General features: G+C 44.0%; 1 protein-coding gene and 1 long non-coding RNA gene across 3 annotated transcripts; one reads left to right on the forward strand and one right to left on the reverse strand.

The window, feature by feature from the left end:
* The first annotated feature begins 43511 nt into the window (after nucleotides 1-43511).
* LOC132247764 (uncharacterized) lies at nucleotides 43512-53422 on the forward strand. The gene is made up of 3 exons (XR_009459163.1): nucleotides 43512-43632; nucleotides 48720-48886; nucleotides 51217-53422. It is a non-coding gene; the product is annotated as an uncharacterized LOC132247764 (long non-coding RNA).
* Nucleotides 53423-63724: 10302 nt separating this feature from the next.
* On the reverse strand, nucleotides 63725-189003 carry LOC132247763 (AF4/FMR2 family member 3-like). 2 transcript variants are annotated; one of them, XM_059720991.1, is made up of 4 exons: nucleotides 188875-189003; nucleotides 102795-102915; nucleotides 82392-83189; nucleotides 63725-66697 (listed from the first exon to the last, which is right to left on the reverse strand). In XM_059720991.1, exons 1-4 carry the CDS (start codon nucleotides 188925-188927, stop codon nucleotides 66677-66679), a joined length of 993 nt encoding a protein of 330 aa, XP_059576974.1. In that variant the 5' UTR covers nucleotides 188928-189003; the 3' UTR covers nucleotides 63725-66676. The 2 variants fall into 2 exon arrangements, with proteins under 2 accessions (XP_059576974.1, XP_059576975.1); XM_059720992.1 differs by lacking the exon at nucleotides 63725-66697 and adding an exon at nucleotides 67875-70995 and having other exon boundaries at nucleotides 188875-189002.
* Nucleotides 189004-288358: the final 99355 nt, after the last annotated feature.

Raw genomic sequence — 288358 nt, forward strand, 5'->3', positions numbered from 1 at the left:
AAGCAGAAATACATAGATTACCTTCATGCAACAATCATTGCTACTTATATTCAGCTTTTCTTGCTGACATTCTGAGACAATTTATACATGCTCTAGACAAAAGAACTTATACTCAGAAACTACATTGCATGAGTCACACTTACATCTTGCTTTCACAGAATAATTCACAACTTTTGACTGCAATTTATAAATGGGATTGGGCCAGGTTAGCACCATGATTTCCAAGGAAGCCCAAATGCAACAGCAAATCAGACCAGGGCTTCAAGCAAGTGCTTCTTCCTCCTGAGTCAGTACAGTCCCATGGTGACAGCTCAATGTCAGGGTCAGAACTTTTAGGCATGGGAAATGTCCTCTTCCAAATGAGCAATGAAACCAGAAGTCTGTGGTCATATAGGAGGCTATCTTTACTTTTGTGAAGATTACAGGTAAAATCCTGACTCTACTGAAGTTCATGACAAAACTCCCACTGACTTCAACTGGGGCAAGCATTTATCCAAAGTACTAATCTTATTATCCCAGATTAACTACGGAATTAAATGGGGACAATTCTGCTGCCTAAACCAAGCCACAGGTGCTCCCATTTAACCAAGGAGTGGATATAAGCTATGCAGTTTACTTAATTTTCTTGGCAGCTATAATTCATGATAGTAACTTCCCTTATAATAGTCTTAAATTATATACAGCAGTTGTAAGTTATTAAACATCTGCCACTTTCCACTCTTTAAATGCTGACAAGTCTACATTTTCTGATGGACAGAGTGGTTGCAACACAGGTGCATATATAAAAAATAAAGAAACAAAAACATAAAAATATTTGGTTAAGACTGGAGGTGTGTTTCCTTGGAGACTAGCTATTACCACAATACAAAAAATTTGCTTTTTTATTACAATTTTAGACTTTTTTTAAAGCCCCAAATGTGTGTCTAGAAATGCATAATTAAGGGCTTCAGCTAATTCATAACTCACTATCACCCAGGAAGTCATATGTGCCCTGGTACCTGTCATCTGAACACCACTGCTGTAAATAAACAATATACCTTACATGACTGCTCTATCAGTTCTGGTCACTTTACACCCCCACAAAAATACAGTAATAATAGAAGGGGTTCAGAGATAAATGATTACTAAAATGAAAGAGACAGGGATAGATTTCTAGATGGAGAAAGATTGAAAAGACAGAGATGGCTTTGTTTAGAAAAGACATATTAAAGAATGATATTGGGCTTGCAAGGAAGGTGCTCCTATTTCCCTTCTCTCAAAGTACCAGAGCAAAGGAACAGTTGAAAGGCAACACATTTAAAACTGAGGAAAGGAAATACAGTGGATGCCTGTTACTAGTGACATGACAGTGCCCTAGTGCAGTGTCCTAAATTACTGTTGCTGGGAGTGGCATCTGAAACACTCCCAGGAGAAATATTATAGTGAGATAACTGTTGTTCTATCAGGTGTTGCTGCAAATGAGATTTGGCTGTGCCTTTACAGACAGAAGTTAACAATTGAGGCCAAAAGCCAAATACAACTAAGGAAGGGATAGACTTTTATATGGATAATACGAACACACACACATATTCTTTAGGATATCATTTTCTTAATGAGAGATCTAAAATCTCATTGTTTCAGTGAATAAAAGAACTATATGTTCATTTAAATCGGCTGAGGATATCTCCACTTAAGGAAAGAGATAGTTTATCCCAAAGTAATTATATTAAAGCTTAACACTGTTTATTTCAAGGCCCAATCATACTTCTGAAATGGGACATGTGAAAAGAATTGGTCATATTTAATCTTGCAATTCCATAAAACCATCTATTTACATTCACTGTACAGAGGCTTCTAAAAGACTGGCTTTATCCTACTTCATAATAACTTCAAGAAAACTTGGTAAAGAACAGAAAAATACTCTTACAGAAATCAATTTCATTCTCCTTCCATTTCTTACAACCTCAAACGTCTCTCATAACTTATAGCTTCCTTTTTTTTCTCCCAAAGAAATTAAAAATTTGCCCACCACTCATTCAGGATATGGATAGAGTCCTTTGGAAATGTTTATTTATTTTTTCACACTTGTTATGATTTTTTAAAAACATTATCATTATTATTATGTAGTTTTTGCTACCATTTTTTATAAAATAGGTGATTTGAGAAAATTTAAAATTGTGGAGTTTTTATTGTATTTATTTTTAGACATCAGAGGTCATGGGCATGAGGCATGTCAACACACTGGTGCATAGAAAGCAGCACACACCTAATTAAAGCGACATACCCCAATCAATTAAACCTTGAAAGAGAACCTGGCAACAAGGTGATGAAAGGATATTACCCTGCCCCTCATTAAGTGCTAAAAAGAAATCACTTCAAATTTAATTTTCACCACATTCTCTCATATATTCCCTTTCCTTTCTGATAATTATCTATTATAACACTGGAGCTTAAATCACTTACTAGAACATAAAGCAATCCTGTACAAAAAGCTTTCAAAATACTGTACTGTGCTTTCTTATAGCAAACTGCATCCTTTGCTGTTCTTTAGCTCTCACATTCAGCAAGTGCAACCTTAGCTGAGAACAAATTACATTGCAGATTTGTAAATCCTGAAAGAAATGTCTGCACGCAGCTGAAAGAAGGCAGTAACAAAGATACAAAGAAATACACTTCACTGGCTTGAATGTGTAGGGCAACACTACACACAATTAGTCCCATAAACCTGACATAAATTAAAACAGCTACTTAAAAAAAACCCTAAACTGAACAATGGAAGAAAAAGAGAAAGCCTACATTCTCGGAACTCAAATAACTGTCTTCAGTCTCTGGGTTTCATAAAAAGCATATTTTACTTGCTTGTGCAACCCCATCAGGATGTAAAAGCAACCTTTAACCACCTCCTTTGTCCTTTCTGAAGCAAGGGACTTAAAGGTTGATTTTACATCCTAGGTGGATTTTGAAAGGTAAATAAAAAAAACCCCATACCTTGTTATAAAGAGCAGAGTGAAAGGTAAGTATGTGAGTAACCACCTTCCTCAGCAGTATCGTCTTAAATCAGCCCCCACTCACCCTTATGTGATTCAATTTACTACAATAGAGTAGTAAATTTTACATAAATATAACTAAGGTCCTCCCTGTTGCTGAGATTTTAATATGAAACTGATCCAAGAATCCTGAAAGTCCCCATGACACACAGCAGCACCCATAATTCCCTCAAAGGATGTTTGAAAATGAGAGAAAAGTGTGCCTAAACCATAAACACTACCCTTCTAGTTATGGATTTATGACACAGACAGCTTACAGAATCTGGATATAGGTCTGCCATTGAACCAAACCAGTGGAAAATGGGCTAGCTAATTCAGGGACTGAAAACTGACATACATTTCCATCTGATATTTGGCATAGTAAGATATTTATCCAAATTACAAGTCAGGAAAATTGACAGGAGTTCCCACTGCTGTTCAGTCAGCCAATGGGAAATACCCACTCTATTGGCACAGTGAGTTCATTCCTTCATAATAGACATTGCCATATCTCTCTAGGGCAGGACAGAGAGGCTCCCCTTCTCTCTCACTTCCCTTAGGTTCAATGGTGAGAGTGGGAGAAGCCTTCTTTTATTTCCTCCACAGGCCTCGTTCCAATTAGCATATAATAAACACATCCAGTAGATCGTTCCTCCCTTTTTTTCAGGGTAGGGAAAGGGAAAAGAAATATGGTTTCATTCCACAGCAACTAGATATATCTTCCCTTGACCCTAATGCAGCAGGAGTACCTCACTCCCATGTTCTCAAAAATGGAGGTGATTCCCAGTTCTGAGATGCTTCTAATCCCATGAGACACCTGCAAAAGGAAATGCAGCCCCATGGCAATGACATGTAGTCCACTGACGTTCACAAATCTGTACACTGTGAATAATCCTGTTGGAACTAATCACAGTATATAAAGCTAAACATATGCATAAATCTTTGCATGAACAGTCTTAAATATCTTCCCTGAAACTACTGCATACGACATGCTGGTCACAATTCTATTCTTACCTGCACTATGCCAGGGCATATAAATGTGTAAAAAAATTGAGAAAAGATACCCAAATGTCATTAGGCAGGACTGGTTTTCCAAGCCATAAAAAAGTACAAAAAGGTTGACCTAAACTCATTTACAGATGATAAAGAACAATCTGCAACATTAAAAGTTGTAAAGCTTTGATTTATACTTGTAGCTGCTATGCAGATATATTGCAATACAAAACTAGCCTAAGGGCTTTTGTGTTTCTTAAAGCATTAGCCATTAATAGGCTAAGCTTACCACTGGGAGCCAGGGCACAAGCCCAAAAACACAGGCTCAAATGTATTTATTTTCAAATCTATGGTTTTCTAATACAGTGTATCATTTCTATGAGGCTTTAATGAGTGCCAAGAGATATACATTAAAAAAAAGTTTCTATTTCTAACTGAGCCCAGTGCAGATCAAAGAATGATTTAGAAGTGTTCCTCTGCTTTTATTTTCGTTTGGCTACAGATACCAGAAATTTAGAGTTAGATTTAGAATTCAGAGAATAGCATCCAGAACTTTTTTTATAATCCTAAATTTTAAAATGAGCTATTCTGTTCTATAATCTTCATCAGGTTAGTTATTCTGAGGACTGCTAAGTATGGCTCTGTCTCCCCTAAGCTGTTTTACTGAAATAAAAATATTGTACCTCCTAAATATGAAAACAATTTTAAATGTGGAACCAGATTATATTTTTGGAAGAGTTTAAACCTGAAGAATGGTGGGTAAGAAACTTGTTTAAATGAATTCTGGGTGTGTCTACATGAGATACTTTAATGCACAGTAGGCTAATCTAGTCTAAACTAGATTAGTCTACTGAGCAGTAAAGCATCAGGGTCTACACATGTGCACTATTTACTGTGCAGTAAATTAGTCTACTGCACAGTTAGCTACTATAGTAATAAACTAACTGTGCAGGAGTGCATGGGTAGATGCTGACTGGGAGAAAATTTGCTCTCAGTCAGCCCCAACACTAGCGGGCCACAGGAGATGCAGAACTCCCTATATCCTGGTGCCGCTCAGCTCCTGGCTCCTCCCAGAATCTGGGAGTCAAGTAGCACCCAGATGGGGTAGCTCTCCTCACCCCCTGTCTCAGCACTGCTCAGCTCCTGGCTCCCCACAGGAGTTGAGCAGCACTGGGGACTTGGGAACTCCCTCCTTCCCTGCATAGCAGGAGCTGGCCGAGAGCTGGGATTTTCCTGCACAGGGATTTCCCTGAGCAGCCTGAGGCTGGTCACAAACTGTCCCTTCTGGGGAAGCTCCCAGCCAGCTCCAGGCTGCACAGGGATTTCCTCAAGCAGCCTGGGGCTGGCTGGGAACTGTCCCTTCTGGAGCAGCTCCCAGCCAGCCCTAGCAGGAGGGGGAGGAAAAGCTGTGCTGATACAGCCCTACTTGCATGTGGCCTCCTTCCCTGCAACTACCACCTCTGCCACACCACAATCTCCAGTGCTGTTGACCTGTCTGGTCTTACCACCACCCCCACCAGAGCTACTCCCAAATATACTGCTACTGCCACAACCATCCTGTGCTCAGTGCCAGATCTCGCTGGCAAGGAATCCTGCTGTTGCAATCCAACCTGGGGCACAGAGTGAGTTTAATATGCCTGCTCTAGGTGTTCTACAGGCAACTATAGGTGTTCTATAGGCTATAGGCATTCTATAGGCAACTAACAAATATGATAGTCCTTGGACGACAGAGTCTTCAAGCTACATGTCAGATAGTCATACAACCAGTAGAAAAAGCAGGCAGACAAGGTGAGGAGTAGACTGGAAGAATCACATCACAATACAATAAACAACATTGAGCAAGAGAAGCAGAAGTGATGACTGATCATTAGGATAGTCCAAGTGACTCAGAGGGTATTTTAATGAAAAGAGAGGGCTTTTTTTACCCTCTCTCATTTTCAAACCCTGCTACACTAGACCAGGTTCAGTGCTCCAAAACAATTCAAACTTTTTCTCAGCAGATTATGGTTTCATTGATCCAGTTCCAATATTATTAATTTGACTTAAATATTTTAAATTCAGGAATACGTGCAGTTGTTGATGATGATGAAGAAGAACATAATGATAAAAATACAGGAGACAGAACAATGGCTTGTGGAATCAGTTTACTACAACTTAAAATTTCAGCTTGACATGATCAATGCTCTGTACATACTTATAAAAGACTTCAACATTCATTTTGATTGCAAGCCTGTTTTGTGTTATCTTAGCTGTCTTTCTATTTTCCTCTTGGACCAAAATTCCCAGGGAAATGACCTTGGAGTTTCTCTGTTCAAAAGGAAGGAACCCTGGACAAAAAGTTGATTATCACTCAGAAGAATGAGTCTGGCCACATGGGTTGATAACTAAGAAATAGATTGCCTGGTCAGTGACTACCAACTACCCGTTTTCAAGAGAGGAGGACATTGACTACAAGGGTCAGAGAAAGAGACTATGTTTCAGAGAAGAAACCATGTGCAAGAAAGGAAAGATCCTGAATATGTGATAGGCAGTGCTAACCAATTCCTAAAATGTATTCAAAAGTGTATGAGGCAACTGAGAATGTGGTATAGGCACATTTCTGTGGGTTTATCAAGACCTTTACACTTGCTGTGCTATCTAAAGAGAATTGTGTCAGAAAATTTTGCAAAGCCTAGATCTGCTAGGTTCAAATATGTCTCTCTGAATATACAACCTGTAACTAGAGATCCCCAAAGTCACTGAATACATGGGAAAGGAAGCATTTAAGCTACTGAGAAGTGTAGGAGAGCCAGCACTGGTCTCAGGGTCTAGGCAGCTGGACTGCAGAAAGGGCTGACAGGATGATGACAGACTCCCCAAGGTGACTCAATCAGAAGTTGAGTCTGAAGCACAGCAGCTTGGTGAGAGGCCAGAAGGTGGGGCTTGAATAGGGCTTTGATAGGTTGGCATAAAGTGGTACTTTATTCCACTCAAGTGGCAAGTTCCCTGTATTACATAATTCTAAAGTTAAGGAGGAAAACAAGATAAACAAAGCAAGGCCTGCAAAGAGTTGTCTGTGGCTTCAGAGTTTGAATACTTCACAGATTTATTATTTCCTGGAGGTGCAGACAGAAAGAGCTTGGCACATGTGATGAAGGAAGTATTCCTGGCATAAAAGGGCACCATGAAAGGACAGACTACTGTTTAAATTTCCATTTATTAAAGGAATTTTAAAACAAACAATCATTTTGATAAAGATCTGGTTTTTTTCTCACTATTTGCTACGTGCACAGGAATTACTTTAGTGGATCCAGCTAGTAGCTAGTTCAACATTTTGTCCCAGAACATGACAAGAACAAGATGGTTTGTAGTGATGATGTGCAATGAACTCAGGTTTTCAGAACCTAGAGAGGTGGGAGATGTACAGTATGGTCAGTAGAACTGAATACAGTAGAAATAACTCAGATGATTATGAATTAACATGCCATAGGGAAAGTTTTCCCTAATTGTGTCAGTGAGTAGATGGCTTATATCTTGCAATACAAGATAATGCAATTGTGGATATTCTCATAATTCACATATAGGTATAGCTACAAGAGTAAGTTACTAGCAAGGTATGTTAGAGAACTTCTACTGAGTTAACTAGTTTGTAGCATCTACTCACTGTACACACTTACCTTGTTAAAAGTCTAAGGTAGCTTGCTTTTCAGAGAAAGTGGCATGAGCTACCTTGTACATGCTATGGGATAAGAGTGTGCACATGGCAGTCATTGTGGAATAGCTGATGTATGATGAATTCACATTCTAGTTTTCTTATGGTACCTTGTTTGTGCAGTTATTCCCTAAATGACCTATCCTAACTTTCACTGAAACCACAGTCAGTGATATTTTGTGGCAATGAGTTCCATGAGCTAATTATGATCAAGTATGAAGAACTTCCTGCCATCAGCTTCAAATTAATGGGAAAAGCAACCAAAATATTAAATCAAGTGACGTATGCTAATTGCTGGTTCAGGCAGAAGTATTAACCTTCCTCCCAATTACAATCTAGTCATTTGTCATATTAGTAACACAACCATATGAAAAAAAATAAGGGAGAGCGGGGCGCACTTTGTTCACATCCCTTTTGAGGCTGTTTGAGACAAGTCTATTTGTAGTTACAGAGGCACCACTACTATGATATAGTTCAATTGGATCTGATTGTAAAACCTGAAGAGAATAAAAATGAATAAACTGAGTTTACAAAATCAAATGAGTTTTTCTGCCTCCAGTGGAAAAGACAGACACTGGCTCTTCCTTCTCTTTACGCAGATTTATTATGTTCAATAATTGTCTATTATTATTACTGTACATTGTAATCTATTTCTAATGAATCCCTCTTGGTTATAGTGAATCAAGCCCAGCATAATAAATTCTAATCTGTTAGTCATTATCTTTGTTAACATTTTACAGTCTACATTTATTAGTGAGAGTGGAAAATACTTTGTACAGTTCTTGTTATTTCTACAATTTTAAGTACTATTATAATTGCTACTTTCCTTAAATTTGCCATTGCTTTCTTAGATGAGTGCCTAACACATTAGAAACACATATTTCCATAATCTTTTCATAATTCTGCTGAAAATCATCTGTTACAAAACTTCTGCTAATTTTTATTTAGGTTTTTGATGTTTTTACATACACCATCTGTAAATCATGTTTTTAGGCCACAAAATCTGCAATCCCATGCTCATGGATGGACCCCACTGAAATCAACAGGGTCGCATATAGGCACATCTGGGTCTTAGTTTGTAATTTCTCTTTTGAAAGAGATACAGATTTCTTCAAATGAGGCACTATATTTCCCTCAAAGGATCAGACCATTTTCTATCTATTACTTGGAATAAGATCTTTTGAATGGTCTATGTATTTCCTTGTTTGTTATATAATTTATACATTCCTTGACTTGTAGATATCAGCCAGGGAAATGTCAGGTCCCGTAACCTCTTTATTCTGTTGTTGACAATTTCAGTTAATATCAGTTAACCAACTCTGTATTAAGACACTGAAGGCACACACTACTATTTAAATACATACAAGTATGTTACTTTGATGTCATTCCCATGACTGACAGGACAAGGGAGTCAGTATCTAATCTCTGACCTGGTATTATGAAATGCTTAAAATAGCTTTCTGATTCTAATATCAAGAATAAAATACCCACAATGAACTGCATGCTCCATACCATGCAATATGTATAGAGCTCCCATAAGCAAGTCATCTTCTGTTAAATGGGACCCATCATTCCTTCTTCTTCTGTAATTCTTACACCTTTGTCATATTTCTCTGTGAAGTTTGCCAGCATTTCTATTGACTGAGTAACACTTTCCCCTGGAAGTCCCATTGGCCCATTAGTTATGGCACTCACCTGGGAAGTAGAAGACCCAAATTAATATCTCTAATTGACTTGGACTATAGCTTTGAACCCACGTCTTCATCCCTAGTACCCTTTCCACTTGGATATTGTAGGGAGATATATGAGTCATGTCCCTCTTTATTTATTTAAACAAATGGACTCAAAGTTCATTCTGGTGCAGAACAGGAAGCTTTTTCAAATCTTGAAAATATTTGTGGGACTAGAAAATCACTTTCCATACAGAATAGCAACTCTGCATTAACTGCCTGAATGCATGCTTGTGGTACAGGCTAGGCAGCTTATCCCAGTTTAATTGGGGGGTAAGGTGCTTTACATTCACTATCAGGTAAGAGTATGCACATATACAGTTAACCATAGGATAATGAAGGCACTGCATAATTATAACCTAGTTTATTCCAGTAATTTGTTCATGAGCATAGGCAGATCTAGGATTTTCAAAAAATATAGATCAGGCACTTCAGCAGGGCTTTTTGGGACTTTTATCTAATAACTGATTCAATCAGCTATTAGATAAAAGCACCAAAAAAGCCCCACTAAAGCAATAGATCTATACAGACAGTGGGCAAACAGGGTCCAACTAACATGCCGCTTCCGGGCATGCACTGTGTTCGGAGTTTAAACTGCCAATTTTTATTTTTTTTACATCTGTAAGCAACCTAGATGCTTTACTAATATGTTAGGGGGCTAGCACTATATTATTCGGTTTAAGATCAAAACAAAAACAAAATTAACTATTGGAATATGTACTAATCTCCTAGATCATATATAAAGTTAAAGAAAACCAACAAATTAAGGAAAAATAAGCAAAATATTCAAAAGATATTAAATCATTAGCTCTGTAGTAATTATAATTAAGTGCACATCTTTTATTCAGATTCATAAAACTAAATCTAGTTTTCATCAGTATCTTGAAAGTGCCTTTAATACTTCACTGTCAGTCATTTCTACATTTGAGTTAAGTTTACCATACCTCAGTAAAGATTTTTAGCTAAAGTGAAAAATAGTGTAATATGTAAAGAATGTTTAACAAGTTTATTATTACTACAATTTATATTTTTATCATGTTCAATAAACAGATGATTAATTATATTGAAAATGTAATTGCATACTTCAGCCACACCAGTGCTTCCCAATTGATTCAGCCTGATGCATCAGTTTACCAAATAAAGACTTTGGCTATACAAGCCTCTGCCATTTACTTGTGAACATTTAAATGGAAATGGAGCATGGACTGCTGGAATAAGAGGTTGGCAGGAGTTGCACACTGATGCCCAGCACAGAAGCTTATTATTCAGGCAAGAAGGAAGGAAACCAGACTATCAATTGCAAAAGCCTTGTTAGCACTTGTACACACACATACTTAAAACATGGGAACTAGATGATCAAGTCTCATGTACACCCTTACCAGTCTGGTGCATCCAGGTGATTCTGATGTTGCCTTTAGGTGGACTTTTTTATTTGCAGTGAATAATTACTAGTTGAAAATGGAAATTACAAGAAATTAAAATTGTTTGTCCAGAAAGTTGAATGCAATTATAGGTTTTACACTGTAGACTCATGTATTTGAAATATGAGATCTGAATGAGAAACAGAATAAAATCCGTACTATGGTTACTTACATACAGTAAGCCTTCTGGCCCAGGCTGGGTCTCTTATCTGCACTGTGTAACATTCAGTGCCTTGGGGCCCCAAGCCTAAATGAGACCTTTTGATATAACCATAATATAAATGTTTATATAAATGTTTAGCACTAATAACATTCACAGTTACTGCTGCTGCTGCTACTGTTGCTAAAAAAAATAGCAACTGCTGAGAAACTGAGACAAAAAAGATGGGAGTGCAGTGCAGTGATTTTCTATGACTGTTTAGGTCATTTTGGAACATTCAGGGACTGGTGTCGTTAGTTCTATAGAGTTTGTCAGGAAACAGTATTCAATTTCAATATGAAAGATAATACAACTGCAATTTTTCAATTTGTGAAGAAAAAGGAAGAAAATTCAGGAAGTAAATATGCTACAATTCTGCTATGAATTCCTCAGGGCTAGGTACAGATATTTAAGAAGCCCAAGGCAGATTCAAACTAACTTACATGGGATACTCTAATAGGACATGGTTAGTTCAGGAGTGAACAGAACACAATTTTGCCATTTCATGGGGGGCTGAGGGGCCACAAAGGCTGCCTGCACTGGCTGTGGCCAGCAGCTTGGGGGTGCTTCTGCATTCCTCCCATAATGCCAGCGAGTGTCCAGGGCAGCCAAGTGCAACCAAGTGGGGGGCATCCTTGCTTGGCTGCCAGGCACATGTCCCCAACCCTCTGCCATTACCATGGACCCTTCCTCGCACCCAGTCCTAGGCTTCCAGAAGAGCCATAGAGCGGGTAAGACTGAGATACAAAAGAAGATGGTGTAGTTAAAGAAGGATTTCTGAGGTGAAGATACACTCTCAAAAGGACCAAGTGGAAACAATATACGTAAAGAAGACAGACAAGATGATAAGAGAGGACACTGAACAGGGAAGGGTAGAGACTATATGAGAGACCCAGAGAAAAGAAAAGGGAAGGAAATAGGATAGACCAAGAAAGAAACAGAAAGGGAAACGAGTAATAAAAACTAATAACAAGGAAGCAAGCAGTGAAATGGACATGAGGAGGGCAGAAAAGGCAACAAAGAATATAGGACAAACAAGAGGGGCAAACACGTGTGTGTGTTGATAGTTTTACTGCAAACCTGAGGTAAAAAGCCACCAAAACTATCATTATGTAATGTACCTGACCTCATCTATTAGCAGACATTCAGCAAGTGGCTGTGCAGAGCAAGCATAGGAAACTTAGCAGTATTTGGGAAATGTTCATGAGCAACATGCTAATATGCATGGAAAACAGGACAGTACAAGCATATACACACTCTGCCAACGAAAGTATAATGTATATCTCTCTATACAAAAAACACATACTAAGAGGTAGATTACAGATGCACACATGCAAACGTGGTATAGATGTGTTCCCACACATGCGTATATACAACTCTCAATCCAGGAGGTTGATGAAATGGAGCTCATAGGCTCAGAGACGAGCCTATGAGCTCCATTTCATCAACCTGCTGGATACTAAAGATCAGGGACTAAACATAGACATTGGGTTTTTGATACATTATAATCTGCCTGGCAACTGACTCCCCAGCCCAGCCCAGCCCCTGGCTTCTTTACTTTTCATTCCATCCAGGAAGAGCACACGCCAACTGCTGAAACTTCCTTAGCCTGACGAAGGGTTTTTGAACCCGAAAGCTTGCTTAATAAATATTCTCCAACTATTTGGGTTGGTCTAATAAAAGATATCAAATTCACCCAAGGAACCTTGTCTGCCTATGTCCTTAGATCAACACGGCTACAAACTAAACCCCTGCAACATGGAATATATCGAATTCAGCCGTCTGAAATGGAAACTGTACAACATGAAAAAGAAAGAAACCAAACTCAGCAGCGACATATATTTTCTAAGCCTTTGCAAGAAACACAACTTCATTCCCCGAGGACTAAACATCTACAATCCCCTGACTACTACACACAACTCCAAATATGCTTCACAGCTATGCAGAAGAACTTCAGAGAAAATTAGAAATCATCTACTTCACCTACTCTACTCCAAAAGAGACCAACTCAGGAAGGAAATCACCATATACTACAACTACTTAAAAGACAGAAATCCATGCATGTTCCCTGACAATATACAGTGGATACAAAGAGACTACGAAAAACTTTCTACAGCATTCATTCTACATGAAAAGAAGAAATGGAACAAATTACTCCAAGAACAAGCTCCCCAGCCACAAAACAACCATCAGAGGAACAACACCAACACCTTACAACATTCCAACCTCAGACTTGATGAAACTGAAAGCAGCAACCAACCCACAAATATTATCAATCTCTCCACACACACACTTACCAAAACTGGGAAAATCTGTCCTTTCTAAAGGCCTAAATTTCTGTCCAGAAAAATACCCTAACAAAATACTTCAATGTGGAGAACTAGAAGAATTCTTCTGACGCCTGCACCTCAAAGAATATTTCCATGACCAAACTGAACCCACTCCCAACAACAACTCATCCTCTGACAACATTCAGGAAAGGATCAATGCCAAAAAGCCCCCAAAAACATCAGATTGGACACCTCGCAGTGGACGAAACCCTAACCTTGACCGCTACATTGACTGCTTCAGGGAAAGAATGAACAATGAAATAATCAGCAACACACGCCACCATAACAACCCCTCTCTACCAGGGAAAAAGGCCATAGAATCTCTAAGATCCAACCACCAAATAGTAATAAAACCAGCAGATAAAAGAGGAGCCATATCATCCTAAACCGTGAGGATTACATAAAGGAAGCCAACAGACAGCTCTCTGACACCACCTACTACAAAGAACTACAAGAAGATCCTACTCCCCTTTTCACCAAAAAACTCAACAATACCATCAAATCATTTCCACCAAGACTACAAGAAAAACTACAGACCTTGATCCCCCCGCTACCTAACCCAGGGACTTTTTACATGCTCCCTAAAATCCACAAACAAGGGAACCCTGGCAGACCTATCATATCCAACCATGGGACCCTAACTGAGGAAATATCAGGTTTCGTTGAATCAATCCTAAAACCGCTTGTCACCCACAGAGCAAGTTTTGTACAAGACACTACAGACTTTCTACAGAAACTTAAAAACATAGACTACCTTCCCAGCAACACACTCCTAGCTACCATGGATGTTACCAGCCTATATACCAATATCCCACACCAGGATGGCATCCAAGCCTGCCTTACATATCTACAGGAACAAGATTACAACCCAGAATACAGACCCAAAGATATTACTGACCTTATACACTTCATCCTCACACACAACAATTTCACTTTTAATAATCAACACTTCCTCCAAATGATGGGAAAAGCTATGGGCACTAAAATGGCCCCACAGTATGCCAACCTTTTTATGAGCCACCTGGAAGAAGACTTTCTCAAGAACTGCACCATCAAACCCTTGCTATACTTAAGATACATCGATGACATCTTCATCATTTGGACTGACAACCTGCAATCTCTGAGTTCCATCAGAAATTCAAGTCACCATCCCTCCATCTGACTTTCTTTAGAATACTCCAGCACCAACATCTCCTTTTTAGACACAATGATCAGTATCCAGAAGGGTAAAATACAGACCATAGTATACAAGAAACCCACAGACCAACATACATATCTGCACAGAACCAGCAATCACCCTAAACACACCAAAAAAGCTGTGATATACAGCCAAGTCCTCAGATACCACCGCATTTGTACTGAAGAGAACACCCGGGATCGCCACCTCACCAATCTTAAAAAGGCTTTCACCCAACAAGGACACTCGTCCAGAGAGGTAGATCGCATGTTTGAAAGAGCCACCTGGATACCACGTGAAGAACTGCTGCGGTACAGAAGAAAAACACCCACAAATCGCACACTGCTGGTTATGACGTATCACTCCTCCCTTGAACCTGTACGGAAGATCCTCAAAAAATTGCAACCCATACTAGACAGAGACCCTATTCTTAAAAAGATCTTCCCAGAGCTACCCATCCTAGCCTTCAAACAAGCACCAAACCTTGCCAACCTCATCACCAGAAGCAAACTTCCTCAAGCCCAGAACACACCGAAAGGATCCAGACCGTGCCATGACAAGAAATGCAAAACCTGCCAACACATCTCCACCACCCCCACTATTACTACACCCCACGACAGAGTCATCAGCATCCCTGGATCTTACAGCTGCACCTCCAGGAATGTGATATACCTCATCCAATGCACCAAATGCCCTGATGGGAAATATGTAGGAGAGACCAGACAACAACTGCGCACCAGAATGAACGCACACCAGAAATCCATCAAAGACAGAAATACCCAATTACTGGTGGGGGCACATTTCTCACAGGAGGGCCACTCTCTCTCCAGTCTCTCAGCCCTGATCCTCAAGGGAAATTTACACAACAATTCCCAGAGACGAGCCTATGAGCTCCATTTCATCAACCTGCTGGATACTAAAGATCAGGGACTAAACATAGACATTGGGTTTTTGATACATTATAATCTGCCTGGCAACTGACTCCCCAGCCCAGCCCAGCCCCTGGCTTCTTTACTTTTCATTCCATCCAGGAAGAGCACACGCCAACTGCTGAAACTTCCTTAGCCTGACGAAGGGTTTTTGAACCCGAAAGCTTGCTTAATAAATATTCTCCAACTATTTGGGTTGGTCTAATAAAAGATATCAAATTCACCCAAGGAACCTTGTCTGCCTATGTCCTTAGACCAACACGGCTATAACCTAAACCCCTATATATAACTCTGGTATTTACAAATGCTTGGATTGGCTCTGAGGTAATAGAACAAAATGAGGCTAATAAAATATAATTAAACATTAATTACTGTAACTATCAAAAATAATTGACTTGTACACAGCACAGCACTCCTATTAAAAAGGGACCAAAGGGTAATAAAATACATATAGTATTCTGTAATGCAGACATAATAATTGCTACAAAGCAATTAAATTTATAGGCAACTGTTAAAATTCTTTTGTGACTATTTAAAAGTACAAGCACAAGACAGATTTGGTCCAAAATTGTCTTCTACAAAGCAATCCTGAGCATTAATAAGCAGCAAACATTACCATTTATAAATCAAACCAAAGGTGTGTTGCTGTTTGACATACATTTAGAATGAAACTGGATGGGATTGTCATTAGTAAATGCTGCTGTATATGTCACAACAAGTCATTTTTTTCTGGCAGCTTTTCTTCCAAGAACCCTTTGTGCATAAGGTAGCATATAAAAGAATTAGAAGCCAGCTCTCCAGCTGGTATAACCCAGCACTGCTTCACAGGACTGATTCTGATGTTCTACCGCTGAGGTATCTGTCCCCATTTTTTATCTTAAGTCAAATTAAATTATAAAATATACATAGTACATTTGTGTGTAGCCATAGGACCCTCAAAGTGCAAAGGAAAGAATTTGAGGAATAAACCATGAGTAGCAAACTGAAGCCAAAAATGGTATGGGAGCTAAAAACCAAGAAAAGGGCAGACATGTCACTCTACCTGGTAACAGCTTGTTTTCCTTGCTCACCCTTGAGTAGCTACAAGGATTCTGTTCACATCTGAGCAGGATGTTAGAGACAATGCTAAGATAGAGGAGGTAATTGGGAGGTAGAGACAATGGTAAGTGGTACAAAAGTGACAACGAGTGACAACTAATTGTTGCAGAAAATGTTCCTGGAGTGCCTCTTTTACATATTGACAAAATGCATTGTTTACACCATTTTTCTTCTTGCTTGTTCTTCAGTCAGTCTTTGTATATTCTAGTTTCCTTCTTATATTCTATTTATATTCTATTTACCTTGAGAATTTTATTCTGTTATATATAGGTTATATATATATATACATGGAATTCATTTGAAAAAAAATGGAAACAAATGGCAGAGAAAGTTCTACTTTTTGATTCTGCTCCTAAGAAGGGAGAGAAGCTTGTAAAAAATGTGTAAGCACACATCTATGCATATACCGATACTTTTTTTTAATGTGTCATACATTTGCCTAGGTGGTTCAGCCCTGAAGTACCTTGGTCCCAGTTGAGAAAAACTCAACCTCTTACATGGAATTAATGAAATAACTATATGCAACAGAAGAGGCAAAGAAGAAGAAAAAGCAGCTTTACCTAAATAAATTTGTTTTTAATTCATGCATGCCCAGGAGACTATAGCAGGAAAACAGCAAGCGTTGTAAACCTGTCCTTGTTTTTATGGGATAACAAATTTGAGATGATGTTCCCCTTTGAGGAATCTGTGCTATGTGCTATCGCAGGTCTGCAGAACAGTCTTAAAACTATTTTTGGCAGATGTGATGGTGCACTGCAAGTTGACAGTGTTGTATTATGGCATGATGTACCACTGGAATGTAACATCATGATGTGTTGCAATTGTTCTACAAGGCAAACTGTTAAATGTAACAGGAAGCAGTCAGCTGAAATGGTGAAGCAATGACACCAGCATCTGTAATCAGAGTATATAAACATTATGACTCAGGATCCATTTATTATGTATCTTCTGACCAGAACTATATACACCAACCAGCTCTGCTTTTAGGACATTCATTGACTCAAGGAAAAATGTTTAAGAGTTTCAGCAGAGTGACTGGCAGAAAAGGCTAAGAGGGTTATGTTTTTGCCTCCCCTCTGTTGGCCTCAGGGGTAAGTATAAAGGAACTCTGTTTGCATTAGAATAACAAGTTGAAAGAATATCTTTTTATTTGAGATGCTTGTTGGCCAGGAGCTTTTCAGACGTATTCTATGCATTCTAGTCAGGCAATAGTTTGAATTATTAGGTGAGCTTGAGGGCTAAAAGCCTGAGGCTGAATCAATTCAATCTTTGCAGGTTAGTCTAAACTGCGTAAATTGAACCAATAAGCAGGTGAATAGACGTTCACTTTTGATTCTGGAAATGTAGCCACGTGCTTGCAATAGCCCAGGACAGAAGCCAGTGTATTGGGGGGGGGGACAGGAGGAGAAGTAGAGCACATCTCCCTGCTCAGCCGAAGCTGACAACTTGGGCCAAGGCTAGCCTGCCCACCTTATGAGGGGCAGTTTGCGGGAGAGGTGCAAAACATCCTGGGATGCTGGGGGACTGTGAATTAACTTGAATCAGGAGGGGATATAGGACAGAAGCTCAATAGACCCGTTAAGTCTGATACTACAGCCTTCCAGGTTTATCTTAAACCAGTTTTGGCCATTTTGAAAGTGGTTTATGTGCCCTGAACTTCTGTTGTGTTACTTATTTGAATCAATCACTTATACAAGTTGATGTGTAATTTCTGTCTCTAGCCTAAATGTCTCTCTCACATAAGTAATTAATCAGCTAATTACACATCAATTAAAAGTTAACTAGTTTTGATATGTGGTTAGTCATATTACCAGAGTTTTATTTTTTAAGAAAAGTTTAAATGAGAAGAATTTTAAAAAGAAGTTGATTTTGCCACTAGTACTGTAAAAAAAGGGGGAAAAAAAGAGATACTTCCCCCCAGAGTCTGCCTGTGGCTCTGTCAATGATGCTCACACATTAATCAAGATCTCTGTAGCAATGCATGTTGATTGACAGTCTACTTGCTCAGGTCTTTCACCTTCAAAAAGAAGTGTTGTTAAGATAAATGCCACAATATTTGCAGATCTTATCTTTTTTTGGAAACATGCACTTTCTAACACTAGTGTGAATATCATCTGGTGTGCTCAATTTGAGGCCTCTACACCACTAAAACAGCTGCAATGGGTTGTGCTTTACTTTTTAGGGAATTTAGAACTCAGTCCTTGAAGATGCTGAGCACCTTGGCCCAGATCCAGAAAAGCTCTTAAGCATGTGGTTTATTTTAAGCATATGACTAGTCACATTGAAATTAATGGAACTTGAAATTATGCTTAAAATTAAGCATATGGTTTTGGTGTTCTGCTGAATTGGGGCCATGATCACCTGGAAAGAATGAAGGCTCACAGCACATGAAAGCTCTCTGACTGACAGCCCTAAAAGTGGAACAAGCTGGTCTGCAACACTGTAAGCTTCCACACAGCAGTAAGCTTCAACCTTTGACTGGAAAGATGTTCTGTAGTGGTGAGGAAAATTCCAGGCTGTATATTAAGGCAATTCAGCAATTCAAGAAATGTGTTTGTTGTCCCTGTAGTGCTAACTGGAGCTGGTTGGAAAATAGATTAGCAGTGTTCTGTAGAAAATTTAGATTAGTTGTGTCACGTCACCAAACTGATAACTTTTAGTCAAAAACCTTCAAAACCTTTCTTTTTTCTTTTTTTTTGGTTTTCCAGCAAGAAGCAAAAATCTTCGAAAAAAACTGAAACACTAACATTCATTCTTTTGGCAAAACCTTAATTTCCTATCAATAAAAATGCTGAAAGAAAAATTTCAGCTAGTTTTACTTGCCTGTGGAGCTAGATTTGTAAAAGGTATTTAGGTAGATAATTGGAATCTGTGGTGATAATCTTCAATTTCTTTTAGATATAAAATAGCATCTTTTCAAATGAAAATATGGGTTTTTAATCCTTAATTACATTTTAAGATAAAAAACAGAATGTTACTAATATAAGTTATATTAAAAACCCTGCGTTAAAAGAGCATTAAGGTTACAAATCTAACATTCAAAAAATAGGACTGCCTGAATTAAGATTGCCTGTTAGGAGAGTGGGGAAAGTAAATAACGTTAGCCTAGAGTAGAAATGCAGAATGGAACATGTCAGGTCATTTGATCTGAGTTTGGCAATTATAAGAAACTGAAAATAAAGTCCTATAATGTGAGTGTCAGATAAGCTTAACTAGTGATGGTGCTTGCTATGGATATTTTAGTAATAATAAAAATAAAACTGGAAACTAAATACATAAGCTTGGTCCCATACCAGTGCAATTCTCATGAATAAATGTATGCTTGTATTTAAATGTTTGTGGAATGTAGTAGTTAGACTATAAAAGGAAAAAAAGAAAGAAAGGAAAGAAGAAAAGAAGGCAGGCCCGCATCCACAACTCTGCCTATGGATATCTACTCATTGGTAATATCTAAGTACACCTAAAATAACAGACCAAGATGTAATTTCTAATATGACTTTGGTTTTCATTCCAGCACATATCAAAACCTTAGAGCAAAAAAATATTGCCATCAAAACTCTGAATTCAGTTATGTAAAATTATGAAAGCAAATCTATTACAGTCCCCATTAAGTCAATGAATGAATCTCAGATTATGAAAGTTCTCTTTCCTTTTTTGAATGTTTAATTACTATATAATTTGTTCTTTTTATTATATATAGCCACCAACAACCAAAAGGACAGCATTTCACTGGTTTTAGTTATGTGTAAAATTAGATTTAAACATGGACAATTAAACAGTTTATGTTGCAGAATTAGAAGAAACAGCGCATTATGATTAGCAAAAAGAAGATTCTTCTTAGAAAGCAAAACAATTCTTTTGTCAGTCACAGTGCAGTGCTTGAAAAGCAGGACCCCTATGAAAGATGGCTTGAAGTTTTTGAGGATCAAATGGGTCATGTAAGGTTAAAAGTAACTTTCATATAATGCAAGATGTGAGCAGCAATGGAAAATGCTGTCTAGCTGCCAAGATTTATTGAAGATAAAGACAGCATGTTAAATCATTTTCAGGGGAAGTCCACCTCAGGATCTGGGAAGTTCTTGCTGTGTCTAATGTGTTTTCTACATCAGATGCAGAAGAGATGAGTCAATTTTTGCAAAAGAGAGCAGTTTATACAGTATAGAGGAAGGCAAGCAGCAGGGCACTAAGATAGCCCTGTCAAAACCAGAATTTTCCTGCTAATACAAATCCCATCTGGCAGCCCTGGCATGTATGCCCTCTCATCCTGTCACAACAAACAGAGGAGGCAACTCAAAAACTCACACGCCTGGCTATAGGCAATTCTGTAATTAGCTTTATGGGAAAATCCAACCATCAGAAATCTTCTGTCTTTTTAGGAAGGGCTGTTATGCTTTTCATAAAAAATTGTGATATGAGTTGCATTTTCAACTGTGTAAAACCATCAAAGAGCTGTAAGGAAACTTCGGAAAGCTAGGAGGAATGTTGTAAAAATGTAAATACAGAGTGAATGAAACAATAAAGGAAAAGAGGGCTTATTTTTTTTGGAGGGAGTGTGGGGGGAACATCTGTTTTCCTTTGTTCAACATAAAGCCAATAAACATATAATGAATCAATTTGTTTGAAAAACTTCTCTCTCTTTAAAAGACCTCTTTGAATCATGAATCATATTAGCACTATATTAACTGTTATCCTGTCTATGTTTATTTAACATAATTGCATCAACAAAAAGATGTATTTTTCATGAGTCAACAACTACAAAAAGCCCTGCAGTATAGACAAGCCTTGCACATCTGTCTTAATCTTGCCAAATTTAAACCTGCTTAACCCAGGTTCCTGTGTTCCAAATGCACACAGTTACATAGGTAGTTCATCTTTAATTGACTTCCACGATTAAAAAGAAAATTATTTCATCAAAGATAATTTATGTGATATTTCTGCTTCAGTAAAACTGGAGCTAAGACTACTTCATGTTAAATTGTTCCAGTGTGGTAAAAGTAATGTCAAGAAATAAGAAAAAATACCCTCATCACATTCATTTCATGGATAAAACATGAAGTGAGCTGCAGTAGAGATAAGCGCCCTGGAGGCTTTTTGGTTTGTCACAACATTCACATAGTAATCCCTGACAGTCCTCAGTTAAGAGGGCTTTTTTTCCCCTCTTCTTTTTGCTAATGCAAAGCAAAGCTATGGTGATAGCTGCTTAGTAATACATCAGAATTTAACAGTTTAAACATGAAGGCGATAATTTATAGAACACTAAATCTGAAAGACATAACAGACATGCAAAGTTAATTTGATATACAGCATAATAAGGGGCAGAAATATTTCACCTTTCTTTCCAACACCAATGTGAACTCAGAAAATCAAATACTGTTTCCTTTTACACCTAAACAGACTCCATTAACTTAGGGGAAAGTTGGGGAGGGAGGTTCTGCATGGGCATGGCATACTGCTGGAAGAATTTGGCCCAAGGCTTTGCATTTCCATCTCCTGAGAAAAAGACTTGCTAAACTCCTTCATCTTTATGCAGAGTTCCCATGATGCTAAGAAGCAGGCAAGGGGAACAAGATAAGTCAGCTTTCCTCCACTTTTTTTTTTGTTTTTTTACTAATAGTAAATTAACTCTTGCCATCAACCAGTTAGTTTCCTATTGCCAATCATAATATAAAAATAAACAATAATAACATGAAATAAAAGTGGTATGTCTGTGCAGGCATGCTTCAGCCCTAAAATGTTATCCTCAAGAGCTGATTCTTTAGGAAGTATTCAGGAGCACAGACTTCTGTGCAGCACACCACAAAAAGTAAAGGTGAAATGTTTTATGATGATGAAAGCCTCTTAAAGTACCTCAGTCAATGGCAAGAGAGAAGCAGCCCTCTATTTTTACATGGGCAACTACCAAGAAAAAAGGTTTTCTCTACCATGTGTTATGAAAAGCAGGAAAAGCCATTTTAAAGATATATCAGAAAGATCAAAATACACAAAGAGTATCATGTCATATTCTGTTAACACAAAAGATGCATCTTCAAAAGATTTCACTGGAATGAAAAAAACCCAGTATTCTGACTGAGCATAACCAGTTCAGCCAAACTTTCAGACAGTCATCTCCTGTTAGCATTTTTTATGATAATCTTCCAAATCTTCAAGCAAGTAGTCATAATACCTGCATCTTTTCATCAGCAGATTGCAAAGCCCTTCATAAAGGAGGTAAGGAACATCATCATCATTTTACAAATAGGAATATGAGGGTACCTATAGATGAAATTACTTGCCCAAGATTATCCAGATGGGCCAGTGACCAGGCCAGGAACAGAATCAGGAGTTCTGAGTGCCAGGACAGTGCTCTATTTATTGGGTCACAGTAATTTTAACTGAACTGTCTCTTGGTTCTCCAAACATGAGTTCCATACATACTTGGATGTAATTAGCCTCTCCAAAAAGTCCCTTTTTGTTGACTTGTAGAATTATCACATTAAACTTAACCTTCCAAGGTAAACTTCCCTCGCTAATACACATATATCAGCCCCAAATTAAATAGTTAATAGTCACAAACCTGGAGAAATGTGTAATATATATCACAAATGTATTTTTGGAATATTTGAATTCAAATATTTCTGAGATATTACATACATATTGCTGTTTCAGACTTATTCTTCAATTCAGGGGTAATCGATATTCCATCTCTTATTCCACATAAAGCAAGGGAAACACAAAGGCATTTTGTACATGGAAGGACTGGACAGAGGAGAATGCATAGTCAAACACATCTGCTAAGGGAAAAAAGAAACCTTGCAGATTATTTGCCGAGAATTATACTCCCTTTCTGAACACAGGCCATCTCTCATGCAGTGGAGGTACAGGATGCAGAGGGGTAAGGGTGGGGGGTACCTGGGCATGCGATGTGCTGAGAGGAACATGCAGCCCTCAGGGCCTATGGATCACACTGTTGTAGCCCCTGCTAGTGTGGCCCAATGGGGCAAAGTTCCTGGACACGTAGGACATTTATACACATACACTTGTCTGCTCCAACATGCTGGAGATCTGGCACGTTGAAGCAGACTCGATTAATCATCATAAAAAAGACTAAACAATTAATTGAGTCTGCTCCACACACAAGCTGATGCCCCTGACACTATGTCACATGCATTTGTATAAATAGTGAAATGCACATCCGGGCTGAGAAAATGATGGTGGTGCACTTTTGAACTAAAACACCTTCAATGTGTTTTAGTTAAAAGCATGATGCTGCCATTTTCTCAGCACTGACACGCATTTCACCGTTTATACAAATGCATGTGCTGCAATGCCAGGTGCTTTTAAAAGTGCCCAGTGCTGTGGCACAAACATGTGTACAAATGCCCTTAGAAGCAGGACAGTCCTGGTTTAGGTTATCTTTTAATTAAAACAGCATTTTGTTACCAGATTTGAAAGTATTCTCATGCCTTTTGTTTAAACTAGATTCTTCTTTTGATTTTTTAACAATTAATCTTTTTGCAGAAAACTATTACCTAAAGTATGGGTCTTCAGTGGCATATACAGCTTCTGCAGATATTATTTTAATTAGGCTGCTTGGTTCCATTTAATTTTTAAATGGCTGCGACATGGACCTTGTGTTGTGATGTGCTGAATGGGAGGGGATGTCTACAGAGGATTCTTCCCCTTCTAGAAGTAGTGCATTAATGAGACATTTTCTTAATAAGAGCCTTGCATCAAGTCCTGTAATCAGAGCACAAGAGACACCCAACCCAGCAGAAATATTCATTAATTCTAGAAGCCGCCATTTCTGATCTGCATTTAAATATTACTCCTGAAGAAATTTAACCTCAGATGTGATTTGGGGTGAAAAAGGATGTTTATGTATTACAGTAATAGATTCTGTTAGTGAAACTTATATTGCTGTATAAAAGTTGTTTCATATCTAAATGACTGGATTTAAAAAAAAAAACCCAGAACTCAAGCGCAGCAGAAGGAAGAAGCAATTTTGAACATTGCTCTAAAATTGCTACTTGATTAATCTTCACTTTGCTGTATCCTAGATGGCAGAATTAATTGGGGCCTGACTTTATACAATAGATTGAAAATTGTCTGAATTTAACACCTGTGAACTCATCATTATGTGTTCCCAAGCAGAGCGGTATCTGTGGTATTCAACAATTTTGACACAGCAGCACCGTATAATCACAGGATCTCTATCCAAACTGTCTGGGAAGAAAGACCTGAAAACATTAATTAAAACAAAACCAGGACATGCGTCTACACTCATTGCATGACTTGTTAGAAAATAAATCCTCCTTAGAAAAGGAGAGATTGAAACTACAAATCATTAATCACATTTTTCATTTCTATATTCATTAGCTCAGGGGGTCAGCAACCCATGGGCTGCATGCCAGATATGACCCATGGAGCTAATGGGGGGACTCTGGAAGCTTTTGGCAGTGGTGGGCTTTGGCTGTGGGTTCTCTTCATGTCCTGCTGTGTGGACAGGTGGCAGCAAGGTTATAGGGCCTGCCTGCCTCTGACCCTGGGGTTGCTCATTTCAGGCCACAGTGTGTATATATATGTGTGTATTTGTATGTGTGTTAGGGTGGCCATCACAGAGGACATTTGTTTTCTGCTACTCTGTCCTATGTCCTCTATTGATACGAAACCCAATGCCTTTATGTCCTCTATTTTTCCCTTCAAGAGAAAAATAGGGGACATAAAGGCGTCAGGTTTTGTATCAATAGAGAACACAGGACAACTGAACTGTCCTCTATGATGGCCACCCTAGTGTGTGTACACGTGTGCACACATCCTAGCACATAAGAAGATACAATGAGCATATGGCACTTGCAAGGTACCCCTATGAACCCAGTTCATTTTTCCTACTGTGTCACAAATGGGAGAAAAACTGAACATCACAATGGGTACATCTACACATGAGCTTTACTGCGCATTAGACTAATCTATTGCACAGTAAAGTGTCACTATCTACACGTATGCAGCAATTTCTGTGCAACAGATTAGTCTAATGTGCCATTTTCTAGTACCTGTAGATACATGTACATGAAGTGCATGTGTAGACCCGTCCAGTGAGTACCCTATTTTACGCAAAGTAATTACTGTTGCAAAGTAGTTTCTATTATAAATTTCCATTTTTGAAAGCACATATCTCTAAAAAACATTAACCTTAAAGGTAGAAAGCTTTCATGTTCCACCTCTGCCTAAGAGTAAATTTTCTTAAACATTTGAGCTAAGTCACTTCAGACATTTCTAAGTTATTCCAGAATGAGAGAAAAAACTATTTTCCTCAATATAATTACGTTTTTTTGAGAAGGGCTATAACAAAATCAGCTGCATTTTGAAATAGGTTGTTTACTTTCAGGAATACTGTTTTGACTTGGAAAAACAAAGGCGGGCACATCTACACAAAATGTTTACCATGCAGTAGATTAATTAGCTGCACAGTAAACATCGCACATCTATATGTGCACCCCTATTAGGCTGGAGTAAACTAATTAACTCTGCAGCAGGATAGTACCAAATAGAAGCACTACCCTGCTGTGGAGTTTTTGGTTGGAGTTTCTTACTCTGCAGCAGAGCATGTGTAGATATTGCCCAGCTGGCTGGGCATGAGGGTGCTTTAGTGCAGGGGCTGCCTGCTGGCTTGCCCCCAGCTGAAGCACTCCTGTGCTGCTCCGCAGCATGCTGAGCTGAGGGGAGGAGCCCCAGGCCGGCAAGCTGATGCCCTGAACCTCCTGCCAGTCCAGTGCCGTTCTAACCCAGCTCAATGTGCTGCACTCCTGGGCACATGTTCAGATGAGGCAGCCAGGAGCAATATGCTCCGGAGTTTACTCATGTACCTTAACAGCATATGTAGATGCACCTAGCATTACCCTTTTAGAGCTGAATACTGAGTAGGCCTAGCAGAAGATTTACTTCAGTGTGTACCTCCATGTTCCATCCATACATAGGCATCTAGTAAAGTTGGAGCTACTTTACTACACAGAAATTATGTAAAGTGATCTTATGAGCTCTACAAGGAAAATCAAGCCAAATGACTTCAGAGTAAGGATTCATATTCTTTGAAGCAAATACAGTATGGCAGTCTCTCTGTAATGACTAAGATTCATTTAAACAATCTATTGTGAAGTGTTGTAGTGTAAGTCAGCCATTGGCACTGTATCCTTACAGAATAAAACAACTCTGAAAATTACTTAGAATCCAATCTCTTCTTCCCCCAAAAGATTAATATGTTCATAGAAATAATGGCCTGATTCTTATTAACACTCAGGCCCCTGTACACCATCATGTCTACAGAAAGGCTTTTTAAGTTCAACATAATTACATTTTCATTTACTATCATATATGTTACATTTACACTGATTATGACAGGGGTGGGCAAAATGCGGCCTGCAGGCCGTATGTGGTCCACCAGGCCATTCTATCCAGCCCACAGGGCCCCTAAAAATTTAGAAAATTAATACTTATCTGCCCCTGGCTGCCTGACATGCAGCCCTCGATGTCTTGCCAAAACTCAGCAAGCAGCCCTCCACCCGAAATAATTGCCCGCCCCTGGATTATGAGGTCCTTCATAAAGGGGCTTTAGTGTTAAAGAGAATCATGGAATGATATTATATACAGATCATGGTAATTCCATAATTTCCTGTTCTTTTACTTTCAATTTTTCATGTTTATGAGTTACATTTAATATTTATGTATTAAAGAGAGAAATAGGCTAAACTTTTCAAAATGAGAGATGAAGGTACACTTTGAAATTCAAGTATAAACAGCTACTTGAGTTTCTTTTAGGTACTGAGCACCAGCTCCTTGACTCTTCCTGGCTTGATATCTGAGCAGTATCTTTTTTGTTAAAGAAAAGAAGGTCACAAGCACCACTGAGAATGCTATAGCCTGCATTCAGCCCATAAGCCACATTTCAGACTCAGTATTTACATAAGAATAATAAGAACTGCCGTTTACTAGGTCAGACCATAGGTCCATCTTGCCCAGTATCCTGTGTCACACAGTGGCAGAGAGTGGATGCTGAAAGGGAGAGTAAGAAAGGTATGACCAGGGTTTCCTCCCCTCCCCCGGAAGTTCTGATTCAGAGGTTGTATCCCGAGCTCCCATGCTCAACAGCTACTGAGGCACCTTTCGTCCAAGAATTTGTCCAATCCCATTTTGAACCTGACTAAACTGTCAGCTTCCACAACATCTTGTAGTAACAAGTTCTACACTTTAATTATATGCTATGGGGAAAAACTTCCTTTTTGTTAGTTTTAAATTTACTGTCTTCTAGTTTCATGTTATGACCCTTAGGTTTTTGTATTGTGAGAGATAGTAAATAATAAATCCCTATTTACTTGCTCTTCACCATTTAGTATTTTGTAAACCCTTATCATGTCCCCCCTCAAGTGTCTCTTTTCTAAAATAAATAGGCCTAGCCTCTTCAGTCTCTCCTCATATGGAAGCCCCTCCATACCACTAATCATCCTTGTTGCCCTTCCCTGTACCTTCTCTAGTCCTTCTATATCCTTTTTGAGGTATGGGGACCAGAACTGAACACAGTATTCAAGATGAGGATGCACCATGGATTTATAAATGGGTGTAATTTTTGTTTGGTTTAAAATTCCCTTCTTAATAACCCCTAACATTCTCTTTGCTTCTTTGATGGCTGATGAGCACTGAGCTGGTGTTTTTAGTGAACTGTCTCCAATGACTCCTAGATCTTCTTGCTGTGTGGTAACAGCCAATGTAGACTCCATCATAGAGTATGTATAGTTTGGGTTATTTTTGCCCAGATGCATCACTTTACACTTATCTACATTAAATTTCATGTACTATTTAGTTGCCCATTCACTCAATTGTGCCACATCCTTCTGCAGGCCCTCACAGTCAGCCTTGGTCTTTACTACTTCAAATAATTTTGTCATCTGCAAATCTGACCACCTCACAGCTCATCCACTTTTCCAGATCATTTATGAATATGTTAAACAACATTGGTCCCAACACAGATCTATGGGGGACTGACTCCTCTGTTTCCTTCTTTCCAACCTGAAAACTGATCCTTTATACTCTTACCTTTCTATCTTTAAATCAAATTTTAATCCACGAGTGATCATTCCCTGTAATTCTGACTACCTAACTTTGCTAAGAGCCTCTGGTGGGAGACCTTGTCAAAGATTTTTTGTAAGTCCAAATATACTATGTCAACTGGATCACCCCAATCCACCTGCTTATAACACCCTCAAAGAACTTTAGTAGATTGGTGAGGCTTGATTTATCTTTGACAAAGCCATTTTGATTCCTCCCCAGCAAGTCATATTCATCCATGTGATGAACAATTCCTTTTTTTTTAACTGTTTACACTAGTTTTCCAGGAACAGCAGTTAGGCTTACTGGCTTGTAGTTCCCATCTGGCCCCTTTTTTGAATATGCATACTACAGTTAAAAGTCTGACAATTTCCAGTCTGAGCTCCTTCAGGACCCTAGCGTGAATGCCATCAGGTCCTGGTCATTTGCTACTGCTTAGTTGATCGGTTTCCTCTACAACCTCATCTATAGAAACCACAATCTGGGTCAGCTCCACTGATTTGTACCTAGAGAGGAGTAGAGCTGGTGCAGGAAACTCCTTAACATCTTCCACAGTGAAGGCAGATGCAAAGAATATATTTAATGGCCCTGTCAACCTTCAGTGCCCCTTTTGCACCCTGATTATCCAAAGGCCCAACTGACTCCCTGGTAGGTCTTCAGTTTCTAATGTATTTAATGATATTTTTTTATTATCTTTTGTGTCTCTAGCAAGTTTCTTCTCAAAGTTGTCCTTAGCTTGTATTATTACAGTTTTAGATTTGATTTGCCAGAGTTTATGCTCTTTTTATTTTCCTCATTAGGATTTGATTTCCATCCACTATTTGAAAGAACTCTTTTTTCTGCTTATTGCCTCTGCAACTCTGCCATTAAACCATGTTGGCTTTCTTTTGGTCTGCTTTCCATTTTTTTTATTTGCAGTATGTATTTGCTCTGCACCTCTAATATTGTGTTCTTAAGCAGTTCCCATGCTGTTTGCATGCTCTTCATCTCCTTAGGGGCCCCTTTTAACTTCTGTCTAACTATTTGCTTAATTTTGGTTTAGTCTCCTTTTTTAAAGTTAAAGACTACTCTAGAAGATTTTCTTCTTTTCTCCCCTTCTATATGGAGGTCAAACCCAACTGCATTGTGGTCACTATTGCAGAGCAGCTCAGTAAGGGTCTTGTTACATGGTAATTTTGGGCAGCTTCTGGAACTCTTAACACCTGAACTATCTGCACATTAACAACTGAAAATAGTTTTAAACACTTATTATAAAGGCTCAAGGATATTCCAGGGCAGGATTATTGATAATCTGTGTTACCAAGATTGTGTTATAATAAGGAGTAGCAATTCTAGACTACACTTAGTGTAAACATGCCCCCCACTTCCCCACTGGCCCCGATTGGGCCCCCTGCCCCTCACCCTCCCCAGCACCCCAGATTGCTGCTCACTGCCCCCTCTCCCTGGCTTCCACCCTGCTTACTTGTGGCTACTTGCACTGTCTTTCCCAGGCAGCAGGCTGTGGCTGCATCTACTGTTCTCTGAGCCAGAAGCAAGAGCCAGGCAGGCAACTAGGCAGGCAAACCTTCTTTTCCTATCCCCCTGGTATAGATAATGCAGGCAGCCACAAGTAAGTAATGCCCAGGGGTGGGGTGGGGGCAGGAGGGAACCCCAAAGGGTAGGGGCAAGGGGAAGCCCAAAATGGGAGGTAGAGAAGATTTTTAACTTTCAATACTACAGGCCCCTGCTGGCCTGAAGTGTAACTGCTCCAAACTCAACCTAGCATGAACACCTATCAACATTTGTGTGGCTCACAATGTAATATGTAACAAGGCCCCAACACTTACCCTTCTCACCAAATCCTGTGCACTATTTAGGATTAGGTCAAGATTGGCCTTTCCTCTTGTAGGTTCCAGGACTAACTGCTCCAGGAAGCAGTCTTTTATAACATCAAAAAATTTAGTCTCCGCATCCCAACCTGATGTTAGATGGACCCAGTCAATCTGTGGATAGTTTAAGTCACCCATTATTACTGTATTTTCTGCTGTTGTAGCCTCTCTCATCTCAACACTTCTAGCTCTCTGTGCTGTCCTGGTCTGGGGGTCAATAGTATATCCACAGACATACTTTTTTCCACTGAAATGCAGAATTTCTATCCATAGAGATTCATGGTACCTCTCTTATCAGTTAAAAAAAATACCCTTTTTGACTGGATGTAGTCTTTGATATAGAGTGCCACTCCCACACCAACATAGCCTATTCTATCATCCTGTACTGTATAAGTTGTATGCTGGTATTAGATCATTCCATTGATGTTCTTCATTCCACAATATTTTAGTGATACCTGTTATGTCAATATCATTATTTACTGCTAAGAATTCAAGTTCCCCCACCTTTCATCTTAGACTTCTAGCATTAGTATAAAAGCATGTATACTTTTTATTGTTGCCTGGTTGGCTTCCTCTGTGTTACTTTTTAATAGTTTCATAGTTTCATAGTTGGTAGGGTAGAAGGGACCTGAGCAGATCATCAAATCCAACCCCCTGCCATGGGCAGGAAAGAATGCTAGGGTCAAATGACCCCAGCTATGTGTCTATCTATCCTCCTTTTGAAGACCCCCAGGGTAGAAGTGAGCACCACTTCCCTTGGAAGTTGGTTCCAGATCCTAGCCACCCTGACTGTGAAGTACTGCCTCCTGATATCTAGCCTGAATCTACTCTCAGTCAACTTACAGCCGTTATTCCTTGTTACTCCTGGTAGTGCTCAGGGGAACAGGGACTCTCCCACTGCCTGCTGGTCCCCCTTGGTCAGTTTATAGACAGCCACCAGATCCCCTCTCAACCTTCTCTTGTGGAGGCTGAACAGGTTCAGGTCCCATAGACTCCCCTCGTAGGGCCTGCCTTGCTGCCCCCCTGATCATGTGAGTGGCCCTCCTTTGGACCCTCTCAATGTTGTCCACATCCCTCCTGAAGTGCGGCACCCAGAACTGGACGCAGTACTCCAACTCCGGCCTGGCCAATGTCACATGGAGGGGGAGGATCACCTTCTTGGACCTGCTTGTGATGCATCTATGGATGCATGACAAGGTGCGATTAGCCTTCCTGACCATGTCCTCACATTGTCAGCCCATGTTCATCTTGGAGTCAGTAATGACTCCAAGATCCTTTTCTGCCTCTGTGCTGATGAGAAGGGCCTGTAGGTATGCTGCCTGTAGGTATGCTGCTGGTTCTTCCTCCCTAGGTGCAATACCTTGCACTTGTCAGTATTGAAACCCATTAAAGGCAGTAATCATTTAATCATTAAAGACATTTACTTGTGCTTCTCTTCTCCCTATTTCTTATCCCCAATTTTTATGGTTACACTCCGACAGAGTTTGTCAGTCTGAACTGTGTTCTTCTGCACCTGTCAGCTTTCCCCCCATTTTTAGTTTAAAAACTGTTCTACCACTTTTTTAATATTACATGCCAGCAGTTTGGTACCATTTTGGCTCAGGTGCAGACCATCTGTCCTGTACAGGCTTCCTCTGTTCCAAAAGGCCCAAATTCCTAATAAACCTAAAGCCTTCCTCCCTACACCCTTGTTTCAGCCATACATTATATGCATCTACACAAGACACTATGTTGCCATAGCAACTAGCTACAGCGACATAGCTCATTGCTATGGTGACATATTGTCGGCAGCCATGAACCATGACACCAGTAGGAACTAGCTACTGCACAGTAGCTTTGGAAACAACCTGTGCGGCACTGAGTACTAAATGAGTGAACAGTAACAACTGTGCAGTCTAGTGCACATGTAAACACACCCATCGAAACTCTGGAGCTCCGCCTGTCTAGCTGGCTCTGTACATGGCACTGGAACCACTTCAGAAAGTGCTACCATGGAGGCCCTAGACTTCAACCTCCTATCCAGCAGCCTAAATTTAGTTTACAGGACCTCTCTGCTACTCTTAACCACATTATTGGTACCCACATGGACCATGACCACCTGCTCTTCCCCAGCTCTCCCTAGCAGACCAGCTACACATCTTGTGAGGACTGCTACCTCAGCACACAGCAGGCAAGTCACCATGCGGTCTCCCTTGATGTCATAACCCAGCTATCTATGTGCCTAATAATCGAATTGCCCACTACCACCAAGTGGGCAATTCTACATGTGTAAATGCCAATGGATGGGTTTTCTGTCACCCTGGGCAAGCATCTACACCCACTCTGGGCAACCATCTACACATGTGCCCATTTGGGCACAGATTTGCTTCTCCTGGCAGAAGTCTGCTCCTGCCCCTTCTGTCCCTGTATTAGCCCCCTGTAGCAGCTAAGGGGAGCTCTAGGCTCCCCCTGGGTGCTAGCCTAGGGGCTGGCAGGGAGCATGTGGCCAGGAGACAGCTGTCTGCTAGCATGGGCTGGGAGATTTCTCCCTGTCCCCAGGAGCTGCTCCCTACTGAGGTGGGCTCTGGTGGTAAAGCCTGACTGGGAACAGTGTCCTCCTGCCCTGACAGCAGATAGCTCCGGGCCCCAACTCCCTAGAGGCAGGGGTCTTGGAAAGAGCTTCAGGGGAAGGGCAGGTCCCAGCCCCTTGCCATGATCCGCTGGTGGGCAGCTAGCAGTGAGCCTCCAGCTGGATGGATGAGTCCCTGGGGCAGGGGGCTGGTACCTGCCCCTCCCCCGCAGCTCTTTCCAAGCCCCATGCCTCGATTACCTGATCAGGGCATGGGGCTGGGAAAAAGCTGAGGGGCTGGGACCTGCCCCTGACCAGACTGTTCCCATCCACCCCTGGGCTGTGTGGGGAAGTCTGCATGTGCAGCCCGGAACTGGCTGGGGACTGCCTGAAATGGGGCATGAGCAGGGCAATTGCAGAGTGGGAGCTGGGAACTCCCTGCTGCTGGGGCAAGGGGACATTGTCCACACCCAGGCTCTGGTGACGGAGCCTGCCCCAGCAGCACTCAGCTCCCATGGGCAGGGAGAAATCTCCTGCTCCCTGCTGCCCAGCTGACGGGGAGAAAATCTGCTGGTTTACTGTGCAGTAATGACACATGGCTTACTGTGCAGTAATTACTCAGCAGTTAATCTGTTACTTGCATTTGCAGGTAACAAATTAACTACTGAATAGAGCAAATTACTGTTCAATAAGGGTCTGCACGTGCAAATGGTGATGCTTAATATGCAGTAATTTGCTCTAATGCACAGTAAAGCATCTCATGTAGACATACCCAGTGACTCCTACCCTGTGGGGTTCACTCCCTTGGAAGAGTATCCTTCGTTTAAGATGACACTGTAACATCAGCTGGAAGGTAGGTCCCATTTAAGGGATAGTTTCCCTCCTTCCCAGTTTGATGCCTTCCATCACCAAGGCTCTCATCCTTCTTAGAAGCCTGGGAGCTGCTATAGTGAAGGTGGGACAGCTCTACAATGTCCCTGAAAGTCTCATCTATAACCCCCTCTGCTTCATTTAGCTGCTTCAGTTCGCCACCCTAGCTTTGAGAGAATGTACTTGTACCTTAAAAGTATGGTTTTTTTCAGTTCAATTGGAACTGTTGGGGAGTTGAGATATGAATATTAGGCAGGTAGCTAAATAGAAGTTTAGAAACCTAACTTCAGTCCCCTACCTTTGTACATGGACTTTAAATATTTATATTGTGCAACTATATTCGTTACCTCTGTGCAAATTTGTAGGCAATTGTTTGTGTGTTGCATGGCAAGGGACAGCCTTCCTTTCAGCCCTAATGTAAGTGAAATTCAAGTCCCATAAGTGAGGAAATGTTGATTAACCCTCCTCCCGTTTTTGCTGTTTCTGCAAGAACCAATCCCCTGCTGCTTTCTTTTAGGGCCCAACTGGACCTTTGCCTCATCCTAGAGCTGGGAAAGGCTGAGGATATTCCATGTAGCTCCTGAGCTGGAGGACAGATCTAGAAGACAGTAATATTTGAGGTACACATCTGAACTGCTGGTTGCTGCTTACTGCTGATTGAGAACATGTTATGTGGGAAATTTTCATTGTGCTTCATCCACCCCTACTACATCTTCCTGCTACATTAAGTGCCCAGATCAGGGATGGGAGCTTGTGTAACCAAGATGCTACAAGTTGAGTAACAGAGTTGAACCTTAAACAAGTTCCAAGGGGTGTATCTACACATGCACCTGACTACACAGTTGTTACTGCGCAGTCATTTAGTATTGCTAAAACAAGTACTAAATGACTGCGCAGTAACCACCAGTACTGCACAGTCCCAGCACCACATGGATCTTGTCCGACACTACTGTGCAGAAAGTAACGAGCTACTGCACAGTAGTGGTGGTGTCACGGTTCATGCCCGCTGACACTATGTCACCATAGCGATGAGCTACATTGCTGTACCCATCGCTATGGAAATGTGGCAACTTGTGTAGTTACGCCCAAGAACACTGGTGACTGAAATATAAGCTGTTTTTTAAAGGACATTTAAATAATTTGTTTGTTTTAAATTTGTTTCATTTCTAAAGCATACTGGTAGGAATTCCAGTGCATGGAATTCTCTAGTGCAGTTTGTAACACTCCTGTCTTTAATAAAAAGTTACATATAAGTTCTCAGAAGTGATGCACATCTTGATCTGAGAGGGAGGTCGCTCAAATCAAGATGAAGAATTGCTCACTGGGACTTGTTCTATAGACTTTATCTCCATATTAGATAAAAAGGCAATTATAGTCTGCTCCATTTAATGCAAATTAGATGCAGTCCTCAGGCTCCTGGCAAGTTGCCAATATGCTCCCTTGGGGCAAAGTTGGGGCCCTCAGTATTATCATGGTTAGTTGAAAAAAATACAACTAAATCCTATGTGTATTGCAAAGCTATATCTGTAAATGCTCCAGAATACTTTCAAACTTTGTGGTTAATTATTCAGTATTTACCATAACATTTCCTTTAGTAAAAATAGATGCATTAAATAAAGGAATGTTGAATCTAACTTATATACTGGTAAATTCAAATACAGAGACTCTTACCAGTATGAAAAAACACAGCTGAGAAATATCCAAGTAAGAGTTTAACAATGATACCAAATTAAATTCTGTAAGATATCCTAGATTTCTGATGGGAATACTTCACAAATGAAAAACACTTTTCAATTTAAATTAAATTAAATTTCCAATTAAGTCACAGAGAGCTGTACTCCAGCAGGAAAACCTACTAAAAATCACATATTTCTTAGTCATGAATTAAACATTTAGTGTAGCTCAATCTACAGTGACCCAGGATGTGAAGGACAATAAATACCCTCTGCCTTTTAATGCTTTTTTTTAAACCATCACTGTTTATAGTGAAATGCTGTCATACACTGCCAGTAGCAGTATATAGCTTATATGCACTAATTAAAAAACAACAGGTGAAATTCACATAGTTCTTTAAAGTGACTAATTCACCAAATGATCTTACATGAGCTTAATGACACCTTCAGCTGACAACTGGGAAAAAGTGTTTCAGGGCAACCTGGGAGGGAAGGAAAGGGAAAAAAGCAAAGCAAAGCAAAGCATTTTTCTTTTCCCCTCTTCTATCCCCTAGCAAAGCACATCAAAAAAATAAACAGTCCATTTTGGGTCAACTGAAATAGAATGGTTCATTGCATTTGAGGTTTGTTAATACTTTTCCTAAGCACTTTTTATTTTAATATAGCTAATTTAAAAACAAAAATGAAATTTCAAAATGAAAAGTAAAAATGTTTCATTTAAAAAACACTGAAACAAATGACTTTGACTTTCCTGAAACTATTTTTGTTGCAAAACAATTCGCCGTCTAGTTCTGGTCGCCCCCATAAAAGCTTACTTTAGGGTTAATTTACCATTCATGGAAAAAAAATCACCCAGCTCAACCTTTGAGAGAGCTGACTGAAGTCAATGAGTGTTTTACCACTGACTTCACTGGGGGTGGGATTTTAGATCATGCTCTGACCTGAATATTGAAGATAACCTTCACTGCTATGAATAAGTCAATAAAAACCCCACAGTTAAATATGTCTGAATTTTGGCTGGATTAGAGCTCTGTAGGTTATGCACTTCTCTGTGACTTGCACGTACTTCAAACATGGTTCTGGAAGTTACGTAGCTCTGAGGTCAGACACCCCATTCAGGAGAACAATCATCATGATATCCAGGGATCCGAGTTCTCCATTTCCTGAGGGAAAATGCAGATTTTCTCCCTTAAAGGAGAAACACCTGGAAAACTGCAGGTTTCCTCTTGCACACTGGCAGAGTTCTGGCCTGCAAGGGGCTGCTTGGGACTAGGAAGAGAGGGAGGAAGGTAATCAGAGGCAGGTGCACCATGTGCATGTAGCCAGCAATACAGCCAGGCAGTGTGGTGGAGAGCAGCTTGCAAAGTGAGAACAGCTTTCCCAAGCCTCCAAAGTGAGGGAGGGATGGGGCAGGGTTGGCAGTTGGTAGCTGGGGCTGGGAATTGGGGATGTTGCCCAGCTGGGGTGGTATGTGGTGTCTGGGGCTGGTGCCAGAGCATGTAGAATTGAACAACTGCAGGGCCCAGCCAGGGAGCAGGATGGAACTATGGATGGCTTGTCCTGTGAGGCGGGGGTGGTGGCTCCCTGCCACTGTGCGCACTCAGGGTGGGGGTTGGGCCCATAGGCAATGCATCAAATGAGGAATGGGGTTCACATGCCCTGCCATATTTCTGCACCTACAGCGGGGCATGGGGCTGCAGCCTGGCCAGACTGGCACTGTGCAGGAGCCACCTCTGCAGCCCTGCAGGTGGGACTTGGCATGGGAGGGCAAAGCAGGGGTAGGGAGGCTTGGTGCTGCTACCAATGCTGTCATCACCACCACTGGAAGTGCCACACCACCATGGCTGCCAAGGGGAGGCATCCTCTACCTGCCTGGCATCTGCAGGGAGGCACATCTCCACGTTGCTGCTGCTGCAGCAACCCACCTTGGCAGCCATGGCAGTGAGCTGATGTGGGGCTCCTGGCAGTGGCAACACAGAGCTCCCCCTCCCCCAACTGCTGCCATGTGGACAGGGGGTGCCTCACCTTGGTAGCCATGGCAGCACAGCACTTCCTCCCATGCCAGGTCCTGCCTGCTGGACTGTGGAGGTGGTTCCTGCTCAGTGCCGGTCCAGCCAGGCTGTGGCCCTGTTCCCCACTGTGGGTGCAGAAATCTGGGGGGGTCACACACCCTGCCATACCCTCCTGATGCATCAGCTATGGTATCACCTATGCCACATGCCCCCTTCCTCACACCCCACTTCCCCACACACTGGGAGCTGAGGCCTGGGAGCAGTGGATCAGGAGTGAGGGGCACCAGCAGGACTGGGGGGGTGGAAGATAGCACTGGCAGGGCCAGGAGGCTGCAGGACTGTGGGTTGAGAGTGAATGACAATGGCATGGGCAGGGGCAGGGCACTGGCATATCAGGGCTGCTCAGTGCCACAAAGCAGTAGGGAAGACAGCTGCAGCTGGACCCACATCCTGATGAATGAAGGGGGCAGAGGGAGCTCTGATTTTTCTATGATAAAAAAATCGAAATCAAATGCCGAAATACATGGCTATTTGGAATTGATTTTATTACAATGATTGAGGCACAGGTAGACTTCCAAACTGATTTAAATTCGTAACTATATCAATAAAATATTCTATTAAAATGATACATACATATGTATGCATGAGTGTGTGTACTATACACACACATACCCACATATACACAATAGATATATAATGATATATATAGATACAGATATATCTATCTATCTATCTATCTATCTATCATTGAAATTGTGGAAAAACATGTTTTTAATCAGAGACTTGGATTTTTATCAGATAATTTTTTATTTTTAAATCGGGAAAACCAGGATCCCTGATGATATCTAAAGATAAAAAATAAAAGCAATCCCTGCATCTGGGAGTGTAGTGCTTACAAGAAGACAACAAAAGGTAGTAAGAATGTCTTCTGGACTTCCTATATGTCATAGGAAGGTGGAGCTATGCAGTCTAAAGAGGAGAGTACCATATACCCTAATCCATCTCCTTTCAGATCATAGGGGGTAGTCTTTCCAATGGCTGTTTTTGGCAGGGAGTAGAAGACTATTCTTTTAAATGGTGAGCTTTCTCCCCTCCTTGATTGATAGGTACAAAACTCCCACCTAGACTTGTCTTTGATATATATCTATACTACTTGATTATGGTGTCAAGCAACACCCTACTGAAATATACCACACTCACCGTGTGAATAAGATGGTTATAGTACTTCTGGTTCAGAAGACAGTATGTACAGCATGAGCATATAAAGTCTCAGTGCAATTCTACTCAGTACCATAATTGAGCAGTATAGATATGACATAAAAGTCTTCTTTAGCTAACTTGGAAGGACACATCCTCCCTATTTTCACATTATGGGCTAAGTACAGACAGTCATAAAGTCCAAGTCAGACGCGATTCAGTCTTTGCAGGTTAGTCTAGCTGCAGCAATTAAACTGAGAAACAACTGGACATACATTTACTTTTGATTCAAGGAATGCAGTCACATGCCTGCAGTGGCTCAGGCCAGAAGCAAGGGGGCACTAAAGCACAGCTCCCTGGCATGTGGCCATCATGAGCTGTGTGTTCACTTCCTCTTCCTGCTGCCCCTGAGGTCTCTGAGATTTGAAGTCCAGAATCATAGAAGCAGGACTGCAGGGTTGCTCATCACTTCCTCTTCCTGCTTCCAGGTGCCCCTGGGATTTGTAGTCCACAGTCATAGCCAGCAGTAAGTTTCAGTAAGTTTAGCATGGTGGATCTGTACTTGGGGGAAGAGGGGTTTAACTGGGGGAAAGGGGGTTTAACCCCCCTCCCTGACACCAGACACCAGCTGGGGTTTGTCGGGGGGGGGGGGGCAGTCCCTGCCTCCTCCCCTCTCTGCTGGAGCAGACAGCACAGCCCAGCCCAGCCCAGGGCTGGAAAGCATGCTGGGATGCTGGAGGATTGTGATTTAACTTGAACCAGGAAGGGGTCTGGGACAGAAGTTTCATAAATCAATTTGACACAAATCAGTTAAGTCTGATACTACATTCAACCAGATTCATCTTAAACCAGTTTCAGCCATTTTGAAACTGGCTTATATGCACTGAACTTCTGTTCTGTTACAGGTTTAAAGATGTACATGCACTGGTTTATGTGCAACTTCTGTCCCTAGCCACAATGCCTAAATAGATTGAAATAAATGGAACTATGTTCAATTGCAAAAGGCAAGTGATGTGGATACAACTGGAGGCTTAAATTGTTCCTACATGGAACATATGTGAAAATCTATTGCCTAACACAGAAATAAAACCCTTTTCATCTGATGCAGAAAAGGCACAAAAAGCTAGAATAGGCAGTGACAGCGTTCTTCTAAAGATGACTTCTAAAAATATTTTGTCCTTTTAGGCTGCTTACAGACATTAAAAATAAATAAATAAAACACACTTTACTGGAAGAAGCAGTACGCTAGTTCGATCTGGCTCCACAGCGTCTGTATAGATTGAGTGCTTCAGTGGTGCTTTTTGGCGCTTTTATCTAATAGCTGATTCAATCAGCTATTAGATAAAAGTGCCAAAAAAGCCCCACTAAAGTGCCCAATCTATACACACGTTGGGCCAGCCGGGTCCAACTAACATGATGACCTTTCTGGCCAAGTGCTGGGCTCAATGTGGGAGTGTGCAGAGTCTAAAGTAAAGCACCATTTTGTTTTGTTTTTTAATCTATGTAAGCAGCCTTAACACCTAAAAATTTACAGCATAATTACAGTGTGATTTTACAATTAGTACCCTGTGCACATTCCCTACTAGAGTATCCTGTGTAACAAATTCTGAAATCCTAAATCATAATTCACTGTATCCGATTTGCACTTTACCATGTCAGCAAATTCAGTGACATGATACAACAGAATAACATTTCTGCTTTTTTATAACAATGGACCATGATAACACGGGTAAAATTACAGCCTCTTGTTAATGATCTTTTTAACAGAAATCAAAGGAATAACATGCATATCATAGCTAAATATATGTATTCAAATGTATAATAATCACTTAAGTATGCTTAGGACTGTACAGTATCAGATAACAAGATACCTTCTATTCCAGAAATCTTACAAAGTAGAAACAAGCCTAGAAGCACATGATACTTTAGTAAATCCAAAACAAAAGAAAATGACCAGTTTTAATTCAACTTAAGCCTGTATATAGGCATGTATACATGTATGTTCAGTATTTTTATTACAGCTGCTTGGTCATCCTAACAGGGTGGTTATAATGTCTTGAAATGTTATAGCCCCAGTGACATAAATTGATGCCCTGCTTTGTATCCCTGGTGAAGACTGCCTCCACTCGACCCAGCTGCATATGGGTGCACCTGATCATTCAGGCTGGAGAGTTCAAGGCAGATAGATGTGATGCTGGCCACATCATTCCCTTGTGTACCATGGGCTCTAGAAATTACCATGCCTTACTTTCTTTAGGATATTCAGCTTCTACAGACCTTTAACTTTTTTTTGAAAGATTTCTTGATTCTCTTTCACCACTTTTTCTTATTCACATTTATACTAAATAAAAATTCAAGAACGTTTTTACATTTAAAACATTTTACAATAACAGCTGGGTTTTCTGACTGTTAGGAAGAATTAACTTTCTGAAGAGCAGAATGCAAAATAAGACTAAAAGGAAGACTAAAAAGTTTTAGTAATAATAAGTTATGTTTTCTAGTAACTCATTTCTCAGCTAGGGACAGACATTACACACAAACTTGTTTAAGTGATCAGAAACTGGCTTAAACCTGTAACAGAACAGATGTTCAGTGCACATAAACCAGTTTGAAAATGGCTGAAACTGGTTTGAGATAAACCTGGTTGAATGTAGTATCAGACTTAACTGATTTGGGTCAAACTGGTTTATGCAATGTCTGTCCCAGATCCCTTGCTGGTTTAAGTTAAACCAGACTTCCCCAGCATCTCTGCATGCTCTCTGGGCTGGGCGGGGTTCTCTGCTCCACAGCAGAGCTGGCCCCTCCCTTCCACTCCCTGACTGGAGCTTGGCAGAAACTTCAGCCATTTGCCTGGATTCCCCCTGCTCTGCCCCTCCGCTCCCCACTCCCTGCTAAGCAGGGATTTCCCCGTCCCCTCTACCTTACAGAGACACCTCTCAGCATTAGCTAGTAGACCATATGCTGGCTACGGTCCATGCTGCGGCAGATGGGACAAAGGCAGAATCAACAGGTAGCTGGTAATGTCCCTCTGTTGTTTTCTTATTGGGGTGATAATCACTGTGTTATCTATTCCCTGCTGGGCTGGTCAGATGGGGGAGGGGGAACCCCCTCCCTAATCAGAACATCCTGCCAGGGCCTGGCCATGCCCCCCTCAGCTCAGCACTGTAGAAGGGAAGGGAATGCTATTCTAGCACCTCCCAGCTTCTAGCCTGAGCAAATGCAGGCATGTGCCTGCATTTCTGGGGTGTCTGTACAGTTACAAACTGATTCAGCCTAGCCAGGTTAGACTAACCTGCAAAGATTGAATCATTTCAGGCTCAGGCTTTATGAATGTCTGTCCCTAGCCCTCATGTTCAATTCAATTTACAGTCAATATTTCATTAGGATGCAGAAGACTCACGTTAGTCACTTTGCTGTGTTGATCTGCAATAGCACTTTATCAGAAGTATGTTGTTATGAAAATGAAAAAACTATTATTTTCAAAGAAGAATTCTTCTTTTACTAGCTTTTCATAATATGTCAGACTTTATCTCTCCTAATCACCAATGTGCCAGGCAAATACAATGTTAAACCAACCATAGTTTTATTAACACTTAGGAACTTCAGAACTCTACTAACCCTGTATAAGGGAAAAAATAAGGAAGAAAAAAGTTTGAATAAACTTAAAAACTTTTATCAATCTGTTGTATTGTATTAATACTATCTGTCCAGATCTGTGATGTCAGACCTTTCTTCTTCAGTAAGACATGTTTTACATGAACTGCTCCTTAAGATGTTTGCTGGAGCACTTAACAGCCTACTCATTTGTTTGGTAGTTTTACAGGCCTCTTGTGCTGGAGCAGAGGTACAACAGCTTGCAGTGCAGGAAGAGGAAAGATAAAACTACCCTGCTGTGCAGATTTAGTCAATTTGCACTGGCTCTTGCACAGAAAACAAATTGCAACCACTCACAAAGAGTTCTCTCTCTCTGCTGGCAGACCTGACGAATGCAGACAAAAATGAGTAAATCAGGCAACTTCACATCAGGAGGAAAAAAATGGCTACTACTCTGACAGCTGCTATCATAATTAAGAACAGATTTCATCACTAAACTCTTGCTGGTTGTGTCTGCAAGAAAAACAAATACACAGATGTGGCACATTTACATACTGAAAAATGTGTACCATGTAACTGAAACAAATTTGCATATTCTATTCTTAAATATTCACTTTTTAATATGAAACAATGTGGATAGTTTACATGCTAATCCTCAGTTTTTGCTTATCAAAATCATTCAGTCAGGACATGAAATATAGCACAACATCAATGCATAATATGATCTCATTACAACCATGCAATCCAGTGACAAAATTTACTATTATGTCTTATAAATGCAATTTTCCAATCACTTTCCGAACTGTAATGTACTGCTACTGTATGTCAATGACCTGTTTTTGAAAAAAGATGAAACATGATAGAGGCTTCTTGTAATCATAGCATTCACTAAATATATTGCTTCTTCATTTTTTCCAGACCTTTTAAAAGGTCACATGGCACAATCTAATAAAAGGAAAATCATGTGACTCTTTTAAAGCAAAAAGGGTAACTATCAAATCCTTGGAAAGTAAAATGAGTTTGCTAATATAAACTCATTTACTAATGTGGCAGAGCACAGGGTGTCTCTGCCACTTTAAGGGCCTGGGGCTGGCAGCCTCCAGGTGCCTGATTAGGGCAGCCATTTTGAGGCTTAGGCTGCTTATCTAAACAAGGCAGTTTGGCTGCAGGAAGGCAGGCAGCAATATTGCCTGGCTGTAGGGCTGCTGTGAACGATCCAGAGGTAAGGGGGAGCTGCATGGGGATGGTTAGGAGGCTCCTGGTCCTGGGCATGACCTGAAACTGCACCCTGCCGGGAGTGGGTGGTCTGGTGGGGCTCTCAGTGGTGCGGGAGCCCCCAGGAAATACCAGGCCAGTTACCACCCCGGTGAAAGGTGGGTCGGGGCGCCTTAACCCCTAGCTCCCACCACCACCGGGTGGGTTACCCATGTGTATGTTGGAGGGCCTAGACGGCCAGTGTCGTGAGGGGCCCAGAGAGGGCAGACCCCGAGAGTGGGAGTGATGTGGGCGTGGTGCTGCGGTTGCCCCCGAGAGGACGGGGAGTAGTGGCACAGTGAGGCCCAGTGACAGAGTGAGCGGCTAGAGAGACCCAGCCCGAAGGGGAGAGTACCCTCGACTGGCCCAAGCTGGGGCCAGGACTATGGTAGTCAAAAGGGCCGGGGGCCCACCACGAGGGACGCCCAAGAGCCGGGGGCCTGGGGTCCCGACTGGCCTTGAGGTGGGCCAGGGCCAGGTAGCCGAAGGTTCTGGGGGAACCACACCCGAGAGGGGAAAGTAGCTTCGGGGGGGCTAGGTAGCCCGGATGAAGGCGGAGTGGCTGCCTGATAGGAAGGATCAGAGAGGGGTCCTGTTAGGACGATTCTGGGGCCCAGTATGGGGCCGGTGATAGTGTTAACACCATGATGCCATCTGCGAGGCTTGGGCTGTGGTATTAGGGGAGGTCGGAGCCGCAGAGCGCCCCCTGGCATTGGGGCACTACAATGGACAGCCTCCCACTTAATTGACATCGATATATGAATCAATTATCATCAAAGGCGTGGCGGGTGAGATAAGTGGGCGGTTGCCCAGAGACAGGTGGGCGGGCCACGAAGAGCTCGGCCCTGAGTAGGCCTGCTGTCACGGTGACAGGCGGGCGGGCCACAGAGTTCGGCCCCAGGAGGCCCCCTGTCACAACTAATAATAAGATATAGCTACCCCTTATAAGTGGTGTGTGTCAATAATGTGTTTTACCCAATATCTTGATGTTTGATGTCAGTACTTCAGTTTTTATTTTGCTCACTCCAAAGGCTTTAACTAAAGGGATAAATCTTATTTGATAGCTAAATAAGCTATTTTTTTTTTAACAGGAACTCTCCCAAAAATATTCTCGGGTTTTATGTTTTCCTCTTTGGAAACCTGGGCTTACAGGTTTGAATGTAAAGCACAAAATTTATTGAAGGCTACAGTTTGACCAACTTAACTGGAGGATCTATAGTGTATGTTAAACTTGTTAGTTGGACCATTATATATTTCCTAGTGAATATTCTTTAAATATGTGTCTACCTCTAAAATTAATTGACTTATTTTAGATAGTGTACTAAACCGGGCAATTGCAGTAGAGTACATTTTTTTTAAACAGATACAGATGAAAGAATCCTAAATGTGGCCTCCTTTGTGCATACAAAATCACTTACTTGGGCATTTTTCGAGAATTAGAACCTGTGCATACAGTTAATATAATCTAACATCTACCTGCTCCAAAATGGCCATAGAATTTTAATGCATAAGATCTACTGAGGTCATAAAGGATGGATTTAGAAAATGATATGCATTTAAAAATTGTTAAAGGCAACGGATTATTTTTCCATAACCACAATATAGAACTGTAAATAATGTATAGTTACCTCCATGCACAGGTGCCAGTGCTTAAGCTTAGAGAATCTTTGTACACAACTGCACACTTACAACAGGAGTTTACTATATGAAAACAAGTCTCAAACCAAATAACACAATAAGCTCAGTAAGGTATAACTCAATGAGTTACAATGCAAACAGTTAGGCTGCTGCATCATTGGTAACATTAATCAAGTATAACCAGTGGCAATTAATAAATGCCAAGATTTTAATGTACTTGAGGCAAGGATTTTTTGTGATATCTTCTATTGAACCAAGCGTATAGTTGTGAAAGCTCTTGGAGGAGCTTTTGGACAAATAACCTGAAAAAGGGCTTGTCCAATTGGTCTTCCATATATATAGGTGGTCTTATAAAAGAGATCATGAAAAAATTCTTGCCTTTTGTACGTTTCCTGAACCTTGATGGCTACAAAAACACTCCAGTCCTACAATGAGATTTTAATGGGAAACTGTGCAAACATTTGTACTGGGTGAATATAAACTTACAAGTTAATTCCAAATTCTCTGTAGCAACAAGGAGAAACAACATCTAAAAAAGCTGAAACGTGCAACCTAAACATATAGCCCACAGTGCAAGGCAAGCTGGTCAGGAGGGGGTATATATGTAGGGTAACAATCCGTCCCCGTTTGGCCGGGACAGTCCCGGATTTCATAGGCCAGTCCTGGCCAGCTGGTGAAAATTGAAATAAAAGTCCCAGAATCACTCCCCTACCCACACATATCTGGCCTGGCTCCTTCTGAGTAACAGCTGGAGGCAGGGGGTGGGTTGGGCTGGAATTAAGTCTATCCACCTTGATCGCACACAGCAGCAGCAGTGCTGGCCCACCTGCCTGGCACAGAATCCATGCCGCTCTACCTTCCCACTGGACTGCACCCCATGACCTTGCCTGCCTGCCTCTGCTCAAAGCAAAGCTGCTAACTTGGAGGGAGGAGGGAATGGGAATTTCCAGTATCCTGGATTTTCTTAAAAATACGGTCTCCGTATGTATATATAATGGGGTATACTTTGTTGCTACTCTGCAGCTTGTTTCCCTTGTTAATGTAAGTTACCACATGTGGCTACACAGCTGCATCTGTAACCTTCATCCAACACATCAACCCTACTGTGTTACTAGTTTCACATCTTGCATGGCAGCTGATCTTTTTTTCACTGTATTCTCTAGAACATTAAAGACTAATCCTGCTTTGCATCATCTTAAATAGAAATTCTGCTATTTAGCAAGTAATAAAATGAGACTCTACTTCCCTAAAAAAATGTCTTTTTCTCTACCTCACTGTTATTTATAAGACAGTCGCAGCAAGAGACCTTAGCACAATACTGAATGTGCAAAACACATATAAGCAATAATCCCTGATTACAGGAGTTTCCAATCTAAACAGAATACATAGAAGAGAAAATGGAGAGTCAGAGCAGTGAAGTGGCATGTCCAGCGTCACCTGGAAACAGTGCCAAATAGAGAAGTCAAGTCCCACCAAGCCTGACCACAACTCCAATCCAATGAAGTACACTGATTGTCCACTTTCACTTTGATTTCATCCTTTATCTAGCTGAGGGGTGGCAAACCTGTGGCACCCACGCCACAAGTGGCACAAGTACCCTCTGGCTGTGGCACATGGCAGATTAGGGACAGAACAAGTATCACAGCAGCAGATAGGGCAGAAATCAGGGCAGGAAGCAGGAGGTACAGGGCAGGAAGTAGAAAATAGAGCAGAAGATCAGGCAGGGAGAACAGGGCAGGGAACAGAAAGAGCAGCAGACTAGGAAGAGGATCAGAGTCACACCCAAAGCAGACAGAGGGCTAATTTGTGGCACACCTGCCAAAAAGTTGTCCTGTTGTCATCTAGCTCATCTGCTCTAGTGAATAAAATGAAAAGTGACACTACAATGCACAATGAGGTTTTCTGTATTTTAGAGTGAAAAGGTGTCAAATGTTTTAAAATATCTAGCTCTACAGATCTGTGCATGATTTCCTCATTAACTCTTTTGCAAGAAACAAATCTTAACAGATTTTTTTCATAAATACCTGGATATAGAAAATGACATGGGTATAAGAACTATTAGTTAAAGGCAATTGCTTTTCATTGCATAATTACAATGTAGAACTGTAAATAATTCATAGTTCCAAGGTCAAAAGGGTGGAGGTTAAATGTATTTTAAGGGTCTGCCGTACATATCAATTTGTGCTTTCACTTATCCCTTGGTTGTACTTATGTGCATTTTCCAGACACCAAAAGTCTACTATAGGTCCATTGCTATGTTTATTTGCATTCTGCAATGGTTATACAATTTTTGCTCTTGTGTGTTCTGTAGATGTTGTGCCTTCAGTTCAGTAGGGAAGTTTCCAGAGATCCCAAAGAGGGGCCAGGTCATTGCTTTCCTTGCAATGACAATACCATTCCCCAGGCTCCTTGGCCACAGAGTAAATATTAGGCAGCCCCCTGGAGTCACTTTTTAATTTTTTTTTTTAGATAGCAAGCACAGGCAATATGTAATCACCAAGTGTACCTTTCCTTCCAATTTAAAGTTATTAATTTCTTAGCAACCAATAAAGTAAGCTTTACAAAGCTATTTCCCCATAGCACTTAAGTATAGTATTTTCAGCTCCATTATGCGGAGCAAATAGGACTTGGGGCAAACTGGCAGGTTAGTTTTAATAATATCAGAAATCCAATACTTACTGAGTTCAGAATGAGCGTTCCCTGGTGTATCTTGCATTAATGGCAGTGAGGAGTGGTTTCACTGTTGAAGGACACAAGCTTTGAGGCAAGATATATACAGTACAAGCTACAATAGCAAATTAAAGCATGTCACCCTACACTTGAAAGTATCATCCCAATGCTACAGCCATTAAAGTCAATGAGAGTTTAGATAAAATATAGTTTTAGTCAAGTTATATAATAATAGAAACTTTCTTTCCCTTAGATATCAGCATACCTAGCCTAAATATAATTACTAAGCTTATCTTCCTTTACACTGAGAAGGGAAAATCCTTATAAGTAGTATGGCTTGGTCAATACTGGGAGGTTTAAACACACTGCAAAACTTAATCTGAAACATGTATATTAGGAGTCAGTTGATTGGGCCATATGTAGTTTTCAATCCCCAGGTACAGCTGCTACTGCTGTTATATATGAAATACGGAAGCTATTAGATTATTGCATTGTAATAGCACAAAATAATTATCCTTAGTTCAGTACATTGAACTCTACTGACAATGGAAGTCAATGTCAATAGTAGTATGCCATGTGTATATAAAAGTGCAGTATATGGCCCATTCTGCATAATTTTTTACCAGACTGGCTAAAATAAAACTTGCATCCAAACCTCCACTGATATGATGGCACTTCAAAAATACTGTACTTGTTAAATGAATGTGATATATTCCTTTATTAAATCAGAAAGTAAAATATTTTCAGAGCATGTGGACACTGCGACATGCAGGGAGACGAACTGTGTGTGCCTATACTAATGAAAGTGGATCAAATACAGAGACGAACATTCACCTTCTGTGAAGCTATGCCAGTATAGACCCACAGAAGAACTGGCCCATGGACTATCTGAACAAAACATATAAGAATTAAAGGTATCTATATATTACTTGTCTCAACTATCACAGAATAGCGAGCAGTGAATCCATTTACATAAACTAATCTCCCTGTACAGTGAGCCAGAGCCTCCTCTTACTTTAAGAGGAAAGTGCCCCAGGTCACCCTTGCCAGTGACGACACATAGGGGGTGCATGTGCATCCCCTGAGAGTGCTGGTGCACCCCTTGATGGCTGTGCTCGCATCTTAGGCGACGGACAGGGGGGGCAGGCAGGAGTGCCAGTGTACCCCCTGCAAGCACTGGCCAGGGAGCAGGGCCACCAGATGAAGCGGCTGTGCTCCCAGGTGGTGCACAAGCACTGGCTGGGGAGAAGGGCCACCAGCAGAAACAACTGTAGCTGCAGCCACTTCTGGAAGTCCCGCAGCCCTTCCTGAAGAGCCACAGCCACTTCTTTGTGAGTGAGATCAGCTGCAGGGGACCTTCTCCCCAGTCAGCACAATTGGCCACAGGGAGACCCCCTTCCCTGAGTCAGTATGATTGGTCATGGGGGGACTCCATCTTCCCCCAGTCGCTGGGGGGGGCATATACCCCCCTGACTCAAGAGGCACCAGTCACCCATGACCCTTGCTGTATAGGCAGGCAGCTGAGCTAAAGCTAGCTGCACTGCACTGCACTAAGCTTGATGTGTGGGGTAGATTTCCAGGCAGCCTGAGAATAAAGGCTGCAAGCAGCTGGGTTAAGCTGCAGCAGGGAGGGGCACAAGGGAGGGGCCCTGTGCTTGACTAGGGAGCCACCTGACTGGAAGGGGCAGTTCTCCAGGGTGTTGTTCAGGCAAACCCAATGCCTGAAGCAAGGCAGGCAGCCTAACCCTGTGTGTTGCAAGCAGCAGAGCTCCTGGGAGGAAGAGGTTGTAGGAGACAGCATGGCAGGCACCCAAACCACACATAATAGCTGAGAGGTGAGATTTCAAATGGAAGGAGGGCTTGCAGGATGCCACTGACCCAGAGTTGGGGAGACCTTTTGTTCAGAAGTGGTTGCTTGTTGCAGCTAAGTTTAACACTGGAGGATTGGGTTGTGAATATGGGGAAGGCGGGAGGCCACAGAGGGGTAGGCACTGTGGTGGGGCATTGTAACAGGCAGCCCAGCCTGAGGTCAGAGACTCAAAGGGCTGAGGGCTGATACAGCAAGTGCAGCCCAGACTGGGATTAGGGACCCAGAGGGCTGGCTCAGAGCACGAGACAGGGCCAGAGGTCCAGAGCATACAAGTATGAAACAGGGAAAGGGCCTAGGAGCCAAGGTCCATGGCAGTGAACCTGGACTGAGAGGCACAGCCAGAATAAAAGGGCCAAGGCTGGGAAAGCTGTTGACCCAGACAAAGGTCCAAAGCCTGACAGTCAAAAGCTGCTTTGTGGCTAAGGAGCCCCCTCCATTGAACCGGGAGCAACACTGCAAGGTGTAGGCATGACTGCAGAGAAAGACAGAGGCGACAAATATGCCCAGGGGACAAGACTGGGGTCAGCTGGGTATAAGAGGTACCACTGTCTAGAGTGAGCTATGGCTCAGTCTGGGACCTGGGAACCTTCACACCATAATAATTTCATCAAGGCATGGGAGGCAAGGAAACAGGAGGGTACCCTAAGGAGCCAGAGTGGGTGCAGGAGTCACACGGCCACCAGGGGGTGCCACAGTTGCCCCGAAATATGGTCCTGATACATTTTCCTGGAACAATTTCACAACTGCATATGGTGGGGAACATTGAGAAGAATTCTTGGATTCTGCAGCAAGTTGTTTTTTCCTATTTCCACATGAGCAGCTTAAGAGGCCACACACCATCTGCGCCAGTCACTTGGTTGATTTTTGTACAAGGATAATAGTTAATGAATTTCCATTATTCCACAACAGAAGGCCTGAAAGCATTCATATCTCTTTCAATGAAGGCTGAACAGCTAAGGTCATGAACCCAAATTTGATTTATGTTAATGCCACACCCAGTTTAATGCCTCTTTAAACTGTCAGGATAGGAAAAAGAGGCCTTGACATAAAGAAGCAAGCTCCACAGCAATACTAGCTAAGGGTAGAAATTCATAGTTAATCAATTTTCATCTAGTGAGTTTTAACCATGTGCCTCCCAACAAGAGTAGTGCACAGTTCTAATTTATAGAGCTGTGCAAAGCTTCGGTTTCTGGTTCGATTTGGCAGAGATTTGACCCTATTTGGTGGCTGAATCTCTGAATCTGAATCAAATCAGGAGACTCTTTTATCTCTCTGAATCGAATCGGAACCCTCCAAATCAATTCAGAGAGATTTGGAAAGATTCGGCGATTTGGACATAGACTCAGCTTTAAATTTTTTTCTACATACCTCAAGGTACTAGGTGGCTCGTGAATGCTGAGATGCTGGGGCGGATGGAGCGTGTCACAGGAGTGCTGGGCAGTACCCAGCATGCTCAGCAGCAGATCCAGAAGTAGACCAGAAGCACTTCCAGGTCCGCTGGGGAGTGCAGTGGGCCCCCCATCCCGTACCACTTCGGCTCGGCGACTGGTGCCTCCTGGGTCTGGGGGGTGCACCCAACTATATTTAGACCTTGCAAATTGAGCCAATTTACAAGTTTGTGTCTTTCTCTCATTTTGATAAGCTATAACAGAAAACTTTTCTGACAGCTATCGTTCAGTGTATGTATTAGCTTCAAAGGAAATGCACATTTCTTTATAAACCTACATATGAAATATAGGTTCCCAGATCTGGTTGCACAATCATTTATCACCAGCCTGAATACTCCAACAACAGAGTGGTCTGCATTCCAAGTACCTTGTTAGCAGAGTAGCTTAGAGACATCCACAGGAACATATGTTATTGTCACTTGTGAGAACTAGGCAACAGTGGGATCCAGAAATGGTGTCCTACCAAAAAACCTCAAACAAACCCAAAGGATTTTCTATCCTTTTCCTGTGCCTACTACTGTTACTGAAAAAAAAAAATATGAAAAAAAATGAAACAATTTACCATCATCCTCAAGCTTTGAGTGAATTAGTGCTGACTGCACAGAGGTTATTAGCTAACTTTAGTGAGAGGCAGTGGAATGAAGAGTACCCTTGAGAGAAAAATCATAAAATAAAGTTTGTATTACAAAAAGCCAAGACTGCAGAGCTGTCCAAAGGAAAAATATCTCATACAGAAGTGGCCAGATGCCTTTGCGTTATGAAATTAACACATTCACACACAGTGAAAAATCTCCCAATATTTATGTCCTAAGAAAATATTTAAAGAAGTGGTCTAAAGACAGTGTCATCCACAGCATGCCCCATGAAGTTTCTGGCAATAGTGACAAGACCTACAAATGTTTCAGAATGAATGGCAAATCTGAGACATAAGAGGAGAAGAAAAACACTGAACAATCACTTTTGGCTTTACGTAGTTCTGGATGGATGGATGGATGGATGGAATTATCAACATCTCTTCTACTGGATATGGCTTTATCAGCCATGATATTCAATGAGGACCAAGGGAGGCCAGCTTCTGAACAATCATAGCAGGCACAGAAACAATATATATATATCTTTGCTATGTTGAGGAAGTTACATCTCAGCTTTCCTTTCCTGAAGCATGCTTGAATTGTTTAATACTCATGAACCTTGTGTGGCTAATATGAGCATCCAAAAAGCATCCTCATTGAATTTTTGCAACCTGCACAATCACTGTGTAAGGTATATTAATTGTAGACTTTTTTTTAACCTGATTTGGGAAGTAAGCACACACCATCAACAATTTTGTACTGTCAAGTTATTACAGCTTCACATCAAAATAGTTAAAAGTGGTCAAATTAATCTATTCTATTCAGCTGCCAAAATGTCTGCAGCAGGACATCATTGTGCAGAACATCATTGTGCAGTATTTACAACTTGGCCATCAAACAATATTCTATTAATGTCCTACTCTTTTTCTGGGGCAATGTCTTTTTAATTCCCTATAAAATCCTACATCAACTTGAAAGCCCATATGAAGATATCAGAGACCCCAGTGAGCTCACTTTTGTCCACAAAAAAGGAGACTCCTAGGGCACGTCCATACATGCAGGCACATGTACTTGCAGCAGCTCAAATAGAAACGGCGCAAATCTGAGCTGAGGCTTTTTGCCTCAGTGCTTGTGCCTGAACATGCACTTTGGTGTGGTGAAAGTTGTGCCATTTGAGGCAAAATAACCCTGCCTGGCTCCTCCTGGATCTGTAGTTAGGGGGAGCTGAAAGCTGGGGCCAGCACCTGTGCTGGCCCCAGCAGTGTAAAAAGCTGCCCTATCCTGGCCCCAGCAGTACAAAAAGCTGCCCTGGCAAGTAGTTCAGGGCTACTCACTCTTAGGAGCTTATTGGGCCCAGCCAATTGGTACCTGGGGACACTACCCCTTGTGCCAGCTGCACTGCTGGAGCAACCCTGAGAGTTCCCTGCACCCTTTACCCAGTATAGCAGTCTGGCTGTGGGGGCTGCTGCCTGGCTGTGACCTGCTGTGCACCTTTCAGACTCAGATGGGGCCTGCACAGTCAGTAGAGGCATCTGCCCTCTGGGCCAGCTGCCAGTGGGCTGTGGCTTCACAGTTGGCCTTTGTGCGGCACTACTGCCATGTGTGCCCCTGCCTGGCCATCTGGGCAGCTATCACCCAGAAGATGTTCCCAGTGTGGTGGCCTGCCTTGAACTGTCAAAGCATGTCCTCCTGGCCCCAACTGGCCAGGAGGTCAGCCACCTCCAGCTGGGTGCAAGGTGCCAGCTCTGAGCTGGATCCTCTGCCTGGGTCCTGCCACTTGCCTCCCTAGCAGGAATTCTGGTGTTCCCTATTTGAAAAGTGAAAAATCCCTGATAAAAAAATCCCAAAGTTACTCTGTAAAATACCCCAAAATCCATGTTCCTCCACAATTAAAACAAAAGACCACTGTATACAGAGAGAGAACAAGAGAGAGATAGAGACTGAGACAGCAATCAGCTGGGCAATGTTTTATTGATATATCTACAATGTTAAAGCAATTTGGAAGCCTACCAGTGTCTTTATCATTATAATAAAATGAATTCTAAATACCTATACTTTTTGCTGCTGGCCTTTGGTTTTCTTACCATACAGCAGTTAGAGCTCCCCCTGACTCCTTTACTAACCAGGAAGTGGGGACAGCTGCCCCTGCGGCCACAGCTCCTGTCAGCAGGTCTCATCCTGTCTGGCAACTGGGCACACAGGGTGTGTGAAGAGGGGATGTAGGGTTTGCAGAAGAGGGGTGGGAACAGGGGTGGGGGAATGCAGCTGGCTATTCAGGGATGTGGGGGCCCATGGTGTGTGTGGGTAGGTGTGGGTGGATCATGGAGGGACTGTGAAGGGGGAGCTGCTCAGGAGGGGTGGGTCCCTGGCCCCCGCAGGATGCAGTCCCCCATCATAGCTCATGGACTGCTCCCCCAACAGGGGTCACATGGCCCCCCCAGGGGCTACCACCCCCCCTGCAGGGCCCACGTGCCCCACCCCACTTGCTCCCCCACCACCCCAGATTGCTGCCCCGCCTGGTCTCATCCCCCACCGGCTCCTTCAGCCTCCCTCGATGGCTACCCCACCCGGCCCCATCCCTCACTTGCACCCCCAGACCCCTGATGGCTGCCCCGCCCAGCCCCAGCCTCCTGGCACTTAAAAAAAAAAAAAAAAAAAAAAAAAAGCAGCCCTGAACTCATTGGCAGCAGCAACTGCTGTTAGGGTCACTGGGACCTCATGACAGAGTCCCCCCACACAGTATGGCCAGGGGCAGCAAGGTGCCATGCAGCTCTATGCACTGTCAGACAGCTGGGGCTGCTGCAGCTGTCACCAGGGGCCCAGCACCACTCAGCCTGAGTGGCCCCAGCTGCCCAACAGTGCACAGAACCATGCAGCACCCTGCCAACCCCGGCTGCACCCGCATGATGGGGCAGTGGCAGTGCGAGTGCCAGGCAGCCAGGGCTAGTCCCCGCTGCCCCCCGCTGCCCTGTGCTTTGAGGCAGGGCTCTGCCAGGAGGCCCCAGTGACCCCGATGGCAGCTGCTACTGCCGGTGAGTGCAGAGATTTTTTTTTTTTAATTGCTGGGGCTGCGATTGGAGTTCTGTGGGTGCAAGCGGGGGATGGAGCCCGGTGGGGCAGCAATTGGGAGGGCTCAGGGAGCGGGAAGAGGCTGGGGCTAGTGAGGGTCCCCCCCCTCACCCCCTACTTACCAGTACAGAGCTTAGGTCCAGCTCCCTGCGGCTGGTACGCTGCCAGCTCTGCACGGGCAGGCAGCGTGCTTCAGCACCACAGCAAAAGCCAGCCACAGGGACGCTTTGGCTGGCTACCAGAGTGTCTCTGTGGAGGACCAAGCCTCTGGTTGCCTCAGGGCATGGTCCTGGACCATGCCCTGCCCTGCTTTTTTTGCCCGGGGTATTTTTTAATCTGTGGATATCCAGGGGTCTAATTTTGCCCCTGCGCTGCAAATCTGCGGCACAGGGAATGTTTTTTTTTGCTGCTGCACATGCCTCTTGCAGTATCTCAATGCTTCTCAGCGCTTTCGCCAAAAGGCCTTTTAGATGCTGCAAGAGGCACATGCATGCTCATCTGGACACGTCCCATAAATGCAGCTGGACCTCTTAGCCTTGTTCATTTGAGATATGAGCTTCAGCTTTCCCTCTGCTTTCTCCCTCCATTACACCAACCTCTACTCTTTGCTTTATCTTTTCTGCCAGGGGACAGCTTTTCCTCCTAGTTCTCTTCCTTCTGAGCGTGACTAGGTGGAAGGAAAGGAGAGAGCCCTCAAAATTGTGTGAATATCCAGACAGTCATAAAAACAAAGTTAAAGAAATCTGGATACAGAAAAAGTGTCATGATAGCAGAGAAGCTGATGCTTAGTTAAACCAAACCATTTCCTTTACATTGGTGCTGACTGAACATTTATACGAAGGGATATAGCATGGATGAGGCCAGAAAACAGTATTGCTATATACCTGTTACATGTAATGGCAGAGAACCATATAGCATATGGTAAATGTGTAATACACTGCAATGTATAGTACATGCAATGATACACGGCGATCAAATGGACAGACCACTGAATTGGGAGTCCAAAGTCTAGTTCTGCCACTGACCTACCGTGTGACTTCGGGTAAGTCAGTTCATCTTTCAAGGCTTTTGCTTACCCTCTCACCTTTGTGTCACCATCTACTCAAGCGTCTCAGTGCTTTTGCCAAGGTTCATATCTTGCTATAGGCTTGTGAAGCACCTGGAAGAATAGGTCTTCATCTCAGCTTTCTGTTCATTCAGACCTTCATTGGTTCATCATAGGAGGCTTCAGTTCATGACATTATAAAATATAACACTTTAACAAATAATAAATATGGTTTAAAAATATGGGAAAATATTTAAGGGAAGTAAGAAGAATAAATTTGCTTTGTGTCTCCATGACTTTTTTTGGAATAGCCTAGTTTTCCTTAATCCTTTTAAGTTAAACAAACTTCCATGATGCATCTCAAAAACATACATCCATTAACATATTTAATTTTTAATCACAGCATATCATGATTTCATCAACAATTTTGTATGCCTACTACTTGTTACTTAATCTGTGAAATACAGTTCAGAAAAAAGACCATGCTATAAAACCTGTTGGTATAAAGATAAGCACTTTATTTAATATCCAATTAAATGTGGTCACCAGAGAAATCACAGCTTATGAAACTTTATCAGAAAAAGATTAATCTATTTCAGGCTTAACCCAAAATGTCATAAAAGAACTCATGAATTTAGATAGGAATCCACTTATTATCCAAAGACATTTTCATATTGAGTAAGAACAGCCTAAATTGCTGACTATATTTATATTTGGTTCAATCAAATTTCTATATTCTGTAGCTGTCATTGATTTTGGGACAATTATCAAACAAAAATGATGAACAAACTAAAGGAACATTATGGAGTCTTTTTCAATTCCACAGTAATCATTAGAAAATGCACAGCCTGCTCATTGATAATGGTTTAACAGCTTACAGGGTGACTTCATCAAATTTAAAAGTAAGTCACACCCAGAAGGCAGAAAGATTTTTTTAATAGCATTACAATTTACCATTTTAAAGTTAATTGTATTGTGCTTTTGTTTCAAAGTGCACAAGCTACATTAAAGTTAGTCTGTTCATATTATGTGGTTGTCCCCATAACCATGATTTTTAAAACTGAAAAGCTTGGAGAAATACTTGGATTTATTTCTTTTTTTTAAATTAACTGACATTTCTTGCACATCTAGAAACAACCCCTTTCAGCTTATCAAATGGATTTCTCAACTATCATAAGGAAAGGGGTTTCATTTGTACACTGTTTGATGTCTGATTTATTTAACTACATATCTCTTCAAATTATTAAATGATCATTATTATGCACAGGAGGGATAGGACAGGGAGGAAAGGTGGGGGTGTGGCACTCTACGTCAAGGAGAAATACACATCCACAACAAGTAGCACAAGGTCAGAGGAGGGGCACACTGAAGTGCTCTGGGTTAGAATACAAGGAAGTCAAGGGGAAAGGGACTTAATGGTGGGGGTCTACTATAGACCTCTCAACCAAGGGGAAGAGCTAGACCAGGAATTCTTAAGTCAGCTCACAGAGGCAGTTAGGTCAAAGGACGTGGTCATGGGTGACCTGAACTTTCCAGACATCTGCTGGGAAGAGCAGTCAGCCAGGTCTGACTGCTCGCATAGGTTCCTAGCCAAGATACAGAACCTCCATCTAACCCAGGAGGTACACAGTCCCACCAGGGGAGATGCCTTGTTGCATCTGGTCCTGGCCACAGGCGATGACCTGGTGAGGGGACTGCGGGTGCTTGATCACCTGAGTGACAGCAATCATCACTTGCTAGAATTCACCATCCAGTGCAAGGTGGCAAAGGCCTGCAGCAAGACAGCGGCCCTGGACTTCAAGAGGGCAGACTTCAATGAGGTAAGGAGAATAGTCAGGGAGGCACTGAGGTCCCTGAGGGAGGAGGAGTCAGGTGTCCAAGAAGAGTGGTCGTTCCTTAAGGAGACGATCCTCCAAGCCCAAAGGGAGGTAATCCCGATATGGATCAAGGGGGGGAAGAGAGTGCAAAAGCCCGCATGGCTCACCAAAAGCATACGGGAATGTCTCCTAGCTAAAAAGGAGGCATACACCCAATGGAAGGGACGGGCCGTCACCAGGGAGGACTATACCTTGGTTGCTCGGGGCTGTAGGGGGGTGGTCAGGAAGGCCAAGGCAGAGATGGAAGTGGGACTAGCTACCCAGATCAAGGACAACAAGAAGTCCTTCTTTAAATACATAGGGGGGAAAAAGAAGGTACCGGGTAATGTGGGGCCTCTTCAAGGCATGCTAGGAAATGTGGTCGTCGCTCCAGACAACAAAGCTAACATATTTAACAATTTCTTTGCCTCCATTTTTCTTAGCAGGGACTGAGTCACACTCTCCCCCCCCCCCCCCCCCCCCGGGACCACCATAGGCCCCAGGGAAGGCACACCCAGGCCTAGGGTCAGTGAGGATCTAGTCAGGGAACTTCTGGAGGGATTGGATGTATTTAAATCAGCTGGTCCTGATGATCTCCACCCCAAAAGTGCTGAGTGAATTAGCAGAGATCATTGCGGGACCCCCTGGCATGATTTTACGAGCACTCATGGTGCTCTGGTGTAGTGCCAGAGGACTGGAAAAGCGCCAATGTGGTTCCCATTTTCAAAAAAGGGAGGAAGGAGGACCCAGGAAACTATAGGCCAGTTAGGCTTACCTCGATCCTGGGTAAGCTTTTTGAGAGAATTATCCTGGCACATGTCTGAGAGGGGCCAACAGGGGAGATTATGCTTAGAGGCAACCAGCATGGGTTCACTAGACACAGGTCCTGTCAGACCAACCTGTTGGCTTTCTATGACCAGGTCATAAAAGCCTTAGACACAGGTATAGCAGTGGACGTAGTCTTTCTAGACTTTAGGAAGGCCTTCGACACCGTCTCTCACCCCATTCTCATTAAAAAACTAGGGGACTGTGGTGCCAACATCTACACAGTCAAATGGGTCACTAACTGGCTGGAGGGCGGCACCCAGAGAGTGGTGGTGGATGGGTCTTATTCAACGTGGAGGGATGTGGGCAGTGGGGTGCCACAGGGCTCGGTCCTCGGGTCTGCGCTGTTCAACATCTTCATCAGCAACTTGGACGAGGGGGTGAAAAGCACCCTGTTCAAATTTGCTGATGACACTAAGATGTGGGGGGGGGGAAGTGGGCACACTAGAAGGGAGGAATAGGCTGCAATCAGACCTAGACAGGTTACAGGGGTGGGTGGGTGAGAACAGGATGGGTTTCAACACTGACAAGTGCAAGGTACTGCACCTGGGGGGGAAGAACCAGCAGCATACCTATAGGCGGGGAACTCCCTTCTCGTCAGTGCAGAGGCAGAAAAGGATCTTGGAGTCATTATTGATGCCAAAATGAACATGGGCCGACAGTGTAGGGACATGGTCAGGAAGGCCAACCACACCTTGTCATGCATCCACAGATGCATCTCAAGCAGGTCCAAGGAGGTGATCCTCCCCCTCTATGCGGCACTGGTAAGGCTGCAGTTGGAGTACTGTGTCCAGTTCTGGGAGGAATGTGGACAGCATTGAGAGGGTCCAGAGGAAGGCCACCCGCATGATCAGGAGGCAGCAGGGCAGGCCCTACGAGGAGAGGCTAAGGGACCTGAACCTGTTCAGCCTCCACAAGAGAAGGCTGAGGGGGGATCTAGTGGCCATTTACAAACTAGTCAGAGGGGACCAGCAGGCATTGGGGGAGTCCCTGTTCCCCCGAGCACTCCCAGGAGCGACTAGAAATAACGGTCACAAGCTGGCAGAGGGTAGATTCAGACTAGACATCAGGATGTGCTACTTCACAGTCAGGGCGGCTAGGATGTGGAACCAACTTCCAAGCGAAGTGGTGCTGGCTCCTACCCTGGGGGTCTTTAAGAGGAGGCTAGACGAACACCTTGCCGGGATCATTTGACCCCAGTACTCTTTCCTGCCATGGCAGGGGGTCGGACTTGATGATCTACTCAGGTTCCTTCTGACCCTACAAACTATGAAACTATGAATTATTATATCTTTTTACATTAATTATGATCTGTACACCAAAGGACATGAGGACAATGTTTTGGTATAGAAGAACCAGAGCCTTTCAGTTCTAGGTTGTCAGGTCAAACCCAGGCAAAGGATGTAATGACTGAAAATCATTATTATCCAATGGTTTTTAATGGTCTATTTAAAACAAGTTCAGTTGTCCAGTCAGTATTCATTTAGTGCAAAAATAACTAAGTATATTCAAGGCATAAAAAGTGTCATGTTAAAAGGTTACATTAGTATTATTCATACAAATTAGAGATTTTTTTCTGAACTGCACTTTCCCCTCAATATTCTGAGTTCTTAATATTGTGCTTTGTAAAACGTGGCTGTTTAGCAAAGTTTAATATAGATATCTATTTAGAATTTAGCACAAGCATGCAAATTGGAAGCAGTTATATGGATATTATCCTATCTGTTACTTAATTACAAGCCCAGAGTTGAAAACTGATGCGTTAGATCTTCACAGAAGATGGTGTGCAAGGCAGTTTGCTAGTCAGTGACATATGCTTTAAATGCACAAGCTCATGTGATGGAACAAAAGCAAACAAACAAACAAACAAACCAGCTGTACTTTGAAAGTGGTAGGGTAAAAAGTGGTAGTATAAAATCTGATCAAACATATTTCTGAAACCATCAGCCAGAACAGTTAGGGTTACCATATTTCCAGTTTCAAAAAAGAGGACACCTGTCATGTGCATGGGAGAGTGGAGAGTGGTATATTATTGTGAGGGGCAGTGGTATGATGGTGCCCTGGCCCTGCCCATTCCATTGCCCCTCACTTCCAAGCCACAGCCTCCCAGCCCAGCTGTGGCCCCTCACTCCCAACCCACAGACCACTAGCCCTGCCAGTGTCCCTCACTCCCACCCTTCAGTACCCTGCCCCCCTAGGCTATGCTGGTGCCCCTTACTCCCAGCCCGCAGCTACCCCTGTCCCTGCTGATGCCCATCACTCCTTTCACACAGTGGGTTGCTGCCTACAACCCAACCCTCTCCACAAGTTGCAGTCTCACACCCCATATTGATTAGATGTTGCTGCAAGAGGAATAAATAGAAAAAGGGAGGTGCTAGGATTGTAGGAGTGCCTTCTGTGCTTACGCAGAGAAACTAAACTGAAGTTGGTGGATGCCAGGACCCTAGGGACATCTCCTTTGCCCCCAGGCAGCCAGGCATTTACCAGCTACAGCCCATATGCCTGGACAGCTTCTCCCAGTGCCGGCAGGCACCCACACCCCTCGCACAGCTGAGCTGAGCAAAATCCCAGACATTTGATTAGATTTAAAAAACCTGCCTGGACGGAGGGTCAAAAATGAGGACATGTCCAGGAAAACCCAGACATATGGTAACCCAGTGATATGCAACTAAAATTTAAGGGGCCAACTTTCAATCATGAGCCAAAGATGTACTGGGCCAGGCAATGAATGGAACAAAGGACCATTCATTTGGGAGGGGTCCCTTGACCCATGGTTCTCAGCCATAACACTAAGGCTTAAAAATGTATGAGCATCCACCCCAGACACCTCACACCCACAGCCACATATTCCTCAGGAAAAAAAAATTGCATAATATGAAAAAACAGGAAACAAGGATGTCACCAGCACCTTGCCACTGTGATGGAATTTGCTCAGATGATTCTAGCAGGAGGATTATGCCCTATGTTACAAAGGAAGTAAAGACATCTGGAGGAAGAAGTGCTTCCCCTACCCCAAATCTGGTGATCAGTTTTATCCTGAGTGCATGAACAGAACCCTCCAACTAGGAATCTAAGATATTTGCACGTACCAGTAAGAATGGGAGCGCAGCAAAATCCCTCTTACTCTAGTCAATGAGTGTTTCAGAGAAAAACAAAGAAAAAAAAAGCACAGAGAAATTTTTTATTGCAGAAAAATATTCTTTCTGTCCCCCAACGGTACCCCACAGACCTAAACCATGGAAATTATCAAACACCAACACAAAGACTGGGTCTTCCTATGGAGACACCAAATACTTGAATCCGCATATCACATATCACAGATTTGATTATTGCTACAAGAGCACTCTGACTCTTATTAGGAAGAACTTTCAAACTATCAAGGTAGTTAAACACTGGAAGAAATTACTGGGAGAGGTAGCAGACTCTCAACCCTGGTATGTTTTTAAGAGCAGGTTAGACAAACACTTGGATGAGATGGCATCACAGGGTATACCTGTATGTACTGATTAATTTGGGGAACATGACTGATTTATACATATGCTGTTATTCCCCATATTGGATTTAGTACCATCATATTTGATCTCTATCAAAACCTAATGATAAGCTATGTTCATTTTTATGTTTGTATGTAACATAGTATTTCCTATGAATATATCTTTGTCTTTTTGCAATCTGATTTCATTAAGAAATGATCAGAGAGTTTATAGCTAGCTCAGGTGAAAAGTATGCTCCTCACTGGACAATAGCTATTTGCATTTTAAGAAGTCTTGGATCTGCATATGTATTAAAAACAGATGTCAAGTTTATCTCTGGTCTGATTGCCCAGGGCTTTGACTTGAATCAAAACAGGTACAAGACAATGGCTTATACATGCAGCTTGCATAGCAGTTCACTTGAATTACCCACAATTCTCCCAGGGATAAAGTGTTATCTCAGATACTTTACAGGTACTTAACATGGGATGGTACATCTGTAGGATCCTGGGATAAAAGGCTTTGTCCCAAGAGAAATCTGAAGTCACCTTTTAGCCAGCCAGGGAGGAAACACAGCTCTTAAGTGTGTAGGAGAAAGGGAAGTGTCAGAGTGATGTTGTAGCCACAGTGGTCCAATAAATTATGCAAGAGGCTATAGGATCATTTTTTTTTAATTAGACCAACTGTGTAATAGAGTTAGACAAGTTTTCAAATGCAAGGCATTCTTCATTAGGTCTGACCAGAAGAGTTAGGCACAGTATGATGGATTTTCCATTGTACATAGTGGATTTCAATATCTTCCATGTTATGGTAGTGTAGTGTATGGTAGACAACATCACTCTTACACTACACATATCAAAGAGTACATCTAAAAATGTCAGACAGCTATCTGTCTTGGGGAAGGAAGAAGGCAGGGTAGATACATACTTGCGTGGACTAACTAAATCAGATGTATAGCATAAGCTTTCCTAAGAAGAGGGATTACATAATCACATGAAGTCAGGAAGAAGGCAAGGAAGATTCACACCTTTACAGACTAAATCAGAGATGTAGAGCATAAATTTTCATCTATCAAGATAAATACTCACCTAGACATATAGAATGAGAAATGAGAGATGGGGAGATAATGATAAGGGACTTGAGAGAAACCTTTCAGGGAAAAGAGATGTCTAGGAACTCTGGTGGGAAGGGGAAGATACAGATCCCAGCCAGGAAGGCTGGTGATCTATCTGGAACAACTGGCAAGATTGCTAGGTGTTGCAAACACAGACAGAATGATCTAGGAAGCTGTTTCAAGCTACAGCAGTGGTTTTCAATCTGTGGTCAGACGACTCCTGGGAGTCTGCAGACTACATCTAAAGGGTCCACAAAAGATGATTATGATCAATCAAAAGTATGTGAATACCCATGCTTACCATTCTAAGGGGTCTGCACTTCCATTCAAAATTTCCAAAGGGGTCCACACCTCCATTTAAAATTTTGTAGGGGTCTGCAAATCAAAAAAAGCTGAAAGCCACTGAGATAGAGGATAGCAGTAAGATATTTTGTTTTGCATATTTGTCTCCAAAATCAAGTTTTGCTTTTCCTACATGTTCTTTTTATTCTATGTGATAAACCTCATTATTGTTTCATAGCTTATGAATTGTCCTGTGATAAGAGTGACTTCAGGGCAACTGGCAACCACGGGCATTCCATTCTCATGAGAACAGCAGACCTCACTCTGTATGCTGGTGAAACTGAGATTTGCTACAGGTGAAGAGTCACCGTAGGACCAAAACCCAGTCAGAGTCCTGAAGACAATCAGGAGGACAGTTGAGAGAAGGCTGGGAGCTCTGGGATCACCCCCAAGGGTTGTCACAGGTGGTTTAGATGAGATGATCCCTCCTCAAGCAGTGGGTTGGACTGGATGACCTCCTGAGGTCCTTTCCAGCCGTATTTTCCTATGATTTTGTGAATGGAAGTGAGCCTCCATCCTCCAGATATACACTAGTACATAGCTCTCTCATCTCTGGGATGGGGGAAGGAGAAAGATTCTTAGAGGGGTTGGGAAGAGAGAATTCAGTTGCAGTCTCTAGTCACATTAGGTGCAAGGTGGCCTTGGCAAACTGGCCAGTCTGGCCTGTAGTATATAGGCAATTGTCAATTCACTGTATCATGGTGTATGCATAAGAGGTCTAGTCAGGTGCCTGACAAATCTACTTATGGCTGACAAGCCCAATTCAAGAGTGACATGGCTTTTTACAAGTTTCCCAGGTCTATGTGAAGTCTGAATAGAAATCCAGGTTTACAGCACATTGCTTCCTTCTTTCTCCCTTTCCTTCCATCCTCTGGATCAAAGCTGCTTCATGTAGAGTTGCACCCAGTGCCAGATGTTCCCTCCAAATCAGACTGAATTCTGTGCATTCCTCCTAGCTTTCTACACTGATGTTGAATGACTTCCTATACATTTTTGCATACATTGTGGTACTGCCATAGAGGACAACCCTGCTTTCTAGAGCCATCTCAAATTTCACTGTACAAAATATTTGTGGGGATATGGTCTCCTCCATTTCTCCTCACATGGCTGAGCCATTGCAACCTCCTCTAAGTGTGTCAGTCCTACACACTCCAGCATCTCTGTTTGGCATTTTGTCTTCCCACTTTATTTTCAGGATCTTACAAAGGCATTTCATGTGGAAGCTGTTCAGTCTCTTGATGTGCCTAACCTATGTAGTCCACACTTCCGAACCATAAAGTAGGGATGACAGCACACAAGTCTCATAGATTTGCATGTTCACCTGAGTTGATAGTTTGCTGTTACTCCATGCATGTTTCTGTATTAGCACACAATTCTTAGCTGCATTTTCCAATTCTGTTAGTTAGTTCAGTCTGAAGGTCAAGATTCCTGCTGAATGTAGAACCCAAGTAGCAAAATCTGTTGATGATGCCAAAAGATTTACCCTCCAGACCCTCCAATAGCATGTATTGTTCCTAGATCCTATGCCTTCTTTGTACCTGTTCTAATTTAAAATTATTCTTTTTTAAATATCGGTGACAGAAACTGCCCACATTTGTCAGGATTCTGTCTGCTTCCTACCCAGATTAGCCTCATCTGGCCCTAATTGCCTGGATGAGACTGGCTGCCAGCTGCTGGCTGCCTGAGTGCCCTCGGCTGGGCCCTGTTAGCAAGTACTTGGCATGACTGCTGCATATAAGCAGCAGCTCTTGCAGTACCCTGCAAGTCTGCATCAAGCCAGGCTCCCCTCTGTGTAGCCCCAGTGCTCCTGGTTCCATGACTCCATGCCTCTTTGGTTTTCTCTGTCTTGCTCCTGCTTGAACATTTTTGCAATCTGTATTCCATCTTGTTCTGCCAGCTTCCTTTGCCTTGACCCCTCATCTCTGAACTCCAGGTTTGTGACTGCTGTAGCACTGTCTGCAAGCCCCCCTAGGTTGAACCCATAACAACAATATTCTACATGGGATCTTAAAAACTCTTTGTACCGTGGCACTGATCCAAGGGTGACCATATTTCCCTAGTTTCAAAATGGGACATCTTGCTGTCTGGTACACCCAACTACCTCTGAACTCCAGGCTCTGGGACAATGGGGAGGGGGGGCAGAGCATCAGAGACTGGGGGGAAGGTAATGAATGGTGTGTGTAAAATAGTTTGGTTTAAATACCAGTCCCAGGTATCCTGCTAAAATGGGACAAAAGCTTTGATTTGACCAAACTAATGGGATACCTAGGTCAGGCATTTAAAATGTTATTATCCTGGTGAAAATGAGAAGTATGGGAAAATGGGAACAATAGGGCTCCCAGTCTCTACTGAAAATATCCTGTGCCTAAAATACCCTAGAATTGCATTAAACCTGTTTTCAACATAATTGTAGTTCCTAGTCATCGTAAAATTGGCCAGTTGAAAAATATTCTTTTCTTCCATCACTCCTGTTCTAGGAACCCCATCTTATAGAGAAAGTTCGTGGAATTATTCCAGGACAAAGACTTCTTCCTGCCCCAAATCATGGAGACACTCTTCAGAGAGAACCACAGTCCAGTGGAATGATGGTATCTTCTTCTGGTCCTGCTCACTGCAGGTGAGAATAGCTGAGTACCAGCATATCCACTGATCCTGCCCATGCCCAACTTGCTTCATGGTCTTCTGTGGGGACCCTGAATGGAGTAGGGCTGTGCACTGAGCAACCAGTACATATCTTTGTGCAACCCCTACATCTAACCTCATGCTGTGTACAACAGAACTAATGAAGTTTCATTGGCAAACAGATCTCTGTGGTGACAACTTAGTCAGCTAGATTTGGTCTCCAAAAGATCTGTAGCAGGTACTTGCAGCTGACCTTCCTAAATGTCATCTTTGCATCCCATGTTCCTCATATAGTAGCCATTAGTTTACCTGAGAAATTCCCTTTCAGTATGTTTTATAATCTCTTCTATATGTATTGAGATAATTTACCAAACTATGTGCAAAGAATCCTCATAATTTTTTTATGTACAATTAATCATTAAATCACTAAAATGAATTTATTCACTCGGAGGCAATAAGGAAGCTGGTTCAGAACAGGAAGCCAGAAACCTTAAGTAAAAGAAACAAAGGATGATTGAGCATCTAAGAATGGCCAGGAAACTCCTTTAATGCTCTAAAGACTAGCTTTGATATCCAAGTTGACAGGTTAACATAGTATAGCATTTCAGTGGAAACCTGAATTCAACAGCCATCTTCAGTCACTGATCTTCATTCTGTTACTGTGTTACTTTATTCTGTGTTATGTTAAGTTTCTTCAACATAACAAAGATAGGAGGAAGAATCACAATGATTACATTTTTGCTTGACTGAATGGAGATACAATAATGAGTACCTTGGCTGAATGGAGAAACAATAATGACACATGATTTTTAAAAAAAAAGATATCATCGCTTCTCAAACACCTATAAAGTAAAATAACCAGAATAAAAAATTCATATATTGAAGAAAGAGAGAAGGCATGACCAAACATGCTACACTCTCTTGCATACTTATGGAAACATTAGCAAAATTTAGTCAGTCTTCCCTACAGTTAAGGACAGGACAAAGAGCAAGAAAAAGAACTGTGCGCTAAGCACTAATTTGAGAAGTCTCATGTGAGATTATGTTTAAGAAAGGATCCAAACATATTTGTCACACATTGCATAAATGTTAAACTTTATCTGGCTCAGATTATCCACACCTATAAATTATGCCCATTTTAGTGCACACTGTAAATGTGTATTTTGGATTACTGATAATGGGAATATTGTTTATTCTCTCCTTCTGTAACAGTGACTGTCATTACATTTTTCACTCTGTAGGAAAGAGGACGATTGTCATAGTCTAACAGTTTATATAAGCCTGAACCTGAGTCAGTCAAATCTTTGCATATTTAATCTACAACAGCAGTTTCTAGATTGATATAAGAGGATGTAGTTATATGATATATATACAGGACTATATAAAACATCCAACAGATAGGATAATTGCCAGTACATTCTGTCTCTGGTCATATATAATTGCTCCACCAGACAGACCCTTTCTCTGTCTCTATCTGTCTTCAGTACATAATTGGATTAAAATTTCACCCACCTGTGTATCAGGACAATGTGCATATCTAACTTGATAAATTTATGCACCAAAAAAAAAAAATCTTCCTAATTAGATGATAGTGCAGCTATTTAAAACTTAACAAATAATCCCCTAAATGTACTAACCCCCCCCCCCCATATTTTGACATCTCCTTTCAAAACAGATACAATTTTAAATCCTACCATTTCTTGAACATGTGCTTGGCCAAACAGACAAGTTAAAAAAAAAAAAGATATATTCTTTTTAATGCACAAGCCTCCATTACAGTCATTTGCAGAAAATACAGAAGGCTACGAATAGTAATTTTCACCAACAGCTTTGTTCTGAGAAAAAATGCTGGACATCAACAAGCTGGAATCTGTGGTTCACTTTCGGTTCCCTGGTAGTTTCTACGTTCATTTTTTTCTCTCAAGGAAACCTTTTAAAAATATTTTATAACTTCTGTAAGGAATATCATTGCTACTGTAATAACTTGACCGGAGGAATGGTGTCATATTTGTCTCCTGGATGTTACTATGTAGAGTAGTGACACAGAATGTCACCTCTTTGTTCATGTGTTTCTTTGGTAATGGGGGAGGTAAGCATGTCTATCCTGAGCCTAGCCTGCAAGCTGGTTTCAAGTCATGGAATGAAAAGGGTACCATATTCCAGTACATGAAATTGTTACATATTGAACACAATTAAGAAATTTGGAACTGCATGAATATATAACGTACACATTTCTTTACAGATGCATTTTTCTCCAGACAGGCTGGTGCCTGCTTTAATTTGGAAGCTATCCATTTTCATACAAAGTTAACCAAGAGTGACAGGAAATCAGACGCCTACATTATTTATCTTTTCTGAACTTTTTTTTTTTTTAAAACCTCTTAATTGCTTTCCTAGGAAGCTATTTTGTGGTACCATAGGAACAGATCTTCCATATAATGAAAGGCTAAGGAAATTACAACTTCAAGATGTGCAAGGTGAATAAAGTGTTTGTGTTGCATGCACATATTTGGGTGATATGTGTTTTCATTTATAGTAATTGAATGTGTGACAACAGGATCTAAATGAAGTGCCTTTGACCCTGCCAAATGCATTATCAATGATTACTGGAGTTCTGACCTTTTTAACCCAATCTATCAAACAGTGCACATAGGTCATTTCTTTGGCTGAAGTTAACAGTGGACTGTATGGCCCTTTGTCTTTTCCTTTGGTTCTTTCACTCCTCAATCATAAATGACCTTAAATGCCCCGTATGTTCAGTAACTGTATTTTCATGTCACTCTAATGAATTAAAGGCTGGGGAAAGAAACTACAGATCTGAACAGGGAACATTTTTCATTGACAATTAAAAAAACCTTGAATTGTCTTTACATTTTGATCTTGCACAGACTATGCTGCATATGACTATGCAGCAAAGAGTGTGAATTAATAGAGATTTTCATTATAATTATTGAGTCAATGGAAACTGATCCAGCACAAGAACACTCCTGTATCAGACAAGTTACTTTGACCTAGTATTGGGTAGAAAGGGAAGTACATATCTAAGTGCTTGTCCGCCAAGATGTACATAACTCAAACCCACGCTCTCAGATATGCCCTTCTGCCACCCACATCCTACCCGCTTTTTTTGAAGCTTGCATTCCTATGAAGTCAGACAACAGAAGCTCGAGTCCCCTGCTCACTGCTTGTGTTTAAAATGTTTCCATAAGCAGCCTTAACTTATATTTGCACTGGACTACAGCACAATAAGTTATGGTTCTTACAGTGCAGCCTGTGAAGATGAGCAAGATCCAGTACCCAGTGCTAAATTCTCAAACAGTCAAATACTTTTGCAACACTTAAAAACCCTTACTGCCAAAAATAAAGCAATTTAATAAAGCTTTTTAGCATGTATCTCACTGGCTACTTGTATTTTCAAATGTTTTCTTTTTTTTCTCTCCTTTTTCCTTTGTCTCTGTTAGCATTCATTGTTTTGGTTACATCCAGCTATCATTATATTAACCATCACAAATGGATTATAAAAGCTACCAATTTTTTAAATTAAAAAATTCCTAGAAATGGAGGAACTTAATTCCTTTGTCAATAATGTTAACATAATATATCTTATATTATGCAGAACTAAGCACTCCATGACAACAACTGAATTACATTTATGTACTTGGCGTTACCTTCATAGCTAATTCATAAACTAAAAGGAGCCAGTTGATTTGGGGAATAAAGGGTGGAAAGCACTTATTCCTCAAAATGAACAGAATTCTAACACGCATCAAGCTTTCTTTTTCATTCTAACTTTTCCAACTGATATCCCTAGGGAAGATCAATTTTATTGAAGGGTGGAGTTGAGTAAGAGAGGCCCTTGTTGAAATGTCCAAAATACATATCCTTCATTAACTACAAAAACAAGCTTGGGAAAAACTGGCAAAAAGACAGGTGCGTAAGTTAAGAAATTCCCTTGGCAGTTGTAACTTATGCCCAGTTACATGAGATATTTCTACAGCAATTATACTACAAGTCAAGATTAATGAGGAACAACAAGTAATTCACCATAGCAACAAAAGTGTAGTACAAACCATATGGAAAGCAACACACTCAGAAAGTTTAGAATCAAAGCAACATAATTCTTGCTTTCAAGGCTTTTAAGCATGTTTATGCAATATTTCTTACTATGGAAAAAGTTTTTGTCCTTTAATGCTAAACGAAAATTAAGTTGTTTTGTTGGGATTAAAGTAGTAAAAACTAGAGGGTGCAAAAAAAACAAACAAAAAAACAACAACAACACCACCACAAAACAAAACCAAAAACCAACTAAAAACTTATTAAAAAAAGCCTCAGTCCTGCAAAAACTGACAGACATGAATAATTTTACGCACTAGTTCCACTGAGGTCAATGAAGCTGCTCATATGTATAAAGTTACTGTGTGTTGCACTGTCAACAATCCAAAAGGAGGAATTTTGTTAAAAAAAACCTGAGCTTTCTAAAGTATACAATTATTGCCCAGGTTTAGCACCTTCAGTACTTACAGTACTTTCAGACTCTTAATATTGCTCTTGTATTCTACACATTTTCTCCTCTGGAAAACTAACCTACTGCATTCTCCTAACTCAAACGTGAAGTGAGCAAACCCATTTGATGTTAAATAAATTTGTTAGTAGTTTGGTACTTCGAACAATTTTTGTTTATTTGTTGCTAGTTAATTCTTGTAGAATGAACAGATCAGACCATCTGAGTGAAACAACAGACCCCTCTGTCTCGGTGCTATTATGCAGGATCCCTTCCAATTTCATGGCTGAAATACAGTGTTTCCAAAGAAAGCATTAGCATTGACCATGTTGATGTTCCTCATTTACTATGCACAGAAGTTTCTATTGTTAACTGAGATCCAGCCAAATATTTTACACATGGACTTGTGATACTGTTTGCTATATATTGCCTGCATTAATGATCTCCTTAAAAGAATGTGCATCTGAACAAATAACTGATTCTGGTTCCAGTTTGGGGGGGGGGGGGTGGTCTCAGGACAGCCATTGTTGTTTAGTCCATATCAGGGTATTTGAATAATATTGATTGAAAAAAAGAGGGTAAAAATGCCATCAACACCAAAAATGCAACACTGCAGACTGCTGGCTAACACATACTTATGGGACAAAGAATTGCTTAAATAGTGCCAATACAGAAAGTTCCTTACACAGGCAAATTTCCATTGATTTCTATCAGAGTTTGCCTGAGTGAGGACTGAGCATAAATAGAAAGACATCACTATTTACTTTGCTGTGCATCACTTTTTTGCTGAAGTAAATGTAAGCCCTGGATATGGGAACAAAAAAAATCTATGTTCATGTAGTTAGCAAACCAAAAATTGTGCTTTATATTATGAGATAAATTAGCATTTCTTATTCTTGAATATAATCTGTGTAGCTTCTTCCTTCGCCCTAGTTAATGAAGTGGAATAACCAAAGGTCAATAGATATTTGAAATGTATGTGTCCCCAGCATAACAAATAAAAACAGCATACTACCTAAAGTGTAATATTTTAAAAACAACTCAAACACAAAAGGGTTACTTGCCATCTTAACTTCGATGTTGCTATTTCTCACAAAACAAAATGACAGAAATGAGAGGCACCTGCTTTCTTGCCTTTCCCCTCTATATTATCATGTCAAATTTCCCTGCATTTTTGCTCACTACATTGGGTCTTTTACCTACCATAACATAATTCTTAAGTAGATCAAATGTGAAATAGCAGCACTTGAAGTAACAATCTATCATTTATGCAGAGCAATATGATAATTTTGGAAGGACCAGGAGGCCGGGTATGGATTTTGATTAACACTGATGAACCTGGTTCTTAACAACTGAAATCCCAAACGAGTAACTGATACTTTTATGCATGTAGTCTATTCAACTTATTCTCATTAAACAATTTAAAAAAAAAATAAGATTCACTGTGTCAAGATATTGAAAGCTTTCTAAAACTGATTAAAAATATTAAATGAGGTATTGAACTACATTAAAAATCAACCTTATTCACATATTGAAAAGTAATGGTCTATAATTCATATTCAAGTGCTTTTATTTCCTGTGAATAACAACTGTACTGCAGCCAACTTTGGCCCTATTCCTCTGAAAAACCTCCAGAGATGAACTGAAGAGAAGTCTGTACCATAATAAAAGACACACATTTCACATAACACTGCTGCTTATTTTTCTGTTTAGTACATTTGGTCCCAAATTTATTTGACTATTTTATCACCAGCTTATTTTTCCAGCTGATGGTTCCTTGAACTGGTGAACATGAAAGAAACAGCATAGATGTTATACATAGTCATGCTTGGCAAACAACGCTGCCAAATACAGTTGTTCAAAAAGCAAGAATCTGATGTCAAGAAAGAGAAGACAGACTTACAAATCATTTGATTAAAAAGAAAAAGAAATAAGTAGGGCTGTCAAATGATTTTAAAAATTTGATTGTGATTAGTTGTGTGATTAAAAAATAGTTGCAATTAATCATGATTTTAATCACAGCTAAAAAGTCAAAATTATGTGAAGAAAAACTCAAATTATACAAAGTACCTATATAATTTTGCATAGTTGGGGGGTGTGGTGCATGTGTGTGGGGGGAGGAATTTGTGAAGGTGTGGGGGGCTGTGGGTGTGGAGGGGGGTTTGGAGCCCGGAGTGGGGGTGGGGTCCCTGCACATACTGGCAGGATGTGGGATACTGTGAGTTAGGATCAAGGGGCAGCAGTAGGGCAGGGGGGGGCTCTGACTTGGGAGTGAGGGGCAGACACACACACACACACACACAGCACCCAACAGATAAGTCTGTGGAGGAAAGGGGCAGGGATGCAGATTGAAGCCCCCATGGTGAAAGAGAGGGTGGGGTAGAGGCAGGGAGCCATTGGGGGGGCGGAGATGGGCTGCTCGCTGTAGGCTGGGGCTCTGTGCCCTGCTGCTGTTGCCCCAGAAGCCACACACTATCTGCGCATCCCCTGCCTGCCTGATCATTGGAGGCGCAGCATGGCATCTTGCAGCTCCCAGGGCAATGGCAGCAAGGCACAGAGCCCCAGCCTTCAGCCCACATCTACCCCACATACAAATCCAGGGGCCATGTGCCCCCCTAGGAATGCATGCAGTGGTGGGGAGCTACGCCCCTGGATGAACCATCTGTGGCTATGTCCCATGACCTGCCCAGGCCCCAGGGCCCCATTCACTCCAGACCTTGCCCCACTTCATCCCTCAGTGGGGGCCTTGATCTGCTCCCCCTCACCGCCTCTTCCCCCCCATTCCCCTTCCCTCAACAGACTTACTTACCTGCAGCATGCTGCTCTACATGCTGCTGGGCTGCATTCCTGGCTGTTTATAGGCTGTGACTGGTCTTATGTGTCTGTGTGTGTCCTCCCTTCCCCACCACTGCAACCACCTGGGGCCCATGCCTGGCCTGTTCTGCAGTTCCTTTGCACTGCCACCATTGCCCCACTCAGCAGCCTGGAAGTGGTGGTGATGGCAGTGGAGCAGAGCCCAGGTGCGGGCTCCACAGCCACATACATGATTAACATGTTAAAAAAATTAACGCAAGAACCAATTAACGTCAAAAGACATGGTCATCATGAGGTGACCTGAACTTTCCAGACATCTGCTGGGAAGAGCAGTCAGCTAGGTCTGACCACTCATGTAGGTTCCTAGCCGAGATACAGGACCTACATCTAACTCAGGAGGTGCACAGCACCACCAGGGGAGATGCCTTGTTGGATCTGGTGTTGGCCACAGGCGATGACCTCGTGAGGGAGCTGTGGGTGCTCAACCACCTGGGCGACAGCGATCATCACTGGCTGGAATTCACCATCCAGCACAAGAAGGCAAAAGCCTGCAGCAAGGCAGCAGCCCTGGACTTCAGGAGGACAGATTTCAATGAGGTAAGAAGAATAGTTGGGGAAGTACCAAGGTCCCAGAGGGGAGGGGAGTCAGGTGTCCAAGAAGAATGGTTGTTCCTTAAGGAGACGATCCTCCATGCACAAAGGGAGGTAATCCCAATATGGATCAAAGGGGGCAAGAAGGTACAAAAGCCCCCATGGCTCACCAAAAGCATATGGGAATCTCTCCTAGCTAAAAGGGAGGCATACACGCAATGGAAGGGAGGGGCCATCACCAGGGAGGACTATACTTCGGTTGCTCGGGGCTGCAGAGAGGCGGTCAGGAAGGCCGAGGCGGAGACGGAACTGGGACTAGCGACCCGGATCAAAGACAACAAGAAGTTCTTTTTTAAATACATAGGGGGCAAAAAGAAGGTACCGGGTAACATGCTAGGAAATCTGGTTGTCTCATCAAACGACAAGGCTAACCTATTTAACAATTTCTTTGCTGCCATTTTCCTGAGCAGGGACCAGATCAGACCGTCTGCCGAGACCCCCTCAGGCCATGGGGGAGGCACACCCAGGCCTAGGGTCAGTGAAGATCTAGTCAGGGAACTTCTGGAGGGACTGGACATATTTAAATCAGCTGGTCCTGACGACCTCCACCCCAGCGTGCTGAGGGAATTAGCAGAGATCATTGCAGGACCCCTGGCACGGCTTTATGAGCACTTGTAGTGCCCTGGTGTGGTGCAAGAGGACACGAAAAGGGCCAATGCAGTTCCCATTTTAAAAAAAAGGGAGGAAGGAGGACCCAGGAAACTATAGGCCAGTTAGTCTTACCTTGATCCTGGGTAAGCTTTTTGAGAGAATTATCCTGGCGCATCTCCACGGGGGGCCAGGAGGGGAGGTTTTACTTAGGGGCAACCAGCACGGGTTCACTAGAGGCAGGTCCTGTCAGACCAACCTGGTGGCCTTCTATGACCAGGTCACAAAAGCCTTAGACACAGGTATAGCAGTGGACGTAGTCTTTCTGGACTTTAGGAAGGCCTTCGACACTGTCTCTCACCCCATTCTCATTAAAAAACTAGGGGACTGTGGTGTCAACATCTACACAGTCAAATGGGTCACTAACTGGCTGGAGGGCCACACTCAGAGAGTGGTGGTGGATGGGTCATTTTCGACCTGGAGGGATGGGGGCAGTGGGGTCCCCCAAGGTTCGGTCCTCGGACACACACTGTTCAATATCTTCATCAGTGACTTGGACGAGGGGGTAAAAAGCACCCTATTCAAATTTGCTGATGACATTAAGATGGGGGGGATGTGGGCATGCTAGAAGGGAGGAATAGGCTGCAATTGGACCTGGACAGGTTACAGGGGTGGGCAGATGAAAACAGGATGGGTTTCAACACTGACAAGTGCAAGGTGCTGCACCTGGGGAGGAAGAACCAGCAGCGTACCTACAGGCTGGGGAATTCCTTTCTTGTCAGAGCAGAGGCAAAAAAGGATCTTGGAATCATTATTGATGACAAAATGAACATGGGCCGACAGTGTAGGGACACGGTCAGGAAGGCCAACCACACCTTGTAATGCATCCACAGATGCATCTCAAGCAGGTCCAAGGAGGTGAACCTCCCCCTCTATGCGGCACTGGTCAGGCTGCAGTTGGAGTACTGTGTCCAGTTCTGGGCGCTGCACTTCAGGAGAGATGTGGACAGCATTGAGAGGGTCCAGAGGAGGGCCACCCGCATGATCAGGGGGCAGCAGGGCAGGCCCTATGAGGAAAGGCTGAGGGACCTGAACCTGTTGAGCCTCCACAAGAGAAGGCTGAGGGGGGATCTTGTGGCCTGTTACAAACTAGTCAGAGGGAACCAGCAGGTATTGGGGGAGTCCCTGTTCCCCCGAGCACTCCCAGGAGTGACTAGAAATAACGGTCACAAGCTGGCAGAGGGTAGATTCAGACTGGATATCAGGATGTGCTACTTTACAGTCAGGACGGCTAGGATGTGGAACCAACTTCCAAGCGAAGTGGTGCTGGCTCCTACCCTGGGGGTCTTTAAAAGGAGGTCAGACAAACATCTCGCTGGAGTCGTTTGACCCCAGTACTTTTTCCTGCTATGGCAGGGGGTTGGATTTGATGATCTGCTCAGGTCCCTTCCAACCCAACCAACTATGAAACAATTCACGCGTTATTTGCCCATGTTAACTGTGATTAATTGACAGCCCTAGAAATAAGTCACATTAGGTTTGTGTTTATTTAGTTTTCATCATTCCTAGAGGTGCACTGAAACATCAGTCAGACACCAGATTGGCACCGATTATAAAGAAAATTGTCTATAATCAGAAATCAGCCTGATATGGCTGATAATTTGGCTGATAAATGGCCCTTACATGCATGCAGCTGCAGCACAGCATATAGGCAGCGAGGACTGCAGCCTGGAGAGCTGTGTGCAGCTAGCAGGTCTGGTGTGGTGGAAGGAAAGGGAAAGGAAGCGGCGTGGTGGGGCAGATCAAGGCCCCTGTAGTGAGGGAGGAGTGGGGCTGGGGCTGGGGCTGTGACAAGGGCTGGCCAGCCAGGGTGGGGCGGGCATGGAAGAAAACCACAGCTTATCCAGGGAGCGAGGGGGGTGGGAGGCAGCTCACACCACTGCACACCACTCACCCAGGAGCTCCTCATATGGCCACCTGTCTGGCACACGTCCAATGGCTCCCACCACTCATCCGGAAGGGCATGGGGGGGGGGGACATGTGCCCCCGGATCTGCGCAGGGCAGGGAGGGCTGAGGCTGGGACTGGGACATGTGCCCCCTGCTCTTCTTGGCAGGGCAGGGCTGGGTTCAGGGTAGGCAGTGGCAGAGGGGTTGGGGGGGCTGCAGCCACCCCAAAATTTGCTGTTGCCCCTCTACCCTGCCCATCCCAACACCACAGCCGCACACCGAGCCCAGCCCCACCCTGCTGGGAAGAGCTTGGCACAGCCCCGGCCCCAGCCCACCCCAGCCCACCCTGCCCCATGCAGATCCAGGAGCATATACTCCCCCCCCCCATGCCCTCCCAGACGAGCAACAAGAGCCACCAGATGAGCGGGCAAGCACTGGACGAGTTACTGAACAAGCTGCTCCTGGATGAGCAGTACGCAGTGGCAGGAGCTGCCCCCTCCTCCCCACACCCCCTGGATGAGCCATGGCTCCATCCTGCAGCCACCCTGCCCCAGTTGGGCAGCACTTGCCCTAGCCCCTGACCCAGTCCTATTTTCTCCTTCCTTGTCCTTCAGTCTCCTACCATTTACGTTCTCTCTCTGCCATGCCATTTTCCTTCAGGTCTCCTCAATTTCTTTCTGCATCCCACATTTCCCTGTACACCATCCCACACTTTGTCTAAGCTAGTCTGAAAAGTGTCTGGTTGCAACACTTTTGGTAATGCATTCTCCATTACATGTTTTAAGAATCTAATGTAGACACAGTAATGTATTCTTTAAAAAAAACCAGAACTACCTGGATAAAATAAAGGCCATGGAGAGAGAACTGAGACTTACTCAACCCAGGGGTTGAGCCAATATGCAGTGCAAAAAGTAGAACAGGTAGCTTCTGTGTCTGGCATGCAACAGATCAAAGAGCAGACAGGTGACACAGCAGCAGGTTGAGCAGAAAACAGAAAGCAGAGCAGCAGATTGGGCAGACTGCAGGGCAGGAAGCAAAAAGCAGAGCAATAGATTGGGCAGGGGAAGGGAAGGGAATCAGAGCGGCACTTCAGGAGGTGTAATTTGTGGCATGCCTGCCAAAGAAGTGGCGCCCCACTGACTTAGCCAGTTCAATCTATGTTGAAAACAGGCTGCCTTGTCTACACTAAACTCTGAAAACTTGTTGGCTAATATGAGTTGCTAAGATGTTCAACAATATACCTTTCATTCAGGCCTAGACAAAGTCTCCAGTGACCTTCTGCACTAAATATTTTCCCCATGCTACATAGTTCTTTGCACCAAGTCCCTCCGCCTCTTTTCTGTTTTCCATATTTCCCTGCATGCTTTCCGTCTCCCTCTTGCTCTTCTACATTCCTCCATCTTCTCACAGTTCCCTTACCATTTCCTAACAAGTTTCCCATCCTGACTTCCCTCAAAGCCTCATTTCTGGCACCTCCAGTCTTTAGGGTTCTGCATTGACCTCCCAAAGGGGTATCCTCCCAAAGGTTTCCAGTGGGTCACCCTTTGTACCCACTGGAAACAATAGGATCCTAGCTATTCTCTGCAAAGGAGATATGATGGTTATGTTGCTGAGGGAGCATCCTATGACTTCAGTGTCCTATTGACAATGACGAGAGAGAGTGGTAGGTGGTCTGAGTGGTTGACTCATTCCAGGGACTCTTGAAAACTTGGCTTAAAAGCATTTCTTTTAAAATCAAATCACTTTCCAAGGACAAGTCACTTCACTTTTGCTTGGAACTGGTGCTAAATTCACTTAGAGAAAGTAACTGTGGTTGGAAAGCCTGAAGGGACTAGATGAGACCATACAATTATTTTCATAGAGATTTGGTTTCCTAAACAATTGACAGGGCAGTCAACTGTCAAATCAGAAAAATCATATTCCCAGCCAAACACAGAATAGCTCAGACCTATAAATGGTGTAAATTGGCACAGGCTTACTGAAATCAAGAGACCTACACCAATTCCCACCCCAGATATGATCCTCTATGAGAAACATGGAAAACTTAAAGTATAATAGTCTGCTAAAACACTCCAGCAAAATCACAAAAACTTCCCCATCAGAATATTCTGTGGTTAACAACTGGTAAGCCATAAAGGGGTTGGTAAGCCATAAACAAGGCACCAGACCACACCAGGTAAGTAATGAAGGGAACACATGCCATCAAGGCACAGGGGCACCAAGAGCCCCCTTTGGGGGACTAAAATGTCTTTATACAAACGCCAGAAGTATGGGGAACAAGCAGGAGGAGCTCACACTCTTGCTTGCTAGCACCCGGTATGACCTAGTCGGACTAACCGACACATGGTGGGGTTCTACAGTGTGGGGGAAAAAGGTGGGGGGGTAGCACTCTATGTTAAGGAACAGTATATGTCTTCCACTATTAAGGTGGGGGTGGAGGAGGGGAACACCAAGGCATTGTGGGTCAGGATCCAGGCGGGGTCAGGGGAAAGGGACTTGGTTGTGGGGGGTCTACTACAGGTCTCCTCATCAGGATCAAGAGCTAGACAATGTATTCTCTGGGTAGCTAGCAGACGCCACACAGGCGAGGGAGGCGGTGGTCATGGGAGATCTAAACTACCCAGATATCTGCTGGGAGGAGCAGACAGCCAAAACAAGCTGCTCATGGAGGTCCTTACACTGTGTGCAGGATCTCCACCTAACCCAGGTGGTGTCTAGTCCCACCAGGAGTAGCACCTTGCTTGACCTAGTCTTAGCGCAACAGGGGACGATCTCGTGGGGAACATGCAAGTTCATGGTAGCCTGGGAGATAGTGACCATCACTTGGTCAAGTTCACTATCCAGCGAAGGGTGGGTAAAGTAACTAGTGGGGCTAAGCTGTTGGACTTCAGAAGGGCCATCTTTAGCAAGCTTAGAAGGCTAGTTAGTGAGGGGATGCAACTCAAGAACATACAGCATATGGGGGTCCAGGAAGCTTGGAGGCATCTCAAGGGAGTGATCCTTGGGGCTCAAAAGGAGTCTATCCCATTACGTAGGAAGGGAGGTAAGGGGGCAAAAAAGTCCCCTTGGCTGAAAAGGGAACTCCAGGAGAGTCTGGGGGTAAAGAAAGAGATGTATAGGCAACGGAAGCAGGGAGCAGCCACCAAGGAGGAATACATCTCCCTGGCGCGCTATTGCAGGGAATCAGTTAGACAGGCCAAGGCGGGGCTTGAGCTCAGGCTGGCTTCAACAATCAAGGACAATAAAAAGTCCTTCTTTAGGTATATAGCGGGCAAAAGGAAAGCTCAGAGCAACATAGGGCCCCTGCAGGACAAATCAGGACAGCTGGTGGTTGACGCGGGGAAAAAAAAAGCAGAGCTCTTCAATGAGTTCTTCGCTTCAGTATTTCTATGTACTGACCAAGCCAATTCCCCCACCTCGATCATTGACAGATGTCCACATGGCACCAGTCTGCCTACGGTTAGTTCTGAATTAGTTAAGGAGCTCCTGGAGCAGCTGGATGGGTACAAGGCCAATGTGGTGCCCATATTCAAGAAAGGGAGAAGGGATGAGCCGGGTAACTTTAGACCAGTCAGTCTTACCTCTATTCCTGGGAAAATGCTAGATAAAATAATCAAAGAACACATTTGTGCAGGCCCAGCAGGGAAAATGATGCTGAGGGGAAACCAGCACGGGTTTGTCACGGGTAGATCCTGCCTGACAAACCTTGTAGCCTTCTTTGACCAGGTCACACGCTGCCTGGACGCAGGAGCCGAGGCTGATGTCATCTTCCTGGACTTTAGGAAGGCCTTTGACACAGTTTCGCACCTTATCCTCATTGGGAAGCTAGCAGACTGTGGAGTGGACACCTACACGGTCAGGTGGGTGGCCAACTGGCTTAGGGACTGCACCCAGAGAGTAGTAGTGGATGGTTCCTTCTCGGCCTGGAGGGAGGTGGGCAGTGGGGTCCCGCAGGGTTCGGTCCTCGGACAGATATGATTTAATATCTTCATCAGCAATTTGGACAAGGGCGTGGAGAGCACTCTCTCCAAGTTCACTGATAATACCAAGTTATGGGGCAAAGTTAGTACACCGGAGGCCAGGGAGCAGGTTCAGGCTGACCTGCACAGGTTGGATCAATGGGCAGAGAGAAATAGGATGCAATTTAATAAAGAAAAAAGTAAGGTACTCTACCTGGGAAGGAGGAACCCCCAGCACACCTACAGGTTAGGGAGTGTCCTTCTCAGCAGCTCAGAGGCAAAGAAGGATCTTGGAGTCATAACTGACTCCAAGATGAACATGAGCCGGCAGTGTAACGAGGCCATCAACAAGGCCAAATCGCACCTTGTCGTGCATTAGCAGGTGCATGACTAATAGAACAAAGGAGGTGATGCTCCCCCTCTATACGGCACTGGTCAGGCTGCAGTTTGAGTACTGTGTCCAGTTTTGGGCACCGCACTTCAAGAGGGATGCAGAGAATCTGGAGAGGGTCCAGAGGAGGGCCACTCGCATGATTAGTGGCCTTTGTGATAGACCCTATGGGGGGAGGTTGAGTGAGCTGAATCTCTTCAGGCTTCACAAGAGATGGCTGAGGGCAGATCTTGTGGCCGCCTATAAATTTATTAGGGGAGGTCAACGAGGAATAGGGGAAGCGCTGTTTACTAAGGTGCCCCAGGGAGTGACTAGGAATAACAGGTGTAAACTAGTTGAGAGTGGATTTAGATTAGATATCAGGAAGAAATTTTTCATAGTGAGGGTGGCCAGGATCTGGAATGGGCTTCCAAGAGAGGTGGTGCTATCACCTAGCTTGAAGGTCTTCAAGAGGAGGCTGGATAGTCACCTGGCTGGGGTCATCTGACCTCGGTCCTCTTTCCTGCCAGGGGCAGGGGGTCGGACATGATGATCCGTTGTGGTCCCTTCCGACTCTACAATCTATGAATCTATGACTGCTTTGATTAGTTTCCAGCACAAAGAGGCATCTTTAAAGATATACAGCAGATACCGGAAATGTTGCCTGGAAGCTTTTTTTTTTTACTGAGACATGTATGTTTTAACCTTTTTTGGTTTTCCATTAGATGGTGCTTCTTGAGGAAAATACATTGCATATTTTTCTCTTAATCTCTTTAGAAATCACTTTGCAATGGAAACAATCACTATAAAAGCCACTGATGTGAAAAGCTAGTCCCATTATTAGACTCTTGTCTCTGTGATATAAGAGATATTGATTATACAAGTTATTTACATCTTGAAGCTGTTCTGACATCATTGAAAAGAACAGAACTACTCTAGACCATCAGCAGTCACTCTGACCAAAGGGAGAAAAACAACCAAATATGGCAAGACTATAAGTAATATTGCAGGCTCTTGAACACAAAATAAATGTTGTATCCCACTAGATTTTGTCCAGCTGCAAGACTTGGATATCAAGGAAAAATCCTGCTGATTAACATATTTAATGTATGCTAACAGAAGTTTTGCTACTGTAAGGTAACTGCAGCCCTGAAGACAGCCAGGGTTTTATTTCCAACATATTTTTTTTTTATCTAAAATACAAAGCTACTATTTTCAGCATATTATATCTCAATGTAAAAATTGAAAAAAAACCCAAAAAACTTTTAAACAAAACAAATGTACTTCTTAAAAAGATGTAATTTGCAAAAAGCAGTCACCAGCTTATTATGAAATAGCTAAAAAGCACTTACCTCTTCTTGCTTGGGAATGCTAAATTTTGTAATCTTAGACTTGGTTCTAGTTGAGTCAGGTTTATTAGAAGGAACTCCCCTATATGATGTACAGTGCTTGTTAGTTTCTGCAGATAATTTTAGCTTTGGGGATTCATCAGGAGCCTGATCTTGTCCATCCATTGGCCTTACATAAGCTGTTGGTTTCTGCTGCACTATAGTGGGCTTTGAAGCAAGTGAAGGAGGAAAGTTTTGAACACAATGCCCAGTGGTATGTTTTGTTGGCCTTTCTTGAGCCTGAGGTCCAACTTCTGCATTGCAACTTATTTTTGACTGCTGTTGCACTCTGCTGACACTGTCTCCAAGTGTGGATCTTAAAGTACCTGGTTGTGTAGCATTGGAGGCAGAGGATGTTGGACTTGATGCATAGTGTTTTAGCTTTTCTAGACTGGATTTTTGGTTAGTCATTTTGAAGTCACTGTTGTGTGATTCAAGTAATCTGTGGCCATGCTTGCTTGTCCTCTGCTGGCCATCAGAAGCATTTTGCCCAACTTTTTGCCAACCCATTGTGGTGCTCTTGTTCTGTCCACATAATGCTGCTGGTATGGAGGATGAACTGCTGATGGAAGGCTGGGACTGTGGTCTTGAGTCTGTAATGAAATGTTCATCTGCTTTAGCTACAGATGCCTGTGGGATCCCTGGTTTTGGAACCCCAACAAGGTGGCTCTGGTTGGATCGATCAGTCAGTAAATCTTTCATTTCATCATAGTTGCCTAATGTATTCTGGATGCGATTTGAGAGCTCATCCCCCTTGTTAGTCTGCAAAACAAAAACATGAAATATTCTGTAACAATTAAATCAAGATAAAACAATACATGCTACTGCTTCAGTAAGGATTTCTGCTGCACTGTCTCATTCAGCAACACAGTTGAGGGATGAAATCGAAAATCTGTATCGTCTCCAAAGACACTTGTCAACATCTTAAATCTACCCTGAACTGGAAAAGCTATAAAGGGCCTTAGAGTATATAAAAAAGAAATCTATCACTGGTATTGCACTATAGTTAAAATATATTACCTGGAAACTAGAAAATGTATTATTGCAACTACACAGAATAGTATGGATTAAATCTGACCATGATAAACTTCCCATGTAGCCCACTGTAAACTTCTCTTTCAAGGAAGGCTGAAGGAAAAAATACACCATTCTTAATTTCCTCCTGTACATTATCAATACACAACTGTACACTGCAGCACAGGAAGGCCATGCATAGCTGGACTAAGGACTGAATTCATCAGTCTAAGCCAGGGGTGTCCAACCTTTTTGAATGTGGGTGTCCAACCTTTTTGAATGTGGAGCCATATTCAAACACCTCACAGGATGCGGTATCACATCAGGAAGTGATGTCATGTGATCTTTGACACCCATGAAGTTGCAGGAAGTGACAATGAAACAGGCCTAACCAGTTCAAAACTCTCCCTCTATAGCATCCACCTCTGCCACTGTTCGAGACAGGATACTGAGCTGGATGGACCATTGGGCTGACCAAGCATGGCACTTTTTATGCTCTTATGTTCTTTGGCTGAGCTTCCAAACTACGGCTGAGATTTGCAAAAAGGGGTAGATAGGCATGTTACAAAGTTGTCATAAAAGATTTGGAGCCCTCTAAATCCCATTCATTTTAATGGAAGTTGCCTTTTGACTCAGCTTTGAAGATCTCAGCCCAAGGTGCCAACCAAATAAGTCAAAATATATTTTGCATTTCTATGCAGCGCATCTATGTGGGGCTCTCCAAGCATTTTACAAACATTAAATGAACCTCAGGACATCTCACCACCACATTTCTTCTGAAAAGCAGGGGACATATTGGGAACATCTCTCACTGTCTGTGTGTGATCTGCTTCTACTGTCCTTGGACTACCCTAGAAGGGCCCTCACTGCCTCATTTCCAGTTCAGAGCAGGTAAAAGTATAAGTGGGTAGGAAGGACTTATTTTTTGGCAGCAGGTTTGAGTGGCTTGAAGCTAGTGAAGATGTACCCACAATTAGTCACTGACCAGAGTGGGAACACAGTTGTCCTCACTTATTAACATAGCTCTAAGGCCCTGCATGGTCTCTGCCTACATGTTATTCTCATGTCCTCTTGCTTTCCTAAATCTCATGAGAGTAGAGGATTCCCATCATGCCTATTGGACTGCCGTCACTGGATAGCTGTCCTGGTTCTAAGGTTGTGCTTCTGACTCTTTCGTGTCCTCTTTTACGGTGCACACTTAGAACTCCGGCTTTTCTTTCCCGCCCATTTTGCTAAATTGTGATTATTCCCATGGGGCATGAATTTAGTTCAGTGGCTATGATTCTGCTCTCTCATATAGAGGCAATGACTCTCATAAAGTATGGCATATTTTAGTAGGATACAAACATTTTGAAAGCCACACAGAAAGCAATAAGCAGTTTTTACTCACATGAGCTTACCAGGTATCAACCACCTGCTACTTGGGTTCCTGGCAGGTACAGACACAAGTTTATTAGCACATTGTTCCAGAGTGAGTCTCTGTGCCATAGGCTATGTCACATCTCAGATCTAAGGAACCTGACCCCTCCCCAGCCATAGGCTTGTCAAGTTATACCAATCTGCTGGCAGGTGCAGACCCAGCCAGGCTCCTCCCATCCCCAGAAGCATGTGGGAAGCCAGCTTCAGCTGCATGTTGCTTTTCCTGGCTGGTGCTGACCCGGCTGGGTCCGTCCCATCCAGGGCAGCATGCGGCTGAAGCCGGCTTCTCACGAGCTACTGGGCATGGGGAGCACCTGGCGCCGGCCAGCAGAAGCAGCGGTGGAGCCGTGTGCTGCTCACAACTGACCGGTGTATGCAGGGGACAAATGCAGCTGAGCCCCTACTGCTCCGGCTGGGCTCATCCTGTCCCAAGCAGCACATGGCTCCGCCGCCACTTCTGCTGGCTGGTGCAGACCTGGCCGGGCTCCTCCTATCCCCAGCAGCTTGTGGGAAGCCGGCTTCAGCTGCATGCCACTTTTCCCGGCCGGTCCTGACCCGGGTGGGTCCGTCCCATCCAGAGCAGCATGCAGCTGAAGCCAGCTTCCCACAAGCTGCTGTGGATGGGAGAAGCCTGGCCGGGTCTGCACCAGCCAGCAGAAGCGGCAGTGGAGCCATGTGCCGCTCGGGATGGGACGAGCCCGGCCGGAGTGGCAGGGGTTCAGCTGCATTTTCCCCCTACCTGCACCAGTCAGTCCCGAGTGGCACATGGCTCCGTCACTGCTTCTGCTGGCCAGTGCCAACCTGGCCAGGCTCCTCCCATCCCCAGCAGCATGTGGGAATCTGGCTTCAGTTGCATGCTGGTCTGGATGGGACAGACCCGCCCAGATTGACACCAGCCAGCAGAGGCGGTGGCGGAGCAGCGTGCCACTTGGGACTGACCAGCGCAGGTAGGGGGAAAGTGCAGCCGAGCCCCTGCTGCTCCGGCCGGGCTCGTCCTGTCCTGAGAGGCACAAAGCTACTCCTCTTCCCACACGCACCACGTCAGCAATGTCAAGCTGACGCAGTGTGTGTGGGAACCTTGTCCCTTCCCCAGCCCTTCAGCAGCCATTAGAAATCTGCTGAGGGCCTGGGGGAGGGACAAGGGGTGGGAACAAAAGTAAACAGAGTTTACTTTAATTTCCTGTTGCAGCACTGCGGGCCGCAGAAAACAGCTTGGCAGGCCACATGGCGGCCCGTGGGTTGTATGTTGGACAAGCCTGGTCTAAGCCTATTGCATTCTCTCAGTTGCCTCTGGTATTGACAAGACATCTAAAGACAGTGAGCTAATGAGACAAGGGAAAAATTACTTGTCTGTTATTCTGAATCTCTGAAAATATCATTTGATATAATTCTCACCCCTGGCTCTCAGTTCTTAGCAAAAAAAGTGGGGCAAAAAAAGCAAAGTAGAGCTTCCAAGTTCTCAAAATTGTTAGGTCCCTGATGGGAGTAAAATTGAGACAAAAACAGAAGTTTCCCTTTCTTCCCTCTGACTGTAGGCACTGCCTTTAAAAACTCAGCCATTTATGTCCCAACTAAGGAGGCAAAACTCCCCCACCCAAAATAATCAATAAAATGATTGAAAACTATTGTGTCAAAAAGTTAATGGTAAACAAGTGTATACACTTTAACATTACCTGAACAGAAAGTTATTCCAAAATCCCTCAGAGAAGCAGGTAAATGAAGGAAAACCCCATCTGACTGCTATCTTTAGAGCAACAAAATTTTAAGTCAGTAATTTTCTCCTTTCTATTCACAACACATGAAATCTTGATAGCAAAACTCCCATTGATTTCAATAGGGTCAAGATTTTATTTCAGCATCCTAACTTCTGAAGGTTAAGTAGCTCTGGGGTTTTCTAAAAAAGAAAAGAAAGGTAAATACAACTGCAATAGATAGCAGCAATGAGGCCAATACCAACCATGGAGAGGAAGGTAGGTATTGTGTGTTTAAGTTTTCAAACAGAACTGGCCTGCTCAGAAGTCACACCGCCCACTGGAGCAGTGTGCTCAAACTCCAGCAAGAGGCACGCCTGCACCAGGAGGCCGAAAAGCCGCTGGGCATCATCTGAGCTGGTCCCGGCAAGCCGGTTGTGGTGGCTCTTGAGGACAGCCATCTTGTCTGACTCATTAGAAACTTGGCAGGCAGATGGCGCCCTGCTTGGCTGCTCAGTACAGGTAGGAGCGCACGTAGGTGGTCTCCGAGAAACTCCTGCCCAGTGCCCACAGCAGTGGCTTGAGAGCAAAAAAGAGTGGCCGCGGGCAGAGTCACAGTCGAGGAAGGAGTGAAAGAGGCTCTCCTCAACGCCCCTGGGGCAGAAGGGGCAGGCTGTCGAGGTCAAAGTGGGATGCAAACATGCCAGTGGCTAGGATGCTGTGCAGTAACCACCACTGCAGGTCACCAGTCTTCTTAGCAATTGGTGGCTTATACAATGTGTTCCAAGCTGGGTGGGCCAGCAGGGAATCTGGTGGCCCCAGGCAGCATCACCATGGTGTATCGGGGTGGCCCGCCAGCACCTGGGAATGGTGGACATGAACTACCCAGGCATATAGGCTTCTACACAGCAGAAAAACAAAGGGGTAAACTGTGTCACTGTCAGGAGGCACAGGGAGCGTCAGTAGGATGTCAGGCCCACCAGCCAGCTTGCTGGCCATGGCCAGGGTGACTGGCAGCATGGGAAATGCCTCACCTCGGGGCATCTGCGGCGCAGGGGACCTGGTGTGCCTGGAGATGGTCATCCAGGGTGGTTGCTGCCTCCAGATGGGAGGGCAGCCTGGATGTCATGCATCAGATGGCCCACGCTGCAGATGGAGCGCTTGCCTAGCTGGGTGGTCAGGGCGAGAGCCAGGCCGACCAAGTGGGGTCAAGGAGATGGCTCAGCCGGAGGACACGCATCTGGATGAGGGCAGCTGTGAGACTGGCAGAGGCCAGGCTCAGCATGAGTGCCTCAGGGCTGGGTTGTGCACCAGGGGCTCCCTCAGCAGCTGTGGGAACTGCAGGTGGTGGGCTTGGGGCTGGAGACAGAAGGTGGCCTCCCAGGCTCATACTATGCCACGGTAGAAAGCTGGAGGCACTGCCCAGTTCAGGAGCATGAGGTCCAGCAAGAAGAGCTCCTGGTCGAAGCTGAAGGCCCCCACCCTCTGCAGGAACCAGCACGCCAAGTGTTGCCAAGGTAGGCACTCCTCACCGTAGAGGAGTCACTGAAGGTTTTGCAGACTGAAGGTGGCCACCTTGCTCGTGAGGTCGACTAGGCTCTGGCCCCACTCAGTGACAGGTAGGTAAAGGGCAGCTCATGAGAACCAGGGGCACCCATCCCAGAAAAAAAATCTACCAGGAAGTGCTAGAACCTCTCGAATAGTTCCTGTGGTGGGTCGAGTATGGCACACCAGTGCCACAGGGTCACTACCACCAGGTTGTTTGCAATGAGGACACATCCACTGCAGGAGAGGCTGGGTAGGCGCCAGTGCCACCATTGTAGGCGGGCCTCCACCCCTTCCTCAAGGCCATCCCAATTGCATGCCATGAAGGTTGGTGGCCTCAGGAACATTCCCAGGACCTTGAGGCCTTTGTGGCACTAGCTGAGGCCCCTTGTCAAATCCAGGAGAGTCGTGCTGATCTACACACCAAGCAGCAGAGTATCACTTTTGGCCCAGCTAATATGGGCCAAGGCAGCACATTCATAGGCTCTCTGACAGTCTGTAAGGGCCCACACATCTTCCTGGGTGTTAAGGAAGATGATCACATTGTCCGCATACACCGAGAGCTGGAGCGGAGGGCCAATGGCAAGGCCACACCACTCGGGTGATGCTGCAGCGCATGCAGCAGGCATAGAGCATGCCCGACAGGGGGTAGCCCTGACGGATGACCCTGTGCACGGGGAATAGGGTGCAGAGCACGCTGTTCACCTTGAGCAGGCTGGAGGTGTCTTGGTACAAGACCTGGAGGGCCCCGGTGAAGAGGGGTCCAAAGCCAAAGGCCTCCAGGGTCTGGAAGAGGTAGGCATGACCCACCTGATTGAAGGCCTTCTCCTGATCCAGAGAGATGAGGCTGATGTCTAGGCTGAAGACTTCACTGGCTGTAAGTAGGTCGCGCAGCAGGAACAGGTTGTCTTGGACAGTCTTTCCCAGCATGCAGTAGCTCTGCTGAGGCCAAGTGATGGAGGCCATGACGGTGCAGAGGCGGGTCGCCAGCAGTTTGGCCAGAATCTTGTAGTCTGCACACAGCAGGAAGACCAGCCACCAATTCTTAATGTACCCAAGGTCTCCCTTCTTGGGCAGCAGCGTGAGCACTGCTTGGTGGCAGCTTATTGATAGGAACTTGTCAGCAAGACTCTCCTGGAAAACGCTCAGGAGGCAGGGGCTGATGAAAGGCCAGAAGGTCTTGTAGAACTCAGCAGGTAATCTGTAGAGGCCTGGGGCTTTGCCAGAGGCGAGGCCAGCCATGGCGGCTGCCAGCTCCTCCAATGACAATTCCTACTCAAGCTCGCTGGCCTCCAGGGCAGAGACGTGGCAGGCCCTCGTGCAGTTCCCGCATGGCCTCGGGGCAGCACAACTCAGCTGCAAACAGGTCATGATAGAAGGCGAAGGTGTGCTCATGTACTTCACTCAGGTCCATAATTACCCAGCCCTCAGGGGTCTTGAGGTAATTTAAGACTTTGCTTGCTGCCCACCGCTGCTCCACATTGAAGAAGCAGCGGGTTAGGGTATAGGTTTCCGCCAGCTTTTCGCAGCGGGCGTGGATCCCCACTTCATGACTTGCTGGAGAGTGTGACCTGTGAAGGCATTTCCTGCGGAACCGGAGGCTCTTGTGCAGGACTGCATCACTGCCGGCAGCCAGCAGGGCGGTCTTGAGCTCTGCCACATCTTCCTCCAGCTCCGGATACAGCAGTGCAGTTCATTTGTAGCCATCTGGGTGTACTGATGGCAAAAAGCCCAAATCTGTACTTTGTCCATGTTCCACCATAGCTTCCAGAAGGAGTAGCTCAGTCTCGCAGCCTCCCAGCCCCAGCAAAAGTGGGCGAAGCAGTCCCAGAAGTAGGAGTCTTGAAGCAGGCTGATGTTGAAGCACCAATAGGGTGCCCACGTACAGGATCTCCCCGACAGGATCAGTTCACAGCAGGCCAGGCCATGATCTGACAGGCCTGACGCAACGATGAGGCCGCTGCACAGGAGTGGCAGATGGTGCCTGGTGACAAAGGCAGTCAAGGCGGGCCATGGTGAGACCACTGGCACTCATCCTGGCCCAGGTGTACTAGCGTGCGTCAGGATGCAGGGCTCACCAGATGTCAATGAGGCCTGCAGTCTTGAAGTCAGACTGCAGCTTGTGGGCTAAGGTGAGGTAAGGTGAGGCTCAGGTTCCGTGTGGTCAAGCGAGGTGTCAGTTGCGCACTGAAAGTCACCACCTATGAGCAGGTCATCATCCTCACTAGCGTCATGCAGGAGGGCAGCCAAGGTCTCGAAGAAAGCAACCCTCTCCTGGCCATCAGTGGGTGTGTAGATGTTGACGAGTAGCAGGTAGTGTTGCGCTAGGGTGATGTGGACAGTCAGCAGGCAGCTGAGGATGACCTCCCGTGCCACCGCTGTATCATGCTGTAGTTGTGGCGATAGAAGAGTTGTGACCCTGGCACTAAGGTTGGTGCCAAGGCTCAGGAACAAGTGGCCTTGCCAGGCAGCATGCCAAGCCATCTGGTTGAGCCTATTGGAATGTCTCCTGGAGTAAGGCAATGGTCAGCCACTTCTGGTGCAGGAGCTCCAGGACAGCCTCCCGTTTCACCGGATCTTGACAGCTGTTGATGTTAAAAGTGCCAATGGTCGTGGCTGCCACAGGTGTGGGTATAGAAGAGAAAGAGCGAGGTAAGGTGTAGGTGGAAGAGAGAGAACCCAAGAATAGAGCAAAATAGCAGAGACAGATCAGGGAAGGCCCCATCATGCCCTACTCTACTCCAGAGACTCCCCCCACAGGCCCCACTCATCTCCCACCCACTGTGCGAGCTTCTCCAGACGGTAAGCCATCTGCTGAGTACCTAGATCTTGTTGCATAAGTTTGGTCACAGCTCTGGCACCCTTGACAAAGAATTTAGGATCTGTGCACCACTGGGTGATGCACCCCACTACATTTTCTGTCCTTTGGTCTGCTTCAAAAAGGCCAGGAGACCCCCATGTTGGGGCCGACTCAGAGGTGGATCTGCCTACATGGGCTGGACATTTCCGACAGAAGCACAGTGAGGCTGCACCCCAGGTGGGAGCTCACCCACAAACACAGTGTCTACACCCTCAATGTCTAGACACATCAGCCTCCTCTCATCATCCAGGTCGAAGACTGGCTCCAGGAGAGCGATCCCCACCTTCTTGGGGGGAGAGACGTCATCCTGCTTTTGAGGTCACTTGCAACAGTCAGAAAGCTGGATCTCCATCTCACTAGCTTCCTCATCCAGTTTGGTAGGATGGGACGCGACCAAGAGGTCAGCAAACTCCTCTGCCGCCCCCTGGGCCGGGCCTCCAGAAGAGAGGCATTCTGAATCACTTATACTGCCACCCAACTCTGGAAGCTGGGAGACAAGTGAGGGGTTAGAGACCCCCGCTGTTGCCTCCCCCACCTCCAAGCTATCCCCATCCGCAGTCACATGCAACCGACTTGACAGCTGCGCCAGCTGAGGAGGGCCCCGGCAGGGATGGAGTGTCCCGAGAGGCCCCCTTCACCTTCCTCTTTGTTCTTCTTCTTCTTAGTGGCAGGACCACCCTTTGTAGGGGTTGAGCCAGACTGGTCCCAGCCTGCCTCCCCAGGGCCAACCACCTCAGACAAGGTCATGGTGGAGAGCAGCTGGGAGGAGGTCCAAGCCCCATCATCTGACAGGGGCTTGGCATCAGAGTCACTGGCCACCCTAGCCGCCTCAGCCAGGGAGGTCGGGGCAGGCAGGGGGCAAGTGGAGGCATAAGCCCCTCCATCTGGTGGGGCCACTGCACTGGCAGGGGGTGGTCACTGTAGGTGGAATGGGCAGGGGAGAGGGATAGGGAGTAGTCCCAGCCCCTCTGCTGGATGGTGCTCTCATGCTGGAGACCCCAGCACCCTCAGATGGAACAGGGGTGAAAGGAGGCCTGGAAGAGCTCCCAGCCTCAATGGGTGGGACCTGCATCCCAGAAGTGGGTTCGCCATCTGTTGGCACTGCTGCAGTCGCCAGATGTCCCAGCTGCTTTCCCCCATGGGCACTGAGCTGTTAGGCGGGAAGAGCTACCATACTGGAAGCACATGGTCTCACCCCAAGGAAAAATAAATCACAAACCTCTACCTGTCGAGTGTGAGGTTCAAGGAGTGAGGCAGAGACCAAGGGCCCTCCCTAAGGAGCATGAAAACTGGCCTTTGAAAAGACAGGACACGCTTTAGCTTCGGGTCCTTGCTTCCGATCATCAGTCAGCGAAAGGGACTCGTAGGAACCCCATAGTGCTCGAGTCCCTTGGCCAGCTCCTGGTCGGACACATGCAGGGGCATGTTGGAAATCACCACCCTCACTGCCTAGCTATCTAGAGGCGTGACAAAGATAGTCTATGCCCATGATGTTCAGGCCCTCCACATACACCCTGTTGACCAGGGTGGAAGTGCTCAGGTAAATCACTGGGACTGTGTTAACAAGACCTGGGTAACGTATGTTACACTGTCCCAGGAGACCAGCTAGGACACCTATGCAGACCTTGACCCTGACATAGGGAGGGGTGTGAACCCTCAAGCCATGGTTAAGGGGGAGGTCTTGAAAGGCATCCTCATGCCAGCCACTGGATGTAGGAGTGGCCATTCCTGCTAGGAGAGGATTAATTTCAAAAGCTAAAGCTAAGGGAACAAAAAAAAAAAAGTTGTATATATTAACTACAGAGATAAGTGTTTGGGAATGCAGCCATAAAAAACTGAAAGGGAGAAGGGAATGTGTGCTCAGAGGGGGCAGGGGAAAGGGGTGGAGTGGAAAAAAATGGGGGAGGCTTATGTGGGTTACGAATAACACAAAACAGAAAAAAAAGAAAAAAAAAGGGCAGGGATTAAGGGGACCCCTCAAAAGGCAAGATGAAGAAAAAGATAACTCCCTGAACAAGCAAGCAAGCAAAAAAAAGAAACAGTAAAAAAAGCTGTTAAATAGCAACTCACAGACAAAGAAACTGGAAGTAGAGGAGGAGGGGACAGAGCGGAGAAAAGAAAAAACACTGTGAAAGTGCAAGAAAAAAAAAAATCAGAAAGGGAGATAAACAAAAGGAACAGACCTTTAGACAGGTGGAAGTCAGAAAAGAAAAGAGATAGGAAGCCAGGGAGTCTTACGCTCAGGATCGCCCCCCACAGCTCCAAGCAAGCCTGGTCTGAAGCGTCCAAAGCGGAAGAAAGGAAGATTTTCTAATATTTGGTAGTGCTCCAGTTAAAAAACTTTCTGAAGTAGGCACTGGGGCATCACCAAGGAAGGACAAGGTGGGATGGAAAGAGCGGTGAGGCTCATCACAATAAAAATTTGCTACCACTTCCAAGAGCAGTCTTAACTGAGTTTGAAACATGACCTTGTGAAACTTGGAAAAGATGGATCAGTCACTAGAGCCTGAAACTCTCTCTCTCTCTACAAGCAAAAATTATTGTTCCAAGGACAATGATCTTCTATGTAAAGAAATGTGAAACATGAATTCATAGTTATTGAGTAGCTTAAAAGGAGTTTTCATTAGCTTTACCAGAATCATATTAATAATCCCCTTTGATAAAGAGGGGTTTGTCAATGACATTTTAAAAAAGCAGAAATCCCCACATAACTCTGAAGATAAGGGATGGCAGAAACAACAGGCTGGATGTTCTTTGACAGAGTTAGGGTTTAAATTCAACCCAGAGGTAATAAAGGGGTCCACATATGAGCCCCCTACGTTCACCAGTTATACGGGTTTCAAGAAATTCATAGGACTCAAGTTACTAGTTCAGACAAACCATAAACCAGGGGTAGGCACAATACGGCCTGTGAGCCAGAGACTTTGTCCAGTCTGCAGTTGGTCCCTCGGTCTTGCCTGCCCTGGTGCCATCTGGTCAGTGGTGCATTCTGCAGGCACGCAGAGGAGCTGGGGTGGCTCCGTGGCTGGACTGCATTTCTAGGCAACCCAGGAGGGGACAGCTCCTCCTGGCTGCTGCTGCCGCTGACCCCAGCCCCATGGTACTGGCAGGGACCCGTGCACACAGCCCCGGCCTGGGCCTGGGTCACCCTGTGCCTGCTCCAGACCCTCCCCAACTGGAATAGACTAGTTCTGGACCAACCAGTACTTGTGCACACAGCCCTGACCCCAGCCAGCCCCGCACCCACTCTGGACTGCCTGCCCATGATGAGCACCAGCAGCTGAGGTGGCAGCCGGGCAGAAGCTGCTGGGCACAGGGGGAAAAGTGGCCACTTCGCCCTTGTTGCTGCTGGACCCTTCTTGCTGCAGCTGCCTGTAGCCCACACCTGGACTGATCTGTGGCTCCTCTCTCCCACCATCAGCGGGGCAGTGGTGGCAGTGGAGAGTTGCTGCAGAGCAGCCTGAAGTAAGTCTGGACCAGGTGTGGGGCAAACTGGGGCTGGGGCTGTCCAGTCACCTGCTGCTGGGCACTGTGGTTGGGAGGGTGGCTGATCGGCCCGCAACAGTTCCCCAGAACTGCCTATGTGGCCAATAGGCCCAAATAATTTCCCACCCTTGCCATAAACTATAGATCTCTCACCTTTCCAGGCAGAAGCAAGTTGTCCAGGAGGAAGTTTTTGGCTGGTATGAAAGGAGTGCTCCAGCTCCAAGTCATGCTCTGAGGCCATTTTCCCAGCATCGTGGAATTATAGGGGTCCACTGATAAAGATTTTTGTACCTGATACTGACAGCCTATTATTAACCAGCCACATTGGCCGATACCAATCCAATAGCTGATTTACAGGAATGCAGCCTGGCAGTATGGAGAGCAGCATCCTGCTGGTAAGTCTGTGTGGGGGAAAAGGGCATGGGGGGGTAGGGATCAAAGCCCCCAGGGTGAAGGAGGGAATGGGGTAGGGGCAGGTCCTGCCCAGCCAAGGTGATGAATGCAACCCTGGGATGGGGCATTGGGTGGAACTGCAGCAGGCTTGTCCAGGGGGCATTGGGGGATGGGGAGGGAGGTGGCTCCCCACCACTGCATGCAGCCTTGGGGGAGGCATGGGGGGGCATGTGTCCCCAAAAATTTGTGCACAGGGTGAGGGTGGGCCACCTGCTGCAGGCTTGGAGCCAGGGCCAGTGACAGTCTCTGTCTGGGGGGGGCTGGACCAGGGCTGCACTCAGGGTGGGCAGGGGTAGGCCAGGCTGCATTCCTGACCATGTGCATGCTGCAGCTGCGCACTTGGCATTTATCAGTCACATTATCAACCAAAAAAAGCCAATTGTCAATAATGGTAATTTTCCTGTTATTGATACCAATCCAGTATGCTACTGATATATCAGTGCACCTCTATGGAATTAGGTTTATTTGGCCAGGATGGGTGTGTCCCCATGAGCGGGAACATGTGTTCCCTAGGGACAACTACCAGTGGCACATATTTCAAAAAACTTGTAGGACCCACATGCTGCTGCTAGTTATCCCTGGGGAATGCCCCACATGCGCCTTTTGCTGTTGCAGCAGACATGCCTGATGAGGCTCACAGGATCACCAAAATTCTCACTCAAGTAAACATTTACAAGGTCTTGGCTAGCAGATGTACTAAGAGAAAGGTATAGAGAAAGCTCCTTCCCTACCAGAACTTTTCTGTTTCTCCAGGGATTACTTCACTGATATAGTATTTGGTCTTGAGCTAGTGAAGGAATTCACCTCTGGTGTCCCTCACAGGTGAAAGTCTATCCACTGCTCCTCGATGCAGTAAAACCTTTGTGACTGATCCATCATAGATTGATTTAGTCTGCCTGTGATTATTGCCTACTTCTCTACTAGAAACATAGTGATGATCAGTGGTGACATGTAGCGGGTTCATACGGATGCATTTGCACCCCCTGAGATTGATCATGCACCCCCTGGAAGCACCAGCCACGAAACTGGAAGTGCTGGAGGAAGTGCACTTCCAGTTTTGCTGCTGGTGGTTCCGGGCTTGGCAATCGGTCGCTGGGGGACCCCCCCCCTCCCAGCCCCAGTCAGCAATCTGGTGACCCCCCAGACTTGGGAGGCACCAGTCGCCCATGGTGATGATGGATATCTAAGTAGGATAAAGCCACATACACAGGTCTTTTCCAAATACAAGAGAAGCAGCTTAGTACCTTAGTGCTTAAAGTAATAATGTTATTATTTTAATGTCCAATTATCTTCCTGAACATGGGCCAACTTTTGCAATTCCAGTCCTTACATCTTATGTGACTATCTTCATCTTTCTGTCTGAACATTTACATGCCACAGTTCTTCCTAGGAAGACCAAACTTTCTCAACTTATTGAATATCCCTCTATAGACTCCCTATCGATTTTTTTTTTTTTTTTTTTTAAAAACACATACTGCAGTTTGGATCATAAGCAATTAGATGTCCATGTCTAGCTGTAGATTGCCTTTGGACTGCCAGTGAGACAAAGTAATCAGGATGTTGGCTCTTCCATGAACTCATTGTTAAAGCCTCTACATCTCATGTATTTATTGAGACCTGAGAGTCCACTAAAAGCACCTTGTATGAAGATATGCCTCAGGAAATGCAGTCTTTAGATCTTACAGTCATAGTGTGGTCCAAGCCATTGGTTGCTAGCTTTTGTTTATCCTTTGTCAGACTAGTGATTGTCAAGATGGGAAGATTTTGAGTTCAGCTACGTCACAGAGTGCTCCCAAGTATTCTATTAGCAACTGCAATTTGGAATAATTTACAGTTTACAAGAAACTCTGGTGATACAGACAGATCTTAAATGTTGCTGTCCATATCTAACTGATCTTCAAGCAAGTAAACACACAGTTTCAATTCTGGGCAAGTAGGTAAAGCATTTTATGGAAGAGAAAAATCTGTATCTATCATATGATAGGCTTCTGCTCACTGGGAAGTATGCAGATGTTCAAACATCTGCAGGATCTATTGTACAGCCAACCATCCACTCCTAAAAGAAGCTTGATGGCTTCTAGAATGACCATGCTAAATTTTTCCTTCATTGTGTTGAAAAGACAGACTATTCTGTCCAGGAAGTAAACTCCTTTTCCCTTTTACCCATGGACAAAAGCTCCCCCCTCCCACTGTTTTTTGGGGGCCTGCAAAATCTATTCCTCATAAAACAGTCTGAGATGATTCTTGAATTGTGATGAGGTACGGAACAGTTTCACTGTGAAGGGTCTTTCTAAAAGTCTGATCAGAATATAGATATCCAGAGGACAAAAGACCAAACAATGTCAGACTTCCAGTCTGCCTTTGACAAGGCCAGCTACAACTTGCTGAAAGGCAAGTCTGAGGGTCACTGGCTTCTTCTGGGGTTATTAAAGCCAAGAGTGCTTGGCATAGGAGTACTGAGCATACTTGAAGCTTGTATTCAGTGTTAAAATTAGGTATATTCATTGTCTTGCAGAGGGTTCTGCGGATTGAGACAGGAGCTTGAGGAAACATAGAGGGTTGTAATTTTAACTTGTCCAGTTAGACTTCTACTCCCACACCTGTAGAAAACTGGAGCAACAGGTCTACATTCTTGTGCACTACCTTCACAAGTGCCTTTTGCTTGTACAACAGAAGAGACTAGAGTAGAAACTTCCTTCTGAGAGTTCAGCATGATATGCGACTAAAAGCCTGGTAAACAACAGGCATTGTAAACATGACATTCAGAGTCCCTATGGTCAAATGGTCCTTTTCAGACCTAAGATGACTGGTCTTCCCTCTATGGTTTTCATGACCTCAGGCCTAAGGCATGCTTGCCAACCTAAGACAATTACTTTTTTTACCGACAATATGCAAACCATTTTACTGATAACCAGCTTTTACATTGACATGTTTTGCATAATATAAATTTAACCCTTCTTCCAGGCTAGGGGTTGGGTTCAAACCATAGTAAAAATGTATTTGTCATTAAAAACAATTGCAGATTATCAGTAAACTGGGTGGGGTGGGGTTGGCAACTGCAGCAATGGTTTTATATTCTCCTGCCCCCACTCCAAACAGCCCCTACTCACCCCCACACCCTGATACCCCATCTTCACACAGCACCAGCACAACCACATGACTTCAGTGGGGAAGGAGATATGGAAACTCCTGTGAGCCACAAAGCCCTAAAAGCCCACTTGGACACCATGTGGTGCTGCTGTGCTCTGTCTGTACTTCAACACTGTGATAAGCTACGTAGAGCTGACTGGAGCTCTGGTTGTTGTGTGTTTTTACAGATGTCTCAATTTTTTATGGCTTTTAGAGACAAGTGCTTTTAGCCTGTTTATTAATGAAGTGTCTATAAATTTATGGACAGATGGCAACCCTGGCCTGAGAGCAAGAGAGACAGCTAGAGGTGTCTTTAGGGAGAATTTTTTTCCCCCTCAACTGCCTTCCTGACAAAACGAGCTGGTCTAAAACAGAGTAGAAGGCCTTTAGCCGGTAATTACTCAGCAGCTGCACTTAAACATTAATGGTAAACATCTTCAGAGTTGTTAGCCTAATGTTTTCCCACAGTGATAATATATGTGGCATTGGAATTCTCTAGCTTTCTGAACCCCAGATACATTCATAAGTCTCTACTCATCGGCTCCCTCCCACAAGTGGCTAGATTTGTCTAGAGATGGTTGGTGGGAAGTAGCCTGAAGAATAAGCATCTCAGAAGGCATAAACAAGGACTGCATGCAGGTCCATGGTATGACAACTATATGGCAGAAGGATCTGGTGTCTCAGACAAAGCTTAGCTTCTGAGAAAGCTGGTTCCTGACGCATGAATACTAACACCATTACAAAATCATTTAAACTGTTCTGAGAGCTGCAACACATCTGACACAGAAAAGCACATGCTGCCTGGAAGTTGACATAGAAGACTTTGTGTTAACCTCATAGGGTGCATCAACATGAGTCTTCATGTGCATCTTGCAGCATCTCAAAGCCCCGAGACACTGCAAGAGCATGTGCGGGAACAAAAATGTTCCCCACACTGCAAATTTCTAGTGTGGGGACAAAATTAGACCCCTGGATATCCAGGAGACAAAAAAAACCTAGGGGAAAAAAAGCAGGGCAGGGCCTAATCCTGGACCATGCCCCGAGGCAACTGAAGGCTTGGTCCTCCACAGAGACATTCTGGTAGCCAGCCAGAGCATCTCTCTGGCTGGCCCTCAGCATGGTGCTGAAGCACACTGCCTGTCCATGCAGGGCAGGCAGCGTGCTAGCTGCAGGAACCTGGACCTGAGCTCCTGCTGGTAGGTAGGGGGAGTGGAGGCTGGAGGAGGGGCAAGAGGACCATGGAGGGACCCCCACTGACCCCACCTACTCCCCCAGCCCCCAGATCACCGCCCTGCCTGGCCCCATCCCCTGCCTGCTCCCCTAGCCCCCCCGATTGCTGCCCTGCCTGGCCCCATCCCCCACCTACCCCCTCCGATCACTGCCCCACCCATACCCACCAGCAGTAGTAGCTGCTGTCAGGCTCACTGGGGCCACATGGCAGAGCCCCCCAGGCAGCACAGGGCCTAGGTGACAGCCACAGCAGCCTCAGCTGCCTGACAGTGAGCAGAGCTGTGCGGCATCCTGCCAACCCCGGCTGCACCACTGTGATGGGGCAGTGGCAGTGCGGGTGCCAGGGGCCAGACCCCACTGCTGCGTGCTGCACGGGGGGCTCTGCCATGAGGCCCCAGTGACCCAGCTGGCAACTGCTACTGCCAGTGAGTGTGGGGCATTTTTTATTTCTTTTTGAGACTGCTGGGGCCAGGTGGGGAGGGTATCAAGGGCACGATTGGGGAGCCCTCTGCTGCCCCCTGTTGCATGGGACAGCTCTGCCAGGAGGCCCCAGAGTCCCCACAGCCCCTGCTACTGCCGATGAGTGTGAGGCTTTTTAATTTTTTAAAATTTTTTTTTAAGTGCCAGGAGGCTGGGGCAGGGAGGCAGCCATCAGAGGGACTCAGGGTGCAAGCAGGGGATGGAGCCAGGCGGGGCAGCCATTGGGAGGCCTGGGGAAGCGAGCAGGGGGTGGGGCAGCAAGCCAGGGTTGGGGCTGGGTGGGGCAGCCATTGGGGGGGGCTGCAGGAGCTGGCGGGGGATGGGGCCAGGTAAGGCAGCAATCTGGGGGAGCAAGCAGGGGTAGGGCATGTGGGCCCTGCAGGGGGTGGTAGCCCCTGCAGGGGCCATGTGGCTCCTGTAGGGGTGTGCAGCAGCCCCTGTGGAAGGAGGGGGGGTGGGGGGCAGCATGACATATAGGCATTTAGAATTCATTTTATTATGATGATACAGGTAGGCTTCCAAATTGCTTTAACACTGTAGATATATCAATAAAACATTGCCCAACTGATTGCTGTCTCAGTTTCTCTATTTCTGTCTCTCTCATTTTATTTATTTATTTTTTTTAATATATATATATATATATATATATATATATATATATATATATATATATATATATATATAAAGTGGTCTTTTGTTTTAATTGTGGAGGAACGTGAATTTCGGGGTATTTTTGAGAGTGACTTTGGGATTTTTTTTTTATTTTTTAAAATCAGGGATTTTTCAGTTTTCAAACAGGGAACACCAGAATTCCTGCCAGGGAGGCAAGTGGCAGGACCCAGGCAGAGGAGCCTGCTCAGAGCTGGCACCTTGGACCCAGCTGGAGGTGGCTGACCTCCTGGCCAATTGGGGCTAGGAAATCATGCTTTGACAGTTCAAAGCAGGCCCCCCATACTGCGAACATCTTCCGGGCGACAGCTGCCCAGGTGGCCAGGCAGAAGGCACACATAGCAGTACTGCCACACAAAGGCCAACTCAGCAGCCACAGCCCACTAGCAGCTGTCCCAGAGGGGCAGATGCCTCTACTGGCTGTGGAGTCCCCATCCGGGTCTGGCAGGTACGCAGCTTTGGGACCACATGCTGTTGCATAGCTAGGCAGCAGCCCCCACTGCCAGACTGCTGCACTGGGTAAAGGGTGTAGGGAACTCTCAGGGCTGCTTCAGCAGTCCAGCTAGCATAAGGGGTAGCGTTCCCATGTACGAATTGGCTGGGCCCCAGAAGCTCCTGAGAGCAAGCAGCCCTGAGCTACTTGAGAGGGCAGGTTTTTGTACCGCTGGGGCCAGGACAAGGCAGTTTTTTTATATTGCTGGGGCCAGGACAGGTGCTGGCTCCAGGCTCTACCTCTCCGTGGCTGCAGATCTAGGAGAAGCTAGGCAGGGTTATTTTGCCCCAAGTGGTACAATTTGCCCCACACCAAAGCGCATGTCCGGGCAAAAAGCTCCGGCTCAAATTTGCACTGCTTCTATTTGAGCTGCTGCAAGCACACATGCTTGCATGTGTGGACGCGTCTACACAGGGCTAAGAATGATTTGGACTGAAAACGTAGATATTCAGCATCACTATTTCTAAACCCTGGGGCTACTTGAGGTCTCATAACAAAGCTTCATCATTATCAAGCATGGGACACATGAGTATCTCACAACACTTCTGCCTCCACCTCTTCCTTGGATGTACCGCTGCTACGGATGAATTGGACCCGAGTTTAGTTTGGTTTGGTTTGGTGACCAAACTATTTGGCCTACCAGGGGAACGCATCTTTGCGTTAGGCCCATCCAGACCATATCCAAACACACAATGGTCCTAGGTAACCCAGTTTTCCCTCACGGCTTTGCCCCTCAAAATGTTCTAGGCTGGCTTGACAAAGGACCTATGGGAGTCGCTCTGCAGTGCCTTGAGGAAGACTTGAAGATGTCTCCCCTATTTTTTAAGTGGCTAAGATAATATCTGCAGCAAATCTAAAATCTGCACAGCTGGTAGGCAACTTCAAAGCAGACAAAGTTGTGGATACATTGTTGCATTGCTACCAGCACTGTTCTGCCATGGTTTGAGACCGCCACTCTTTCTTCCCCTTTGACTCTGAGGAAACAGACATTTTGGAAAGAGTACAAACAGTGAAGAATTAAAAGTTGCCATTCAGCCTGACTTACTGAAGCGGCAAGGCAACCAATGAAATACCAACAATTAGGCAACAGAGAACCCTAGCCATCCAGAATAAATGCACAAGAAATGAGGTAAAGCTCCCAACAAGAAAGCAATTGAAATAACTCAGGCCTGCCTTGAAAGGAGTGACCTAGTAGATATCCTATGATCTTTCAAGATAAAACTGGAGGAGTCACTGGAGAGGTGCAGCTCCTTCACTGACCTTGCTCAGAAAAAAAAACTGCCTGTAGTAACAATGGGAATACTTGACCATCATAGAGGAGAGGCTAGTCCTCCATGCTGCTACCATTGCCTAACCAGAATAGTACATGAGTTTGAGGAAGGAAAGGCTCTCTTTGCTTCTGCTAGGGAGCCAAGGCCACAGAAATAAAATCCTGGTGGAGTACATCTTTAGGAACATTTTGTGGTATCACTCAAAGCCAATAAAAATAAGCCACATCTATCCTCGTTCTAAACAATAAACAACTAAGTCAAGAGCATGACATTTAATGAGTTGCATGACTTCATTCTAACAGTTATTTTTCCTAAGCATTTCAGTATGCACCATCACCTTCACTTCTTTAGACTTAATGCAACTTCAAAGTATAACAAAGATATTACTAGTTTATTTAATTTTAGTATACTACTGAATGTTATAAGAAACCAACATAAAAGTATCTACTTCTCAATGAATCATAAACATTAAGTGCAGATTTTGTGAGGCCAACTCTTGTGGGAGTCTACGGAAGCCCAGCCAGGTTCTTCTACAACCTGTTTTTTAATGCCCAATAACAAACAAACAAACAAACAAACACAAACAAACAAACAAACAAACAAACAAGACAACTGGGAAACATCTACCTTGTATGGTTCACTGAAGAGGGAGTAACTTGTGTTAAATGTGCCATCTTCCTGCTGTGTTTCCTGATTTCTCCTTTCCCATTCTTTCTTCCGCAGCACATTTCTGTCTGGTTCATAGACACTGCATCAAAAGAAAGAGTAAGATTTTTTTTTTTTAATTAAAGGGCAATATATTAACTAATGTTAATCTAAGTGAAGAACTGGTTCACAGACAGATGGCAAAGATAACAAGAACATGAATCAGATTAATGCCAGTCCAATCAGGCACTGAAATCTCTGGTCTCTGGGAATGCCAGTGCTTTCTTCACAATTAGAACAGATAATTAAATTCTTAAGAAAGGAGGGGGAAAAAAAAAAAAAATCATAGAGCAGGATCTAATCTGTACTGAACTTCTCTGCCTGAAATGTGACAGAGGAAATATCTAAGTAACTTTGACAGAAAACTGAAAGTACTCTTAAAACATATGGTAATTACACCTATGGGTAAATAGAAATTATGAACATATTTCCATTTGTGACATATCCTCCATGTGTTATATGAAAATGCTCCTTTTTTACATGAATGTTTCTGTAGTGATTTTTTCATTAACTAGCTCTCTGAAGAGCAGTTAAAACTTCATGCTGCAGTAGTTTCACAGTTATGCTCCTTCTGATCTCTGTTAATCAGCCAAGTCATGAAACTACTAGTGAATCAATTTCTCCTTCTGACTGATTTGACACCATCACAACTTCAAAGTCCAAGTAAATTAATATTGGTGAGATTCGAGAAGGGACATCTGAAGAGTGAAAGGTAACACTGCATTGTACAATTGTGTTATTTTTGGAAATAAATAGCATCAGGCTTCACCATGGCAAGACCAAAATCAAACATTCTTTTTTTTCTAAGAAGTTATTTTAAAGAATGATGCCTAAGACTTGAGGAACCTTATATTCAGGTTGCCTCAAAACTATATATATATAGATTTGCATATTTCAGTGTCTTGAGTTTTATTTGCATCACAAAATAAACCTAAATGCCCAAACAGATTTGCAAACTGTTTAAAAATAATTTGAGAAAATGGATGTTGTCATATTTTGCTTAACCAGCTAATGCTTTTCTTTCTTGTGCTGTAGTTTTGTAAAACAGAAAATATGTTAGCATCATGTAAGTGTACTGGACAGTAATAAAATAAATGTCTTTCCAACTAGCTGTCCAGTTAGGCAAAATACACTCTAAATCAGCTGTCCAAGTGACTTTACTTAATATGCCTCAAGCAAGACTATTAAAATGCCTAAGGCTATTTAATTTTAATTTAAGATTTGAGCGCACTGAGAACATCCAGGATATCTAGACACTTTATTTTAAAATAATTTCTTAGCAAAGACCAAAGGATGCTAAAATCCCATGCCTGTTTGTGGACCTATGTAATATGAGATAAATGTTACAGCCTCATTCCTAATGGACAGGTGTTCAACAGTTTCCCAGCTGACATCTTTGATACATTTGGATAAAGGACAGATATGAACATCAGAACATTGAGATTTAACAGTGCTCTGATTTAAAGAAATAACCTCTGTAAAATGGAATCAACTTATAGTAGTGTCAGGAAAGTGTGAAGAGCGGCTACCTAAGATATACCTTCTTTTTTGCATAAGGTACTTTATCAATTTTTCATTTTTCATAAGTGATATATATATACTTAAAAACAATCCATGGAATAGAATTACGGGCACCAACAGAGAAGAGTTGATCACAACATGACTATTTCAGTGGGGTTTGCCTCATACAGAAGATTATGGGTGAAATTATAAAATAAATATTGCACACATGTGTAACACAGGCCTGCTCAGGGCCAATCTCCATGGTCCGCCCACCTGTTCTTGGGCCAACCACCCACCCTCTCATCCACCACACCTTGATGTTGATTGATTAATTAATAGATGTCAATTAAGCGGGAGGCTGCCCATTTTGCTGCCCTGATGCCAGGGGGTGCTCTCTGCAGCTCCTTTCCTCCACTACACCGCAGCCCAAGCCTCGCAGATGGCATCTAGGTGTTCTCGTTATCACCGGCCCCCACACTGGGCCCCAGAATCCTCCTAACAGGACCCCTCCACGATCCCTCCATTCAGGTGGCCTACCCACCTTCATTCAGGCTACCTAGCTCCCTGAAAATATTTTCCCCTCTTGGGTGTGGTCCCCCCAGGACCTTTGGCTACCAGCCCTGGCCCACCTCCAGGCCAGTTGGGACCCCAGGCCCCCAGCTCTTGGGCATCCCTCACGGTGGGCTTCTGGCCCTTTTGACCATCCTGGTCCTGGCCCCAGCATGGGCCAGTTGAGGGTACTCTCTCAATCAGGTTGAGTCTCTAGCCCTTCTCTCTCTCCTGGGGTCTGCCCTCTGGGCCCTACAAACACAGGGGTTACCCACCCAGTGGTGGGGGCTAGGGGTTAAGGTGCCCCAACCCACCTTTCACCAGGGTGGTAACTGGCCTGGCATTTCCTGGGGCTCCTGCGCCACTGAGAGCCCCACCAGGCCACCCACTCCCAGCAGGATGCAGTTTTAGGCCAGGACCAGGAACTTCCTTACCATCCCCTACAGCTCCTCCCTTACCTCCAGATGATCTCAGCAGTCCTCTGGCCAGGCTATGTTATTGCCTGGCCTCCAGCAGCCGAACTGCCCTGTTGATATAGACAGCCCCTGACTCAAAATGGCTGCCCTCATCAGGCACCTGGTGGCTGCCAGCTCCAGGCCCTTAAAGTGGCAGGCACACACAGTGCCCTGTCACACCATGATAGATGTAAGCTGATCTAAGTCTTACAATCTAAAATGTACAACTGCTTTGCCAATTGTGTTACACTCTCTGTAATACCCTAATAAGGTAAGCGTTTTTATAATACCAGTCTACTAAAGTTAGTTCTTTGCTAATCAGATAAAAGTTGCTAAATGTGTTAACTCCGAATGGTAGGGATCTCATTACATTTCCTTTGCAAGCTACTTTTTCCCAGTTTTAAACCCCAAACCTCTTTGAGAAGCTTTCTAGTTGGCATCTACTCTGCTACCAGTTGTTCATATAGGCATCTCCTTCTGAATTAGTTATAATTCTGGTCCCTAGCCAGTTTCTGAAAAGCAAACAAATGTTCTCTCTGCCACTCAGACATTTTTTTTACATCACCAATATGATTCATTTCTGAAATGGAGGTTCTCTTCTTCTCCCTCTTATTTGATGGAAAAATGAATCAAAACACAGGACTTCCAGATCCTTGACACCCATCCTAAATTGGGTATTGACTGGCATTCACTACTTGCAACAATTTAGAATGATTATGGCAACAACAAAAGAGTGTTGCTATGCCTAATACACCATTTATAAACAGTAACTTAGTAAGAGCTGCAAGCTGAGTGTTGTGTTCCTTTGTTAATAGCAGATGGCAAAATATCTAGCATTCATAAGATTGCTTCTTATTTGCATGAACGTTAAAGGAATCACATTTCCTTGAGTGTATGTCACAAAATGTATTTATTTATTTTGGTTCAAAAAGAATGCTGCCAACTGACACAATTTTATTTATTGCAAACACTTTAGTTAATGGAAATTGAATCTTTTTAATAGATCCTTTTTTGATTTTGTAATTTGAAAGCAACCCAAAATGTGCATATACCTTCATAGGCGTTTATACTGTATTCATATCCCAGGAGTCTGAACTGTATGGCACAGATTTGCACATATCACGAGAATATTCCCATAAAGGTTCTCAACAATATATTGATGTAGCTTTCAGAGCAAGAGCCAAAATGTTCAGATAATTAGGCAAGACTGGACAACCAAACTGCAGATTGCCGCAGATCTTCTCATATCAATCCATTCCATCTTATAGAATAAGATCAAACTCTGAAAGAATGCCTTTAAATATTTCACAGACCATGCATGATTATTTTTAAAAATGTCGTACCATTATGAAGACAAGGTTCCTTGGGTATTTGATATCTTTTATTAGACCAACCCAAATAGTTGGAGAAAAGTTATTAAGCAAGCTTTCGAGTTCAAAAACCCTTCGTCAGGCTAAGGAAGTTTCAGCAGTTGGTGTGTGCTCTTCCTGGATGGAATTCCAGTTCGAATTTGAACTCGAAAGCTTGCTTAATAACTTTTCTCCAACTATTTGGGTTGGTCTAATAAAAGATATCAAATTCACCCAAGGAACCTTGTCTGCCTATGTCTTTAGACCAACATGGCTACAACCTAAACCCCTGATACCATTATGAATTCATTCTTAGAAGATATCAGTTAAAGTGTGAGTTCCAGGCCCAATGGTTATATGAATGAATGAATGAAAGTTATATTTATAGAATGGTTAATATTATTGGCTGCACACACACATCTAAGTTGACATGGGCGACTGGTGCTGCCTTAGTCAGGGGGGCACATGCCCCCCCCCCTGCAACCAGTCCCACCGATGGGGGAGGGTCCCCTGTGGCTGATCCCAGCCAACTGGGGGTGGGGGGGGAAGTTCCCCTTCAGCCGATCCCATGATGGCCAATTACTGCAGCCGCTTCCAGGAGTGGCTGTAGTGATTGGCCAGCGCTTGCTGGGGGGGGCACCAGTGCTCCACCTGCCCCTCCCACCCATCACCTAAGTGGCGAGCGCAGCTGGCCAGGGGGTACACCGGCACTCTCGGCGGTGTGCATGCACCCCCATGTATCGCCACTAAGTCGGCTTAAAATAAGACAACTTAACTAAGTCAACATAAATAAGTAGGTCCATCAGAGAACAAGGTTTTGGGCTGGGGTACATGACTTCTGAGAAGACGCTGATGGAACTGGGCTTATTTAGTATGCAGAAGAAAAGACTGACGGGGGATATAATAACAGCATTTAACTACCTGAAGGGTGGTTCCAAAGAGGATGGAGCTAGACTGTTTTCAGTGGTGGCACATAACAGAACAAGAAGCAATGGTCTCAGGTTGCAGCAAGGGAAGCTTACATTGGACGTTATAGTTAGTTTCATAGTTGGTAGGGTTGGAAGGGACTTATCATCAAGTCTGACCCCCTGCCATGGCAGGAAAAAGTACTGGGGTCAAACGACCCCAGCAAGGTGTACGTCTAACCTCCTCTTAAAGACCCCCAGGGTAGGAGCCAGCACCACTTCACTTGGAAGTTGGTTCCAGATCCTAGCCGCCCTGACTGTGAAGTAGCGCATCCTGATATCTAGTCTGAATCTACCCTCTGCCAGCTTGTGACTGTTATTTCTAGTCACTCCTGGTAGTGCTTGGGGGGAATAGGGACTCCCCCAATGCCTGCTGGTCTCCTCTGACTAGTTTGTAAATGGCCACTAGATCCCCCCTCAGTCTTCTCTTTTGGAGGCTGAACAGGTTCAGGTCCCTTAGCCTCTCCTTGTAGGAGAGTCCTGATCATGCAGGTGGCACTCCTCTGGACCCTCTCAATGCTGTCCGCATCCCTCCTGAAGTTCGGTGCCCAGAACTGGACATAGTACTCCAACTGCAGCCTGACCAGTGCCGCATAGAGGGGGAGGATCACCTCCTTGGACCTGCTCAAGATGCATCTGTGGATGCATGACAAGGTGTGGTTGGCCTTCCTGACTTCGTCCCCACACTGTCGGCCCATGTTCATTTTGGCATCAATAATGATTCCAAGATCCTTTTCTGCCTCTGCACTGACAAGAAAAACTCTCTCATTAGGAGGGTGCTGAAGCACTGGAATGGGTTACCTAGAGAGGTGGTGGAATCTCTACCCTTCAAGGTTTGTAAGGCCTGGCTCAAGAAAGCTCTGGCTGAAATGATCTACTTGGAGATGGTCCTTTGAGCAGGGGGTTAGACTAGATGCCCTCCTGAGGTCTCTTCCAACACTAAATTTCTATGATTCAGTGATCTCCTTGAGTTACCCTGGAGTTGGCCTTTCAGAATAAAGTCTAGCAAGCTTATCTGGGTAATCAAACTCTATGAAAAAACAGGAGCTGATATCCGGCTTAGAGGATGTTCTGGTCACTGTTTCTCCTAGGCTGCACTACAGTACTAAGAATAAATGACCTGATAATTAAACATTTAAAGGGTTTATGGTCAGATTATGCAATGCTACAGACTAGAACAGTACAAGGCCTAGGTGGACTGAAACTTCTTAAGAAGTGTATTGTTGAAACATGAGCCCCTACTGGAATGACCCAAGGAGAGTTGCCTAGACTCTCTGAAATGTGAGGGGAAATTCTTTGCAATACTGGTCTTTCCTGAAAGTGGTGGGGGTTGAAACAAAATGGTAACAAGAACACTATAGGGCTGACTGTTCAACTAAACTTCAAAAGAAACATTTCCCCCTGCATCTGCAGAAACTCAGGAGCTTCTTGTTCTCAAACCTTTTTGGAACCAGTCTATTCGCTGGAGACACCAAGAATTGGAATAATTCAGATTGAAAAGAATAATCTCTAAGATTGAAAGAGGTAGTTGAGACCACCCACCCACACACTCATTTTCATTATCTGTTCCTAAGTTCTCCAGTGGTCAGTGGCATTCAGTCCACCAGAACAGGACTCTTTCCAATAATTAAATCATCCCCTCATCCTTGTTGAGATACTATATGCCACTACCAAAAACCTGCCTGTCTTCCACAGCAGTGGTTCCCAACCTTTTTTATATCATGAACCGGCACTGGAGCAGGAGGGGGCATATGGAGCTGGCTGCCTCCCTCCCAGTGCTGCCCCACTGCCCAGCTTTAACCCCACATGTGACTGCCAGTGATGGAAGCCACTCACCCAGGTGGTTAGACAGGGAACTCAGGTGGGGGCTCATGCCAGAACCCAAAAGCCAATCACTTGTGGCCCAGGACTGGTGGTTGGGAACCTCTGTACCACAGTACTGTTGACCCTTTGGAAAGTACCTGTGGAACTTCAGGAGACATACTATAATTTTGTTTCTATAAGACCCAGTAGTGTAACTAGATATGGGCAATCAGGGCACCAGACCTAGTTATCAATTTAGAGGGGTACCAGAATGGTGACCCCTGGAGAGCCCATGTTGTGGGGGATAATGCAGCTGGAGTGCAGAAAGCCTGTCCTGCAGCCACTGCAGCCCAAGTCCATGCAGCAGCAGCAGCAGCCAGCGTGGTGAGACTGGGCCCTGTCAGACACGATTCTCCCTTTCAGCACTCCCAATCACTGATGCTTGGCACAATACACTCCCTCTCACCTCCTTTCTCCCCTCCCTGCCCCGCCCCGCCCCCACACACACTGAGGAACAGCTAGTTATACCTCTGAGGAGACCTCCAACCTTGCACCACTTGATGTCTTTGAGGATGTAAGAGATACACATTAGGGGAGAAAGTGTAATTTCTCTAGCATCTGTCATGTACCTGGCTTTTTTCTCAGTTCACTCTCAAGACAAAACCTGGGGAAAGACAACAAATAACATCTGCTGCCTCAACCCAAACTATGTGCAGGACAGGAGATTTCAATGAAGTATATAAAAACTGACCTAGTCATGGTCATACATCTCCAGTCCAAGTTTCTGGACCTAGCAATCTACTGATGCTAAAGATTTGGCCTAGTAGTCCTCAAATTTCAAAGTTTTTATTTTAATGCAAATTTATTCAAACAGTTTTAGCAGAAGCAACTAATATTGTAATTAGATTTGTAGCTCATATGACTACTTTATTTGGAAAGTGGATTTGTTCTTTGGCAGTAATTTCCTATTCAGGTTTCTTCCCTGAACAGTTCATTAGATTTGAGGCCATGAACACTCATAACTGAAAAACAACATGCAACTCTTTTTTCACATTAACACAGAATAATTTATTTTGGTGGTAAAACAACCTTTCCATTTCAAAGTAGAGTTTTAAAATCTGTTTGGAGGTTACCTACATACCATTTTCAGATGCAGAACTTTTTTTTCACTATTGTTCATAGGTATCTGGGCACCTGAACTTGGTCTCCTATGCCCTATGCTCTCTTCTTCTTTCATCAGCATTAACAGCCTCCACTATGGACCTCCACAAATTTGCAATATCTACCTCTAATACCATGGAATTTATAAGCTAAGTACAGACCGTCAAAAAGCCTGAGGCTGAATAAATTCAATCTTTGCAGGTTAGTCTAAACTGCACAGATTGAACCAAAAAGCAAATGAACAGACATTTACTTTTGATTCCAGAAATGCAGCCACATGCCTGCAATGCCTTAGGTCAGAAGCAGGGGGGCACTAGAGCACTCCTTCCCTTCCCTTCCCTTCCCTTCCCTTCCCTTCTGCAGTGGCTGAAAGGCTGGAGGGAAACTGGGAGAAAAACCCTCTGAGGCTTTTCCTTCCTCCTTGCTTGAGCTGGGGGGGGGGGGAGGGGGCAGGGAGGGGTTGGCCAGGTCTTGACAGGTCTGCCAAGTATGATGCAGGGTGGGGGAAATTTAAACCCCCAGCCTGGCCTGCACAGACCCCAAGCCACGGTGTGGGGGGTGGGGGAGGGAATGGGACCAGCCCCTGCCAGGCTTTTCCCCTGCTCTGCTGGAGTAAGGGGAGCAGGGTGGCCAGACCCTGGCCTGGGTCAGCACACATGGTGGGGGGGAGGAGGGTTTAAACCCCCTCCCTGGCCCCCATGGGACCCCAGAAGAGGCCTGCTTGGCAGGGGTGGAGCAGTCCCTGCCTGGCTTTTTCCCAGATCCCCACTCAAATGGAGAGGTCTCAAATGGAGATCCTGTCAATGGCTGCTTCACCCATGCCAAGCAGACCCTGCTGGGGTCCCATGTGGGCAGGGGAGAGGGTTTAAACCCATTCCTTTCCCTCCACCTCAGCATCCCAATCTCCGATGGTATCTGGCCACATCCCACCACCCCCTCTGCTGGAGCATCAAGTGGGGACAAACCTGTCAGGGATTGTTCAGCCCCTTCCAAACAGACCAAGCTGGAGTTCTGTGTGGGCGGGGCTGGGAGTTTAAATCCTCCTCCCTTCCCTCTACCTCAATGTGCCCACCTAGGCTAGCATGTGACCATGCCCTCCACCCCCTCCACTGAAGCAGAAAGTGGTGAAAAGCCTGTCAGGGGCTGTTTTGCCCCTCCCAAACAGACCATGGTTGGGGCCCCATGTGAATGGGGGAGGGGGTTTAAACCCCCCTCCCCACCTTTCGCCTCTGCATGCCAACCAGGTCTGGCTTCTGGCCACACCCCCACCTCTGCTCAAGCGGGGAGCTGAGGAAAAGCCTGTCAGGGGCTGCTCTGCCGAGCCTGGGGGATGCGTGGTGGGGGGGGCCTGCGTGCCCCCAGCAGACCCAGAAGTGGACCAGAAGTGCTTCTGGTCCACTTCCGGGTCTGCTGCTGGTGCGCTGGGGAGTCCCGCACACTTCTGTGGGACACTCCATGTGCCCCAGCATCACAGCGCTCACAAGCTGCACTGGTACCTACAGGTATGTAGAAAAAACATTGAAAGCTGCATCTATGTCCAAATTGCTGAATCTTTCCGAATCTCTCTGAATCGATTCAGAGGTTTCTGATTGTATTCAGAGAGATTAAAGGATCCTCTGATTTGATTCAGATTCAAAGATTCAGCCACCAAATCGGGCCAAACCTCCACCGAATCAAATCAGGAACCAAAGCTTCGCAAAGCCCTTACGTTGAATCACAGAAAGATTGGCCCTCCAGAAACTTTTTGAGGCAACAGAGCAAGATATTTTTAGAAACCATTTTAATGCTGACAATTTAATTATAGTGCAACAAACTATTTTGCTTGCTGAACTGCCATGTAGCACAACAGTGCTACCATTTCACGTTTGTTTTGCTTTCCATTTCATTGATTATGCCTAGGTTCTCTGCTGGCCAATTTATTGATAACAGTTCCATTTTCAGCTAAATAAAAATGATGACTATTTCAAAAACTGACTGCTAATGGATTACGGTGAGCTCTTAGAGATGACAGCTTTACATTTCTGAGGGTTAAATGCTTTCCCTAATGAAATTTAAGCCATTGGTTCAATTAGAAGGAAGAGTCAGCCTTTGATGAATAAGTGACATAATCAATTAAATGTTATGCTGGACTACAAGTGACATTTTAAGACTTTTAATCTAGTTTAAAACAGCAGAAGTTAATTTGAGGATTTTTACAGTATTTTCCCCATTTACAAATAGAGATGCCATGGGGGAAAGCAATTACACTGATTTACTGTTTTCTCTTTGATTGAACATAAAGCTGTAGAAGGGGCTCAAAAAAGCAGTAACTTAACAAACTGTGCTCCTATCCACAGACAGATAAAGTACTTACTTTGCTATTTCAAAGAGTTTACCTCCAGGCAGCAGCACAGAGCAAACATCAATCAATGACATGTGTCTAAGATGAGATTGATGTTTACTCTCACAGCTTTTCATCTTACATCCAATAAATTACTTTTCCTTCACCAAAATGCCTGGTTAAATTTCATTTTTCACTTTGCAGTATCGGTTTTAAAACTTTAGCTCCAAGCAATTCTAAAACCAGGATTCATTGATGCTTCAGCTTTTATAGCCTGTTTATGATTTGTATTAACCATGAAACACTACCATGCAAACATGAATATGATCATGCAAAGCCTTGTGGTACAGGCTATTCAGGGGCAGATGTCAATTTAAAAGTGCAGGATTGCTTTAATTACATTCCTGAAAATTCTAAGATTGGAAGTAGGAGCCATATTTTTAGAAGCACCTAAATTGCATCCACAAAATTAATGCACATATGCCATATGTGCAAAACATGCATTTGAGTGCATAAGACAGGCTCTTTGAGTGTGTACACAGGGTAACTGACAGTACAATTAAGTATCTATTTCTGTAGGTAATTGCAATTTTATGCATAGAGAGAACCAAAATTAATAAATGGTGAATTTTGTTCAGTCAAAGGATTTTTGCTCAACTAAACTGACTAATTTTGAAAGTCTGGATTTAGCAGTGGCCAAGTTAGTCCAACAAGCCTCCAGATATTGGCACAATTAAAAGACCTCAGTAAATTGGACATTTGCTCGTTTAAGGGCACCATTTATGGACCTGACAGCAGTAAAGCAAGCCATATTTGCTTTGCCAATATAGCTTCAAATTATTTCCAACAAGATGCATTCAACCATTAATTCCAAAGTGTTTATTACAAGAAGAATAACCTCATCACATTATAGAGCCTGCCAAAACTATATGTTAAATATGTATAAACACAAATTCAGCAATTTACATGGGATGGGCAACCCTACATAGTTATCATAGCATTGATCACTTTTAGCCATTAAGTGTTCTGATGTAGGTGTCTGGCTGTTTAAAATCCTAGAATTAATAAAACAAAGGGAGTTCTAGCAGTGACTTAAGCCAAATTAGAACAGCAATACTGTTACTAAATATAAAGATGTAAAAGTTGATAGGAAATCTGGAGCATTGCCCTGACAATATGCTGTTGAAATACTATTCTTATGGCTGGAAAATTTACCATTTATAACTTACATCAACAGTGAATTTGGCCTTGTGTGTTTTCAATCATACATCACATTAAAAAAATTAACAACAATAAATAGATGTCTTGAGTAACATTATAATCTAGATTAAAAATTGGAAAATTCTGTATTTTGGTCCCATATCCTTTCTTCCTCATGAAATAAAATAATTAAATAAAGGAAGCAAATAAAGACATAAAATGAACTAGGAAACATACTTGGGTTGAACATAGTAGTTTTATAGTCTGGGCTTTTTATTTTCCCCATAAGAAAAGTGTTATTGAAGATCAGGAAGAAATGGGAGGCTCTTTTCTAGCCAACTTCACAAGCGCTAACATGTATGAATTATTCAGTTTAAATTAATAGGAGGCCTGGAGTATTGTTATAGCTGTGATGGTCCAAGAAATGTGAGAATATTCTCAGTTTACACAGCTAGTCATTGGCTGCATCTACACAAGACATTACATCACTGTAGCGATGAGCTATGGCAATATAGCTCATCACTACAGTGATGTAGCATCAGGGTCATGTGTAGACATGCCCATTGGTTAAAAAAGGAAGTAACCATGGCAGAAGAATGACTATCACAAGTCTTCAGAGGTATGCTCCATTTCCTGCTCAGGAGGAATATTTCTATTTTCTAATCAATGACTTCCTAATGTAAGATGCATACACGGTCCTGGGACCAGGGGCCATCAGCCAGGTCACCCCTCTCCCAGGAGACTGACTTCAGCAGGAGCATGTAATGTCTTGTTTGCTTCCTATCTGATCCATATGACTGACTTGTTGTAGCCTCATGGCCCAACTCCATCAGAAGGTGTGAAGAGTGCCTCCATGTAATCTATGCTATAGACTGATGGTTAGGATATTTCCAAGGAGGTGGAAGATGTGGGTTTTTTCCCTCAGGATGAGGACCTGGAACCCAGTCTTCCCACTTCCTGAGCAAGTTCTTCAACTACTAGACTATTTCACAGAAGGTGGGCAGCACCCATGTCATCTTTGAGATGAATTTAATGCTAGATGCAAAATTGTTCCAAGCCTAAAGAAGAAAGGTACCTATCCTCAGTCAGGTGACTTACAGTGCCACTATCATCCTCAATGTTTTTGGCTAGGGACAGATGTTTAAAAAGCCTGAGCCTGAATTGATTCAATCTAACCTGCAAAGTTTGAACTGACTTGGAGGTGGATAGACATTCCCTTTTCATTCCAGAAATGCAGGCACATACCTGCAGTGACTCAGGCTAGAAGCTGGGGGGGAGGGGGAGTGCGCTAGAGAAGCCCTCCCTTCCCCTCCACAGTATTGAGCTGAGGGAGGGGCATGGCCAGGCCCTGGAAGGATGCTCTGATTAGCCCAGCAGAGAATTGACAACAATGTTTATTACCCCATTAAGAAAACAGAGGGGCATTACCAGCTACCTGTTGATTCTGCCTTTGTCACAGCAAGGACTGGAGCCAGCTTGTGGTCTGCTAGCTAATATACAGATACCTCTCAGCATGGCAGAGGGGAGGGGGGAATTCCTGCTTAGTGGGGAGTGGTGAGGGGGGTGTGGGGGGGAGCAGCCTGCAAGTCTCTGCTGGAGCTGCAGCCAGGGAGCAGAGGGGAGGGGCAAGCTCTGCTGTGGAGAAGATCCCCTCCCAGCCCAGAGAACATGCCAGAATGCTGGGGCTGTCTACTGTAACTTAAACCAGCAAGGGGTCTAGGATAGACATTTCTCGCAGTGTGGGGTCCCCAGGGATGGCCCTAGGGCTCCGTGACCATGCCAATCTTGCCCAACAGGCACCCTTTTCCTCTCCTGCCACGTCTTGCTGGTAATTATAATAAATAGGGAGACTGCCCTTGATTTTACATTTGGACATGGTCCTGATGGACCCTACTGAACCCGGTGGGTTCTTGGACCCCTTTTGGGTCCCGCTCAAAATGGATGCCTCATGGGACACCCTCAGCCTTATGGGCTGGATGCGTGGCTCCAAAACTGCCCCTTTACCACACCCCAAGCCTCACAGGTGGCATTCAAATGTTGTCCGTCTGAGGCCTTAGTCTAGCTCAGCCTCCTGTCATTGCTGGGCTCACCACAGCCCTGTCATCTGTGCGCCCCCTGGCACTGGACTCTGCTCTTGTCACTATGCCCCCTAGTGCTGGGGTCTGCTTACCCACTTTGTCACCATGTCCCCTGGCGCTGGGGTCTCCACACTGTAGTGGGCACCAATAAGGCCGCCTCCTCCCCCAATAGCCTCAGTCTGGTCCACTGGTTTATAAACAACAACCAAAATATGAGCCCCTGGGCTATAACATAATACAACCAGTTCAGGGTACACTTTGTCTCTTTAAAAGAGTCAAACTTCCACCCAAGCCTTAACTGCCTAGTAGCCCAGGGTACCTGGTGAGCTCCTGGAGCTCCATTAGGCCGATAGGCAGCATATCAGGCAGCCACCAACGTCTCTGGGCAATTCATCCCTGGAGGCTCTTTCCCCTGGCTGCTGCCAGAGAACTAACCCCTGCTTGCCTCAGCCCTGGGGTTTGTGTGCGCCCAGGGCCCTGCCTTCTTCGGGTCAGCTGACCAAGTGCAGGCTAATTCCCTTGTTAGCCTGCTGCCATAGTAACCTACACCTAAGGGAATTTCTGTCTGGCTCCTAGGGCCCTCTCCCTAGGCAGTTTCTGCTCTTAAAGGAGCAGACACTTCAGTGCCCTACGACAACATTCCATAAACCAATTTGACCCAAATCAGTTAAGACTGATACTACATTCAACCAGGTTTATCTCAAAATGGTTTCAACCATTTTCAAACTGGTTTATGTTCACTGGACATCTGTTCTGTTACAGGTTTAAACCAGTTTCTGATAACTTAAACAGGTTTGTGTAATCTCTGTCCCTAGCCTTTGAAACAAGTCTGATACTATTAACTCTAGGTTTGCTCCACCATGCCTAACAGAGGGTGGCTGCTCAGGAGCGGAGGTGGAGTTTAGGTGCTTCCATGCACCATTCTGAATTGCGACAAGGTTTACATTAGGGGTGGACTGATAAAGATTTTTTGGGTCAGTACCGACGGCTGATTATTAACAAGCCATATCAGCCAATACCAATCCAACTGGTGATATGCAGCAGAACAGCTTGGGGGACAGGGTCAGGTGGTAAGTCTTTTGGGGGGCATGGGGGAGAAGAGACATGGGGAAGCAAAGGGGTGGGGGGGGCACTGAGCGAGGCCCTTGTGGTGAGTGGAGCTGGGGCTGGGACAGGCATTCCCAGCCAAGGTGGAGGACAGGACGGAGCTGCAAGAGGCTTATCTGGGGGCCACGGGGAGGTAGTTGGCAGATCCTGCCTCTATATGCACACCTAGGGGAGCCATGGGGAGAGTGTGGCCCCCAGATTAGTGTGCAGGATGAAGGTAGGCTGCCACTGTGGGCTGGGGCAGGTGCTGGGCTCTTCCCAGTGAGAGGGCTGGGCCAGGGCTGTGCTTGGCCTGGGCAGCAGCAGCACTGGGGTAAGGGGGCTACATAGTGGGCTGTGGCCACCCCAGAATTTGCCATAACCACGCTGTAGCCCCCCCTCCCAGCACCGCCACCACCCACCCCCAGCACAGCTCTTGCCCAACTCCCCTGCCAAGAAAAGCCTGGTGCCACCCCCAGCCCCAGCCTGCAGTGGCAGCAGCAGCCCCTTTAAAAGGGCCCAATCTCATGAAAATCTGAACCCTCATTATATGTTTTCAGAATGGGAGTGGGGAAAGGGAGCAGAGAGAGTTCAGTCTAGGAGTGTTGGAGGGTAGAGTAGGTGTATTGGAGCCCCCCTCCCCACAAGATGGAGGGAGCTCCAATCCAACCACCCCACCTAAGGAACCCCCAGAATGAGCTCCCTCCACTCCCTTTATCCCCTCCCATTCTGAAAACAGTGCCAGGGCTCAAAGTGGGGAGGGGCCCCAAACCCTGTAGGCTCACAGCTGCTCTAAACAGCAGTTGAATTCCCCAACCCTCCCAAACGCCATAGCAAACTTCTGTTGGGTCTGGGAGATCATTGCAACTCATGGCACTTCCTGTAAAGTGGAATGAATTACAACAGAGAGTTGCTCTTCTGTCTGCACCTCTTTGTTCCTTCTGAATGACTTCTGAGCATGGATAGCAGCCCTAGTGTAGATGTTGAGGGAAACTAGCAGTTCAAAATGAAGGTACCTAGTGATTTTAGGCACTGACTCTATTTGGCTATTTAGCTCATGAACAATTTGAATTGTTCTTTAGCATTCCGGTGGCTAAATTGCACTTAAATCACATTTGGGTATGTAAAGAACCTATTTGCATACATGTAATGTGCATCAGTCCCTGAAATATACAAATTTGTGAAACCTTGTGGTTATCTCTAGGCACTTAATTCTGGAATAAAATTCATAAAAATATCAAAATACAACACTCATTATCATAAAGCACAGGAGGCATAATTGCACTTTTATGTAATATTGTACTTCCAAGGAAAGACAAAGTACAGTATTCCATTATGAATGTCAGTTGCTAGCAACCATCAATTCTATGACTCATGAAAATGTCTACACATGTTTTATTAACAAAGAAACATTTCCAATTTACTGTTACTATAATGGATAATGACTGAAGGTTCATCAAGGTTAATCAAGAAAATGATGTAAATTTTATATTATGTTGTTTCACTTAGCTTAAAAGGAATCTTGTGTAACAATCTTTCTGTGCATGTTAACTCATTATTTATTTTATTATGGAAAGCATAAAATGGTTACAATGAGAAACAAACAACGAACATATGACACTTCAAGTCATTACATTTTATATTTGCATAGAAACCCACTTCTTCCTCAGCCACTCAATGGACATTCATGGAGTTTGGTTTTGTATACATATTACCTTACCTCAGATTTATTTCTCATAGCTACATAGCTAGATAAAATTACAGATGTACCATCATGGCTCAGAGTTAAGTTAAGCTGTATGTATACGGAATAATATACAGCCATATACACAATTAACGTGGATGAAGATAATTTTAAAACAAATAATAAACTGCAATCAAGCTACTGCAAACACTGTCCCTGTTCCATATAAATAATACATAAGTTCAGTAAAATTCAGTGTTAAAGGAAAAGGTTTTTGTCATACAAAAAACATGAAATAGTAAAGAAAGCATGGCTGGTTCTTTCTAATGATAGCTTCTTTGTTTGTATCAGGAATTGGCAAGGTCATTTTTAGTCTAGTGCAAGTGAAATGAGAATCAGATCTATACATAAATTGCTACTTATGGATAGGGAGGAATGAGTAGAAAAAGTGAAAGGTGGAAAGCCTGAAGGTGGAAGTCTACTTGGGTGATAGTCACCATGAAATAATAAGAGTTCAAGATTCTGAAGGAAGAAAGGAGAACAAACTAAGGATGGTGGGACTTCACAAAACAAGATTTGAACAAACTCAGCAAAACAGTGATCAGGATCCCACAAGAGAAAAGTTTAAGGGAAAACAAAATCCAGGACAGCCAATCGTATCTTAGGAACAATATTCAGCAGTGACATAACAAGCCAAGTTGGTGCCTGGGGAAAACCGTGTAGGAAAGTAGGGAGTAGGGTAGCATGCAGAATCTGAGACAGGGGTAGGGGGAAAGTAGGTTCTGAGACTGGAGGTGTGGATAGGGAACACAGGTTGCAAGGGTGGGGGTGGGAGGCAAGGCTTCTGAGAGTGGGGGCATGATTTCTGATAGGGTGGAGGGGGACACGGACATAGCAGTGCTGCCTGGATAGAGTCCATGGCAGTGAGGGGGCAATTCTGCCACCCCTTCTAATTGAGCAGGTGCCCCAGTCACCCACCCCTACTTATGCTTCTGATATTAGCGATGCAAAAGTTGGCTATTCTGGTGCAAAGAAAGGATAGGAAGCACCACCATAGATCAGTTCTGCTAATCAGTGAACAGACAAGGTTCTTTGGGTAAATCTGATATCTTTTATTAGACCAACTCAAATGGTTGAAAAAATTCTTCTGAGCAAGCTTTCGGGCACAAACACCCTTTGTCAGGCTGAGGAAGTGTCTACAGATGGTCTGTGCTCTTCCTGGATGAAGCAGTAAAGCAGCCAGAGGCCAGTACATATGCAAAAAAGTCAGTCAGTTAAAATGTAAATTGGGGTGGTCAGTAGGTGAGAGACAGGTGGTGGGGAAAGGAGAATGAAAATAGCTGTAGTCAAAGGATGAGAGACAGGAAGGTGGGGGGAAGGGAATGAGAAGGCAGCTCATCTGCTTGCAAGGGCCCAGTGCAGCTGTCTGCAGGTTTCCTGCCGCCTGCTGCGAGCAGCCCAGGCTCCATGGCCAGAGGCAGGGGCTTGCCCAGGCCCAGGCTGGTGGCAGGCACCTGGGAGGCTGCAAGCAGCTGCACTGGGCTCCACAGAACTCCAGCCTGGCTCCTTGCTGGTGGCAGGTGCACATGTGCCTTGAGGCCAACAGCAGAGAAGGGGCCGAGGGCAGCAGAGCCCCAGCCCCTTCCCCACCATCAGCCACAAAGCACATGCGCACCCACCTCCAGCAAGGAGCTGGGTGGGGTTCTGTGGAGCCCAGTACACCACTTGGTTGGGGATAGGCCACAACTAGAGTTTAAATTAAGCACCGTGGGGGTGGTAGATCCTGGGGTGCCCTGTACTTACAAAAAGTGATCTTCACCATAAAAAGGTTGGAGACCACTGTCCTAGAACAGGGGTTTTCAACCTTTTTTAGTCTAAGTACCCCCAGCGACTAGATGCCAAGCAAGGGGTGGGGGTGGCGCATGGCTGGACTCCATGGGGGGAGGAGCATGCGGCTGGATGCTGAGGGGATGGGACAGCACATGGGCAGGCAGGGAAAAAGCACTGCTGCCTCCCAGAAGCAGGGCCAAGGCAGGGCGGGGAAGCTTACCAGGCTGGTGTGTGGTAACGGTGGCCACCACGTGCAAGCTTCCCCGCCCTGCAGAGGGGTGCCAATGCCCTCGCCCCACCCCAGCCCTGATCCTGGTAGGCAGCAGTGCTCTGTCTCCACCCATGCATCAGCTTGTGACCCACCCGTGCATACCCCGTAGGACCAGTCCAAGTACCCCCAGTTGACACCCCTGTCCCAGAGTATGCATGGAATTGGGTGAGGTATTTACAGAGCCATTGACTATTATCTGTGAGGAATCAGGGAGGTCAGGTGAAGTCCCAGAGGACTGGGAAAGGGCATCTATTGTGCCCATCTTTAAAAAAAATGAAGAGGATCCAAGGAATTGCAGAGCAGTCAGTCTAATAGTGATATACAAAAAGATACTGGCGCATGTCATGAAGCAATCCATCAAGCGAACTGAGGTGATCTGGAATAGCCAACATGGATTGATCAAGAGCCAGTTGTGCTTAGCCAAACTATTTTCCTGCTTTGACAAGGTGACAGGTTTTGTGGATGGCGGAGAGCAGTGGATGTAGTATACCATATACCATTTTGATGTTGTCTCCCATGACATTCTCATAAGGCAGGGGTGTCAAACTTATGGCCTACGGACCAGACCCAGGCCATGGAACCATATGATGATTGGACCCCTGGGTCTCAGACTGATCCTGTGTGCTTCATGCAGCATATGCCTGCTCCAGCCCCACATGCTCAATGCACCACACAGGCTGGACCCAGGACCATGGGTGCTGCAAGCAGCATAGGGAGGTTGTTTGTGGTGCACACTGCATGCAGCACCTATGCTGGACTGGCTCTATACACTGGTTCTGGGGCCAGTTGTAGACCAGGCTGTGCCAGAACCAATGTGTAGGACTGGTCTGGCAGGGCACTATTTGTGGCGTACACCCTGTGCTGGCTGCCTGTACTGTGTGCAGCACATGTGGCCAGTCCAGCCCCGTGTGCTTCATGCAGCTTGTGGTAGCCCCGGGGCTCACTGTACACGGAGCACAGAGGGAGCTGGCATGAGTTGCACTCCAAATTCAAGCAGATGGTTTATGGAGAAAAGGTGCATATTGTATGTGAGAGAATGTGTTACAAAACCCCTCTGTCTGTTTTAATTAATGAGGATATTACATCCCTGGGAGGTGGAAAGTTGAGCTATAAGATTAATCAGTTCATCCCACTGAAGATGTTACAGTCTATATGTTATTGTAATAGAGCCTGTTAAAAAACTGCCTAGAGCAGGCGTAGGAAATGTTTTTGGCTGTAGTGCCAAAAAACCTGCAATGTCTACCTTACAAGGTGTCAGAGTGTTGGCATGGCAGAAAAAAAATGCAGGGTATATGGCAGGACACTGCATATTAAAATAGTTAATCATCATAAATGTTGCTTTTTATTTATTTATTTTTTACAATAAATACCAAGTTTTCTAAAAATTCTAAACCTAGTGACAATAAATACAAAGCTAGTATATTAAGTTTTATGCCTTCTACCTGTAAAACTTCCTGAAGTTCATGCAAACCAAAGGCAGAGCAAACAATGTAAACAGGCAAACAAAGTAGAAAATCAGAAAGAACTGAATTATTTGAAGTGCGTAAAAATCTGGGTATTTCCAAGAAGGCAATCAGAGAGCAGAAAAAACACGCACAAAAAAGTGAGCAATATGAAATGTTCAAATCTAGGGATCTGAAGTAGAGAGATCAAAATAAACTGAATACAAACTGTTTTAAGACATAAAAACTGAAAAATATGAACTGGTTTAAGAGAGAGTGAAAAACTGAATAAGAAATGGTTTAAGAGAACAAAAGAAACTGAATAATATGAACTGGTCTGAGAGAGAGCAAAAACTGAATGTGAAATAATTTAACAAAGTAAAATAAACTGAATAATATGCAATGTTAAACTCTCGTGTGCTTTGCAAGCTGAATCAGCACCATCATACCAACAGGCTAATGAGCTATCTGTTGCCCAGAACCACATGCTTCCCTCATATATGCAGAGGGGGGCAGACAGTGTCCCAGCCTGTGCTCTCCTCACCCCGCCCCCAGTGCCTGCCATGGTGCTGGGAGCTGTGGCTGCTCCAAAGAGCAACTTTAAAAAAAATGTTTTTAAACATTTTCCTCAGCGGAGGTGTGCCGAAGAAAAATGTCTCCACGCGCCATTAATTGGCATGTGTCCCAGGGCTTGCCTATCCCGGGCCAAGAGCATATTTGTTCAAGTTGACTGTTACAAGTTTCCTGCTACATTCCTCTACAAAGTTCAGAAAACTGTAAATCCATTTCCACTCCAAATCTTTATGGTATTTCTCCTGAGTTTCATTTTGCTCCCATTTCTTTTGCCCAATCAGGCATGGCAAAGCCTGTTTCTAGTCACCAAACTGAAATCAAAGTAATGACACAGGAAGACTTACTAAAATTCTTCCCATGCTAGAAGATATCCAAAGATGCCTTAATTATATTCTTGGATATTTTCCTGGCATCCTCTTATAGAATCATAGAAAAGTAGGGCTGAAAGAAGCCTCCACAGGCCATCTAGTCCAACACCCTGCATGAAGCTGGATCCCTATCTGAACTATCCTATATAAATTCATTGCCTAACCTATCGAACAAAGTATACAGTCAAACCTGACACAATCACAAGACATAACACCCTAACCTGACACAGGTAGAGCAGGGGGACCAAGGTGGTCAATGTCCTGCACATAGGCAACTGCTGCCTCCTGAGTCTGAGGGGGCACCAGATCACTGATGGGGGATGGGGTACCCCAGCAGCCAATAGCTAACTGGGAAGGGGAGGGGGGGGAAGGTACCCCCAGCAGCTGATCACCAAGCCTGGTACTTCCAGTTTAACAGCTGCTGATTCCAGGGGATGCACAGCCAAACTCAGGGGGTCCACATGTACCCATGTGCACTCCCTACACATCGCCAATGATCCTGAGGCTGCAAGGATTGTTAAATTATGCTTGAGAGATTCAAGGAAAAGGGCCACCCTCTGCTACAGAGGAAGGTAAACTCTACCCCCAAGTCTGTACCACTGCCATCATGGGAAAAATTTCTTCCTGATCCCAAATGTGGCAGTCAGTCTGACCCAGATCAGAGAGGTAAAACACTCTAACCAGGTACCTCCAGGTTTTAGGCCCAGCAAGAGCAATGGCCCTGGCACACAGCAATCAAATCCCCTGCCTTGGCTGCAGCTAACACACAATGTTTCTGAGGAAGGCGAAAAAAACTCCTGACATGTAGCAACCGGGGGGGGGGGGGGGGGGGGGGGGAATCCCTTCCCAGCCCTAGATGGCAACCAGCAAAACCCACAAGCATGGGAAATACCCATAACATAGCACAGGCATAGCTACTCCTAGATTAACCCTGACCAAAGTTATGCAAGCTCTTCTTGAACCTCTCCAATGATGGTGACTCCACAACTTCCCTAGGCCATCGATTCCACTGCCTCACTGTTCTAACAAGTGTGAAAAAGTTCTTCCTGATAGTCACTCTTAACCTACTGAAGCAGGAAGTTATTTTAAGATGCCCTTTCCTATACCCACAAAACAAAAACAGAACAAAAAGAAAAGAAAGGGTAATTATGGATGAAAAAGCTTCACCAAGACTTTCCAATCCAGAGAGGCCAATAAAATTACGGTAATCAAGCCCAAAGCCACCTCCCTCTTCTGCAATTTAAAAAACAAATTTACTGGACAGGGATTCCGTCCATCTTCTTTCTGCCACTTTGTGCTCTGTAGGTCAGTTTATCAAAGATCTGATATCCATAGTCTTCTGGGGATTTTGTAGCTCAGAAGGCTGCAAATGGATACAGTTTTGATGACTCCCTAGGGTATCTATAACCTTTGTAAACTGCCATGACTGCTTGTCATGCAGTTTATTGACGCATACTGTATACTCCCAGAGATGCTGAATAGTGGGTGAAGAGTTTTATAAAGGTTTATGAATAAGAGTAAACATTTTTAAGACCTAAATTAATCTGGTTTGGGATCTGCTTGTACATACTTTACTTGTTTCAGATTTTGCAGTCTTAAGGTCTGAATTTAAAAGTGATAATTATCAAGTCACCAGAGGAGGCTATCAGATGCACACAAAATTTTTATTGGAGCAACTTTTGAAACGAGCAGGAACATGTGTTAACATATTGAAACACAGAATGGCTCTGGTGGCAAGGAATTTGTGCCTCATTTGTATTTGCCTCATTTACTGTTAAAGCATCTAAAAAAACTTGTGTGCAGAGAGGGGGGTAGACAAAGAATAAGAGAAGGGACTAGAAAAAAAACAAGAAAGATAATGAAAATGAAAAAAAGCCACACAGGCTGCCGGCCAGGCTCTGCATGCCCTTATCGCTGCCACTAGAGCCCCAGGAGGCTCCCAGTACCTCAGGTAAGGCTGCTGGGGCCAGCCCAGGTGCTGGCCCCAACCTCCCCTACCCAATCTAGGGCAACTTACTACACACCAGAGCACACATGCACAGGCATTCCCTGGGGACAAGTAGTAATATTGGCTGCTGCTATTTGTCCCCAGGGAAACACACATGTACGCTCATCTGGATGTGCCCCATGAGTACTAGTGGGATCCTGAAAAAACATCAGAAAAGGCTGTTTTACTATCTCTTTTCCTACAGGTCAGAGGAATAGAAGGGTGGGGGTAGTCTGGGGGGTAGGAAGGGTAATATAGTTATGCTGAAATGAACAGAGTACAGGGAATCAGAGCACTATTAGTAAATTGTTTTTTGGTTGAAGTCCAAGTGCAACAAGACAGGATCCACATGCAGATGCCTGGGATCCCCCAATGAAAAACAAACAGAAGCTGTTATTAGCCAAAGAACATTCTGTTAATGACATATACTTTTAAATAGTAAACTGTTACTGCAAATATCTTTCTTGAAAACTTCCCCAGATAGCCATACTGACATGGCTTCTGAGCACTAGAGGAAATAGCATAGAATTACTCATTTTTATTTCTGGTGAGGCAGAATAATCCTGTAAAGCCAATCCAGTTAGGTTTTAATAGCTCTGGAAATTTGAGGAAATGTGTCTTAACTACAGTATTATTTTAAGTTTGAGACTTTCTTGGGAATCTTTCAATCATAACAACAACATTTTATTTTGATCCGAACCAAACCATTTTATTAACAAAGTGACAAAGTTGTGCGCCTGTGTTTTTAAGCAACTGTAAAGAGCATTTTGCTGTTCCCAACAGGGGAATAAAGGGAGTACTTAACCTGATATCATATGGTGGGGAGAAGGAATGTGGGGAGACAGTTTTAATGGGATTCCAGAAGGGAAATCTGACATTTGTTTCCTAACTTTTTTTAGATTTTAGATTAAAATATAGTGTCACATAACTCATGGCACTTATGCACATTTTTTCTTTAAAAAGCCTATAATTTTGTCCCTTTCTGAAGTATCAAAGCAATAAAAAGAAAGCTTCCACAAAATACTCCATTAATGAATCTACTCATTTGAAATGTGTAAATCCAAAACAGGGGTGTAGGTTGTAGCTGTGTTGGTCTAAGGACATAGGCAGACAAGGTTCTTTGGGTGAATCTGATATTTTTTATTAAACCAACTTAAATAATTGGAAAAAGATTATTAAGCATGCTTTTGGGTTCAAAAACCCTTCGTCAGGCTAAGGAAGTTTCAGCAGTTGGTGTGTGCTCTTCCTGGATGGAATGAAAAGTAAAGAAGCCAGGCTGGGCTGGTATGCAGACAAGACAGGTAGTCATTGAAAATGTAGACTGAGGAGTCAATGGGTGAGAGACAGGCTGGGGGGGGGGGTGGAGAGAGAAGGGGGATGAATAGTGAAGAGATACCTGGGGAGTCAGATGTCAGGCAGGTTATAATGCGTCATAAATCCAAATCCATAAATCTATATTTAGTCCATGATTTTTAGTGTCCAGGAGGTTGATGAAGTGGAGTTCATAGGCTCGTCTCTGGGAAGTGTTTTGTAAGTTTCCTTTGAGGATCAGGACTGAGAGATTGGAGAGAGAGTGGTTTTCTTGTGAGAAATGTGCCCCCACAGGTAATTGGGTATTCCTGTCTTTGATAGATTTCTGGTGTGCATTCATTCTGGTGCACAGTTGTTGTTTGGTCTCTCCTACGTATTTTCCATCAGGGCACTTGGTGGATTGGATGAGATGTATTACATTTCTAGAGGTGCAGCTGTAAGATCCAGGAATGCTGATGGCTCTGTTGTGGGGTGTAGTAATTGTGGGGGTGGTGGAGATGTGTTGGCAGGTTTTGCATTTCTTGTCACGGCATGGTCTGGATCCTTTTGGTGTGTTCTGGGCTTGAGGAATTTTGCTTCTGGTGATGAGGTTAGCGAGGTTCAGTGCTTGTTTGAAGACTAGGATGGGTGGCTCTGGGAAAATCTCTTTACAAATAGGGTCTCTTTCTAGTATGGGTTGCAATTGTTTGATGATTTTCCATACAGATTCGAGGGAGGGGTGATATGTCATAACCAGCAGTGTGCAATTTGTGGGGGGTTGTCTTCTGTCCGGCAGCAGTTCTTCACGTGGTATCTGGGTGGCTCTTTCAAACGTGCGATCTCTCTCTCTGGAGGTTCTGTGCAGATATGTATGTTGGTCTGTGGGTTTCTTGTCTAACGTGGTCTGTATTTTATCATTCTGGATACTGAACATTGTGTCTAAAGAGATGTTGGTGCTGGAGTATTCTAGAGAAAGTTGAATGGAGGGGTGGTGACTGAATTCCATCAGACAATCAACAATCACCATCCCTCCATCCCACTTTCTCTAGAATACTCCAGCACCAACATCTCTTTAGACACAATGTTCAGTATCCAGAGGAGACCCTGAGCAGATCAAAAGTGACTACAGGACCCTGGGTGCAAGGGTGAAGGGGACAAGGGCTCAGGTTGCATTTTCTTTGATTCTTCTGGTCAAGGAAAAGGGCTTGGGCAGAAGCAAGTGCATCCTGCAGATCAATACCTGGTGTCACCAGCAGGGCTTTGGCTTCTTGGACCATGGGATATTTTCCCAGCAATCCTCCTTCTTGGAACGACATGCGATCCACCTGACAAAGAGGAAAGAGCATCTTCACAGACAGGGTCGCTAACCTAGTGAGGAGGGCTTTAAACTAGGTTCGCTGGGGGATAGAAACTAAAGCATTGAGATAACTAAGGAAGTGGGGGACCTGGAGGGAGAAACAGGAGAGGTGTTCTCATACTTTCTGAAAAATCAGGGCAATCAACTAGTTACCTTAGGTGCCTGTACACAGATGCACAGACCTGGGAAACAAACAGAAATAACTGGAAGTCCTTGCATGGTCACGGAACTATGATGTGATTAGAATAACAGAGACCTGGAATAGCTCACATGACTGCAGCACTGTCATGGATGGGTATAAATTGTTCAGGAAGGATAGACTGAAGAGAAGAAGAGGAGTTGCACTTTATGTAAAAGAGCTGTATGATTGCTCAGAGCTCCAGTATGAAACTAGAGATAGGTCTGTTGAAAGTCTCTGGGTTGGGTCAGAGGGGAGAGCAACAAGGGTGATGTCATGGTAGGGGTCCGCTATAGACCACCAGACCAGGAGGAAGTGGTGGATACAGCTTTCTTTAAACAGCTAATGGAGGTTTCCTGATCACAAGCCCTGGTTCTCCTGGGGGACTTCAATCAGCATCACCCTGACATCTGTTGGGAAGGCAATACAACAGTGTGCAGGCAATCCAGGAAATTTTTGGAGAGTGTTGGGGACAAATTCCTGGTGCAAGTCCTGGAACAGCCAACACAGGGTGTTGCTCTTCTTGACCTGCTGCTCACTAACAGTGAAAAATTGGTGGAGAATGTAGTAGTGGATGGCAACTTGGGCAGCAGGGACCACAAGATGACCGAGTTCAGGATCCTGAGGAAAGGAAGGATGGAGAACAGAAAAGGGAAGACCATGGACTTCAGAAAAGCAGACTTTGACTCAGTCAGGGAACTTGTGGGCAGGAACCCCTGGGAAGCTAGTCTGAGGGGGAAAGTAGTCCAGGAGAGCTAGCTGTACTCTAAAGAAGCCTTACTGAGAGTGCAAGAACAAAGCACCCCGATGGCAGAAGACCTGCTTGGATTAGCAAGGAGCTCTTCAGTAAACTAAATAACAAAAAGGAAGCTTATAAGTGGAAACTTGGACAAACAATTAGAGAGGGGTATCAGAGCATTGCTCTGGCATGCAGGGATGAAGTCAGGAAGGCCAAAGTGTAATTGGAGTTTCAGCTAGCAAGGGATGTGAATGATAACAAGAAAGGTTTCTACAAGTATGTCAGTAGCAAGAGAAGAATCAAGGAAAGTGTGGGTCCCTTATGAATGGGGGAGGCAACCTTGTGACAAACAGTTCAGAAAAGGCTGAAGTGCCCAATGCCTTTTTTACCTCAGTCTTCACAGGCAAGGTCAGCTCCCAGGCTACTGCATCTGGCAGTACAGGTTGGGGAGATGGGGAGCAGCTGACAGTGGTGAAAGACCAAGTTAGGGACTATTTAGAAATTCTGGACATATAAAAGTCCATGGGACCAGATGATCCCTGATGAGATTATAGAGCAGCTGGCCATCATCTTTGAAAACTTATGGCGATCAGGGAGGTCCCTAATGATTGGAAAAGGGCAAAACATAGTGCCCATATTTAAGAAAGGGAAAAAGGAGAATCCAGGGAACTACAGACCAGTCAGCCTCACCTCAGTCCCTGGAAATATCATGGAGCAGATCCTCATGGAATCCATTTCTAAGCACTTGGAGGAGAAGGTGGTGATCAGGAAAAGTCAGCATGGATTTGCCAAGGACCAGACATGCCTGATCAATCTCATTGCCTTCTATGCTAAGATGACTGGCTCTGTGGATCTGGAGACACCAGTGGATATGGTGTACCTTGATTTTAGCAATGCTTTTGATACAGTCTCCCACAAGATTCTTGCAGGCAAGCTAAGGAAGTACAGGCTGGATGAATAGACTGTAAGGTGGATAGAAAACTGGCTTGAGCATCAGACTCAGAGGGTAGTAATCAATGGTTCAATGTCTATTTGGCAGGCAGTATCAAGTAGAGTGCCCCAGGGGTCAGTCCTGGGGCCAGTTCTGTTCAATGTCTTCGTCAACGACCTGGAAGATGGCACAGAATGCATCCTCAGCTAGTGTACAAATGATACCAAGCTGTGGGGAGTACTAGATATGCTGGAGGGTAGGACTAGTATTCAGAGTGACCAAGACAAATTGGAGGATTGGGCAAAAAGAAATGTCCTTGTTGAACCTCATGATAAGTGCAAAATCCTGCACTTAGGACAGAAGAATCCCATGCATAGCTATAGGCTTTGGGACCAACTGACCAAGCAGCAGCTCTGCAGAAAAGGACTTGGGGGTTACAGTGGACAATAAGCTGAATATGAGCCTGCAGTTTGCTGTTACTGCAAAGAAGGCTAACAGCATACTGGGCTGCATTAGTAGGAGTGTTGCCGGAAGATCGAGGGAAGTAATTAGTCCCCTCTATTCTGCACTGGTGAAGCCACATCTGGAGTAGTGTGTCCAGTTTTGCCCCCCCCCCCCCCAACAGGATGAATGTGGATAAATTGGAGATAATCCAGCAGAGGGTAATGAAAATGGTTCTGAGGCTCGGGGATATGACTTCTGAGGGGAGGCTGAGGAAACTGGCTTATTTAGTCTAGAGAAGAAGGCAGAGGGGATTTAATAGCCGACTTTGACAAGCTCAGGAGGCTTGTCAGTGAGGCCCTAAGGGACCATGACCACAGGGAGAGGGGAGTTCAAGAAGAGTGGTTGCTCCTCAAGGGAGCGATCCTCAATGCACAAACTAAGTCTATTCCATCTCAGAGGAAAGGCAGCAAGAGGGCACAGCAGCCCCCCTGGCTCTCCAGGGACCTAGCAGACCTCTTGAGGCTAAAAAGAAGGGCCTACAAAGGATGGAGGATGGGAGTCACCTCCAAGGAGGATTATTCCGCACTGGTCCGGTCCTGTAGGGAGCTGACCAGGAAAGCCAAGGCTGCAACTGAACTCCAGCTAACTTTGAGCATCAAGGACAATAAAAAGTCCTTTTTCAGATACGTGGGGAGCCGGAGGAAAAGCAGGGGCAACGCTGGACCCCTGCTGAACCAGATGGGGCAACTGACAACTGACGCCCAGGAAAAAGCCAACCTATTAAATAGGTACTTTGCGTCGGTCTTTCATCAGCCCCATGGGACGCCCATGCCCGCTACGGGACAGGGAAGTCCGGGTGAGGGTGATCCCCTGCCCTCCATTGATGCTGACTTTGTGAAGGAACATCTTGAGAAGCTGGATACCTTCAAGTCAGCCGGCCCTGACAATCTTCACCCCAGGGTACTCAAGGAGCTGGCGAGCATCATAGCCCAGCCTCTAGCACGGATCTTTGAAAACTCTTGGCGCTCTGGTGTAGTGCCCGAAGACTGGAAGAAGGCCAATGTGGTGCCTATCTTCAAGAAAGGGAGGAAAGTGGATCCGGCTAACTATAGGCCCATCAGCCTGACTTCTATCCCAGGGAAGATCTTTGAAAAGTTTATTAAAGAGGTCATCCTTAATGGACTGGCCGACACCAACATCTTAAGGGATAGCCAGCATGGGTTTGTTGCGGGTAGGTCTTGCTTGACCAATCTCATTTCCTTCTATGACCAGGTGACCTATCACCTGGACAAGGGAGATGAGATTGATGTTATATATCTTGACTTCAAAAAAGCCTTCGATCTGGTGTTCCATGATCGTCTCTTGGAGAAACTGGCCAATTGTCGCCTTGGGTCCTCCACGATCCACTGGCTGGAAAATTGTCTCCGGGGTCGGACCCAGAGGGTAGTAATTGATGGAAGTCACTCATCGTGGTGTCCTGTGACCAGTGGGGTCCCCCAGGGCTCTGTCCTTGGACCCATACTGTTCAACATCTTCATTAATGATGTGGACACTGGAGTCAGAAGCGGACTGGCCAAGTTCGCAGATGACACCAAACTTTGGGGCAAAGCATCCACACCAGAAGACAGGCGGATGATCCAGGCTGACCTGGACAGGCTCAGCAAGTGGGTGGACGAGAATCTGATGGTGTTCAACGCCGATAAATGCAAGGTTCTCCACCTTGAGAAGAAAAACCTGCAGCATCCTTATAGGCTCGGCAGTGCTGTGTTGGCTAGCACTATGGAAGAAAGAGACTTGGGGGTCATCATTGACCACAAGATGAACATGAGCCTGCAATGCGATGCTGCAGCTAGTAAAGCGACCAAAATGCTGGCTTGCATCCATAGATGCTTCTCAAGCAAATCCCGGGACGTCATTCTCCCCCTATACTCGGCCTTAGTGAGGCCGCAGCTGGAGTACTGCATCCAGTTTTGGGCTCCACAATTCAAAAAGGATGTGGAGAAGCTTGAGAGAGTCCAGAGAAGAGCCACGCGCATGATCAGAGGTCAGGGAAGCAGACCCTACGATGACAGGCTGAGAGCCCTGGGGCTCTTTAGCCTGGAAAAGTGCAGGCTCAGGGGTGATCTGATGGCCACCTACAAGTTTATCAGGGGTGACCACCAGTATCTGGGGGAACGTTTGTTCACCAGAGCGCCCCAAGGGATGACGAGGTTGAATGGTCACAAACTACTACAAGATCATTTCAGGCTGGACATAAGGAAGAATTTCTTTACTGTCCGAGCCCCCAAGGTCTGGAACAGCCTGCCACCGTAGGTCGTTCAAGCGCCTTCATTGAACACCTTCAAGATGAAACTGGATGCTTATCTTGCTGGGATCCTATGACCCCAGCTGACTTCCTGCCCTTTGGGCAGGGAGCTGGACTCGATCTTCCGAGGTCCCTTCCAGCCCTAATGTCTATGAAATCTATGAAATAGAAGCCTTCAACTACCTGAAGGGGAATTCAAAAGAGGATGGAGTTAGACTGTTCTTAGTGGTGGCAAACAACAGAGCAAGGAGCAATGGTCTCAAGTTGCAGCAAGGGAAGTTTAGGTTAGTTATTAAAGAAGAATTTTCTCACTAGGAGGGTATTGAAACACTGGAACAGGTTACTCAGAGAGGTTCTGAACTCTCCATCATTGGAGGTTTTTAAGACAAGGCTAGACAAAGGTTTGGCTGGGATGATCTAGTTGGGGCTGGTCCTGCTTTGAGCAGGAGGTTGGACTAGATGACTTCCTGAGGTCCCTTCCAACCCTAATTTTCTATGATTCTATTGTAAGAGACATTGACGGTTGCTTACCTGACCAGAGGGTGTACCACAACAAGGCTAGTCTCTTCAGAGACACTGTACTAAGGCAAAGGAAATTTATCCTGATGTGGACTCTGTACTCAGGGCAAAATGAAGCTGTCCCAGACACAGACATCTTGATAGAGGTAAAGAATGGAAAAAACCCAGCCAGGGGTTTGAAATCAGAGAGAGACAGTTAGGGAGAACCCACAAAAATCCCAGCCTCAGGACTGGCTGGAAGGGTTTCTTTAAAAGCAGGGAGTTTTTTTCCTGCCCAGAGACAGAGAGAGAGGGAGAGAAGGGTGCACAGTGCAGGGAGAGGGCTGTGCAGGCCAGGCCACAGTGACTTGCTCCCCAGAGCCTGCTGGAGCTGTGGTGACCTGTTGACAGGTCAGAGGTGCGCTCACAGGCCCAGGACTTGAGCCGGGGCTTTGGAGGGAGCAGGCTGATCCCCTTAGGCAGTTGTCTGAGGAGTATGTGAGTTCACTTGTGGGAAGCAAGCCCCCAGTTACTGTGTGTGTGTAATTTTAAAGGAGGGGTATGGGGCTGCAGAAGCCCAGCCCAGTGCATCCCCATTGCTCAGACAAAGGGAGGCAAGACTCAGGGAACTACCTCTAGTTCATCAATGTGTATGTGACCTAAAGGGAGGGCACGGACTGCAGGAGCCCAACCCAGTGCACCCATGTGTTCATCTGTGGGAGAAGTGCATCTGCTTTAGCCTGCAGCCCGAGCTGCGTGGCCCACTGTGCAGGGACCGCAGCCTGGAGCGGTGTCCATCGTGTGTTGCAGGAACTCAGATGTGGGAGCAGCTGCCAGCAGTGCAGTGACACATGGGTTGACATGGGAGGACCCCAGCCATGAAGGACCTGCCACAGTGCAGTGGGAGGAGCTGGGGATTGCGTGTAAATTCATTGGGCAAAGGTCATTAGTAGTGTTAATAAATAAGAATCCAATAGCTAATGTTGTAAATATCAAACAATTTGTTTATTAGTGTTTCAACATACAATTACTCTTTATGTTTCTCCTTTAACCTATATCACACCTGAGAGGTTATCAATTTGTGAACCACATTGGCACCCAAGTGACTATCTCCATACCACCAGTGCTCCTTTTGTGTAATGTATGTAGAGTTATTTTGAGAGCAACTTGTAATTTGTATCCACTTTAGCTATATCTTGTTCTGTATATAATTAAATTGTACATAATTAAGTATTTGTAAATAATTATAATTGGTGGTTGCGAAGGGTTTGTAAGTATAAAAGCTCTGTTTCAGCTCCTAGGAGAGCCAAATGAGGCTTATGCTACTGAGTACCCCAAGATTCCAACATTGGGATGTAGCTCACAGATAGCACTATGTGCAGGTTTACATTATGATCTACACATGCCTTTAATTGCACTTAATTACTCCCCACCAGTACTATCTTATTGTAATGTTAATTAGTGTACTGCAGCTTAATACCATTGAACATGTAGACAATGACGCTTCACTCTGCATCTAATTAGTCTACTCCTCAGTTAAGCGCACGTATAGACAGCCACCTAGAACATTCAGACACCAGCCACTAGGCATTAATTTAGAAATTATTACATAGTGTATCCTATGTAGACTTAACTCCCACTAGGGCTCATGAGGAAAGGCTGTCTCTCAGATAACCAGGGTCAAAGCAGCCTTCCTTTATAAAGGAAGGTCAACAGGTTGAGTGGCATTAAGCACCAAGTTTCAATTCATGGAAAACAGATATAATGGATGTGCCCTGAAGTTGATATGGCCTAGTGGGGTATTCTGTCTCAGCTATGGCTTCTTCATTGTCTGTAGTCTCATGACCAACATATCCTAAGCCAAACCTAAAATCTCAAATGTTTCCATATACTTAGGATCCTTCTGCCATTCCCTTATCACCACCTCTGTCTTTCTACTAAGCCTCAACCAAGTCTTATTCTCAGGTAGGCACTAAGAAAACACCGATGCTGCAAATCCATCAGAGGTTGATGATACTGAGAGATACTGGCTGTGTCTACAGGAAACGCTACTGTGCAGTAGCTCATTGCTACTGCACAGTAGCACTGGGGGGGTCACTAATTGTGATGTGACGCTACGGAGTGGTGGTAATGAGCTACTGCACAGTAGCGTCAGAAAAGAACTGTGTGAGGATGCTACTGCACAGTAACACTGGTTACCATGGGTGACTGGTGCCTCCTGAGTCTGGAGAGGCACCCGCAGGCGCCACCAGTGGCATTGGCGGTGGGGGTGGAGCTGGTGAGCACCCGCAGCCACAGCCGGTGACGTCGATGGTGGGAGCAGAGCTGGTGAGCACCGGCAGGCCTTGCAGGTGGCCTTCCTGTGAAGGCAGGCACGTTCCCCCCCCCACACACACACACACGCCAGTTACCCTGCAGTCATTTAGTACTTGGTTATGCAAGTGCTAAATGACTGCACAGTAACACCTGATTAGTCTGCCACTCATGTACACACTGCTACTGAGGATGATACCCTACTTTAAAGTGCTCTCACCTGTATCTTGACCAGGCAAGGAGCAAAATAGAGCCTTGCAGAAACCCACAAAAATGACTGTTAGGGACAGAAGAGCATCAAACTACATTCTAGGATTCTCTTAAATTAAACTACTAGGAAGCACCGTCTAACCCAGCTAAGAAGCATGGTCAAACTAACAAAGGTTTGTGGTCATGGTTTTCAGGATTAAAGACTGAAAGACCTAAGAGAATCAGCCTGGATCAGCTAATCATTGACTGTAGCTAGGAGAAGATGGATAACTCATGACAGAGCTGTTGTTTCTTCAACATATCCAGATCTCAACTCAGACTGAAGAGTATCAAGGAAATCTGAGAACATTAAATAGCCCAGTGCAGATCAGGTTTGCACCCTGGGCCAAGTTTATTTTCCCAAATTGGTGCACATTCTCATGCCCCCCTACTGCAGCTGCTGCTGCCAATTACTGCCACATCTGATTGCCATTGATTGTTATACGTGGCAGCAATGTGCAGCACAGAATTCAGCAGTGAATGAAGAAGCTTGTGCAGTAGGAGGGTGCAAGAGGATCCTGATACCTGACAGCTTCTGTCACTGCCCTGGCACAGATTTGCCAAGGTACAGGCCTCCCTTTGGGTGCCCCCTCTAAATTAGTGCCCAGGGTGGATGCCCTACTTACCCTCCCTGGGTTAAGCTACTGCCCAAGTGTCCTGACCACAACCTTTTAAAAACTCTTCACTACAAAGGGAAATGTACAAAGAAGTTAAAAATAGATAAAGCAGTGGCAAAAATGAGTTCTTGAATAAGCTGCTAACCACCACTATTTGAGGAAAGCTGCTGCCTTACTCTTCCCTCAAGTATATTATTTAGGTCTTTTTTGGTTCTCTAAATTCTTCTATATTTGTTTCATACCTCAAGTGGATAATTTACAGAGGATGCCTTCAGTACTATTGGAACTTCACAAAAAGGGATACTCAGTAGATAGCATAGATCTATTCACAAGAAAGTGCCCAACAGAGTTAGCAACTTTGAAATAGATGTCACCATTTCTCAAAGTGAAAGATTTGGTTATCTTGGTGTGGATGAAGCAGAGATTAACCACACTGCCAATCACAGTAAAGGAGTATAAAGAAATAGCATACTGGGGATAAAAATCGGGAAAGCTGATGCACAAAATGAGTTATCACTGGTGTGAAAGATGCAAGGCAACAGGAAGGAGGTTCTATCAACACACTAGAAGTAAGAGAAAAACAAAGGAAAGTGCAGGGAAGGAGAACAAATAATGGATGACAGAAGACTGAAGTACTCCAGGAAGAACCAGGGCATTATAGATTAGGTAGCCTAGCTTTGAAACCTGGAAAAACAGTAGAGTAAATTATTAAACAATCAATTTATGAACACCTACAGGTTAAGATGATAAAAACAACCAACATGGATTTTTAAAGAAGAAATTATTCCAAACCAATCTAATTTCCTTCTTGGAAAATGTAGGCTTAATGCATCTTTGCCTCAGTACAGTTTTTGACATGGTTGCATGTGACATTCTCATAAAAGCTAGGGACAGACATTCAAAAAGCATGAGCCTGAACTGATTCAATTTTTGCAGGTTAGTCTAAACTGGCTAGGCTAAACCAGTTTGTAACTGTCCAAACATCCCGCCCTGGACTGAAGAAATGCTAGCACATGCCTGCAGTAGCTCAGGCTAGAAGCCAGGGGTCACTAGAGCAGCCCTCCCTTTCACACTGCTGAGTTGAGGGGGGGGGCACTCTAACTATGGAAGGGTCCCCCCACACCCCCGAGCAGCCTGGCAGGGATTAAGGGTGATAAACACTGTTATCTAACTCATTGTTTATCAGACCATTAAGAAAACAGCCTCTCTCCATTAGTTCAAGCTCTTCTTAAACAGCTTTTCCAAGGAAGGAACAGAGGGACATTACCAGCTACCTGCTGATTAGCTCCAAAAAGCCCTAAGCCAACACAGTCCTGTCTGCCTGTCGCCTCTCACACAGCATGAACCACAGCCAGCATGTGGTATGCTAGCTATGCTGAGAGGTGTGTGTGTAAGGCGGGTGGGGGGGATCCCTGCTTGAGCACGGAGTGGTGAAGGAGAGGGAGGGAGCAGGAGGAAGCCAGGCAGATCCCACTGTACGTGCAGTCTCTGCTGGAGCTGCAGCCAGGGAGCAGAGGGGAGGGGTCAGCTCAGTCTCTGGAGCAGAGAGCCCCACCCAGTTCAGAGAGCATGCCAGGATGCTGTGGGAGTCTGATTTAACTGAAACCAGGAAGAGGTCTGGGATAGCCATTGCATAAACCAGCTTGACCCAAATCAGTTAAGTCTGATACTACATTCAACCAGGTTTATCTCAAAATGGTTTTAGCCATTTTCAAACTGGTTTATGTGCACTAAACATCTGTTCTGTTACAGGTTTAAGCCGTTTTCTGATCACTTAAACTGGTTTATGTGTAATGTCTGTCCCTAGCCAAACAAACTAAGAAACCATGATCAGAATGAAACTGACATAAGGTAGAAGCAGAACTGATGGGAAAAAGAAACTCAAAAAGTGCTATCAAACCAGTAGGATGTTTTAAGAGAGTCCCACAGAGGTCTGTCCTCAGTGTGGCTGTAATAAATATTTTCACTAATGATTTGAACAACGGAATACAGCGCACACTATTCTTATAATATTTGCATAAGACACCAACCTGCAAAGAGTTGTAAACACTTTGGAAGCCAGGATTAAAATTGAAAATATTCTTAATATATTAGAGAATGGTCTGAAATCAGCAAGATGAAATTCAGTGAAATGCAAAGTTTGACACTTAGGAAACATAAGCTGCTAAACCTTCAGAAAGATATACCAATTGTAGTTTCTTTTTTCTTTAGAAAATTCTGAAACCTAACCCTCTATCGCAATTACATACCAATGAAATATGCCTTCTAACCTAGCCAGAACAAAGGCGAGTGGTCATCAAGGAGGGGAGTATGTCATGAGCATTGCTTCCTCAGTCATAAATTACCCACAAATTAAGGCTAGATTTTCAAGTGTCATACATTAGCATAACTCCATTCAGGTCAGTGGAGCTATGCTAATTTATACCAGATGGGAGTCAGACCCCAAAATTCTAATTGTGCCCAAGTGTTTGTATAAAGCCAAACACACTGTCTGGAAAAGAAGCCAGCCCACATGCTGGATCTGGCCTGTGGAGGGATTTTATCTGACCTGTGCCAGGTCCCTCAGCCCCACCCAGCCCAGATGCAGAGGGCAGCCTGGGCCAGGATGCCCGATGACACTACACATGCCCACCAAGAGAGCGGAGGCAGCTGCTGGCTTCTGAGTCAGAACCCCAGCACCAAGGCAGCTGCTTCTGCCCACATGCCCCAGCAATCGGAAAGAGCACCAGTGCTGGACATGGACTTCACACTGGGAACCTCAGGACAGGAGCCCAGGAATGACCAGCTGCATTCATGGAGCTGCTACATCCAACAGTGCCTCCAGTGTTGCGCCTCCAATGCAGCCCACATTGTGTGGCTCACACCTTGTACTTGCCACCCTATGTGTCCCACAGAGGCCTGCCTGGCTCACGCTCTGCCTCTAGGCAGCCCAGGCCCCCTGCTGCTCCCCACCTTGGTAGCAGCTCCACCACTTCTCAAGCACTTACCCACTGACAAGCTCCCGCTTCCACTCAGCCCTTTGTTGCCATCCCCAGCTCCTTCCAGCTACGCCAAGGGCTGCAAGTGGTACCCACTTAGCCCTCTCCCGGCACCATTCAGACTAGGCTAATGTTCAGCTCTGCACAGCGCTGGAAGCCAGGGTGTCTGCAGAAACAGCCAAGCCCTCACTTGGACTGCAGAGCTGGTAGGAGCCCCTTGCATTCCACTGGCTCTGGGGCCCTACAGCTCGTAATTCCCAGTTCCATCAGCCATGAAGCTGCTGCTTACTGTTTGAGTTCTGCGGACTACTGCCACTTAGCCAAGGATCCCAGCCCCAGCCCCAACCACCCACCCATCCTGCTCTCAGATGCTACTCCCCATCCATCCATGGCCCCATGCAGGCCAAGCATGGAGTGGAGCCAGGATGGGCTGCTCACACGCCCCTGCGACAGGTGCCAGTTCCATGGGTAAGAACGTGTGCTGCCCACATACCCATCACAGGGGCATGTGGGCAACCCATTTTGGCTCTGTTCCATGGGGCTGTGGATGGGAGGGAAGCAACATCTGGGAGTGGGACATACGGGTGGGGCCAGGATCCCCAGCTAAGTGGCAGCAGCCTGTGGAACCCAAACAGTAAGCAGTGACTGGAACCCATGAGGACAGAATGCATGGCCAGATTGACAGGATCGGCCCCTTAGGGTGAGGTGTTGTACAGTGGCACAGTGGGGTGCTGACTCAGCCCATGACAGCTCACCAAAACTCCCTATGTTGCTCACAGGCCCAAATAATTCCCTACCCCTGATCCAGGACAATACACCTAGATAATCTGAGCATCATCCTAGCCAAGAAGGCAGTCACCTCAGGCTACAGTTCTGAAATGGAAGTGCATTGTAATATGTATGCTATCCATATTACCAATTTACACCAGCTCAGGACTTGCATAATAGGTGAACTCGATTTATTTAATCCAGTTTTCAGAGTACAGTCCTAATGTTAACAAACAAAAATTAGCTTAGCAAGCTGCAGAACCTCTTCAAGGTATACAAACCAGAGAGTTTTTCCACTTCTGCTTTCTTCTGGGTTAGGACTGTGTTCAATCAAGATACCATGGAAAGGGAAAAAGTGTTGCAGAGCTGGTGTATATATATTCATCTTTGCTGCATTGTTTGCAATGTATTGCTATGTCAAAACATATATTTAAAAATTAAATAGAGTATCACATCATATATTATTATATAAATATACATATTGAATAAACAACAAATCACACCCCCCCCAAAAAACCAACATCGATCATCTCCCCCATGTTTTTTAATATTATAGTCAGAAAAGGTCTGCCTGCTAATTATAAATTATCTGGCCTTCTCTCTTGGATTCTGATGTGACATCCTCTGTAATACAAACAAAATGATATCCTTTGTTGCAAATAAAATTAGGACACTTTTTCTAGGCTTTTAAAGGTGTTTTTGCTACTCCAGTCCTTGGTTTTCTGTCTACTATTAGCTGCCATCATAAGAAGTAGGCACTTTTGGAAATATTTATTTGTAGAGACAAACATCAATGCAAAGCACTTAGTAGTGCAGTATGTTCTTTGAGGAAGCACTCAGGGGAATCAAAATATTTTATTGCAAAGAGGATATTATTAGCTTTGTACCTGCATTACTCCACACTTAAACTACCCTCAATATCTTATTTCTAAGAATACACAACTTAGACAGCTACTGTGTTGATCTTGTTAAATTCTTATTCTTAAACATTATAAAAAGAATGACTTTGGTTAAACAGTTTTATTTTCCTTTCTGTATGAGTGTGCTTGTTGTCTTTGCTTTCCCTTTGTTAGTGCCTGTATATAGCATATTCAGGGAGAAAGGAAAACCAAAAAAAGGCCACATTTGCTCCGCTTATAGTTTAAACAAAAATAAAGGCATGAAAAATATCATAAACTATAAATAAAGTCATCCAGCATTTGTATAGCACTAATTTGTCAGGGGTTGAACAAATGTTAATTATACAGCATTTAAAAATCAGACTTGTTAATGTCATTTTTAATTTAGAACGTTACACTGTAAATGTTTTCCATTGTGTTAATTTACACCTGTTATTACAGCCTCCATTATTAGGTTTATACTGGAACAGCTACTTTGTGCCACTGAAATTTGCTTAAAATGGCAGAAACAATTACTAATTAGAAGGGCATGTTTACTTTAATTATATTTATTTTCTAGTCTAGTTTTATATGTAGCATGCTATGAAAGTGTATGATTCAATTAGCCAGACCCATTTATCTTAGGCAATTCCTCAAAATGAGCATTGCTTTAAAAAGACAGCAGATTCTTTCAGTGCTACTTTGCTTCATAAATTCCTGAGGTGACACTAATAAATACATATACTGACTGAGTACCATTCTGTTTGTAACCTTAAAGCTTTATCCCATTTTTGCTAATGTTCCTGTAGTAATTACAAATGACCAGAATTACCTTTTCTTTAAGTTATGAGCAGATTGATTCAAAATCTTTGATTAAACAATGAAATTGACAATCATCTTCATCATGCCTAACTCAAAATCAATACATGATAAGCACTCAACTCATTTATATATCAGCATTATGTGAAACCAGTACAAATTTTTATTTACTGACATCCAGAGTTAGCTTTATATTTTACATAGTTTGTAACTTCAAAAATGAAGGGCAATTTAAAATTATTGTGAATTTCTCATTATTGTGAATTTAAGTAATTCCTAGTAAATGTTTTCCCAACATAGAATACTTTTCCAGTTAAAGTTAGTGTTTATCAAGTCCCAAGTATTACAAAGAACCAGACCAAATGATTTTCATGCAACCAATGAATGTGACATTTCAAGTTTAAATTAGAAGTAAAAGTGAAAATTAAGAAGTAAAACTGGTCACATTTTTAATTGATATTTACTACTCCTAAACTATGTAAGTGGTATCAGAAACCACTATATAGTGTTGCTTTCAGGTAACATGATGTATTATTTATAAAGAATTAGAGTGCTTCATTTTAAAAATAAAGTAAAAGATAGCCTTGCAAAGCTGAATTCATGGGGGTCCCCACTGGGTTGGTAAGACTATCTGCCTCACTACCATGCAGCCACCAAGTTAAATGCTTTACATTTACACCGCCATGCTGTTACAACATATGCACTGCACTAATTTAAATAGGGCAGTCAATGCTGACAGACTGTCTGTGGTGGCTGCCTGGTTGTAATTTCACTAACCTGGATTAGCATTAAGATGCATGCTTTTCATAGCAAGGCTTACAAGAGGTGGAACAAAAAAACCCAGATCTCTGTAAATCTGCAATGAATATGTGAACTGAGATTAATTTCTATTCATCAGTAAGCCACATTTATAATTGCTTGGTTCAAATTTTAGAACCTTTTCCAGAAAAGAAATTCAATTTGAGAATGTTAAAGCACATGAAAAAAAACATATAGGATTAAAGTTCACTTTAAGAAAATGTGAAGTTAACAAGGAATAATCTGAAAATCCAAACTTTGAATAAGGATTTATTCAGTAGTTTGTATGGCTAAATAATGAATCATGTTTCATTAAGCCACTGAAGCACATATTAAAAAACCGTGTAGGAAGACTGATATAATTCAGATGAGGTTGTTATTAACAAAAGTCAGTTGTTTTAAATAGTTAATATACAAAGCTTTCTGAGCTAAGGTAATTACATTTTATACTAGGAATAGAGAAATATAGTTGTAATTTAGGGTTTGTCAACACAAGGAATCTCATAGAAGTTAAAGGAAATCAAGAGAAGGCAAGAAGACCGACAATGTGTGTATGTTACAATGTGTTGAACCACCATGTCAATGCTTTTGTTCACATGGCCCTAGATCAGTTTAGATACCCATCTACAGAAAAAGGATTAAACTTTAGGTGGCCTTCAATCAGTCTAAATACCCATCATCAAAAAAGTGAGCTAAGGCCACTTTACTTCAGACTGAGCACTTCAATATGGAGGTTTCACACACTTTAGTATACACACTTTGGCTACTTACAGACACATTCCATTCCCACTTGGAGAATAATCTCTCTCCTGATAGATACTACAAGCATACAAGTGTGCATTCAATTCCTGCCAGGGGAAACATGCCTCCTTTTGGTCTGGTCCTGCCGGGGAAGGGAGCAGACACCACTGTTCCCCATTTCTTCCCCAAAACAGAGACTGCAAAGCCCGGGTGCTGAGCTGTGGGAGGCTGTCCAAGACCATTTCCTGACCCTGTCATCTTGCCCTTGCTGCCCTTGCCAACTCTCTGGGCAGTGGGGCAGAAAGTGGGCTTGAGGAGGCTTTTCCCAACCCAGCTCCTTGCCCCATGGGCTTTAAATGCTGCATGCCACCCAACTGGGCAGCACACGCGGACTTAAAACCTCACGGGGCTGGGAAAGCTCTCCCTGGGGCAGTGGAGCAATGTCCTCCATGCCCCCCCCCGCTAAAAAAAAGGATCTACCCAATCTGGAGAACAGGCTATGGGCTTTGTCCCACTACTCCACTCTAGTCCTGGACTGGTGTATGAGAAGGGGATAGAGTGGTGGGGAAAGACTCCCCACCTGCTTCCCAGAATGGGAGGACTGGAGCAGCCAAAGCTTCCCATGCGTCTCACAGACTGGGATGACCCTGGTCGGAGGAAAGCACAAGGAGCATGGAAGAGGGGACAGTTCACGTGATAGCTGAAAATTATGTCTGTGTGATAAAAGTGCTTGCTGAAAGCTCCATGAAGATTAAACCAAATGTTTTTCTGTCATTTGTTCAGATATTAAGCTATACGTTGTTGCTAAGAGCCTAATTACAGTCTAAGATGTAGTAAAGCCTTGTATGTAGTATGAGGCCTAGTAAATTTAGCAAAGACTTATAGAAGTAGTGATGGTAGACCCTGTGGCGTAGTTAAAATTAACCTTATCAGAAGAATGCAAGGCTTGTACTGCTATTGGTCAGTCTAAGGACAGTTGAAGTAAAAAGAATCTGAATGGCTCTAAGTTATGAGCATAGCTCAGAAGTTATAAATTGGCTGGCACATCCAGAAATCATTTAGAAGGAAAATACAGCTCTGTGAAAGAAACTACTAATTAGCTGTTGACCTGGATCAGTGGGCCTGTGGATCAAGAAGCCTGAATACCAGGGTTCTTCCCAGTACCTCTCGGACAGCGCTGATTGGGGACGCCTGACTTTGCTGAGCTTTGTGGAAAGAAAAACTTGTTGTACATCAGAGGGGACTGCCGATAAGTTGCCAATGTGAATTATCATCGTCCGTCATTACCTGTCTTAGTATATTACTCGCAGTTGTGTTTTTGTTAAGTCAATAAACCTTTCTTACCTTTTTACCCCTGACCACACTCTCAATCCCGAACCCTCCTCAGGTGGCTGGGACAGTTCAATATTGAATGCCCGTACTGCTCCCTCTCTTGGAAATCTTTTGTAACCTTCTGAGAACTTACCACTACTAGAAATGAATGCTTGGTCATGGCCTTTGTCTTTACATCTCAAGTTTCATCTCAGCTTTCCTGAGAATTGCTGTGAAAAGAAGCCCTGATTCCACTCAAGGTTAACTAATAGTAAAAGTTGTTTTCTTATGAGTGGCAAGTACCATGTACCTTTCTTATCTTCACCACTTTCACTTACATTTACACTTTAAAAAATTAAGTTCACTAGCAAATTCCAATAGCTAAGTGCCCTTAGTAATGAAATGTAAAATAACTAATCAAGACTGAGTCATAATTCATCAAGAGAAACTAGAATTTGAAATGAATATAATTAGACAAAGTTTCTAAACAGTGCCTCTATAAATGGCAATAATTAAAATAAAGAAATCACTGTTTTGTAACACAATACTGTCCGTGCACAAGCAACTTCTGGTCTTTGCCCAACAACCTTCACTTTGAATACATCTTTTCCTCCTAAAATTTGACTAAAAGTAATAACTTTTCCATAAGGAAAAAAGTTCTGAGATGTAATAAGTTGTCAAAGCCAGGTAAATTTCTACAAAAATATCAGCTGTTGCAGAAAGTTGCTATGGCTAGAGACAAACATTACACATAAACCAATTTAAAGTGATCAGAAACTGGTTTAAATCTGTAACAGAAGTTCAGTGGACATAAACCAGTTTCAAAATGGCTGAAACTGGTTTACAATAAACCTGGTTGAATGTAGTATCAGACTTAACCAATTTGGGTCGAAACATTTTATACAATGTCTGTCCAAGACCCCTTCCTGGTTTAAGTTAAAGCAGACTCCCCCAGCATCCCAGCATGCTCAAGGCTCGACTCTCTGCTCCAGACAGCAGAGATGGCCCCACCCCTCTGCTTCCTGGCCAAAGCTCTGGCAGAGACTGCAGGTACAGCAGGGTCTGCCTGGCTTCCCTCTGCCCTATTCCTCCCACCGCCCCCACTGCTTTAGCAGGGTTCCCCCACTCCCTCCCTCCCATCTCCCACAGCATGGACCACAGCTCCATGGACCCTAGGCATGTGGTATGCTAAGAGGCATTTGTGTGTATGTGCCTCCAATTTCACTGGGACAGCTAGACAGAACAGTGTCTGATTAAGGCTTTTTGGGGCTAATCAACAGGTCAGCTGGTAATGTTCCTTCCTTGGAAAAAGCGGTTTAAGAAGAGCTTTAAATAATGGAGATAGGTTACTGTTTTGCTGATGGGGTGATAAACACTGTTATCATCCACCTGCTGGCTTGCTTGCCTGTCAGTTTGCTTCAGACAGTATAAAGAAGCAAGGAGGGAGATTGCATGCACTGCACACCCCACCCCTTACCTCAGTGCTAGCCTGGGGCTGGGATCTGGCAACACTCCCACCCCTTGAACACCCAGAGGGGAAAATCTTTGGATGGTGCAGGCAGACCTCCCTAATCAGAATGTCCTGCAAGGGTCTGGCCACACCCCCCTCAGCTCAGCACTCTGAAAAGGAAGGGAGGGTTGCTCTAGTGACCTCTGGCTTCTAGCCTGAGCCACTGCAGGCATGTGCCTGAATTTCCTCAGTCCAGAGAGAATGTCTGTGCAGTTACAAACCAGTTTAGCCTAACCAGGTTAGACTAACCTGTAAAGGTTGAGTCAATTCAGGCTCAGACTTTTTGAATGTCTGTCCCTAGCCTGTGGGACCATGGTAATTAGATTACTGTATTTTTGCGCATATATCCGGTGGGTTATACACAATTTTACAAAAAAAAATAAAAAGGATGGGTGTGGGCTATACAAGGGTGCGGCCTATGCATGGACTATTTTTCAAAAGGGGGCCGGGGAGGGGGGTGGCAGTGCGGGCAGGCTGGGAGGCCACAGCGGGGCTCGCTGGGCCTGGCCAGGCTGGGCTGCGCCACCACTGCCGCAGGGGCTGGGGCAGGCCGGGAGGGATGACGCTGCGGGGGCCAGGAGGGGGGCGCCGCCGCTGCCGTGGCCTCCGCCTGCCGGGGCATGTCGGGACCAGGATGGGGGGACGGCAGCATGGGTGGGCTGGGGGGCCACGGCAGGTCCCGCTGGGCTCAGGCGGGCCAGGCTGCGCCGCCGCTGCCACGGGGGCTGGGCAGGGGGCAGCAGCGCAGGTGGGCTGGGGGGCCGTGTCTCCTCCTTGCCCAGGGGTGCGGGGAATACGAGGGTGCAGGCTATGCACGGAAAATTTTGTGAAAATGCAATTTTATGCAGGTTATGTATGGGTGCAGGTTATATCCGTGTGCAGGCTATATGCGCAAAAATACGGTACTTATAATTCCACCCCTAGGCAATATGCATGATCAGTTAAAGCTGAGATCAGTTGTATTATCTGAAAAGGTAACTTTAAATGCAATCGATACTTGTAATATTTCTTAGCCTCATGTGTTGGGATATGTAAATGCAGAGCAGATATGTGGCATTTCCAGAGCTGTCCCTGGGAGGGGGCAAATTGGGGCACTCGCTCACTTTGGGGGGCCCTGCGGAACCGGACAGAGCAGCAGTGGCATGGAGCTGGGTGAAGTGGCGGCTCCACATCCAGCCACTCACTACTCCTGCCACCGCCGCCAATGGAGGTGGCAGCCTCTTCAGGTCCAGGGCCATGGGATCAGAGCAAGGGTGGGGTCCTGCATGGGCTGATTTACTCTGGGCCCTGCACCCTGCTTGGGTCAGCTCTAGGCTTTTCAAATGGGATCTATAGCTTTTAAAATTCAAGGTTACAAAAAAAAAAAAATTGCATGCCTTTTTCAGAAATGCATTCTTTTAGCAGCAAGCATACCTAATTACCAGGGTCCAGTTCTGCTTCAGCATAGTTAAATATGGATTCCCCCCTCCCAAACAAGATTATTTTGCACAGAAGAGGTTAAAGACAATGAGCTTCTATCTACATATTTGTTTGGGCCTAACTTCTCTTGCTTTACTATAACTTAATCTTGTTGAACAGAAACTACAGTCAGCAAAGCCAAGCAGTTTCTTGAGCATCTGTGATGACATTCTTTTAGAAAGTCAGAAAGCAAAAAATGAGAGAGTGATTCCACCTCAAATCCAACAGTGCATTTAAACACAGGGTAAACCTTCAAGCCAATGATTCTCAACCAGGGTGATACAGCATCCTGGAGTGCAGCAAGATCCTTTTAATGGTGCCATATAATATTAGCACTGTGAGATGTTCAGACGCCTACATGAGATTCACAAGATTAACCTAGAGTTTTCAAAAAGGAAACCATACTGTCAAAAACATTCTGACCTGTTGTGGTCTTCCTGAGTTCCTTGCAAATAAAAGAATTGCCCTGTTACTTTTCCATAGTCAAGAAATGAGTGAAAACCAAGAGCAGGCAATTTCCAAGGGCTGCCTTGAGTCTAACAAAGGGTACCTTCAGGGCTGGATTAATGCATAGACAAACTAGGCACATGCCTATGGCCATGAGTTTCAGGGGGGCCTGGTCCTTCCGTCCGCAGTGGCAGCACAAACGGCCCATCTTTCTACCTTCCCTTCCCCTCCCCCCTACCAGCCTTACTACCACGATGGCTACTTCCTAGCAGCAGCTCTGAGCCCTGCCCCCCTTGGGCAGTAGAGCTGGGCTGAGGAATGGGGTCTCAACTGGCCCAGGGCCCCTAAGTTTGTTTGCGTAGGGCCCACTAAAGGGTTAATCCAGCCCTGGGTACTTTGAGTCTGAAAAGGTTGAGAACTGCTGCTTTAAGGAAATCACCTTCTTAAACATGCAGTCATGTGCTTTGTTGAATAAGGATTAATTTACATTATCCTTTCTTTACTCCTATCCTTGAAAAAGACAGTGATGCTACTGAATTTTCAAGATCAAGAAATAAAAGTTCTGAAATCACTGGAAAATGTGAACCTTCCTTCTAGAAATCTACCACACCAGTGAGCCAGGGAATGTACATTGTCCTAACCATCCTTTTTAATTATTCCACTACACAGTTGGATGCAGGGTTTTGGAAAGGGGGGGGGGGTACAGGAACAGCAGCCAGCACTGCAATGGGGCTGCATCCCTTTGCTCCCAGCCTTCCCCATCCACCAGGCCAGCAGACCATTATGCAAAAGCAGCCCCGCACTGCAACCCCAGCTGGAGCAGGACAGAAGTGACTCTGGGGCTTCCCGACCCCTGGTGGGCCCAGGACAACATCCCTTTCTTGTACCCAAAGGTGCAAATAGAGAGGGTAAGGTGGGGTATGAAAGGGGAGGGGGAAGTATCACTGAGAATGGAGGGAAGGGGATGGAGTGTTGAGAACTGGGAGTGTGGGGGGGGAGGTTCTCACCTGCTTTGGGGACTTAAAAGTCTCCAGCTGCTACACCTGTGGTATGGTCCAGACTCTGTAGGGGACCCAGAGTCACTGGACTAGCCTGTGAAAAATGAGGAACAGCTGTGTCACTGAACCCTCCCTGGATCTGTCCTAGTTCCAGTACAAAATAGTAATGTTGTCAACCAGCTTCCAAGCCAATCAGCTGTAAATTTGGGGGAAAATACTACTTCATTAATTTATATATTTGATTTTCTATTGAAGCTATCTAAAGTATACCCTACAGCCTAGGGGGGCAGCTTCATACAAATACATTTTGCTGTTGTGTGGAAGACCTGAATCAGCAATGACCTCAACATGAAAGCATGTCTCCGTGAGTGGGAGGAGTGTGCGCAACTATTAGATAAACAAAGCCCTTCACTCTCTAATATCAGGACTGTCTTATGTCACACTTGATGCACCTCCCACTGATACAATTTAGCTGAAAAAAAGGACGTCCTACTAACTATTGTTAAATAGAGATACAAATCACAATGAAGAATGACTTTGTATAGTTTCAAGGCATATTAACTATATGTGCTTTGTACTATAGATTATATATTGTGCATAGATCACAATTGCATATATACACACACACACTATATCTTAGCTAATCTCCATAAAGCCATACACACACACACCTCACAATTATGCATGGTCTAGAAGACTCTGGGTATTTGGGAGTGATAGCAAGGACCACAGATGTATGTGTTGGCTTAAAACTCAGTGACAGTTGAATTAGGGATCTCATTCATGACCTAAACCCTAACGAGAATGGAAACATTTGAAGGATCTTAGCAGCTCTGTCAACCGATTTAGGTATAGCTCCACTTCTCATTCCTATGCTTTTTTTTTTTTTTTTTTTTAATTTTAGAGGGGTTGAGACAGTATAGAAAGATCTTGAGACAGTATAGAAAGGTCATTAGCCATGTTAGTCTGAAATCAGGCAGAAGACAACTTAGAGTTATAAGGATTTGTAATCAACAGCTTACTATCTCAAAGCATCTGTTGAAGTATGCGCATGCATACGTGTGTGTCCATGTCCATGTCAGCAGGAAAGACAAGCATTGGGTGCATCTACTCATGCAATTAGCACATAACAATAAACTCCAGTACAGCTCGTACCAAAGTTTATTTCTCCCAGGTGCAGTGTTTACGTGTCCACCCAAGACCACAGCAACCTGACCTAGGGCAGAGCAGCCAGTGGCAGCACTGTAGCACACCCTTTTGCTCCAGTCAGCCCTGGTCACTGTCTACATGTGCATTTCAGCTCCTGTAACTACTCCACTGTAGGACAGTACTTGTCCCAGACAGTACTATCCTACAGCAGAGTTAATTTACTGCCCCCTAATACGGATGCACATGTAGACAATGATGCTTTACTGGGGAGATAATTAGTCAGCTCCACAGTAAAGTGCGTATGTAGATGCATCCATTGAGAGCTAGTTGGAATGAATGGAGCTCATGGCTGGCTACATATAGGGAGCTATAAAAGGGTGATGAAAATGGAATATGTAAGAAGGGAACATTTGAAATATTTCTACTATAAAAGCTAGTAAATAACTCCAGTTGGCATAACTAAGGTAGAGTGACTGGGGCAAGTATGCTGGGCACCCACTGGGGGTGGCAGACAGAGAAAAAAAATGGGACTCTGATTGCACAACACAGCAGCAGCCAGAAGATCTCCCATGTGTGGCAACTGCCCCAGGTACCCGGCCACAACATTACGCTTCTAAATACCTTTGTAAACAAAATTATGCAGAAAATTCAATTGTCTTCTGAAGAGTTGCTGTGTCAAATCTGGAATGCAAATCTCAACAGAAGCAGCTTCATCTGACACCAGACAACACATGCTCTCCTAATCCAGTGGAGTAAGGGATGTGTTATTCTTGGTTCATTCATAAAAATTATATAAAAATGCTTATGTACTCAGATGCTGCAATAAAAAAAAATGGTTGCGTTCATAAAATAAAATTCATGCAAGCATCTCTTTTACCATAAAATCCCAACTATCATGGCAGATAAGACAAGCAACATGTTCTCAAATGATTAATAATGCAATAATTCTTCAGAATCAAAGAGAAGCCAAGCAAAAATAACAAGCAGAAGGACAAGACATCTCACAAAAGTTATCAAGAGAGACGGTTTTGGATCTAAAGGCAACACCAACACTGCCAAATGCTTCACGTGTCTGCCAAAAAACCAGATGCCATCACTGGAAGGATATTATCCAGACTTTTACATCTGTCTTATGAGTGCCTTTGAAAAAGGACAAAGAGTGCATGCTGGCATGAACTTTACTCCTTAATCTCCACCCTCACTCCAAATATTTAAATATTAAACCACAACAAGAAAATAAAAATGAAATGGGTAACTAAAAGTAAACTACTAAAACAAGAACCTGAGAGAAAGCTGGCAGTGTAGCAATAATGCAGAGCAATGTGGGGATACGAGTAAAATGTGAGCATAGTCTCAACATCTCTGGCTGGACCATGGACAATAAATCTGGTCACGGGGGGGCTTGCACTGCTGTCTGGTAAAATCCTTACCTCTAGTCAAAGCTTGAGACAGCACTGTTGCCTGCATCCAGCCCCCTTTGACAAGGGAGAAAGTGACCTTGATATCTTATCTTTTAGGGTTTGTAAAAAAAAAAAAAAAAGTGGAAAGAGAATCTCTTTTGGGTATGAGTCTTATATATGTACCTCCCCACCTGCCCCCACCCTTTAAAAACAAACAAACAAGCAAACTCATTATGTATCCTGCCATTGCTTGTCAAAGTCATTTGTATACCTCAACATTGCCTGGCATCTGTCAAACCACTCCTATAAAATATTATTGGCTAACAAGTCAAAATAGCCCTTACATATATATTATTTGAGTAAAGAGCAGGCAGTTACTTTGATTTCTTCTATAGAATACAGCCCAACTATAAAGATTTTAATACAACTACAGATTGAGCAATACAAAATAAGATTTGCCAACTTCTTAAAATATTAGCCTGATAAGTAGTATCATGCACAAAAATTCAGATCTGACCCTGCTAATTAGCAGGGGACAAAATCCTATAGAAATTAGTAGAAATTCTACACCAAAAGATTTTGCAAGATTAGCCCCACAGTAGTAAAGTGTTGATGTGTCACTTTATTAAGCACATCTGCTCTTTTCTCTCTGTTGCAATTCCTATAGATTCACTATGATCAGATTTTTTAATATACCAAGCAGCCCAAAAAGGGAATGAGATAATGAATAATCCCCAACAAAGGAAAATCCCTTTTTCAGTTGGTTTAAGTCATGTTTATAATGTGCACACACCACTGTGCATTTAACATAAAGCTCCTCAATTAGTTCATAGACAAGTTAACCTTCTACCTCCCAGCAAATATAATTCAAGCACATTTTATACAACACAGCATTCTGGTAGCTATTATCCATCATTTACAAGTGTTATTTGTCTATAAAAATGACACTAAAAAGTTGAAAAATGATTCTGCTCTGCCTGCTTCTGGATGTGTTTTAACAAATGGTACCAATGCAAAAGGCTCTAAGTCATGTAAGAAGCAATTAGTCAAAGAAGCCATAAATATTTTTTAAAAAGAATATAAATGATTGCTTGCTAGATAGTAAAAGCTCTAAAGGCTGCTATATAATAAAAGACTAATCCTACAAATACACACTCGAGTAACTTTACTTCTGTGGGTGATCCCATTAAGATCAAATGGGATTACTCAAGTAAGTAAAATTACTCACAAGGGTAAGTATTTACCCTCAAATAGGACTCAATATAAAATAGTAGTCTTCATTATGTATTGTTAATAAAGTTAATCAAAATCAGTGCTACTTACTCATGCATGCATTTAAATAGAAATTTGAACACGACATGCATATTTATGCAACAACAATTGAAAGATCATTATCTGTAAGGAAGAAAATCCAGTGAAGAAAAGGATGCATTAAATGTGTCTGTTGTCTTATTACAATATAAACTGTTTTGCTTAAAACATACATATTTATTTTAATTACTTCAATTAATCTAAATAATATTTTTCCAAAACTGACAACTGTGTTTAATTTTCAGGATTTCTGATAGAGTTATAAGCCCAGATACTTAACTGATTAAATTAATGTGGTCCAGCTTAGGTCAATGAAGATACTTTGATTTACAAAAGCTAAAGTTTGGTTCATAGCTCTTGAGGTATTCCAGCCAGATGGGTTTTTACATTTCTAGAGAGACATGGTATAATGGAAGCTACCATCAGGCAACCTAACCTAGAGAACTGGGAAATAAAATTCCATATTATATTGTTCTTGGCTAACAAACAGCTTCACTACATCCTACTTTTGAGATTTTGAAATTATACCTAGAATTTTTTTTTTAATTAAGAAAATTATGCAATGGAATACAGGTCAAATTTACAGCACTGACAATCAAAGAGAGCTAAAAGTTGCAAGTCATTAAATAAATTTAAAACAGAACCCATTAAAAACACCACGCCACTGACTTCTATGCTTCCACTGCAGTTTCTCTCCATTTATTGTACGTTAAATGCAATATCACATTATAATTAGGTATTTCAAGAATGGATAATGCATTTGCTGAAGAAGAAAATAAAGTCCTTATGATACTGGATTCAAAACTCCTAAGGTAGCAAAATACATACCAGAAATAAGAAAACAGGATACGCTTCACCTATGAAAGCCTCTTCCAGCTTTAGGCGGAAAAAAGACCAACCTTCTTTTATAAACTATTTGATTGTTCAGTAATCTTAACATAGGTCTTAAGAAAAATGCCATCTTTAAACTTATTTTCACATTCTAAGGTATATTTTATTAACTCATTTTTATTGTACAGTTTAAATATTCTAATTGGTACATAGTAGGCTTAAAGCTACTAGATATCTATTATATGTTAATGTCTTTGTAATGGTCTATAATATCATGGTACTGGCAGTCCTGCTAAGGTCTCATTTATGATGACTGCATGATGATGCATGCTAAACAGAGCATAAGAACATGGTGGTTAATACTTCTGCAAGAATAAAAACTCCTCTGTTCATCTTGTTGAAACCACTTAGAAGAGGGTATATGGAAGGGCCTTATAAACAGCTCCTGGCTGAGGCACTCAGGTTAGCTGTGCTCTTCCCACTGAGTCACCAACCCCTTTATGCAACTAATCAAATTTATGCAGGCACCAGACTGCTGTACTCTCAGCTTCTCAGTGTCTGTTCCCCCTACAGATATACACATCTGCTGCTGGAACACTTTCTGATGCATGTATTTCCATATGCTCCCAAACCACCAATTCCCTGCCCCCAACCTCCATCTAAGAGATGAACCCCTCAAGTATGTTTTCCATATGAAGCACCTGCCCACCCCACCTCTGAAGGTTCTTCTTTCTGAGATAAATCTGATCTTTATACACCCACATGACACCTGCCTTCTTTAGATATTCAGACCTAAACACAGTAAGTGGAAAACAAAGAAAGAAAACCTGAAGGAGGCAGAGTGATATCTGATTTGGGGGAAGGGAGGGGTCACAGTACATGGGAGATGAGCTTTGGAACACTAGCTGACACTCAAGACAGCCCTTCCCCATCGAAGAACAGGGACACTTCTGCTGCCTCTTAAAATGTACCTGCCACATTGGGTTCAGAGGGTGGAGGGACTTAAACATTTCACCCACGTGGATGAATTGATCTCAGAGCTTCCACTGTCCACAATAAATGTTTGTCCCAAAGATTCACCCACGGAAATCCAAGTACCTGCGTACAATGATGATATTTGTTTTTAATACACTGGATACATTTTTCTGGAAGCGTTTTTTCATTAAGCTAAATCTGGCCTTGTATTGGTGCCAAGATGAGCAACATCCTGTGCTAGCTGCTACATAATTAAAGATATACTTAAATTTGCATACCTGATTTTTTAGGAATGATTTGATTTATGTTTTTGTGAATTCCCACAACTTGCTTATTTGGAACTTGATCCTGCTTCCATTCATGTCAATGGAGAAATTTGTCATTGATATGAATCCGTGGGACTTCTCAGTGTCACACTATGCCCCTTGGGGCCTCCTATCATAATATTTTGCCCCTTAGTTCCTATATACCCACCAGATGGTGGACAGCTGGGGTTAAGGCACCCCAACCCACCTTTCACCAGGGAGGTGATCAGTCCTGGCATTAAACTAGGGCTGCCACACCACTAGCAGCCCTTCCAGGCCTCCCTACCCCAGCAGAGTGCAGTTTTAGGTCACGTTTAGGATAAGGAGCCTCCAAGTTATCCTCCTAACTTCTGCCCTTACCTCCAGGATGTTCCTGAGCCATAGTTCAGCCAGCTGATGTTTCTCACTCCACCACTGGTAGCAAACTGCTGCCTCACCCCATATAAACTGGATCTCAAAATGGCCACCCTAATCAGGCACCTGCGGGACGTCTGCCTCCAGCCCTTAAAATGGCAAGCACCCAAAGGTGTTCTGCCACACTCAATTATAAAGCATATGAGATTAAAATTATCCAATTTCTTATTCTTGCTGGAGAAAGGCTAGGTAGCTATAATTCTGCAAACGCAACTGATACACAGGGGTGAGCAATTATTTTGGGCAGAGGGTCGCTTACTGAGTTTCGGCAAGCCATCGAGGGCCAAATAGCAGGCAGCTCAGGGCAGATTAATATTAATTTTCTAAATTTTTTAGGGGCCCCACAGGCCAGATAGAATGGCCTGGCGGGCCGCATCCGGCCCCCGGGCTGCATTTTGCCCATCTCTGCACTAACAGATAGTAGTCACAACACACACATACAATTTCTGTTTAGGCAAAATAGATTTTTAAATACTTCCTTCTCCTCCCACCCCGCTTTGGCATTAGACAAATTCCTACTAGGCAATAAAACAACCCTTTTATTTTGAATTATGTAAATAGGCTTCAAAGCTATGCAAATACCATGTAGGAAAAAAATGATGGCCAATTTCCAAATTCCATACTTTTTAAATTCATTCCCATGCAGCAGGTTTAATAAAATCATATGTTATGACACTAATGAAATACTAATATACATATGCAAAAAACTGGAGATCTTTCTACTGTTATGTAAATATATCTCTTTCTTTATTTTCAAGGAAGTACAAAGGCCATATGGAGATTCATAAACCCCTCTCCCTTTTTCAGGGTATTTCACTGAATTCAGTGTGAAGAAATCATCATGTACTTCCAGAAATATCCTTATGGAGTCTTAAAAAAAAATTTCAAATAATTAGTCATTGAATCCTCACCTTATTCCTTAATTATGTAGGATTTAAAATAATGTGGAAGGAAGAAAGGAAGGAAGGAAGAAAGGAAGGTTATTTGAATGATTTTTATGAGAAAGGGGAAGAAAAGTCTCCTAAATTTCAGTATTCTGCATTACAGGCTATTAGACCATTTCTATTTGGGTGGTTTTACACAATAAATTTTAAAGAGTGGTTGCTTAAGTACATCTAAAGGTTAAACCTCAAGCAGCTAATCTGTATGTAAGAACAAGTAACTGTCAAATACTTAACCTTTTACAGATTAAAACTGTCTGCCTAACAGATGTGAAATCATCATTGTTGTAATTGTTATAAGTAGGTATCTGAGCATTTTGTAAAGATATATCATTTTTTTTGAGCAGCAATTTTATGCCCCAGGTCACTTGCATGTTCATGGCTGTGATAAAACTATTGCCTTTCATGAAATGTTATATTCCAAGACTTTATAACTGCTGTATAGGTTTTCAGCACCAAAGTTATTGGTTGTAATGGGCAGTTTTAAATTATTATAAAATGAACCTGTAGTGTGACTGAAAATGTTTTATTGTTCAATTGCTATAAATGGTTACACAGAGTTTTCAGAGTACCATGGCCAGTATACGAGAGCGAGAATTATTTTACTTATAAGCTGCAAATGCAACCATAAAATAATATCTTTCATAGACATTTTATAGAAATATACTCACTTTTTAAAGTATAACTGAAATGATACTATTTTACTTTGGCAGTTAAAGGTGTTAAGGCTACAAGACATGAATGTGTCTGCACCAAAGAAATAATGGAAAATAGTACTTCTTATTATATTTTACTTGCTCTAACAAACTAATTTAAAGCACTTTGGCTACATGGGCATGTCCAGAGTCTTAAAAGTAGACCAGGCATTGACCCAGTGAATCATAATAAAGTGTGTATATTACTTTATCAAGTAGACAGCTTAATTTATAAATACTATATATTCAAAACAAAATAGAATGGTTTACATGTATAGATTACAAGGTATGAGGTAACAGGAATGAAGAAAATACAGTAAATGCTTTGGCCTTTGTAAAAGTGCTTAAATTGCTTTTGGAATGTGACTACTACCATATCTTTCCTTTTTCCTGTCCTTTTTATTTTTTACTGTTTATATCAGACATTCCAGTGAGGGTTCGGTCCCAGTTGTGCTTGATGCCATACAAAGGAAAATCTAGACATGGGTACTGCCTTCTCCAGCAAACCATCTATTCTGTCTTCCTGTCAAAAAGAGCCTCATTCGTTTTGACAAGAATTTCCATCTGGGTATTATTTTCAGATTGTGCGCCAGATATTCAACCCACATCTACCTCACAGCTTTGGTTTCTGGCAAATAGTAGGTATTTTGAGTCTAGCCTAGTTACATACATAATATAAATATAATGAGTTTTGTAATTTTTCTAATTAAATAATCAACACATTTTTAAGAATAGAACACTGAAAACTGTCAGTATAAAGTATTTCTGTACTCCAAATATATGGCTGAAAGCTAAAATTTTAGATTTTAGCTACAAGATAAATTCCAATAACACCAGGACATATTCTAGCCCAATCAAAAATACTCTGCAAAAGATCCGTAGCACCTGAACTACACTATGAAAGGGGATGTACAAGTCTGTGCAGCACCATAATCAGTGAGAGAGAAGGGGTCATTTTCAGGACACAGTGAGGCAATATGCACTGATCCACAATCTACACTGATGCAGTTTCTGTAACTAGTTTGTTCCTGAGCTGAACTTGAGCAGAGAATGCCAGCTGTGCCATATTGTAAAGTGGATTGTCATGTGTATTTATCCATACCCTATCCATTAAGTCACCCTTGGGAATGAAGGCTGGTTAGAACCCTCTGAAAGATGCTTTTATAAAGAAAGGAAAACTAGGAGTGAAATGATTCTAAATTACCTGAAAAAGAGGGTATTATTAATACATAGAGAGAGATCTAAAATATACATGATTTGACAGTATATTTTATCCCGTTAATTATAGGGTTAAATATTATGGAACTTGGCAACTCCCTACAGAGGATAAAGTACTGAGTCACTCCGTTTAATACTAGAAATGCCCCCCTTCTTGTGCAGAAATCTCTTTTGCCCTTTTCAACCCCTTAAAATGTGATCCTGAGTGACAACACTGGTAAAGGAGTAATATCTCTCTCTCTCTCGTGTCATATTAGCCCCAAGTCTGCATTGATACAACCCTCCTGTAGCTATTAGCTCAGTTCCTTTCCTACCTCCAGCTCATATGAAACTGTGTCTAATTAATTTACAATCCTTAAGTACAAAGGAAGCTATCAGCAAAACTACATTAAAATCAAATTGCCAATAAGGTAATTTTAAATCATAATTTTCTGGAATGTTTTCACTAAATAACCATCTTAGCTTCCCAGTTAACTGTTTTTCAAAGTTTAGCCTTACAGCTATGTGAAAGTCAAATATTTCATACATTACAGTATATCTACCTTCATAGAAAAATGATAGATCCACTTTAATACAGTGAAATGTAATTTACAGCCAAGTCAATAAGACACTAACCTCTTATCCTCAAACAAGGGCCAAGTTATACATCATAAGTTAGAAGTTTAAAATGAAAAGAATGATTCTTGTTGCCATAATTCAAAGGCTGGCATCAAAAATTCTCTGTTCATGGAAATTCTATTGTTTTTATTTAGTTAGAAAACCACACAGTTGTCTAAGCAGTTCAGGCACAGCTTTTTCTGTTATACAGTTCAGAGCAAAGTTTCCAGAAAGAGTTGAAGGACATACTTTTGTCACCTCATTCATTAACTGACTAGTATGTTACAGAGCTGTGCAAATTTTTGCCGAGTATTTCATTTTGAAGCTGTTTCAAGCTCAAAACAGTGAAATCAAAATGAAACAAAAAGCTTTGAAACAGCTTTGAAATGAAATGAGGGCACTCAAAACATTTTGAGTTTCGAAGCAGCCCAGCGGCGGGAGGCGGGCAAAGCCAGGGCTCCGCTCTGCCCCCCCCCAACGGGCTGAGCACCCAGCCGCCAGTCCCAGGCAGCAGTGGCAGCCTCCTGTTATCCAGAGCAGATCTGGGGGCCCACACCTCCAGGAGGAGTCGGTACAGCCCCACAGCCCTCCCGTGGGTGCGGGCCCCCAGATCTGTGCGCCAGATGACAGGAGGCTGCCACTGCTGGCAAGTGTCATGAGTTTTGCTTTTTGCAGTTTGAGGTACAGTTTCTGAGAAACCTCTACACCTATATCCTTGAAACTTGGCAGGCTCCATGCCCGCAGAAGGGGCTACCATCCCTGCAATTTTCATATGAATCAGGCATGAAATGAGAAAGTTTTAGGCATTTTCATGATTCCCCATTATAGCCTATGGGCGAAACAGCAAAACAGTTTCAATGAAATGAAATGGGACAGTGGTTCAAAATGAAACAAAATGACAAAATGAAACACTGCTCCTTTGAAACGGTGAAATGGACGTTGAAACAACACAATGGTGTTTCGTACAGCCCTACCTTACTCAACATATAATCAGATTCCATGGATGGGATATACAAAGGACACGCGCTACAAGCCAGATTCTCCAGTTTGCCAAGGCCAAACAGGAGAAGCAGTTGATTTTGACTAGTTTGCTATATGATTGCATTCTTAATTCTCACAGAAAGTATCTAAAGCTTGGAATCAGCATTACAGTTAGGTATATTTTAAATCTAAATACAAATAACAGCAACATTCAAAAAACAGATCAGCCATCTAGTGACCCAGTTCACATCTCCAAGTTACGTTTGCACAAACATACAAGTACACGTTTTAGATACCTATTTTTAAAATATGACCTCTGGACTGCTGAAAAATATTACATAATCTATTTTGCAGAAAATAATGAGAATAGGATGGTCCTTGTATATATGAGCATACACAGGCATACTTTTACCCTGAGCAATGCAGGTCCTTCTTCCCCAGGGACATACCTAACAGGTGCAATCTAGAGCTTAATTTGTCACTCAGACACCATGGCAATACACCCTCAAAATATAATTTAACTTTTACATTATATATCCTACTAGTAGACATGCTTTCCCCAAGAAAGTAAAAGGCAACAGAAATGTGCTCATCTCTTCTGAAATAGTGTTTAACAACCTTCCCTAGAAACCAGCAGCTGGCTATTACTATAATATAATTAATCATGTGAAGATAATAAGTAGTACTATTTCCACATTAATCTTAATAAATATATTGACATAAAGATCTAATCCTCCTTCTAATGGTCATCTGAATGTTTTCCTACTTGTATTCCTCTGCTTCTTTTAGTTGTTTTTAATCTCTGGTTCTCGTTACATAGAGTATTACAACTGTACAGATATGCAGTTGGTACCATGTTATATCTTTATTATTCTTAATGTAGGTAAAGAGCAAGATAAGTATCATCTTTTGAGCTGTATGGCTAGCTGAATTAAGTTTCAGCATAAACTCACCCCAGTTAGTTGGCCAAAATAACACTGGTCTTCTACAAAAAAACTCAGAGGCATTTCTAATACAGCAACAATTAGAAATAAATAGAATGAAAATTATTTTTAGTGGTTCAACCTATACACATAATAAACACTTAGTAGCAAATTTAGTTTCCTATATGAACATATCTTTAGCTTTCTATGGATTATTACTAGCTAGGCTTTTGCTTGTTTGCTTTCTATACATAACATGATTATGATCCTTGGATATTTCCTTAATTGCCATTTATTACCTTTCCTGAAATGGCTCTTTTCTTGTCAGCTCTTCCCTCTGTTTCAACAGCCACCATTTTCAAATTACAGAGTTTAGCTTTAGATGGACTACTGGACCTTGTGGTATAAAGTTTTTTGTGACTGACAGTCTGTTGATATTTCCATTACTCTCAGAAGGCACAGACCCCCAGACACATTTGGGTCATTCCTTCCCCTTCTACAAATTCAAGGGAAAAGATGCAATTGAATACAGAAGGTTCTGAGATCAAACGTGTTCTAAAACATCCACTGTTGTCTTCTCCACCTTTGAAATAAAACATTCCAATACTAGACTTTTACTTCAAAGCAAATAGATCCACATCCTTTTGCTGCTTCCTCTACCTCCTGCCAAGTTAAGCATGTCTCATAATTGTTGTATGACTTCTGCTTCGCAAATATACCATTCTATTCAAAGAGCCTCTAACACCATCCGTTGGTTTCTCTCTTACCCATTTGATAAAAATATTGATAGTGACAACTTTATGCTGGTGAGACCATACATCATAAATTAAGAAGTGTCACATGGACTCTAACCCAGTAGGTTGACATTATATGTGCTGAAATCTATATCAAGGCATTTCCCATATCGAGCGTTGTCCCTTTTGACTGATCACATAGAGATGAAACTGTGTGTGAGCTTATCAGATACAAAAGATCAGATTCTGTTCCACCTGTTAGGTGCACAAATGTAATTCTATTCTGGTCCCCCAGAAACAATTAATGCAAAGTGTGGTGGATTCCCTTCCTCATGCTTTTTGTGACTCAGTCTTAAAAGTAAAAAGATGGTGTTTAAGAGAATAGGAGATTTTCAGGGACTTGAACAGATTGGAATAGAATCACACTTAGGCACCTTAGTCTGCTTACACACCTAAATAGGGGGATAGAATCTAGCCCAAAATGTCCCACACAGCTGCTTCAGTATATGGCAATATCACTGTAATCTTCCCAGCTTCCTTTCCAGTTTCTGCTTCTGTTATGAGGTATTGCAACTTCAAAAATCTCTTTTCCAAAATAGAAATTCTCCCTCCTTTGAAATCTATAGGGAATTCTAAGTGTGTAATTGATCAATGTAGTATTCATTAGGTTTTTCCATATTCACCACAACCCCTCTACATAACTGAAAAAATTCTGACAGCCTGCTGTGTCAGATTGAAGAAAGTTTATTTGGTAAGAATGTTCAGCAGAAGAAGACAAACACACATTTCCTTTCACTTGCATATTGCTATTGCAATAGCAAATATCTTGGTAATGTTACTCAGAATGGCAGATCAACTGAAAGGCCATGTCTTGAATTGGTACTAAGAACCATGATACAAGAATCCTAGAGATCTCTGTATCGTGATCAGCTCTAACTTAAGAACTTCCTGTTGTACTGATGGAAACATGGGACGCCGAGAGACATGTAGGTCCCCACTATAAATCATGGCATTTCACATAAAGTGCCATTAGTTACAGCGACACCCCCAACCCAAGACGTTTACCTGTTGGGTCAGGAAGGGGAAGGGGGGAAAAATAATCAAACTCCACTTTGAAGCCAATCCATAGAAGAAGCATATTTGCAGCCTCTCTCCCCAACTCCTGCCCTGACCCACCCAGCTGTCAGCAGGAAGGGCAGGGAGAGAAGGGAGGGGGAGGGAGCTGCGGGCTAGGGTTTACCTGACCTGAGCTGGAGGTGGTGGGGCCTGGAGGGAGTGCTCCAAGCCACTCACCACCACCCCCACCTCAAGTAGGGCAAACCCCAGTGTGAAGCTACCTCTCCCTCCCTTCTCCCCCTCCCTTTCTACAAACAGAACCAGGAACGGGGTTGGGCTGCATGTCAGCCCAACCCTGATCTCACTGACAGACTGACCCTAGGGAACACCCATTCCCTAAGGTGCTCCACTTCAGAGTGACTTCATCTGATCCTTCATTAGATGAAGGTTAATTTGTCACATGACTGCCCACTTTTAAAGCGCTCTCAAGCCATGCACATATGGCACAGCATGGCTGTAGAGCACTTTCAGGGGGCCAATTGTATAACAAATGTCACTTCTGTCAGTGCCTCTTTACGCTGAATGCGCTGCTTTTTGCACATAAGGTGCAGTGATTTATAATCCAATACAGTTCAAACTTCATTTGCATTTATCCCATAAAAGGATAGTAAAGGAAGGCTGATTTGCCAAAGAAAATAAAAAGGGAAATATGGTAGGGTAAAAATAGACATCAAAGTTATCTTTGGGTCTAACTGTCTCCAGACCTGACTCCAGGAAAACAGGCATGGGATGTTTAGACATAAAGCTTCAATGGCAATTAACTCAAATTAGCCCCAGTTGTAGTAGGAAGACTTATCTTGGTACTTCACAGGTACTTAAAGTAGAACAATGCCTTACTAGGATCCCAGAATAAAAGGCTTTGTTTGGGGAGAAATCTGGTATGTTTTTAACAGTGGTTTTGGAATGGTGTTGTAGCTATGATGGTCTAGGAAATATGCGAGAGACAAGGATTTTTTGAGGTGATATCTTTTGTAGCAGGCTCACCTTTCAGAGCTTGGGTTGAGACCCAGGCTTGAGATCCTGCTGTTTTGATTGGTGGAGCCCATCCACCAATCAGGAGTGCAGCAGCTGAGAGGAGCTGAGCACTTGGTGCTCAGAGCAGGGCACAGGGTGTGGAGGAGTCCAGTGACGCAGGAGAGGCACTCCAGCAGAGGAGACCCCATTAAGCTGCACCCTGACCACCACCACCTGAGGGAGCGTGAGTCATTGGGCCCCTGGGGTCCCACAGGGGAAAGACGTTCAGGGCGGGCAAACCCAGAGAAGGGGTTGGGTGAGCAGCCCCCGCCTAGTCAAGGCCCTAAGGGGAGGGGCCCCTGGTGCTTCCTGGACACCCCCAAGGGACCCCACTGGAAGGAGGACTATCTCTTGCCATAGGGACTTTATTAAGGAATAGATGTTACTAAGATTGTTCATGTTTGCACCTTATATTTTGTAATTGAAATGTTGTATTGTGATGTTGTAAATAGTGTTATTTAGGGTCTGACCTTCATTATTGGTTAGTGTTCACTGTGTAAATATATGTATATGATATTTAGTTTTATGTTTATGTATATTATAACTTAATAAATTGTATATAGTTAAGAACTTTGGACTTGGGCTTACTCTATAGAGGAAAGAAGGATCTGCTTGAAATTCTGGCATCCCTGTCACAGCACCCTCTCTTACCTACCCATCCCATTCAATTGAGAATAGGGCATACCCTTGGGTGTACCTGGGTTGCACTTTTATTGGAAAAATTGCATAAGTGGGGGAGATTTTAGACAGTTCTGAGTACAAGGTATGCTTCATCGGGTCTTTTTCATACCTGAGGAAGGGTACCTTGTGCAAGAAAACTTGTCAAATCTTTTCAAAAATCTCTCTCAACTATGCAGCTGGTCTAATAAAAGAAACCACCCAAGAATATTTGCCTCTCACTAGAAAAGTATTTTCATTTTTTAATCTCATTTTCTTTCAAATGAGACCTGTTTCAAGATTCTCTCAAAGACATCTGCAGAGGAGCACAAAGGAAACCTCTTGCAGTCTAGAATCTGAACATAATTACTTTCCTTAAAAGTTCCCACTCACTATAATGGTGCAGTCAAGCTACAAACCGAGTTCCTAGAGAAGAAAGCAAAAAGGAAATCTTGCTTTGTATTTGTTAGACTTCTCTTAGTATAACTTTGATTACCTTCTATTTTGTAATAGAGGACTGCAGTGATGGGGAACAAGATCAACACCTTCCTTCCTGTACAGTATTTTGTCCACTTATAAATTATTTTTACCTAAAAAATATACTGACCTAAGACTCAAGATCTTTTATGGCATGCAGCATAAAATTATTTACAGGCTTGCATATTGAGTTCACTCAAGGACTCTGGTCAGGGCTGACCTCAAATTTTCCTCTCAACTGTTCTAAAAAGAAACCTTTGCACTAGGAAAACTCAAAGCTAAATACAGGAATGTTCAGACCTACAATATTTTTATTAGATAAACTCCAGTTTACAATGGCTGACCTTGGAAATTTCACTTGAATATTAGATAGAGGTGTGCGAAGCAGGCCCTATTTGATTCAGATTCAGCCTGAATCAGGGACAATGATTTGATTTTTTGATTCGGATCACTGTCCCCAATTCGATTTGGCCAAACCTGAATCTGAAGATTCGATGCCAATTCAGAGAATCAGCGATTTGGACATAGACACAGCTTTAAAAGTTTTTTCTACATACCTCAAGGTACCAGCACGGCTTGTGAATGCTGCAATGCTGGGACAGGAGTATCCCACAGGAGTGTGGAAGGGGCCCTCCACATGCTCAGCAACAAACCCGGAAGTGGACCGGAAGTATTTCTGGTCCACTTCTGGGTCCGCTGGGAAGCAGACTGGGGGGCCCTCCAGCGCCCCCCTGAGCTCGGTGATCAGCCATGGGGGGACCCTGGGTGCCACCCTCCCAGACCCTGGAGGCACCAGTCACTGAGATGGGGAGGGCGTGGGGGGCACCTCCTGCGTGCTCCCCAGTGGACTGGAAGTGGACTGGAAGCGCTTCGGGTCTACTTCCGGGACTGCTTCTGGTGTGCTGGGGAGCCCCCCACACTTCTGTGGGACACTCCATGTGCCCCAGCATTGCACTCACTAGCCACGCTGGTACCTAGAAGTATGTGAAAAAACATTTAAAGCTGTCTATGTCCAAATTGCCGAATCTTTCCAAATCTCTCCAAATCAATTTGGAGGGTTCTGATTCAATTCAGAGAGATTAAAGGGTCCTCTGGTTTGATTTGGATTCAGCAATTCGACCACCAAATTGGGCTGAATCTCCAGTGAATTGAAGCAGGGACCGAAGCTTTGTGCAGCCCTAATATTAGAAAGAGCCTTCTAAGTATGAGAGTGGTTAAGCAGTGGAAAAGATTACTGAGAGAAGTTGTGAAATCTCCACCACTGGAAGTATTCAGACAAACATTTTAGGTTGGACAGACACTTAGCTATGATGGTTTAGAGGAGGATGATCCTGTTTTGAGCAACGTGCTGGACCAGATAACCTCCTATGGTCCATTTCAGTCCTATTTTCCTATGAAGAACTGATTTTTTTTTAAGTTAGGCACCCTAACTTGGCTGGAGGGGGAGGGATGCCACATCCACCTCCAGAATCCTAACCTTCCCTGTTCCTACTGCCCCTCCCACCTCCGGGGAGACTGTCTGTGTCCTGAGTCAGCAATCCCCTCCCTCTAACAGCTGAAGGGCCAGGAAAACCCAGTCAGTCTCCAGGCCCAGGGGCTGTGCAGCTGTCACCCCTGAGCTGGCAAGAGAAATTGGCCCACCAGCACTAGACCCCCAGTGACCAGATCTCACTCCCACAGCCCTTTCTCAACAGACACCACTCCGCAGTTCCTGGATCTCCCTCACCCACCACCACCACAAGGACACTTCCCACCCCTGCCACTTCCCACCCCAGAGCTCTTAGTCTGTCCTCCCCACTTCCCACATTGATACTAGCTGGCTTGCCCCCAGCACTGCCCCCACTGGGCAAGAGCTCCTTGACCCACCTTCCCCAACACAGACACTGACCCACCTGACCACACCCCCACCATTTCCAAACTCCCCTCCTATGCCCCATCCATGACCCCTACCTGAAAGGCCAGTCCCTGCCTGTGGCAGGGAGAGTAAGGGACGGTAGGTAGGCTCTATTCCCAGTAGGAGCCATGCTATTTCGGGGCAGGGCCACCTTGTCCTGCAGCCCCATGTGTAGAGCTATAGGCATTAACTTGGAAGTGGCATGGGAGGTAGACTCTAGGGCTGCGTGCAACAGCACCATTCTGTTTCAACTTGCTTTTCGAGGTTTTGACAGAACAGTGTTTCATTTCGAATTTTGTTTTGATTTGAAACAGCTGTTCCATTTTGTTTCATCAAAACAGTAACATGGGACGTTTCACCCATAGGCTATAATGGGGAAGCTCAAAACAGCCTCTCTCATCCAGCAGGCAGATCAGGGGCCCACAACCACAGGAGGGATGTGGGGGCTGTGCCAGTCCTCCCAGGGTTGCAGGCCCCTGATCTGCCTACCAGATGAGGGAGGGAAGCCGGGTGCTACTGCCTGGGACCGGGGAGACAGGGAAGGGAACTGAACCTGATCACTCAGTTCTCCTCCCCAGTGCTACGATTGATTGGGCTGGGGAAGGCAATGAAGCCCAATGGCTCAGTTCCCCTCCCCAGCACTACAATCGGGCTGGGGAAGGCAACTCAGCCCAGCTGAGCTGAGTTCCCCTCCCCGGTGCTAGGATGGGGCTGGGGAAGATAACTGAGCCCAGCTAAGCTGAGTTCCCCTCCCCAGCGCTACAATTGGGCTGGGGAGGGGAACTCAGCTCAGCTGGGTTGAGTTGCTTTCCCCAGCCCAATTGTGGCACTGGAGAGAGGAACTCGGATCAACTGGGCTGAGTTGCCTTCCCTACCCCAATTGTAGGGCTGGGGAGAGGAACTGAGTGATTGGGCTCAGTTCCCTTCCCCTGCACTGTGATCGGCTTCCTGCAGCCCAGCCACAGGAGGCGGGAAGAGCCAGGGCTGCACTCCACGCCCGACTGAGCCACATGGGGCTGCAGAGCCACTGGGAGTGCAGCCCTGGTTCTCCCCTGTCTCCCACCACCTGGCTGCTTCAAAACTCAAAACATTTTGAAACCTTCAAAACATTTTGACTAGCCTCATTTTGTTTCAAAGCTGTTTCGAAGCCCTTCGTTTCATTTCAATTTTGCTATTTCGAGCTCAAAATGAGTCAAAACAGTGTCAAAATGAAACAGCTGGTGAAATGTCACACAGCACTAGTAGACTCCCACCTGCCATGTGGCACTTCAGAGCACTCAAGAGCCTAGCACTTGCTGCACCATTCGCAAGGCTGTGCGTGCTGGTTCTGAAAATGCCATACAGGGTGGAGGGAGCACCTACCCTCACACAGCACTTCAGTGCCCCATGCCTGCTGTGGAGATCCACATGCCGCTTGAAATGCCACAGAGATGAGGGGAAGCTGGGACTCTGGCTGCAATGGGGAGCCTTTCCCCACAATGCTGGGGCTCTGGTTGCAGCCAGAGCCCACGGTTCTCAAGTATCATGAGTGGGAGGACTCCTCCCCCTGAAGCACCTCAAAGATCACTGCTTGCAGACACAGCCAAAGCCCCACCCTCTGCCCACCTCACTTAGAGTTCCAGCTTCAGAAACAGCAGATCCACTCTGGGTCTGCTGTCTAATAGCTTGACATCTGTGAGAGGGGGCGGGAGTGTTCTGTGAAGGGGCACCAGCCAATCAGCCCTGATTTGTGGGCTGGGCCTTGGTCACCTGTTTCCAGACAAACAGGGGAGCCTGAAAAACATGCAGGGATGCATGCTCTAGGTCCTCCTAGCAGGGTGCTTTCAGTATGACAGGCTCACTGCAGTGCAGGCAGAAACCCCTTTGAATGCTTATCCAGCTTTCATATTGCTGGGTTTTTGGTTGTAGCCATATTGGTCTAAGAACTTTTTTCCAACTACTCAGTTGGTCTAATAAAAGATATCACATCTACCCAAAGAACCTTGCCTGCCTATGTCCAGCTTTCAACCAGTTGAGTTTTAAATGGCCTAAACTAAACTCCTAAACTTCAACTGGTTAATCCGAATGCTTGCATACACTCCAACTTTAAGAACTGCTAATATAGGGTGCTTTTAGGTGGGATACCCTCTTAACCTCTGCTGTCTGTATAAATAATTAAACATTTACTGTATAAGGGACTGGAAAGCTGTTGTCTGGTCTCCTCATTAAGCAACTTTATCACCAGAGTGGAAAGTCATTCTTCTTCTCAGTCTCAATGAGTCTTTACAGAATGGCTCCCAAAGAAGGGATCAAGAACACTCCATCCTAGAATAACTGACAGCCTGGTTTCATACCCCTGCCCTGAACCAGGAAAAGACTGCATTTGAATCTGAAAGAACTTCAGAGAATATTTTTTTAAAATGCCTAAGTAGCAAAGAGGATATCTTCACTGTGTTCCCCAGGAATTCATTCAAATTACTCCTCTTGAGTCACCCTACCTTGAGTGAAAGTGGACATGCTAATAAACAACTCTCAAGTCATACTAGCCTGTATGTAGCACTTAGACTCTTTTCAAGACTCCCCACAGCTCCCAGCACTGCAGTAAACTGAGATAAATCTATGATTTTTTTCAGTGTGTCTGTGAAAGAATCTGTGAACACTCAAGGACTCTGGTCAGGGCTGACCTCAAATTTTCCTCTCAACTGTTCTAAAAAGAAACCTTTGCACTAGGAAAACTCAAAGCTAAATACAGGAATGTTCAGACCTACAATATTTTTATTAGATAAACTCCAGTTTACAATGGCTGACTGCATGCAATTAACCTCAGAATTAAGTTTTTTGGGATAGATGACATCCTTTTTTCAGATACATTCTATAGCAGCTGGCACAATGGAGACCAATTAATGTAAACCTGTCCCATCCCAAATTCTGTTGCAAAGATCATTTTCTAGCCAGCTGTTTTGACCATGTCACCCCTCTATTTTTCTGTACTGGCCAGCACCATACCTAGACTCCTAGTGGCCCTGGGCAAACATTTAGTATCAGGCCTCCCTTCGGCACAGATAACGATAATAATAATTTTTTAAAAACATTTTCAGGCTCCTTTTCTGTTTCAGCCCTGGGCTGCTGCCTGGTTCACCCATGCCTGTGTCCATCCCTGGTACTGGCTCCAACTTCTTGCTTGCTAAGGTACTTGTTTGCACTTTCAAGGTCTTTGGTGGCTTATCTCCTACCCCACTTATCATCACTCAATAATTATTAGAAGATTAGTTCCCACCTCTGATTGGTCCATGACACTAACCTCCATCATCCCCTTATTATATTTTCAAGCAAGTAGGTTCAAGCCTTGTCCCATACTGTTCTTCATGCTTGCAGGACAGGGGGAGCTCTTTGTAAATATCCACAAAGCCACTTCATTGTTATTCTTGAAATGCCACTTTAAAGCTCTCCTTCATTAGGATGTAAACCTAAAAACCTGACAACAGTCAGTGAGTCAGTGTCCTAAGCCTACTGGGCAACACTTTTCCTTGTACTCACTCTTCTCTCTATATCCATCAATTGTCTCTTGTGTTGTACATAGACTGCAGAGTCTTTGGGGGAGAGATGATCTTTCTGTTCTGTTTCTGTACTGTGCCTAGCTCACTAGGCTCGTGGCTCTGTGATTAGAGCTCCTTGGTGCCACTATAACAAGAACAAGGATAGCAGATCCAGAAACACAACTGCTATGCTAATGCTATGCATCTAGGCTAGTTACAGACATTCAACAAGCTCAAGGCAGAATCAATCCAAGTTATGTGGTTTTCTGGAAGTGGCATGGTTTAGATTGGCAGTGAACAGAACATACATTTACCCTTTGGTGGAGGGGAGATGGGGTTGGGGGGAACCTTAGACCTGGTTCCACCAAATTTTAAACCAGTCTGTGCCTGTCAAACTTCTGTTCTGTTACAGGTACAGACTTAAAGTCTGTAGTGCTTGAATCTTTAGGGCCCTGTTATATATACATTATCTTTCAGATTTAATTGCAACTCATTTTCCCATTTGGCTATTTTTTTCCTTTCTTCAAACTCACGTGACCATTTTTATTCCCCCTTTTTTTTTTTTTGCCCAACAGTCACATTGCAGTATATTGCAGAACTTACTTTTCTAGTTACTTTGACAAACTAGACATCTTGCATCCATTACACATCTTGTTCGATTTATGCCTCTGGATAAAAAGAATTTAAAAGTCTTAAGGCTACAGATGGCTTCCTGCTGAGAGGCTAAGGCCAGCTCAGTGTTTTCAGGACTTCAATGAAATCGTTTTTGGAGTCACCTTTCTCTCAGGCTTTTCCTTCAACCATTTTCTCTCCCCGTCAAATTTCAATATTTCCCATCACTTTATAGTACTGACTAAGCCTATATACTCTACTCTCTCCCTCTCCTTATGTTCGGTATGAAAAGCAGACCTCACTTTCTATTTCTCCCCCCACTATGTGGTCTGGAGGAAGGTCAAGGTCTGGCAGTTATACCAATATAAAGCACACTCTCCTGAAGACAAAGTACAGTTAAGAAAGTAAAAATCAATACACTGACAGAAAAGAGCCCACTGACCCATAATAAATTCAGGACTGTCCTGAAAACTTGGGGACCTCTAAAAAACGGTGATGGCCTCAGCATCTGGCAAACTGTTCATTTCTAATTGGTACCTAAAGATATTTCATTCTGCTTAATGGCTATTGGAGAGATTGATCACCATATTCTTGGTGCCTATCCAAAAATGGTACATAAAATCTTTTCATCTTGCTAAGGCAGCAAAACATGTCTAACCATCAGTTATGTTAAGGTGGTTGTTATTAATTTGAATATTGCATAAAAGGAAAGAACAGAAGTACCATATTATGAGATATGTTAAGACTACAAAAGAATTAAAGTGAAGTTGTTGTGCTATGAATCACAGTTTTATTGTTTAGCAGTCAACTTTTGATGTAACTCATGTAATAAAGAATGGGCTAATTCCTCTAACCTAGTCTTTATTCCAGCAAAATTCCCTCCCTCCCTTATTCCCTCACTGACTTCAAATTTCAGCACTGCAAGAGTAAGGTCTTGATCCACTTGTTTTTAAATGTCCTTCTGAGTGTAAAATGTTTTTTTATAACATAGTACCTTTAATCAAAGAGTTTCTTTCAGAGAATTTTGAAAAGGAAGCTTACAGTGTTTTTGATTTAATATCAGTACCATTTGCTCTTTTTCCAAACTGTTGTGTAAAAAGTTCTTGTGCACACCCTCTCTCTTGTTAACATTTTTTAAATAATTTGTACGTCAGTGCACAGTTTTGGTCATCTCTCCCCCTACTCAACACATTTTCATTTCCTTTGTCATAAACTTTTTCCAGTGAAGTGTACTACCTATTGATTTGTTACCCAAAAAAAGATTTATCATTGAAAATATTTCTTTAAAAAAAAAGGAATTGTACTCCAAAAAGTGGGAAGCATGGTACATCATCAGGCATATGAACAATATCAGATGAGCAAACTATAAACTCTATATTTCAGTATGTATCATGGCTAGAAAAAAAGATTAATCTATACACTGAATCAAACAAGTAATTTTAAGAAATTCCTAAGACCAAGGGCTCAAAACTTGGAAAATGTACTTATGCATAATATTTTATATTTTGATCAGGATTTTTCAGGCCTTAGACTAACCCATAATTATTTCCTGATAATAAAGCATGCACTTCCATCTGGAATTTGATACAATAAATCTGAATACTTTGAGAAGGCATACAAAACATTGGTTGGCCATAATTTTTTTGTTTTTAAATTAAATAAATTATGAAACAGCTTCTATAGTCTAAATCAGCGGTGCTCAACCTGTGGCCCACAGGCTGAATCTGGACTGTAGACCATGTCATCTGGCCAACATAACACTACAACCTCTTCCCCACCGCTAATTATTCCCAGAGCCACAACATTTAATGCTGCTATTCCCCTCCTCTGCCTCCCCCACCAAATTTCTTCATCCATGGGGAGCTCTGAAACCAAGATAACATGGACCCATGTGCTGGATCTGTGCAGGGTTGGTGCACACTCCTTATTCAGAGCATGAGACCACTTCATGGACAGATCCAACGTGCAGGGCAGGTCAGGGCCAACACTCAGTGCCAGATCGCCCCCACAGATCAACTTGGGCTAAGGACAGACATTCAAAAAGCCCAAGCCTGAATTGATTCAATCTTTGCAGGTTAGTCTAACCTGCAGAGTTTCAACCGATTTGCACGTGGATAGACACTCCCTTTTCATTCCAGAAATGCAGGCACGTGGCTGCAGTGGCTCAGGCCAGAAGCCCGGGGGTGCTAAAGCAGCCCTCCCTTACCTTGCACAGGGAAGCTGAGCTGAAGCAGCGGGTGTACCCAGGCCCCGGCAAGCCTGAATATGACTGAGGAGGGGTTTAAACCTCCACTTTAGCCTGCAGGGTTCAGAGAGTGAAGGAAGAGGGAGCATGACCAGATGCCTGTGGTGAGGGAGAAGGAGGGGGAGAGCTCTGCTTACCGCAGCAGCTCCCTAACAACCAGGAGCAACCAGGGCACACAGCTCCGCTACCTAGACCTAGAGGGGGACTCTTCCCCTCCCTCCTCCTCCCTCTACCCCACTGCCACAGGTTGGGAAGGGGGGCTCTGTGCAGTGCTTCCTGGCCCCAGAGGAGGACTCTTCCCCCCACCCCCGTCTCCCTCCCCCCCCACCCCGCCCCCTGCTGCAGGGCAGGGATGGGGGGCTCTGTGCAGTGCTGGAGGGGGACTCTTCCCCCTACTCTTCCCCCACCTCACTGCAGGGTGGGGAGGGGGCTCTGTGAGGTGCTGCCCAGCCTGGCCCAGCCTGGGCCAGGGAGCAACTGGCACTGGGCTGAAGCTGCTGGGGATGGCTCTGCCCCCACAGCCCAGGCTGGTCCCACTCAGCCCCGACTGAGGCAGCTGCATGGCTGGGCTGGCCAGCAGAGGCAGGGCCGTCCTCAGCAGCAGCAGCCCAGTGACGAGGAAGCTGAGCCCTGTCAGTGACAGCAGCCTGGTCCAGCACACACAGGCGGTGGCTGGCTGGGCAGTGGGTTACCCAGGCCACCTCAGAGGCACCAGCGGGCCCAAAACTGACACCCGCCAACCTCAGGCACTCGTTGTAGACACATGGACCAGGCTGCTCTCACTAACAGGGCTCAGGTTCCCCGTCACTGAGCTGCAGCCTCTGGGAAGGGCCCCACCCCCACAGGCTGTCCCAGCCATTTGGCTGCCTCTGCCAGGGATGAGTGGGGCTGGCCTGGGCCACGGGGGCAGGGCCCTCCCCAGCAGCTTCAGCTCAGTTACAACCCATGCCCAGGCTGGGCCAGGCCAGGCAGTGCCACACAGAGCCCCCCTCCCCACCCTATGGTGGTGGGAGTGGGGAAGAGGAGGAGTCCCTCTCCAGCACTACACAGAGCCCCCCCTTCCTGCCCTGCAGCAGGGGGGTGGCAGCAGCAGGGGGGCAGACAGGATGGGGGTGCTCTGCCCCGGCTGTAGTCCCCCAGTGGGAGGGGGGAATTAGCCCCCTCCCTGCAACCTTAGCCTTAATGAGGCCATGTCAGAATGGCTGTGGTCCCTGTGAGTGGGACAGGGAAGGGAGGGGGGGAATAAACCCCCTTGTGGCCACCCTGACAGAGGCTGCTGCCCCTCCCCATCCCCTTGCTGCTCCAGCAGTGGAAGTGTGGCCAGATGCCATCCCAGAATGGCCCCATTAAGGCGAAGGGGGCAGGGAGGGAGTTAATTCTTCCCTCTGTCCCTTCTGTCCCCAGGCACCGCAGCCAGGGCTACCAGCCCCAGCCGTCACCTCCACCGCTTGCCCACAGACAGGCAGACCCCGGCTGCAGTTGCACGGAAGGGAAAGAGGGAAGAATTAACCCCCTCCCTGCCCACTTTGCCTTTAAGGGGACGATACCGGGACATGTCCGGCTACATCCCTGCCCCTAGAGAGCAGAGGGTTGGAGCCAGTCCTGCTCTCTGGACCAGAGAGCACAGCCCAGACCAGGGCTACTGAGCATGCTGGGAGGCTGGAGGACACTGGTTTTACTGAAACCAGAAAGGAGTCTGGGACAGAAGTTCCATAAACCAGTTTGACCCAAATCAGTTAAGTCTGATACAACATTCAACCAGGTTTATCTTAAACCAGCTTTGGCCATTTTGAAACTAGTATATGTGCACTGAACTTATACTCTGTTACAGGTTGAAACCAGTTTCTGATCCCTTAAACCGGCTTATGTGTAACTTCTGTCCCTAGCCCTGGTGCTGACCCCACAATGGATCCAGACCAGCCCCACATCACTCATTTGGTCTGCCAGACCAAAAGATTATGCACCACTAGTCTAAATGACTTATTCCTTTTTTCAGTGATAATGAATGTAAACACTTTCATAGCACATTAAAAGAAAGATACGGGCAAAAAAGTAGAATGGCTGTGAGGAAGGAAGTCATGCAGAAGTATCTATGATTGGTATTTCAAGAAAGTAAATAATTAATAGCTCCAAGGAAGCATATTAGAGATTCTTCTTTCTATTATGCAGTTACCATGAGCACTAAACTCATGCCTTAAATCTCAACTGCAAATATTATATAGAATATTGCATAGGTTTTATCTTTAAAAATGATCACTGTATTTAACTGAAAATAACACTCTATTTTCACCACATTGTAGAAGCAGAAACAGTTTTTCAGTCATTTAGGCAAAATAACTGAGCAATGGGAGTTAGAAAAAGCTTCCAAAGCATCAAAAGATCTACAGTCAAGGCCATTAAAGAACAGCTAATCTGTTCTAGTTCTAATTCGCTTCTAATGGGTTTCCTTAAATGTACTTTACATCAGCTGTAATTAGTTCAAAATATTGCTACTTATATCCTTGTAAGAACTCAGAAATGTGATTGCATTTTCACCTATCTAGTTTATATTTTACGCTAGCCTGATATCAGATTTAAATTCCATTAAGCTGGGAACTCATCATTTAGAAACAACTGAAAAAGAGACAGACATGTGTGCTATCAGTCACAGGAAGACTATAAGCCATCTATGTGATGCAGCCATGAAAAAGGCAAATGCCATCCTAGGATATAGAAGGGGAGGTACTTTCAGTAGAAGTAGAGAAATAGTAACACCATTGTACTGAGTCCTGGTTCAGCCTCATCTGGAGTACTGTTTACAGTACTGATCACCCATCCTCAAGAAAGAGGAATTAAAACTGGAAAGTGTACAGAGACTGGCTTTTCCATCCCTGGATCATCCAAACAGCTTGTCAAACAAGGAAAGACTGAGAGCATATCTACACCATATCCCTGGCATATCCAGTGCGGGGATGATCTCAAATAGTCCCTACCAAGTCACTCCAGCTCACACTCCCAGCATGCTCAGTCAGGGAGTCATCTCTGGAGCAGCCTCACCATATGTCTGGGTGTGGCTCATGCGAACAGGAGCAGGTAGGTGGAGTGTACTTGAGAGCATTAGTCCCAGACCATACCAGGGATGCTATGCAGACATGTTCTACAAGGCATACACTTATCTGACCTAGGAAAACAAAGTCTGAAAAGGGATATAATTGTCCTCTCTGTATTTAACTCAGGCTATAAACCAGGAGTGTCCAACCTTTTTGAATGTGGGGCCGGATCACAAACTTTTTATCACCCAGTGGACCAGTGAGCCATATTCAAAGACCTCACAGGAAGTGGTATCAAATTAGGAAGTGATGTCACGTGACCTTTGACACCAATGAAGTTGCAGGAAGTGACAATGAAATGGGTCTGGAAATGTGGTTTAAAATCCAAAATAAAAACAATATAAAAGCAACAATGAAATAATACCAAACACTTGACTAAAATAAACACTTTCGCTTCTACTCACTTCTCAATGAATGAAAGAAGCATAATGCAGGCTTGCCCTGGGACACCTGGGCATACAGCACCAGGTAGAGGAAGCCATGGAGGAGCAACCGGCTGTTGGCCTCCAGCAGCGAGAGGGAGGAGGAGGAGGAGGAGAAGCAGCGCCTCAGGACACTGCCCGGCTCCATCGGGGATGAGGAGCCCAGTCTTCACGCACGGCCATGCGCACGCAGCCCGCCTCCCTCCTTGCCCCCAGTTCCCATGGAGGAGGAGGAGGAGGAAGGCGCGAGTGTGACCTTGTGCTTCCTCCTCACAAGTGCATGCACGGATGTGGCACCCCTGTGCGGGCTCCTCAGAATCCCGCCCAGGGATTCTGATAGCCGGGCAGCCATGTTTCACACGTTTCTCGCGTGCTTATCCCCACACCGGACCGCACTGCACCGCGCCGCCCCTTCCCCGCCGATGCAGTGTGGCCCGCTTCCAGCGCGGGGCTTAAAGGAACCAGCCTGGAGCCAGCAAAAAAAAAAGAAAAAAAAAGAGGATTCCTCTGCCGGGGAGGGAGAAGGCAGTGGAAGCAGAGGTGGCGCAGCAAGCCCAGGCCAGTGCTGTGCACTCACACAGGGACCTGCGAGCCGGGCACGGGGCAGCGCCCAGGCAACCCCCAGCTGCAACTTCTCCACCCACTGCTAGGAAGATGAACCACACAGGTGCGCATGGAGCGGGGCAGGCGCGGGGGCCCCAGGATGTCTCCTTCTCAGCCACAGCCCCGAGGGACTGAGTCAGGTGCAAGCGGTGATTTAACATGGGGAAAGTTGACCGGGGAGGGTCTGGGGGGGTTTCGTGCCCGCTCCCCTCGCCCCACGTGTGCCCAGGAAGGCTCCACTCACCGCCCACGGTGCTGGCCAGTGCAAGCTTTGCCCAGGACCACCCCGCGCCACACCGATGGCCTGCGCTTTTGCTGCTGGCTACTCCTCTTCCCCCACACACCACGTTGGCAACGTCAAGCTGATGCAGTGCATGTGGGAACCTTGTCCCTTCCCCAGCCCTTCAGCAGCCATTAGGAAGCTGCTGAGGGGCTAGGGGAGAGACAAGGGGTGGGAACGAAAGTAAACAGCATTTACTTTCATTTCCCGTCGCAGCACCACAGGCCACAGAAAATGGCTTGGCGGGCTGCATGGCAGCCCGCGGGCCGTATGTTGGACAAGCCTGCTATAGACAGACATCACCAGATGTATCAGCTGTGATGGAATGCATGCTGGCACAGCTGATCTGTTTCATTGAACAAAACAGACATTGCCCGTTGTCCCAGTCCTGCAGAATAACACTCACGGCATACTTCTGCAAACAGGGAAGTCCCAGGACTACCCTATTTGCAGAGCCCCTGAACTCAGAGCCTTGAGGTGTGCCTCTGTAAGTGGGGAAGCCCTGGGTCCTCTGCTTGCAGAGACGTGCCTGGTGATTCTGATGCGGGGTGCACCTCTGTAAACATGGAAACCCAGGCAGGCAGTCCTAGGGCCTCAGGGGCTCAATCCTGCATGCCCCAGAAATTTGCTGCAGGGGTTGGTTGCATTCTCCCACCTGAACAAAAACAAATGTCTGCCACAAAATAGCGGTACAAATCAATACTACCTTTTGTCACAGCCACAAATTTGGGCATATATGGCATCACAAAGGGCATGTCTATTTGCTTTCACTTTGTGCAATCATAAACATTTTTATGGTGGCACAATGGCAACATGTTTGCAGCCTTAGAATAAGTACCAAGGGAAAAAAAAATACTATTTAAGCCAAAGGCCATTGCTGGACAAGAACAAATGAACATGAAATGGCTATGGGCAAATTTAGGCTGGAAATCAGAAAAAAGTTTCTAAATTTCAGAACAGTTTGGATCACAAACTGTCTTCTAATTACTTTTAAGATAGCACCTGATCAGTTCATGAAAGGGATTTTATCATTTGATTGCCCACAATAGCAGGAGACTGGATTCAATGATTCTTCAAGGTTCCTTTCAAAACAATATTCTTATATTTCTTATTGTTACCCTGTTGGCTGTTTCAATATAAACTTGAATTAAAGAAGAAAGTAGCAAGCACTGATTTTTGTATATTGAACCCAGTACCAGGAGAACTGAGTTACATGAAAGCAACCAAGGGCAGATGAGCTTAAACTATTAAACTTCTTGTCTGAATTTCTCCAACTCAAATTTTACTTTGACAGGCTTACACACTTTAGAATATATGTTTTTCAAAATCTCAAAGCACGTATATAATATTTAAAATTAAGAAAACAATTGTGGAGTTGACAGTTAGCTGAATTGACTCAGTATCAGCTAAACAACTTGAGCTCTTCAGAGAAACATAAAACAAAAAACCCTGCACCTGTCCCTATCTCACTGCCATGGGCAAAAGCCCTTGTAAACAGATGAGCCCCGCAGCATGACCTGAAGGTTATGCTTCATTCACAGAACAAGCAAAGTGAGTTTCAGAGTTGAATACACATCACTGAAAATAATATGCCTGGAGCCCCAACCCATTTAAAACTTAGTATCATTGGCTTTAGTGCCACAGAAGTCTTTTAACTCATGGAACAAAGCACATGAAGAAGGCATCTCTATGATAACTCAGGCACAGATCATAGAGAGTTTTATAGATGTCAAAATGCCTGCCCTGATTGTATCCAAAAATGAGCCGGAAGCTAACATAGACTACGTACCCTAAGTGTCATATGCACAAGGAACACCACTAAGTAAGTGGACAGCCAAATCTTGCTCTAGAGAATTTCTTAAACAGACTTTGCAGAATATCACAAACAGAGCACACTGTAACATTAGCCAAGTCAAGGTGGAAAGAGCTACTTAAGGCCCCTGTATCAGAGGAAAGGCTTCTCTCTCACTAAACATAAATGAGAAAACAACAACAAACCACACACATTTGGCTATGTTGCTATTTTATCATCTAAAAGCAGATGGTGGCCTAACAAGACCGTGTGTGGATTGCTTCACAGGAAGGAAACCACCTTTTATCAAAGAGACATCTATTAACATCATTGTCTCCTCCACATATTTTTCCTGCCAACAAGCATCGCTTATCTTTTCTGGATGATGCTTCCACCACCCCCCAGATTTAGTTAAAAAAAAAGCAGAAAAAACATTTCACTAACATTTCATGCAAGACATAGCTGAGTATCAGCAGCATGTTGATGGCACTGCGGTCAAAAATCCTTTGCTACCCCCTCACCAGCAACTTCATATATTTACTGACTATGCAATACCTCACACACGTGTCAGACAGAAAAAGTCAGGGTCTCTCAGACAAAGGAAAATGGAGCCATTCAAACTAGATCACCCTCTGCTAGGTCTAAAGCCATGATGCCTAAACTCTGTGGTCAACAGTTTGAAAGGTAACTGACAGGTCTAGAAGAATAAGCATTGTCTCAATCCAACACCAGGAAGTAGGCATTGTCTGATGAAACCTGAGCATAGCAGTTTAGTTTAAACCCATGTAAAAAGGATCCAAGAAATATGCCAGATCTGTGTAAAGCAAAATTGTTTTACCAAAAATTTCTCAACAACTTCTCCCAAGAACAAAAGGATAGAAAAAGGATGTGAACTGGCAAGATTATCATTATTGAGATGGCTTTGTGATTTGAGGATTAACAAATGCATACTTAAGAGATGATGGCACTTTGTACTCTTTTCTATCCATTTGTAGTATTCTTAGTCCCCAAGTATAAATAATATTGTATATAATCTCGTTATCTAAATTATTCATCTTGGCAATGCATTGCCTATCGTGTCTCATGTGCACCAATCTCTCACAGTTATATTTAATATGACATGAGTGATATGAACCAAATCGGGAGGTCACAGAACAAAGTGATCCAAACAAACTCAGTGAAAAAGATCCCCTCCTTACCCAGCACCGGCACTTGTGAACCAGGCAGTCTAGCTGTATCTAATCTCATTCACTAATTTAACGGTCAACAATTAGTGACAGTTCCATTGACCAGGACACTAAGGAATAGCATTGAGAAGCATTAGATTTCCACAAAATATCAAGTGGTTTTCTCAGATCCAGCCCACTTGTTTTTAATTTATACTTTTACAGTTGAGAGGTAATCACTTGCCCTGACCACTGTTATTTTTAAAAATGAAAAAAAGCCTTCTCCCTTGTCCCTTATGCTGCAGTTGAAATCCTTCCTCAGTTCTGAGACCACCTACTGCTACCTTGGAACTAATTTATTTTTTAAAAGCCAGAAAACATAAAAAGGATCTCTTGGGATAAGTTTAAATTGCATTTCTACTGTCCTAGTCCCCCAGAAACACACATGTTCGAATGTCCAGCCCTTTGGGAACCTGTGTGTAACTTACAATTTTTCTAAAAGAACAAAATATAATCAATTTTATTTTCAAGCATGTACTACCTTTTCATGTAAGTTAACAAAAAAGTTGACATCTGAAGGAGTAAGCACAAAATTTAATAGATGAATGTATCCTGTACTTTCTTTTTTAAAATATTTATAGATAAACATGGATTCTCCAATTAAGAAAAATATGTCAATTACTAACCTAGAAATGTCATTTTTTCCCCTCTCTGGAGACCTTCTCGTGCACCAGTAAACTTAATTGGTATTTTGTTACTGACTTCAACAGACAGAGCAGTGGATTTGTTGCCTTCTTAGTAATAACACAAAAACAAAGGTCAGACTCCTATTTCATTTTACAAGACCAAATGGCACTTACTCAGATGCATAACTGCCACTTTTGCCATTTACACACAGTTTGTGATCCTGCTCCACATGCAGTGTGGACATGTAAGCATTCCTGTGGCTACTGAGCATGCACACTAGACTGTGCTCTGACCAGGCAGGCATGTGACTTTGTAAATGCATACCTATGCAGAAGTCCCAAAATTCTGGCCTGGGGCAAAAACCAGGAGGAGGAGGAGACCCCTTCCATATTTTAGCCAAAATAGCTTAGTGGTTGTTAGAGCAGTCACCCACTAACCACAGCATGTGGAATAGAATTGCAAATTGTCTGTCAGTGCCAGAAATGTCAGTTATATGGCTGGATAGCTGCCATTTGAATGCATAAAGTGAAATAGGACTCTGCCCAGATTGCTCTGTACGGGCCTGAGTGATCATTTTCTGTGGAAACTTTAATGGAAAAGCTGTTTACAACAAAACAAAAATGTCCATAAGAAGTATTTTCCTTCAGCAGAAATTTTCAACTTTTTATGTTAAACAGAACTCTTAACAATGAGGAAGTGTTTGCCCCCACCAAACCAAGGAATTTCTATTTGATCACTGGGTTGCCCCTGGAAGTCGTAATTGTTTTGCTGCATTGTAGAGGCAAAAAAAGGAGGGTCTGTACCTTGGGTGGAAGCAGCGACAAGGCTGGTGGCATTGGCTGCTGTTCTGGCACCCCCTCTTAGCCCCCAGGACTAGTGTCTGGTCACCAACCCATAGTACACTACTGCCGCATGCTCCCATTCTTTGGCATGAGCCACCAAAAGAACTGCAGATCTTATGAGGTGCCATGGCCAGGAACTACTATAATGCACCACAGTAGCTCAGCAAAAGGAGAAATTAGTGCATCTTGGGAGATACTGTCCACATGGGAAAGCCAACCCACTAAGAAGAAAAATATATGAGGTACCTGGAATAAAACTCCCATGAGACACCACATCTGCACTGCTGAATAGAAGTTTTTGGTTCAAAGCTAAAAGTTCTCAGCTGAACATTTTCACCTTTCAATTTTTCACAAATAAGCCAAAAAATTCCAACTCGAGAAAAGCATACTATATACAAGGGTGTTTCAGAAACTAATGGTAATGGTGAAATAAAACCATTTTGTGTATAATGACCATTTACTGGACCACATCACTTCTCTACGTAGTTGTAAACAATGGGAGCGTTCGACAATGCCATCTTCAACATTCCCTGCTGCTGTGTAATTTATGCAGACATAAAGAATGGGAAACTATTTTGCCATTTATTTTTGAAACACCTCTATTTAACTAGCTCTCAAAATGGAAATTTTCTCTGCTTCACACACTGAAAGTTTTGTGTGGATGTACCTCAAACAGTTCACTTTGGTAAACCTGCATCTATGAACTTGCATTTATGAGGGTTTCCAAAATCAGACACTAGAAACCAGGTTATCTTCATTTCTATCACAATTATTTTAGTAACCATGCTGCTAATGAAGATATAATGAGCTGCCTATTTATCTCTGAGTACATGCACATGCGGTGAATAATTCTTGTGATTCTCTTTATCCATATTTTGCAGTACATTAAAAGTGATCAGAGATGGAATTTACAGTTCAGAAAACTGAGGCAACAAAAATGTTCTGTAATGTCAATTTTGCTGAATATGAAATACTTTGTAACTAAACATTCTCCTTCAAGTGAGCGTCTCGTGGAGTGGATATTAAGTCATTTCTTACATATAGTGGATAAGTAGTGAACTACAACAGTGCTGGCTTCTTTTCTGCATTTTCTTCCTTCACGGCCCATTCCTCTCTTCTGCTATTTTTCACTAATCTGATACTCCACATAGACTAATCATTTATAGTGAGCTTGCCAAGTGTGCCTTTCACTGTCCCTCCCCTAAATCCTTTCCTGACCATCTAGTGAGCTTTCTGTTAGGTACCCCCTAAACTTCTCACAGGAAAGGTATCCACAGCCACATAAGTCCAAGTTGGATAGTGAGCAGAAAAGCTTGAAGAGTTGTTATCATTATGCAACAAGCCCCTGGGCTTAAATCATGAAATTGTCCACAGTGAATTGCCCACAGCATGGGGAAAACATACTGCACCACTTTCTCCAAGTATCATTTATCAAGCTAAAAAACAAAGTAGGCATGGAAAATGCAATATTTATTCCTTTAAAAATGGAGTTGACCAAGATCCCCACAAACGCGAGATAATGGGCCAGATCTTCAATTGGTATAAATTGGCAGAGCTGCACTAAAGAGAGTGGAGCTATCCTCATTTAAGCTAGCTGACAAACAGGCACATTACATCCTGCAAATGAGGATGCACATGACCTCATAGATGTACTTTAAGACATATTTTATGGTTGGTGTTTGTTAAGCATTTTCAGTATCAGAAGCTCTCTTTCCTTATTATTTTTTATTATGCTTAGTACATACAATGTGTTTGGTGCTGTTTTTAAAAATGTGCACATTGAACAACAACAAGCTTACAATCTTCTAAAAGACAGACATTCAGAAGAAAGAACACACTGCAAAACCCAGAGAAAGGTACAGGTTACAGTTATTATTCTTGTTATTGTTTGCTCACAATTTATAATCAACAAAGAAGGAATAAATTTTTAGATGGGATTTCAAGATGGAGAGGGTGCTAGCTTGATAAGCTAGGACTGAGAACTGAGCAGAATAGAAATGGAAATGGACAAAGATGGAACTGGGAGAAGAAAAAAACAAGACAAGTATTTCTTGCTGGTGGAAATGGAAATAAGAAAAAAAGAAAGGCAATGTCCAAGACACAGGAAGGATCTGAATTGTGTATGGCATTGACAGCTACTGTGAGATGTTTTATTTTAGGTAGGTGTTAAGTGCTAGTGTTGTTAATGTATCTGTTTACCTATATAGGTAGACTGTGGTACCAGTCCTATCCAAGGAATAGTTTCCATGGGTGGAATGACCACAGAGAAAAATTCAGTTCAAGTTGTTTGCTTTTAGATAATATTAATATTTTGTATTAACTGGGGTACTATTTGTAGTTAACTTTCCAAAGTCTTCTCTAGTCTATAACATTAAAAGGATCCGATTTGCACAAATATAACATTTAGTGACTAAAACCTGGAAAGCCTGGGATCAGGATGTTACAAAAGGTTCATTTATAAAACTGCTGGATGCCTACCCACTTTTTGTTAAGAGCAACTTCCAAACAAAACTCTCATTGACTTCAAATGGAACAGGAACAGACCCAAAGATAGCAAATGAGCTAGTAATTCAATACATGGTCTGTATAACACACTGAGCCACCTTACACTGTGGCATTTGATATTGATCTGAACTTGGAAAGTATGCAACTATACATTTTTTACAATGCTCAACCACTGCAGAATTGAGGATAATCCAAAGCATCCAAAAGAATCAAGTCCAGCACCATGCAAACTGATTATGCACTTTGCTGCTTTCAACTAAACATCATATTAACAAGTGGTGGACTAACAAATGCATCATGCTTGAACAGCCATACACATGATCTACTTGAATGATACAACAGAGTAAGTAAATGCATTAGCAATCCTGATAATTTTATTTAATAAATGCAACATATTCACATTTTGTAAATATTTAGATCCAGATTCAGCTTCAGCATGTGCCTTACTATGTGAGTAATCCCTGTAGTAAATGACCTTCAAGAAGACACTTTATTAAAAGTAAGGAAAGTTAGGCACATGCTTAAGTACCCTGATTTGTTACTATAACACCAGGCCTGGCACTTCAACTTAAATAATTTAACCTAATATTCTGCTACCTTGCACCTTGTGAAAATGTTTATTCCAATGCAAAGTCCATGTAAACCATGACCAAATTGGAATAGCTACATTTTCAGACTGTGAAGGAACACATAAGCTAAAAGACAGTAGAGAACCTGGCCCCTTGAGTTTGTAGACATAAAGCTATATATTAAATAAAAATGAACTGAGATAGAAAGAGAATACATGATATAGGGTTGTGACGTAAAGCTGTTACTGCTGGATATTTCAGGGAACTGCATCAGTATTCCCCAGTAGTAGAGTGACACAGGTCTTCCTAAAATTTCCCAACAAAAATATCATAAGTACTTTTATTTATGCCACAAATTTGATTATTTGATCAATTCTGCGTCTTACTTAGCTTTCCCATTTGAAGTATATTAGTTACTCACTCTTAAAAAAAAGATATAATTGGCATCATGGCAATGGATGCAACCTGGTAGAAGCTGCAATTTAGTATATAATGAGCTTATGTAACAGTCTGTAGTTTCCAATTCACTAGTGAAATATTCTCTTATGATGGCTTCTGGCCTATGATATGGTATAAATATTATATTACATTTTGCAAGCTACAGCATGAACAAAGTAAAAATGCATTCTGTATCATTTGGAGAGTACATTCATTAAAATCAATACATTCAATACAATAGTTACACAACCTTCAGTAAAAATTGATTATCAGGCTACAGTTCATTTGGACATCCTTTTTTATATCATTTGCAGGTTCCAAGAACATGTTAAATTATGGGGGGGAGAGAGAGAGCAAGCGAGCACATGTGCACTTAATTTAGCAGAGACAGCGAGAGAGCCTGCATGCACATGTGCACTTGAGGGCAGCAAGTTAATATTTACTTATTTCCTTTTTAAGCAAAACAGTCATTGAATGCTCCAAAAGGTATCTTTTCTGTCATTAGTTAAATGTAAAAATTGCCAATCAAAAAAATAAAAAACAAAAATTATTCTTTCTGCATGGAAAATTAAGTCTGTTAAGTATTGCCCTATGCCTTGAAAGTACTTTCTATATAAGGGGTACAATACTGTCTTCTTTTTTTGTTCCTTTAAAAGGGTATTGTCAAGTCTTTTAGGCCTCAAATAGATCTACAAGGTTTATTTTGGTTAGTAAAGCACATGCCCCAAGCTAGGATTCCTGTAGAGCAGGGGTTCCCAAACTCTGACAGATTATGCACCATCAATTTAAAATAATAAATACAACCTTAAGTACCACCAGCATTTTTTTCAGTTCAACCTTAAGTACCACCAAAATATTTTTGTCATATGAAGTAATTATAATAAATCTGTTAATGCATACCACTGGTGGTACCTGTAATACAGATTGGGAACCACTACTGTAGATTTCTATGTAGATTTCTAATTCACAAGAAAGGAGACGGCAACACGGAGAAAGATCCACATGATAACAACACACACGCACCTGTGTGCGTGCACATCACTCTCTCTCTCTCTCTCTCTCTCTCTCTCTCTCTGAGTTCCTAAACAAGCCCAGGCTTCTTTGCCTGTCGTTGCTGGCTTACCCAGTGGAGTAATTGTCATTTAAATAATGTTCATTAAACAAGTTTCCAGTATATGATATCAGTTACTGCTGTTTTGACTCTTCAATTGATTACTCTGAAATATTTGTTAAAAGAGCTGCTTTCTGTGATAAACTTCCAACACACAAGCTAAGACTCACCATGCCAAGGCCATTCAGAGACATGTGTCTCCACTTTCTTTTGAAAAAATGTAAACATAAAATGATAATGCTTAGGAAACTGCTGTTCTGCTATTGAATTCTGATTATCATATGTGAGAATTTGTCTTGGAAGGCTCAGCTTTCAATTCTGTTTTTAATCCAATGCTGCCAAAGAGTTCAGAAAGGCTAATTTGAGTAAGGAATGCATGCCCATTACTGCCCAATGGTTTACAACATTTCATTTGAAGCCATTCTGGTATATTTAATAAATACATATGCAAACTATTTTTTTAAATCTTATTACATAAATGGATAGTCATTTTTAAATAGTGTTCTTTGTTGGGGAAATTAAAAATGTATTTTTGCATTAATATATCATCATTACTTCTAACACGACTTTCTGAGTAGCTCCAAAATATGCTAAAAAGGCTATGAAAGTAGATCAATAATTGCACATTGTTCTAGCAGTGTTTCCAACATCATATTCATACCTTTAGCAATGCTTTAACTACTAAATAAAGTAGCCAGCCTACCAGATGGGCTAACATCTCCACATTTGCCCTAAAAAGCAAGGTTTTCTGAATCTGACCAACAAGGCACAACCATGCAGAACAGATCAATGATATATATTTCCTGCTCTTGTTAAACAGAAAATTGTGTGGATTTCAATTTCAAAAGATTTAGCTGGGGCTGCAGACTTGAAATGAGCGTGGTCATGGCTTGGATCTAAATAAAACATTAGGAATCTTAGAGAAGTAGGGCTGGAAGGGACCTCCAGAGGTCATCTAGTCCAGCATTCTTCAACCTGTGGGTCATGATCCATAAGTGGGTTGCAAGAATATATGGAAGGGTCATGAACAAACTTTAAAAATGGATTCTCCTTTAAAGGAAAAAAACATGGGAAGCCATGGCTTTTCCCTTGCTGGCTGGGCCTGGGAGTGGGGGCAGTAGGTCAGGAGTGACTGAGGGACAATGGGTCAGGACTGGCCATTGATGTTTCCAAATGGGTCCTGGTACAAAAATGGTTGAGAACCACTAGTCCAACCTGAGGCAGGATCAGCCCTATCCAAACCATCCCATACACTTGATAATCTGAACTCTACAGAAGACTACAGTCAGCCCTGACACAACACAGACCTACCACCCTCACCAGCCACAGATAAAGCGGGGGGGGGGGGGCTACAGTATCTATCACCGACAGGCAGACACTACAGTTGCTCTGGGCCTGGGCACCAGGGCTGTGATTAACACCCCACCCACCCAAAAAAAACAAACGAAAAAAAAAACTTTTCTGGGGCAGGAACGCATTGTCTGAGATGCACTTCCCATAGAAACGGCAGCTGAACTGGGATATTCTCCACGCCTGCCTTTAAAGGAGCTAAGGAGATGCAGGGCAGGCTGTTCATCATCATCATCAGTACCAGGGCTTTGGTAGGAGGAAGCTCGCTAAGGCACTGGCTCCTCCAAGCTGTTTTGTTCCACCTGCCGCGGCTCGGATAAGCGGCAGCCCTTGAAGACTGAGAGACAGCGGTGGAGGGAGGGATCGGGGCCACAAACGCCGAGGACCCCGACTGCAGGCAAAAAAGAAGAGAGAAAGCCCCCGGCCCAGAGCCTCGGGGGCTGAACAGGGCTCTAGGGCACGGAGCGCAAGTTGCAGCAGAGCGAGGCGGCGGGATGGGGGGGTGGGCAATGGGACCGTCCGGCCGGAAGGATCCCGCTCTGGAATGCAGCGCTCCAGGTTGCAGCGCTCTACACCGCAGCGCGCGGGTCCGCGGCCCCGCGCAACACCCGCTGCGGAGGGGCCCCAGTGACACCCCGCTGCGGGGCCCCGGGGGGAATCGCAGCGTCCCGGGGCGGCCCCGGCTCCGCGGCGCTGCGAGGAGGCTCCCCCCCACCCCGGCCCAGCCCCAGCCCCAGCCGCCCGTGACATTTCTAGAAGCCGCGTCCCTGCCCATCCAACCCGGGCGGCGCGGCCACGCGGGGCAGCGGCTGCAGCGCGGAGGTCAAGGGCAGGCGCAGAGGGGGAAGGAAGGGGGCGGCCGGGGCGCTGCCCGCGAGGGGCGCGGCGCTCACCACAGCGAGTCCAGGTCCCAGTCCTGCAGCAGCGCCAAGTCGAAGCTGTCCATGGTGTCAGCGCCGCCGAGCCGCCGCCGGGCGCCCGAGCTGCATCCCGGCCGCGCCGAGCCGAGCCGAGGCGAGCCGAGCCGCTGGGGGACAGAGGCGGGAGCCCGCCCTCTCCGCGCTCGCAGCCGGCAGCTGCCGCCCGCCGCCGCGCTCGCTCCTTCCTCCTTGCGAGCTGCGTGTGTGACTCACTCCGCTCCGCCGCACACCCCCACGGCGGCTCCTGGCCCTGCCTCTGCCTCAGCCCCAGCCCCAGCCAGGCCAAATTTCAGCCCCGGCTGCCTGCCACCGCCTCAGCCCTTTTTGTTTTCTCCTGAGCCGGATCCGGCAGCCCCCCTCATCCAGCCGGCTCCCACTTGCTCCCCACCAGCTTGGAAGAGGGCTGGGCAACCCCCCCGCCCCCCTTCACCCCAACCACCACCTCAGGCTGACAAATGTAGAGAGGAAGAGCAGGAGCCACCTGGCCACATGGGCTGCAAGTAGGGTGGCTGTCATAGAGGGCAGTCTGGTTGTCCTCTATTGATAAGAAACCCAATGCCTTTATGCCCGCTGTTTTTAGAGGGCATAAAGGCGTCGGGTTTTGTAGCAATAGAGGACAGAGCAGCAGAAAACCAGAATGACATATGTGATGGCCACCCTGACTGTGAGCCCATGCTGAGGTACCCCCTGCACCCACCCGCCCGCCGCAGCCCCTCAGAGCTGTAGGTTCCCTGCGCCTCTGAACACAAATCCTGCCCCGGGAACCATGCAGAGAATGGGGGCTACAAGGGGCCTCAGGAGGTGTCCAGTCCAACCCCCCAAAGCAGCATGTCCCCAACTAGATCATCCCAGCCAGGGCTTTGTCTTCCCTCCAGCCTTAAAAACCTCCAAGGATGGAGCTTCCACCACCTCTCTGGGTAACCTGTTGCAGTGCTTTACTGCCCTCCTGGTGAGAGAGTTTTTTCCTACTATCTAACCTACACTTCCCTCACATGCAGACTCAGCCCAGATAACAGCCCCTCCGTATCCAATGTTAGGACCTGGGAGCTAGGAAACTGGCTGTTTTCTTTTTCAAAGCAATTTGGCCTTGTTTATCTTGCTCCAAAAGTTGGTCTTAGGTCACGTTTGGCCTTCCAAATCGGAGGCTAGCAGAAATGTGGTGTCATGGAGGCTGCCTCTACAACTGGATTTCAGCCACTGGTAACCAGCCACCAACACAAACTCTGATGTATCTAATATAAACCACAGTCTGGCATCAACACACTTTCCTTCTGCTTAGACTGGACTACAATGTGCTGTCTCTATGGACCTTGTTGGTGGCCTGCCACTGGTGGCTGAAAAGAAAACCTTAAGCGTACAAGCCCTTAAAACCCAGTGAAATAGGTTTTTATTACACCAACAAACATTAGTGTTTACTACCAAATAAATGAATGACCTTATCTGAATAGGTTCCTCAAATAATCAGTCTGTAAGAGCGGGTTACTCCCAGGATGCTGACTTTTCCAAATTCTAGCTATGAAATCACAGACATGCACAGAGGCTAAAGCACATCCACAAGTTTATAAAAATTATTTGTTCCATATAGACAAGCTGCCACAGAGATGCCATATGATAATCAATGGGAGAGATGGTCTGCATGATGGGGAATGAGTCATGAGACAATTTCTGCTGATTTGTGGTCATGGACTCCTAGAGTTGGAAGGGTCTTCAAAGGCCATCCACCTCCACAAATGCAGGATTCACCCTCCCTAAACCACCTCCTCCAGCTTCTTCTTGAAAACTTCAATGAAGGAGGTTTTCAATGGGTGGCATACGGTTGTTCAGACTGTAATCAGATAGTTTATACTCTTCCTCTCTTCCCTTGAGAGTCACTGGTCCTGGGTGGACCTCCATATCTACCAAGGATATACCTGCACTACAGTCAAAAGTGAAATTCTATCCCATATAAACACAACCAAGCTACTTTTTAACTAATGAGCTTGCATACTGTTAACATATAGTATCAGCAGCATGGATTTGTTGCCAAAATAATTACCCAGGCTCCCAGGTGGGTTTAGCCGCTTGCACTGGGCTCTCTGGAACTAAAGCTTACAATGTAATAAGTGCCTGAGGTAGCTAGCTTGTGTAGATATACATCATTTCAAGCCTCACCTTTGCCTGCTGCACAGACTTACCCTGGGCAAATAGTCAGAAACACCCGGGATTGTAGCTTTTATCATTTTGAAAACCATGGGCCTGCTCAACTATACTCTGATGACTTGATGCAGCAGGAACCATGCAAACTGAAGCTAACCCATGCTGCCCACTAAAGGAGAAGATAAAAATTCTCCCCAACATTAGGGGACTATTAATTTAGTTAATCATGGCTGACTTGATACTAGCCCACTATCCTCACTCTCCTCTCATAGCAGGGACCCACTGAAGCACGAAGGAAGTGTTTTAGGATGGAGAGACTTGGAGTTTAAACTAACCAGAACGAGATGGAGTAGCCTCCCAAGCTGTCTAATTTGTGCTGGAGACCAACTCAGCTCCACAGTTGCTTCTGCACAGAGACACATAAGCTCATCATAGCAGCACTCCTCCCTTCCATCTGTGCTGAAGCATGGGTTTGGCACACCTGACAACCAAGTCCCATACATGAATAAAGTTGAAAACACCTTTGTAATTCCAGTGGTCTATACAAGGCTCTGTGCAACTGATCATCTTTCATGCTCATCTTTCCTCTCTTCAGCCACTGCCTGAGTCATGTTGCTTTTAATTTAAATTTAGGCTTTACAGCCCAAAGCTCAGCTTGGTATTTTGCTGTCTAATGCCTTGTGTTATCATTTACACCTTGTGTTTAAATGGGTGAGTAAGGTGGGTTAAAAACACTGCTGAACAGAAAGCAAGACAGCAGAGAATTAAGTTATCCTTGGCTACGAACAGAAAATGTTTTCATGTAGGGCAAAATGCAAGTGTTCAGACATCCTGGCTGCTTGTCAAGGGACAAATTCCCAAAAAGGTTTGTGGGATAAGAGGTACTAACACTTTGTCCTGTGCTATCACAACAAATGCCTGAGCCAAATCAAGGGAGCAAGATGGCTTTAAATCAGTTGCAGAATTGATCCCATACATTTCTATGACAGGTTATGTACCTTTTTATGCTAGCAAACAATAATAGATATGTCAGCAGTATGCAAATTCATGAGAACTTGAAAGTGAAATTGTGTAGATGATTTTCATCATCCAAGCAGAGAGCAATGCAAAAAGTAAACAGGAAAGACAAACAGCACAAAGTGAATAAAATGTCCAATAACAGTCCAAGATATTAGCAATGTAAGAAATTTGTTTTTGTTTTTAAGGTGTATTATTTTAACTCATGCTACTTTTTATATTTATTCCATGTATGTTATTCTCCTGTGTTCCATTGTTTCCCAGTATTATGGCTATGATTCTCTTCTCACAGCAGGGTGCAGCAGAAGTATTTCCACTAATGTCAGCTACTGTGTTTAAATGATAAAGTCAAAGGTTCTCCTGAACCTAATGGCCCATTTAGCTAGCATGGGTAAGGTACACCAGTTTCTGTAGCCAGTGGCACACAATGGAACAGCAAACAAGGGAATGATGTGGCTAGCATCACATCCAGCTGCTTTAGAGTCTCTAGCCTGCATGAGCAAAACCCATTCATAGCAGGGAAGTAATATTTGTCATAAGTCCAGAGTAGAGCTTGGATTCCCACCTGGTCCTGGAGCAGGACCCCTTAACTACTCTGCCACCATGCCCCCAGCTGGCAAACACTACCTCTTCTTTACTCAAGTCCCAGCAGTATTTTTCAAAGTCCTTGTGTGTCAAATTCAGACTCTTCATCCTTACCTCCACAGTGTCCTTTCTGTTCCTCAGCATCCCTGCTTCTCTTTGTGCTCTGCCATCAAGGTCATGGCATCACTGCTTTCCTTTTAGAACATGCAAATCTGTGCTTTCTCTCTGGCTAGTGACTATGACTAGATCCAGCGTGTTATGTAACCTCACTTCATTCAAACCCTTACTCTCTTCAACATCAGCCTACTGTCATGCCCTCTTTCCTAAATGTGTTCCCTATATATGATCATTTTAATATATGATAAACTATCCCAGATTATGTTGCATGGCTTTTCAGCTAAGATAAATGCATAAAGAATCTCTTGAACACTAGCTGTTGCAACCTTGATCCTTCCCATAATCGACCATCTCTTTTGTAATCCCTCGCTCTGTTATGTCTAAACAGGATTCTAAACTCCTCTGGGGAAAGACAGCCGACTTTTTTTTTTTTATCAACAGCATAACTTTATGTAAATAACAATTTGCTTGCTACTCTCCAGTGTTGAATATCTATGTGAATCATAATCCTATTCATTGTATACATTTTCTTGTAAAAAATGATCCTTTTAGTCACTACTTTCAGTCCTCAGTGTGCCCTTTTTTCAATTAAAAACTATTCACTGACTGCAAAGAAGTCCAATCAGACACAGGTTTTTTTTGAAGAGTAGACAGTGTAAGGAAGTATATAATTCAAATGTTTTACATAAAGAATGCATGTTACAAAAAAGCTGAACATTACATTGAAACTTGACATCTCCAGCTTTTCAGAATCTCAGTCTTTAATGTGACATAGCAGCAGTCAAAGGTAGAATAAAGAGAATTTTAATGCAAAATAAAATAAGGGACAGGTGAGAAATATTGTATTCTTATTTAATATACTATTTAAAAATATCTCCATTGTACCTTTTTAACATAAAACTTTGAAACATTTACATAGGCAGAAGTGACAGTCATAACATAAGACCTTAGCACTGCAGTTCCAAAGAACAAAAAGAAAGAGGAGCCCTGAAGGCACTGTAAGGTGTATATACAAGAATTGTTTGTACATGGTATAGCATAAGCTTGCATGAATTGGAACAATAGGTTTTAAATGACTCAGGGCCTGATTCTCCCCTCCACTACAAAAGTTTTGTTATACCAGCATAAGACTTCTAAGAGTAAGTAGACAATTCAGTCTTTCAGTAAAAATAAAGATACACTGAGGACCCACTGCATGAAAGCAAACTTTACAAACAGCTTTGTGTTTACAATTCAGATAGAAACAATGACACTATGCACCAACTCAGATGCACCTATCTATTTTCATGACAGGTATGTAGAACAGTACAGTAAATGATACTGGTCACAGAGTATGTGGCCATCTAATAGGGAGGTACCTTGCCCAAGAGGACTATATCAGGTGCATCATGCATGCTGTTCAGGGCTGCAGCATGTTCTTAGCCAACTCCATGAACTTATATGAATGTGACAGTTCCAGCAATTTGGTTGGGATGTGTGCAGTGGAATGGGATTTACACATTTCATCTGAACACTTCTGATACATAATCTGTTGAAAAGGGGGGAAAAGCTCTAATTATTGTCTTGATTTTTTTGTGCTTGGTACCTGCTACTCCAGTAGTGTTCAACCTTTTTTTAGACTTGAGGCACCCCTCAAATTCAAAGCACCCCTCCAAAACTTTAGTGAATTGTGTAGCACCCAACTGCAAAAACTAGTTTATATTTTACAGTGCTTACACAGGGGTTGCACCGTAGGAGTGAGGGATCATGCATGCAGGGACAGGTCTAAGCCTGGCTTATCTACTTATCTCCTCACAACTCATGGCACCCTTCAAAGGATCTGGCAGTACCATGGCTGAGAATCACTGCCTTACTCACACCAGTTGTTCAAGGTGAGTTCAGAGATAATAGGCAGACGAGTAAGTGCTCCTTAACAGGAGTAAGTGCTGCAGAAACTGACCCTCAGATCTTTAGGTTGTATTTAACTTGTACAAGGGACTCTGAAGTAACAATTTGAATATATTATAAAAAGCAAATTTATATTTGAATTTAAATATGATGCTTCACTTTAATTCGGTATATGCAAACTTGAGTTCAAAGGAGTTTTAGGTATTGTTAATCACTTCCATAGATTTATAGAGTTTGAGGCCAGAGGGGACCATTAGATTATGTAGTCAGACTGCCTATATATCACAGCCCATTACATTTCACCCAGTTTCCCCTGGGTAACTGAGTCCAATTTACATTGGCAGAAGCAAGATTCATAAGACACTTGTGCATTCCCAAGAACAAAAAGGCATGGAAGTCTTGAAGAAGTGGAAGGTGTAGAATCAAAAATTTTTCTATACATGGAATAGGTTAAGTGTACAGATGCCAGTACGGTGTGTTTTAAGATTCTGGATTGACTTTCACACACATCTGTTTTGTTGCATTGGTAAAAGGGATAGTGTAATGGAGTGGAAAAATGTGTCCTTTTTATTCCCAATAACCCTGGTTATTGAACCCAATAACTTTGCTTGAAATAGTCATGTAGTCTGTTATTTAGTTCTATTAACAAGTATAATCCATAAATAAATATATTTGCTTACCGACTAGTTTCATCCCACATATATTTATTTTTAAACTGACAATATTGCTTTAAATAATGGCCATGTTCCATCACAATGGCAGCTGTTATTTCAGTGCTGACTAAAAATAATGTCTGTATACAGTTCCATATTTGTTTGAGTTTACAGTGTACTTTGATATTTTTTAGGATGAAAGTTGCTGGGTAAGGATCTACCTTATAACCTTAACTCTGCCCCTCTGGGTATTCTACATTCTTATGCCATCTTTTATTACATTATTAGATGCTTTAGTTCCCACAGGACTCTTCATTTACTACAGACAACATAGGGTGGGTTGTGAATGAACTCTCATGCAAACAGCAGCACATCATAGTCCAGTCCTGTACTGTAGCTCATAAACTTTGATAGGATCACAGTAGAAAACAGTATGGCTGCAGCTGCTATTAAAGTTATGTTAATACAAAATATTTCATTTTACTCTCCATCTTTCCATTCAGCATCCATAATAGTAGTGGTTAAAAAAACACATTTTTTAAAAGGAAGAGAATATATAGATTTAATTTTCAATGATTAAGCTTGGGGAGGAATCTGAATTATTAGTAACGATGGCTAAAGTGGAGAACCACAGAGGATTTTGTAGTTAATGAAAATATTTATTATTTTAATATGTTGCATGGCTGGAGGTCTAAGTCAAGACTCTGGCTACAGGCTATATATTGCTCTTGATTCACATGTTGTAGCCCCCATTAAGTTAAATAGATACTGTGCACATTGATGAAGGACAGTATAAGGCTCTTACCAACTATTGATGACAATATATATCATGTCAACTGTAGAATAATTGATCAATTCTTAATATGAGCCACTGATGAAGGAATTATGCCAATTTCTTCTTTAACATTTTTTTCAAATGGAAATTAAGAAATGTATAAAAGTAGTCTGGGACCAAAAGAGTCAATTTTTAATTTAAAAAACTGAAAAGAAGTGCATTTAATGGCCATTTGAGATTAGAAGTAAAGAAAGGTCAAGTTTTTAAACCTAAAAGAAAAGAAGGGGCTATAACATTATGACTGAGCTTTCCCTGTGCTTTGAGCTGAACAAAGACCCATTGCTGTATTACAGTTGTCCCAGAAGCAAGGAACAATACAGCCTCTAGTGAATTTGTCTGAGTGTGGTATGAGCAGGTAGTGTTCTCAGAGAGAGGAAATTGGATGAAGACTTTTAAGCGAACCTACTGGGATGACTAATCCAGAGTTCAGACAGTCTACCCCAGGGCAAAAGGAATGGGAACAAGAGGCAGTGTACAATCATATCACTCTGTCATATACACAGACTGAGCTCCTGAGGCAGATGACAGTTTATAATCTCATAAACACCATTTGCATTATGAAAATGGCCAGTTGCTGACAATGGTTGTCAGTAGCAGGTCACCCCTGGTGTCGAGTAAGTCATGTTTTCTGTAAAGGTGCTGAAAAGAGTTTTGCCCCTACATAATAACAGACAAACAATTTTCATCACCAGTCAGAAGGGGACCAGAAGAGGTACTCCTGACAACCACTGTAAACAATGCATCATTTTCCTATGGCATATGGATTCTAGGAGAATGTTCTTAAATGCATCTTTTATCTTTTTGTACAGAAGAGATTTCCAAATTCATGAACAATGTCAGATTTAGTAAGGTAATTACTACATATTCCTCTTTAGCTTATGCTTCCTGTGCTGGATGTTTTCTGCCTGGTAAACAGCCTTAATAAATGCTATAATTATAATTCTCTTTGACTGAATCATTTTTAAAGTTGTATCCTCTCTGAACATCTCTTAGAGTAATGGCTCCCTGAAGAAAATCTGTGCGTTACAGAGGTAGCTGTCTGACCACATTAGCTGAGTAGACAGAACAGTGCTGGAAACAAAGACCCTGGTGCACAGTAAAATCCACGTTTCATTCCAAGACAAACTGGGAAGCCACAGTTACAGCACTGCAAATGTAGGTCCTACTACATGGGTAAGCCTTGCAATGAGCCAGAATTCTGACATCTGGGAAAGATTATGATGGCATATATATCAACATATATATGTTTTAGGATAATTACATTTGCAAACCAAAACAACAAGTGGAGGCAGGTGGTCCCTGTTGAACTACTTACAAACCTTCAGTAAGCTCTCTGGGATTTTTCAGGCTCCACTGTGACTACCAGGATCTCAGGGACTATTGTAAGGCACACTATGATGACAGATGCACTACAAACATAGAATACGAAGGTGGCCCCTTTGCAACCTTTTGCATTCTGGAGGCAGTCCATTCTTAAATGCAAAAAAAGCCATTATTCCCATCTATCTTGCAGACTGTTAGGCCAGCCTCTGTGAGTTGCTACTGCTGTTATGTGTAGCATCACAGGCCATCTTAAATATATATCATTCCACCTAATCTTCTCCATACTTCAAATACATATGCATTGTTTTGAAGGTACATATTCTACATCTAGGTTCATACTCCCTCCTTTTCTCACCCATTTAGCAAGCAATTGTTAGAGTCAATGAAAACTTCCAGCACTCCACTGGAGTACCTTTAATGAACACTAAGTTCACTCAACAAAACCCTAACTGCCTCAGACTTCTTATTCAGCCCAGAATGTCAGCTTTAACACATTCTAAATGTTGTTGGTCTGTGTCACAATGAGTCATCTGAACATTTCAGGGAGTTTTTCAGAGGTCTGTCAAGAAGGGGCCTCTAAAATAAGGTGAGAAATAAGGTAGAGAATGACAAAGGGAAAAAAATAAATCCTATCATCTGCTCTGGGTAAATATTTGATATCTTCATACACAACCACGTGTATGAAGATACTCTCAATAGACTTTAAGTTCTCTTAAGAGAAATGCACTCAATGTTCAAAGATGGACAAGATTCTCCATCACCTTCAGTTATGTGTAGTCCATGATCTGCATGCAAAGTGAGAGTAAACAGTTCTCACAAAACACATTGTCACAGCTGGGAGTCAAAGTTTACTATAATTCAAACAGGGATTAGACAGTATATGGATAAGAAGAATATCCCATTATAATATTTTAAAAAACCCCGGAGGTTTTGGAAGGATCTTTTTCAAGGACCCTCATGCTTCAGTATGTATAAGACAATCTTTAGCTGCTGAAGGAGAGAACTTTCCATGAGAACAAATTACTCCATAACTGCCTACCTGAAGGGTTTCTTGTATCTTCGTCTGAAGAACAGTGTTCAGTAGACAAACAGCAAACAACTCTCACCTAGTGCCTTCATTTGTATGCTAAAAGGGACTCCTTCCAGGAGAATGTTTTGTTTCACAACAGAGAGGCAAGACCCTTTGAAAGACAGCAAAGTGTTAAACATAACATTTCTGGATTCTTTAATGAATTTTTATGCACAAAGCCTGCACACTCCTTAGACAGATTCAAAGAATCCTTTTGAACAGGTGAAATATACTTGAAATTTATGAGTATGTATCCATGCAAATTGGAAAAGGAAATTAAACTGTATCTGGAAAAAAGTGTGGGGGGGAAATCAATCTACTTACACATGAGAGAATTTAGAAAGTCAACTGTACCTTTGAATGATGTCTGGAATAAAGAACAAGGTAATGCTAACAAAGACTTACTATGTGAGTTTACAAGACAGTACACGGCTTTAGAGTGTACAAATACAGTAGTTTTGGAAAACTTAATAAGCGCAAACCTTTCTGGGAGATACTGAAGCTTTAGCTGACTGTCTTTGGACTCGAAAGGAAAGATGCACAGGAAGAAGAAATTCACTTCTTCACAATCTTGGCCTACATTCTACATAACTAATGTGACAGCCAAGTTAGCTATACCTCTCATGGTGTTTCTGTTTAATTGTGATTCTGCTTAATGCTGGTGGTTCTGTATTAAATACAATTCATTTTCGTTAAAGTAACTGGATTTATAATCAGAAAAAAGGGAAGGCTGGAGAAAGAATGTAGATTCTGGGGGGGTAATACCTTTGTTATCATCATCCAGCTTAAGGAAAGCAATAAACTTGAGTGATAAAATTTCTTCCTTAATTGGCACTAATATATCCAGCTGTGGTTCATAGCTGGCTACAGGCCTCCACCCACCTCTTAAGGGTAGTATGAGGGATTTCATGCTGCCAAGAACTTCAGCATCTAGTCTCAACTAGCAGAAGACTGAGAGCACTGAGTGTTTTAGAGAGAAGGTAGCAAGTAATGTCAAGACTGAGTAGAGATCTCATCAAGGGGTACAGAATGCCACCAAAATGTACAGTGAGTAGGCCAACAAATTCTGTGTGTAGGTAATTGCTAGAGATACAAAAATAATTATGAAGCCTCAAATAACAGGAGACTTCTCACACACTCACTTCTAAACTTGATGGTTCAAATCCAGCTCAGAGTCAGACACAATACTACAAAAGCACATCCATGAGCTACATTAAACAAGTTGGCGATCTCCGCTAAATTCCTAGCGAACAAGTATTTGCAGCCTGGTTTCTAACATTTGGATCCCTTGGTGGCAGTTTTCATGTAGAGGCCAAGAACTGAATGGTCCTAGAAGTTATATTGCTATGCTGTGCCATACCTGTTCCAAGGGTAACAGAGGACTCCAGTTTATAATACTGACAATACAATACCTTTAATGAGCACTAAGTTCACTTAACAAATTTCTAACTTCCTCAGACTTCTTATTTGGCCCAGAACGTCAACTTTAATATTAAATGTTCTAAATTTGTTGGCTTGTGTCACAAACTTAACATTTTATAAATCCTGCACTTGTTTTACTCCCTCTGTCTATATATTCCTTAGTCTATTTACCCTTTTATTAAGAGCTTCCACTTGGTTAGGACTTGTTCAAGTATAAGCTCAACAGGATGCATTTTCCTTTATACTGTAATAACTCTATATTGTTGCCTAGAGGGTGACAGAAAGTAAAGTAAGATTCATAAAAATATAACTATCTGAGCCAAGTAGATAGAATTATGGTAAGCATTAACCAAAACATATTTTTCTACACTATAGGGTGAAATCAGAATATCTTAATGTTTTCTTTCCTCGGTCACATAATTCTGCAAAAGCATACCCAGAGAAATAAGGGATGTTCCTATTTACTAGTTATTTACTGTATCCAGATTTTCAGAGGCTTTATACAAAAAATTACTTTATTCCATTATATATCATTTTGCATTTCACCTATGCATTATTCCCTAGAGACCATTTGGTTTAAGATTCTTTTCAAATCACAAACAATTTGAATATTTAAACTCATTTAAATTGCAATTCAGGATATTTCTAGGAAAATTGCTTCTAGTTTATCCATTCAATCAGTACATCTCTGATAAAACAAAAATACAGTCATTAATATTACACAATACTTCTTATTCTATACCTATACTAAACTCCTTTTTTTAAATGGTAGTAAAAATACCTCTTTGCCCTATTGGTTTATGGAGAAGGTTATGGTCTGATTCTAGAACAGTTTAATTTGTTAAAGCATTAGATGGGCAGATTTAGACTTGCTAACTTAGTTTCAGGGAAGAGTGAAAAAATAGTCCACAATCTCTTAAATAGGGAGCGTAGCCATAAATCTCTTGTTGACATAGTTCAACAACAGTGCAGCTGGTCATCCTGGCTGTCACCAGTAGCTGGCTCTCAGTACTGGAATACCCATTATGGGAAAGAGCCAAGGGAAAGGCAGTAGGTTGAAGAATAATAGGGCTATATTTCCTGCCCTCAAGAAGGCTCAACAAACCCCATAACCTTATTTTTCCCCCAAAACATAGGTCTGAAATCCAGGAAAGCTATGCTTGGTGTAGCAACTACATTAAATCCATTCACATTAACAAGAAGCTTCTGAATAGCAACTTACAATACTACAGAAGAGATAACCACATGCAGCAGCTGTCTCCAGTAAAGAGGAAGCAATATAATAGCAGTAGCAGGGGATTATGCCACATGAAAAGTTGTAAAAGTGATATTTGTTAACAGTCACTAGTGAAAAAAAATCCCTGCACAGGAGACGCTGTGGAGAAATAAAGAAAGAAATAATACAGTGTAATGTCTGGGTTGAATCATATTTCAATATTTAGTTTTAACAACCTGTAAAGAACACATAATCACAAAAAACTATGGAAACTCCCTATCATATATGTTAAATAGGTAGAATGTGGTTGAAAATGGTAGACTGGTCTTTTTTTTTTAAGGTACAGACTTGAGAATTCTAACATTTCCTTAGTTCTGGTTGCATAGTAATCATTTAATATTTTTATTTCTGTATTTACTTTACTTCTTAAAAAGGCAAGAGGTGGAGATGTGTTGACAGACTGGAAAAGGGAAGGCACTTTTAATTAAAAGTATTCCAAGTTTAAGATTAAAATAGTGCTCCTGCATATAAATTTGCTTCAATGAGCTCAGCCCACTATAATATTAAATGACTGAATATATTAAAAAAATCTAACAGACATGCTGGTTGGAGAGTTGATGGCACTGTTGGTTTATGTACCCTTGGACAGCTCAGTTTCTATGTCTCACATGTGCTATGAGATATAAACTCATTTTCCTTAGCTTAGAAGCCAACAGTCATTTGTCCATATCTGGCATCAACAGGGAAAAGGTGTGTTCTCTGCAAACAGGGTCTGATCCAAAGTCCATTAACTTCAATGGAAATATTCCTACTGATTTGTATAGGAGTTGGATCAGGCCTAGAAAGAAATGGAGTATGAAAATATTGGAAGCACTGGGATTTTGTGTACTATTCACTGGCAGAGCTGTGTTGGAAATCATACAAAATACCATAAAGCCTGCTGTTCGTTCTATCTAGCTAGTGCCAGCATTACTCAGTGAGCTCTTAAATACATCTAGATAGATCTGAAAATTTGCAGAAGAGAAAAAGAGAGACACTGTAAGAGAGACATGAGATCTGAATGATTTGTTGCTACTCATCTATAATCAAAATTAACTGTATATTCCTGACTATTCCAAATAAACTGTAATATTTGAGTACCATGGCAGATCCTACTTCCTGAAGGCCATATGCTTCTATCTGATATATGATATGGGGAGAAGAAGTCTGTAGTAATCTACTGCAGAAAGTTAAATTCTCTGATTGCTATACAAATGCGTAAGCATGCTCTCATTGGCTTGTAGACATGTTTTATTACAATAGCAACCCAGTGTATCATATCAGGAATAAAATCATAGGACAACATCATGCCAGACCAGTACAGGAATGTATGTGTATGGAGAGGGGGAAACCAAGAATAGTAGCTATCAGGGAGACAGTTATATCTTGCCAAAACTCTAAGCCAAAATGTGCCTCCACACAGAAGTTAAGGTCTGCTTGATAGAAGGCATCTAGGTAAGACATTTTGATGATGACCATACAGTAGTGAAGAACCTATGGTCCACACCTGGGCATTCTTCCCTGTTTTCTTTCTACCTCTGATTCATTTCCTTGTTGGAATGAGGATTGTGGGTTAGTATACCAACAAGGTTTGCTAGCCAACAGCACTTCCACACTGGATAAAATTCTCAGATATGTCCAGGTATCTGCTCCTTTACATGACAGAGACCTGTTGCTGAACATGCTTTGGTAAGAGCTACTCAGATCTTGAGAAATCATTTGCTATAACAGATCTCTAATTTAACCATGATTGTCATGTTGTCAAAGGGAAGAGAGCTGGTATTTTAAAGAGCAAGGATCCAAGCTTTATAGGGTCATAGCAATGTCAACCCAGTTGCAAACAAAAAATAGAAACCCATACTAGCAGTTAAAGATCTGATGTAATATTCTCCTGCTGGATAACTGTCCTAAAATACAGGAGAGCTATATTCTTCATAACAAGCTATAGTTTTGGAGTGGGCTTCAAGGAAGCCTTGGGTAAACTGAAACATTCCAAACTATAAGATAAGAGAAAGATAAATGTAGAGAAAGATAACTGGAAAGATCCAGTTCTGAGAGAGAAGTTAGCAATGTTTTTTTACAAGATGTTTAAGAAATATGGTTAGTCCTTGGTATGACATAAGATTTCCAAACAAGGACAGAACCAACAACCCACCAAAGTAACACGCTGGCTCTCTCTAGAACAAAATAAAGTGTTCATTTTAGGCAACCAGGGATGATTCTTAACACACACACAGGTATGCATCTGGAATAACTCTATTGAATTCATTGTGTTGTACTAATGTAATACTGTATATATGAGATTGGAATTGCATCCTCAGATACCACAGGGAGGAAATTAACTAGAGATAGAAAGCCAGGGCAAGAAATGACATTTTCTCAGTCCTTCCCTTTACATCCAAGGATCACCTCCATTTTCTCTGATTTGAAGCAGCTCATTCCCATCTGCATCCCTGTTTTACCCAGAGGTAACAGATTGTCCAGGTCTGATGAAAAAGAGATATCAAACTACACTATTATTATACATAATGATGGCACCAAAGCTTTTCTTAATATATTTGTGACATGTACTGAATGAAAGATGTGGAAAAAAGGCTACATACAGGAGTGTGTAGGGACATGTTCAGAACAATCTTCTACAATCTCTTAGAAAGGAAAGGACAAAACCATTTGTCCAAGGCCGGGTCACAAAGCCTTCTGGGCAAATGTGTAAAAGGCTGGTGACATAACTAAAAGAAGCAGCTGGCACCCTTGACCTTTATCTGCCACTTAAAAGAAGGTAATCAACCAAATAGCTCTGTACTGTCTCCACTGAGACAAACTGAAGGAGAACAAAGAAATAGAGGGACTGCAGATAACACCACAAGCCTCCCTCAAAATTGAAAATGAGAAGTGGGCAGTAATTGATGAGATTTCCAGCATTAAGGGTGGGTATCTTGAACACAGCCCAGAAAACCAAGCTTTTGAGAGAAGCAGGCACCCTTTTCCTCTAAAAGGGATGTGTATATAATGCAAGACATACTTAGCCTGAATACTACACTAGGCTCACTACCTTGTAGATCACATCCCAGCACCTCTCAAGGACATCTTGAATTAAGGAAATATCACTTTTGTTCCTGCCAGACATGATGCTCCTGCACAATTTGGTCAGTCTGGTCTCAGCCTGCTGAGGAGCAGAACAGGTATCCAGAGGAAGTTCCCCAGCCCAGCAGGTAAATAAGGCTTTACAGTTCCAAAGTTCCATCTTTGTGGGCTAGGGAACAGAATATGGATGGGAAGACAGATCTTCAGAAAGAGAACAAGATTTGTCCTAAATGCTTTTCTGTTTTTCTCCCAAGCATCCTACAACTCTTTTATTATGCTGAATTTAGCATCCTGAGAAGATGCCTCATGTCATGAACAAATTATTATATTGACAGAGAAATAATAGATGCTAGATTTACACTATAAACTGCAATGAGTGAGGTGTTGTATTTTCTGGAAGTATTGTGGTTGAATTTACATTTCAGTGGAGCTTATTAGGTTGTGATTTTAGGATGTGGACATGGAAAGAAGGGCAAGTCCAAGAATCAGTGCATACAGAACAACTGTCCTAAAGTCAGATTCTAAACACCAATAGCTTACTGGAATATTACAGTCTTAGACATTAATTAAACTCTAGCATAGATAGCAACACAATAAAAATCACTTGAGTAAACAACTGCAGAGATGATGATAGAATGGCAAAGGAGTAAATTTTCAAATTCATTAGGGTTAGCAACATTACATTTCCCTTCCTAAATAAAGGTTACTGTGGTAAGTGCTTTCTAAAATATCCATATACTTGACAAAGAACCACATTAGTGTAATAAGATAAGGAAGGCAGATGACATTCACACAGAAAGTTCCATACAATACAACATTTATAGATGTGTTTCCACCATACTATTTTACAGTATGTCTCAGTACTGTATGTAAGCAAAGGAAATGCATCAATCCACTTCTACTACCTATGATAAGCTCAGCCTGCCTGAGGAATTCAGACACTAAGGAAGTTCATTTCTTTTGAAACAAGCTGATTTAATGTAAGGTCTCAGGGCATATTTCTTCCCCTTGAATATGCTTAAATTGTTTTTATTTTCATTTCTTTGTAACTGAAAATGTTTATAAGAAGACATTTATAAGAAGTCATTGGAAGTGTGATCTTGGAATTAAAGAGCTCATTTACTATGAACCTGCTGTACATTGCTGAGGTCATTATGTGAACATGTGCTGTTACTAATGCTATCAAGTGGCACTTCATCCACAATGCTGTTCAATACCAGTCTAAACTACTAGTATCATAGAAGCAAAGAAGGAACTGAAGAAAGGGAACCAACTTAGGAACGTATGTTTTGCCAGATTGGATTAGCTGTTTTGTCCAGGGAAAAGGTTATTTTATCTAGAAATTATACATAGGGGTGCTTATGAGTAGGGCCAAAACCAAACAAGAAAGATAAGATTATCATGGCAGAGCATGTATTGGTTTCCATTAAACTAGGGTTGTTTTTTTTTCTATACAGCATCTATCCCATCATGTAGTGCTGTCCTGAAGGCAAGAGAAGTCTGGGGGCAATGGGAAAAGGAAACCTTTCCTGTCTCCTTCAGCATGAAAACCATCAAATGCAAAACTGGTAACAATTTAATTTTCACTATAAAGAATCCATTTGCTTTTTTTCATGTGGTTATTCATTGTTCCCTGCTTTACAAGCCAACCCTTAAAATTATGCCACAAAATATTTTTCTGGCTATCTGACTGTCATCCTATTTAACACATTCTGTGGTTTGCTAGTTGATGAAAGCTTAAGCAGAATTTAATTGGCAACATATTGTCAGTTGAATTAAGGGCCATATGATACAGATTTAAACCTTGGTAATTTTTGCATAAAGAACAATCTGTCAACAGATCGCAGCAGGAAAAACAACCATAAATCAAATTGTCAGGTTTATTAGTAATTGTGGAAGTTTTGTCATCTAGTTTCACTAGAGTCTCTCTTTAATACCTGTTATAAGCCAGTTTTAGTAGATGTTAGTAGTTTTGTATATGTGCGATTTTAAATCTCACATGTACATATACATGCGTATTGACAGGTACACAGATATATGTGGCTGTGGTAGCAGGGAAATGGACCTGGTGACCAGGAGGTCCCTTCCTGTCTTACATTTCTATATAAATCATATCACACACAATATTTATATGTTCAGGGGCAAAAACCTTTTATTAAGTGAAAGCAGGGCTGGATTCTAAAAAGATAATTAGATTTGTGCATCTCCTGTCATCATACTTTTCCTGAGACAAACATTTTCCTTAAAGAGTCACTTGAAAAGTCTCCAATTATACATTTCTTTTTTTTTTTTAAACCTGTAGGTTTTTGAACATTTTCCTGAACTCTGATTGTGTTAGCTATCACAGAGGGCTTCTATTCTTTTGCATTGTTTTCTAAATAATCAACCTGTTTTCATGCAATAAACATGCAGTGTTAGCTTTATAATGATGACAAATGCTAAAGACTACCAAAAAAAGCAATGCCCCATCCCCAGGATACATGGTCCACCCAGTTCAGGATGTCTCTAAAACGTGTAGAGGGGCCACCCCTTTTGACAGGAGCTGCTCAGGAGTGTTAGGAATGGGACCCATAAATCAACTGGCACGGTCTGTATGTTTTTGTGTGTACACCTCCTAACCCAGCAGTGAACCTTACAAAATACACAAACCAAGATTATTTATACTTCTGGCAGAAATAATCTGCACTTGAAAGCTAAGCATTGGTTGCCACTGGCCAGAATACTGGCACACATTATGCTGCTTTTGTAACATGTATATGAAGCCATTTTGGAGTTAATTGTACATTAGCACAGAATTGCCCCCTCTTATAGTGCAACTGACTTTGGTTTGCAGTTTTCCTACAGCTGCTAAATAAAAGCTGTAATCTAAGGAACATTTTCAGCAGATTCTCCATTTTGGGCTGTGTATAATGAAATTCATTTTTCTTAATGGTCAAGGATATGCAAATTGAGAAGAGAGATGAAGGCTGCAGGAATGGATATGCAGTGGACATTATTATGAAAGAGAAAAAAAGAACTCTATGAATATTGTATTTAAAATGATGCCTTATAAATTGCTGTTACCCTTGGGTGACAGTAACTAACAGCACAGGCCCATCATTCATGATAAAAATTGTGGGATAATCTGCACCACTATACATGAACATGATATAAGGTGCTGTATTTGTAACAGCAACATAATGTTCATATGCAGTAACAAATATAGTACACAGAGACATGCACATAATTAAAGTGAGGCTTGCTGGCATGCTAGTAGCATTTGCCAAAGAGTAAGTTGCACACAAGTGGATTTGCATACAAATGAGATACTGACAGAACAATAATGGGACTTTGATAAGACCACATACTCATGTTATTAAGTCACTTCAGTAGCAAAGAAACATTTAGTTAGCATTAAATGAATTTAAAAGTTGATTTTTACCACAAAAAATTAAAAACACTTAAGTGAAAATACAACACCAACATCAAAATATTAAGAATATTATCAAAAACAAAAATCTCCTTGTTTCAGAGATAGATGATGCATTTTTTACTCAAACTTATACTTCTTAATGGAAACAAAATTGATTTACCATTATGCACTATTGCCAGGCCATCTCTACAACACTTGAGTACCTAGTAAGAACAAGAATGAATTTGACATGGCCTGTAAAAGAATTAGGGTCCCATAAAAAAGGCATTTAGGTATGGACTTAATTTTTAAGTACATGCTTAAGGCCCAATAAAGGCAATGAACGTGCAAGTGCTTTTATGAATCAGAGCCATAAAATCTTCCTAAATTACATGGTACCTGAAGACCTCTTAATTTTGGATATAATCCAGTTCTTCTTGCAACTGATAGGGGTTTTTCCATTGACTACAATAGGTTCTGGGAACAATTTCAACCAAGATGTATCGATGTATTTTGCTAATAAGGTAGACAACGGATTTGTATCGGATGGTTTGGATAGCGATGATCCTGTTTCAGGCAGCAAGTTGGACTAGAAAATTTCCAGATGTTCCATCCAGTCGTGCTTCTGTATGATTCTATGATCTCTTTTTTCTATAGAAAAACTTCCTAAAGACCACCTTCTGACAATCTCAAGTTCTGCACATCATATAACAGAAGTAAACATATTCAACATTGTTGAGAAACTTTATGGTTGCAAATAACTGAAGTGGAAATTACTAAGTTTTAAGATGAAACAGTTTTAAGAAAAAAACACAACATTAAAAAAATCATAAACCAGTGGTAGCATAGCTGATGACCTTTCCATTGAGGAAAAAGGTTTTGCCCAAAAATTAATTAAAATATGGTACTTCCATACTAAGTCCGTATATTAGGGTTCCGGTTTTGCCCCACTTACACGTATTTGACAAGAATTTATAAATCACGCTGAATTTAGAAACTTTCTGTGTCACAGTCTAAAACATCAACAATTTGAATCATGTTGCCTAATTCATTTTTGTAGTATGTAATTATTTGGTATCATTTTCATTATGAAATAACTAAAGTAGACAATGTTTTAAAGAAGACAAATATGACACAACATTATAAAAAACACTACTGCTTTTGGAAAATGTGTAACAATGTGATCTGTAAAAGGTATAATTTAAGAATAGAGAAGAAAGAACTAATAGTCATGAAATACGTAACTGAACCAATTTAAGATTACACGATATCACAAAGGGGTGGGGGGGGGGTGCTCGCGCACGCAACTGTGTGCCCACACATGCATGGATGTCATCAATACCTACAGATGAATGCTGTAGGTGTATGGTTTCATGACACTGAGCATAGAGCCAGTTCAAACCCCGGGGTTGAACTTTTTTCCACATTCAAAGTAGGTAAGCTTAAAAAACTTAAAGGAACCCTGCTAACTAATTAAAAAACATGCCCCTTTCCTGTTAGCTAGTAGACCCTCATGTTTGGAAATAAATCCTTTAAAAGAAACCTTCCTACATTTGCTTGGGTCCGTTTTTAGCTTCCCTCTCTGCTTTCTGTCTGTTCACACTCCTGTCTGTTACCTCATCAGCTTCAGATTTTATTTGTAAATATTTCCTTGCAGCTCATGGGGCAGGAAGTGCACAAGAGCTCCTCCCCAAGCAGTTCATAAGTGATGCAACTGACAATCGGCAGAACAATGAAAATGGCTATGCACCAACTGCTGTCAAATCCACAAAATAAACAGTCTGAAAAAAATGAATTGCCTTTATTTTCTTTCCATGCTAATAATCACAGGGGCTATTTGTAACAATAGCAAGTACAACACTGTCAAGTGGAAACATGATTTCCAAGTTGGAGTCCCTTTCAGAAAACTGATTAATTCAATTTTCCAGATGTCAGACAGGTATATAGTTACGTATACAGTGGAATTCAATTTTGGAGATTAACACTCAGTCTGATTATTTGGCTATAAGAGTCAGATTCTTATTTCCAAAACCTAGCATTCATTTTTCTGGCACATTTGCCTCACTTATAACTATCAGCTGGTTTCTAGTTTTAGGGCCCAGGCTAGAAGGAAATTAAGTGCTAACAAGAGGCAATCTACTATGCATGTGGTGTTTGCATTGCATTCATCATCACGGTAGAAAAGGACTGTAGGGAATGAAGAGGAAATAGTTATTATGCCAACATGGAAAAAAATGAAAAAATGCCAATCAATTCTACATTGTGCTGTTGGGAAACAGCCGAAAGAAGATGCTTGTTGCAACTCATTGTTTCACTTACATATCCTAAATTTTCACTACAGAAATTACTATACCACAGAAAAGAGTTTAATTTTAGTACTGGAAATAATTGGCTGTGTATGGTGTTATATCTGATTTAAGACATTTCAAATGCCATTTTTCTTTTTTTACAAAATAACCCCAAAAATCTTTCAGTAAAAAAATTATAATGAAAATGTTTCTGTTCTGATTCCACATCACTCACTCATGCCATTGAGGGCAATAGAGCTAAGTGAAGATGTAAGTACAACTCAGTGAGAGAATTTTGTAGAAAAAGTCACAACCTTTGTTGCAAGTATTTAGAAATAGTAACAGATATTTTTCTTTCAAACAGAAGGCTGACTATATTAATTCTGATTGTTAAACTCCATTGCATTGTGTTCTTGCATTAGGTTAAAGAACTTAAGACAAATTCATGTTTAAACCTTCTCGGAGGAAGAAACTCTTATGGACTCTTTAATTAAAAATAATGAGATTTCTATTCTATTAAATAATGGTTTTGGTGTTTTGATATTATTTTTCTTTGTAATACTTTAGCTCTAAAAAATACTTTGCTTTAAGAAGGCTTTTGGCTATTAAATATTACTGTCATTGCTCCTTGAGGGAACAGAATTTCAGATACTGAACATAAGGCCTGCTGAAAAATCATGGTAAGTACCTAGGAAATACAACCCAGGAGCCAGACTGGGAATGAGGAAAATATATAATTCTGCTCTGGGTGAGAGGTGAAACCCTGAGACTAGAGATAAGTTGGATCCAAAATTATGAAGAGTCAAAGGGATAAGAGGTACAGTTAAGTCTACTAATATGACTAAGGACATGTTGGGGGACACAGGAGGAGGAACATGATGCATACAAAACTGTATAAAATTATCTGAGTACTTTTAAGTTACTCAAATAACATGGAGATGAATGTAGTGTTCAAACTTAGGTCTGGAAAATCAATTGGATTCTTCACAGGTTTCAAACTGCATATGCTCAGGTGTTTTGCTGAGACAATTCCTGAAAGTTCACTTAACAGTTGGGCAAACAAAAACAATTTTAAATTGGTAAATATTTTCAGTGAAGCCAATCAGTCAAGAGTACAGCAGTATGCTGAACCATTTAGTTATAATTTTTAAGCAAAATGGCTAAGGCAACATTATCTAACCAGAGAAGGTAGAATCTGCATAACGAAGAGCTACAGTAAAATTATATGAACAAGGGGAAAAAAGATGCTGTAGGCTCTGTGAGGTTCTTTAATAGTCAAGATTTGGTGGGATTAAAAAAAAAAAGTCAAAGCCAATGGGAATACTCACACTGACTTCAACTGCAGCATAATTTTGTGAAGTATGAATTCTTTTGAAAATCCTGCCTCGGTGGTTATAAGTCTACAGTCTAATAGTAGTGTCAAGATGCATATAGAAAATTTTAAAATTAACAATTTTTTATCCAATTCTAATATTATAAAAGCCATAGTCTGTCTGTCCATAATGCTTTATTCTCACTCTGACTGGTTGTCTGAAACAACCAATCAGAGTGCTCCAAAAGTGTTCTGGACAGGAGGTGGCAGCAGAGAGCTGCCATGATGGTGGGGACAGAATGGGGGGGTGAGGCCTCCTGTTTTGTGGGACAATACCCTGTCTAAGAGAGCAAGTTCAGATCCAAGCCTAAGGGCACTTTTACATGTGCTCTGGGGGTGGGAGGGCAGCATTTTAATTAGAGTCACTCTAATTAAAGTGCCAGTCTCTTGTGTATCAGTGTCCCTGTGCTTAAAAATGGTGGTAGGGGCACTTCAATTGAAGCTCATTCAACGAGGAGGATTATTTAAAAAACAGAAAAAAATGCAGGTTATAGAATATGTACCATCATAAAACAGACACAATCTCATCTAAGAATCTGTGTCTAAATCAAGCAATTTAAAGTCAATGGTTTGGACATTTAAAATTATATAATATCTTCTTCTTTTCCAGAATGAAAATTGCCATCTCATGTCTGTTTCTACAACAGATCACACATTCACTTAAATACTATATTGTTCAAACATGCTGAAGGGCTGACCTGACACTTTGTTCTTCTTAGGAAGTGTTTTCAGGATTGTTTCTGTACCCTGAATCTGGGTCTTAATCACTTCTCTCCCTTCATTCTAGAAATTTATTAAAACTGACAAAGCTTCAGGGGTTATTTTACTCATCACAGCTAAGAAAACCCTCTTACAATATGTAAATTTTAATATTTGCTTACTCCACTGATTCACAATTAAGTATAACAAGATTTCCCTTCAGGATAGTAGAAAACATATTTGGGGATGCTGCACAGATAAAACATGTGGCCTAGTCTGGGCTCGTGGCATATAGGCTTATGCCTGCTTCTTCAGATTATTCACTCCATTTTTTAGGCAAAGTCTGATACTATAGCTTCAGTCAAAATTCTCATCTCCATTGAGGACACCAAAATTCCTTGTTACACCCCTATTTATTGATTTAATGGTTAAGAACCTTCTTTTAATTTCCAGCCTATGGCTGTGTCTATACATGCACTTAACTGCACAGCAGACTAATTAGCTGTGGAATAAAATGTTACCATCTATACGTGTGATGGTATTAGGCCGCAGTAAATGAATTAACACCACTGGGATAATTTACTGTGCCTAAACACACATGTAGATGCTGATTGTGGGTGCAAATTGCACCCAGCCAGTCCAGCCAGCTAGGAGCCAGACTCCTTCCTAGCCACATGGCTCCACACTTTCAGCACCTTTCTGCCCAAGCAAGCCCCCTCACTGCCCAATGTTGCCACCTAGAGCCCAGGGCTGACCCCCTGTACCCGCTGCCAGCCTGGGCCTGTTCCACCCTGGCTCAAAATGCTGCTGTCCCTGGCGCATGTGTAGGTGCTGCACCCAGGAGTAATTTACTCTGGCTCAAACTGCTCCAGAATGTATTGCTTCTCATTAGTTGCACGTGTAGATGCACCCTATATGCATCAATGGCTAACATTGTCCTTTAGCTTACACAGCACTTTTCCCTCTCTGGCATTTAGCATCCCCTCTCTGATTGTATTTGTACACAGCAATCAATCCCCCACTAGAATTGTTTATCTCAAATGATAAGCTCCTTGTTCCCTTGATCATCCTAAGAGGTCTTCCCTAAATCTGTTCAGTTTGGATTTATCGTTCTTGAATACAGGTGACCCAAATTGTATACAGTATTCCAGGTGAAGCCTTACAGGCCCTTGTACAATGGCATTAATACTTCCTTATCTCTGTTGGAAATACCAGTCCTGCTGCAAATGTGATCTTAGCCTGCCTTTTTCCTGACTGCATCACGTTGGTAGCTCTATTCATCTCTCTGATCAAGTACTGCATTAAGGTCTCTTTCCTTTTCAGTTGTTTCAGTCTCTAATTGGATTTGGTACATCTTTTTACTAACGGTATCACCCTCATGACTAACATTCTCATCAGTATTAACCTGGGTTTTTGGTTGTAGCCCTGTTGGTCTAAGGACATAAGCAGGCAAGGTTCTTTGAGTAGATGTGACATCTTTTTATTAGACCAATTGAGTAGTTGGAAAAAGGTTCTTTGCAAGCTTTCAGGCACAACCACCCTTCCAAGCTTGCAAAGAACCTTTTTTCCAACTACTCAATTGGCATAATAAAAGATATCACATCTACCCAAAAAATCTCACCTGTCATCAGCATTAACACTTTCTTTCTCTTTACTGTTCATCCTTCCATTCAATCTGCATTTACATATTGTCGTGTCCTTGTTTACCTGAATTTCCCTTTCCTGTGTACTAAAACCAGGCATAGAGATTATACAAATCTCTCCAAACCTTAACCTTTCATTTATTATCAATTATTCCAGTCTTGATCCAGATATCTCACCAGGTAATTTGATAGATCCCATCATTTGAGAAGACTCCCCCAACCCAGGGGACAAACATTTCCAAACCTTCCTTACTGCATCAGTCTTTGTGCCATCTGTTGATTTTCATTATTTTCTCATGCTTTCACTCTCTTTCTATAGGACAGGAAGGCTTCTACTGAACAGAACTGTTTCCAGCACTTCCACCAGCCTGGTGTTTTCCTCATTGACCCATTCCAATAGACCTGAAGGAGATCAGTAAGATCTGCTCTGCTCCCCTCAGACAGCACATCATTTTGGATCTACTCTGGTGATGTCAATCAATTATTCTAAACAAGGAGTCCCCAGGAGTCCCTCTTCCTGGTGTCATTATGTATCTCTGGTTGCCTCTCTTCCCTTGTACAGATCAAGCTCCTTGTTCTCTCTCATCATCTCTGTAGTGTCCTGGTTCCTCCTTAGGCTCTGGTCTCCTGGCTATCTTCCACTGTGTCCTCCTCTCCTTCTGGAATTGATTGCTCTTCTCTTTGTTGCTACCCTATCTTCTGTTTTTCTCCTCACTTTCCAGTGCAGCTAATCTGTCTTCTCTTGTCTATTTCATCACATACGGATCTGATGTCATCTGAACACCAGCATTATTTCTATCTGCATCTCAGGGTCATGCATCAGTTCTCTCCCATGAACTCTATCATACAATACAGCTTCTGTTACATATCCAGTCAAAGAGAATGTATGTCCCACGGATTCTGTATCTAGCCATTCTTATCTCTGCCATACGTCAGTCTATTTCACACCTGTGTTAGTCACCATCATCTTCTCTTCCTTGCCATTGCATTTAAAAAATGCGGTTTATTATTTTACTTGCTGTCCCTTTGCCCCCTTGTGGTCAAATTACAAACTTAAATTATTGCTATAATTCAATGTTTGGCTATGCTGCGAATTGGCAGTGTTACATCTGGTATTGAGGATATACTTTCTTTTTAAGAACAGGTTTTCTTAAAATATTTCTGTAATACTGCCTGTTTACTAAAATAAAAGCAAATATAAGATAAGCAGCAGATCCTCCAAATACTTGCTACCTAGTGCACTGCAGAGGTTTAATAAACAGGTAGGGTTTGTACCCTGGGCAAACTCTATGAGAGAGTTGTTGGGGGGAGGCCATGAGGGTGGGGAGGTTCTATTTGCTGGAGAGAATGAGGTTCCAAGGGGAAAGGGAAGAGTGCAGGGAGTTTTACTTGCATCCAGGGCATGGTCTGCCAGACCTCGCTGTTGCTCCTCCAGCAGCAGTGCAGTATCCGTGCACCCAGCTGTTGCTGCAAGAGCAACGCTATCGGGCTGCTTCTGCTGGTAGACTCTGAAGGGGTGCAGACAATTCTACGTTGGCTAAGCTGGTGCCACATTTTCACACTGCGGTTTACATTACTGATGCAGTGCCTTCTACCACAAACAGTTATGTCTGCAGCTGGTAAAAAGCATTTGAAGGATCAGGACCTGACATAAAAGTAGACAAGTTACTTAAATGATTGTAGACAATGGGAAAGAAACCAAGATTTCTTGTAAGAAAAGCACATGATTATATATATCTATAGATAGATAGATAGATAGATAAAGTGAAAGTAGCTAAAATAGATGACAATTGAATCTGATCAAAGAAGAGATTCTTGCCCCACTACATCTTCTCAGTGTTGCTCTAGGGCTGGTAAAGGGGACATTTCTCTAGTGCAAAAGCAACATAGGGATGGCATGTGCCTGGGTGTCATACCAGGAATGGAAAGGGGCACTCCTGAAGAGGAGAAGGCATGAGCTAGCAATTTTGGACTGTTGTCAAGCCCAGAGCTGCTCTGACCCTTTCTGGATAAAGCAGGATATGAATCTAAATACATGATAATAAAAATTGGCTGGAATCAGCTGCCATAAGTTAAAGTATAGGAAGCAAGGGGGTCTTTTACTGGACCAACTATATAATACACACACACACACACACACACACATATATATATACATATACATACACACACACATATAGATATATAGCTATATCTATCTATATCTAGCTATATATATATACACACACACACACACACACACACACACACACACACACACATATAGATATAGCTATATAGCTATATCTACCTATCTCTATCTATCTATAGACAGACAGACAGACAGACATATCTCACATGCTATATATCTATATATAAAGGTAGATAGATAGATAGATAGATAGATAGATAGATAGATAGATAGATAGATAGATAGATTTATGTACACACAAACATACCATGTATGTTGTTCCAGGGACGCCGGGGTTAGAAGGGTACCCCGGGGCCAGACCGGGGGGAAGTGACCACCTACTTACCCCACACAGAGGCCAGAGCAAGCAGGGACACGCGCGCGGGGAGACCGCCAGCGCGGTTCGTCAGCTGCGCTTATGTCCAGCTGGGGCCGGGTGACGCTGGCAGGAGATGCCGCCCGGCAGAGATAAAAGGCGGCCCCAGAAGCGGGTCCGGAAGAGAGGCGGGGGAAGCCCGCAGGGAACCCTGAGAGTGGGACCCGTGCCAGCAGGGCACATGTATCCGGCCCGACGGGGTCAGCCAAGGCAGCAGCGCTAACAACAGCAGCTGCCGTGAGAGCGGCGGTGATAACAGAGTCAGCAGCAGCAGGGAGAGCCGCCTCGTTACAGGAGCCGGGAAAGGAAGCAGCGGCTACAGCAGTGAGGACTGCGCTCTTAAAGGAGCTGCTGGTAAAAAGGAAGACGACGTCGGCAGCACGACAGGAGGAGGAACTGGCTACAGTCGTAGCAGGAGTGCAGGTGGCGGAGCCAGTGAGGCAACCAAGCGCGGACCCCGCAAGAGAAGTGACAGACGGGCCGGCGGGGAACCAGCAGTGGACTCGGCGAGGGAGAGAACACCAGAAACAAGATTCCCAGAGAGAGGGAGCCACGAGCCCAGAGAGTAGGCACCCGGAGAAGTCGGTGGCCTTAAGCCTCCTGACAGGCTGGTAGCCAGGGAGAGCTCATCGGTCGGGGCTTAGGCACCCGGGTCAGAGCCTGGGCTAGGCGTGATAAAGGAGTTTGAGTTTGAGTTTCAGTATTCATTTTCTTTTGGCTCGCTCATTGTTGTAGTGTTGCGGAGGCCTCGAGGCAATACAGGCTAGGGGCAGCCGAGAAACCAGGAGGGGTGAGACCCCTAGGCAGATTCCAGCCTGGGTAGCTTGGGCCCCTGCAATAAGGATCACCGGGAGATTCAGGACTGGAAACGCAGCGGGGCCGCCGGAGGAAGGCCACTAGAAGACCAGCAGCAGCAGGTGGCGATTGGCCGGGGTGTAGGGGAGGTTGGAGCCTCGTGAGTGCCCGCCGAAGGCGCAACGACCCCGGGAGGCAGCATTAACGGAGACCCCCACCACTGAGGTTACATTCGAAGTCGTGGCAGGCGAGGTTGGGGGGCCTCCCGTCACCACCCGAGGCACCTCCCAGGGCCCTCTCGTGAGCTTGTGGCCAGTGAGAACGGCCACTCGGGCTAGAGCAGCCTGAGAGCGCCTGGTCGAGCGGAGGCGGGCACAACCTGGTGCATTGGCCGGGAACATGGAGGACCCCAACTTGGCTCCCTATGCCAATATGCAACCCGCGGCTACAGGCCCCGCCGATGTCCTGGGGCAGAACCTACAGGTTCTAGCTCAGATCCTGGACTCCCAACAACAGATGATGGGTAGGCAACAAGATTGGCTTCGACATGGCCTAGCATCCTTTAAGATGCCCAAAATGACCAAAGACGACGACCCAGAAGCTTACATAGAAGCCTTTGAGCGGCACGCCCTTATGACGGGGCTCGACCAGAGCTATTGGGCTAGCCAGTTGGGAGCCCTGGTCGTTGGCAAGGCCCAGGCCACCTATCGGGCCCTCTCGAGACAGGATGCCCGGGACTACGAGCTAGTGAAGCAAGCCATCCTATACAGGCTGGAAATAAACCCGGAGCACTACCGCCACCTATTCCGGGCCAAAAAGGGGTCTGACGAGAGGCGACCCAGAGTGTTGTTACAACTATTGAGGGACCTGCTAGACAAGTGGGTGATCCCAGCCGGACAGGATCGAGAAGCCCTGGCAGACCAAATTGTGCTTGAACAGTTCCAAAACGACCTGGAAGAACGGACACAACGTTGGGTCCGGCAGCACACCCCACGCACCTGCGATGAAGCCCTAAAGCTGGCAGAGGCGTTCATGGCCTCGGAGGCCAGCTACCCCCGAGAGAGACAGAACCCAGGGTACTCCCTGGTGAGCCCCAAAGAGCCGGAGCGCCGGAGGCCGCCGAGTCGAGGGGCTACCAGGGAAACCATGTGCTTTCAGTGCGGGCGTAACGGCCATTTTTCTAGAGAATGCCCAAACCAAGCAGTGGAGCGCTGGATCCCTATCAACAGGTCGAGAACCTTGACCGAAAAACGGAGTGGTCCAGAATCAGGCGAACCAATGGACTGCAGCTATGTGATCGGGGAGGAGAATGCAGCCTGGAGTCGACCAGTCGTGAAGGCCTGGGTGGAGGGTTGCCCTGTGCAAGTGACCCTGGATTCAGGGTGTGCCCAGTCACTAGTGAGGTCAGATCTGGTAGGGCCACAGGGCCGGCAGGGGGCCTGCCCCGTGAGCATAGCTTGTCTCCATGGGGAGTCCCGACTAGTTGAGCGCCAGTGGGTTCGCCTAAGGGTGATGGAACACCAAGGAGAACTCCTAGTTGGGGTTGTACCACGATTAGCATGTGAGATGTTATTAGGGCGAGATTGGGCGCCCGTGTACGATGTCTTGGACAGGGTAAGGGACACCGAAGTAGCCCGTAGAAAGATCCAAGACTGCAAAGGTTGGCTGGGCGAAACACAGGAGAGTGAGGAATCGGCGGACGAGGCGAGTGAGCTAGACCTCAACAACTTCACCAGCTGTCTACAGTTCCGGGAGGCACAGACAGAGGACCCAGAGATCCAGGAGTTGCAGGAGCATGCCCGGGGCCCCCAAGATGTTCCAGCACCGCCACCAGGAGGGCCTCCCTACTTCGAGGTAAGGAACCGCCTCCTTTACCGCGTGCAGGGGGAGCGGCAGGGGGAGGCCTTAGGCTCCCAATTAGTGGTACCCACCCGATTCCGCCAAACCATCTGGCGGTTAGCACACGTGAGCCCCACGGGAGGGCATCTTGGACGGGACAAGACCCTCGCGAGGATAAGCCAGTGGTTCTTTTGGCCCGGGATGGGGGAAGAAGTGGCCCGCCAGTGTGCAGCCTGCCCAGAGTGCCAGAAAACGAGGACCGAGCATCCGGCACGGGCATCCCTCCAGCCTATGCCCGTCATAGACACCCCATTCTCGTGGGTAGCCCTAGATGTCATCGGACCTCTTCCCCGTAGTAGCTCAGGTCACCAGTATATATTGGTGATAGTGGATTACGCCACCCGGTACCCAGAGGCCATCCCCTTGCCAGCTGTGACCGCCCCGCGTATTGCAGAGGAGTTAGTAAAATGGATCTCCAGGATGGGGATCCTGCAAGAAATATTAACAGACCAAGGGAGGAATTTCATGTCTGGAGTCTTGAGAGCAGTGTGCCGAACGTTACAAATAAAACAACTCTGCACCTCGGTCTACCACCCCCAGACCAATGGCCTAGTGGAGCGCCTTAACGGGACAATAAAACGGGTGTTGAGGCGCTGCATTCAGGGGGATCCCCAAAAGTGGGATCTCCTCCTCCCTCTGGTATTGTTTACCCTAAGGGACACCCCTCAGGACTCGACGAAATTCTTGCCGTTCGAACTGGTGTTAGGGCACCTGCCACGGGGCCTGTTGCAGGTCTTGAGAGAAGGTTGGGAACAGGAAGGATGCTCCTCTCAAGAGCTGCAGACATACCAGAGAGAGTTTCAACAGAGGATTAAGGTGGCCCAGGACGTCGCTCGCGAAAACATGAAGGAAGCCCAGGCCCGGCAAAAGGAGAGGTATGACAGCCGCACTCGGGAACGGGAATTCGAACCCGGCCAAAGGGTTCTAGTGTTGCTCCCGACATCCACTAGCAGGCTCCTGACCCAATGGCAGGGGCCATTCAAAATTCTCCGACGAGTTGGACCAGTAGATTACGAGGTCCATAGGCCCGGCCACTGTCAGGAAAAACTAATCTACCATGTGAACCTCCTACGAGAGTGGAAGGAGCCCGAAGGGTGGGTGGCCTTTTCTGAAACAGATAACGAGGACCTCAGACCCCAGGGTTTGGGGAGAGAAGCCAGGCCCACTAAGGGGGGCCCCTTGGTCTGGATCGGGGAGGAGGTGGGCCCCGTACAAAGGCAAGAGGCCCAAAATTTGGCAGAGGAATTCCGGGATGTATTCCGTGAGGAACCCGGGTGGGTTCAGGACTCCTTTCATGCTATAAAGACCCCCCCCCACAGCAATAGTAAGGGAAAGGTGGCGACCCATCCCACATCAGCTCTTGGAAGCCATTCGTAGAGAAATAGACTCAATGCTGAGGTTAGGGGTCATTCGGCCATCGAGGAGCCCCGGAGAAGTCCACTAGTGCCAGTGCGTAAGCCCGACGGATCGTTGAGGCTTTGCATAGACTATAGACGATTGAATACCTTGATGACGTTCGACGCATTCCCGATGCCCCATGTGGCAGAGCTGGTTGAGAGAATAGGGGATGCCCGGTATATCTCAACCCTCGACCTCGCAAAGGGGTATTGGCAGATCCTGGTGGCCAAAGAAGATCAGCCAAAAACGGCATTTGGCACCCCATGGGGGCTGTATGAGTTTGTCAGGATGCCCTTTGGGTTACACGGTGCCGCCGTGACGTTTCAGCGCCTGATGGATCGGATACTGGCCCCACATGCCGAGTATGCCGCGGCCTATATAGACGATATCGTCATATATACCTGGACGTGGGTACAGCACAAAAGAGCCCTTCGAGCCATCCTGACGGAATTGAGACGGGCGGGGCTAACAGCCAACCCTCGAAAATGTGCCCTGGCCCAGAAGGAAACAAAATATCTGGGGTTTCTGGTTGGCAGGGGCATGATCAGACCGTTGGCCGATAAGGTGGAGATTATCCGCAATTTTACGCCCCCGCAAAACTGCCGCCAGCTTCAATCATTCCTGGGGCTCACCAATTATTATAGGCGGTTTGTACCCCACTTCTCAGTATTGTCCGCGCCTTTATCAGAGGCACTCAGAGGGCGGAAAACAGGGGTAGTCAGGTGGACAGAAGAGATGACGAGGAGTTTCAAAAGGCTGAAGCAAGCCCTCTGCGAGGAAGTGGTAATACACACTCCTGACTTCAGGAAACCCTTCGTTTTACAGACGGATGCCTCGGAGACCGTGCTGGGGGCCGTCTTAACCCAGGAGGACAGGGGCAGTGAGAGGCTCATGGGGTACGCCAGTCGCAAGCTGCTGTCGGCAGAGAGAAGGTATTCCACCATAGAACGGGAATGCTTAGCCATACGGTGGGCGGTAGACCGCTTCAGGTATTACCTGATGGGCAGAGAATTCAAATTGGTGACGGATCATGCGCCACTAAGGTGGCTGAGCATGGCCAGGACCAATAACACCCGAATAACACGGTGGGCCTTGGCACTCCAACCTTATAAGTTTTGCATAGTACACCGACCAGGGAAGGATAATGCAGTGGCAGACTTCCTATCCAGGTGTGATGGAGAAGACCAGACCAGGAGCGGAGGTGACCAGCCAAATGGACAGACCAGCCTGACAGGTACGACCCGAAATGGGACCGAACAAGCGCCCCAAGGCATCTTGAGGGGGGGGTTGTGTCCCAGGGACGCTGGGGTTAGAAGGGTACCCCGGGGCCGGACCGGAGGGAAGTGACCACCTACTTACCCCACACAGAGGCCGGAGCAAGGAGGGACACGCGCGCGGGGAGACCGCCAGCGCGGTTTATAAGCCGCGCTTATATCCAGCTGGGGCCGGGCGACACCGGCGGGAGACGCCGCCCGGCAGAGATAAAAGGCGGCCCCGGAAGTGGGGCTGGAAGAAAGGCGGGGGAAGCCCGCAGGAAACCCCGAGAGCGGGACCTGTGCCAGCAGGGCACATGTATCCGGCCCGACGGGGTCAGCCAAGGCAGCGGCGCTAACAGCAGCTGCTGCCGTGAGAGCGGCGGTGATAACAGCGTCAGCAGCAGCAGGGAGAGCCGCCTCGTTACAGGAGCCGGGAAAGGAAGCAGCGGCTACAGCAGTGAGGACTGCGCTCTTAAAGGAGCCGCTGGTAAAAAGGAAGACGACGTCAGCAGCACGACGGGAGGAGGAACTGGCTACAGTCGTAGCAGGAGTGCAGGTGGCGGAGCCGGTGAGGCAACCAAGCGCGGACCCCGCAAGAGAAGTGACAGGCGGGCCGGCGGGGAACCGGCAGTGGACTCGGTGAGGGAGAGAACGCCAGAAACAAGATTCCCAGAGAGAGGGAGCCACGAGCCCAGAGAGTAGGCACCCAGAGAAGTCGGTGGCCTTAAGCCTCCTGACAGGCTGGTAGCCAGGGAGAGCTCATCGGTCGGGGCTTAGGCACCCGGGTCAGAGCCTGGGCTAGGCGTGATAAAGGAGTTTGAGTTTGAGTTTCAGTATTCGTTTTCTTTTGGCTCGCTCATTGTTGTAGTGTTGCGGAGGCCTCGGGGCAATATAGGCTAGGGGCAGCCAAGAAACCAGGAGGGGTGAGACCCCTAGGCAGATTCCAGCCTGGGTAGCTTGGGCCCCTGCAATAAGGATCACCGGGAGATTCAGGACCGGAAACGTGACGGGGCCGCCGGAGGAAGGCCACTAGAAGACCAGCAGCAGCAGGTGGCGATTGGCCAGGGTGTAGGGGAGGTCGGAGTCCCGTGAGTGCCCGCCAAAGGCGCAACGACCCCGGGAGGCGGCATTAACGGAGACCCCCACCACTGAGGTTACATTCGAAGTCATGGCAGGCGAGGTTAGGGGGCCTCCTGTCACCACCCGAGGCACCTCCCGGGGCCCTCTCGTGAGCTCGTGGCCAGTGAGAACGGCCACTCGGGCTAGAGCAGCCCGAGAGCGCCTGGTCGAGCGGAGGCGGGCACATATGTGTATAGTATATATGTATAGTACATGCATAATCATACACACATGATACATACCCAATTTAATTTTTTTTTTAAAGGAATTGTTACAGTCTCAGACTCTAAATGTTATGATTGTCTGTGTCTGTAAAGCACGTACTTTAGGTAAAGCATATGGAACCCAAGGAAAATTTATTTAGTTACTGGTACTGCTATAGAGTTCTCACTGCATAAAATTTTAACTTTTAGAAGATTTTTAGGTCAGTTGTAACATTTACTGCTGGTTGAAATCTTATGCCAAACTAATTTTGTCCAGTCTGATAAAAGAACGGTTTTTTCTGTTGTTGATTGTTAGCTATGCAATTTTTTTTATACAACTTAAATACCTGTTTCTTCTTTTTCATGTCTGAGTTCATAATGGTTGTTCTTGAGCAACCCAAAATATTACACAACATAATGTTCTGTGATGCAGTGTAATGAAACACAATAATTGCTACAGGTATTTATCATATTTGCCTTAATACAAGACAATATAAAATAAATACTAGAAAGAACAATGTTTTTATAATTTTAGAGAGTCATACTGTATTTTGAGTTGTTGCACATTTGGGATGTGACAATTATTCTCTTCCTAGTCACTTGATTCATGAATAGTGAAATTTTCAAGCACTTGTATTTGTTTAACAAGTGTTCAGGGAAAAATGTTCAATAGTAATAAGTAGACAAGTGGCTCTAAACCAGACCCTTTCATACTGACACATTTATCTGACCATTTATGAATGCCAGAGTTTGTCATTTTGGCAAGCATTTTCCAAAAGCAGTCCATAATAGCGGTCACCTATAAAAACTTGCCAGTTCCTTTAAAACATTGCTTCCATCACCAAATCCAGTGGCAAAACTTCACTGATTTCAGGGATATCAGTTTTCTAAAAGCCTGTTCTTAAGTAACAATACCTCAGTATTTATAATATTCCCCTAAAATAGGGGATACATAGGAAACACCTCCATATCTTGCTTCTTAAAAGCTAAATGATCAGTGGCAATTGCTCCCAACTATCTTTGGAAAGGATCTTCAATGTTAATTTTTTTTCAGGACAGATAGCAATGAAGGAAGAAATTGAGCCTGATCTTGAACATTCCTACTGTACGTGAAATTATCTGCACAAAAGCTAAGACCACAGTCAGCAAAACTAGCCTCCCATGGTAGTATCCAGCTATAGAAGAACTGCTTTGATGAATCTCATGCAAGGATAAACCATATGCATAAATGCTATGTGGTCACAGGTTGAGATAGATTATGTTTTCAGGACCAACACAGATAATTTTAAGAAAAATGTCAAATAAAACTATAAACAAAACAGCAACAGCAGAAGGATAAGAAGAAAAGTGTTGTAGCCAGAACTGCAGATAATGAAATAGTAGCTGCATTAAAAAGATTCAGTGTTCCTGATTCTTTTTTAAATTAGGTGGTCTCCTTCATTCAAATACAATGGAGTGACATTTAGCTTGCAAAATCTACAGCTCACAGAAACAGTAGGCTGGTGGTTTGGTTGCTATACTCAGCAGAAGCTCATGTATGTGAGGTAACAAGGCCTGGAATTAAACTTGTGTCACAGCCAAATTCCCACCCAGTAGTGTAACTAGGACAGGGTGACTGGGACAGCAGCCCTGGGCACCAACTTGGAGGAGAAGCAGAATAATAGCAGCTGCTGCAGCAGTCACACAATCAAACCAGCGGCACCCAGAAGTTGCTGCCACCTCCAGGTGTCCCCGTGCACTGCCCCGTACACCCAGCTGCCTTGTTATGCCTCTGTTCCTATTGGTAAACTAGAGGTAACTTGAAATTTTGTTATACTGGGCAGCACAGGAGTGGGGTGGTTAGGAACCAAGTCCCTACCTCCCCATGCAGGAGCTGTCGTGGTTGTGGTGGCGGTACAGGTTGCTGCCATCTCAGCTGAAGTTTCCTGAATGGGGGCTGCTGCAGTGCAGGCTCCCTGAGGACTGCTGTTCTGGAGACCCCTGTGAATCAATACCCAGAGTTGATGCCCCACTCACCCCTCCCTCCTTCCCTCAACCAAGTTATGCTACTTCAGTAAACCATCAGAAATGACCTGACATATGTACAATCAAATCATTTTTATGAAATTTTCATTGAATCTTATATCTCATTATGTGCAGCAACTGCTGTCATAGAAAACCAACAAGCCTAGAGCATCAGATATTCTCTGGTGGATCTTTCAGACCCAAACCTGCTTAGCTTGTAAGATGAGACAAGATCAAGGCTACGTAGACAAGGAAGGCCATCTGTTTTCAAGGATCCAGCTGCTATCCCTTCAAATTCAACTCATTGTGGACTCCCATAATTTATTAATCCCAGCGTAAACCTGTAAATCTGCAATATCATTATTTGACTCCTTCATTCTGTTAGTTGGAGCATTTTTATCACCTGCTGTGCAGGTAAGAGCCAAAAAGTTAAGGAGATTTGTAAACCTTTCTAATTAATATCTACTTTCTTTTAAGTTACCAAGGCTCCAATTCAGCTTCGTACTTAAACACGCGCTGGGTTTTCTGCATGCCAACAGTGCCACCAAGGAACTTACGCTGTTCTACTTCTTACCAAATGTAGTGCCCAGTGTTTAAAGTACAGCCCTTTTGTTTGCATGTTTCTGAGCTGACCCCTACATTGATTTCTTCCAACATGGCAAGGGCAAGAGGACTACATATTACCTATGCCATGTTTACCTTTTAAAAATAAAACAAGTCTGGAGTTTTATGAACGGAAGGATGTGAGAGATTAAAAAGTGAAAACTAATTTCTTAATCAGAAAACCTAGAATTGGCTAAGTCATCAGTTGCATGTTTTTTGTTTGTTTGTGGTTGGTTTTTTTTAGTTCCTTTCCATTTGGAAAATGATCACATTTAGTCCTAGGATCGATTTCAACCTGAAAATACATAGCTTCAGTTCCAAGTGTTACAACCTTGGCTCTGCAATCCTTTAGCTAAAGGCCTATTTAAACAAGATAATATACCTTCATATTTGCATTCTGTCTCTCTCTCTGCATACACTCACACACTATGCATATACAAAGGTATATTATATATATTGCTATCTCATGTCTGATTCTATTAAATTTGGGTCACCCATATTCAAGAAAGAATTAAAACTGAACAGGTTTTGGGAAGACCTCTTGGGATGATCAGGGGAATGAGGAGATTATATACAAGATTCATAGATTCATAGACTGCTAAGGGCTGGAAGGGACCTCACAGATCATTGTGTCCAGCCCCCCCTGCTCTAGGCAGGAAGACAACTGGGGTCAAGTGACCCCAGCAAGGCGACTGTCCAGTCTCCTCTTGAAAACTTCCAGGGTAGGTGACTGCACCACATCTGGAGGGAGTTTATTTCACAGTCTGGACACCCTGACTGTAAAGGAGATTTTCCTGGTATTAAGCTTGAAGCGGTCTTACAGGAGTTTGTATCAATTGGTTCTGGTCTTCCCTGGGAGTGCCCTAGTGAACAGTTGTTCACCGAGCTCCTGATGCCCTCCTCTGATATAGCGGTAAGCCACTATCAAGTCCCCTCTCAGCTTTCGCTTCTTTAGGCTAAAGAGGCCCAGGTCCCTCAGCCTTTCCTTGTATAGCTTGCCTTGCAAGTCCTTGATCATATGGGTGGCTCTTTTCTGGGTCCTCTCATGGGGTTGTCGGGGTGGGCGGGAAAAAGGCGCCAAAATTACATCCCCCCTGCACTGTCCCTCTACAGGGCCTGGAGGGGCTGTTCCCGCACTCCCTGTTGGCCCTGCATGGCCTGGCCCAGAGGAAGAGAAACATCTCTAGTTGTTTAGTCTGGCAAAATTAAGTTTAACAAAGGATTTGAATTCTGTGTATAGTTAGGGAGAGGCGACACTACATACTAGAGAGAGAGAAGTGCTATGTAAGCTAAAGGACAATGTTAGCCACTGATCCATATAGGATGGAAGTGTGTGTGTGTGTGTGTGTGTGTGTACCTGAGAAACTATGAAGGAATATTTCATCCAAGTAAATTATGTTTCATAAAAAAAAAAAATCTCCCACACAGAACGATAGAACTGTGTCTGTATATGATAAATGAAAAATGCTGTACCATAATGACTCCATAGAAAAAAAAATGAGTAGGTTAGTCAGCCTTTAAGACACGGTATTCCAGACTCTTTAAGCAAACATCTTAGAGAGAGAGAAAAAAGGATTGTACAGAAAATGCAGTTACTTTTCACCCTGGGCAGGGTTGTTTTTTTTTTAATTTCTTGAGTGCATGTGTTTTATTCTCTATTTACATCCATCAAAATATGGAGCAAACCATCACATGCTACCATAACCTATTACTTCAGCCTTTTTAGCTCTCCATCTCTCCTTTCTGCATTTTAACTTTATTAAGCTTTGTGACATGATGACTATCATTCAGGCTGAAGAAAGCTGGACATGAATCCTTGTAGAGCCCTTAAACACTACTGGATCATTGCTAGGTGATGAAAAGTGCATCATCCATCCGGGGAAAGAGCAAACCAATTCTGTCTTGTTTACCTCCTGACAGCGAAGTGTGGCTGTATGCTAGGGGCATCATACTCATCCCATGGCCTAGGCTGGATCTGGATCATGGGATTCCTCATGTGCCAGATCCACCAGGCAAACAGTGGCTGTTTTGGGCCCAGTGATGGCAGCAGTGGCAGAGGTAGTGGCAGTGGCATTGGAGCTAGTGGCAGGCCCAGCAGTGAGCCAAGCAGCTGCTTGTCACTGCAGAAGTAGTGCAAGTGGCAGTGCCAGTAAGACAAGTGGCTTTGGAGCAAATGGCCTCAGGTCAAGTGGGGCTGTGTCAGCACAGGCCTTGTTCACCCTCCTGCCACCAGTGGCCACGTCCAAGGGGCCCTGGGGCCCCAGATCCTGGGGGGAGGCCCCTACCCTTGCTATCCCCACCCCTAAATTCCCTAGACCACTGGGAGCCTAGTGGGTCAGACAGAGCAGCTCTGCAAGTTGGATCGTGTGTGTGGGTCATATGTTTGATACCCCTGCTGTACACACTATTGCCAGCCTCCAAGGAAGCTACAATCAAAAGGCAGGCCTCAATAAAGGTTTTTAAAATATTACATTTGAGACTCTGGTTTTTGAGCCTTGGAGTTCACAAGGTCTTTTCCCCCTGCAGCAATGAAAGGCAAAATCTTACTTTTTAAAAAATAAATGAAAAAATAATGCAATCACATGACTCCAGGAGCTGGAATTTTAAGACAAACTCCAAATATTGAGAAACTCACTGTAAAATTGTATTTGTGATACTGATTAGGAATCTATTCTACTTCACATTAAAGTCATTTCACTGGTAGTTAAATTAGGCCTATTACTATATCTCCAGGATAAATTTAAAATATCCATCTTAGAATTGCCACATAGTGTATAAATAATTCCTCTGAAATAGCAGACCACTTTTGTGTTTTATCTCTATGATCAAATGTTCTAACAGGCTTTTGAATAAGATCCATCAGCATCAAGTACCTTTCCATTATGGCAAAAGTGATTATAAATTATTTTCTCTTTATTCAGCTTTTCTATATGGATAAATGATTTCAAAGATTTTATATTAAGGATTATCAAATTTGGATTAATTTGGTTAATAATAATCAAATCCAAAAGTCACTTAAACTAAATCCTGATTCTTGAAGTCAAAGTTTAATTCTAAGGCAACCTAAAACTAGCCATTATTGAAGAGCAAATGGACATGGGTCTATTGTAGCATTGTACTAGTAGAAGGTCATTAAACCTGCCTATATTAATCATAGTGTTATATTGCTGTCATGGGGTAAAATGTTCTAAGAATAATATAAAGGACTTTCATTTCTTATGGTTTGGCTAGGGATGATCCTGCCTCAGGGAAGGGGTTGGACTAGATGACCTCTGGAGGTCCGTTCCAGCCCTACTTCTCTATGATTTTATACAAGTTGGGATAATAGTTCATGCACTCAACCACCAACATGATTTTTGAAAGCAGATGGGTCAGAGGTTTCCATCTCATTTTGAAACAACTGACTTTAAGTATCATGTAGACAGACACTATTTAAGCTTTTCAAACTGACTTCATGGACACCCTTTCCTATTTCCTTACTTTTCAGTGCTTGACTCTGCATTTTTCACACTCTTGCAATGTCGTCTTCTTTGTAATAAGCTCCTTAAGTATTTTTTTAAGTAATCTGCCAAAGACAAGTGTCATCCTCGGCAATCACATTGACTCTAACAAGGATCATCCTTTGGGTTTGAAGCAAGATTTTTAAATCTGCAGCTCAGGCCTCTGTCACTTGAGCTAAAGGAATAACTGGTACTTGTAGTAGACATTTTGCTCTGTTACCTTCCCCCACAACTATCTGCAAAAGTGTTGGAGATTGTTGGAATCAAACATGGTGGCTCTACCCTTATTGTCATGGTTACAGTACTTGGAAACCCAGATTTCATACCTTCATTCTGAAAATGGCTAAAGTAGATGACAATTGAGTCTGATCAAAGAAGAGATTCTTGCCCCACTACATCTTCTCAGTGTTGCTCTAGGGCTGGTAAAGGGGACATTTCTCTAGTGCAAAAGCAACATAGGGATGGCATGTGCCTGGGTGTCATACCAGGAATGGAAAGGGGCACTCCTGAAGAGGAGAAGGCATGAGCTAGCAATTTTGGACTGTTGTCAAGCCCAGAGCTGCTCTGACCCTTTCTGGATAAAGCAGGATATGAACCTAAATAATCATGATAATAAAAATTGGCTGGAATCAGCTGCCATAAGTTAAAGTACAGGAAGCAAGGGGGTCTTTTACTGGACCAACTATATAATTTAGAGAAATGTTAGATAAGCTTTGGGGCACAAAGTGCCCTTCCTCAGGCCTTAAGACATTCTAACCCTAATACAGCATGGATAAATTAAAATGGCTCCTAGGGCTGCTTTCTTTCAAGCTTCAAACTGTACTGACTCCCTGAGCATCCCAGAATCTGGAAGATGCAGGCTGCCAGTGCCAGATCTGCTCCCTCTCTCAGGCTGTGCCTCCCCAGAGATGAGTCCTATTCCCAGTTCTGCAGGAAGCGTGCTTGTACAACCTCTCAGTTCTCTCTTTTGTAAAATGAGGGGGAAGATAATGGTCTACTTCCTTGTCCATAAAGTGGCGTGAGGTCTACAAAATGAGCAAAATAATTAACCCAGTTCAGTGGAGAACCTGAAACTGGACCAACCTCTATCAACATAAAAATATGGGGAGGGCTGGTCACACTGCAGTGAGCAAGCAACAAGGCAGTTGGTGCTACCCCAGACATCACGTGCCTGGCCCAGGTATAGAGCTGCCTGGTGGCATGTCTAACAAAGCCTCTAATAAATACTGCTGAACTTGTGCAGAGGGCAATTTTCAGTCTTATAACCTCATGAAATATGTATGGACAAGGACACCACCTTGACCCCAGGATCACCACCTTCCAATTTTCAAGTTCCTGCTCTTAACTTCAAGGGTGCTCAAATAATTTAAAATCGGTAGTGGAATGTGTACTTTTTAAATAACTCATTTACATTTGGTTTAAAACAGGCATCAAAGCTACCTATTTTTTACCTAGTCTGGTTTGCAAAAGTTGCTGAATTGTTTCTACTTAAACTTAAATAAGGAAAGGAAAAAAAAAATCAGCCTGAGGCAAGGACAAATAGCCAGCACATAAAATTTCAGCCTGAACATTTGAAGTTTGGCAAATTTATAAGCAACTTAAAATAGGGGATTATAATAGATGTTGCCAGGCAATTGTGAGCCTAAGCATCACTACCACTGGACTGTGTAAAAGGCAGTCCAGTTTCATCTTTTATAAATGGATTGGATTCTCAGCTGGTGTAAACTGGTATTCATTTCTAGTACCAAATGACCCTGAACTTGAAACAAAACAATGCATAACCAAGCAATCTTGCTCAGTTACTAGTTAATAAGCTACTCTAGTACTTTTACTCATTTTACCTTTCAGTGATTAGTTTTTGCCTGATAATTGAAAATATAGTGTATTACAGTTGACAAGAATTAACTTACATTTTGGCTAACATAGGCACTTTCCTTCATGTTCCACCCTGATAAAGGTATTTTTTACTTTGAAATTGCTTAAAGCAGTCATTGTCTTTGTTCTTCATAAACAATAAAGCATTGCTAATTCTGGGTTTTATAATAGTACAATGTGGAGCAAGATTTTATCTTAATAACATCTCTATTAAGATAAAGAACCAGCTACATGACAAGAAAGAGAATAATTCAGTTTATCTATAATTCTCCATCACATCAAAAAACATAACATGTGAGAATGATATGCTAAAAACTTTCTATGTATTATCCAGTTTGGAAAAATATTTATCCCATACCAATTGGCATTGTTGAAAGCACTTTCTAAGGTTAATCTAGATGATGTTTCACAGCCAAAAATGATACTTTAATTACAGTGTAATAGGATACGGATTTTATTTCTGCTTGTCTCATAAGACCCTTCTGTAAGCAAGATGCTGTATGTTTAAGAGCAGTTGCTGGTACAACAATTTAAATAACCACACAAACTCTATCCCTTACAGCTATTTTGTAACACCTAAACCGTTGTTAGTATTAAATGCAAGTGGCAATGAAATAGTAGGAACTGAACAAGAATTCTATTTCCAGAAAAAATTAATAATAATTTCGGTGAAGGAACAGACAGCATGAACAACTCTTCTCTTCAATGAGAGGATCAGCCATTCCTTATATATGGCCTATGCAGTAAGCAAGATCCCTTGTAACCTCTGATTACCAAGCCAAAGAAAAAATAATGTAAAGTGAGTCATACATCTATACATGCAAGCTATTATTCCACACACTCACATACAGGTATGTTATATTTAAGAAAATCTCTCTCTCTCAGAAGATTCAGGCCATTTAGGTAAATAGAGGTACCTATATAGGCTGTATATACAGAATCAACTTCATATTTATCTTCATTTTAAGTAGTTAATTTATCTCTGTAGCACTGACTTAAATATAAATGATCTGCTAGCACAAAAGCAGCTTGGGAGCAATTACAACCCCCCCAAAATATGCTTTAAAAAAAATCAATGTATAACAAAATCCTATTTTTACACTAACTCAGTTGAATTCTTAATGCCAGACAAGAAGAAAATCATAGCTTAACATAAACCAGTAGATGTAATAAATAATGAACAGCACTAACAGCTTAACATCATAAGGAAACAGATGGAAAACTTCCCTCCAGAGATCCTTGCATCTAGTATTAGAGAATGAGTTTCTGGACGTGCACAGGGTGAACAGTTCAAGTCTGAATTACAATGAGGTTCGTAACACTTTTTATTATAAATGTAAGAATTTCATGTCTTCCTTTTAGAAAGTGCTGCTATTACAGCATTCATCTGTTTCACTGAAAACATGAAAAGCAAAATGCAAAGTCTCAAGCTGCTAAAGCACGCATAGCACAATCAAATAAAGATCGCATTCTGGGAGTACCTTCACTGGTTTTACAACATAGAGAAGGGCTGCAATGCCATCATCTGTCCAGGAAAAGAATCAGAATTAGATTTGGCAGCTAACTCCTTACTGAGAATGTTCCTCTACATAACTAAAAAACATTATTGAGACAATGACTATAATACTGTATTCATAGGACCAAGATTAATGTATGTTATAATTACAAAAACAACATGTCCAATCAGCTTCTTTAATTACATTTCTCTTATGACATTTATAAGCATGGCTATATAATCAAAGTTCCTTCTAATTTGTCAGTAGAAGAAATGAAGGCAATGAAGGTTGATAACAGGCAAGTTATCAACACCTTTTCAATTTGAAAAAGCAAACCAAAAAACAAACAAGCCTCTTCCTCCACAGTCTTTTCCCTTAGAAAACTGGCCCACATTTACATTTTGCAACCATTTTATCTGTTTGCATTTGTTTTGTATGCTATGCAAAAACTCCTACATATTCACACCAATTTAATAAGAGTAGCAGTTCTAACAATAATAAGACCTTGATCCAGCAATTAGGCCTACATGGAAGAACACTGGAGCCTACAGAAAGCTCCTGTCACTTTGGATGAAGTCTGCATGTGAGAGCTACCTACATGTGGATCTGCTTGCATTATCAAAGCCACAATTTGCCTCTCCCACACCTATCCTAAAAATACATTGAAGGATTTTACAAATATCTACCTATCACTAGAATACCTAGGTACCCATCAGTAAGCATCCAATTGCTACTTGTGTAACTAAGTTTCATAAGGTATTGTCTTCAAACATTAATAAACCAAGTCTGAGAATATTTCTCTAAAATGTAAGTATTGTTTCATCATGTATAAAATGGCAGAAATAAGCACAGACGTGTCTTGTTCAAGATCTTACAGCTAAATTTTGGCAGAACATAACCTAGCTGGCTGACTTGCAATACTGTCCATCAACTATCTTATCAGACAACACTGCTTCTACTACAAGAAGAGAGAAGACAGCACAGCTTTGTATTATTGCTTTAAATGTGCAAAAATGGCCCAATGATATTTTGAGTTTGAACCCTAAACCTCATTATGAGAAGGACTCTTAAGCTACTTTGGTACCTACAGTTTAAAAGGTGAAGAGTAGAAACCAATCTTCTCACAACAAGCTTTCGAGCAACATCAAACGCTTGTTATATTACATACAACACTAGCCAATAATTTCCCGTTACTGTTCCAATAAACTACTTCCTTCTAAATTCAAGAGTTTATTAAAAAAATTGAAGAGGTCCAGTTTGGGAATGCCTGAGGCACTGAAAAGTTATTTCATTAATTGGAACACTTAATGATTTCATACACTATCATTTGATAATGAATCCTACAACTCTGCTGTACTGAGAAACAATTTAAACATATTAAATTGATTTAAATTATTACTTCCAACTTGTAATTACAGTGTATTAAAATCTAAGAACTGGCAAGGTTATAAGAAGCAAGTGACTTAAAACAGTGGAAAAAAACATAATTTACATTCAAAAAGGGGGGGGGGGGAAGGCAGGATAGGAATTCTCTCTCCCTCTCTCATAAACACACACACACTCAGACTATGCCCCACCCAAATATTTAGAGATGTGAGGTTACAATAACCCACCATCAGGTCACAGTGTCTAGTTATTTTTCATTTTATTTGTCATGAAAATTGGTCAGATGCTCTCCCAGGATTATCTGAAGAAAGAGCCTAAACCCTTAAACCCTAGCCTATTGAAGACAATGGGATTCCAACTAAATAACTACATCTCATGAGGAGTTTCCAAGATCAAGCTCTTGCCTAGTGAAAAGACTTGCTGGTTTATTTGAACTTTCTTAGGGTTCAGTCCTAACTGATACGTGGGGAGCACCTTTTCCATGATACACTATAACGCACATAGACAGGAGCTTTTCTACCATTTTTTTATTGTCATTATCAGAGCTTGTACAGTCACAAAATGCTAGGGTTGGAAGGCACCTCAAGGGACATATAGTTCAGGCCCCTGAGTAGATGCATGATTTGCTTTTCCTACAGTATCCCAAAAAGATGCCTGTCTTGTCTTATCTTTTATTGGGCCAACTGTACAGTTGGGAGATACGGTAGACAAGCTTTCAAAAAGCGCAAAGTGACCTTCTTTAGGTTTGGATATGAAAGGCACTTTTCCAGACCTGAAGAAAAGCACTTCGTGCCTACAAGCTTGCCTAACTTCTCTCTCAACTATACAGTTGGTTCAATAAAAGATAGCACCTTAAATCTTGCTTCTCTCATATTTCCTGGACTGTTATGGCTACCACAGTGCTCTGACCCCAGTTTTCCTTGAAAGCCTACATCAAAGAAGATTCCATAATTTCCCTAGACAGCTTGTTCCATTGTCCTACAGTTCTTATGGTCTGGAAGCTAAGAAACTAAACTAGTGATTGTAGTCTATAATACTGATTTATTAAGTAGTCATTTGGGGCATATATGAGTAACTTGAACTCATAAAATGTAACTACAGTCTTAAAGGGATGCTTACACAGTGAGACAAATAGAGAAACAATGTGTAGAATGACTTTCTCCCTTCCCTTATAGGTTAGGTTAGGAGTAGCATGTCAGCTTAAGAAGGAAAAAACAGACACAACATCTGGGAGGCCATTTTTGCTTTCCTCTACAGGCCAGCAAACCAGATTTTTTACAACCTTTTCTTTAATTGCTACTATGGTCAGACACGTAGCTTAGCTCCATTTATAAATATGGATCCCTGAGAGCCATGTCACATGTTACACTTACTCCATGTTAATTGCACTTTAAATGCAAGCATCCATGTGGTCAAGCAGTAAAACGTGCTAAGTGCCGTTGTATGGTAGCAAAATTATGACTTGTTGCAGGAGGAGTATCTCAAGATCAGATTAAGTAATACGTTCTCAGCTATCAGCAAATGGCTCTACAAAGATAATACAAGTTCAAGATTTCAACTGATGGTTGGTCCCAGCCCCCATCCAAATCTTGAATCGGTTCCAGTGTGATGCTGGGCTGGGACCGACAAGCAGCCAATACCACACCATACTACAGTCTTGAACTAGGTCTACTGTGGGGCTGGGACTGCCATCCAGCCCTAGCACCACACCAGAGATGGTTCAAGACTTCTAGGTGCAGAGACCCAGCTTGCCTTGCAAAACCACACAGCAGGAGTATCACTATCTCCCAGGCGTCTCCCTCCACCTGGTACCAGCAGCAGAGACCTGACTGGACCCGGCCTGCCAGGGGCGGGTGCTCCTGGGCTGGACAGTGGTTGCCACACCGCAGGGCAGGGTGTGGGCTCCAAGGACAGTGTTACATGTCCTCATGAGTGGACACACAAGCTGTGGCACCCAGTGTTATGGTCATTGTTGGGGGAGTGAGGTGGGGGCACTGCCAGCTCCAGCCCTGTCCAGAGCAAGCTGAGATGATAGTAAGCATTACTGTGTGACTGCTCAGAACATGTTCTAACTTTTAATATGGCATGGTAATGCTTGCTGCATTCTAAATAAAACAGGTGCTAAATGTCCCATGTGACAGGACCCTGAGTTTTCTGGAAGGAACAGGGAATAGTGAGGTATAGAAATTTCCATACAAACCATAATTAATGGGGAAGGTGATTATCCCTTTAGGTGACAGGTTTTACAAGGAACCCACAGGATAGCGCTCTGTTTTTCCCTGTTTGTGAAGTTTCCTTTTGTACTTTCTCCTTTCCTTGGGATATGATACAGTGACCTGGAGCTGCTGATTTATTCTACTGCAGAATTAAAGCCCTTTAAAAGTGGAAGGTTTTTGTCTGTGACTTTGGTAAAAATCCTTGAAGGTTAGGGAAGAAAATGCCAATAGAAGGTTTCCGGGGAAACAAGAAAACCTTTGAACACTGAACTAAACTATTAGATAGGATGAGGAAAGGAATATTTTTAAGGCAAATTGTGTATTGTAAATGTTGATAAAATGGGGTCTAAACATCTAATTGTATGGGGAGATGTACTGCATGTGTTACAAAGAAATCAAGTGTGGTGGGGAGTAGAATCTATCTAACTTTATATTAGGTATTAGTGGAAAATAAGAATTGAGGCAGGGCAGAAACCTTAAGATTGTGTGGTTTCTCTTTTGTTAACTTTACAAAGCCTGATTCTCCATTACTTTGCATAAAGAGATCAAAAAAGGTGAAGAAGCTGAGAGAGAGAAAGGTGCCAAAACATTAGATGGTAGCTCATAGAATAAATGGGGCCTAGATTTTCCTTAGAAGAGAAAACAAATCCAAGACATAAATTGTAAAACTCAGATTCTTTCTTACCACAGTGCTGTCCAATTATTGGCCCGTGGGCCATATGCAGCCCCTGAGACATTAAACTGCAGGCCCTGCGCTTCAAATCCAGGCACTACTCCCTTCCTCACTATCCATCTTATATAAGACCTTTATAATATTTTCAGTAATCTTCATCCTATGCCATATGCAGTCTTCGTTAACAAAGTTAAAGAGGGAGGGTGAGTCCCTGGAGTCTCTAGGCTCCCCCCATCTCTTCCTGCTTCTGCTGCCTGACCTTGCCCCCAGGGGTACAGAGCAGCCCAGAGCTGAGGGAGTCTGTGACTGGGGAACATAGTGGCCACCTACACAATAGGGTACAGTGTAGGGGGGGACCTATACAGCATAACATGAGGCCTGTGGGGCATTCAGTTCAGCCTGAGGGTTATGCAGCCTGCTGGCCTGTGGCCACTCAGCAGTTAGACAGCCTTGTATGAGCATCAAGTCAGGAAACAGAAAAGTTACATGTTGTGCAGTGTCAATTATTCACCCTTATTGCTCATCTATATATTACTTCCAATAAGTGCTAGACAATTTCAGGGGTGTACTTGGTACACCCCTGAAATTGCAATTACAATTTCCAGTTGGTTTAATAAAAGGTATCATTTTGGAATCAAGAGCTCTAGTTTTTTGTAAGACAATTTCAGGCGCACCCCCCCTCCCCCCCCCCCCCAATACCCAGTATTGGTAATGGAGGTGAGTGTTACACTGAGAACTTGAACTGTCACATTCCCTCCCTTCTTACTCCTTCATTTAAAATCACAACCTGCGGGTTACATTTCCATAGTCTTCCATCTCATTTCTTTAAAGACCGACAAATCAAATATAATAGAAAGCAACTCACTCAATACTGGTTATTTCAGCTTCAAGATATACCAAACATTGTGCAAGCAGTGGCCTTCATAGTGCTTAATATAGACTAGTAGATGTTTATCCTAGAAAAATATTCTGACCCGCTTCCAGAGTATAACAATAATACAGGCATTTGTTGAGTATGTGCTTTATATGTTCTTATGCTTCTGCTGGCTTTGTAGAGCGGTTATTAGGCCAGGATTCAAATTGGTTCCAATTGTGCCATGACTCAGGCCTTGTTCTGCTTAAAAAGTTGCCCACCTGGCCTAGAAGCCTGGTTCTAATTGACCTGGTTAGGCATCTGGGATACCAAAAGTGATAACTGGAGACACCTTGGCTACTTGGACAGCCTTGGATTTGCATTGAGCCCCTTTCTACAAAGCCAGTCCGTGTTGGTGCACTAGGAGTGCCTATGTGAGACCAAGGTCAGGGGCCCCTAGAACCCAGCTATGCTCCAATTAGTGTGTATGGATGATGATTTCAGGGCATGAGACAAACGAGGAGAAAGAACTGCAACCAGATAAAGTCTGGTAAGCATTTCCTGGTGACATTCAGTGGGACTGTGGAGAAGACAAATGATACTCACTAGCCCCTCTGCTCGCACACCTTCCCTGGCCTGCCTGCATTCTGCATCTTTTCCCCAAACTCCTGGGTGGGTTCTGGTACAATGTGGCATGGTGGGCAATTCCTTCGTAGGTGGTGAGCTGGAGATCTGTAGTCAAGAATCCAAGATCTGGCCCAGTAAGCTTATATTTTTTCACTACACTATACTAAGTTTATTTTACAAAATATTTGTTTCTGATCATAGCTTCCTCTGGTGCAGCCTAACCTAGTGGTGCAGCCTAACCTCCTCACTAGTCTCACTGGGTGCATCTACACATGCAATTAATGCATATGAATAAACTCCAGAGCTTATTGCTTTGCTTATGGATAGATGTAAGCAATGTAAAGACCAACTTACTTTTTTGGCAGACAGAATGTGCTCCTCCCACTATACATGGTGAAGACTATTTATGAAGCCTTTACCCAGTTGCATTTTCTTTTAAAATTAATTTAATAGTTGTGGAAATTGCTGAATGGAGGGCCTTTCTATTTAACTGGTAGACTACCAGTATTACTGCATTTACCCAAATCTGAGACAACTCTGAATTTAAGACAACCCCCCACTACCCTCCAGCTCCAACTCCAGCATAGCTTAAGCCTGGGCATACAGCATAGGGTTACTCCAGCCCCAGCCCAAGCTGATAGCACCTGCTGCAGCAGCAGCAGTTTCAGCCAGGCCCCAGAGCTAGAGCCCAAGCCTGGGCAAAAGTTTCTGCCACAGCTCCCACTGCTACTGCACCAGGCTTGGGCCAGAGCAACCACATGCTCTGTGCCCTGGACTGGAGCAGGACTGTATCCCTGCTGGAGCTGGAGGGCAAGTGGTGGCAGCAGCAGATGGTGGGGAGGGGGGAAGAAGCAGTGGCAGAGGGGAAGACAGAAGTGAGGGGCAACTGGAGGGAAGAAGCTGGGGGGGAGCAGCTGTGGCTCCAGCCCTGACCCCAGGTCTGGGTCAAAGTTAGAGCCACAGCAGCTACCTACCCACTGAACTCGAGTCCAAGACAAGGGGCTTCCCCCTACCATATCAAATGGGAAAAAAACCTTGCTGTGGATTTCAGTAAATATGGTTCCAAATTAACCTAACACTGACCATGGCTAAAGATGAAAAGATAGCTTACTCTCCAGAAACTGTTGGTTTCCCTCCTGTGCCAGAAATCATGGTGTAAGTTATGGTTATACTTTTGCTGCATGTACATTGGCTTAATAGGAGATAGAATGAAATCATTAATTCATTTCATGCAGGCAGTCTATAAGGGCATGATAAGGGAAGAGTTTTAAGTCACAGAATACCTAGATTAATATCAAAGCAATAAGTTACACATTTTGTGGGGGGGGGGGGGGGTTTGAGGGGTTTTGTATTCTCTAGTCACTTGGCCCTGTCAGTCACGCATTTCCAAATGCATTTCTGTATGGCATAGTTTGGAGAATACTGAAAATATTATAAAGGTCTTGTATAAATCACTGGTACATTCTCACCTGGAGCACTGTTCATTTCCAGTCTCTCCATCTTCAGAAGGAGATAGCAGAAGCAGAGTGGATGATGGGGAAGACTAGAGGCATAGGGAAAAAATCCATGTGAAGAGAGATTGAAAACATTGGACCTGGTTGTTTGCCTCAGGAAAGCAGCATAAGAAATGAAAGAGAGTGAGACAAAAGTATAAAAGTTAAATGAAAGGTATAAATGAACTAAACCTGGCACACTCCTATAGGGCCTCAGAACATGGTGATGGCACAGCTGAGGTGTCTTGCTATACAGCTCTAGAGGTGTAAGTTCAAATCTTAGACTCCTACTCTCTACTCACCTTAGCAGTAAATGGGTACCAGGTTAATCAGGCTAAGTCATCAAAGGCAGCTGGAAATGATGCTAGCCACATTGCAACTAGGTGTGCTGTTGGCCCAGGGAGAGAGGCGGCAGGAGGAGTTCCCCATATGGTCCAAAAATGCATTTCCCTCATGAACTAGGCTCACATTTAAAAATGTGTTTCTGTGTCTGCATGCCCGGCCAACCTGGTGCCATTTTAGTTCAGGTAACTGAGTGCCAGGGACAAGGGAATAAGGTTAACAATTAGGATTTGCACAAGTCCCGATCAGAAACACTGACCATAGTTAAAACCTCCAGAGTCAGAATAGCAAAACTTTGAGCATGGGAGAGACCTGGTATGCTTCAGGAGATAAGCCAGCCTCCAAATACAAAATCTGGGAGGAAACCTTCTCTGTGGGCAGATTATTTTCCATCATTCCCCTAATACAGGGTTTTGTGCATCTTCCTCTGGAGAAGCAGAAACCAGGCATTGGACAGGGTAACCACCTCTTCCCAGATGGCTCCTTTTTCCTACTGAAAGCGGCAGCTATTCCTGGAATGCGAGAGACCAGGATTATTTGAATAAATGTCACTGTTACTGTCAGGGATCTCATTCCAGAATAAAGAATATATATTACACCCACACACATACCCATCTTGCCACCAGACCCAGCGTCCCTGCTCCCTCTGCCCATCAAAGCACCCATTTCTTGTGAAGTGGGAGGGGGCTGTTAAGAGCCTACTCCAGAAGTTCCTCCTTGCTAACCCTGGCTATGTGGGCATGGGAGTGTGTCAAGGAGTCTGTGGTCAGGTGGGCCAGGGAGGCACACTAAAGAACAGTGCCCTTTGAGTTTTAGTCAAGGAAGTTGTCAGAGATGACCACTTGCACATTACTTAGTAGTGTTGACACCTCCCTGCCCAGAAAAGGGAGTCACAGCAAGCAGCAGACCAAGGCTTACAGCCAGAGGTCCAGAGCTCCCATTTTCAATTCCCACATATGCTCAGCATCTTCTGCACCACAAGCCTCGTTTTATTTTGTCACAACTCATTCTGTCAGTCCTCTACAGAACACAAGCCCTTCTTCTCTCCATGGCCTTCCTAATGCATCTGCTTTCAAGTCACACATTTGTCATTACATCCTACAGCACTCCCACAACATCCCATGCTCACTACATTGATAAGTGCTACATTGATTTATTAATCCCAGCCTTGCCATGGAGCCTCACACACCCATATGATGTCCCAACAGTCTGCATTAAAATGAGCTGAGCTGATGTAGCTGAGCAACATGCGTGAGGGGAAAAAAAGAAAAAAAATCACATATTCTGTAGGCAAAGAGTTTCCTATTGAGCATGCAGCTAAAGTTGCTCATGTGCACTACTTATCCCACTGTGTCTATAGAATACATTATACACAAGAAATTTGCTCTCAATGGCCTCTTTCAGATAGCAGCAATGAGTAAGATAAAACCTGCCACTTTATGTCAAGTCACACTCGTTGAGTGCAGATTTAGTAATAGTAATACTTAGCTTTTATGTAGCACTTTGCATTTTCCAGTCACTGCACAGAGATTAATTAATCAGTGAGACATATGGAGAAGCCAGGCTTGATGCACTGTTTGAAGAAAGGACAAACACGAGGGCTGCAGCAAAGGCTGCCACCTGAGCCTCAAATGCACAGGTGTATTTCTCTGGTTGAATTTTTTCCATATGCAAATACCAACACAGGGCCCATAACCCACCATGCCTTGAGCAGGAGCTCACTGGTGTGTTGCCTTCAAACTGGTCCTCCATACCTTGTCACACAGTAGAGTTGTTGATGTACACATGGTGATCAGAGCATAAAAATCAAACCTTTAGAAACTAAGAGCAAGTTGAGGGGAATTTTACACACACACACACACACACACACACACGTATCATTTTATGCCAATATTTTGGAGAAGGCTGAAAGGAAATTAATATTTAGCATTGCCATGCTTTCCTGGGTGCTACCAGGTACTTTGACTTCCTTAGCGTGACAGTCAACGCATCTGCATGTAGCACAAGGTCATTTTCAGTCCTTCATTTCCCTTGGGAGAAATTCCTTTCAGAAGCAACTGCTCTTTGACAGGGCAAACAGGAACCTAGGAATAAAGTGCTAAAGACGTGATATGAGGATATAAAGAGCAGCTTTTCCTTCCTTGTGTGCTTGCACCAACTAGCAACTCAGCTCTTAAAAGGACCTCAACACATTTTATTTGTGACCTAAAGCCTCTGTTCCAAGGTGGAATATTCTAACCCCATCATAGGTTCTTTGCATGGTAACTCTATGTTCTTATATAGATATTGTTCATTGCTGCTGCGGTTTACTCCTTGCCTACCATCATAAGTAAGGGTGTGTTGCTAGTAGGGCTGTGCAAAGCTTCGGGTGCTGATTCGATTTGGTGGAGATTTGGCCCAATTCGGTGGCCGAATCTCCAAATCTGAATTGAATCAGGAGACCAGTTAAAAGGTCCAAATCAATTTGAAGCTCTCCAAATCAATTCAGAAAAGTTTTGGAGAGCTTTGGCGATTTGGGCAGTCCCTGCTCGCTGCATGAGGGAGTTGAACTTGGACTCCATGGCGGTAAGTAGGGGGTGGGGGAAGGGGAGCTGGAGAAGCGGGGAGGAACCATGGGGGACCGCTGCCAAGCCCCATCTCCTGCCTGCTCCTCCAGCCCCCCTGAGCGCCCTCAACCTCTGTCTGCTGTCCCAGCCCCACCATGGCTGTCCCGCCCAGCTCAGCTCCTGGCTCTTTAAAAAAAAATGCCGCCACTCACCAGCTGCTGCCAGGCAGGGGGTGATCTCTGCTGTCCCCCACTGCCCCACGCCATGTTGGGGGCTCTGCCACAAGCCCTCTGACCCCCACCCACTCTTCCAGCCTGCCCCATGGCTGCCCTGCCTGCTCCAGCTACTGGCCCTTTAAAAAAAAAAGCCCCCACTCACCAGGTGCTGCAGCGGCTGTCAGGGCTTCATGGGGCTTGTGATAAAGCCCCCCACGCAGTGGAGAGTGGGAGGGCAGTGGGGATCACCCCCCCCCACCTGGCAGCATCCAGTGAGTGGGTGCTTTTTTTTTTTTTTTTAAAGAGCCAAGAGCTGGGAGAGCGAGTGGGGCAGGCATCGAGAGTGGGCAGGGGATGGGGTCAATTTGAAGATTTGGCCTATTTGGTGGTGGCTGAATCTCCGAATCAGATTTACCCGAATAGATTTAGGACAGTGATTCGAATCACCAAATCAATCACTGTCTCCCGAATTGGATGAATCTGAATCCAAAGTGAATGCTAGCTGCTTTGCACAGGCCTAGTTGCTAGGGGTGGTTTGAGAAGTAGCACAATAAAGCTAACCCTTTTTGTTGCAACTCTTGTGTCTTGATCTCTGTAGACCGTTCTTTGCTGGAGAACCATGTCACTTGCCTTCTGTTGAACGTGATACACCTGGAGATGTCTCAGGGTAGATGCATATGGCTCTTGCAGATCTTTTTTCATATCTGAGATATTTCAGCCAGAGAGGCAGTTTTACACACCCATTTTTATCCCAAGTCCATTTTCAAGAGATCAGGCTTGGGGGGAAAAAAGGGAAGAAAGAAAGAAAAAGAAAAGGGAGGAAAAATCAGGGGTGAAAAGAGAGATAAAATACCTAGATTCTATAGCAACTTCTCAAATGGAATTAAAATAATTGTCATCTTATTCCCTGTTTCAGACATAATCTCCCTTCCGTTGTTTTGTTTTCTGTGCCCCCCTCCCCTCCCCCTGCCCCCCCTTCCAGGATTCCATTCATAACATTTTAAAATCCCACAACCAATCTAACAGAGCCTCTTTTAGGATTTTTAAAAATGTTTCTGTTTTGTAGGGAGCAAAATGATGTTTTCCTACCTGAGACAGTAATTGTAATTTGAAAGAAGGAGCCTACTGTACAGCCATGATCTCAGATTACAGAATCCAACCAAATGTGGCCACCCTGCTGCTGTCACAGCTATTGTTGGAGTCATTCAGAAAAGCTGCTTGAATGAGGGGCAGGCCTGACTAAATGGAAGAAGAGACAAACTCACTTATCCAGGACATGTCAGACAAGGGATCACGTTGTTCACTGAATTGGCTGTTGACAGCAAAAAGAAATCACTGAAGGAGGATGCAGCTTCTTCCCACTCCCCCATGGATTTTCTAATAGCCCGCACAGGAGGAACATTTCTTAATTTTGTAAACGTGTGAATATTTATCTGAAACCATTTGTCAAGTCTGCAATAGTCTGTGCAACCACTCTTATCCTAGACTGTGTACTGCTCTACAGTAGGAGCTGGCAACAGATACCATTGCAGCTCACCTGAAGACACTCAATTCTAAATCTCAGTCCATCATAAACAAAACACCCAAATAAATCTCAGCAACTCAGTTTTAGGTTTAGGAGCTTTCTTTTTTTGTCATTTACCATTTGCAGAAAATGTAACAAGTCATTAACACATGCATGTAGAGGCGTGATTAGGGGTTGGATTGCTAAAGCTCAGTCTGTCATACATGTGTAATATGAAGAACTTAATGTTACTGCAGCAGTGTTGTTAAACCCAAGCATTCAAAAATTACAAATCAGGCCTCCAAAACCATACATTTAACCAAAGAGGCGTGAGATTTTTAAGCATAATAAACTTTGGCCCTTTTTATTTGCTTCCTGTTTGATAAACCTTCCCAGTGCATTTTGTTCAGGATTTCAAGTTTTTTCTACAACAATGACCCGTTACATTTTTAAATGAAAAGTGCAATTCTCAAAAAACAAAGCAAAACAGAGGCTTTAAGGACAATCCCCACTATAAAAAGATGTCACTAGAGTTGGCAATGCTGTCACAAGACATTGATGTTTACATATCTTGGCACACTGCATATTTAAATTTGGAACTGTAGATCAGATTAATAAAGGATCTCTTGCCTTTAATTAGAGGTGATGGTCATGTCCACATTCTTACAGGTTCTGATCATTTCAAGGTCTCTTCTGAGGAAGAGAGTGGACTTTGACCCAGTTCCTTAAAAATACTTGTGTATTTAGCTTCTATTAAAAACAGTGAAACTGCATTGAAACAAGTGAAAATTAGGCATTTTACACTTGTAAGCAACTGGGCCCTTGTGACCTATGCAAACCTAATAGCTCTGGCTTTGCAAACCCTGACACGTCTGATTTTTTCCTTTTCTCAATCTTTTGCAAACAGTAGGAAGACAGGAGAATGAAAGGTAAGCTGGTGTCACAATAAGGCTAGGGACAGATATTACACATAATCCAGTATAAGTTATCAGAAACTGGCTCAAATCTATAACACAACAGAAGTTCAGTGCACATAAACCACTTTCAAAATGACTAAAATTGGTTTAAGGTAAACGTGGATGGATGTGGTATCAGACTTAACTGATTTAGGTTAAATCAGCTTATTGAACTTCTGTCCCAGAATCCCCTCCAGATTTGAATTAACTCACAATCCCCCAGCATCCCAGGATGCTTTGCACCTCCCTGCAAACCCTTCCCTCGTAGGGTTTGTGAGCTAGCTTTGGCCCAAGCTGCCTGCTCCAGCCAAGCAGGGATGTACTCTAGTACCCCACCCCCCACCAGCTTTTGGCCTGAGCTACTGCAGGCACGTGGCTGAATTTCTGGAATCAAAAGTGAATGTCTGTTCACTTGCATATCGGTTCAATCTATGCAGTTTAGACTAAACTGCAAAGATTGAATCAATTTAGCCTGGGAGCTCTTGACTGTCTGTACCTAGCCTAAAGATACAAATATAAATGCTCAAAGGACAGGGAATGAAAAAAGTAGTTGTAATAATGTTAAATCACCCATGTTGCACATCTAGTACACTTTTACAGCACAGCTATATAATATTTTAGATTACACATTTAAGAAGAAATGCATTAATAAAAAATCCAACATGGAAATTAACTCATTAAAATTATATAAGTGAGAATGCTAACATTTATATTATCTGACCACTGAAGACTCTAGTCCAAGGCCCCACTGTACCGTTTAGAGGCTTCACTGACCTTAAGGGAAAACACACATTGACTAAAGAAGTTGACTTCATCTGGGATCCATGTAGCCTTATGTCCAACTGTGAAAGACTTATGTACTTGGGCTAGGTACAGAAATTACACATAAATCGGTATAAATTATCAAAAACTGTAACAGAACAGAAGTTCAGTGTACATAGACCAGTTTCAAAATGGTGGAACCTGGTTTAAGATAGACCTGGATGGATGTAGTATTGGATTTAATTAATTTAGGTTCGACTGATCCATTGAACTTCTGTTCCATATCCCTGCCTGACTTAAGTTAGGTCACAGTCCCCTCGCATCCTAGGGTGCTTTGCAGCCTCCTCCTAACGCACCCCTCACAGGTGGGCAGGCTAGCATCTGCTAGTGCTCCCCTGCTCTTGGGGAGCCAGGCCAGCCCCACCCCACCCCATAGCTACCACAGGGCTGAGGCAGCAAAGGCTCCACTCCCCAGCCTGCATCCCACCTGCACCTGTCAGCCCAGCAGGACAGTGCGGAGAAGGTAGGGGAAAGGACCTCCCTGTCCCAGCCCCAGGTCCCCCTTGAGCTGGGAACTGCTCAGCTGGGGGGTGGGGGGGGGAGGGGCTAGGACCAGGGCAAGAGGCTCCATTTCCTTTCCCCCCAACAAGTCAGAAGCATGAACACACAGTGGGCAAGTCTGGGCAACCCAGCCTGGCCAGGCAAGGGGGGAAACCCCCATGGCCCACGACTCCCTGCAGCTAGGCAGACCCTAGCTTGGGGGGGAGTCCAGCTGTGGGATGAGGGGTTCTGTTCCTCACTTTTCCCCTTTCACTGTTGCAGGGCTGGGGAGAGACTCTGGGCTGGCTCCCCCACCTGCGGCTGACAGCAGGGATTTGAGGGCATGTGCCAGGCAGCCAATCAGGGATGGCTCCTGTTCAGTAGGGATTGGCTGCCCCTGGCAATGGCCAGTAGACTCGGACATGTGTGGGAGTGCTCCCCAGTCTTCTGGCCTCAGCTAGTTCAGGCATCTGCCCTCCTTCCCAAAATGAAGACTGAACGTGAGTTCTGTTCACTAACAGTTCAATTTATGCAGCTTAGAGAAACCTGAAAAGATTGAATAGATTCTGCCTTGGGCTTTTTGACTGCCTGTACTTGGCTTTACTCAACATCATGAAGCCCATGGTGTTATTCACCTGTGTCAGTCTTCAGCAGAATCAGTGCCTAACTACTATCTTCCCAGAGGAAGTGGTGAAACTTGCTACTCCCAAAGGCCTTGATCTCAAAACCCAATGAAGGCCAGTGGAGTTAGATCAGTCACCAAAACCACAAGGTAAACACCCTAGAAGAGAGACTTCTGCCTTGAATGCTTCAATTCATAGCAATTTTAAGTGTTTAAGTAGGGAAACTAATTTTAGACCAAAGCGTAATTTAGGCTAGTGCTGATGGAGTCCTCTTAGTGTTATATTCTCATACCTTTTCCTTTTTGTTAAATAGGCTCTTTTAATCAATAATTTAATATTAAGCAGTTGTCATTGGTTTTATAGCAGCTGATTTGTCTCCTTTTTAAGCTTCATTTCAGGAACAAAAGTCATTGATTTTCCCGAGGTTGTTATTAGCATCCATGTCGTTGGGGGCTAAGGAGATGGCATTTTCCAGAATGCATAGATATAAATCAAAAACCCCAAAACTGTTTTCAAAGTTGTCTATCTTGTGAATGGAATTTCATACAAAGCAAACTGGGAGTCACCCTTTAAAAATACAAACCTCATTAAGTTGCGAGTGGCAGAAACAAATATTTATTCCCCCATTTTTAAGGAACTTCTCACATGACTGTCAGATAAATTTTGCAAGGTCCTTATCATCACACTTCATATTAGGGTGACTGGAGAGAGCAGTGCAAGCACTGCAGATATTTTCTTTACTGCAGCTGCAGCCACTCCCCAGAGACATTATTAATGTCCGTGGTTCTTGTAAAGGGATGGCATATACTGGAATCTGGTTACTATTCAGATCAACAGCCACACTCAGGCTGTCTGTGAACCACCACATTAGCAGGTACATAAAGGGCTCTTGCTGTGGGCTGAACAAGTTCCTAGGGCCTCCATCATGAAAAGATAATGACAGCATGATTGTCAGAATTTTGTGGAGATTGTGCTAAACCAAAACAAAACACAACCCAAAGCAGGGAAGGTGTTTTTTCTGCATAATTTATTACTTATCACTACTCAGGAAACTGCTTTGTTTTTGCATGTGGTATTCTTCCATTCTTTATGGCTGACATAGGGATGTAATTTGGAAAGAAACGATTTGAAACAAAATATATTCCTTTTAAGAATTCAGGGGTAAATCTTGTTCTCTGTGCTAAGCCCAAACTGGATCTGGGGTGGCTTTGGGAGAGCCAGAAGGAAAAAAAGGAATGCTGTTCAGAATGCCATTCCTGGCTGCAGTCTCAGTGTTTCTGGGATGAGAAATTATATCTTAGGAATCAGCCACTGACAGTATTTGAATATCAGAAGAGGCACCTGCGCTGCGTGACTCAAAGCAGCCTCTGAACAGTATTACATTACACCAAGAATTCTGCAAGGACAGGAGCACTGGCCACAGGAGTCAACATCAATAAATAGGTCCACTTTGAGTGAAAATTTTTCATAGTCATGAAATAACAAAACCCTTGATTCTCAGAATTGATGAGCACCTGTGATTCCAACTGGAGCCAGTAGAAGCCGTGGATAATGATTAAAATCAGCCCAAATTAGAATCAGACCCCAAATTATAGCCCTTTCCCAATAGCAAGTGGGTGCAGAAAGCAGAGAGCACTTCCATAAAGGGACCATCTGGCCACACAAACTGGAGAGCTGAAAATATTTATACTGTCTGATCCGGTCTGATACAGCCATGAACAGACGCATCATAGACCAAATTAGTTGCCAGCAAAGAAGAAAAGGATGTTTAGAGGTGAAATCTGGATGAAGAAACCCAGTCAAGACAGGAAAATCAGGGCCCACACAGGAAGATCAATAGAAGCCAGCTGGGTAGAAAGCATGAGGAGAATGCAAAATACCACATGCCTACAGCAGACTTCAACCTCCCTTGCCACCCACCTCCTAAATAAGCAAAAACATCAGAGTCAGCCACTGCTCTCTTACAGTACCAGCTCTCCAAAAATAATCTGTTCTACAGAGTCCTGGCAGCAGAAAAGAAGCACAGGCTACATGGAAACAAGGTAGCTAATGGAGGCATTAAACACAGGAGTGTTTGAACACTTGTCCCTCTCTAGATGGTGCACATTAGTCCCCTCCATGCAATATAGGATCTAGAACCCCTATTCCCAGTTTAGAGGGTAGGTGCCTGACTGACCCTTGGTGTCCTGGCCTGCTCATGAGTTGTGCTGTGGGCGCACCTGTATCTGGGACCCTCATTTATCAATGTGCAGGACTTCTGCCCTCTACCCATTCATACTCCCTAAACTAAAACACAGGGCCTTAGGCCTTAAGGCAGCAACAGCCAAACTTCCCAAAGCACATTTCTGCCTGGGGCACCCTACACATCACTTCTTGTACATGCTTGAATTTAATGTGCAACTTTAATGTGCAACTTATTTTTTTCCCCCCCATCTAAAATAGAACTTGAAACTGTAGCTCATGGAATAGGTTCTGCAATCAGCTTGATTTCTTTCTCCACTATAGCATGATCTGTCTGGGAAAGGATTTAGACAAAAGACAATAGCAACTGCAGAAGAGAGACTGGTGGTTGAAGACGTTGACCCGAGATTTCTATCTTAGCAGCATACAGCATTTTCTAACGTACATGAAAATGTGCAAGTCTTTTCCCTCTTCCTGGTACAAATATTAAACTATATTTTTTCTCAATTATTATGGAACAGATTTAGTAAAAATTCTCTGTGAGTTCTGTGAAACAAACTTGCACAAGACCTGAAAAATCAATTTTTCATGCCTTGTGGCAAACACACATTCTACAAGAGATTTGATTGCATCTAGATGTTCTTAAAAAGGGGCTACAAGTATTTGATTGTGTATGTTTTCTTCTCTGCATCCTAATCATAAAATCACCTTACAAATTGCTTTTAATGTTTTTGTGGCTCTTCATCCCTTCTGGCAAGAATCATGGCTGCAGAGAGCAACTCTATATTTGAGGGTAAAAGGACTTGCAGAATTCCTACTGTTACCAGTCATGGATTACTCACGTTTCCAAATAGCAGTAAACATTAAACAGATTCATGTCCTGTATGATCTTAATAATAACTGCAAACTCACTGAGCCCTCCTGGAAAGCAGATTTGTTCAGAGAACAATGCATGTCCATAGAAAAGGTTTTTTTGTTGTTTAGCATCTCAGTACAATAATTTGACTGTGTGCAGTGTGTTTGGGTCATACAGAAAATTGGTACTTGCCATGATGCTGTCTGCTTCCCAGTGAGAGATGCTGCTGTGATAATTAGTGTTTTATGGGCAAATGGGCAATACATTCTTTTTTAAACTGGTCCACTTCACTAACAAGGATTTAAGTGGTTTCCTTTTGATAGCCATGTAAATAAATAAAAAAAAATGCTAATGGAATGTAGTGACAATTGACATGTTTCTGTCTTTCCCCAGCAGCCAAGAAACTAAATCTGCATATACAAATCCATAATGGTTAGAGACCTTTATGCGTTTCTGCAGAAGCAATTTGGGCTTAATACACACAAGGATACATATTTCTAATCTCTATCAATTTTTTTTCCTCCTAGGCATGCTTCATAGCTTACCCATTTGTTTGTTTTTACACAGGTATTTGGAGGGGATGTTGGATGAATTAGGGTTGTGATGCTTCTGTTGTTGGGAGCTTTGTAAATGGAAGCTTTGCCACTGAGATCAAGGCCTTACAAGGTACTCACTATAGTCCTAAAAACCCTCTGTATATAAACCTGGTGGAGGAAAAATCCAGACTAGTTTCCTAGACCTGAGCCCAGGAGGATGGCTTAAAGAAAGGTGTTCAATGTCTAGGTAGGCACCCTATATAGCAGGAGCAGGCAAAATACGGCCCATGGGCTGGATTCGGTCCACCAGGCACTTTCATCCAGCCCACAGCACCCACCAACGAATTATGCCCTGTCCAGCCCTTCCACCCATGAGGGTGGGAGTGAGGTGCCCACGTGTACACCCACTGCCAACATAGCCTATTGTGCCTTGCTCCCACCCTCCTGGGCAGAAGGGCCCGGCCCTGCCAACACGCAGCTTCTAGGCAGGGCTGCTGCTGCAGCTAGTGCTATTGCTGTAGGCTTCCCTGGCTCTGGGAAGCAAGTAGAGGAGCGGTGGGGATGGGGGTGGAGCTGCATCTGGACTGGAGCACAGAGCTTGGGGCTGGGCCTGGCAACAGTGCAGAGCTCGGGTGGGCACAGTGTGGGTGTGAGGGAGGGTGGGGGAGTGTGGGGATATGACATGCAGCCCCAGCAGGCAGTGTCAGGAGCAGAAGCAGGAGCAGCAGCAGCAGGCAGGGACACTCCGGGCCCTTGTACTTGGCACTGGTGCCAGGTTCTAGCCAGCACTGCACATCACAGCGAGGAGCGCAGCCATCTCTATCACTGGCACTCCGTGCATTCACGCAACTCAGAAAGGAAGGAAGAAAGACCCATGTGCTGGAGCTGGCTGCCTTCCATGCCCCAGCTGGCTCTAGTGCATGGGGCTTCCCTCCCAAGTCGTGCAACTGCAAGGAATGCCACTGATAGAGACAACCTAGTGGGTGGCTCTGCTCCTTGCTGCAATGTGCGGCACTGGCCGGAGCTGGGCACCAACATCCTGGGTGCCCCTGACAGCCACTGTGCCATGGAGGGAGTGGGAAGGGAGGGTCCCCACAGCCCTCCCACCCTCCCTCAGCCCACAAACATTGCACACCCACACCCTGCCTCCACAACCCAACTCCCAACATATCCTATGTCCCCACACCCTCCCTCACAACCCACCCACTCACCACCATACACACACACCCCACACAACATAAAAGACTAAAAATTTATTTTTGAGTTATTATGCAATCACCTCTGTATACAGTACACCAATACACATCATTACAAAAAATACTTTTGTTATAAAATGAAAATATGTTATAGCAGATGCTTGACTTTTAGTCTGTGGTTTGGGTTTTGATTTACATTTTTTAATGTAAAACACACAAACAGTCTGAGGTCCTCCCATATCCAGTGTGTGTTCCCCATCTACTAGGCTACTTCCCCCACCTGCCATTGCTTTAAAGTGAAATTGACTCTGACTGCTGTGATTTGTGCAGGATTCAGTGTTGTTAGAGTGCTCAGAGTATGCCTACCAGATCAGGCTCTTTGGGGACTTGGGTAGAGTTAGGTGCCGATTGTCATCATATCTGGATTGCAATGAAACCTGGCACCTCATTGCTCTATAAATTCATGGAAGCCTAGGTTTAGGTGCCTAAGGCTCTTTACAGTCTAAAATGTAAGTATCAAATGAATTTAGGTGTCTAAGGAGTCGTGTGTCCCCTGGTCCAGGGACTTCCTGTGTAGATCACACTTTGTGATTAAAACGTCTACATTCTGCCCATATGCGTTTCAGCACTGCATTTACCAATCTGAATCAGGCCTCGCGTTCCTTAACTTTCTTACTACTCAGATCACTGAGAGAAGACGGAAACGGTAGCTAATCAGTAGTCTCTATTCAACCGAGTTGGATTAAGTAAAGGCAGCAAGAGGTAGAAATGAGAAATAAAACTGGGAAACAAAACAAGCCAGATACCTTATGTTAAAGATCTGTGACATTTCTCTTTCTCTGTCTGTCACCCCCTTCACACCTCCTGTTCTGGCTTCCATACTAGTTTATATTGTTACCAGAACTGCTTGAGGAACTGGAAAGCTTACTGGGGAAACTTTTGATACTGTTAAAATCAATGGCAAGACTCCCATTAATTATGCTGGAGCAGGATTTTACCCAGAACAGAGCTTTTGTTTACATCCTAGAATTTGGATGTGTGTAATATTCAAACTACAAAAATACTTTTATACATTTAGAAAAGGAAAATAAGAAAAGGGAAGTTATTTACTAATAGATCACATAACGGTTTACATCTGCTACTGTAGTTCCAGGGAATTAGACCAGATGTTGTTGAAATAGTCTGTCATCTTTTATTTTGAAAGATATTCTTTCAGTGTATGTAATCTGGTGCGTCAATTAAAATATGCTCAAGAGTAAATTTCTTCTTCAGTGTTATAAACTTACTGTGACAGGGGGACTGAGTCATGCTTGTCTGATTCACTTCAGATTTCTACGTTACTTTAGTCAGACTTAATTCCCTACAGACATAAAGAAGACCATCTCTTTGGTCATGGCAGTCTGAAGGGCATGATATGACATTCAAAAGCTGGCAGACAGAGCGGGATGTCCTTCCTCTTAGTTTGTCATAATCCCATGTTTTCCCCAGGGACCAAAGGCTGTTTCACTTCCAAATAAAAATACTAGAAGCTTCACTTCATTCCTCCCTTTTAAGTACTTCAGGCTTTTATTGAACAGGCCCTTTGACTAGAGATGGGTACATCTAGCAATCCAACAAAGAGAATCTGTGTTTCCTGCCCAGGGTTGGCAATCTACAGCCCAGGAACAAGATCTGGCCCTTAGATCTATCCCAGGAAGGAGTGACCAGGCCTGGGGGGGGGTGTCAGGCAGAAGACATGCACCGAGCTGCACTGCCCGCTCCGTGTCAACCACACCTCAATCCTCCCTGCTGCTTTCCCATGTCTGCAGTCACCCTCACAGCAGAGGGCCTAGGTATCTGCAGCAAGAGTAAGCTCAAGCAGCTTGAGGTCTCCAGGTGGCAAAGATGTGTGGCCTGCAGCAAGGGCGGGGGCAGGGGGGACAGGTTGCAAGCTCCAACCCACAGTGACTAACACCCATGTTAGATTTTATTCCCATTATTAGGATCCTAAATAACTTAGAGGATGTAGGCCTCAATGGCTTTACCTGCCTACATTGCAATATCCCTCTCCCAGATCAAATTCTTTAAATATTTTGGCTAAATCCCTCTCTGTTGCTAAAAGGCACTGCTTTAATCGTAACTGCCATATGCACACAATGATGCGGGAAGTGGGAGAGATATGTTGATCTGGATATAAGTGATTGTGGTACATATGCATCAAAACATGATAACCAGACTACGTTCATGAGAATTTGTCCACTACTCAGCAAGACTAACCTTTAAGTACAGCAGTACTCTACTTTTATGTATAATACATAAATGCATTATTTGTTTAACTACATAGCACATTAGTCTCAGTTTGCTGCCAGTAGCTTACATTGTAACAAATTCTGGTTTTGTCTATATAGGTTAAAAACAAATTGCTTACATGCATGTCATCTTTCAGCCCCATATTCTACTTGGTAACTTAATTGTACTCCAGATAACTGTGTATTAACTTATATATACTAATTGTACTCCGTTTAACTCCACCACAAACAATCAAGGGGAAGCAGCTGTCAAAGGCCTGCTATTAGAAGCCTGGAAAATGAGGGGAGATATCAACCATGAGACTGACTACCTCCTATTTCCCCTCACTTTCCAGCCTTCTAATAGGAGCCCTGGAACTATTAAAAGTCTTGAAAATTACTGGATCTAGTCAGTTTCAGGCCTACTAACATTCGAACAGCAAGGGTATGGTGTACTTGATGTGCCTTGCTTGCATTAAGTTTGGATAAGTGAGTGCTATGTGTAAATGTATGGCCTTTTTGATTCCAAGGTTTGGGGCTTTAACAGGGAACACAGCACATGGGAAAAGAAAGATAAAGATATTTTTATCTCTAATGAAGTTGGTAATATTGTAATAAGACAGATCCATTCTGGGTTTGTCTTAGCCACTCCAGCTGGAGTCCTAATTGCAGTCCTTCAGATGAGTTCATTATGATCCACTGTATAAACTGGGGTATAGTTACAAGTGTTATTTGAAGATAGATTTGAACGGAGACGTGTCAGATTGTGTCTTGAACTCAGGGCATGAAGGAAGCTCAGAAAAGCAAAAGTTTGGATCTCTTTTTTCATACTTCATATGCAACCGTGGTTAGAATGAAAGTACTGTGGACCCTTACCCCAAATGACTAGCCAGTAGTTGAGGTCTTGCTCAGCTTTTTCTGTAAGAGGATAAACTGCTGGTTGTATCAGATCTGGTTTGTTGCAATCCCATTTATTTACAACATATATAATATATACTACACCCACACATATAATACACGTGTATATATAATATATACACGTATGTATATATACACATAGACACAACCCCCCAAGTTCTGTAGAAACAAACATCAGGAGGCAGTGTCTTTGCTCTCAATTTCCGAATCTGCCTTTCCAGTCAAGATAATGCCCTGAAGAAGTACATTCTTTTGGCTTTCTCCCACAGCACCACTCACACCTCTCTGCTGCCAGCTTGCTTTTGGGTTCCTTTTTATATGTACTCACAAACAGCAGCTGCAAACCAATCAATGTTCCAGTCCCCTCATTTGTAATCACTCTCCCAGGGGAACCTCTTGGCATACATGACCCAGTTCCTAGCCAGGCCTCAAATGTAGCCTACTGCTTTGGGCAGTGACTTCTGTCAAATGAGCTATGATGGAACAAAGGGAAATTTAATTGGTCCTTCATTTAGCCTGAATGTAAAGTGGCTAACATGCTGATCAGCTTTAGTGATACTGTGTTATCCTCAGATCCAAATACACTTGCTAGAAACTGTCAATAACTTTCAGCAGAACAACACATTAGAGAGGACTGGGTATGATGGTCTGTTTTTTGGTTAATATTAAACTAGTTAAATAAATTCAGATATTAAGTCACTCTCTAATGAGAGCATGGGTTCCCAAAATTTTGCCCTTGAAGGGCCATTTCAAAGAAGCAGTCCTGGCCATGGACCAGACTTTGGGAGCCCTTGGTTTAACTGTTCAAAAAAAGTACTACTAGCTTGCGTTTTGCCTGTGGTTCATGCTTTGGGAACCCCTGGTATAAAGCTTCCGAAGAAATACATCATTGCCTACAAAAGCTCATGCTTCTCTGAACCAGTTAGTCTCTAAGGGTGAAGTTACACATTAACACTTAGACCATTCTGAGGACACTTAAAACACAAGCATCCACATGTTATAGCTTGTTAACAAGCACGAAGTTGCCTTCTAAGTGTCTTAAATGATGCTGGTTCAGGCAAGGATTAACTTTGAGCTGTGCTACCCAGCTCAAGTTACCTTAACATCAGTCTGCCCCACTGAGATAAAACAACCAGTTTTCAGTTCTCTGGCATCTCAGGATGCCACATTCTCATCTGCCCTCCCCCTGCCCTCCCCCACTCCTGCTCCATGGACAAACTTTCCACCCACCCCTCTCAAACACACTGCCCAGCTTCTCCAAGGACCCCAAGAGACTTGAGCCTAGCCCCACCCCAGCTGGGGGCCAGGCATACATCCCCTCTTCAGAAGGCTAAGCCTTTTGACCCACATTCTAGCATGAGGCTGGGGGATATAGCTTCCCTCCCCAGCTGGCCATGCTCCCATCTGGGGCATAGGGAGGGAAGAAAAGTCCAGCACGCAGCCCTAGAAGTGAGTTCAGCTGGTGGCCCCACACCAGCTGACTCCAAGGACTCCAGGAGACTTGAACTTGGCCCCCCAGGCTGAGGGGCCAAGCCCTCAGAGAGCTAAGGCTTTCGCAGGCAAGTGGCAAGCAAATTCAATTACACACAGTTACCATGCTTAACTGAACTTTTTCCATACTGCCTGGCTGAGTTTCCCCCACATTCCAGCAGCATTCCTGAAGCCAGAAGGCTTGGGGGTGGGGGCAGGGCATGCCACTTCTTTCCAAGTGCCCACATCCCCATCTTAGGGTGGAGGGTATGAGGGAAAGGCCTGCCCAGAACAGGGCCACAGAGCCAGCTGAGCAAGGTGGGAGCACGGTGTCCAGGAAAGCATGAATGACGTGTGCCCCTGGAGGCTGGGGGGGGCACAGTGACTGCTCGCAGGCAGTGGTTGCAGCAAGATCCTGCAGGCAGCTGCAGCGGTGTCAGTAGGGGGAGAGGGGGAAGAGATGACAAGCGCCGACCAGAGCTCGCTGACCACCCACAGATGCCACCAGCAGTGGTGGTGGCGGCCAGCAGCAATCAGCGACTGCCTGCAGATGCCCCCAGCAGTTTTGGTGGCGAGGGGTGGGGGTGGCAAGCGGCACCCCCAGCAGTATCGGCGGTGCTTCTTTCAGAGCTTGCTGCAGGAGGGTGATTTGAAGCCAGCTGCCTGACATTGGCTTGGCTTGGCACTCATGAGCCCCTTCCCACACCCCGTCCAGAATGGGAATGTGCAGCCTCCTGCACCACAGCACCTCCCTTGGCCTGCATGACCCTCCCCACCAATCTTCCCTAGAAAGGGCAGTGTTGGGGGCTTTTGGAGCAGGCTGGGGAAGGGCCAGCCAGCTGGGCTCATCCAGAAGGCTCTCCAGGCTCATTTCCCTAGTTCTAGTGAAAAGACAGGATGAGGAAGAGATGAAGTTCTGTCACCTATTGCCACTATTACAGCACACGAGAGAGTATTTCTTTCTTTTATTTCACTTCAAATAAAAATGCTATAAATAACTTTTATATAAACATGCTTTACATAACCTTGAACGATTTTAAGGAGGCTTGTGGAGGGAAGCCACACCCCCATATGCTTCTCGGCCTCCCAGCTCCATGCCACTCCATGCTGCAACCTCCCTCTTTTCCACCTATCCCCACCTGGACCAGGGACAGTTAGAGTTGTGCAGGGAAAAAACTGTTAACCCCTAACGTGTGACTGCAACCAGCACATTCTAAATTGAACACACCTCAACATCCCACAGATTTAGTATAGTCTAAGTGTAACATGTACCTTCACCCTAATCGGCCACCCTACCCTACCTTCACCTGAGTGAAAGCATATGAAAGAAAACTGATTCAGCTTGCCTTTGAGACATGGTATGTTAATTAAGAGAGAGAGGCATACCTGGTCAAGAATGTGCCCAGGACACTCCTTTCTCTCCCTTCCCTCTCTAACTTTGGCTCCAGAGGTTTCAGCATGCAGGGGCAGCAGCAAGCCACATGCAGTCAGAGGGGAGAGCTCTCTGGAAACCATAGGGTGCCTATACATGTGCAGAAAGGCTGCTCTGACGTGCTGAATTACAACACATTGGAGCAGACTTGAATAATCACACTGCAATTACTGCGCTCCAGCAGACTCCAGCATCATGTGTATCAACATTCCCGCTCTGAAAAATGGCGACGAGCTTTAGTTAAAGCGCCCGCCACCATTTTTCAGTGTGGGGACGCTGATACTCATGACACTTCAAGCACTTTAATTACAGTGGCTCTTGGAGCTGCTCTAATTAAAGCGCCCCTCCCCCATTCCCAGAGCACATGTATAAATGCCCATAGGTCTCTATAGTGGCACTGGATTTCACTAGTGCTGGGGGGATAATTTACCCAATTTTTTGCTGCAGACTCCCATGTCAAGCATGCAAAAATCCTGCTGGTATTGGCAGCAAAAACAAGAGATACAAAATGTAAAAAATAAATCTTGTAACCCAATGCCACCTGCATCCCATGATCTCATTAATGCTTCACATGACAGCCAAACCTTCTTGTTACAGCAAATAAACAATGTAATTAGGGAGCTGAAGTGGGACAATAAATAGCATCATATTAAGCAAAGACATGACCTTTGTCATCATTGGTCCTACCAAGAAGTGGGAAGGATCGCTGCTGCTTCTACTATGCATCTGTTTGAAGACAGTGCAGTAATTAGAAACATTGAGTTACATGCTGCCCAGGATTGCAGGGAAGAATGAGAAAGCCTTCTTCCTTGCTGTAGCGGTGTCCTTCAATAGCTAATACTTACTGTTGTTGTATTCTCTAGGTGTAGCCATTTGCAGCTAGATTTGAAGGCAATTCTGTTTGATATAGTCAAGCGCTGTGTGGGGTAAGGACCAAGTTGCAAGGAAATTTCTAACGATATATTCTCTCCTCTCTTGGCTCTACATCTGATGTCTTCAAAGATGATTCCTCTGTACTGTCCAGTAGACAAACCCACTAACTCTCACTGCTTTATTCCTCAATAGTTTCTTTAAAGACAACTGCAACCTGCAGGTTTCTGAAGCAAACCTCCTACCAGGCTCCCTGCCTAATTGCCTGAACCATCATCATTAAATGCAACCTCACCACTGACCACTGCTAGCTATGTTGTTCTTTTTCTAATGACATTGTGATTGTACTGCATAACTCGTGTACATTGCCTTGGCAGGTATATCTGAGTATATTCTGCTCCCTTAACTTCTCTTCCCCCTTTCTTTTACAATAACTACATTTAAAAGCAAACACACAAAATACATGTTAAAGATTTCCTGTCTTGGCTCTGCCTAATCCAATAAGTATTTGCAACAAGTCTATCACCAGCGAATCTAGACAATGAGCCCTGAGGAAGATTTCAAGATCCTTTTGAAGGGACTACTCACAAAGGTGAAAGGTGACTAGCAAAGCTTTTTCAAAGATCAATTGCTTTACTAGTTCGAGGCTCATGGTCCAGAAAGAATTAACTGAAGTGGAAGAAAACCTATCAAGACAACTTTTAAAAATATGTTTTAATAGTGGCTCTGGCTCATTTCCCTATTTCTACTGAAAAGGTGGGATGAGGAAGGGATGAAGCTCTACCACCTATTGTCACTGCTACAGGTGTCAATACCATTGGCCCTAGTCTCATAAGCCAGGAGACCAGGAGCAGACCAGGTCAGGAGTCTGAAGTAGGAGTCCAAACTGGAGCCACAAGCTAGGGGGTCAGGAGCCAGCAGTCAGGAAGCAGGGACCTGGGCTAGACTCAGGAGCAAGAAATAAATGAACAGGAACAAAGCACTGGCCAGTTCACCACTGATTCTTGGCACTTACTGTCATAACCCAATGATTTTTAGTGCCTCGGCACATTGGAATTTTCCTGCCACATGGAGCTTTCTTTGCATGGTGGATTTCTCAGCTGCAGAGAGAGAACCCCAGTGCAAAGAGTTCCCGCCACACATATGCAAATTCATACCCCATTATTGGCTGATTCTAAATTATTCCTACGTGGCGGCTAGCAATTGGCTCGCTAGCCGTATAAAAGGTTAGAGTAGTTTCCGCCCAAGTTGGGGGACTCCACAACCATCTCGTGGAGAACTCTAAGCGCGCTGTGGAGCCTAGCAAACTCCGTGTGTGTCTTGGAGGAGGATATAGGGGCCTGATCAGCTTCTAGCCACTCCCCGTCATAGTGGAAATTTGATGTATCCCCCGTGTGAAACGTTCGTGGAGTCGTACATCGACAACTCATCTCGGTGAGGTTCGGAAGAGATCTCACTTGTGTTTGTTTGTGTGCAACTGCAACTCAAGCAAGTTTCCTTCCTGCACTGTGACCATCGGCAGTGTAAGTAAAGCTTTCTTTATACAACTAATACGCTGTCTCGCCTCTCCATCCACCAGCCTGCCTGACGTTCGCTTAATTAACCAGCATTTCCCTCGCTGAAGTGTCCTTCCCGAGACACTTACCAACTCAGAGCACATGGAAGAAGCAAAAGCTCACAGACAGAGTAGAAACAGATGTCAAACGGATGCAGATTAGCTGTGGTAGGACATGTGCCATCACAGCTGGTCCCATGCTGCTGGATGATACATGTCACCCCTTGTCCCACATTGGGCTTTCTGCTAGAGGTAGGAAAAGGGGGCATGTGTTCCCCTTGCCCAGAGGTTCCACAGGTCCTTCCCTGCCCTGTGTTGGGCCCTGCACTGAACTGTGCCTCACTCAGTCTCCACAGTGAGGCACAAGGCACCAGGGATTTCCCAGTTCCTGCACCACCTCATGCCAGGACCTACACTGAACCATGCCTCCACCCGAAGCATGGTTCCATGGGGATCCCAACGTGGAGGTGCAAGATCCAGGGAATTCCTGGGGTCCCATGCCAGGACTTGCACCAAGTCCAACACCAACTCAGAAGCATGAATCAGTGCAGGTCCTGGGATGGAGGCATGGGGCCCCAGGAACTGCCTAGCTCCTGTGCCATCCCATACCTCTTTGACAGGACACCTTTGACCCATGCTTTACACAGAGGCTCAGATCAGTGTGGACTCTGGCACAGGGTGGCACAAAGTGGTGTGGGAGCCAGGTAATCCCCGGTGCCCCATACCTCCATGCCAAGGCCTGTGCTGACCCATGTCTCCATATGAAGCATGGGTCAGCACAAGTCCCAGCATGGGGAGCAGCATGGGAACTGAGGTATCCCTGGTACTCCATGCCTGCATACTGGGACCCACATTGACCTATGCTTCACACAGAGGCATGGGTCAATGTGGGCCACAGTGTGGAGGCACAGGGCACTGGGGATTACCCAGCTCCCACACTGATCCATGCCTCCCCATAAGGTATGGGTGAGTTCAGGTCCCAGCGTGGAACCCTGGAGTCTCACAGGTCCCAGGTGCCATGCCTCCATACTGGGACCCCAATGGGTTTTCCCTACTTGTAGAAATGCAACCCTGGAGATCTCAAGGTGGATCTCTGTACATGGGGATCCCTAACTCACTGCTCAAAAAGATATGCCCTAGGCATCTCTGTAAGTGTGGAAAGCCAGACAGGTGTTCTGGGGACTTAAAGGGCACAGTCATACCCATGATGCAAAGGATTGGGTCCCTCAAGCCCCTGGAGCACCTGCTGGTGGTAGCAGGAGAAGCATGGGCTTTATGGAGCTGCCTGCACTCTGCCAATAGATGTCAGCTGAACTAAAGTGGCACAATTGATCAGTATATTTTGTTGCACCACTTATTTAGCATGACAAAGGGTAGGGACATCCATGTACTTGACATTTGTACCACTATAACATGTGTTATAGTGGCCCAAATACAATGCCAGGTGACGTCTGTTTCTACCCTGAGAGGTTTAGTTTAGTTCAATAGTGAATGTGTCCATGTAGTTTATGTGGTTTACAAAGTTATGCAAGTCATCAACAGCCAACATGTGCATCCAAAAGACAAACTTCAAGGAGGAATAAAACATTTCTGTGTTTAATGGTAGTGGAGGACAGCTGTCAGGAAATGGAAAAAAGTCTTAGCAGTTTGATTGCGTTGTCCAATACCTGGTTATTAGATACATGCAGAGAGTGTCGTTGATTTTAGTGAGACCATTTCTGGGAGTCATGAGAATGGTATCTGCAACTCTTCTGAACACTTCTATTGACTTTATTTATTCCAAGTGAGAATCTGGCCCAGCGCCTCCCCTCTTTCACAATTTCATAGATTTAATAGATTTCATAGACATTAGGGCTGGAAGGGACCTCGGAAGATCATCGAGTCCAGCCCCTGCCCAAAGGGCAGGAAGTCAGCTGGGGTCATAGGACCCCAGCAAGATGAGCATCCAGTTTGCTCTTGAAGGTGTTCAATGTAGGCGCTTGAACCACCCCCGGTGGCAGGCTGTTCCAGACCTTGGGGGCTCGGACAGTAAAGAAATTCTTCCTTATGTCCAGCCTGAAACGGTCTTGTAGTAGTTTATGACCATTCGACCTAGTCGTCATCCCTTGGGGCGCTCTGGTGAACAAACGTTCCCCCAGATACTGGTGGTCACCCCTGATAAACTTATAGGTGGCCATCAGATCACCCCTGAGCCTGCGCTTTTCCAGGCTAAAGAGCCCCAGGGCTCTCAGCCTGTCATCGTAGGGTCTGCTTCCCTGACCTCTGATCATGCGCGTGGCTCTTCTCTGGACTCTCTCAAGCTTCTCCACATCCTTTTTGAATTCTGGAGCCCAAAACTGGACACAGTACTCCAGCTGCGGCCTCACTAAGGCCGAGTACAGGGGGAGAATGACGTCCCGGGATTTGCTTGAGAAGCATCTATGGATGCAAGCCAGCGTTTTGGTCGCTTTACTAGCCGCCGCATCGCATTGCAGGCTCATGTTCATCTTGTGGTCAATGATGACCCCCAAGTCTCTTTCTTCCATAGTGCTAGCTAACATAGCACTGCCGAGCCTATAAGGATACTGCGGGTTTTTTTTCCCCAAGGTGGAGAGCATTGCATTTATCGGCGTTGAACACCATCAGATTCTCGTCCGCCCACTTGCTGAGCCTGTCCAGGTCAGCCTGGATCACCCGCCTGTCTTCTGGTGTGAATACTTTGCCCCAAAGTTTGGGGTCATCGGCGAACTTGGCCAGTCCGCTTCTGACTCCAGTGTCCACATCATTAATGAAGATGTTGAACAGTATGGGTCCAAGGACAGAGCCTTGGGGGACCCCACTGGTCACAGGACACCACGATGAGTGACTTCCATCAATTACTACCCTCTGGGTCCGACCCCAGAGCCAATTTTCCAGCCAGTGGATCGTGGAGGACCCAAGGCAACAATTGGCCAGTTTCTCCAAGAGGTGATCATGGGAAACCAGATCAAAGGCTTTTTTGAAGTCAAGATATATGACATCAATCTCGTCTCCCTTGTCCAGGTGATAGGTCACCTGGTCGTAGAAGGAAATGAGATTGGTCAAGCAAGACCTACCCGCAACAAACCCGTGCTGGCTATCCCTTAAGATGTTGGCGTCAGCCAGTCCATTAAGGATGGCCTCTTTAATAAACTTTTCTAAGATCTTCCCCAGGATAGAAGTCAGGCTGATGGGCCTATAGTTAGCCGGATCCACTTTCCTCCCTTTCTTGAAGATAGGCACCACATTGGCCTTCTTCCAGTCTTCGGGCACTACACCAGAGCGCCAAGAGTTTTCAAAGATCAGTGCTAGAGGCTGGGCTATGATGCTCACCAGCTCCTTGAGTACCCTGGGGTGAAGATTGTCAGGGCCGGCTGACTTGAAGGTATCCAGCTTCTCAAGATGTTCCTTCACGAAGTCAGCATCAATGGAGGGCAGGGGATCACCCTCACCCGGACTTCCCTGTCCCGTAGCGGGCATGGGCATCCCATGGGACGATGAAAGATGGGGATGATGAAAGACCGACGCAAAGTACCTATTTAAGAGGTTGGCTTTTTCCTGGGCATCAGTTGTCAGTTGCCCCATCTGGTTCAGCAGGGGTCCAACGTTGCCCCTGCTTTTCCTCCGGCTCCCCACATATCTGAAAAAGGACTTTTTATTGTCCTTGATGCTCAAAGCTAGTTGGAGTTCAGTTGCAGCCTTGGCTTTCCTGGTCTACTCCCTACAGGACCGGACCAGTGCAGAATAATCCTCCTTGGAGGTGACTCCCATCTTCTATCCTTGAGGATCACATTCAAGGAGCATCCCACTTTTTCCACGAAGAGGGCCAAATTCTACCTTTTAACAAGAGCAATGAGCATTTACCACACTAGGGCTATATTCCACCCTGGAGCTATAGCAGAGCTTTCTTTAGCAGCATCAGAAGGCTTATACATGCCCTCTCAAAGTTCTCCACATACAGACATTTGCTTTGTTTATATAATTGCTGTAATAGCACAAAGTACACTCAGAACCACACAACTGAATTGAAATGGGGTGGGATGAATGTTACATTAACAAGAATTTCTTAGATTTCTTTAGACTTTGTCTGCATGGGGAAATTGAGCAGAACAGCTACTGCAGAATAAGGGGCCCCAGGATAGAGATTCTAGAATAGCTCAGCACATGGACATTTTCTTTTAGACCAAAAACCATTTTACTCCAGAAGGATAATTGCACTTTCCAAGTAAAATGATTCTTATTCTTAAGAATGCCGGCAAGGGGAGCTATTTCAGAATAGCTGCTGTGGAATTGCTAACTGCAATACCTTGTTTTAGTCGATTTCCCTGTGTTGAGAAGCCCTTGTACTGGTCCTACTATTAGTACTAGTGATTGGAAATGCACTTGAACAAACTTGCTTGCAAATTACTTTACCTTTAAGTTAAAGGGTATGGGGGAACAAGGAGCAGGGAATGAAAGACTTTGCCTAAACACTTTCTAGGAGCACCAAAGGAAAGCAAACTATTTTTTCTTCCAGTATGTATATGGCAAGCAGGTGATAGGAGATAGTAGTTTATACTGAACCTAACTACAGGATTTCCATGAACACAGCAGTTATGTTGTCATTTGGGCAAAAAGCCATAGTATTGCCTTAGCTGACCTGCCTCTATCCTGAAATAACATCCCTCTGCCCTATACATCCTGCATTCACAATTGTTGAATGGTGGCCACCACTCTTCACGAAAAACAACAGCTACCTTTAAGCAGATCATTTTAAGCAGACAAAGACTGTAATCCATATCAGTAGTGTTATTACCTTAGGAAGATTATCCTACCTCTGTGTTTTAAATGAATATCCAAGGGGACACAGAAAGTCCTGTGTATAATATTCTTGTAACTGATTCCCTCTACCCACTTCCCTCCTTCAAAGGGTGGAAAGAAATTGCTCTTTAAAGCCCTCTTACATCAGGGAAATGTGGAGTTTACAGCAGAATGTGTCTTAAACAGGACAGATAGGGGAAGCCCTTCCTGGAACCTTATATTTAAAACTCTCCTTTTTCCTTCCCTTACATAGGTGTAATAGTACTATAAGTACAGTAGTAATATATTGGCTATTAGGGCTGTGCAAAGCTTTGGGCGGATTCGGAGATTCGGCCCAATTTGGCAGCTGAATCTCTGAATCCAAATCGAAGCATGAGACCAATAAAAAGGTCCAAATCGATTCAAAGCTCTCCAAATTGATTCAGAAAAGATTTGGAGAGCTTTGGAAATGTGGGCAGTCCCCACTTACTGCTGCAGGGAGCTGGACCCGGACTCTTTGCTGGTAAGTAGGGGGTGGGGGATGGGGGGATGGAGGCCTGGGACCCCCATCAGGCGCCATTCCCTGCCTGCTCCCCTAGCCCCCCTGAATGCCCTCCCAACCCTTGCCCACTCTCCCACCCCCCCGATGGCTGCCCCACCTGGCCCCAGCTCACGGTTCTTTAAAAAAGCCCCCACTCACTGGCTGCTGCAGCAGCCATCAGGGCTTCTGGGGTCTCTTGGCAGAGCGCCCCATTCAGCGCGGGGCAGCAGGGATCATCCCCCCACCTGGTAGGAGCCAGTGAGTTTGAGGCTTTTTTTTTAAAAAGAATCAAGAGCTGGGGTGAGCGGGGGTCGGGGGGGTTCATGACAGAACCCCCCATGCAGCATGGGGCAGAAGGGATCGTGCCCCTCCTCCCCTGCCTGGCAGCAGCTGGTGAGTGGGGGCTTTTTTTTTTAAAAGAGCTTGGGCCGGGTGGGGCAGCCATTGATGGGGCTGAGAGACCAGATGGGGCCTGTCTGATTCCGAGAGTTGGCTAATTTGGCACTGGCGAAATCGAGTCAGGACAGTGATTGGAATCACCTAATCAAATCACTGTCCCCCGAATCAGCCAAATCCAAATCCGAAGTGAATACTAGCTGCTTTGCACAGGCCTATTGAATATAACCTCTACCAGGGGATCTTGGTTCAGCTCTTGCAGGAAGAGGGACGTGATATTCTAACAGGCTTTTTTCATTTATGATTATAATCCTATATATCGCTATAATCTTACTCATACTGATCCTTGCATTTTGCATGCCACACAATGTCTTCCCTACCACAGGAAAAATGTGACATGTTTATGGGGCTGGTACCTCCTACCAGACTTGAGACTAGAGATGCCTCAGGTTGCTCATTCATTTCTATTTTCTCTGCAGTAATCTGAAGAACTATCAGCTGAACCTCAGGCCTGCCCTTGTAAATCCTTCTAATTAAAATGTCTTCACTTGCAAAGGTCATTCTTTGGAAAGGAAAAGAGACAAGAGCCTTGGCACTGTTTATATGTAGGCTTCTTTTAGTGAATTAGTAATGAAAGAACACTACATCCATCAGGTCATCTTATAGATTCGATATAGTAGAAATAACGTGGGAAGCAATTCATTTAGAATGACCTTAGTTTCTACTTCATCAACCCTGTGAAGGAAGGAAAACATGCTTCTTTATCAGTTTTCTAAGTGTGGGTATAGGCTACATTTATCCATTGCTAATGCTTACAGTGACCTCTTGTGGGAGTTTTTAAAATGCTTTAGAATAATCTGAATTCTTTTGGTGTTCTTTTCTATCTTAAGCATTTCCAAAATGCCCACTACTATCCTTTAGGCTAAGTACAGACAGTCAAAAAGCCTGAGGCTGAATCAATTCAATCTTTGCAGGTTACCCTAAGCTGCATAGATTGAACCAATGAACAAGTGAATAGACCTTCACTTTTGAGTCTGCAAATGCAGCCACATACCCGCAGTGATTGCAGTGATTGCAACCACGTACCTTTGGACCAGAAGCCTGAGAGTGCTAAAGCATGCCTCCCTTCTCAGCTGGAGCAGACAGCTTGGGCCAAAACTAGTCTGCCCACCCTGGGGGGGGGGGGGGAGGGGTGTTGCAGTGAAAGTGCAAAGTATCTTGGGATGCTGGGCAACTGAGACTTAACTTGCATCTGGGACAAAAGTTCAATAAATCAATGTAACCTAAATCATTTGATCCTACATCCATCCACATTTATCTGAAATTGGTTTGGGCAGTTTATATGCACTGAACTTCTGTTGTGTTAGATTTGTACCAGTTTTTGATCACTTATACCAGATTATGTGTAATTTCTGTCCCTAGCCTAAGAGAACCAGAAAGTTTGGAGGTTAAGTAGTTAACTCTGTCCTCTGGTTGGGGTTTGGAATGGGAATGGGCAGTCCCAGCTCATGGGAACACTGCTCCTGCTACCCTGGGAGGGAAGCCCCTGCTCACAGGGACCTCGACCTGGCCCCACTGCCTTGCTCCATGCTCCACCCTCCCCATTTTGATCAACAGGCATGTCTTTTTAATGAAAAAAGGCATTGCAAAAGGTAACAGAAAGGAAGCATATTGGAAGATATTAAAAGGTTAATATTGGAAATTTCTATGCACCCAGAAGTAATTTTGAACCTGCTGCCTTTTTATACAAATGAAAACTTACACCTTTTGCAAAGATAGGTGTCTCCATGTTCCTTGGTTCTGCTTACATGATCCTTTCCTCTCATCCCTTCCAACTCTCCTTCATTTCTTACAAGTCAGCAGGACTTTCCCCAACATTTTTGCATGTACAGTTGGAGGATCCTAGATACTCCTGCCCTGTTCAATTCTGAAGCACAAATATAAAAGAGTCTTGCTGATCTAAAGAGTGAAAGTATGCCTTGTGAAAAGAGGAGGACATGGGTGACTGGTGCCTCCTGAGTCTGGGGGGGGACCAGATCGCCAACGGCGCTGGAGGGGTCCCCCAGTGGCCGATCACCGAGCCAGTGACGAAAGAGAAGTGCACGTCCACCGGCGCTTCCAGTTTTGCGGCTGGTACTTCCAGGGGGTGCACAGCCGATCTCAAGGGGTGCACATGCACCCGTTACACATCGCCAATGGAGAAGGATATAGAGATAAGCAGAAGGGCAGGAAAATTTTTGTCTTTCAACAAGCAAGCAAACAATTAATTTACCTTTCAGGTGTATGCTAGCTTATCATTACTACCCTATTCTCCTTCTGTTGGTTGTTATTGTTTTTTCATTGGGACTGACCTAAGACTGCTTTCTTTGAAGGTTGTGGTCAGCTTCTACAGCTTAGCAGCAGAGAGGGAGCAGGACTCATTTTTAAAATCCCACTATTAAATGAAAATGTTAATATAACAACTTGACATCATTTCCTAGTAAGTCAGTAATAATTGTAGCTGGGATAATAAAGTCCTAGGTTTTTCACTGTCAAAGTCTGTTCAAACCAGGAAGAAGTTATTAATTCAGACACAGACATTAATAACCCTCTGACCACCATTATAACAGCTACAGTTTTTTTCAACCTCATGTTTTTACCACCACCAAGTGATGATATTTTGGGGTTGGTTTTGGTATACAATTAGAGTATTAAAAAAGATGGTTTTAGGAAATAAATTTGGATTGACTGACTGTGAGCTGATTCAGCTTAAATTAAATAGAAAGATAAACAAAACTTAAGCCTGTGGAGAAAATGTGGATGTTAATACATCAAAATCTACTAACCATTTCCCTTGGTTTATCAACATTGACTGTGTTGCATTGTTTAGGGGCTTGAATATGGAGGAGGCATGGAAGTCCAAGGTACTGGAAGAAACAGAAATCTACATGCTGAGCAAGGAGAAATCTTTAAGTAAGAAGGAGCTCCAGACTTAATTGAATAAATACCCAATTCAAGAGGGCCATTAGGAAATATAGGGACAAAGGGAGAATGACAAAATCAAGTTGAATTAGATTTTGCAATGGCTAGAAAAAAACAAATATCAAATATACAAAAAAAATCAAATATAAAAAATACCAAATATCAAGAAAAACTATATGAAGAGGGCAAGGAGAGGAGTTGTGATGCCAGTGTATACTGAGGATAGGACTGATATTAAGGATTATTTTAGGTAAGGCCCCAGAACCAAATTAACCCGTTACCTTCTATTTTCAATGAGGAAGATGAATAGGTTAAATATTCCTATTCAGAGGAGGGATAACTAATGAGAACCAGGATATGAAAATGGACAAAAACAAAACTGAGATGTAAGCATAATTCAAAGAACTTAATGTAGTGTGTGGTCCTTGCTACACATTAATTACATTTTAGGCAGCTAAGGGAGCTCTTAACCCCTGAATTGTCCACACATGAAGACATGTAAACTAGTTTTAAGCACCCTTAAAATTACACCACTCCAGAGCAGGTTTATCTCTCATCTGTGTTACCCAGCTCGTGTTCCATGAATGTGTGGCCACTCCCCAAAGATTAGCCACCCAAATTTCAGTCCCCCAGCATCCCATTTTGTAGTGTCCCATCCTCCCACTCTCCTGTTGTGTGTGGACAAACTCTCCACCCTCTAAACTCTACTGCCTCTACAAAACCAATTCCCCCTCCCACCCCTGAGTGTGTAATCTAAGCAGGCAGCTTGCAGGGGCACAGTTTGGTCTGGGGGGAGTGGGCGGGAGGGCAGCAAAATAGCGAGCAAGGTAGTCATGCCAGATTGGGGTCTCTGTGAGCCAGGGCTTCGTTCTTGGGGCAGGGACGGTGTCCCCATGAGCTGGGGCTACCTAATCATTTATTAAAACATTAGACTTTCTTTAATTTACTTACTCTTTATTTCTTTTTAAATTCTTGGGGTTTTTTTACTTCTTTTTATTTTATCCTCTATTGGCTTCAGTGGCAGAATTCCTTCATTTCACCATCCAGGGACCATTCCTACCCACTCCCTCTCCACCTCCCATTTCATTACACAGTCTCCTTCATTAAACTTTCCCCCTTCATTAAACTCCAGCCTCATGCTCATGCCCCACCAACCCATCTCTCTAACCCACTGCCACTTAGCCAGGACAGGTTTCTGTCCGGGGTCTAACAGACCTCTAGTGGCAATGAACAGCTGTAGCTCCTATTCAGGCCTCTGCTCACCAGCTCTCTACTGACAAGTCACAGCTGTGCAGGTCAGGGACAGTCACAAGGATTTAACCTGACTGTGATTGCTCTAAATTTGAGCTAGCACTAACACTGTTCAACATGTAAGAAGCTTTAAGTGCAATGTGTAACGAAACCTTGTGTGGGGGTGGGGAAAACATGTTACCGCATCCCAGAATTCTTTAATGAATGGCCATGACATTTTAAGTTCAATATGACATATTTTAGCAAATCTATCAAACTGGAGGTGGTCCAATAGGACTGAAGAATAGCAGATTAGTTAAGAGGGGAGAGAAGTAGTCATCTGGGCCACTAAGAGGCCTGTAAGTCTTACCTCAATAGTACCCAAGGCCTTAGAATAGAGTTTGAAGGAAAGACTATTTACAGACAATGGTATAAAACATACCATGGATACAATGCTATATCATGTCAGACTAACCTGATAGCTTTCTAGCCAACTTTCTTGACAAAGGAAATTGACTTCACTAAAGCATTTGATACATAGCAATAGGGCCCACCCATACATTCCCCATGCTGCCCATTGGCTCTCCCCATCTAGCACCTGTAAATCTACCTAACCTTCACACATGACAGCAAATTGAAAAGGCACCACAAGAAGCTTGGTATCAGGGATTAGTCCCTGATGTGAGGCTGCCTACACCAGCAGTCACACAACTAGGATCTGAGAAATGTTATCACTGATCACAATGGAGCATCTTGCCATAGGCATGCAGAATTGCAGCCACACAATTGTTGAAATCAGGAATCAGATCCCATTGCATCATTAAGATAACATCTGTCAGTAGCCATAATGACTTTGATAACATGAAAGTAGATTCCACAACCCACAAGGTTCCTCACAATCCTATGTCCCTTTTCACAGTAAATAGTTACCTATAAATATTTAAGTGTAAACTCTAAACAGACACATTTTAAAACAAGGGCTACAAACAAAGATTGCATTTGTCCCGGGAGAAACTATTTTCTCCTGGGAAAAAGTACAATCATTCAGATGTCCATGTCTGGGCATGGTCCTGGGACAAACCCTGAAGACGTTCATGGGATAGAAAGCACTAAGTTTATCCTGGGACATTGTAAAGTCCATCTGAACTATTGTCCAAGGATTGCATCACTGAATCAACAGCAGAAAAGTGGCAGTGCATTGAGCCCCTCACTGAACCCTGCTTGGGAAGGTGATGTGCATACATACCAATCTTGGGACTTTTCTGTTCTGGGACAAACACAGGCACAACTTGTTTTGTGACAAATGCAAGTTCTGTTCCAAGCTTAGAAGTACTTGGAATGCTTGTCTGATTTGCTATTGAAACTGCCTTGTGATTACTGACCTTTGACATCAGTATTTTGACATCAAGATTAAATACTATATCATAAGACAAGAATATTTTGCCATGTTCTCTGACATGAAACATAAAAAGTAATTCTCGTAAAGTTGAAACACGAGTAATTTGGTCTACAAATTCTCAGCTCAGACTTCATTACAGACTCCCCTAGTCCAACAGAACTCTAAAATAAGCATTGCCCATGTGATCCCACATTTCTTCTTACCTTTGGATGGTCTCTTCAAGTGCTCCTGCAGGGATACCTATGAACAAACCTGATGAATCATTCTACAGTCATCTCACAGCTGCCCTATGTGAGCATGTGTAATTCAGAACTGAACTATTGTACAAAGAGTAAGTTAATTATTTTTGTGTCAGAAGTGGGCCTCTGTCATGGTTCATAATTGTCCTTCATTTGTATCTGTTATATACCTGTTTCATATTAACAGAAGTGACAATTATGCACTTTAAGTAGATTTGACAAATGTAACCTTATTTCTGTTTTTGAAATAGCTCTTATTTCTGTAATGGATCAATCATAAGTGCATGCTGAATAGAAGGCAAGATAGAGCTGCACCTTACAGACTAATGGAATCAGAGATGCAGAAGCTGCTTGACTTCAGACTAACAGCTAACTACCACGCTCTGCTCATACGTTGAAAAATATAGTCAAACAATTAAACATAGGGTTGTACTACAGACTTGAGCTATTCATTGTTTTGTGTTATATGGTTGGTTAAAGTCATGTAATAATTTTAGTGGCCCTGCATTGTATTTTTTTTATTATTAAATAGAAGGTTATGAAGTGAAAAGCACCAAATGTCTTTTTTCATATACTAATATAGATTGCCTATATTTGCACAAAAGACAACCTATTTCATGAATATCCATGAACAGCAAATAAAAAGGAGTTTGCATTTGATTGAACTGAACAGTCATTTAAAATATGAGCTAGCGTTCATAATTCAACCACCTGAAGACATATAATACTTGTGGGTATCATCAGACTCAAGCAGTTTTAAGTCATTGCACTCTACTGCTCTTTTAACTTTTTTATAGGCTTATTATGATTAATAGAACCACAAAATAAAGCAAAGTGATACCATCCTTCTTTATTAGAAGGAGAGAGACAACTAATGCAATATATTAAGCCACTGACACTGATCATACCATGTGGCTTTTCCCAGGACTTCATGAATTGAATTGACTGGTAATGGGTTTTTCATTTCTTAGTTACTTACTGTGAAAAAGGCACGTGTACATAAATACATATGCAGTAACAGTAAACAGGCGATAAAAGGAACAGCATAATTAACCAAAACATACTTGCATTTGTTTTTGTACATGTTGTACTGAACATTGTGAAATTGGGGTGCACAGTACTGACAGCATCATACTGCACCAGGAGGACATATTATATTACCCTTTCACATGAATAATGACCACTCTTTGCTTTGCTCCTTTCTCTTTTGCAGCAATTGCGTTTTAATACTCATTATATAATTACAAAGTTTATGGGGGTTATAAGCTATCCCTCACAAGTTTGAGAGCAGCAGTGCAACATCAAGTTGTCCTTCAATGCCTCTTTTTATAACAATGGCTTTAAGTGTTGCCACATTTTGCCTTCCTCATGTCACCAACCTCTACAACCACTGCTGGCTTCTCATGGCCTTCAAATTTTTAATTATATATTTTAAAAAAGGGACATATGAAACAATTTATGTTTCCAGGATGCTAGGAATGTAGAAATGGAAAAGGTACCACGGACCATCGCATCTAGCCCTTTGTGTTGACAGGCACAAAGAGGCCTAAAAAAAGTCATCTGCTGCAACCCTTTCTACACCATTAGTAGGGCTGTGTGAAGCTTCAGGTGCTGATTCAATTTGGAGGAGATTTGGCCCGATTCAGCACCCGGATCGCTAAATCTCCAAATCTGAATCGAATCTGGAGACCAATAAAAAGGTCGAAATCAACTCAAAGCTCTCCGAATCAATTTGGAAAAGATTCAGAGAGCTTTGGAGATTTGGGCAGTACCTACTCACCACCATAGGGAGCTGGACCTGGACTCTGCGGGGGGGAGGACTGGAGGAGGGGGTAGAGGACCATGGGGAGACCCCTGCCAGGCCCCATCCCCTGCCTGCTCCTCCAGCCCCTGAGTGCCCCCTGACCCCTGCCCGCTCTCCCAGAACCCACTCCTTCATGGCTGCCCCGCCCACCCCAGCTCCTGGTTCTTTAAAAAGAAAAAGCCCCCACTCATCGGCTCCGGCCAGGTGAGGGGGGGTCGATACTAGCTTCCCCACACTGCATGGGGGGCTCTGCCATGAGCCCCCATCCCTCACCTGCTATCCCAGCCCTGTCAATGGCTGCCCTGCCCAGCCCCACCTCTCGGCTCTTTAAAAAAGCACCGCACTCACCAGCTGCTGCAGCAGCCTCAAGGCTTCTAGGGGCTCATGGCAGAGCCCCCCATGCACTGTGGGGCAGCGGGGATCATGCCGCCCAGCTGGCAGCAGCTGGTGAGTGCAGGGCTTTTTTTTTTCTTAAAGAACCGAGACACTGGGGCTGGGAGAGTGGGTGGGAGATGGGTGCTCATGGCAGAGCGCCCCACACAGCGCAGGGCAGCAGGGATGGCCTCCCCGCCTGGCAGCAGCCGGTGAATGCCGGGCTTTTTTTTTTTTTAAAGAACCGGAAGGCTGGGGCCAGGCAGGGCAGCCATTGACTATGCTGGAAGAGCGGGCAGGGGATGGGGCCTGTTTGAGTCAGAGATTTAGCTGATGCGGAGGCAGCTGAATCTATTTGGGACAGTTATTTGAATCACCAAATTGATTCACTATCCCCCAAATTGGCCAAATCTGAATCCAAAGTGAATACTAGCCGCTCCACACAGGCCTAACCATTAGCACAAAGCACGTTTTGAAAACAAAAACAAAACTCACCCTGCAATGCACCACAGATAAAAAGCAGGGGAAACGAGGCCCCACCAGTGCCCTAGGCAGAAATGTTGATAAATATATACATAAAAATGCATGCAGGCATATCTATATCTATACCTATATCTGCATGCTCAGTGGATCCAAGAAAGTAGGCTCTGGCTTACACTGTGAAGGAAGGTAGAGTTTCCCTCCTCCCTAGTCCTTGTCCATCTGACCTGGAGGAAAAAAAATCTTCCTGACCCGAAATCTGAGGATTGGTTTGACCTTGAGTGGAAAGGCCAGGTCTCTGAGAGGTTTCTATATGCTACAAGGAACATGACGGCATCTCCTGTGAAAAGGTACTATCTTCACTGCAGCAAATGAAGATCTAGCTATCCAGTTCTAGGAGTGCTCTTAGATGGGCCCACTGAAGCGATTCGTCTTGGAAAAAGAAGAAAGTGAGCTTGGGGAAAATAGTGCTTTCTGAAACCCAATCTTAAGCCAAGGACCATTTTTTTAACCTTTGTTAACTGTTAATCTACATCAGAGGCAAACTTCTCTCTGAAAAACTGTTCCAGGCCTAGGCCACCTTGCAATTTTTGTGCTATCCTGGCACAGAGTCCGTGTTGGCCCCCACACAACATCAGTGTTTCACTGCATCAGCAAAAGGATACAGGAAACTATCTGAGCACAGGAAAAAGAGCAAGGCAAGATAATTAGGAATCTATTCTAACTATCAGGTTGTGGCTGTACTGTCCAATTACAGTGCCACAGAGCCACATTGAGCCTTGCTCTGCCTCAAACCGATAGCATAGCTGCCTCAGTGCAGAGCTGTGAGTACAGGCTCTGCTGCTCAGGAGAGCTTATCAGTGTGTAAACCACACTGCACAGAGGACAACCAGTGAAGTGCAGACAACAGCACGCGTAGCAAAGGCAGCGTTTCTCAATAGGTTGTTTCCAGGTGCCATAACAGAGCAGCATAGGCCCTCTCCTCTTAAGGTCCAAAAGAAAACCAGTGTTGAGTAATTGGCAAGCAAGGGCCACATGCTGTCACTGAGGACAGTAAATACTCGAGTAGCAAATTTTACTTTCTTACTTCTGATGGCTGACAAGCACTTCTAATGCTTTGGCTTCCTTGATGATGCACCTCCATTCTCATCCATCATGAACCATCTCCTCCCAATTGTGTCCTAAGGTACTTAATGTATGTCTCATGTCCATCAACTGTTGGCCAGGCTTGCATCAAGAACATCCTCCTTCAACATTTTTCAGTTTTACCATTCTGTGAAATTCCCTCACAGTTCCATAATTTTGCTGTCTCTTATATTACAGTAAGCCTAGAATAATTCCACAGAAGCCAACAGACATGTTACAGACTTGCACTGACCTGAAGTGGGAATTTAACAAGAGGCTGCTGGGGGACTGGAGGAAAAAAAAGATAAAGTCATCAAACCAAGGGGGACAGCGAGTGGAAAAAGAGCCCATCCAGTAGAAGGGTACTGGATGTGAAAGTTTTTCCCCAGCACCTACAAAGAAATGGGAAACATTCAAACCAGCTAGGGGTCAACATTTTAGTTGCATGAAGAAAGGCCAGGAGAACCCAACTATCATAGCTGGATTTCAAACACATCCCTTTGGGGAACTTTAAAACAGAAGGAAAATCTTCTAAAAATAATGCATGAGCAACTACAGGATATTTTACGGACTCACAGGGAACAGCAGGAAGGGAAATTGCATTAGCAAGGCAGGTTGGAAAACTGTATTGGTTACAAACCCTGTAGAAATTTTATTCAGCTACTGCTTCAAAACTGGGATCCTGCCTTAGCTAATGAGGAGGAGAGCAGAGGCAAACTGAGCTCAAAGGCTCATCTTCAGTGAAGCACGATTAGCTGTGCCACCATGTTAAGACACAGCTGATCTCTCTCCAGGGACATCTCTAAATACCCCTGGTTGCTGCAACCCAGCTTGGGGCATGTCTGCAAGCATGGGAAACCTCTTCTTGAAGGCCCCCTTCTCCCCCACCCATGTTGGGGAGGAAGAGAATCCCCTCTAGAGGATTTCACGCCCCCCTCCCCCCCAAGGCACCTACAAGTGCAACTCCACATTTGCAGAAATCCCTTGCAGGAGATATCATGCCCTCTCAATATTCAGGGGGTCAATCCCTCTGCAAGGTCAGACTGAGCAAGGGAGAATAGGGTTTTCCCCCCACTCAGCCAGACTGCACCAGGAAAGCAGTATTTTCCCCATTCAGCTAACTCCAGGGCAGAGTCTGGCTGAGTGGGAAAGCACCACAGAGGTAACAGATGTCCAAGGCAATAAAGCGGCAGTCTATTACTACCTTTTGTTGCACTACTGGTTTCATGTGGTGCAACAAAGGGTAAGGACATCTGTTTGCTCAGCATTTGTGCCATCAAAAAATGTTAAGGTGATGTTTGTTTTCACCCGAAGATGGAGCCCTGTAAGGGTATGGCCACACAGCACAAAGCAGCACCATGTGGAAATACCGGAGTTAACTCTGGAATAGGAATTGAAGCTTAAGTGTGGTGTGGGCCACCAGTTTTTACCCATGATCAGAAGTAGAGCCAATCAGCTGTAGTCCTGAATGATATGTGCAGTTACCTGAGGTATGTCTGCACCACTCTGCTTGGTGCTGTGTGGACTCTGGTACCTGTACTAGGATATTTAGAGTGAGCTTGGGGTACCTCTCCATGGTTGTCTTGCATTGTGCCATGAAGACATACATAAATCCCTTTTTCTGACTCACATTAAGCTTCCTACAGAAGTGCAGAGCACTAGGTGGCCTCCTCCACACCTGGCAAGTCTGTTGAGAGTCCACTGTCACTACTAACATCACCTCCGGTGCTTAGAAATCAGCAGCCAGAGCCATTTTGGCTGTTTGCAGACGTTAAAAAAAAACAAATGAACACACACAGCTGTCTAAAGCTGATTCAATTGTCTATTAGATAAAGCATTTAAAAAGCCCCACTAAAGCGCTGGCCCTATACAGACATCAGGCAAGCCGGGTCCAAAGAATGTGCTGCTTCTTCTGGGCATGCGCTGGGCTGGGCGCAGGAGCCTGCTGCATTTAAAGTAAAACACTGTTTTGGGGTTTGGGTTTTTTTGTTAATATTTGCAAGCAGCCTTAATGTACTGTATAGACCTGTTCAGAGCAGGCTAAGATGTCATGGCACTAAAGCATGGGTGGACAGGACACAAAATGGTTTTTATCTTCACTGCTAATAATTTTCCCCGTGGGATACCTCACACTAGCTATCCTGCTTTAAACCGAAGATAAAGCTTTGCAGTTTTGTTGGATGATGAACTAGGTGAGATCAACCCACACAGTAGAAAAACATTGACCTGGCTCTTCTATGTCTTGGCTTCCCTAAGATTTTGTTACAAGATAAATTACTGGGGTCAGCTCTCACTGTAAGCAACACTTCAAACAACGCAGGGATAGTGTAAGACTCACTGTTGCTAACAGCAACACCCATGCCCGCAACACTCAGAGCTCTGCAGACAAAAAAGGAATGGTGGTTTTTAACTGATGTCTCAAACTTGTCATGCTTTAACTATATCTATATTACAGCCCTCACAGTGACTGCTGTAGAATATAGGAATGTCAAAGATCAGTATGAACTAGCTGGTTCCTGTACCACCAGCAAGCTAAGTACAGCATTGAGGAGCTCAGTGGACACCAATTCATCCAGCTTCTTGGGAACACAGTGTAGTTTAAAGCTGGCTTGGGTATCTGTGCATTACACACTGCAGTTTAAAGCAGATCTTGTTTCCAAACAAGAAAACAAGGAGACATCAAGCATTAATAGTGAGGGGTGCTGCCAGCTAGACCATAGATAAGTGGGCTGGACAGGGCTAGACCATAGATAAGTAGGGCCTCTGGAGGATATAGTCCAATCCACTGCCCCATGTAGGAGCAACTCTATCTAAACTATCCTAGTCAAGTCCTTCTCTAACCTGCTCTGAAAAACTTCAAGAGATTGAAAGTCCACATCTCTAGGTATCCTGTTCCAATTGTAAGAAAGTTCTTGCTAATACCCAATCTAAATTTCTCTTTCTGCAATTTAAAACCATTGCCTCTCTGTCCTCCCAGGCCATGAAGAACAGTCTATTAAGGGGTGGGCAATTATTTCAGCTGGAGGGCCGTTTAACAAGTTTTGGGGAGCTGTTGAGGGCCGCAAGGGTGGTCCCGCCACTTGACAAGCACCCCACCCCCTGGTTGCCATCTTGGGATCAGAAGTTCCGCCCCCAACCCCTGACCTTTGCTACTGGGAATCCCTCCCCTTGCCCCCAGAAGTACTCCTTTTGGGAAAGGGGTTTGCCATCTTGGAACTGGAACACCCCCCCCCCCCCAAGTTCTACACTAAAAATCAAACACCCACAATAACATTTTAATTTTATTTAAAAAAAATATTTTTGTCCTTTGTGTGTGTTTGTGTTGTGTATATAGAGGCAATTGCATCAAAGCTCAAAATGAAATCTTACTCTTGTATATTGCAGGGGGGTGTGGATGTGTGTGGATGTGTGTATATGTGAGGTGTGGGGGAGGGTGTAGGCATATGTGCGGATGTGGGTAGGTGGGTATGGGGAGTTTGTGGGGGGCTGTGGGGTGTGTGGAGGGGAAGGATGGCTGAGGGCATGTGTGGTTGTGTGTGTGCATGTAGCAGTAAGCAGGGCTCCCCCTAGAGGTTTGCAGGTGTGTGTGTGGGAGGGGTGTGATTGTGCGGGGGAGCATGTGGTTGTGCAGTTTGTGGGGGAGGGTTTGAGGGTATGGTGGGGTGAGCATTGGAGCTCCCTGTGTGCGACCCCCTGAGCTGGTCAGCACCCAACTCCATCCCGCAACACACCCCCGCCCCTGCCAAAATTGCACAACCCCAGTGTGCCCCATGCTGGCCAGCCATGGCGTGTCCTGCTGCCCCCTGTGCACACAACAGGTCTGGGGCAGCTCCTTCCAGCTGCCACCGCCATTGGCCCCTCGCCCCATGGTACTGGTGGGGACCTGTGTGCATAGCCCCAACCTGGCGCACCCCGCACCTACCCCGGATTTGCCCATCCAGGCTCAGCAGTGGCAGCAGTGGTGGCTGCTGGGTAGAAACTGTTGCTCGGCGTGGGGTCCCCCCACCCTCATCCCTGCCAGACAGTTCTTGATGCAGCTGCCCAGAGCGCACAACCCTCCAAGCTGCCCTGCAGCTCTGCTGCCTGAGATGCCCTGCTGGGCAGCCCAGAGGTGGCAGTGAGGGTGGTGGAGCCACAGGGCAGCCTGGTAAGATGTAAGCTCTGGGCAGCTGCACCAAGAACTACCCAGCAGTTGCAGGGAGGAGGTGTGGGGCACTTTTCCTCTGTGCCAAGCAACAGTTTCTGCCTGGCACCACCACTGCTACCACTGCTCAGTCTGGATGGGTGAGTCCAGAGCAGGTGTGGGGCATGCTGGGTCAGAGCTGCACATGAGTCCCCACCAGTACTGTGGGAACTGGGAGTAGCAGCAGCTGGAAGGAGCCACCGCTGCCTGGGTTCTGCCACGGAGCTGCCCCAGCCCTACTGCGTGCCCAGGGGACAGCAGGACACACCATGGCCAGGCGGCACCAGGCCAGGCAGAAACAAGGGAGCTGCTGTGGGCTGAACAAAGCCCCTCCACAGGCCAGATCTGACCTGCAGGCCATATTTTGCCCACCCTTGGTCTATTATCATCTTTTGTATAACCACCATTCCAGTATTGTAATACTGTTATCAAAATCCACCACTACCAAGTCTTCTATTCTCTTAATAATTTCAATTTTTTTCAGACTTTTCTCATTAACCATGTTTCCTAGGCCTCTAATTTCTGTTACTTGCCACTGGACTCTAATTTTTTCATGTCTTTATCTTTCTTCAAATGTGAGGCCCAAAATTCTGGCTACATCTCCCTGCACCGAGATTAAGGTAATGTCTCCTGGTTATGATGGCAAAAATAGATTATATATTGCCAGAATTAATCCAGATTGTCTGAGAAAGTCAGACTGTCCTGCCTTGTATGTCAAGGCTCTAGGGTCCTGGTGCTGAGTCTTAAACAGAGTCTGTAGTGGTCATGTGGTTTGTTTCCTCCTTTCTTTTATCGGTATGACCACTTCCCCTCTTGCATCTGCTCTTTCATTAAGATTTTTACTGAAGAATTATTGGGACAGATAGTCTGGCTTCAAGAATTCCTGTTGGTCTTCTGGAATATACTGGTACTTCTACATTAACTAGCTGAAGAACGCACAGAATCGGGACTATGATAGTTAAATAGATATTAACAGTTTAACTTGTATTTCTATTTGGCTTGGGAGTTTTATTGGGGAGGGAGTAGTTAGGTTTGGGGAGTGCAGGTAGGAGGGCAGCAATAGAATCAGAACATAAGGGTTGGAAGGGACCTCAGGAGGTCATCTAGTCCAACCCCTTGCTCAAAATAAGACCATTCCCAACTAGCTCATCCCAGAAAAGGTTTTGTCTACCTGGGTCTTAAAAACCTGCAAGGATGGAGATTCCACTACCTCTCTGGATAGCCTGTTCCAGTGCTTTACTACCCTCCTCATGAGAAAGCTTTTTCCTAGTATCTAACCTAAGCTTACCTTGCTGCAACTTGAGACCATTGTTCCTTGTTCTATCATCTGCCACCACTGAGAACAGTCTCACTCCATCCTCTTATGAGCCCCTCCCCCCTTTCAGGTAGTTGAAGGCTGCTATTAAGACCTCTCAGTATTCTTGTCTCTAAACTAAATAAACCCAGATCCCTCAGCCTCTCCTCAGAAGTCTTGTGCCCCAGCCCCCTCTCCATTTTTATTTCCCTCTGCTGGATTCTCTCCAATTTCTCTCTATCCTTTCTGTAGTGGAGGGCCCAAAATTGGACACAGCACTCCAGATGTGGTGTCACCAGTGCCAAATAGAAGGGAAGAATCACTTCCCTTGATCTGCTGGCAATGCTCCTCCAAATGCAGCCTTCTTGGCAAAAAGGAAACACTGTTGGCTCATATTCAGCCCATTGTCCACTGTAACCCCTAGGACCTTTTCTGCAGAGCTGCTGCCTAGCTAGTTGGACCTCAGCCTATACAGGTACATGGAACTGTTCCATCCTAAGTGCAAGACTTTGCACTTCTTGTTGAACCTCTTGAGAGTTCTCTTGGTTCAATACTGCAATTTGTCTAGGTCTCTCAGAATCCTAGCCCTACCCTCCAGCATATCTACTGTTCCACACAACTTGGTGTCATCTGATAACATGTTGTGGGTGCACTCCATCCCATCTTTCAGATTGCTGAATAAGATGTTTAACAAAACCAGCCCTCGGACCAACCCCCGGGACACTCCACTGGGTACCAGCTGCCAACTAGACATTGACCCATTGATTATTACCCTTGGAGTCCAATGATCCAGCCAGTTTTCTATCCACCTTACAGTCCATTCATCCAACCTGTACTTCCTTAGCTTACTTTAAAGAACATTGCGTGAGACCATATCAAAAGCCCTGCTAAAGTCAAGGTGTATCATGTCCACTGCTTTCCCCACATCCACAGAGCCAGTCATCTCATCATACAAGACAATCAGGTTTGTCAGGTATGACTTGCCCTTGGTGAATCCAGATTGACTGTTCCTAATCATCTTCTCCTTCAAGTGCTTAGAAATAGATTCCTTGAGGATGCTCCATGATTTTTCCAGTGACTGAGATGAGGTTGACCGGTCTGTAGTTCCTTGCATCCTCCTCCTTTCTTTTTTAAAGATGGGCACTATATTTGCCTTTTTCCAATCATCTGGGACTTCCCCCAATTGCCACAAGTTTGTAAAGATAACAGACAGTTGCTCCGCAATCACATCAGCCAACTCCATCAGCATCCTTGGGTGCATCAAGCCCTGTGGACTTGTATAAGTCCAGCGTTTCTAAATAGTCCTTAACCTGTTTGTTCACCACTGTCAGCTGCTCACTGTCTCCTCAAACTGTGTTGCCAGGTGCAGTAGTCTGGGAGCTGACCTTCCCTGTAAAGGCTGAGGTAAAAAAGGCATCGCATACTTCAGCCTTTTCCAAATCATTTGCTACTACGTTGCCTCCCCCATTCAGTAAGGGACCCACACTTTCCGTGACCTTCCTCTTGTTGCTGACATACTTGTAGAAACCCTTTTTGTTACCCATCATGTACCTTGCTAGCTGCAACTCCAATGGCCCTTTGGCTTGATTTCATCCCTGCATGCCTAAGAGTATTCTTATACTCCTCCCTAGTTGTTTATCCAATTTTCCACTTCTTGTCAGCTTCCTTTTTGTGTTTTAGCTCACTGAAGAATTCCCTGCTAAACCAAGCTAGTCTTCTGCCATACTTGATAACTTTCCTACACATTAGGATGGTTCATTCCCGTGCTCTTGGTAAGGCTTCTTTACAATACAACCAACTTTTTTGGACCGCTTTTCTGAAGGCCAGGGTCCTTATTTACTGCTCTGCTTCCTTCCTTTTCTTAGGATCTTGAACTCTTACCTTGTGGTCACTGCTGTCCAAGTTGCCATCCACTTCTGCATTGCCACATTTTTACCCGTTTCATCTTCGTGATCTGATGGCCTATAGCAGACCCCCACCACAACATTACCATTGTTGCTGTCCCCTCTGACCCAAACATGGTGACTTTCAACATGCTTGTCTCCAGTTCCACACTGGTGCTCTGAATAATCATACAGCTCTTTTATGTAAAGCAAAACTCCTCCTCTTCTTCTCCCCTGCCCATAGGCATTGATAAAGTGGGGGCTCAAGGGCTCTGGCACTCTCACTAAGAGGTTAGGGTGACCACCTGTCCCTAATTGGGTGGGACAGTCCCAAAATAGGAACATCAAGTCCCGGTCCCAGGCTGCATGACTCTGGGACAGCATTCGTCCTGGATTCCCAGTGTTGTGCAGAGATCTGGGTTTTCTGTTCACCATGGGAAAAAAGCAGGACACGTTGGGCTCCCCTTGTAGACTGGAAGAATTCCAGCCTGCAAGGGGCTGCACGGAGTGGGATGCAGGGGGCACCACATGCCATGGCCAGGAATACAGTCCCAGGCAGTGGTGGAGAGCAGCTCCCACAGCTGCCTTCAGGTAAATCTATGTGGGGAGGCAGATTGAGGACCCCATGGTGAGGGAGGCAGTGGGGCAGGGACTGGTTCTGGAGGCAAGGGTGGTGCCCAGCAAGGGTGGTGCATGGGGCCCAGAGCTGGGATGGGGAGTGGAGGTGGGGAGCAGGACAGAGCCACAGGCAGCTCATCCAGGAGGCTGGAAGGTCAGCTCCCCATCACTGTGTGCACTCCTGGAGAAGGATGAATGGGGGGGCACATGCCCCCCAGATTTGTGTGTGGGGCAGGGGCAATTGCAAGCTGCCCACTGTGGCCTTGGGGCTCCCCACCTTGCTGCTCCTCCTTGGGAGCCCTGTGCTAGCCGCACTGCCATGGTGAGACATCCCCTGCCCACCTGGCAGCAGCAGGGGTAGCAGCATGGAGTGGGGGGAGGAGCACCATCTTAGGGCTCGCAGGCAAAAATAAAAGTTGGCGCCTATGCCCCTGCCTGTCCTTCCTGTACAGTTTATACCCATCCATGACAGTACTCCGGTACTCGTCATACAAGTTATCCCACCAAGTCTCAATCACATAATAATCTCTGTGACTGTGCATGGACTTCCAATTTTTCCTGTTCATTTCCCAAACTCCATGCATTAGTGTACAGACACCTGAGGTAACTAGCTAATTATGTTCTCTCAGGAAGGCCTCCCCTGTTGCCCCCTCCTGCTTGTGCTTCCTCCAGATCACCTGCTTCCCCACTTACCTCAGAGCTTTGGTCTCCATCCCCCAGGTAACCTAGTTTAAAGCCCTCCTTACTAGGTTACCTGGTCTGTGAAGAAGCTCTTCCCTCTGTGTCAGGTGGATCCCATCTCTTCCTAGCAATCCTTCTTGGAACAATATCCTGTGGTCAAAGAAGCCAAAGCCTTCCTGGCAACACAATCTGCACAGTCATGCATTGATCTGCAGAATGCATCCGCTCCTGCCCGGGCCCTTCCCCTTGACCTGAAAGATGGAGAAGAGCACCTGTGCCCCTGTCCCCTTTGCTCTTACACCCAGAGCCCTGTAGTCACTTTTGATCTGCTCAGGGCCTCCTGTGGCAGTATCATTGGTACCCACATGGATGAGCAGCATGGGGTAGTAGTCAGAGGGCTACAGAGACCACGCTTTTCTGTTTTCCACCAGCATGGAAGTGCCTGGATATGGGGCTGGCTGGTGCTGCAGTTCTCAATCTAGTTCTACAGGACTGGCATTAGACCACAAAGCATTAAGATGTCTGTTGAGAGGGAGAAAACAGTGCATAAAAAACACAAGCTTTGGGCTAGAACTGTAGCTGGAACACGGGTAACAAAAAGGCAGGGATCCTGGTTTTCTCCGATTTAAAAAAATCCCCTATTTTCGGTTAAAAAAAGTAACCGCAAATCCACATGTTTCTGTGATTTAAATGAAACACCACTATAGATACATCTATATGATGTTTCATTTAAATAATGGAAACATGTGGCTGTAATAAGTAATCAAGAGAGAGAGATCTTTGTTAGGACAGAGGTGGCCTTGTTATGTCCTAAATACCACCATAACTTATAGGAACAAAAGTATTTTAAACACAGCTGAAAGCCTTTGTTTTTTGTTTTGTTTTGTTTGTTTGGGGGTTTTTTTTACAGTTCCACGTATGCAGCAAGCATGAGGTGTTCTTTGGGAAATTATCAGGAGCAACTGAGATCCAAGTACAAGGTTTGGCTCCAGATTTGACTTCATAGTTTCATAGTTTGTAGGGTCGGAAGGGACCTGAGCAGATCATCAAGTCCGACCCCATGCCATGGCAGGAAAGAGTACTGGGGTCAAACAACCCCAGCAAGGTCTTCGTCTAGACTCCTCTTAAAGACCCCCAGGGTAGGAGCCAGCACCACTTCTCTTGGAAGTTGGTTCCAGGTCCTAGCCGCCCTGATCATGAAGTAGCGCCTCCTGATTGCTAGTCTAAATCTACCCTCTGACCGTTATTCCTTGTCACTCCTGGGAGTGCTCGGGGGAACAGGGACTCCCCCCAATGCCTGCTGGTCCCCTCTGACTAGTTTGTAAACGGCCACTAGATCCCCCCTCAGTCTTCTCTTTTGGAGGCTGAACAGGTTCAGGTCCCTTAGCCTCTCCTTGTAGGAGAGTCCTGATCATGCGTGTGGCCCTCCTCTGAACCCTCTCAATGCTGTCCACATCCCTCCTGAAGTGTGACGCGCAGAACTGGAGGCAGTACTCCAACTGTGGCCTGACCAGTGTGGCATAGAGGGGGAGGATCACCTCCTTGGACCTGCTTGAGATGCATCTGTGGATGCATGACAAGGTGTGGTTGGCCTTCCTGACCGCGTCTCCACACTGTCGGTCCATGTTCATTTTGGCATCAATAATAACTCCAAGATCCTTTTCTGCCTCTGCACTGACAAGAAGGGAGTCCCCCAGCCTGTAGGTCTGCTGCTGGTTCTTCCTCCCCAGGTGCAGCACCTTGCACTTGTCAGTGTTGCAACTCATCCTGTTCTCATCTGCCCACCCCTGTAACCTGTCTAGGTCTGATTGCAGCCTACTCCTCCCTTCTAGCATGCCCACTTCTCCCCACATCTTAGTGTCATCTGCAAATTTGAACAGGGTGCTTTTTACCCCGTCGTCCAAGTCGCTGATGGAGATGTTGAACAGCACGGGTCCTAGGACTGAGCCCTGGGGGACCACACTGCCTACATCCCTCCAGGTCGAAAATGACCCATCCACCACCACTCTCTGGGTGCGGCCCTCCAGCCAGTTAGTGACCCATTTGACTGTGTAGGTGTCGACGCCACAGTCCCCTAGTTTTTTAATGAGAATGGGGTGAGAGACGGTGTCGAAGGCCTTTCTAAAGTCCAGAAAGACTACGTCCACTGCTCCCCCTGCATCTAAGGATTTTGTGCCCTGAAAACTTATTGCAATGTTTTCTCAAAAGAACAAAACTCCATCCAGTGTTTCAGCTAAGAGTTAAAGGTGAGGTGAAGGGAGGGGAGTATAATGCTACTTGTGCACAATAGTCCTAGTATTCCTATTATGTGGGTACAGCCACATGATAATTTACATTTTGTCAGAGGGGCTAGCAGACCAACAGTAACCAACACAAAGGACTACCATCAAGAATGCAAATACAGTGACTGATGGTAACATCACCACATGTAGAAGTCAGCAAAACCTGGTTCTGTGTTTTCAGCTGAGGTCTGAATTCCTAAAGTGCTTCTGAATGAATCTGGGAGATTCATGCCATAGACAAGGCAGTATTTAGAGCCAATGTTCCCTCTAAGGTGTAGCGATCCATAAGCGCACTGCTTCGGTCCATTCTTGAATTGGTCCCACCTCCCCCTTTTAATGTGCACTGCTTCAGTCTGCCCTACCATATAACAACAAAGATGATTATTTCTTTAACTTAAAGGAATAAACTAAAAACCAATTATTACACTTGGATTCAGCTGTAAGGCCAATAACCAGAAGTCATCCCTGGGAAGAGCCCAGGCCCCTCCCGACACGCACCAGACAGCCAAGTGAGGGCACGTGGCTGGCCCCTGATCTTTGTGTGGGGCAAGGGCGGGCGGGTCTGCTGTTGAGTCTTACAGTGCCCACCCTGGAGGCAGGTGAAGGCAACCTGGTTGCCTTCCATCTTCCACCCCATTCCCATCATCTTGAACTCAGAAGCAATGGGAAGATAAATGAGCTGTCTTGTTAAACTTCCAAGTTTCTGCCTCTTGGGCAAAATGTTTACCTTGGTGCCCAGCTCTCCCTGAAATACTGGAGGAAGGGCAAGCCTCAAGCATGTACTTGGGAAATTCAGGGTCACATCTGTTCCCATCTTTGCAGGCTTGCCACAGAAACCTTGCCTTAAATTTGCACACTGCACCTCTGCCCTCTGCTCCACTCCTACTGTGACCCCCATCTCCACGCATCTTGACTCTTTGAGGGTCTCCTTAAAGCCCCACGGTAAAGTCCCGTGCTCCTCAGTCACATAAACGGTCCAACCATGCAGTCTCCTGTGCTCAACTGCCCCACCTCAACAGTCTCTGCATGTACTTTACATTCCCTTGCTGCAGCCTTTGAAAGCGGCATGGCGCCATGTGCGTCTCATTGCCAAGTGGACCATGCAGCAAGGAGGCACATGGTGTTGGGGCTTGGGGTGAAGCTCGCTCGAAGGGGCTGGGGAGCGGAGCAGTTCCCTGAAGTCGGCAGAGCCCACATGGTGCCCAGCTCTGCGCCAGCCCCCACCCTCGCCTCGGGGAGGAGCTGGTGCCTGCCCTGCACCGCTCTCCCTCCCCACAGGGATGCCAGCGTGGTGAGGAGTGGTGCTGAGCAGAGTGGCCCCCTGCACAGCTGAGGTAACTTACCACTGGTAAGTGTCCCGCGCCAGCCCGGTAACTCCACCCCAAGCCATGCTCTGGGGGCAGCGCCCAAAGCTTCCAGGAAGCCGCAGCTCAGCTCTTCTCCGGGCAGGTGCGTGGCATTAAGTTAGTGCGTGGAAAGACTTGTTATTGTGCCCGGCCATACATGCATGCAGCTTAGAGGGAACCTTGTTCAGAGGCATTAAGCATGAGCGCACACACACACACACACACGCGCGTGCGTGCACACATACACACACCCCATACAGCAGATGGAAGCTATTGTCTTCTATGGATGGACAACTGGCTTACAGGCCGCTCCCAGAAAGTGGTGATAGATGTGATGGTCTCATCCTGGAGGGCTGTCTC

The sequence above is a fragment of the Alligator mississippiensis genome, chromosome 1 (genome assembly GCF_030867095.1).
Source record: "Alligator mississippiensis isolate rAllMis1 chromosome 1, rAllMis1, whole genome shotgun sequence".
In the NCBI taxonomy this organism is placed as follows: Eukaryota; Metazoa; Chordata; order Crocodylia; family Alligatoridae; genus Alligator; species Alligator mississippiensis.

Excerpts from the sequence above, each read along its gene's own strand:
- LOC132247763 (XM_059720991.1), bottom strand. The coding sequence starts at position 188,927 with ATGGACAGCTTCGACTTGGCGCTGCTGCAGGACTGGGACCTGGACTCG. Across the intron at positions 102,916-188,874 it reads TGGGACCTGGACTCGCTGTG|TGTCTATGAACCAGACAGAA; the intron begins GTGAGCGCCGCG and ends CTTTTGATGCAG. Across the intron at positions 83,190-102,794 it reads TCTTCAGTGAACCATACAAG|ACTAACAAGGGGGATGAGCT; the intron begins GTAGATGTTTCC and ends TTTGTTTTGCAG.